This window comes from Dendrobates tinctorius, unplaced genomic scaffold (assembly GCF_039654945.1).
Source record: "Dendrobates tinctorius isolate UK_male_01 unplaced genomic scaffold, ASM3965494v1 ptg000165l, whole genome shotgun sequence".
Classification (NCBI taxonomy): Eukaryota; Metazoa; Chordata; class Amphibia; order Anura; family Dendrobatidae; genus Dendrobates; species Dendrobates tinctorius.
Window position 1 is genome coordinate 20,494,933 of NW_027361832.1, and position 233,722 is coordinate 20,728,654.

General features: G+C 45.4%; 5 protein-coding genes across 17 annotated transcripts; 2 read left to right on the forward strand and 3 right to left on the reverse strand.

Annotated features, from left to right (window-relative positions):
• The first annotated feature begins 11,128 nt into the window (after nt 1–11,128).
• LOC141053187 (carbonic anhydrase 1-like) lies at nt 11,129–20,360 on the forward strand. Its single transcript, XM_073550559.1, has 7 exons — nt 11,129–11,893; nt 12,324–12,521; nt 13,494–13,612; nt 15,336–15,431; nt 16,252–16,314; nt 17,139–17,294; nt 19,979–20,360. The coding sequence occupies exons 1-7, from the start codon at nt 11,857–11,859 to the stop codon at nt 20,096–20,098; spliced, it is 789 nt and encodes a 262-aa protein (XP_073406660.1). The 5' UTR covers nt 11,129–11,856; the 3' UTR covers nt 20,099–20,360.
• A 1,405-nt stretch (nt 20,361–21,765) lies between these two features.
• Nucleotides 21,766–64,782, reverse strand: LOC141053188 (carbonic anhydrase 13-like). Of its 5 annotated transcripts, none has more exons than XM_073550562.1 (8): nt 64,550–64,782; nt 61,157–61,323; nt 59,435–59,632; nt 51,143–51,261; nt 47,078–47,173; nt 43,516–43,578; nt 22,965–23,120; nt 21,766–22,035 (listed from the first exon to the last, which is right to left on the reverse strand). In XM_073550562.1, the coding sequence occupies exons 2-8, from the start codon at nt 61,194–61,196 to the stop codon at nt 21,910–21,912; spliced, it is 798 nt and encodes a 265-aa protein (XP_073406663.1). In that variant the 5' UTR covers nt 61,197–61,323; nt 64,550–64,782; the 3' UTR covers nt 21,766–21,909. The 5 variants fall into 5 exon arrangements, with proteins under 5 accessions (XP_073406663.1, XP_073406662.1, XP_073406661.1 ...); XM_073550561.1 differs by lacking the exon at nt 64,550–64,782 and adding an exon at nt 61,539–61,671; XM_073550560.1 differs by lacking the exon at nt 61,157–61,323 and having other exon boundaries at nt 64,550–64,780.
• Nucleotides 64,783–89,640: 24,858 nt separating this feature from the next.
• LOC141053191 (carbonic anhydrase 13-like) lies at nt 89,641–167,198 on the reverse strand. Of its 7 annotated transcripts, none has more exons than XM_073550568.1 (8): nt 167,110–167,198; nt 165,833–166,048; nt 111,736–111,941; nt 110,249–110,367; nt 105,198–105,293; nt 95,136–95,198; nt 94,464–94,619; nt 89,641–92,079 (listed from the first exon to the last, which is right to left on the reverse strand). In XM_073550568.1, the coding sequence occupies exons 2-8, from the start codon at nt 165,856–165,858 to the stop codon at nt 91,939–91,941; spliced, it is 807 nt and encodes a 268-aa protein (XP_073406669.1). In that variant the 5' UTR covers nt 165,859–166,048; nt 167,110–167,198; the 3' UTR covers nt 89,641–91,938. The 7 variants fall into 7 exon arrangements, with proteins under 7 accessions (XP_073406669.1, XP_073406668.1, XP_073406673.1 ...); XM_073550567.1 differs by lacking the exon at nt 167,110–167,198 and adding an exon at nt 166,910–167,056; XM_073550572.1 differs by lacking the exons at nt 165,833–166,048; nt 167,110–167,198 and adding an exon at nt 157,946–158,089.
• On the forward strand, nt 167,051–174,270 carry RBIS (ribosomal biogenesis factor). 3 transcript variants are annotated; one of them, XM_073550575.1, is made up of 4 exons: nt 167,051–167,164; nt 170,363–170,505; nt 170,595–170,708; nt 173,918–174,270. In XM_073550575.1, the coding sequence occupies exons 2-4, from the start codon at nt 170,392–170,394 to the stop codon at nt 173,984–173,986; spliced, it is 297 nt and encodes a 98-aa protein (XP_073406676.1). In that variant the 5' UTR covers nt 167,051–167,164; nt 170,363–170,391; the 3' UTR covers nt 173,987–174,270. The 3 variants fall into 3 exon arrangements, with proteins under 3 accessions (XP_073406676.1, XP_073406675.1, XP_073406674.1); XM_073550574.1 differs by having other exon boundaries at nt 167,069–167,206; XM_073550573.1 differs by having other exon boundaries at nt 167,074–167,211.
• Nucleotides 174,271–177,387: 3,117 nt separating this feature from the next.
• Nucleotides 177,388–204,673, reverse strand: E2F5 (E2F transcription factor 5). Its single transcript, XM_073550565.1, has 9 exons — nt 204,410–204,673; nt 201,105–201,214; nt 198,985–199,148; nt 195,654–195,695; nt 194,862–194,926; nt 188,324–188,567; nt 181,172–181,351; nt 180,104–180,148; nt 177,388–178,319 (listed from the first exon to the last, which is right to left on the reverse strand). Exons 1-9 carry the CDS (start codon nt 204,521–204,523, stop codon nt 178,210–178,212), a joined length of 1,074 nt encoding a protein of 357 aa, XP_073406666.1. The 5' UTR covers nt 204,524–204,673; the 3' UTR covers nt 177,388–178,209.
• Nucleotides 204,674–233,722: the final 29,049 nt, after the last annotated feature.

Consider the following 233,722-nt stretch of genomic DNA (forward strand, 5'->3'; position numbering starts at 1 on the left):
GACCACTCCTCCTGGTTGTCGGACACAAAGCATCGTAAATATTGTTCTAGATTTTGGTTCATGCGCTCAGTTTGTCCATTAGACTGTGGATGAAACGCCGATGAATGTGACAACTTGATCCCCAAACGTGAGCAAAAAGCTTTCCAAAACCTCGCCACAAATTGCGTACCCCTATCCGATACTATGTCCGACGGTACTCCGTGGAGTCTGACCATCTCCTTCACAAATACCTGAGCCAACGTCTTAGCATTGGGCAATGAAGACAACGCCACAAAATGCGCCATCTTTGAAAACCGGTCAACCACCACCAGGATGACCGTGTTCCCCGCCGAGGCTGGCAAGTCAGTGATGAAATCCATGGAGATTTCTGTCCATGGCCTATTGGGTACCCCCAGAGGCTGTAGCGTGCCAGCAGGACGGGTACGGGGTGACTTAGCCCTAGCGCACGTGATGCAAGGTGCCACGTATGAGACCACGTCCTGCCGGATTTTGGGCCACCAGAAACGACGCGATACCAGCTCTAAGGTGCCCCTCACCCCTGGATGACCAGCCAGTACCGAGTCGTGGTTTTCCTTCAACACCTTAAGCCGAAGATGCAGGGGTACAAATGATTTGTTGGCGGGAAGTCCTGGTGGTACCTCCTCTTGGGCCTCGGCAATCTCCGCCTCTACCTCCGTCGTGAGAGCCGAGACCACTACCGCTTTCTGGAGGATGGGTACCGGCTCTTCCCGAGGTTCTCCCCCTGGAAAACACCTAGACAAAGCATCCGCCTTGGTGTTTTTAGCCCCGGGACGGTAAGTCACCAGAAAATTAAAACAAGTAAAAAACAATGCCCAGCGAGCCTGCCTAGGAGACAGACGCTTAGCCGACTCCAGATAGAGCAGATTCTTATGGTCGGTGATGACTGTGACCTGGTGAGCCGCCCCCTCCAAGAAGTGTCGCCATTCCTCAAAAGCCAGTTTGATGGCCAACAACTCCCTGTTGCCGATATCATAATTCCGTTCGGCCGGCGACAGCTTCTTGGAGAAGTAGGCGTATGGATGCATCTCGCTCAAGGATGAGCCTTGAGACAGTACTGCCCCCACTCCCACCTCCGACGCATCAACCTCCACCACAAAAGGTTTAGACACGTCTGGTTGCACCAGAATGGGGGCTGAAGCAAAACTATTCTTCAGACGCTCAAATGCACGTATAGCCACCTCAGGCCAGCTCGCCAGATCGGCACCTTTTTTTTGTCATGTCCGTGAGCGGTTTGGCGATAGTCGAAAAGTGTTTTATAAATTTCCTATAATAATTCGCAAACCCAAGGAACCGCTGGAGTGCTTTCAGACTCTCCGGCCTCTCCCATTGCAGCACCGCTTGCACCTTAGCGGTGTCCATCTTAAAGCCGGCTGCGGACACAATATATCCCAAAAAGGGCAACTCCTGGACAAAAAATAAACATTTTTCCAGCTTAGCATAGAGCTGGTTCTCCCTGAGCAACTGTAACACCTGCCTGACATGCTCCAAATGAGTGTCCCGATTGCTAGAATAAATGAGGATATCATCCAGGTATACAATCACAAATCTCCCCAGGACATGAGCAAATACATCATTAATAAAATGTTGGAAAACGGCAGGCGCGGTGGTCAACCCAAACGGCATAACCAGACTCTCAAAATGACCCTCAGGAGTGTTAAACGCCGTCTTCCACTCATCCCCCTGACGGACCCTTATGAGGTATACGCCCCCCTGAGGTCCAGCTTGGAAAACCATTTCGCCCCCGCTACCTGGTTGAACAAATCCGGAATTAACGGCATAGGGTAAGGATCCCGGATAGTAATCTGGTTTAACTCTCGGAAATCCAGACACGGGCGTAACCCCCCATCTTTCTTCTTAATGAAGAAAAACCCCGCGGCTACAGGCGAGGACGAAGGCCGGATGTGTCCTTTGCTCAGACTCTCCGCGATGTAGTCTTTCAGAGCTTGTCTCTCAGGACCAGAAATATTAAACATCCTGGCCTTAGGTAATTTGGCCCCGGGTTTAAACCTGATCGCACAGTCATAGGCTCTATGTGGAGGCAGTTCTGAGCAACCCTTCTCAGAGAAAACATCTGCGAAATCCTGCAAAGCCTCCGGCAGGCTGGGCGTCACGGCGGACACACATGTGGCCAAGCAATTGTCTTGGCAAAAACCACTCCATTGTACTATGTCCTGAGTTTTCCAATCAATTACCGGGTTGTGTCTGGACAACCATGGAAAACCCAGGACCATTTGTGCTGGGAGATTACGGAGGACCCTACATGTAACCGACTCAGAATGTCAGAATGTAGGACCCCAATGTGGAGTTTCACTTCTGCCACAAACTCCGTAATCTCCCCTTGAGGGAGGGGAACAGCATTAATGGTCACCACCTGTATGGGTGAGGAAGTTTTTCAATCTTAAACCCGGCGGTGTGTGCAAACTCCTCATCTATGAGATTGGTGGCGGAACCGCTATCCACAAACACTGATATTGGTAGCTCTCTGCCCGCGATAATAACCTTGGCAGGGAGCATACATTGAGATACCATCATGGAGGATATGCATACGCTCAGTTAGGTCTCCTCCATACCCTCTGAGCTTAACAGTTTTCCGCCGAAGTGACCCTCTTAGGTAGTACCGGGCAAACGTTAATATAATGACCTCTTTTACCACAGTAGAAACATGCTCCGGGCTTCCGGAATCCCGGAGCGCAACGCTTAACCTGTGCCACGCCAGCAATCTGCATAAGTTCAGGGGACTCATCTACTTCAACTACACTTGCACCTCTGCTTTCCCCCAGAGGTAGCGTCTCCAGTGCCCCCTGACGAAAACGGCGATCAATACGTATCACCAAACTCATGGCAGATTCCAACGATGCCGGAGATTCATACATCAGGAGGGCTTGTTTAACCCTCCCTGACACCCCATGCATAAACTGGCTCCGCAGCGCTGGGTCATTCCACTGTGTGTCTACGGCCCAGCGGCGAAATTCCGAACAATAGTCCTCTGCCAAGCGCTCCCCCTGGCGGAGGGCGCGGATTTTAGATTCCGCTAGAGCCAGTCGGTCAGGATCATCGTAAATGAGTCCGAGGGCAGAAAAAACATTATCAACAGAAAGAAATGTAGCAGAGTCAGCTGGTAAGGAAAATGCCCATGCTTGGGGGTCACCACTCAGTAATGACAACACCAGCCCTACCCGCTGGGCCTCATTACCTAAGGAGATTGGCCGCATGCGGAAGTATAACTTGCAGGCCTCCCGAAATATGACAAATTTGCTGCGATCCCCTGAAAAACGTTCTGGCAGCGGAAACTTCGGCTCTGCACCGATACCTGCAGATACCGTTTGCACTTTCGCTACTACCAGGCCCTACTGCTGAACTGCCCCTTTCAACTCGGAGACCTGTAAGGACAGCGCCGCCAACTGGCGGGTTATGGAATCTAATGGATCCATGGACTCCTGAAAAAATGTGGGCCGATTATAAAGTCACGGGGGGCTTAGTCCCACTAAGGCTGTAATACCCGGGGGCCCTGTGATGTCCCTATAACTAGGGGAAACCCTGTCTGACCCTCAACCCAGGGTTTTTGCTGATGGTGCAAATGCCTGAGCCTCCACCCTTTCCTTGTCTCCTGCTCAGCCCTGCACTTAACCCTCCACTCTCCACCCAGTGAGGAGACACACCACCAAAGCCCCCACACAAATAATGACAGACAGGGAGAACTTAAACTGCACCGTGCCGCATACACACAGGACTATACAGTAATGTGAGCAGGGCACAACTAAACACAAATATGGGAAGGAGAAAGGATAACAACGGATCATACGACACCAGATACGAATCTCTCTCTCTGCAACAGCTCCACTCCAGACCGGAACCACTTGGTATGAAACACAAGCTATAATCGGCGACGCCCATAGGCCAGCATGACTATTTAAAGACTGTGGGCGTGACTAACCATCCAACCTGGTCTCCAGCAGGATTAACCCCGAGAGCCTGAAGATCAGGCCGGCGCCACTGAGGCTATAGTGGCTGGAGGTGGAACTACCTCTGCCTGCCGGACGCTGTGGTGTGAACAGCGTCCGACATGACAGCCAGGCTTGGAGGCAATGATGGGTCTCTCTCGCAGTCAATCTAAGCATGCAACACAGTTCCACTCCAAGCCAGCAGGGGGAACTCTGAACCAGGATTAAGGGGAGGAGTGCTGTCTGAGGGCCAAGAGGAAGGAGTGGTCAGTTAGTCTGCGGAGGGTGAAGTGTGCAGACATGTAGAGAGAAGCTGGAGGTTGAGCTGGGAAAGGAGAGCTCCCTCACAGTGAGCGCATGAACTGGAGCCTGGTCTCCACGGATGTACGGATACTAACGGTCCTGCAACAGACACCAGAAGAGTAGGAGGCTGTAAATGCTGTACTCCCATCTAAGACTTGAGGGCACAACAGCAGCTTGGATAGAGAGCCGGGACTCAGGAGAAAGGAGCCCCCGAGATAGGCTACAGCTGTCTGCCGTGCAAGTAAGGTTCTTGAGAACATCTGACAGGAGGAACTTCAGTGTAACTCAGTAATAGGAGTACTTCATTTAAACAAGCGCTAGGAAGGAGACTGCACAGCCCATCTGCCGAGAGAGAATCCCTGAATTGCTTCCAGGCTAGCCTTCTCCAATACCATCTGTAATCAGGACCCTGGACTACAGTTATCAAGTAAAGGTACAGAAATTGCACCCCGCTTTGTCTTGTCTGCTTCCTACCTTTCGGGTACAGCTACATCCCAGTGCCAACCACATCTACACTGCCCTGGGATTATAGCTTTACCTGTGGGGAGCTTTTACATCTTTGCTGCACCATACCATCAGTCCCAGCGGATCTGCATGCAGCGTCGGCTTGGCACCTCCCTTGCCGAGCACCACAGGTGGCATCATGAACTATTCATCTAACTACATTCCACCATTCACATCTTCCTATTACTTGGGCGCCCAGGGCCATGGTCCGGGTCACCACTGCTGTGACACACCCCACTGATACCAGCCCGGTACCTAGTACCCCACAGCCCTGGGAGGGCGATCCAATAGCAGTTCACAGGCAGACACTGAGCACACGGTGCTGGTTACTGGATGACAGGCTGCATGGTCACATCATGCAGCCTGCCATCTAGATGTAGCAGAGCTAGACCTGTTGTGGGATGAATGGATTAAAAGCATCTCTGTGGAAATGTAAGGAGGTGGCATTTCTATGGACAGTAGAGACAAACTGCCACTTTAAGAGACAGAACCCCCTTGGCTAGAGCAATTGGACATTCCGATCTCCCCTGCAATAAGACTGTTTTTGGTTTGTTCTGCCTGCTAGGAGAGGGGAGGGGCTGTGTTTCCAGGGAGTGTTCTGAGCTTGGAGTCTGAAGAAAGCTGGCGTGCTGGCTTCTGTGAGGAGAAAAACGTGCAGCTTAGAACTGACTGAACCTGTGGGATTGTGTACCCTTCCGGAGATAGCAAAGGTGGTTTTTCCTGTGTTACTGTGAGGAGCCGCGAAGATATATAAGGAAGGAACAGGCTCGGGATCTTCACACAAGGACAAGACCACATTGCACAGAGCTTCCAGGGAGGACTTTGCATCATCTTGCAGAGAACTGCAGGGGGCCCCCAGAAAGGAACTGCAACACCAACTTCACCTGAGTGTTAACCCCGTGTGCGCACATGTTTAGGGCTTAAGATAGGCTGCAATAGACAGAGCATGTTAGCCGTGCGGCTGGAGTAGCCAGTCAGGCTAGAGTTAGAGTAGCAGCATACTGTATTTTATTGCATTGTTTTGCTTTTTTGAGAAATACACTGATCTGTAATAGTTGGTGCACCGTGCCATTTGTACGGCCTAGCTAAAGAATATCACTTTTGTAAATTGTTTTATGTCATTGCATACCCTTGTTTGCTTTTTCCTAACACTGCATTCCTTGCCTGTAAATAAATTAACCCTTTGTTGCTTGCACCTCATCTTGTGTACCGTAGTCTCCCTGCATTGTAGTGGTCCCCCGGCCATTGCTTCAGAAAGGTGGGGAATTTTGTTGTTTGTTTATTTTACCTCTTTTCCAGATGACTAGGGCATCGGGGGAATAGGTGAGGTCATAAGTATGGTTTAATTAAGATTATTAAAGTAGTCTTTGTTTTTCTTTCAATTAAAAGACTTTTTCTGGGTGTCTGTAATTTCTTACAATGTGACTATGGAGTGAGTAATGGGGGGCGTCTTATTGATCAATTCGCAGCAAAAATGGTGTGTGTGAACAGACACTACAGGAGTTTTCTGAGCATGTAAAAATAATTAGCATGAAATGATAAATCCCCCATGGCTCCAGCACTGATACTCCGGGGGTCTCCGCCAGTCTCAGCACTGGGCTGCAGGGGTCTTGTGGCTCCGGGGGTCTCTGCCAGTCTTAGCACTGGGCTGCAGTGGTCTTGTGACTGCACCTTACATTATAGTGGCCAAGTGAATAATAAGCATCAGGAACCCCGAACCATTGGCCTCGGAGCCAGAAGGGACTTAGCAGAGTAGTTTGGGGTGACTTTTTTTATCGCTTTTTATTCTGCTGTTTGTGAAGTAGGATGTAGAAAAAGACGGCAATTCTGCTAATGTTTTCTATTGTTTGACTGTACGGCCCTTTCACACAACCGTGTGTTATGTTTTTCACAGATGCCACGTGCCCCCTATTTAACCTATGGTGCTGCACTCATGTCCATGTTTTCCCAGGAGCACAGATGACAAGGGCCAATACAAGTCTATGGGTCCATGTAAACATGCCGTCCGTGTGCCATATGTGTGCTGTACATGTGCCGTCTGTGTTATTCACTGCTGTATACCCTCTGGGCACTTTATAAAGGGGCTGCAGACACAGGAGACCCTCTTTGTGGGTGGGGGCCCTAGGCAGCTGCCTTGTCTGCCTGCCCCAAACTCTGGCCCTGCATAGGTAGAACATGCCCATTATTGTCTATGTGGTCAGGCTCAGACTGGCCCATGGGAAACAGGGGAATCCTGTGCAGACATGGGCCCCCAACCCCACTGTATGGGCAGTACTTGGCATAATTCACATGATTTACTCTGTACAGAAAAGCACAGCATCTCATCATTCAGTATCCAAACTACCCAGTTTATTATTATATAGAGATATAGGTAAATTTGTGAATGAAGGTAGGGTAACATTTGTATGCAGGTGAAAAGTGGGCCCCCAAAGTTAATGTTACTGGGGGCCCCTTGACACCCCAGTCCAACACTGTATGTGGCTGTTCATGTGTCTGTGTCTTTTTATCAACCTTGAAATCACGAAAACATGTTTTTGATCCGAGTAAAAGATAAAAATAGCACAAACAAGAGCATGGTCCATGAAAACATGGACAGTACATGAATGCCATCCATGTGCAATCAGTGTGCTGTCAATTTTTAACAATAGGAGAAACTTTGCACTCCTTATTTTTGTAATGTTTTTCAGAACAAGAGAAAATCACTGATGGTAAAAACTAAAATACAGACCAAATACTGATGTAAATCTGATCCAAAACACAAATGAAAATTTGATTCAGCACATTGATGAAAATTGGTCTGTTTTTTTCACATACAGAGCCTTGAAAAAGTACCGTATTCAAAATGTGAACTTTTCCACATTTTTTTCACATTGCACCAACAAACTTAAATGTATTTTATTGGGATTTTATGTGATATACCAACACAAAGTAGCAAGTATTTTGGAAGTGTAAAGGAAATGATGTATCGTTTTCTAAATATTTGAAAAATATAAATCTGAAAATTGTAATTTGTATTCAGCTTCTTAAGTCTCTGATGCCATTGAATAAAATCCTGAGTGACCAATTGCCTCCAGAAGTTACATAATTTGTAAATTGAGTCCACCTGAGTGAAATTTATTCTCAGTATAACTACAGCTGTTCTGTGAAGGCCTCAGAGGTTTGTTTGAAAATTTTAGGGCTCAAACAGCATCATGAGCACCAAAGAACACGCCAGACAGGTCTGGGATAAAGTTGTGGACAAAAGTAAAGCAGGGTTAGGGTACCGTTACACTAAGTGACGCACCAGCGATCCCGACAACGATACGACCTGTAAGGATCACTGGTGTGTCGCTACATGATCGCTAGTAAGCTGCCAAACAGACAGATCTACTCAACGACGCAGCAACAAACCGGCGATCCGAATAATGACCTCAGCAGTCGTTGGTACCTTGTCACACAGTGATGCATGCTGGCCAGCGGGAGGCCAACGATCAAAAAATGGCTTGGGACATTCGAGCACGATCAGCGATATTCAGCGGCGGGCCGGTCGCCGCTATGTGTCACACATAGAGAGGTCGCTAGCGAGGTCGCTGTTGCGTCACAAAATCGGTGACTTTTCTGCGATCTCGCTATGTGTAACGTGGCCTTTAGGTTATAAAAAAAATAGCACAACTCTGAACATCTCACAGAGCTCTGTTCAAACCATTATCCAAAAGTGAAGAGAGAAGGAAGATCCGGCACTGGAGACTTGATAAAATCCACGATAAGTTTTATTCACATAATTTCATGATAAAACCATAAAGGGGAAAACAGACCCCCACGCCTGACGCGTTTCGAACCTTAACCAGGTTCTTCCTCAGAGACATGAAACAAAACAGTTCACAAAATGATTATATACATTCCTAATCAGCAGAGGGACTCCACACATGTGTATAATCAAAGAGGCAGACAACTAAGCCCTCAAATCACTGGTGGAGTCACTCCCTTGCAAGAAGAAAGAAAAAAAAAAAAAAAAAAAAGAAAAGACCTAAACAGCAATGGACAAGACATAGAATATACAAAAACATGTGCAATACACACGTATAAATGCATTTCTCTGAGGAAGAACCTGGTTAAGGTTCGAAACGCGTCAGGCGTGGGGGTCTGTTTTCCCCTTTATGGTTTTATCATGAAATTATGTGAATAAAACTTATCGTGGATTTTATCAAGTCTCCAGTGCCGGATCTTCCTTCTCTCTTCATGTTTGCAACACATGGTGGTCAGCCATTTGATCCCTAGGCACGACCAGCTTCTAGGACTATTTTGGTGAGCACAAATTTCCCTTTCCCCTTCCCAATTTTTTAATTATCCAAAAGTGCTAGTAGTATTGCACATCTGCAATCCTACCAAGACATGGACGCCCACCTAGACTGACATCCCAAGCAAGTAGAGCACTGATTAGAGAAGCAGCCAAGAGGTCTATGGTCACTCTGGAAGAGTTGCAGAGATCCACAACTCAGGTGCGAAAATCTTCGCACAAGACAAGTATTAGTCATATACTAGACAAATCTGGCATTTATGGAAGACTGGCAATAAAAAAATCCATTTTTGAAAACCAGCTATAAGAAATAAGATGTGCAGTTTGCAAAAAGCCATGTAGGGTATACAGCTACCACGTGGAAGAGGATTCTCTGGTCAGATGAGACCAAAGTGGAATTTTTGGGGGATAAATGCAAAATGCTATGTGTAGAGGAAAACTAAAACTGCACATCACACTGAAAATACTATTCTCACCGTCAAACATGGTTGTGGCTGCATCATGAAGTATGGATGATTTTCTTCAGTAGGGACATGAAAGCTAGTCAGAGTTGATAGGAAGATGGATGGCGCAAAATACAGGGCAATTCTGGAGGAAAACCTGTTAGAAGCTGCTAAAGACTTGAGAATGGGGAGTAGGTTCACCTTCCAGCAGGACAACAACCCTGAAACATACTGCCAGAGCTACAATGAAATGGATTAGATCAAAGCATATTCATGTGTGTGAATGGTCGAGTCACAGTCCAGACCTGAATCCCATTGGGACTCTGTGGTAAGACTTGAAAATTTCGTTCACAGACGTCTCCATACAATCTTACTGAGCTACAGCTAGTTTCTAAAGAAGAATGCTTAATCAGCTTTTAGATGTGCAAGACTGGTAGAAATATATCGAAAAAGACTTGCAGCTTTAATTGCAATGAAAAGTGGTCCTACAAAGTATTGACTTGGGGGAGGGGAGGCTGAATACAAATGCATGTCACAATTGTCAGATATATATTTTAAAAATAATTTAAAAAACCATGTATAATTTCCTTTATACTTTACAAATACTCTCTACTTATTGTTGGTATACCACACAGAATCCAAATAAGATACATTTAAATGTGTGGATGTGATGTGAAAAAATGTGGAAAAGTTCACGGGGTGTGAATGCCTTTTCAAGGCACTGTACGTGAAAAAAAAAAAATCGAATGTCTGAATGAGGGCATAGGAAACCATAATGGTTTTTACTGGATATTGTTTCACTGAGGCTTTCATTTAAGAGGACCTGACAACTGATACATTTTGTAGCCACAGGCAGCATGTATCAGACACTAGTTGCTTAGGCCTCTTTCACACTTCAGTTATTTGCATCAGTTAAAATCCGCCAAAAAGGCAGACAAGCGGATCCGTTCTCAACTGATGGCACAGGATCCGTTTTTAGATGGATCCTGAAAATGATTGGAACTGCGAATGTTTTAGCCATGAACTAACAATTAGGTTGAGTTCGCACGTTGCATTTTTTTCGCGTTTCCGCGGCGGTTTTAACCACGCGATTTTGCCGCGAAAAATAAGCATCCCATGCATTCCTATGGGATTCCGCAATGCTGTGCTAATGCTGCGTTTCTTACCACGGCGGAATCGCTTCGCGGTAAAAACCGCAGCATGCTCATTAATTTTGCTGAATCGCGGCGATCCCGCACCCATAGGAATGCATTGTTCTGTTTACTTTCCGCATGTGGCTGTGCACACCATGCGAAAAGTAAGCAGAACAATTGCGGATGGTACCCACGGTCCGGAGGAGAGGAGACTGTCCTCCGGGCTTTGGGTACCATATCCCTGTAAAAAATAGAATTAAAATAAAAAATATTGTTATTCTCACCTTCCGACATCCCGCGCAGCCTTCCCGCCTCTCCACGCTCCCGTTCCCAGTAAGCCTTTGCGAAAATGCCCGCGATGGCGTCCGTTCTCGCGGGATCGCAAAGTCTCCCGGTCATTCGCGCGATGTCACCACGAATCACCGCGAGACGTCGCGATCCTGCGAGAACGTACGTCATCGCAGGCATTTTCGCAAAGGATTACTGGGAACGGCTGCGCGGGACATCGGAAGGTGAGAATAACACCATTTTTTATTTTTTTTTACATTTTATCTTTTACTACTGATGCTGCGTAGGCGGCCTCAGTAGTAAAAAGTTGGTCACACTCATCAAACACTATGTTTGACGAGTGTGACCAACCTGTCAATCAGTTCTCCAAGCGATGCTACAGATCGCTTGGAAAACGCTAGCATTTTGAATGCTAATTACGCTTGCAAAATGCTAGTTTTTCCATGGGAAAATCGCGGGAATTTAAAATGCGATTTTCCCGCGGAATGGAATTCCGGAATTCTCGCGGCAATTTCCGCGAGAGTTCCGCTACGTGTGAACTTAGCCTTAGATTGACTATGAAATATTTTTTCTTTCATTAAAACTGCACAAAAATGTTATTTGCCTTACCTTGCTCTAGTCAAGCTCGTATATAGGGAAGGGGCATTTGTAAAGTTGCAAGCTTTGGACCATGATTCAGCACCATTGAAGGTCATAGGCTAACAATACCTTTTCAAGCATTTATCTGTGGCACCACTGCAGGTTTTTTATTATGAGTGAATGTCATAACTTTGTGTAATCTTCAAATTGTCATGAAAATCTTTTATTGCCCTTGTGTCATATTTAGAAGAGACAGTGCACATAAACCCACACATAAAACCCTAGTGATGCGACTATATATAGGGGACTGGAATCGGTAAAGCCCATCACCAGAAGAAGAAGCAGCAGCTCTTCTGACACTTTTCACCATGAGTGCATCAGCCTGGGGATATGACGTGCATAATGGTAAATGCTGGTAGGCACATTGATAAGGATGAAGCTGTTTGTCGTATGCTCTAATTGCAGACTAAATGGGTTAATACAGTTTTTGAACCAGTTTCAATTCAAAATATCCTACAGTTTTGCGTATACAGCTCTAATGCCGAACTAGGGTGATCAAAGAGTGGAACAGGCAGCAGGTGGTGAGTTCTCCTTCAATGGAAGTCTTCAAGCAGAGGCTGGACAGACATCTGTCTGGGATGATTTAGTGAATCCTGCATTGAGCAGGGGGTTGGATCAGATGACCCAGGAGGTCCCTTCCAACTCTAACATTCTATGATTCCATTTGTCTCCATGGTTATAGACTTCAAACAAAATCAAGTGTAGTTTAAACCTTTTGTCTTGTGTTTTCTTTGCTTATTTGATTTGCTTTCCATTCATTGATTCTTTATTTCAGGACCTGACCATTGGCATAAAGTATATCCTATCGCCCAAGGAAATTTCCAGTCTCCGATAGACATTAGGAGCAAGGAAGCAAAGTTTGACGCGTCTTTGAAGTCTCTTAGTATCAATTACAGTCCAGCTTCTATCAAATCAATCATCAACATTGGGCATTCCTTCCATGTAATTTCTGAAGATGCGGCGGACATCTCAGGTAAGACATTGTATCTAAAGCCCCCCATCACACACAGCGAGATCGCTAGCAAGATCGCTGCTGAGTCACACGTTTTGTGATGCAACAGCGATCTCACCTGCGACATCGCTGTGTGTGACAGGTATCAGCGACCGGCCCCCCTACCGGGTATCGCTGATCGTGCTCAAAAGCCTTGGACTTTTCTTTGATCGTTAGTCTCCCGCTGGCCAGCACGCATCGCTGCGTGTGGCAGGCGGGAGAGCAACGATCAGCAAGCTCCCTGCTGGTGCAGGGAGCTGGTAACCAAGGTAAACAGTGGGTTTCTAAGCGCCGTGTTTAGAAACCTGCTGTTTACCTTGGATACGAGCTCCCTGCTCTGCTGTTTACCTTGGATACGAGCTCCCTGCTCTGCTGTTTACCTTGGATACGAGCTCCCTGCTCTGCTGTTTACCTTGGATACGATCTCCCTCCTGCACCAGCACTCTGGTATCTAATGTACACAGCGACGCGCGTGCTCGTCGCTGGTGCTGATCGCTGGTGAAGATGCCTGTTTGGCGGCTCACCAGCGATCATGTAGCGACACACCAGCGAACCTGACAAGTTCATATCACTGTCGGGATTGCTGGTGAGTCGCTATGTGTGACGGGGCCCTAAAGCTCAGAATGAATGGCATGTAAAGTTTTGATAATCAGATAATTCTTAGTCAGTGACAGATTTAGTAAGCATGCAATAGTAAATGTGATAAATGGGTAACAAAGCAACATGCTAGAGAGAAATTCCCAAGGGATGGACACTTTCATATATGCAAAGATTTTTTTATAAATATCTCGGATGTTCAGATATTTCGGTAGTTCTGATGAGTATATGTACACACATGGGCTTCGACAGGTCTGAGAATTGTGTCTTATAAAAACTGTAGATTCATTGGTAAAATTGGTAAAATTTGCACAATTTTTAATCCATCTTAAAACTGATTAAATACTGTAAATGCAGTGGTTAAAGGAGGCCCGCTCAATGCAAACTACAGGCTGAACCAGTTCCACTTCCATTGGGGTCCGACCAATGATCTTGGATCAGAGCACACTGTGGATGGAAAGGCGTACTCAGCAGAGGTAACCCATTATAATTACAACCCTCGGAGAACTACTTCTAGACCCTATGAATAATAACTGATCTATATGAATTTTAAGCTTTCAAAGCCTATGAATGTGATTAGTGTCCATACCAAGCACAGGTAGACAACGCAAGGTTGACTCTACAGCTGTCTAGAAATGATTCCTGTAGTTAGGTTATACTAAGGTATGCCCTAAGTTCAGTCGAGTACTATTAGTACAGAGGCTAATTTCGTGGCAAATGGGTAAAATATTTTCCAATACACTCTAGTTTTAAAAAAAAGAAAAAAAGCTTTAAGAAGTCTGCTAAATTATGCTTTTTTTCATTTTAATAATGTTTATTGGAACTATGTGTTAAGATACTTAAAAGTCTAGATGTATTCTGTGTCTCCTCTACTGTAACATCATGTACGACATTATTAAAGGGGTTGTCCGTACATTATTATTGATAGCATAGCTTTAGGCTAGATCATCAATGCCAAATCGGTTGCCGAGTGTGCCGAGTTGCATAATGGAACAGTACTGCTGTCACCTGCATAGTGGCCACAGTGGAGTACTGCAGTTCCATTCCTATTCATTTGATTAGGGGCGGATGTGCAGTATCCAGCCACGGCCACTAAGCAGTTGACGGAGCTGTGCTGTGCAGTTACACAACTGATCACATCGAGCCGCCATCGGCAACAAAACAGCTTATCGGCAGGGATGTGGTATTACTCACCTCTACTGCTCTGATATTAACATGCTATCCTAAGGCTAGGTTACAGGAGTGTATATTATGCAAATTACACTCTCCTCAAACTCCTCATACTTTGATCAGAGTGTGATCATAGTATGATCCGATTCTCTTGAATGAGAATATAAATTTCTCTATCTTCTCCATTCTGTCAGTCCGTGGAAATCGGACTGCATTGAGATGTCATTAGAGTGCCATTTGATGTTTTCCACGCACCCTTTGACTTTCATGGCTGAGTGCGATCAAACTCGAACATGCTGTGATTATTTTTTTTTTTCAAGGAAAAAAATTAATATGTTCACGGCCCCATAGAATAATATTGGTTCGAGTGCTTTCTGATGCTTTGTCGGATCGCTCTCGGACCGAAAATACGACCATGTGCATGAGCCCTTAGAGTAAACCATCAATAATAAAGTACCAGACAACACCTTTAGGGAAGACTGCTGTGAGGTATATAAAAAAAGTAAGTATTAAAAACTGCAGCAACATATGCATTTCTCTAAAGAAAAATAATACAAATGTATAAATGAAATGCTAGTGTACATGTACCACAGAGTAGCATTGTAAAAACTGCAATTCTTTACTCAAAGGTGGTCTCATAAAACAAAGACCCACACGGCTACATCACCCTAAGGGCTCATAATCATATGCGAGAAACTCGGACGAGTCTCACACGTCAATACCCGGCACTGCCGCCGGCACTCGGATCGGAGCGTTCAGCTGCATAGAAGTACATAGAAAATACATGCAGCTGAACGCTCCGATCCAAGTGCCGGCGGCAGTGCCGGGTATTGACGTGTGAGAATCGTCCGAGTTTCTCGCATGTGAGTATGAGCCCTAAAAATAAAAAGCTATGACCAATGAAATGCAAAATGATAAAACTTAATTCTTTGGATCCATTTTTTTAGGCCAAAGGTTCAAGTTTGTTATAGTAAAATTTTTATTGAATTATACGATTGTACTTTGTGATTATTTTCACTTTTATTATAGCTGCATCTTGTCCACTGGAACTCAGACAAATATTCCAGTTTTGCTGAGGCCTGTAAGAATCGTGATGGATGTGCTGTACTGACGGTTTTCCTACAGGTATGTACTAACCAGGAATTCATTATTAAAGAGGCACTCCCATCAAAGTTTTTATCCTCTTAATATCTAAAAATGAAGTGGAACCCAGCAGGGGGTGGTGAGAGTTGAAACGGAGTTGTATAAAAAATTGAGCTTACCAAACAAGGAACACTAGAATATTAATCCCAAGACACAGGTGTGTGTCAAAGGCCCTTAAAGAAGCACTGTGTACTTACAATTGCTCAGTTTGCCTTTCTACCCAGTTAATTCTTGTCTACTCCATTAGGTCTATGACATCATGTGATTAAACACAGACTAGAAGAATCCTACTAAACTCTATGCAGAAACAGGAGGTCTCTTTTCCCTGTATGATTCATCAGTCACTGGAAAGTCCCTGGGAAGGGGAGGAGGGAGCAGCTGGCTGGGTCATTTGAGTTGAAGAGGGGAATGATAAATGCAGGGATAAGAGATTTCCTGTTTCTACATAGAGCACAGAAAAGAGAAGAATTAGCTGGGTAGAAAGGCAAAATGAGCAATTGTAAGTACACAGTGTCTTCATACAATATATTAAGAGACTAAAAACTTTGATGGGAGGAGGAGGGCTTCTTTAATCAGAATTTGTAAATTTATAATTTGGGAAACATTTTGCCATCTTGTGTAACAGTAAAAACGGAGGCAATATTTTCTATTTTAAATTTACCTTCATTTCTTTAGATCTTTTTTTCAGCTTCTAACGACCTGAGAATGGCAGCATAAAAATTTGGCATACATTAAATTATGAAACAATGTACAGTACAAATTTTTCAATTTTCTGGAAATTATTTTTAATTTTTTTTCTTAGGTGGGGAATGCTCATCCTGGTTTACAAAGAGTGGTGGATTCATTAAGCCAAATTAAAACAAAAGTAAGTTTGCTGGCCGTATCTGTAGTAATCTGTATCGTTGAGTCAAAACATGTAATAGGGAAACGTTTCAAAGATTGTGGATTTCAATTTGATGATTGTGCGGCCAACAAAACTTTAAAAAGAAAGCAAGAGACTCGTCTGTCTAATAAATAAAGGTTTATTGATAACACTAATGTTTTGGAGTAGACTTTATGGACTGTCTGGCTTTCTTTGTAGCTTTGGATATTCTAATCTATAGCCCCCACCCTGGATCTGCCCCCATCCTCATTCCCTATGCCATGGACTTCTATAGCCCCCACCCTGGATCTGCCCCCATCCCCCTATCCACATTCCCTATGCCATGGACTTCTATAGCCCCCACCCTGGATCTGCCCCCATCCCCCCATCCACATTCCCTATGCCATGGACTTCTATAGCCCCCACCCTGGATCTGCCCCCATCCCCCCCATCCACCTTCCCTATGCCATGGACTTCTATAGCCCTATCCTGGATCTGCCCCCAACCCCCCCCCATCCACCTTCCCTATGCCATGGACTTCTATAGCCCTATCCTGGATCTGACCCATCCACCTTTTCTACAGACCCTACCCAACATCCCTACAGTCCCTATCCCTATTCCTTTTTGTACACTTGCTTTGGCAAAACTAATGTGTATTTAGTCCTGCCAATAAAACGTATTTGAATTTGAATTATTCTATGTTATACGGTCCACTTATTATCTGTATAGATAATTTACATCAATAGATACAATGCAAACTCTATAAAGAATGTTTCTTGGGATGGACTAATGTCTACCATATCACAATATTGTATCCCTTTTTTTAGGGCAAACAAGCAGCTTTTGCCAACTTTGACCCATCAGCCTTGCTTCCTACATCAAAGGACTACTGGAGTTACTCCGGATCGTTGACTCACCCACCACTGAATGAGTGTGTCACCTGGATTATATTCAAAGAGCCAATAAGTATCGGCCCTGACCAGGTAAGAACAACAAAAAAGAGAACATTTACTTAATGTCTTATGGTCCAATAAGACTGGGCGATAATCAGGAAACGAGCATTCGAAGGATCACTCAATTCCAACTATCAGCCCATCTGAACAGGCGGTCAATCATATGACAAATGAGCGAAACATTTGTCGATTGGGTGCGATGATCTTTAAGCAGGCAGATCGATTGTTCAGTTCACATTGAATTCCAATCGGACTGCGTAAGCAGGCCAGGAAACAACTGCTCATTGGCTCATTTAACAGCTAGGATCAGGCAGTACGAATGGGCCTTGTTAAACACTTCCTGACATAACTGTACATCCAGATGTCAGGAAATGTCACGCAATCGTGTGTACAGTTACGTCTGATTACTGTTGGTATAACTGGTATAGCCAGTCTCCTGATGGATGTTCTGAGACAGGATGTGCTGGGACATTGCCTATCTCCCATTTCAACCCCTCATCTACTGCTATTAATAGTGATAACGGCGTGAGAAATTTGACAAAGGGAGATGGCTTCCTTTGTTAGATCATCGGCACCCCTGTTGTACGATCGTGGCGTGTCGACAGGTTGATTTGGCAACAAGAGGCCTGAAAATGACTGACAGTGGAGATAATGCCGTGTTAGTACTAAAGTGTACTATCAATGCGATAAGGAGATAAGAAAAGAAAATGATTTAAAAAAAAAGTATAAACAAAAATCAAAAAATGTACCGTTGTAACAATGAAACTATGGTTTATATGTAAAAATTAAAAAAAAACACAACACCACCAAAAAATGTTATATATTTGCCATTGCACATTCGGAACAAGCTGTACTATAAAACTGCATCTATGTTCACTACATATGGTGAATGCCGTCAAGAAAAATATCAAAACTTTGCCAAAAGTGCCATTTTTGCTATTCTTGGCTAAAAAAATTATAAGTGATCAAAGGGTCATATGTATTCCAAAATGGTTATAAAACAATCCAGCTCACCGATTCCGCAACACGCAGGCACAATAGCCTGATCTTGGTTCTCGGGCAGCACGCACTGCGCATGCCCGAGAACACTTATTACAGCGCAGGCGCCAGGATACAAATCAAGAGGAGGCAGCGACGCATGGGGCATCATGATGGACAGATCGTGGGCGGCGCCGAGGCCTCAGACAGGCATGATGGACGGATGGTAGGCGGCTGATACTGGGGGACACATCATACCTGTGAGACACATTACAGGTATGAGGAGCTAATTATAAAAGTCAATATTTTGGCATTACTGGGGGTCAGAAAAAGAAGAGCCACCTTCATAGAATGCAGCCTTAGTGCTGCTGAAGGTGGCTCTTTAACTGAAAAACGCCCTGGGGGGGTGACAGGTTCCCTTTAAAGGTATTTGCTTAAAAATCACCTTGTTCCAAATATCTCTTTTTATGCACCAGAATCTGATTTGCTCTTTCTCCTCAAAAACAGAAGAGATTCTTCGAAAACTGTAAATTATGGACTTGATATCAATACAATAGAAGTAACAAATCACCGTTTTTTAGCTTGTTTTAAATAGTCAAATCTGGTAAATACGCTCCTTAATAAATTCTAATGGCTGGAAAAATGTTGAAGCCCGAATTGTAAGAAGAATGCAATTCACTGTCAGTTGAAAACAGGATATTTTCAATTTTGTTCACAAAAAATTCAAATTACCTTTAAAAACTATCTCCAGAAATCTCTTTTAGTTGAAGAATCATTAGTCCCTACCTATAAAAATATTTTTATAAATATTAAGAAAAAAGAAAAAAAAAATTTTGTTCTAACAAATTTGGAAATTACACGTGTCCCTGCTAAATTCAGGTCCAAGCCTCTTAGTTTAGTGATCCCAAACCATAGAGAATACGGTCTTAAAATGCAAAAACGTGTACCATAAGATATTTTGGTGTATACCCTAAACATGCCCATGCGTTTCAGCTCTCAGTTTAACTGAATCGAAGGATAAGACAAAAATAGTGTTTCACACAGTGAAATTGTAATAACAATGTGCTCATGGCAGTCACTTCCCGTGGTATATCTGCAATTTTGACAGAGTCTATCATCCTCATCCGTTTGTCAAATATGTCAAGAGGGAGGAGGCTAAAGAGAGGAAATGCTATCACACAGCGTCAAACGAACCCTATTTACTCAGGGAGTGTCCAGATGACACAGATGCGCTGCTGTCTGCTCTTAAGCAGCCCCTGCTGTTCACTGACGGACAGTCTCGGCAGCACTTGTGTGCTGTAGGTTTTTGTGATTTTGAGTCCCTTACTCCTGCTCTTAAGCCGTTATTAAGGGAGTCAGGGTGGTGGAGAGGGTATAAATCCATCAGACCACCCCTACATTGGTGCACCCATGTACCACACTGCCCCTATTCTCACATCAACTATTCTGCTAATTAGTAATTTAATGGACTGGATTAAACCTGTGTAAGTTTATGTTTTTTCTAAAGTTGTGGAGTATGCCCATAATTCAACAGTTTATATATTGATATAATATTTAAAAAAATTTGAAGAACACAAATATATGTCATTACATGTGGTCACAGTTCTGTCGGTTTGTCAGTAGAAGCAGTTGATGATAAGGTCGATCATCAGACAGGTCCCCCTTCAGCTAGGTTGATTAATTTGTCGCAATCATTCCATAAAACTAATTCTTCCATTTATTTTTTACTTTTATAGTTGAACCAATTTCGCGGTCTCCTCTCATCGGCCGATGGAGAAAAAGAGAGTTCAATCCTGGACAATCACCGTCCAACTCAACCTCTGAAGGGCAGAGAAATCAAAGCCTCGTTCTCTTAATTGAGAACACGGGGAACAATGTGGATCAAAATTACAGTGCAAGATTAATTGTGTTACCTAGCTAAAATGTTATAATATTAATGCCCAGTGAGACCGTACAGATGAGGAAAGCACTTTTCTGTAGCAGTTAAGAACATAAAACCTAATATCTGTCCAGTTTCTAGAGAAAACACCAGGTTTATCTTTGTATTAGGTGACGGCTGCTATGTGTCATCATGTAGTTCCACAATGTAAAATAAAAGCAATAAAAATAAATAAATGATCATTGTTATTTCATAAATGATAAATGAGAGGGCGTGATGCGTTAAGGCGCAATGTCGTCTCCTAACTCCATCTGTAGACGTGAAATAATCATCACAATTCAGACCTAAATCCCGTTGAGAATTTGTGGCGAGACTTGGAAAATTACTGTTCACAGACGCCTCCATCCAACCTCACTGAGCTAGAGCTAGTTTGTGTCACGTGCCCCGTCCTGAGTGATACGGCCAGCAGGCCGGTAACTGATACAACAGGACACGGCACGTGTAATTGTCCTAGGGTAACTAATACAATAAGACATAGGGGAAAAGGGGAAACCTGGGTAACAATAACAATGGTGGCCCTGCGATAGGGAATGGGGACGTGGAGACCTCCTGCACTCCCCTGAGTCAGTGTCTCTACACTCCTAGCGTTCCCTAGGCCGGTTCCGCACCTGGCGACGATCAGGAGCCTCAAAACCCTGACTTGCCCTGCACCTAAACCCTCACTAGGGAATTGGTCGGTGAGGAAACTAATCCCACCACTGCACTAAACACACATAAGGAAAAGTGACAAAACAGGGGAAACACCACTTAGCTTTGCTCTGTTGCTTACGCTCCTAGCAACAGAGCCCACCACCTGCGTGCATCTTTTCCTCCAACCAGGTCCAACACCATAGTGCATCCTTAGAGCAACCAGAGTCCACCACCTCCATGCAGCTGTCCAGAAACGGAGTCCCGCAAATGAGTCCAGCTTTTCTGCCAAAAGTCCAGCATGCTTGAGTCCAGCTCTCAGCAACCAAGTCCAGCACCTTGAGTGCAGTTCTACACCGCAACTGCCACTCCACCAAGCCATGCAGGCACTCCTTGCAGACACCATCGCTGATTCCACGAATCCACTCTAGGACTCTCTCTGAGCTGCCTGTGACTCTGCTTTAGCTCCATCCTTCACCCAGGCTTGCTTGCAAATGAATACTTTATCACCAACAGTGATTAACACACCTGATACTCTCTTATAGAGCTATCACATCTAATACATAATTACGTGCACAAACTAAGATAACCAGAGTGTAATTACCCTAATGGCCACCGGGGGGCAAAACCACCTTTGGCACACAGCCAAGGGAAAGAAAAGGTTACTTTGTGCATTTACTCTGTCAGATCCAACCTGGATCATGACAGTTTGCAAAGAAGAATGGGCAAAAATTTCAGTCTCTACATGTGCAAATCTGGTAGAGATGTATCCCAAAGACCTGCGGTAGTAATTACACTAAAATGTGGTCATGTGAAGTATTGACACATCACAATTTTATGATTTTTTTTTTTAAATATTTACAAAACCATGTATCATTTCTTTTACACTTCACAAATACTTGTTACTTAGTGTTGGTATATAACATAAAATCCCAGTAAAACATATTGATAACGATATCAATGTAAAATGGACATTTATTAATTTAAAACATTATTTGAAGCCTTTGTACATGTCTGCATGGTGCACAATTCTATACAGATAGTACTGTCTTGACGGTGCATAATGCCATTCAGATGCAGCTCTGTATTGGAGGTTTTCTTTTATAAGAACGATGCTCTGACTTTCCTCCCCTTTAGCGGCTGGATGGGACGGTGATTGGTTTCCATACAGCAAGGCTCTATTCTGTCTGATTCAGTGGTTAAGAAAAGGCTGCGGAATCTCAATAACTGAAAAAAAAAATTAATTGTCATTCTATAAAGTAAACTAATTTTATCAAAAGCTGCCTGACACTTGGAATTAATAACTGACTTGAATAGGGGCCAGATGTGCAGTACCTGGCCGCGGCCACTATTCCGCTCACGGAGCTGTGCTGTGCACCTCATCACATCCGGCCACCACTTGCCCCAGTACACACTGTCTCCGTGTGCACGTGTTCAGCATGTTTTGTGGACTGTTCGCTCCCACAAACACTGACATGTCTCTGTGATTTGCACACGGACACACAGTCCGTGAAAACAAGCTGACATATGCATAGACCCATTCATTTGAATGGGTCTACATGTGTCAGTGTCTTCCTACGTGAGGAAACTGTGACTACACGTACCGGAGCCACTGACGTGTGAAACCGGCCTTACAGCCACAACTGCGCGCTCTACCCGCGCATGAGCGGTAATGACATGGCTGTACACTAAGCATACACAGATGTTAATTTCACTGCACTCCGGATGCGATAGAATCGGGTCTATTTCTAGTGTCTGTATACTTCTTTGTTTCCTCCGCTGCCCAGGAGTTGTTGTATGACTAGACCATGTTCCTGTACGGTCAGACACAGTCATTACACATCAGAGGCACATTTATAAGATTATCTCAGCACAGGAACATTTTTTTAACACATTCAATTGTGTAAATTATTATTATTCCAAGATCTATTGTTAAAAATTATTTTTTTTCATGAGACGACCCCTTAAAAAATACAGAGGGCATGACTTGTCTTGAAATTACATCAAATTTTCTTGCACTACTAAAAATAGCAGATTTCCTGCACAAAAATGCAGCAAAAAAAAAAAACCTGTATATGCTGAGTGGGAACATGGGCTTATACACATTTCATGTCTCCCAACCTTTCCAAACTTTCTGATGGAGAATCTATTCATACCTGTCTGGAGCTGACAGTTATTGGTTCTTTTAATACAATCCATGTTACACTTTCTAAAAGTGGAGGAACAGTAATTGATCCTTGGTAAGTCCAGAATTCCTTGCAGTCAGGGAGTAGACAAGATGGATCAAAGTCTGTAAAGGATGACTGTTCATCCTAAAATGAAAATGAGACATTTTAGCACATCTATCCATTCAGATATTAGGACAACTGGCAAACAAAGTCCAGATGAATATAACATAAAATTGTAACCAATTATTCTTGTAAACTTGTCAAACCCAAATTAGATGAAACAGTTCTTTTATTTCCACTCATTTGCTAATTATGATGGCAATATTTTTACAAGATACTATTGGCCATTTGTGTTCTTAAAACTCAACACCAAACCTAAGGGAAGCAAGTAAAAATTTTCTTCACAAGTTGGTCTGATAGTTCCATTGATGGGATCTGTTAACACCATTGATTTCCGGAACAAATAACTTGGGGTGCTCAACAAAAAGAAATAACTCCTCAGGAGAAAATAGGACCTACCTGAGACCTACTATACCGAAAGTCTGGAAAAAGATGTTCTACACAAAGCGCTATGGACTTGAATGGTCTTTTACTTACAGTGCTGCTATATGGATTTCATGACTATAATTTAGTAAATTAGTAAAGATCTTACACAGAAGAGCAAAAGGGTAACTAACAATGTTTTGAACTTTTGACTTTCAGGCTCCATATCTCACCATCCACTATTGCTTCAAACATGAGACTACCATCATTTTATAGGCAATCATCCTGGTTATCTCATACGTAAATTTGAGCTGAAAATATCTTGCATATGATTAGTAGATTCTTGTCATGTCACTCTATTACTGTTTTGCTTCCAAAAATCTAAATTTAATTTTTTTATTATTTTGTTAGCATTTTGTAAATCCACCTTTGACTTTCAACAATGCCTGAATTCTTTTGGGCATGCTCTCGATCAGATTCAAGCATGTCTCTACCAATATCTGATCCAAAGCTGGTGCATACTGGTAGGCTCACTTTGGTATGTATACAGCTTTTTATTCAACTCTACCAACAAGTGTTTGATTGGGGTGAGTTCTGAGGACTGTGTGGCCAATCCAGCACCTCCACCTCATTGTCATTGAACCATTTCTTCACCAATCTTGACGTATTCTTAGGGTCGTTGTCCTGCTGGAACAGTATCGTCCTTTTCATACTCATAGTACTTGAGTGTATGAAGTAACTCGCCTTGTAATTTAGTCACATATAGCTCACTATTGGGATTACCACCAATCTTGACGGTTCCTTCAATTTCTCAATCGGTTAGCCCCTTTTACTTTGTTTTACCAGACTCATTTGCACTCATCAGAGCCTAGTCTATTGACTTTCATTTCATGACTCCAAATCACCCGTTTCCAATCATCTACTATACACTTTTCGTACTTTGTTGCAAACTCGAGCCGACGCTTCTTATGATAAAATTGAAGTTGTGGCTTCTTCAGCTTTTTTCAGGCCACCATTACAGACTTGTGTAATGTGCGTCACATGGTGCTTGCATGGACATCTCTGATCTCATTATTACGAAACATACAAACCACCTCTATTGCCGCGGTTCTTGCGCCAGAACTGATAGACCTTGTGATGAACCGACTTGTTGACTCCGATATTTTGCCTGGACGTTCATCTCTTGACTTTTAAATGGATGGACTTAATTTTGTATACTTCCAACTGTCATGTCACTCACATGATGCAGTTTGGCAATTTTCTTGGCCGAGAGACCCCTATCGATGAGCTGGATGATGCCGTTTCTTTTTTCTTGGGAAATCTTCCTGGCTGCTGCTTGATTGGAACCAGTGACCTTTCACTTGGGAATCAACATAATAGCACACTGAGCTGTTAGGGAATGTGAGAACAGGTTGTAATTTGTAGTATACAGGAAGAAAAATATTTTTCCACCACAAGGAGCAAGAATCTGCATAACTAATCATATGCTAAATAGTTGCAAATCAATTTTATGTATGAGATAGACGAGATGGTTGTGTATAAAATGATGGCAGTCTCACATTTGAAGCAGTAGTGGATGGTGAGATATGGAGCCTGAAAGTCAAAAGTTCAAAACATTGCTAATCTTTTGCTCGTCAGTGTAATCCATGGTCACTACTACTGTATTTTTCATTGACATGTTTGATGACTACTTTAGAATGGATTTATCATTTTAAACTAACTATCTACATTTACTAGTACTTATTTTTTCTCTGAAATCATTCTTTTATACAACCATTACATATACATCAGAACAATGTACAGTAAATAATCATGATACAATTACTAAGCACAGTAAATATAAAGTACAGTACCGGAACCAAGCCCATAACATACACTACCCCACATCCAGGCTCATTACATAGTTAATGAATGAGAACCAGGCTTGGTACATAAATGTAGTATGAGAATTAAACTTAACACATAAATAATACTATAGCTGTAGAAAAAGATATGGACCACACATCCAATATTTATACATTGATCTATTGCGGCTAAGCAAAATTTTACAAAACTGAACACAAGGTTTTAAATTCTGAAAAGACTGCGTGAAGCCCACTGCCACGTCACATAGAACCCCATAGTAGATTTCTAACCTTATAGGTCTTATAGGTGTTACACCATGCAGTTAACATTGCCAAAGCAATGGCGCGCCAGCCGTAACAGATCAATGTATGTGTAAGGGCTCACCAAGTAAGTTGAACCCGCTAACCCACTAAACCCCAGGTGCTGGTGGGCACATGGACCCCGTGCGAGGGTGCAGATTCCAGAGGACACGTGGAATCATGGCGACTAGGACTAAGTAGAAACTCAGCAGCAGATGGAAAAACAGTTTGGAACCCACCAGGGATGGATGAGAACTGAAACACTGTTGTACAGAAAATTGAGACTACCAAACAAGGAACACTCGACTCTTAAGCCCAAGACACAGGTGTGTGTCAATTGCCCTTAAAGAAGCACTCATTTCCTCCTCTCTTCAAAGTTTTTATACCCCTAATATATTGCAATCATCAAATGATACAGCACTGTGTACTCACAATTGCTCATTTTGCCTTTCTACCCAGTTCATTCTTGTGTTTTCTCTGCTCTATTTAGTTAGGAGAAAAAAATGGGGTGCAAAACAGTGTAAATAGGATTTTATCTCATGATACAGTTAGTACACTAGAGAGTTGCTTGCTCACCTGATGGTGGTGTAATTGCAAGAATTTCTGAGCATTTATCAGCTGCTGCAAACCATGGGTCATCAGACCTTAAGATAAGCTGTATGGAGATAAGCATTTTTTCTTGCGCTACTGGTGAAATTCCACAAACAGACTGGGGAGATGAAGATGAATAAAGGCTGTTTTTACTTTTGCAGTTTATTACATCTACGTGTTTCCAAGTTATCCTCAGGTTGCATCCTGAGGAAGAAGTTGGAGAACTTGAAAAAGCATAAATGTTATAAACGGCAAAATTAAAAACAGCTTTTTTTCTTCATCTCCCGAGTCCATTTGTGGGATTTCACCAGCAGAGCAAAGAAAACCGCTTATCTCCAAACTGCTTCTCTGCTCTAAAAAGAAACAGGAAGTCTCTTTGCCCTGTATGACTCCTTCCCTTCTTCACCTCTTGACCCAGCTGCTCCCTCCTCCCCATGCCAGGAATTTTTGCAGTGACTTATAACTCATACAAGAAAATTGATCTCCTGTTTCTACAAAGAGCTTAGAAGGATTCAGCTAGTCAGTGTTTCATGACGTGATATTATAGACCTAATGGAAAAACAGAAGAATTATCTGGGTAGAAGGGAAAAATGAGCAATTGTAAGTACACAGTGCTGTATGATTATTACAATATATTAATATACACATTTTGATGGGAGCACTTCTTTAAATACGTCTATGCAGATGCAAAACCTGACGTGGAGCAGCAGACTCAGGAGAAGAGAGCGGAGCCTGTGATACCTGGGACAGGTGTGTAACAGCATGAGTTTTGGATGTGTGGTCCATGTCTTTTTTTCTACAGTTGTAGCATTTTGCATACGTCTCATCTCTCTGTTTTTGGTCTGCTTCAAACCAGCACTCCTCCTATTTGGCCCATGCGTTTTTTAATTAGCGATCTGATTTTAGACAATGTGTGCTCTTACCCATGGAGAGCTGTCAGTCAAAATTTTTTAATTTGCAAATAAATGTCAGGGTGTTACGGTCACCAAGACACAGGCCATGCCAATCTTCTGCTGCATGTTAAATAGCAGAGGCCATTTTGACAAATTGAATCGTATATGGTTGTTATGCCGTGCTCACCAGGAGGCGGGGCTTCGGCTCCGACGTCACTCCCTCCAGTACGGCGGTCCCTCGGGGGTCCCCGTCGGGTGCGCACGCGCAGCTCTCGTCCCCGGGTCCCCTCCTCCATGTCACGTTTGCGCTTGCTCGCTTCTGTCAGTGCTGCATAGGGCTCAGTCCTCTCTATGGTAATGGAGGACCTGACCCGGAACCTGTAGTGGTCATGTGCTTTCTGGCTAGGTCCTGACCCGGAACCAGTAGTAGTCATGTGCTGTATCAGACGACCTCCCCCTAGGGGAGGTGCCTGATTATTGTTGTGCTTCCTGGCTGGGTCAGCTGTGTCCCAGCCTGGCTGTGCGCTGTTCTCAGGTCCTCTGTCTGCTATTCTGTGGTGCTCCTAGCACTTGCTCTGAACCCTTGTTGCTTCATGCTCAGTTGTGCCTCCTGGCACATCCTCTCGTATCCTGTCCCTTGTTTCTTGCTCAGTCGTGCCTCCTGGCATTCACTCTATTTCTGTGTTCTGTTACACCTCCTTGCACGACTGCTGTCTCATTCTGTACCCTGTCGTGCTCCTTGCACGCGTCCTGCTTTGTTTACCTCTGAATGTGTTACTCGCTACACGCCTTATGTGCCCACGCGTACCCGTCTAGCACTATCCTGTATTCAGTGCACTCCTGTGTATTCTCCTGTGTTCCCTAGTATCCTGCACCCTCCTGTCACACAGTCTCGTTATCTCCTGTGAGCCGACCGCCTGGTGCCAGCAGTCGTGGTATCGTATCCCCTGGGGCTTGCTCCTGACACTCCCTGTATAGGGGGTGGTCCTCACTAGGCTAGCTCACCCTGGGAGGGTTGGTGCCGCGACCCAGAGGGTCCACTCCAGGAGTCGCTAACACTCTAACACTCTAACAGTATAATCAGGCCATGGACCCCGCTGGTACTGCGGCTTCCGTCCAAAAGGAGCTGACGTTCCTCCGGGAAAACCAGATTAGGATTATGGCATTTCTCAAGTCCATGGAGTCCGGTTTATCTGCCTCTCAGTCCTCTGAGCCTGGGAATGCTGCCCAGTTGGCCAGTCTCCAGCAGGAACTTGCGCAGCAACACGACTTCCAGGCTCAGATTCTCAACTATATAGCGTCGGTAGATAATCGGCTCCTTTCCATACAATCTGCCCAGGCCATGCTTCCACACTCGCTTCCGCGCCTATGCAAGCCACCCCGGTATAGTGGTGACCCTGTGTTGTGTCGCGGATTCTTGAACCAGTGTCGTTTGCATTTTGAGTTTTTGCCGCAGCATTACCCCACCGATTGTGCTAAAATAGCATTTATTGTTTCTCACTTAGAGGGTAAGGCGCTTGCGTGGGTGAATCCCCTTTGGGAGCGTGATGACCCGCTCGTCGCTCAGCTTTCCATCTTTTTGGACACTTTCCGTAAGGTGTTCGACGAGCCGGGTCACCTTGCTTCCACCACCGAGTCCCTCTTTAATCTTCGTCAAGGTTCTCTATCGGTTGGACAATACGCGATATGTTTTCGCACTTTGTACTCTGAGCTAGGTTGGAATAATGATGCCCTCGTAGGGGCCTTTTGGCGTGGTCTGTCCGGTCGGATCAAAGACGAACTGGCGGGCCGAGATACCCCTACTAGTGTTGAGCATTCCGATACCGCAAGTATCGGGTATCGGCCGATATTAGCGGTATCGGAATTCCGATACGGACTTCCGATACTTTTGTCATATCGGATTCCGGAATCGGAATCGGAAGTTCCCATCATGCTATGAGCCTGCTTGCTTTGATTAAGCCAATGGGAATCCTCCGAAGTGTGGGCACATCCTGTTAGGCATGTAGGCATGTTAACTATTGGCATGGCTGTGATTGGCTGCCGAAATGATGTCATGATGCACTATAAAAGCCACCGCAGCCGCCATTTCTGGTCACTCTGCTGTGAATTCAGTTAGGGACAGGCTGCTGTAGAAGACTGTGAGGGACAGTTAGAAATAGCGATTCCACCAAACATCTAGTGCTTTACCCAGGCTACATAAACCACCACTGTAGCCTTCTTTGCCCTAGCAGCAGTGTTCACAGCTGTCTGCAAGGGCTGTGTGAGTGCAGCTCACGCTGTGGAGTGGGTCCTGCAGCCACGTCAGGCTGTAGGCCACCCAGTGTGATCACTGCTGCCTCATACATCTTTTATTTTTTGAGCTGCATTTTTTACATAATTTCAATCTAGTGTGCTTCCATCCGTATCCATATACGTTGGTTGCAAACACTAGTAGTAGACAGCGGAGCCTTTCTGCAGCCTTTCAGTGCTAGTGTCCACTTTGCTGCACTGTTCACGGCTGTCTGAGAGGTCTCTGACTGTGTGTGAGTGCAGCTCACGCTGAGTAGTGTGTCCTGCAGCTACGTCTGGCTGTAGGACGCTCAGCGTGCGTCAGTGCCTCATTTGAGTGCAGCTCATTTTTTCTTCTATTAGTGTGCATCCATCCGTCTCCATCTACGGTGGTTGCAAACACTATATAGGAGTACACAGTGGAGCCTTTCTGCAGCCTGTCAGTGCCAGTGCCCACGTAGCTGCACTGTTGACGGCTGTCTGAGAGGTCTCTGACTGTGTGTGAGTGCAGCTCACGCTGAGTAGAGTGTCCTGCAGCTACGTCTGGTTGTAGGACGCTCAACGTGCGTCACTGCCTCACACATATTTGTCTTTGAGTGCAGCTCATTTTTTCTTCTCCTATTAGTGTGCATCCATCCGTATCCATCAACATTGGTTGGTTGCAAACACTATATAGGAGTAGATAGAGGAGCCTTTTTTTCTGGCTCGTGCCCTGCCGGCGCAGCCAGATTAGTATTACCCAATTTTTTTGGAGCCTCATCTTTTGCATTGTAGGTTACCTGCCTGCATTGTAATAGCTCCAAAAAGTTGGTGATACTATCAGTTTCAATTCTTTGTTCACATACTTTGAGTTTGTTTCCAACAAAGAAACCACAAAAAAAGTTCACCAAACACTACATTTGGAACTTGTGTAGGCCACATCAGCTCCTATTAAAGTGTAGTCCACACACACACACTTCATAAAATTAGTGTTTCTTGTACCTGTAACCAGCTGTTCAGGAATAAGCACACTAAGGCCCCCCTTTGTACTTTTTTGCCTATCTTAAGCAGTCTTGCAAGATGAAGAAGGCAGGGAGTAAGGCGCGTGGGCGTGGGCGTGGAGTTTTAGCAGGGAGAGGACGTGGGGATTCTGCAGGGAGAGGACGTGGGGATTCTACAGGTAGAGGACGTGGGGATTCTGGGCCTGCTGCGGGCACCAGTGGATCAGCATCCCCCAGTTTTAGCAGGCAACAGTCCTTTATGCGCAGCTTTGTAGGACCTCAACGTACCCCACTGCTGCGGGAGGAACAAATTGAAGCCGTTGTCGGATGGATGGCAGCTAACGCATCGACTTCAATTACTTCCGCATCCTCTCAGGGTCAGAGCACCGAAGAGCAACCATCTGTCTCTTCACCACCTGCCAAAGTGCCCAGGCAGTCAGAGAGACATGGACAGGAGCCATCACAGTCTCTACTTCTGTTCTCGGAATCTGTTGGCTTGGAAAGAGGGGGCCAGCCAAGCAGCATTCCTGAATGTGAAGAAGAGGGAGTATGCAGTGATGCGCAACTTCTTTGTCCCTCTGAATCTGAAGAGGCGAGTGGGCCAGTGCCTATGGTCAGCACACCTCAGTACGCATCAGATGATGACGAGACTCAGTTGCCACTTTCTGGTGCGTACGGTGCTGGCGAGACAACCCCGGAGAAGCAGCTGTTTGAAGAGGGGAGGGAAGATGATGAGGTCCTTGACCCATCATGGCGTGAGGAACAGGAAGGTGGTGGGAGCAGCTTGGAGGAAGAGATTCCCCTACCGGCCAAAACAGGAGGCAGAGGGAGGGGGAAGACTTGGTTGCCTGTACCCTCCACTTCGGCACCCGTTAGGAGCATTCCTCATTCCAAAGGCAAACCGGGCGCTCACAAGAGTTGCAGTGCGTGGTCCTTTTTTGACACAGTTGCAGATGACATTTGCTTTGTCAAATGCAAGCTGTGTCATCAGAGAGTCAAAAGAGGGAGAAATGTCAGCAACCTCAATACCACAAATATGTGGAAACATGTGCGCACCAAGCACGAGTTGGAGTTGCAGAGACACCCTGAAGACGTAGGCCAACGTACAGCACCACCTACCACCTCTTCAGTTCGTGTTGGGCCCTCTTCCTCCAGCTCACACACTGCTGGTTCGGCTTCCTCACAGGATCGCCAAGGAAGAACCTCTGCCACTGTTGTCCGGAGACCCTGTCAGATTACACCCATAGCAGCACGTTCCCATCCATCACAGCCATCGGTAGCACAGGCATGGGATAAAAGGCGCCCTTACTCGGCAAACCATCCCCGAGCACAGTCTCTGAATGCTGGCATTGCCAAATTTCTGGCAGTTGAAATGCTGTCATTCAGGCTGGTGGACACTGACACCTTCCGGGACTTAATGGCATTGGCAGTCCCCCAATACAACGTGCCCAGCCGCTTTTATTTCAGCAGGCGAGCCGTCCCTGCCCTGCAGAAACATGTTGAGGGCAAAATAAAACATGCGCTACTAAACGCCGTTAGTAGCAATGTCCACCTGACCACCGATGCGTGGACCAGTAACCATGGACAAGGACGATACCTTTCCCTCACTGCCCACTGGGTCAATGTTGTGGAGCCGGGTACGGATCTGGAGAGTGGCGCTGTACGTGTTCTTCCAACGCCACGGATTGCAGGACTCCAGTCTGTACACATAGACTCCTCCTCCTACTCAAGTTCCTCAGAAACAGCAGAGCAGGAGCCTGTTACGACCGATATGAGCACAGCCGTGGCCAAACGTCAACAGGCTGTACTCAAATTAATTTCTTTGGGGAATCGAAGCCACACAGCGCAGGAGCTCTGGAATGCTATCAAGCTGGAGAGCGATGTGTGGTTTGGGCCAGCGAATCTCCAGCCGGGCTTGGTAGTGTGTGACAATGGCCGAAATCTGGTGGCAGCTCTTGGCCTAGGCAACCTCACACACATCCCATGTCTGGCACATGTTCTTAACTTGGTCGTGCAGAGCTTTCTGAGGGACTATCCGGATCTTGATGCACTGTTGCACAAGGTCCGCATAGAGTGCGCTCACTTGCGACGTTCCAGCACGGCAAGATCGCGCCTCGCTGCTCTGCAGCGACGATTTGGCCTTCCGGAACATCGCATCATATGTGACCTACCCACCCGGTGGAATTCAAAGTTACATATGTTGGAGCGGTTGTGTGAGCAGCAGGCAGCAGTCATGGAGTACCAGCTGCATCAGGCGCAAACAAGTCGCACTGTGCGCCGTTCACACTTCAGCACCATTGAGTGGGCCTCTATGAAGGACATCTGCCTCGTTTTGCGTGCCTTCGATGAATCCACGCGGATGGTGAGTGCAGATGATGCACTAGTCAGCATGACTGTCCCCCTTATCTGCCTGCTTCAACAAACACTGCAAGCACTAAGGGATGAGGTTTCGGAAGAGGTGGAGGATGAGGAGTCCCAAATGCCATCTGCTTCTGGACAGTCTGCGCTATGTGTTTCCTCACAAAGGCCTAGGCAGGGGACACTTTGTGAGGAGGATGAGGAGGAGTCGATGGAGGAGGAAGACATCTCTCCAGAGGAGGGAGGTACACAAACCTCTACTCAGTATGTACAGCGAGGGTGGGGTGATGCAGAGCAGGCCGAGGTCACACCTCAAACAGGGGACAGCGGTTCTTTGGCAGTTGGGAGTCTGCAGCACATGGTTGATTTCATGCTGCAGTGCCTGAGAAACGACCGCCGCATCGCCCACATTCTCGTCTCGGCTGATTATTGGGTGTACACCCTCCTAGATCCTCGCTACTGGGACAGCGTACAAAGGCTCATACCAACGTTGAACCGGGAGCGTAAAATGCGGGAGTACGAAGAGTCACTGGTGCAGTCCATAATGTTTTCCATTCCACCCGACAGCATTGTTGCTAGTGCTTTAAAAAGCAGCTCTGTGCGTCGAGGCAGTGGAGGAAACTCTGCACAAAGAGGGAGCAGAGGCAGCGCCGCAGCACAAGGCAAGACCACTATGGCCCAAATGTGGCAAAGTTTTGTGTGTCCACCACAATTGTCTACACCATCAGCAACGCCTCGAGTCAGCAGGAGGCAACGCTTCCGTCAGATGGTGTCAGACTACATGTCTTGCCCTGTCGCTGTACTCCCAGATGGCTCTTCCCCCTTCAAGTTTTGGGCCTCTAAGCTGGATACATGGCCAGAGCTTAGCCAGTATGCATTGGAGGTGCTGGCTTGCCCTGCTGCCAGTGTATTATCGGAACGTGTCTTTAGTGCCGCAGGTGGTGTACTAACAGACCGTCGCACGCGACTATCTTCCGATAATGTTGACCGGCTGACTTTTCTGAAAATGAACAAGGCCTGGATCTCCAAAGACTTTGCCATTCCTCTTACAGACTAAATTAGTGGTTGGCAACTGTATCCAGGTCTGCTGGTGTGTTCATTTTTCTACCACCTGAACTATAATCCCTGTGCTTCAACACAGCCAGTTGTCGCTCAGATGTGTCGTCTGCACAGAGAAACACACTAGCTCCTGTGTTAGTGGGGTTCAGTAATGCCAGCTGATCCCCTGCTGTGTGGACGGCAAAGTCACCAGCTCCATCAACATTCAAACCACTACTGATTTTTAACCGTGCCCAACTTAGGTCTCTGGCTCCACTGTCTCTACTATTTCCCCTGACCTCCAACCCCGCCATCTACATCTCTGAAGTGGCGTCAGCACAATCTACACTTGTTCCTGTGTTCCTGTGGCTCAGTCCCATCAGTTTATCCCCTGATGTGTGTCCGGCAAGGTCTCCTGCTCTGTCCACATTCCCATAACCAGTAGTGGGAATGAGGACAGAGCTGGCGAACTTGCCGGACAAACATCAGGGGATCAACTGACGGGACTGAGCACCAGTAACACAGGAACAAGTGTAGATTGTGCTGACGCCACTTCAGAGATGTAGCTGGCGGGGTTGGAGGCCAGGGTAAATAGTAGAGACAGTGGAGCCAGAGGCCTAAGTGGAGCATGGTTAGAATCAGTAGTAGTCCACAACCTCCATAAAAACCGCTGCCCATTGGCCTCTGCATGCGGCATGCGTAATCCTGGGCTCCAACAGTGTCAGTTGGTGTTCAGAAGTGTCGTCTCCACAGAGCCAAACACATTCGTTCAAGTGTTAGTGGGGTTCAGCACTGCCAGCTGTTCCCCTGCTGTGGAGATGGCAAGTCTCCTGCTGCCTTCACCTGCCAAAATCCAGTAGGCCCCAGCCTGCTCCTCGCCTAATCCTGGGCTCCAACAGCGTCAGTTGGTGTTCAGAAGTGTCGTCTCCACAGAGCCAAACACATTCGTTCAAGTGTTAGTGGGGTTCAGCACTGCCAGCTGTTCCCCTGCTGTGGAGATGGCAAGTCTCCTGCTGCCTTCACCTGCCAAAATCCAGTAGGCCCCAGCCTGCTCCACGCCTAATCCTGGGCTCCAACAGCGTCAGTTGGTGTTCAGAAGTGTCGTCTCCACAGAGCCAAACACATTCGTTCAAGTGTTAGTGGGGTTCAGCACTGCCAGCTGTTCCCCTGCTGTGGAGATGGCAAGTCTCCTGCTGCCTTCACCTGCCAAAATCCAGTAGGCCCCATCCTGCTCCACGCCTAATCCTGGGCTCCAACAGTGTCAGTTGGTGTTCAGAAGTGTCGTCTTCACAGAGCCAAACACATTCGTTCAAGTGTTAGTGGGGTTCAGCACTGCCAGCTGTTCCCCTGCTGTGGAGATGGCAAGTCTCCTGCTGCCTTCACCTGCCAAAATCCAGTAGGCCCCAGCCTGCTCCTCGCCTAATCCTGGGCTCCAACAGCGTCAGTTGGTGTTCAGAAGTGTCGTCTCCACAGAGCCAAACACATTCGTTCAAGTGTTAGTGGGGTTCAGCACTGCCAGCTGTTCCCCTGCTGTGGAGATGGCAAGTCTCCTGCTGCCTTCACCTGCCAAAATCCAGTAGGCCCCAGCCTGCTCCACGCCTAATCCTGGGCTCCAACAGCGTCAGTTGGTGTTCAGAAGTGTCGTCTCCACAGAGCCAAACACATTCGTTCAAGTGTTAGTGGGGTTCAGCACTGCCAGCTGTTCCCCTGCTGTGGAGATGGCAAGTCTCCTGCTGCCTTCACCTGCCAAAATCCAGTAGGCCCAAGCCTGCTCCACGCCTAATCCTGGGCTCCAACAGCGTCAGTTGGTGTTCAGAAGTGTCGTCTCCACAGAGCCAAACACATTCGTTCAAGTGTTAGTGGGGTTCAGCACTGCCAGCTGTTCCCCTGCTGTGGAGATGGCAAGTCTCCTGCTGCCTTCACCTGCCAAAATCCAGTAGGCCCCAGCCTGCTCCACGCCTAATCCTGGGCTCCAACAGCGTCAGTTGGTGTTCAGAAGTGTCGTCTCCACAGAGCCAAACACATTCGTTCAAGTGTTAGTGGGGTTCAGCACTGCCAGCTGTTCCCCTGCTGTGGAGATGGCAAGTCTCCTGCTGCCTTCACCTGCCAAAATCCAGTAGGCCCCAGCCTGCTCCTCGCCTAATCCTGGGCTCCAACAGCGTCAGTTGGTGTTCAGAAGTGTCGTCTCCACAGAGCCAAACACATTCGTTCAAGTGTTAGTGGGGTTCAGCACTGCCAGCTGTTCCCCTGCTGTGGAGATGGCAAGTCTCCTGCTGCCTTCACCTGCCAAAATCCAGTAGGCCCCAGCCTGCTCCTCGCCTAATCCTGGGCTCCAACAGCGTCAGTTGGTGTTCAGAAGTGTCGTCTCCACAGAGCCAAACACATTCGTTCAAGTGTTAGTGGGGTTCATCATTGCCAGCTGATCCCCTGCTGTGGAGATGGCAGTCTCTCCTGCTGTCTCCGCATTCCAAAGACAGTAGGCCTCTGCCTACACCCTCCTATTTCCTGGGCTTCAACTCAGCCAGTTGTAGCTCGGAAGTGCCGTCCAGACGGAAAGAGATACTTGCTCCCGTGTCTCAGTGGGGTTCAGTAACGTCAGCTGATCCCCTGCTGTGTGGATGGCAGTCTCTCCTGCTGTCACCTCATTCAAAATACAGTAGGCCTCTGCCTACACCCTCCTATTTCCTGGGCTTCAACACAGCCAGTTGTAGTTCGGAAGTGCCGTCCACACGGAAAGAGATACTTGCTCCCGTGTCTCAGTGGGGTTCAGTAACGTCAGCTGATCCCCTGCTGTGTGGATGGCAGTCTCTCCTGCTGTCACCTCATTCAAAATACAGTAGGCCTCTGCCTACACCCTCCTATTTCCTGGGCTTCAACACAGCCAGTTGTAGTTCGGAAGTGCCGTCCACACGGAAAGAGATACTTGCTCCCGTGTCTCAGTGGGGTTCAGTAACGTCAGCTGATCCCCTGCTGTGTGGATGGCAGTCTCTCCTGCTGTCACCTCATTCAAAATACAGTAGGCCTCTGCCTACACCCTCCTATTTCCTGGGCTTCAACACAGCCAGTTGTAGTTCGGAAGTGCCGTCCACACGGAAAGAGATACTTGCTCCCGTGTCTCAGTGGGGTTCAGTAACGTCAGCTGATCCCCTGCTGTGTGGATGGCAGTCTCTCCTGCTGTCACCTCATTCAAAATACAGTAGGCCTCTGCCTACACCCTCCTATTTCCTGGGCTTCAACACAGCCAGTTGTAGTTCGGAAGTGCCGTCCACACGGAAAGAGATACTTGCTCCCGTGTCTCAGTGGGGTTCAGTAACGTCAGCTGATCCCCTGCTGTGTGGATGGCAGTCTCTCCTGCTGTCACCTCATTCAAAATACAGTAGGCCTCTGCCTACACCCTCCTATTTCCTGGGCTTCAACACAGCCAGTTGTAGTTCGGAAGTGCCGTCCACACGGAAAGAGATACTTGCTCCCGTGTCTCAGTGGGGTTCAGTAACGTCAGCTGATCCCCTGCTGTGTGGATGGCAGTCTCTCCTGCTGTCACCTCATTCAAAATACAGTAGGCCTCTGCCTACACCCTCCTATTTCCTGGGCTTCAACACAGCCAGTTGTAGTTCGGAAGTGCCGTCCACACGGAAAGAGATACTTGCTCCCGTGTCTCAGTGGGGTTCAGTAACGTCAGCTGATCCCCTTCTTTGTGGATGGCAGTCTCTCCTGCTGTCACCTCATTCAAAATACAGTAGGCCTCTGCCTACACCCTCCTATTTCCTGGGCTTCAACACAGCCAGTTGTAGTTCGGAAGTGCCGTCCACACGGAAAGAGATACTTGCTCCCGTGTCTCAGTGGGGTTCAGTAACGTCAGCTGATCCCCTGCTGTGTGGATGGCAGTCTCTCCTGCTGTCACCTCATTCAAAATACAGTAGGCCTCTGCCTACACCCTCCTATTTCCTGGGCTTCAACACAGCCAGTTGTAGTTCGGAAGTGCCGTCCACACGGAAAGAGATACTTGCTCCCGTGTCTCAGTGGGGTTCAGTAACGTCAGCTGATCCCCTGCTGTGTGGATGGCAGTCTCTCCTGCTGTCACCTCATTCAAAATACAGTAGGCCTCTGCCTACACCCTCCTATTTCCTGGGCTTCAACACAGCCAGTTGTAGTTCGGAAGTGCCGTCCACACGGAAAGAGATACTTGCTCCCGTGTCTCAGTGGGGTTCAGTAACGTCAGCTGATCCCCTGCTGTGTGGATGGCAGTCTCTCCTGCTGTCACCTCATTCAAAATACAGTAGGCCTCTGCCTACACCCTCCTATTTCCTGGGCTTCAACACAGCCAGTTGTAGTTCGGAAGTGCCGTCCACACGGAAAGAGATACTTGCTCCCGTGTCTCAGTGGGGTTCAGTAACGTCAGCTGATCCCCTGCTTTGTGGATGGCAGTCTCTCCTGCTGTCACCTCATTCAAAATACAGTAGGCCTCTGCCTACACCCTCCTATTTCCTGGGCTTCAACACAGCCAGTTGTAGTTCGGAAGTGCCGTCCACACGGAAAGAGACACTTGCTCCCGTGTCTCAGTTGGGTTCAGTAACGTCAGCTGATCCCCTGCTGTGTAGATGGCAAAGTCTCCTGCTGCCTACACAGTCGTACCACTACTGATTTTTAACCGTGCTCCAATTAGGCCTGTGGCTCCACTGTCTCGTATTTCCCCTGTCCTCCAACCCTGCCAGTTACAGCTCCGAAGTGGCGTCTGCACAATCCACACTTGTTCCTGTGTTACAGGTGTTCAGTCCGGTCAGTTAATCCCCTGATGTGTGTCCGGCAATGTCGCCTGCTCTGTCCACATTCCCATTATGGGAATGTGGACAGAGCAGGCGACATTGCCGGACACACATCAGGGGATTAACTGACCGGACTGAACACCTGTAACACAGGAACAAGTGTGGATTGTGCAGACGCCACTTCGGAGCTGTAACTGGCGGGGTTGGAGGACAGGGGAAATACAAAAATCAGTGAAGCCACAGGCCTAAGTGGAGCTTGGTTAAAATTAGTAGTCTACAACCGATCTTAAAATTTCTTCAATGCAGCCTCAGCCTGCTCCGTGCTTGTCCCTGGGCTTCAACACAGCCAGTTGTTGCTCGGAAGTGCCGTCTTCACAGAGTAAAACACTAGCTCCTGTGTTTGTGGGGTTCAGTAACGTCAGCTATTCCCCTGCTGTTTTGATGGCAATCTGTCCTGCTGCCTCCCAATTGACAGCACATCAGGCCTCAGCCTGCTAAGTGCTTGTCCTGGGCTCCAACATCGCCAGTTGCTGCTCATAACTGACTTTGGCACGGGTACTCCCTCCTGCCCAGCTTGGTTCCAGCCCTGCCTGCTGTTTCCGGGAAGTGTCAATGTCAGTTTGCCACCCCAAGTTGCCATGTCGTGTTGCGGTTGGGTTAGCCGAGGCTAGGGTGCCAGCAGTTTAGGTGCTTCCTATGTGGACTGCGGGTTCTGGTAAGAAAGGCTTGTTCCATAGTGCCAGTAGGACAAGCACCCCCTGTAGGACTGTGTGATTCGGTAACTGCGGCCAGCTTGCGGCATGCCAACTTTGCTTTTCAGGGGTAACTTCTGATACCCCTCCGGGTTCCAGCACCGTCAGCTGGTTCTCGTCAGAGCCTTTGGCCTAGGTGCCTCCATCTCGGTATCCGAGTTCCGGCAACGTCTGCTGGTCCTTGGTAGTGCTTTGTAGCACAGGTACCTCCTGCTTAGTAACCGGGTTCCAGCACCGTCAGCTGGTCCTCGGTTGTGCCATTGGCTCTTATTCCTTCTGCTGCCCCTCCGGGTGCCAGCACTGTCAGCTGGTCCTCGCTATTTCCATTTGCTCTTGCAGCTTATGCTACCCCTCCGGGTTCCAGCACCGTCAGCTGGTTCTCGTCAGAGCCTTTGGCCTAGGTGCCTCCATCTCGGTATCCGAGTTCCGGCAACGTCTGCTGGTCCTTGGTAGTGCTTTGTAGCACAGGTACCTCCTGCTTAGTAACCGGGTTCCAGCACCGTCAGCTGGTCCTCGGTAGTGCCATTGGCTCTTGTTCCTTCTGCTGCCCCTCCGGGTGCCAGTACCGTCAGCTGGTTCAAGAGGACAAAGAACAGGAAGACAACCACCAAGATGCAGAACAACAAGAGAGAGAAGACAAAGAAGCATAAAAAAAACAAAGCAGAAGAACATTAAGCATAAGACTAATACTCTGAGCAAATGATATTATCTTATTTATAAGCAGAAGAAGACAAAGCAGTGTATGGGGGTGAGTCCGTTCCTCCTCGTGGTGCCCCTGGAAAAGGCCTGCTGCTGCAGGCCAAACTGAACGCGGACAAATCCTGTTGTAAATCTTTTGTGACAGGCAGAACGGAAGGTGTAAACTTCTAACTTTTCTAGATAACAACTACAGGAATGCCTGACACAAACAAGAATATGATGAAGAAGAATAGGAAGAAGATGAAGAAGTTGAATATGTAGAATAATAATTGTTGAATAAGAAGAATATGAAGAATGTAAGAAAAGGAAGAAGAAGAAGAAGAATGTAAAAAAAGGAAGTAGAAGAATTTAAAAAGGAAGAAGAAGAAGAATGTAAAAAAAGGAATAAGAAGAAGAATGTAAAAAAAGGAAGAAGAAGAAGAATGTAAAAAAAGGAAGTAGAAGAATGTAAAAAAAGGAATAAGAAGAAGAAGAAGAAGAAGAAGGTAAAAAAGGGAAGAAGAATAAGAAAGAAGAAGAAAGAAGAAGAAGACATACATGTCTGGCAAAATATAAATGAGGCTAACATAGTCAATATCTTTGTAACTCCTAACGTCTTTAAAAAAAAAGTTTAATTCCTGCTATTCCTTTTGATTGGGCTAAAACTCTATGGCTTTAATGTCTCCTCCACCTCCCACAATACATTCTACATTATTCTTAGTTGTTTTTCTTCATGTAGAATTAACCTACAAGGAAAGAAAGGGTTTTTTTTAATTCCGATATTTTGGCCCCATTGACTTGCATTGGTTCCCGGTATCGGAATCGGCGATACCGATATTTTTTTTTAAGATCGGCCGATCCATTCCGATCCGATATTTTCAAGTATCGGCTGGTATCGCTCAACTCTAACCCCTACCAATTTGGAGGATCTTATCTCTCTCGCGACACGCATTGATTTGCGCTTCCAGGAGCGCACCCGCGAGTCAGTCAGAGAGAGAGGGGCCTCTCTTCGTCCACTCGAAGTTTTTCTCATCCGTTACCCGAGTTATCTGCGGCAGATCCGGTACCTGAGCCTATGCAGGTGGATCGCCTCCAGATAGCTCAACGGCGTCGTGTGAAAAGGCAGGCACAAGGGCTCTGTTTCTATTGTGGGATGCCTCCCACTTTCTACGCTCATGTCCCAAGAGACCGGGGAAGTCTCTCCGCCTGGGACTGTTAAGTGAGGTCTCCTCAAGTGTATGTGATTCCTCTCTGCCCCTGACCGTGCCTGTCTCCCTGAATTTTGGTTTCGAGACTTTTGCTGTGAAAGCTATTGTGGACTCTGGCGCAGTGGGTAACTTTATTAGTCTCGAGGCAGTTAAGAAGTTTCGCATCCCTGTCAGATCCCTGGAGTCTCCTAGGTCAGTAGTTCCGGTTGACGATAAGCCCTTGCAGGACACCGTTAACCAGGTCACTGAGGAAGTTGAGTTGCAGATTGGCACATGTCATCGGGAGCGGATCTCCTTCTACGTATTGCCAACTTCGCCTCATACCCTTCTTCTTGGCCTTCCTTGGTTACGTATTCATGGGCCGACCCTGGACTGGCAATCTGGTGATATACTCCTTTGGGGACCGTCCTGTCAAAAGAGTTGCCTGCTGTTCATTCATCCGAAGAACCCTGCTTGCTCGTCTTCGATGGTTATAGGTCCGCCGTCCACCATCCCGTCTGTGACTTGTGACATTGTCGAGAAGGAGGCTGAGAGTCAGTCTCCACATCCGTCAAGCATCCCGTCTGTGACTTGTGACATTGTCGAGAAGGAGGCTGAGAGTCAGTCTCCACATCCGTCAAGCAACCCGTCTGTGACTTGTGACATTGTCAAGAAGGAGGCTGAGAGTCAGTCTCCACATCCTTCAAGCAACCGGTCTGTGACTTGTGACATTATCAACAGGGGGGCTGAGAGTCAGTCTCCACCTCCGTCAAGTGACCGTCCCAAGGTAATTACCGTGGCTTCCGTCAAGTTGACGCCCCAGCGTCCAGGGAAGACCTTTGTGTCTAAAGGTAACCGTAAAGGTGTGTTATCCTGGGGACATTCTTCTCCGGCTGCCGGTCATGTTGGTGCCAAGAGGACACTCTCCCGTTTATCCCACGTTTACTGGTGGCCGTCTATTGCTCAGGACGTCAAAGACTTTGTGGCTGCTTGCCCATCGTGTGCCAAGAAGAGACTTCCCAAGCAACCATCCTCCGACAGCTCGCCTCCTAAGGATGAATTGACTTCCAATGACTGCACCACCGCTTCGGCCTCCAAGCATGTCAGTGTGCCTCTGCCGGTTCGACCTGTCTCGGGGATACCTGCCTCCGACTCTCTGTCCGTGGAGTTCTCCAGGGTATGGCAGGAGACCGAATTTTCTCGTATTGAGACTCTGGATCTCATTGGTCCTCATGCAGTTAGGAAGTGTCTGGATCCCGCTCCTAGTGTCAAGGTGCTATTTTCCAGTTCTAGAGAGAGGGGGCTTAAAGGAGGGGGTACTGTTATGCCGTGCTCACCAGGAGGCGGGGCTTCGGCTCCGACGTCACTCCCTCCAGTACGGCGGTCCCTCGGGGGTCCCCGTCGAGTGCGCACGCGCAGCTCTCGTTCCCGGGTCCCCTCCTCCATGTCATGTTTGCGCTTGCGCGCTTCTGTCAGTGCTGCATAGGGCTCAGTCCTCTCTATGGTAATGGAGGACCTGACCCGGAACCAGTAGTGGTCATGTGCTTTCTGGCTAGGTCCTGACCCGGAACCAGTAGTAGTCATGTGCTATATCAGACGACATCCCCCTAGGGGAGGTGCCTGATTATTGTTGTGCTTCCTGGCTGGGTCAGCTGTGTCCCAGCCTGGCTGTGCGCTGTTCTCAGGTCCTCTGCTCTGTCTGCTATTCTGTGGTGCTCCTAGCACTTGCTCTGAACCCTTGTTGCTTCATGCTCAGTTGTGCCTCCTGGCACATCCTCTCGTATCCTGTCCCTTGTTTCTTGCTCAGTCGTGCCTCCTGGCATTCACTGTAGTTCTGTGTTCTGTTACACCTCCTTGCACGACTGCTGTCTCATTCTGTACCCTGTCGTGCTCCTTGCACGCGTCCTGCTTTGTTTACCTCCGGATGTGTTACTCGCTACACGCCTTATGTGCCCACGTGTACCCGTCTAGCAAAATCCTGTATTCAGCGCACTCCCGTGTATTCTCCTGTGTTCCCTAGTATCCTGCACCCTCCTGTCACACAGTCTCGTTATCTCCTGTGAGCCGGCCGCCTGGTGCCAGCAGTCGTGGTATCGTATCCCCTGGGGCTTGCTCCTGACACTCCCTGTATAGGGGGTGGTCCTCACTAGGCTAGCTCGCCCTGGGAGGGTTGGTGCCGCGACCCAGAGGGTCCACTCCAGGAGTCGCTAACACTCTAACACTCTAACAATGGTTCAAATTTGCCGGGTCCTAAAATTTGATACACATTAGATTTGCAGAGTTAATTTGCTCATCTCTACTGTACTTGATAAAATGAATAGTCATCCATAAGCTGCTCATTAATATTCGGGTAGTCAATTGATAGTTTACGTTCATTAATATCATCAAGCTTTACCACTGGTACCTTAAAGTTGATGTCATCTAAGGCATTTGAAATTTTTTCTAGATTTTTGTTGTGTTCTTCAATCTGAAAAAAAAGATGTTATTTCAGTATGTGTTGTATAAATGTTAATGAGATATTTGGATATTAAAGCTGACCTGGGTTTTACTACGACATTTGTATCACACAGAAGAGACGCAATGCTTGGAGATACAACATACATATTTTTCTGGAATTTGGTTGGACCCCCGGAGAAAGGCTGAGTGTCCCGTTTTACTCACTTTTATCAATACACAAGCCCCTTCATTATTGTTTCTCCTGGAGTAATCTGCTCCTTTTTAGCAGCTTTAGTGTTTGCACCTTATTTTCTACATATTTAACACTAGTTGTTTTCCTTTTCTGAGTCCTTTTTTTTTTTATTAGTTTTCTTCGACAACTTTGTTTATCCAGATGTTTTAGACAGATTCAAGAAATGAGACTTTTACGAAATGTCACTTTTTTTGCGCATATCACTCCAGTCCCTGGCTGGAGAAAAGTTTCAAGAGGTGTTTTCAATTTGGTGCATTTTTTGTGACTTTTCAAAGCATTTCGCAACTTTTGGTATTGAAGAGTTGCAAAGAACGGTTGATGACAAAAATAAAAAGCATTTTTATCAATAAATTCATGAGCCGCATGTGCCAGTTTGAAGAATTTATCGCAAAAATCATCAGCGAAAACCACAAGACAGAAAAAGAAAAGTGATTTCAATTAATCACAAATGATGAATCAGGGCCACCGTGTTACCCTCCGGTCATTCACTATGGCCACATTAATCAAAGTTTTGACGTACTGGCATAAAAAGCTTTAAAAAGTTGAATTATTTTTTGTGCAATTTGAGTCTGTGCTAAAATAATGCGTCTTTTGGCGCTCTCACTCCATTTTCTCTCAGCTCCAACAAAGTGGCCAAAGCTGGGAAAAACTGGAGCATAGAAAATACACGACAAGCAACGGCGCTCGTTATGCCACAAATCTTACTCCAGCAGGGATTGGAGTAGAATTTGTGGCGAGTTGCACGCAGAAGTGCACGCCACTTGCTCAATGCTACTGATTTACAAAGAGACATGTGCCATGTCATGCAGGAGCATCGGACTCCAGCACATTTCCGCATCAAGCTTAACATGAATGCCAGTCTTGATGAACTGGGCCCTATGTGTACGTGGTAGAAGCATGGGCAACGACTATTGAAATCAGGCAGTCCGGTAAAAAAACTCAGTTCCAAAGATTTGTAAGGTTACTGACAGATTTGATACTTGAAAACAGTGATGAAACTCAACATGGACAAAACAGAATTCATCATCTTTCCCCCATCTCACGTGACCCCCCCTACGAACCTATCAATTACAGTAAATGACTGCCCACTCTCCCCAGTCCCACAAGCCCGCTGCCTCGGAGTAATCCTTGATGCTGATCTCTCCTTCAAACCACATATCCAAACCCTTTCCACTTCCTGCCGACTTCAACTCAAAAATATTTCACGCATCCGTTCATTCCTCACCCAAGAATCTGCAAAAACCCTAGTCCATGCCCTCATCATCTCTCGCCTTGACTACTGCAACCTCATGCTCTGCGGCCTCCCCTCAAACACTCTCGCACCCCTCCAATCTATTCTAAACTCTGCTGCCCGACTAATCCACCTGTCCCCCCGCTATTCCCCAGCTTCTCCCCTCTGTCAATCCCTTCACTGGCTCCCAATTGCCCAGAGACTCCATTACAAAACCCTAACCATGACATACAAAGCCATCCACAACTTGTCTCCTCCATACATCTGTGACCTCGTCTCCCGGTACTTTCCTGCACGCAACCTCCGATCCTCACAAGATCTCCTTCTCTACTCCCCTCTTATCTCCTCTTCCCACAATCGCATACAAGATTTCTCTCGCGCATCACCCCTACTCTGGAACTCTCTACCACAACATATCAGACTCTCACCTACCATCGAAACCTTCAAAAAGAGCCTGAAGACCCACCTCTTCCGACAAGCCTATAACCTGCAGTAACCACCGATCGACCAAACCGCTGCACGACCAGCTCTACCCTCGCCTACTGTATTATCACCCATCCCTTGAAGATTGTGAGCCCTCGCGGGCAGGGTCCTCTCTCCTCCTGTACCAGTTATGACTTGTATTGTTTAAGATTATTGTACTTGTTTTTATGTATACCCCCCTCACATGTAAAGCGCCATGGAATAAATGGCGCTATAACAATAAATAATAATAACAATAAATAATAATAATAATAATGAAGAAATGGTTCCAAGAGCTAGGCATAAAAAAGGGCTCAACAAAGCCTTGCTGACAGATGGTAGTATTTTAGGGTTGCTTTAGGGTATGTGCACACGTAGTGGAAGGTGCTGCGGATTTTTCCGCCCAGATGTGGATAAATCCGCAGGTCAAAAGACCTGCAGTTTACCTGCGGATTAGCCTGCGGGTTTCCCCTGCGGTTTGACACCTGGACAATGGAGCAGGTGTAAAACCGCTGCGGATTCTGCACAAAGAATTGACATGCTGCGGATTTGAAACCGCAGCAAATCCGCGCGGAAAAATCCACAGCCTGTGCACTGCGTTTTTTAATTTCCATTGAATACAATGGTGCTGTACAACGCAGCAAAATCTGCTGCGGATCCGCAGAGGCGAAAACGCTGCGGATCCACAGCAGAATCCGCAATGTGTGCACACAGCCTTAGGTTGTTTCGATGCCATTTCTTGTCAGTCCTGGGGCAGAGTCTAAGGGTATGTGCCTGCGTTTTACCTGCGGATTTAGTGCAGATTTCCTGGAGATTTTCTGCAGTTTTTGTGCGGATTTCACCTGCGTTTTTACACCTGCGGATTCCTATAATGGAAGAGGTGTAAAAACACAGGGGAATCCGCACAAAGAATTGACATGCATTCAAATCCGCAGCAAATCTACATGGAAAAATCTGCAGCATGTGCACTGCGTTTTCCATTTTACATAGACTCTAATGGTACTGTACACCACAGGAGAATCTACTGCGAATCCAAAGGGCCAAATTCGCTGCGGATCCGCAGAATCCGCAACGTGTGCACATACCCTCAATATCCTGCTGTGTAAATGGCATAAATACAAGACCATTCAGAAAGATGGGAGTTTTTTGGAGCATTTTGAGTTAAGTACCATTCCTGGGCGGCCCTGGGGCAAAGCCTACATTTCCTAAATTTTGCATGGTAATTATAGGTAAATAATAACACAGGATCTACACAAAAACTAAGCTAATAAGATTCTTTTTAGGCCGCATTCACACGCTCAGTATTTGGTCAGTATTTTACACCAGTATTTGAAAGTGAAAACCAGGAGTGGGTGATAAATCCAGAAGTGGTGACGGCTTTCTATTATACGTCTCCTCTGATTGTTCCACTCCTTGGTTTTGGCTACAAAAACTGATGTAAAATACTGACCGAATACTGACAGTGTGACCGTGGCCAGAGGTTCAAAATCTTGAAGAGGGGACAATAAATCTTCAATGTACTTACTAGTATGATAAAAATAAGGTTTTCAAAAGTGACAATAAGTTTTAAAGGGAAATTTCTACCTTTAAAAATATTCCCAAAACAGCTAAACCATCGGGCTTATTAGCAGCTTCCAAAAAGCTTGAATATTTTTCTGCGTTCCAGTGGACGATGTGAAGCTGAAACAAATTTTTGTGAAAAAAAGCAGAATTAATGCTTAATACTTTTGGTAAGAAATAAACAACAGCATTTCTTATTAGGGAAAAAAAGGAAAAATGATGTTTTCTTAACATGAGAATATAGCATCGCAATTGCACCATAGTAAGTGGGAATAGTCTGGTTTCTTTACAATCTCCGAACAAAAAAGTGCAGATAACATGAGATGTTGCAATAAATAAAAAAACACAATCTTTATATTAAAACAGATATTGTCAAGATCCATTTTTGGATCTGTCAGATTCTGGATTCTCTTTTATAAACTTTTTCCCTTTCAGGCCATCAGGGGTTAATGTCAATTTTTGCCCCCGGTGGCCGCTGGTGTTACTACAACTGTAGTTATTCTGCTGCTGGGTTTTCCCCCCTGGTGGCCGCTGGTGTTGCTACATGTTTAGTTAGTCAGCAGGTGGTGATTACTCCCACTTCCCTTTATAAGGCCACCTGGTACTGCAAATCACTGTTGGTAATACAGTTCATTTGGAAACCAACCGTGGTGAAGACTGGACCTACCTGGTGTAGAGGGGGTTCAGCTTATCTGGAGCAGTGGTGTTACTCCTGAAAGCTGAGTTCAGGGGCCCAGGTTACATGTCTCCTGTTTTTTCCCTACTGCCCCGTGACATTATTACCAACCATCCCATTTTCTTTCTAGTGAGCCATTGCCCAAATGCAGAACTTTGTCCAATTGCTGCAGACCCTCATGGAGAAGCACGGGGTGCTGCGTGGTGTGGTGGAGCAGCAGCTGCAGCAGTTGGTGGGGTTCGGGGCCTCAGCTCAGGTGCAGGCTCAACCAGAACCCAAGTTATCTCTCCCAGACATGATTTATGGAGGGAGAGATAATTTTTTGGTTTTTCAGGAGGCCTGCAAGTTACACTTCAGGCTCCGCCCTCGTTCATTAGGGAGTGAGGAACAGCGGGTGGGATTCATCATATCCCTCCTTAAAGGTGATCCCCTATCCTGGGCCTTCTCCCTGCCAGCCGATTCACCATCTCAATGGTCGGTGGATGAGTTTTTTGCAGCTTTGGCGAATATGCCCCCGGTAGTCCTTGCTAGGGAGGAGGACTCACTGGTGCAGACGGACAAACCCAGGCAGGGGGGAGGAGTCGGATCCCCAGCGGTGTTGCCTGTGGTTCGTCGTGGTTTGGGGGCATGTTTTTGCTGTGGACAAACTGGCCATTTTTTCAGGGTCTGCCCGGCTGGCGCCAAATCTTCGGTATCAGCTAAGAAGCCGCATCCCCATGGGTCTTATAGAGGGAGGTGACCAGGGAGTGTATATTTCCTCCATTTTGCCCTCTCTGTGTACTTTGTCAGCAGAAGTGGTGGTTGGCGGGGTACCTGAGGGTATACCGGTGTTTGTGGACAGTGGAGTGGGAGTCAATCTGGTGGACGCTCACTTTGTCCAGACCCATGGCCTGAGGTGTAGGATGCTGGCCAAACCTCTAAGCATCCAGGCCATTGACTATGTCCCACTGAGTCAGGGGAGGTTGACCCAAGTCATGGTAAACATACATCTGCGTATAGGGAATCATCATGTAGAGTCCCTGTCATGCTACGTCTTGGGGGGAATGCCATCACCTATCGCTTTAGGCCTCCCTTGGTTGGAAAAACAAACCCGGGGCTACTGTCTCTGCCGTCTTTCTACAACCACCCCTTCTTCTCCAGTGGGGGCAACAGAGGTGCTGCCAGGGAGTTGGGGCAAGTCTCAACCCTCGTCATTAACCAACCCTCAGAGGCGGAGTCCTCATAGGAGGAGGGGTCGGAGGAGGGTGGTGGTTCCCTCTGTGAATTGCGGGAGTGTGAGTGTGGTGACACAGGGGGACCACTCTATTGTCAGTTCCTGGAAGAGTTCACCATCTTGTGGCAAACGTGTTTGTGGCAATAAAAGTTCAGGTCCGGACCTGTGTGTGAACGAGTATGTATGGGTGTCCTGATATAATGTTAAAAATAATAATAAAAAAAAATTGTGATATTCTCACCTTCCGGCATCCCACGCAGCATCCCCAGGTCTCAGCGATACTCCCGGAAAGTCCCGTTCCCAGTGATGCCTTGTAACAATGACCTTTGATGACGTAGTGGTCTCGCGATACCGTTACATCATCAAAGGTCATTGTCGTAAGGTATCGCCTGGAACGGGACTTGCCGGGAGCATCACTGAGGCTTGGGGATGCTGCGTGGAACGTCGGAAGGTGAGAAAATCACGATTATTTATTTTAATTATTTTCTTACAAAGGGATATGGTACCCACAGCCTGGAGGACAGACTCCTCTCCTCCAGACCATGACAGTCTCCTTCTCCTCCAGACCTTGGGTACCATCCGCACATTTTCCGCTTACTTTGCACATGGTGGGCATAGCCACATGCGGAAAGTAAGCGGAACAATGCTTTCCTATGTGTGCGGAATTCCCGCGATTCCGCAAAAAGAATGAGCATGCTGCGTATTTTTCTGGGATGCGATTCCACCGCGGAAAAATCCGAAGCATTAGCACAGCATTGCGGAATCCCATAGGATTGCATGAGATGCTTTTTTTTTGCATTTTCAAGGTGTAAAAAAATGCCACGAAAACGCAAAAAAAGCTACGTGTGCACACAGCCTTAGGCTACGGCCACACTATCAGTATTTAGTCAGTATTTCACATCACTATTTGTAAGCCAAAACCCGGCGTGGGTCAAACATGCAGAAATGATGCACTTGTTTCTATTAGGCCGGGGTCACACTGGCGAGGAATACGGCCGAGTGAGAGGCGCTAAAAGCACACATTAGACACGGACCAATGATCCTCTATGGGGTCCCTCGCACCAGCAGTATATTTCTCATCCGTATTCTACGCTCCGTGCCAATCGCAACATGCTGCGATTGTCAGCGTACTACGGCCGTAGTACGCCAATGCAAGTCTATGGGTGCGCAAAAAATACGGATTACACACGGACCACACATGTGACTTGCGAGAAATACGCACCCGGTGTCTTTTAGCAAAGCCGGCAATTCAGTGCGCTATACAGTAAACTCACACTGACAGGTTTAATAAAGAAACGAAAGAATAGATATAGACACATAGAATATATATATATAAATATATATATGCATTCTATGTGTCTATATCTATTCTTTGGTTTGTGTTATTAAACCTGTCATAGGGCTCCAGTATATGTCCATTTTGCAAGCCTGCGAGAAAATCTCGCCATATGGATGCCATACGGATGACATACGGAGCACTGTTAAGGGGCCATTCATCCGTATTACGCATGTAAAATACTGACCGCATTTTGCGTCGGTTAGTGTGACCCCGGCCTTATACTTTTCCTCTGATTGTTCCTCACCTGACTTTGGCTTACTAATGCTGAGAAAAAATACTGAATACTGATTGAGTGGTCGTAGCCTAAAAAAGACTCACAGATAAAGCATAGAAAAATATTCAGGATTGAGAGTCCTCAGTAGTTGATACCTTTTAATGGCTAACTGAAAAGATGGTAATACATTGCAAGCATAGTGTGACCCAGAGAGTCTGAGGGGCCGAGCAGAAGCTACCGGAGATAGCAGAGGTAGGTGAATACTTAAGGCTAGTTTCAGACTAGTGTTCGGAGGCGCAGCGCAGGGCCGCCGCTAAGCTCCGTCCCTGGACGTGCCTCCTCTGGTCAGCTCCTCCTCTGATCGCATGACGCTGCATGCGATCAGCGTACCCTATATTTAGCTTGCAGCATCATGCGATCAGTGGAGGAGCTGACCGGAGGAAGCGCGGCATGGCCAGAGCTTACAGGCGGCCCAGCGCTGCGCCTCCGAACGCTAGTCTGAAACTAGCCTAACTCACTAACAATACACTGTATTCATGTATACACAGATTTAGCGAAAAAAGTAATGAGCGGCGTCTTTAATTTTATTTTTATAATAGTAATAATGATAAAACACGTTCCATTATCATTTACAAACATCTTCGTACCTCCGCTGGATAATCCTTCCCATCCACCTTATGCTCTGAACCACATTCATCAGTACGTCCCCAGTGGAAATGTATTTGGCGCAATCTGTAGCTGCCGTGCAGAGGTCCACCTCTTACCACTATCAAGAAGAATCAGAAACAAAAGGCTGAAACTATGTACCATAATGTCAAACAATACATACACAAATGGTTTATTCCCAAATACAAAAGTCTGGGTCCTGATATCACAGGCAGATTTAGACTATGTTCACACGTTGCGTTTTTGTTGCATTTTTTTATGCTTTTTTTTTTCCACACACTTTAAGCTGCATTTTACAGTACCATCAAAGTCTATGAGATTTCAGAAATCTCATCCACACACATTGATTTTATTTTCCTAACAGATTTGGAAAACTGCAGCATGTCAATTCTTTCAGCGTTTTTTCTGCATTTTTGCAATGGTTTTTTCACCCATAGGAAAAAATGGGTAAGTGGAAAAATGCAGGAAAAACACAAATATCAGGATTTGCTGCGTTTTTGGTCCAAAAACCTTAAGGAAAATGCATCATGATTTTTGGGGGGCACTAATCTTTATCGGCATGCACAAGAGACAATAAAACGCAGCAAAAACACACAGCAAATGTTTTTTTTGTTTTTTTTTGTGGCAGCTTCGAGCAGATTTTGCCTGTAGAAAAAAAAATGCAGAAAAAACGCAATGTGTGAACATAGCCTTACAATTTATACTGAAAGAAACCAAATGGCCAAAAAGCAGAACACACTAAATTAAACTATCATCAATAATCTAAACTGCAGCATAGAAAAGATGTATTATGTGTGGTTTTCTTTGTAGTTATTCATCCATTTGTTCATTCATGCATTATTAGGAATGTGACAAGCTATGGATTATACAGCTACGTTCGTTGCTTTTTTTTTCTTTGTATATTTTGCCCACTTCCATTGGATCCTCTGTTGACTAACATTTTTGGCTGGTCCTTCTTCCCACTGGGAACCAAACAACCTCTGACTAGATATCAAGCTCTTGTAAAATGCTTACTGCATTGGTTCTCAGTTACGTGAACATGACCTGTCAAAATTATAAGGTAAAGACCGGTGCACGTTTTGCAGATTGATCGCTTTTTTTTCCTGCACAGATTTGTCACAAAACCTGAAGGGTTTCCTGTTGGCAGCAAGGTGAATGAATGAATGAAAATCCTGAAGTGTCATGCACCGTTGCTTATTTGTGACTTGCAGATTTAAATCTATTGCATGTCAATTCTTTCAGCATTTTTGCTGCAGGTTTCACCCATACTAATGAGTGGGGAAAAATCAGCAAAAATAAAGCATGTAAAGAAACACGTGTCAAAAACACATGTATTTTACTCAGCATTTTCCTGCTCCAAATACTTGACGTGTGTACATACCGGGCCTTGACCTTCCTGTATCTCTTAGTTTATCCCCTGTTACACACCTGTCCTAAGTATCCCGGGCTTTGCTTCCTTCACCACAGTCCATTGGCCTTTATTGTGATCCACATTGGGTTTTGCAGGTTGCTAGCATGGCTCAGTGACGTGTTCTCCATGATCCTATTTAAGGCCCTTTATTACACACACGTGTCTTAGGATTGAGATTCAAGACTTTAGTTTGGTGTACTCCACCTTCTGTGCACAACCATTCTTCATCTTGCCTCATTCCCTGCTGGCTTCCACTTGATGTTCCTGCTGCTCCCAAGATTCTTGAGGGTGCCACATCCTCGCTCCCGACATGCCATCCTGCAAGCTGCACCAACATCTGGGAACCATGTATGCATCCAGACCTGGACCTTAGTGGGTCCAATAGAAAGACGAATAGTTCCATCTCCTTTATTTGAGAAAGCTAAAATAGCATGGCACCAGGGCTGATACAAGTAGATAAAAAACTGAGAAAAGGAGCAACGCATTTCAAATGAAATTGCGGTCTTTGTCCAAGATACAAGTTTATTTACTTGTATCAGCCCTAGTGCCATTGCTATTTTAGCTTTCTCGAATAAACTTTTTGGTATTTTTAAACTCTGGAGCTGGAACTATTCTTTCTATTATACCGCATACTGTACATGAGGATCAGGACGGAGTACCGTGCACCTGAAGGATTGACGTGCTGATCTGACCTAATTCGTTTTTCATGTATGACTGCCTTAGTATGTCCACCTCACAACCCCATTCATAAATTTCAATCCCTATGGTGCTACCCACCACTGATCTCCATGTCATGAAAAATATATGTGGCCAGACACTATGACGTCTGTGAGCAGATGGATTAGGGCTGCACAGAAGGGCCAACTAGTTAAAACTCAGTGTTTTCTTTGCATCATTTTTCATACTTGCAATACTTATCAACATGTGCGAATAAGGATCAAAGTTATTGATTGATGGTAAAAGATAAAAGAAAGTGATATGGTCAAAAGTCAGGGGCTTTTAGCGACAGACTGAGAATTTCTGTTGGCATGCTGGAGCCGGTTTTATGGCATTTTTATGATGTTTGTAGATGAATATAAAAAATGATAAAGATTAAAACTGCTCAGAATGAAAGACTGGTTTAATAGTGATCGTCCATAAAAATATTGGAGAGCCAAGAACAGTCTAATAAAAACTTGTACCAGTAATTTCCTTGCAGTAATCAGCAGCCGGTGACTTCAATCAGATTTTTTTATTGTCCTGTGTTTCTGGACTTCATAGGAACATACTGTATTTAATAAGAATGTTAATGTTGGATATGCGCTAATCCAAAGTCTAACTTTCTGTGCACCAGCATCGTTTTTTTAACTAGAGCTCTAAAATCTCTTGTAGATCTGTAATCGTAAATAGTGTAACGGATGGGGCAGTAACTGTGACCGAGGATCCTAACCACGCCGCCACGCTATGCTATAGGAAAATCAGGATCTTAGCTGGGTGCATGTGCTGTTACCATGACTATACATCTCAGCAGACTGCTGCCACTTGAAATGGCAGGCCAGGCCCAGATAGAATAGAGATGAATGAGGGAGACCAGAGTACAAAAATAAACTTTTTGTGACGCGGAGTCACTTTTCACAGACAAGCTGTGAGTCATGGTAGTTAAGGAGTCTGAGGTCAAGAGCCAGGAGGGTACATCATAAACAGAGAGAAGAGATAAAGGCATACTCAGGTAAGGGTCTGAGGTCAGAATACCAGGAACATAGCAGATCAGAGCAAAAGGTTTAATACAAGAAGTCAATAGGAAAGTCCAGGGTCCGGCAACAAAGCATCAGAATGTCATAATGCCGAGAACAAGGCACAGAGGACAAGCCACATGGAGCTGAAAATTACGACTGACAGCTATCTAGGCCAGACAGCTCAGTTAAGTAGCTAAGTAATCACTGGAACATAGAACACTTGAAGGAAGCTCAGCACCTCTCAGAATCAGATTGGACGACCAAGCTGTTACTCAAATACTGACAGCTCAGCCCGTCCCTGCACCTGATTGGATGACTGCGCTGTGCATAACTGCATACCAGACACACTGAGCGGTGGAATCGAGACACATTTATTTACTGAACAACTTGATGAGAAGTACATACATCAGATAGCAGGCACAACACTTTAGAGAGGCAGAAGCTTCACTGTTACACATGGCAGTACATTACTTGCATTACATGTGTGAAGCAGTGAGGGGGATCATATACGAAGGCCGGTATGTGTTCCTCAGGATTCTTATAGAGACATATTAAACCCGCTGGAGCATATTGAGATTACAGCAAAATGTCTGTGATTACAAGGCAGAATAAAAGTGAGTGTGGATTTGGTCAAAGTAGTTGACCAAGTCAGATTTTAGTAAAACCCAACATGAGCTTTTATATTTGGAGTGATTTCCAGGTTTGGTAGTGGGGCAAATCCCTCCCTCTACTCCGGGTTTTGGGAGTAGGTCTATCCCCATTTTAACTCTCAGTTTCATTTTGGGTGTGTCAGTTTTTGTTTTGCAAACTGCAGAGCAGCAGGCTCTATGCAACCCAGGCCTGTGTGAAGTTAACACAGAGCCAAGGACTTCAAAGCTGCTGATGCACCCAAGAGATACGATGGTGCAGTTGGCTTAGACAGAGACTGTTTTGAGGACCCAGCTGCAAACTGGAGGAGATCGCTTACCTGGTTTTGTGGGTTTTTCTGGAATAAAGATGTTATATTGAACTTTCTAGGGAATCTGCCTATCTGTCACACTGTGTGAACACTGTTGCACTACACATGTTACATAAGCTCCATTTTTCCCTGTGAGGACCACACAGGACGAAGTCTGCCACTATGGCCCCTAAGAGTTAGTTGCAACTCCCAATGACCCTTTTAACATTGGAAAAAATAAAGTTGGATCCAAAATGGCCAACTTCAAAATGGCCGCTGTTATGAATTGGTCACCGAGGAGGACAACAAAAAGCCAAGTCCCAGAAAACCAGAGAGGTTGGTAACTATGCAGATTGCAGATCCCTGATCCTATCCACACAACTAGCAGTAGCAGTGGAGCGTTCCTACGATGATCCTAGACGCCTCGTCACCGCTGGAGGACTACATAAGCCTAAAGCAAGAAAAGGGGAAAACTAACTGCCCCAGAGCAGACCCCAAAGGAATAGACAGCCCCCACACATGTATTGACGGTGAAACAAGATGAAAACACAAACACAGGCAGGAAAATAGGCTGAGCAAACGATGGGGCCCAAACTAGCTATAAAGGATAGGAGCAATCTGCCAAAAACCCTACAAAAATAAAGTCCAACACTTCTGAAACCCTGAAGTCACTAGACTTCTCCCACTATATCAGCACTCTGAAATATACTGAGACAGAGCAAAAAAGAGGCCAATCTAATATGGGACTAAAAAGCAAATTGGCAAAATACAGATAAATAAGAGTGGAAATTCAGCACAGCCCCAGCCGGGGCTGGCTGAACACACAAAAAAATAAATAGACCAACAAAATCAAGTGTGAACATTAGCAAAAACGCTTAGCTTTGAGAAGGCTGGAACAGAGCTGAAAACCAAGACCTGAGAAGCCAGAAGCAATCACCAGCACTGACTTAGGGCGTCGGCTGTCTTAAATCCAGTCTAAGATTCCTGAAGTCCAATCGCCATCCTCATTATCAGGTGGTGGATCACTACTGATTAAATCAGCCTCACAACCTCCTGTTACCACCAGAGGGAGTGTGGAAGGAGAAATCACTACTGGTGGACCAGAGAATGAACTCACAACAGGCCGCCATGGTCACCACCCATCTTGAAAATTTTTCCCCTCCCATATACTAATATGCCACAAACAGGAAGTTGATATCACCAACCATTCCCATTTTATTTAGGTGTATCCATATACATGGCCCACCCTGTATACATACAAGTGCTTCTCACTAAATTATAATATCATCAAAATGTTAAGCTGTGGTTATCCTGGTTGCTTGTGCACCTTTTTCTACCACACTTTTTCCTTCCACTCAACTTTCCATTAATATGATTGGATACAGCACTCTGTGAACAGCCAGCTTGCTCTATGCATTTCTTCTTGTGTAGAGTAAGACAGGGAGGGGGGAGCAGGTGAATAAGCCCCGCCCAGCAGACCGGACAGCGGCAGTTTACATACATCTGAACCGATATAAAAAAGGTATTTATGCATGAAAGGTGCGTTGTCAGGGGGAAGCAAAAGAACTAAGAGAATCCTTATGTGACACACAATTGAATGAGATCATTATATGATATCTCAAAAAAGGGCTGACAGATTCCTTTTAAAGGCACATTTCTGAACCTTGTGAGACCATACTTAGTAAGTTCAGGGCAGACCATGTACCTTGCAAAGTCAGACATGTCGGTTTTCTCTGGTTCTGGAAAGACAATTACTGGCTGAGTAATGCTATTCATATGGTTGATAGCATCCAGACATACAGTGGATGCAGGAAAGTATGGTGGGGCATAGGCATTTAGTCAGTAACTATTGGCTGTGCATGGTTTCTGCAATGTGGAAATGGAACTGTGTGGTTGTCAGGAGTATGATGACTTGCCAGCATACTGGTTAGCAGATGGACGCTGTGTATAGGGTTTGCTGAGATGCAGGGTTCAGTATGTTCAGGTGCATGAAGATGGTTCTATATAATGAATTGACAGTGCATTGTACTGTCCTTGAATGGAGTATGCTGGAGAAGTATCTGCCTCCAGTTGCTTTGGAGGAATGTAGGAGCGGTCAGGAATGATTGTAGCAATCAGAGGTTCACTATTTTGGCTTAGCACTGAATCTCTTGTGGACTTAAGAGGGTCTTCTGCATCCATTTCACTTAAACTGATGCTGTCTCTTAGACTTCCACTGATAGCTTGTTCCAGGACCTTCGACCTTGCAGTAGCTGAGGCATGCCTGCACTAATTCTCTAGAGTCTCTAGTTCTGCATTCATTTCCAACTCTGCGTTTTTCTGTGCCACATTGCAACTCCGTCCTCTTTTGCACAAAAGCAATTTGTATCTTAGCAGCCTCTACACGTGCTTTCATGAGCTGCTCGCTGAACGTTGAATATTTAGAAGAACGTTTCTCAGATGATAGCTTTGACTGCTTGCTGGATCCAGAAATGCGAGATGCCATCTCTGGTATTTGTGAAATTCCGGCCTCAGTTTTAGACTTAAGATTATATACTGTGAGGTATTTCTCAGAATGAACTGGTTGGAAACTTTGCAGCTCTTCAAGAGAATCATGCGAATTAAGCTTCTTCAGAGTTTAATTATATTATTGGGCTTTTCTGGCATAAACGTCATAAACTGAGCACAGTTTTCCTAGGGCACCCTCTAGTGGCAGTTCATGAGAAGCAGGCTGGGAGATGATGTTGATGTGACTTAACAAATTTTGCCTTAAGTCTGATACATTACCAGCGTTTAGCCTTCTCATTGGACTGTAGATTAAAGAGGTTGTCTGGTGAAAACCGATAAGTCTGCATCTGCAGTCACTCTTTGTGAATGCAGACTTATGAATCCCCCTAGTGCACGCACTGTGTGAGCAGATGTTCTGAATTCTTCACTGTATCTGAATCTGACTTTACAGATAAACCTGGCAGGTCTTATTTTACTATTCTGTCTCCATGACTAGGCTGTGAGTGTAGGGGGCTTGAAGACACCATTTCTATGCTTCCCCTGTATGTATCAGTACTCACACGTACATATATATCAATATATCATTAGATAGCTTGAACTCAACTCCAGGAGGCACACACGAAGATTCCAGGAGAAGGTTTATTTTGAAGCTGAATTATTACAGTATGTATAATTACTAGTGATGAGCAAGTATACTCGTTGCTCAGGTTTTTCTGAGCATGCTCGGGTGTCCTCTGAGTATTTTGGCGTGCTCGGAGATTAGTTTTCGTCCTCTTATCTGCATGATTTGTGACTTGTAGACAGGCTGAATACATGTGGGGATTCCCTAACATACAGGCATTTCACACATGTATTCAAGCTGTCTACAAGTCCCAAATAATGTAGATAAGACGACGAAAACTAAATCTTCGAGCACGCCAAAATACTCGCAAGACACCCGAGCATGCTCGGAAAAACCAGAGCAATCAGTATACTTGCTCACCACTAATAATTACAGTATTAGGCCGCTTTCACACTTCAGGCTTTTGGTATCCGGCATGGGGCGGCGAAAAACTGGACTACCGGATCCGGCCGCATACGCAGACATCGGATCCTTCTTGATGCCGGATATATTCCTGGCAGAGAAGGTTTCCGGGCATGCGCAGTGCGAAAAACCGGTCCGGCATTGGGAAAAAACATTGCATGCAACATTTTTTCCAGACGCCAGACCAGCTATTTTCTCCGGATCCGGAAAAAAACGGACGCACCGCATTGCCATCCGGCGCAATGCGGCAGCAATGATACAGCATAGGGAAAAAGCCAGATCTGGTCGTAACAGGCGCCGGATCTGGCAGTCTGGTTTTTTGCCGCACCATGCCGGATACCGAAAGCCTGAAGTGTGAAAGCGGCTTTAGTGGCAAAAAATACTATTCTGAACCAGAGCTGAAGACATGTGCTTCCTAAGATGGCTGACACAGGATGAGGAAGAAAAAGAAAGGGGGACTGCTGACATCAGAGTTAGGGAGGCAGACAGGGAGAGAGAAGGGACAAACTTCTAATGGGCAAACCGTACTGCATAGCAACACAACAGCAGCAATATAATACTATAAGATTCCCAAGTCGTGGGACATGACAAGCCTTTCTTGGGTTAAATCATTATAGGTACAGTATACGTGACAGTCATGTATAGGTAGTGTATTGATGTACAGTACAACTATATAGAGGGGATAAAAGGAAAACCAACCTGATTTGTCCTTGTCATCATCAAATTCAACACTGAATGTATGGCCGCTATTCATAATAACTTTGGCAGAGGTTGGGTCATAGTCAACATTGAAAGGTGGCAAATTCGGATCATAGGTAGCAGCGTCAGTGATGATATCAATCGGTGACTGACGCTCTCCATTAGCAATAGGGAACAATTCATGCCATGTTTCGGGACCTGCAATCAAATAGGAAAAAATGATTTCTTTACAAGGTAAACCTATCCAATCATGTAAAGAAACGATGTACTGATATACAGAATATCCCGGAAAAGAAACTCCAAGATTCCCAACTGGTTTTAAGGACCATGTTAACCCTTTTCATATTTTAAAAAGTAAGTCTTGCATTCTCTAATTCATATAAAATGGGAATCAGTGAAGGATCATACAAGTATCCATCAAGTGGTCCATGCTGCTTCTACAAACTATTGCTCTAGGATATCTAGTAATTCTTGCAAGCATTTCTTATGGACTGATTCACAAATAACCTTAAAGAAGCACTCTCATTAAAGGGATTATCCGGGACTCACTTAGTTGCCTGGCACCAGCGCAGAGAGGTCACTCCTGCCGGTAATTTCGCTGCTTCACGTCAACAGATCAAGTCTTCTTCTTCTGGGCTGCTCTGTTGATGGGGCATGACGCTGACGTCATGGTGATTTACACCCAGCTTCCCACAGATCGGCAGCGGAGAGCCGGCTGTCAATCAGCATGTCAATTGGCCAAATGATTGTTTCTGATCAATGTGTCATATACAACCTAAAAGATCATTGTTGCCAGAGACACATCTGATGTAAACAGAGACTGTACTGCCCAAAATATGCAAACTGTTTGGGGACCAAGTAATTGAGTTAACCCCTTCCCACAAAGGTTAACAATTTTTTTGCCATTTTTTCCTCTCCTTTCCTCCAAGAACCATAACTTTTTACTATTTTTCAGCAACATACCCATATGGGATGGGATGATTTGTAATTTCTAATTATACCATTAATTTAACCATATACTGAACACAGAAAAAAAAAATTCCAAGAGTGGTGAATCGTGAAAAATTTACAACATTTTTGGGGTGATTTTGTTGTTACAGTGTTCAGTGTGTGGTATAAATTGCCTGAAAACATGATTCTTCAGGGCATTACAATTACATCAATGTGAAACTTCTATCGTTCCTTTATATTTTATTGGTTAAAAAAACTGAAATTTTAAAAAACAAAAATGGTTTGTGTCTCCACTTTGTGAGATTTTTTTTTTTTTTCTTACAAAGGAGAAACATAGGGGGGGATTGTTTTCTGTGTGGCAAGCTGATGTCTTTATTGACATCATTTTGGGGTATATATGACAAAATATGTTTATTTTAATATGAATGGGGGAAAACACTGCGGAAAGAAATGAGTTTCTATAGATTTAAATGTTTTGGAGGATCAAGTCTACAAGGAAAAAATAAGCAGCACGTGCATGAGATTTCACAAATCTCCTGCACTTTGCTGATACTGTAAAACGCTGTGATTTTTCCGCAGCAAAGATGCACGTAAAAAGTGTAATGTATGGACAAGCTATAACTTTATTTTTTGTATTTATTTACTTTTAACTGGGGAAAAATGGGGTGACTGAAACTTTTCTCTTTGCTGTTTTCATTGATTGATCGTGATTGATAGCAGCATTTAAGAGGTTAAAAAACAGGTATAATAATCTCTGGTCAATAATCTTACAAGGATATGCCAGCTGCGTTACACAGTCGGCACCTGCCATTTATGGAGCTGGTTCAGCTGCTGAAACATCTGTAGACATCCGACATGCACTGTACATGTACACCGGAAGGGTTTAATGATCATTCATGTGAAAGGGTCCTAAATGGGCACCGATCAGCTGATATGTCCTAAGTATACAAAAAAAAGATGAAATGAACAGTGAGACATATCTTTTGTGTAACTGCAGGTTGGGTCCTCAGAATTATCTCATTTGGTCATTTGGATAAAAAAAAACAACAATTCAACATCACCTTGCCGTCATTCTGTCTTTCTATACATTTTCTTGCACTCTAGATCTGTCTACCTCTGCATGTTGAACGGTATCTCTGTCCTATATTCTCACCTGTTGGTTTCACTTCAATTCACACACTCGCTTTTCACAATCCATACATGGACCACGATCTATTAATCACCCGCGGGTCTCCTGGTCAGAACTAACAGCTCCATATATGCCTATGTACAGTCAGTCTGGTCACTGTGGACTCTGAAATGCGTACGTGCAACACCGGTCTTATTTTTTTTTTTTTATTGATTTTTCAATTGTCATTTGAAAGCAGGAAGTAATATAATTATATGCAACATACTAAATGATAAATACAATAAATCTTATCTTTGGAGTAGGACCTTGCATCCTTTATGTTCAGCCAGGAACACGTGTTTTTATATATGATGTTGTGCTCGAATAATGATCATTATGCAGTACTAGCTGAAGAGCCCGGCGTTGCCCGGGCATAATAAATAAACTAGTTATAACAAATTCTAATGATTATATTGCACATAAAAACATTTCACATCATATAATCAACAGCTTTTCTCCTTTAGGCCGGTTTCACACGTCAGTGGCTACGGTACATGTACTGACAGTTTCCTCACGTACCGGAGACACTGACACACGTAGACACATTACAATGAATGTGTCTCTACACATGTCAGCGTGTTTTCACTGACACACGGTCCATGTGCAAAACATGGAGACATGTCAGTGTTCGTGGGAGCACACGGTCCGCAAAAGTGCTGAACATGTGCACACGGAGAACAGTTCACACTGTCCTCTGTGTTCACGGACGGCCACCGGGGAAGAAGCAATACAGTAAGTGCTGTTCCCCTGCGGCTGGTGGTGAATGTGGCTGTCATTCTTCTCTCCTGATCTGCCGGCAACAGCGAGCAGGAGAGAAAGAGTGAATGAAAACCCAACATGGGGTCCCCCTTATATTTGTAACCAACCCGGCAAAGCTCACAGCTGGGGGCTGCTATTTTCAGGCTGGTAAGGGGCCATTGATCTTGAACCCCCCAGCCTAAAAACAGCAGCCCCCATGCCTAGAAAATACAGAAATTCTAGAGCTTTGTCGGGTTCTTCCCACATGCCCTGTAGTGGTGGCAAGTGGGGTTAAGAAGGGCTTAATGCCACCTTTCTATTGTAAGGTGGCATTAAGCCCGGGTTAGTAATGGAGAGGTGTCAATAAGACAGGTATCCATTACTAATCCTAGAGTTATTCAAGGTTTAAATAAACACACACACACAATAAGGGCTAAGTATTTTAATGAAAGAATATGCTACACACATTGTTTAAAGCTTTATTATACTCCTAATCCCTTAGCGAATCATTGTTCTCCTGTAAAAAAGTATAAAATAATAAACCAACAATATACATTACCTGTCCGGCGCTCAGTCATGTCCCACAGCGTAAATCCATTTTGGGGGTTAATCAGTTTACAGGTGGAGCGCTGCTACTACAGCCGTTCTGACTGTAAACTACTGGGGAATGAATGGAAGCAGAGCGCAGACTCAGTGATGAGCGGTGACGTCATCGCTAGTTACTGAGCATGCGCCGGCGAATATGTTCGGAAAACGATCGCCAAATTCGAATGTGCCATATTCGTGCCATATTTGTGCCAAATTCATGCTTGATGATCTTTTCCAAAGATATTTGCTCATCTGTACTCCCATTGGCTCCAATAGCGTTTGGCTATATTCAACGAATAATTCAAATACGGCGATCGTAATCAGAAGCGAATATTGAAAATTTTCTCATCTCTAGTCTTGATATCTTGAAGTTCTCTGCAGTATACATGCTACACATGCAGCGCTCTGCAAAAGTTTTAGGTAGTTGGGACAAAAATGTTGCAAAGTAACGATGCTTTCCCAAAAAAAAAGCATTATTAGTTTATTTTTATCATTGAACAAAATACAAAGCGAATGAAGGGAAATCTAAATCCAATCAATATTTGCTATGATCATTTGTTGCCTTCAAAATAGAATCAACTCTTCTAGTTACGCTTGCACAAAGTCAGGGACGATCAGTTTCTGCCTGATGTCTGGGACTATATTATAAGGTTAGTTTCAGGCTAATTTTACACTGAGCGTTTTTGCTTTTTTTTTATGCCAATTTTCAGCTGCTTTTTACAGTACAAGCAAAGCCTATGAGATTTCAGAAATCTCATGCACACTCATTGTTTTTTTGTCATCAGGATTATGTGCTTTGCATAGTTTTTTGGACATAGAGCATGTCACTTCTTTCAGCTTTTTTTGGGGGGATGGTGAAAAAACGCTGAAAAAACGCAGGTATCATGTTTTGTTGCTTTTTTTATACCAAAACCTGATTTTATGGGACAAAACTTTTTTTCTCACCACTAAACTTTATCAGCATGCACAAAAGACAAAAACCCTGCAAAAAAACGCAAGGAAAACATGCTTTTTCTGCCAAAAGATCAGATTTTGCTGCAGAAAAAAAAAACATCTAGTGTGAACTTACCTTTACACTCTCACATTACTTAGGAATAGACACATTTCAGCGAGTTAATATAACCATATAGGATAGAGTATTATAAAAGAAGAACTCCTAAATGAGACGAATGAAATCCCCTTTTGTATGTACGCAGAGACACAAGACAGACAGTCTAGAACGTCAGACTTGGACACTCGGAAATTTGTAATCTCAGGTAACAAAGTCTATTGAGCACAATAAAATAAATTAATTAAAAGTAGAGATTCAGTGCAGAACTGTAGACAGTGCAAGGTCCAGTTATAGATGCTTCCTCTTTTATATAAAGACCATCCATTGATTATGAATGGATACATAGTTCTAAACATATATGTACACACATACGTATAAATACAAGCATGGAGGCGCATTGTGTATGCAGTGTGGGGAGAACATATTATTTCCATATTGGTGCAATGGTGGTACAGTTAATGGGAGTGTGTATTAGGGCTTATGACCGTAATCGTGCTACTGTTTTTAGCCACTTTTCATCAGGACCACTTGCATGAAGCCCATCATAAACAATGAAGCCAATGAATACTTAGTAACAAACTTAGAACCTAATCATTTAGATGCATTACTTGAAGCTTACCATTGTGATCGGCATACCCCCAGTTCATACTTCTGCTCATTGGGTAACTACAAGCTTCTTCTCCGAGAGCAGGGATAATAACAATGAACTTCTTATTTGATTTATTACATTCCTCACTGGGGAGGTCAGAGATGTCTGCAAGTAACACTTGCTCCTGGTGAAGGCAGGACCTCTTTCCAGCAGGCTAATTACAAAGTGGTGGCTTTCTTCACTTGCAGCAATAGTTTAGATATTTCAGGATTCTGGATCCCGTTCACTGCTTTTAGTGTATGTCAATCCAGTGATCATGGACAGATAAGAGGAGCCAAGTGCTCATTGCATAAAAATGAAGAAATCACATTGACTTGACCAATAACGAACTGGGTTCATTCCAACCCCCCGCACAGCTTTACTTACAGGAACCAAAAATGTTCTCACAAAGATGCATATGATTTGAAAAGTACCCATGCAGAGGTATGTCCCCATGCTGTAGATTTGGAAAATCAGTTCTGAATGAGGTTGTTTTGGCAGAAAGAAAATTGAATTCTGCAATCTGAATTTAAGGGAATGAAACAGCTGCAAATAAAGGACTCCAAGAGATCAATAAGTATTGGTATGTCCTAATAAGATGGGAATAACCCTTAACCTCTTCCCGCCATCTACTATACATTTATGATGCATGTCCACATACAGCAGGTGCCAATTGTGTTTTACAGCTAGCACTTGGCTTTAGCAACAGTAATTGGTGCTAACTGCAATTGCTGCCAGTTAACCACTTAAAAGGAATCTCTCAGCAGGTTTTTGCTACCTCACCTGTGAGCAGCCAGATGTAGGCAAAGAGAAGCTGAATCCAAAGATGTATCAGTTTGTTGGATGCAGCCATTCTTACACAAGCAGAGCTTTTACATTTAGCAATGAAGGTGCACTGAAAAACTGCCCCTGCCCCCCACCACAGCTGTTCCCACCCCATCATACCCACCCACACCCACACCAGGCTCTGTGTACACAATGTCCATAGTCAGTGAGCTGCTGGTCACAGGAACGGGGACCAGTGCTCATGCTACCACCTAGACCTAGCAACGATTAGCTCCTGGTGTTAAAGCAAGCATTGTAAGCAAACAAAACCTCAGAGCTTGATAAGAGGCATCACTGAAATCTTTGTTTTAACCCCTACCTCATGCTGGCTCCAGATTACATAGCATAAACCTGCTGACAAATTCCCTTTAAAGCGTAACTAACTATATTTTCTTCCTGATTTTTCATATTTAGCAGGCACTTAAATTTCCCGCTATTGGTTGGGGATCCAGGTCTTTTTGGTTAATTTACTTTGCATTTTGTTAATTGATAAAAATAAACTATTAATACTTCTATTTATTTATTTACTTTACATCTGCCTACTTTTGCACAGTACTATATATGATAAATGATTCAAAACTACATCTCATCCCACAAAAAAACTCTCTCATTCAGCTATATCAATAAATAAAGAAATGAATGTATTACTTTTAGATGAAGAAAAGGAAAAATTAAAGAACAAAAAGGAAAACAGGTCTAATTTAAGGACCTCATGAATACATTGAAGGGCACCCTATATGCCTTCATGTAATGTGTCTGCTGACAGAGCTTGTAATCTGCTGAGAGTGCACAGATTTTTACTCTTCTTCTCTTAGCAAATAACTATAGTTGTTTTATATTTATTAGTATTGGCATTTCTGAGATGCGACTTTGTTAGTTGTCCATAGGCCCAAAAACACATATTGAGACATGTTCGGTTGGATCAGCTGGATGCTCACACTGCGTGCAAGGCAGCGGCTCGTCATTAGGGATGAGCAGACCAGTTTGGTATCCTGAGGTTTGACCGAACTGTATTTCATACTTTGGTTCGCCATCTGAACTTGACCCCAAACTCGAACCCAATAGAAGTTAATGGCGACCAGAGCTTTGGTGCTTTAAAAGAGCCGGATAATTGCCTTGTGTTCTGTCCCAACATGAGGCGAATGGAGGTGTAGTTGATTAGGGCTGGGAGAGATTCCTACCTTCCGTTTCCTCGATGCAGAACAGACAGGACCATTGTTGCTGTTTTGCTGTTCATGCGTCCGGAGAGATGATACACACCAAGGATTGTGAAGTCCAGACTTGTTTATTTGGAAATCTGGACATACAGCGTATGATTGGTAATGCAGTAAGTTCTCCAGACGTGCAGATGTAACGACCAAGGTGACACAGCAAATTGTGAAGCAAGTTGTGCAGCGCTTGTGCAACAAATCGGTAGCAAGTTGGTCAAAAAACTGATGCCTTTCACAGCCCAGTACAGGCCCGTCTCTCCCGGGTGAAAATGAAACTAAGAATGGCAGCCAGTAGGAAGAGAAGGGATGATCTGACCCGGAAGTGGAAGACATGTGCTAGAATTAATTAGCTGCAGGCTGCCATACAGAAAAAGGACAGCAGGTGGTAGCAGACCAAATGCAAGACTTATGCAAAGAATGGTAATATAATTCAGTCTATTAAACCATATAATCATAACTTAGACGGAACAGCACACTCCCCATCTGAAATTCCGTAAGGGATTTCACTATATTGTTTTTTGTTTTTCTTTAAATAAAGTTCAGTAACCTAGAAATTAAACACAGATATGCATGCATGCAGTAATAACTTCAAAACGAGGTAGGTAACAGACAGTTCCTAAGACAATCCAAAGATACCCATCTTCGGATTGGAGGAGCCGCACTAGGCCAAACTGTCTCCGACCCAATGGTAATCCAATGGACAAAGTACCAGGGCAGTGTTCTGTTCGTGATTCATCCTACTGGAATGTCCTCAATTGGCAGTATCAATACGAGCTCATGGATTGGCCTCTGAAATGTCTTAGGCTTGCCTTTCCTAAGGACCTTCAGCGCCACCTCCTGGACCTTACTGTCTGGACTAGGGAAAGTGTTTGTAACGATTTCAATAGGCCAGTCGATCCTTCGGGCTTGTTCTTTCATTAGTACCACGTCTCGTTCTTTCAAGTTCGGTTTAGTCTGTCGCCATTTTCTTCTTCCTTGGATAGTCACGAGATATTCCTTTCTCCACCGGTTCCAGAAGTAGTCAGCGAGGTACTGCACACGTTTCCACTGTATCTGGTAGGTGTTTGCGTGAGTAAACTCTCCACTAACTGTTAGCGGGTTCCCGGTCTTTTGGGTGAGAAGAGTAGCTGGCATAAGAATGGTCGGTTTTTCGGGATCCATGGACACTGGGACAAGTGGTCCTGAGTTGATTATGGCGGAGACTTCAGCCAGAAGATTAACCAAGGTCTCATGCGTAAGCCTTGAAGAGTTTACGTCCATAAACATAGAGTTCAGGATGTTGCGTGAGATCCCGATCATCCTTTCCCAGGAACCTCCCATGTGAGAACTATGCGGAGGATTGAAGATCCAGGTGCAACCTCTTTCTGCCAGTTGATCCTGAATTGGCTTGATGTTGATATTCAGGTCTCGACATACACCAATGAAGTTGCTTCCGCGGTCGGACATTAGCTGTTTTACCGGTCCTCTGATCGCTAGATAACGCAGGAGGGCGTTGATCAGGCTGGATGTGTCCATAGACTCTATTACCTCTATGTGGACGGTGCGGACACTCATGCAAGTGAATAGTATGGCCCAACGTTTGCTGTTGGCGTGGCCACCTCGAGTTCTGCGTGCAGATACCATCCATGGCCCAAAGACATCTAGGCCAACGTAGGTGAAAGGCGGTTCGGCACTCAGTCTGTCAGGGGGCAGGTCGGCCATTTGTTGATGTACCTGTTTTCCGACATTGCACACAGCGATGTAGTGATCCTGCTATGCGACTTTTCATACCTATGATCCAAAGCCCGGCAGACCGTAACTTGCCTTCTGTGATCTGCCTGCCTTGGTGCTCAGTTTTTTCATGAAAGTGCCGGATCAGTAGATCAGTGATATGATGTTTACTGGGAATGATGCAAGGATGTTGCTCTGAAGCCGCAATCTTGGCTTGATTTAAACGACCACCGACTCTCAGCAAACCGAAGCCGTCCATTACAGGATTCAAGTGGGCAATGGGGCTTTTCAGAGGGATCTGCTGTTTGTGGTGTAGGCATTCCCATTCAGTACTGAATACGCTCTGCTGGATGTAACGTAGTATAAGGGACTCACAGTGAGAAATGTCCTCAGCAGAGAGTGGTTTACGGCAGACGTGCCAGCCGTGACAGTCTTTGTCTCCAAGCGAGTTGTGATATGATCTCGCAAGGTAGACTAACCTTGCTATAGTCTTGACGAGTTTCATCCAATTGGAGAAGCGTTCAAAGTGCTGGTAACCGAGGCTTGAGGTTGGTTTAGTGTTCGTCGCCAAAGCACTGACCTCGGAGCGGACTTCTGGACACATTCACTTCCCTTCTGTTCCAACAGAAACTTAGGACCTGAAAGCCAAGAAGAGTTAGCAGAGGACCTTATAGACATAGGTCTAGTGGCATGGTCAGCTGGATTAAGTTCAGATGGAATATAGTGCCTTTGTTCAGGCTTGGAAGACCTCCTTATTATCTGGATGCGGTTACTGACGTACACGTAGAAGCGCCTTGTTTGGTTGTAGATGTAACTTAAGACAACCTTACTGTCACTGTAGTATTGTGCGTCGTCTATGTTGGTGTCCAGCTCGTGCTCTATAAAGTCCGCAAGTTCTACTGCAAGCATGGTTCAAGCCTGGGAATAATGTGGTCAGGCTTGGGAGCCAACTTAGCCTTGCCGAAGACGAACCCAACGTGATCTTGATTGTCGGGTCCTGTCACCTTCAGATAGACAACTGCTGCAATGGTCTCCGTGGATGCATCCGAGAACACATGGAGTTCCTTCCTAGTGCTAGCAGCAAGTGAGGGTCTGGCGTAGCATCTTGGTATATGGATTTCATCCAAGGTACACAAGGACTGCATCCAGGTTTCCCATTTTGGTTCCTTATCAGGAGGGAGTGGGGCATCCCAGTCCTTGACGGTTTCGGAAATCTGTCTCAGAAGGGATTTAACTTGTATGGGTATTGGTGCTACGAACCCAAGTGGGTCGTATAAGCTATTCACCACTGACAGAACACCACGTTTAGTGAATGGTTTGTCTGCACAGTTGATTTGGAATCTGAAGGTGTCGACTGACAGGTTCCACCTCAAGCCTAAGCTTTTCTACACAGGAGGACAGTCTGGTCCCAGATCTATGTCCTTGAATCCTGGTGCGTGGTCACTTGAATCAAAGGCAACTCTAATTTGCTTAGGTTTCCGTGGGTGATATACTCAGAATGAGGGTAGGTACCAGCACTCCTCGTTTTCCTTTAAGGGAGGCGCTGGCTCCGCATGGTTATTCTGGAATATCTTGCTCATAAAGGTGACAATGTGTTCTTTCATCTCCGGTTTGTTGCTAAGTGTGCGCTGGAGAGAGATGAATCTGGACAAGGCTTGTTCACGATTGTTCGGGAGTCTTACCCTGGTAGCTCGGAAGGGTAGGGGAAAAACCCAGTGATTAGTCTCGTCCTTAAGGAACTCATTGTCCATTATCCTGACAAATTCCTTGTCTTCCATTGATGGGGCTACATTGTTGTCATCCTTAGTTGTATGAAACACCGATCTCCCCAAGTCGTCTGCATTGAGAGAAGGAATGACATCAGGCAGCTGTACGGGATCTGGAGGCTTCTCTTTCACCTCATAGTGATGAGGGCATGGTTTGCAGAAAGTAGCTCGTCCGTCTCTGCATACATAGGTCTTAAAGGAATCGACTCTTGTTTGGTCCAAGCACACATTTCCAATGATTACCCACCCCAAGTTGAGTCTATGTGTGTAGGGGGCATAGTCAGGACCATTACACTGTTGGCGGACCTTATGTATCCTTAAATTGTCTCTGCCGAGCAGAAGTAGGATTTCAGCATCTGAGTCCATAGGTGGGATAACACTGACTAGGTGCCTTAGGTCTGGTTGATGGAACGCAGCTTCCGGGGTAGGGATCTCATCCCTTTGGTTGGGTATTTGATCGCATTCGATTAGCGTAGGTAAGGGTATTTCTACGCCTCCGTTGACAGGAGAAGCAATAAAACCTTGTGCCCTTCTGCCGCTAGTCTCTATGCGGCCTGAGCAAGTGTTCAGAGTATATGGCATTGCTGGTCCCTTGATTCCAAAGGCTTCAAAGAACTTAGGTCCAGCTAGGGATCGATTGCTCTCATCATCAATGATGGCATACATTTTTACTGCCTTCTCTGGTTGCCCTTCTGGATAAACTCTGATTAGGCATATCCTGGAACAGCATTTATCACTTTGGCTCTCCCCACATACCTCTGAGCATGAGCAGGAGACAGCTGTGGTAGACTTGGCGTTATTCTGTGACTCCCCACCATGGCTTGTAGCTGGACTAGAGGTAACTGCAACTGCTGGATCCCTGGTGGCTGAGGTTGGATGCAAAGCTGATGGGTGTTTGTCACTATGGCACTTTTCACACTTAATGGCAGAATTGCAGTCCTTGACCATGTGTTCTAATGAGGCGCAGCACTTGAAACTTACCCCAAGTTCGCTGAGGATTTTCTTGTGCTCCTGCATGGTTTTGGACCTGAAGCCTCTACATTTGTTCAATGAGTGTGTTTTTTTGTAATTGGGACACTCACAATTGAAAGACTTATCTCTCGATGGAAGAGTGTACTGTTTATCGGCAGTTACTGCAGGTGGTGGCAGGTTAGTCTTTCTGACACTTATACTGCTCCTCAAGTCCTTGCGTCTATGTGAGGCGCTTTCATACCTTGATGATGGTGTTGCTGGAGTTGTAGTGTTAGACTCCAGTTAGTCTAGGCTAGGGTCGTTCCTCATTTGGGCCTGTTCGTCGACAAACTTGCGGAACTGATTAAACGGAGGAAAGGTGACATCATGTGACTTTTTGTACCTGGAAACGCACACTGCCCACTTCTCTTGCAGACTATGTGGCAACTCTGAGACGATTGGGCTCACCCCATGGGCGGTGTCCAGGTAGCACAATCCAGACAGACGCGGGTCTCTTTTTGCAAGTTCCAGCTCCATAAGCAGATCCCTTAAGTCCAGAAGCTTGTGGGCTTCCTTAAGGTTGATCCTTGGAACATTCTGCAGTCTCTTGAATATGGACTTTTCTATGGCTTCAGCGCTGCCATAGGTTCTTTTGAGTCTCAGCCAGGCAGCAGCGAGACTTGCTTCAGCTTGCCCCACATAGACGGTCTGAAGACTCTTGATACGGTTTGTGGAGTCAGGACCCAACCATTTTACCATGAGGTCGAGCTCCCGTTCTGCCGATAGGTTGAGGTCAGCAATGGTGGCCTTGAAGGTTGCTTTCCAGGCTCTGTAGTTCTCTGCACAGTCGTCAAACTTTGAGAGGCTGGTGCTGATTAGATCTTTGCTTACCATAAACCTGGCTAACTCGGGCATATCTGATCCTTCACTCCTTGTTACCATGTTAGCTTGTGTTGCCTCTCGGGCGTATAAGCTGTGTGGCGTGGAAGGGTGAATTGTTCCAGGGTAGAATGATGTTGCTGCAGGGTTGAGCTGTGGTTTAACCTCTGGAGATTTCGATGACTGCGGCTTGAACTGTGGAAATAGACTGAAGTGCATCTTGTGGTCGTCTAGTGATGATTGCTGCTCCTTAGGGGACACATTATGGCGTTGGTCTTGGGTCTCTGCAGATGCTGTGGGTAACACTGGCACCGTAAGTTGGGCTGACTTGGACGTTTCCACATTGTTGGGTTGAACGTCGCTGGAGAAGGTGTGAGTGTGGGGAAGGTGACTTGATGGACAGACGTGACTGGTAGTAGGAGGGGACGGTTTGTGCACTAAAGACGGAGATTGACAGGATAGAAGGGTGACAGCTGGGAAAAGTGGATAGGAGAGTTCAGTACTTAGTAATGACCACAAGATGGCAGGGGGGGAGTAGCTTAGGACTCAACATCAGCTTATGGCTTGAAAAACGCTTAGTCAGGGGGGGCGGGGAGATAGGAACACAGGAGGGGAATTCCCGGTGAGAGAGGGGATAAATAGAACAGGATAGGGTTCCAGGGAGGCTAGTCCAGGGAGGAGCTTGGCAGAAGAAGGTGAAGAGAGAAGAGCTCGACCAGGGGACGGACAGCAAAGAGACAGTCAGGGGGGTGGCCCTGACCTGACGTACCGCCGGACAGACGAGGCCCCGGGGGTACCGATTGGACGACGACCTCGGGCAGGTGAAGCGCTGGCGGTAGATTGGTCTAGGACAGCCCCAGCGAAAGATCCGTGAGGGACGTTACTTCAACTGGAGCAAAAGTGCAGGTACCCGGGCCTGGAGACAGAAAACTGTAAAGAGGCTGCGGTGCGTGGTTGTGGTCGTCAGGAGGACGACGAATAAATCCGGAACTGTTACTATTGAAATCTGTCTCCGCCTCGTCCTTGCATCGCCTGGTGTCTGTGTCATCCGGACAGGGTAAGCAGTGGTCCACCCCTCAATCCCGGCCCCTACCACATGTGCTGCAGATATCTGTTTCTGCACGTAATCACTGGTATGGATGGCTCGGTCCTCTTCCAGTGGTGGGAGGCAAATCGGGTCGAGGTTTTGCTTCAATGCTTGCTCAAGTATTTTTACTTCGGCTAGCACGATTTCTTCCTCCATTTCTGTTAGAAGAATCTTTGCCCGAGCCTCTGCTTCTGTTTGACGGATCTTTGCTTGGGCCTCAGCTTCTGCTTTCTTGGCTTCTGCCTCTGCTTCTGCTTTCTTGGTTTCTGCTTTTGCCTGTGCTTCAGCTTTCTTTTCTGTGTAGGAACATCTTAGTTTGGATCACTGTGCGTTTAAACGGGCCTCTAGGATTCTGTCGCTGAGGGTTGAAGTTCTTGAGCAGGATGATTTGTATGACCGAGAAGAGTGTCTGGATGAGCCTGACCTGTGGGATCTTGATTCTTGCAGATGAGCAATACGGAGCTCCGCTTTTTCTTTGGCGTCTTGCATGGCAGCGTCCCTTTCTCTTTCTGTGGAATCCACTTTGCGTAATTCTGATGAGGCTTCATCAGTATTAGAGTCTTTTAGGAAGGCAACGTACTTTACGAACAGTCTCTTGTATCTTCCGTGGGCTGTGTCTAGCCATTTTATAGTGTCCTGTAGACTCGCTGCATCATTTTTGTGGCGTTGAATGCCTGACATGAGGGAGGTGACTCGTTCCCATAGGTCTTCCAGGTTGTCATTGAACTCATCCTTCATATTGTGATAGTTTTTGACAGCCTTTATGGTTGGTTTGACAGAGGGTTTTGGTCGTGAGTCTTGGTCTGTTTCTGAAGCTGGCTCTGTTTCCCCCTCTTCATAATGGACAGTATCAGGTTGTCTTTGCTCTGTTTCAGCAGTGGGAGACTGTGCAGGGTCTTTTTCAGCCATTTTGATTTAAGGTGCACTGTCTTTTTAAGAAACTGAACTTTTGAATTGGGGGCTGGAAATCCCAGTGCAGCTTAGTTAAGACGTCCTGACGAGATCCCCAATGTGTTTTTAGAAAATTGTGGGGTTTGCAGCCCGACAATCTGCAGCAATGTTGTATAATATACAGAGAGTCTCTATGCACAATGCGGTCTGGGGTGACGCTGCAGAGTTTTTTAACAGAGCAGGGCTGCAGTATGTGAGCGGGCAGACGGGTTAGGATATAAGGCTGATTTTTTTTTGCCGGGCTTCAAGGCAGTTTTTTGACTGTTCTGTCCCCACATGAGGTGAATGGAGGTGTAGTTGATTGGGGCTGGGAGAGATTCCTACCTTCCGTTTCCTCGATGCAGAGCAGAGAGGACCATTGTTGCTGTTTTGCTGTTCATGCGTCCGGAGAGATGATACACACCAAGGATTGTGAAGTCCAGACTTGTTTATTTGGAAATGTGGACATACAGCGTATGATTGGTAATGCAGTAAGTTCTCCAGACGTGCAGATGTAACGACCAAGGTGACACAGCAAATTGTGAAGCAAGTTGTGCAGCGCTTGTGCAACAAATCGGTAGCAAGTTGGTCAAAAAACTGATGCCTTTCACAGCCCAGTACAGGCGCGTCTCTCCCGGGTGAAAATGAAACTAAGAATGGCAGCCAGCAGTAAGAGAAGCAGTGACCTGACCCGGAAGTGGAAGACATGTGCTAGAATTAATTAGTTGCAGGCTGCCATACAGAAAAAGGACAGCAGGTGGCAGCAGACCAAATGCAAGACTATGCAAAGAATGGTAATATAATTCAATCTATTTAACCATATAATCATAACTTAGACGGAACAGCACACCCTGCAAACAAATGTGAATAAGGAAATGACATAAAATAACATAGAATAAAAAAAAGAATTATAATAGCCTTGATCCAGAAGGCGGGGGTTCAAGTGGAGGAGGAGACTGAGGAGGAGGTGGAAGTGGTGGTGTACAGTTGTATTAAAATGTGTTTGCCCGCTTCCTGATTTCCTATTCTTTTGCATGTTTGTCACACTTAAATGTTTGAGATCACCACCGAATTATACACAGTATTTTATCTTCATACTTAGTTGAGTCATGTGAATATTGTTGAAAATCCTGAAACTATGAAGGGATTTAACTAAAATAAGTCACACAACAAGAGCTTTAGGATCCTGCCATGTGACTTTTGCTGTGCAAATGAGTAGTCCAAATTAAGCCCATTCATCAGGTTTACTGCCTTTGTTTTTAAAATAGGTTGTTTTTTAATGAAAAGTGAATCATACATGAAAAATAATTGTAATAAATAAAATGTGGTTGATGAAGTCTGATATAAATAAGTAGTTCAAATGACGCAAATTTGTCAGGTTTACTGCCTGCCCCTTTGCTTCTGAAGCAATATTCATTAATAAAAAGTAAATCATACATACCATAAAAATAAAAAAAATGTGGTTGCTAAAATCCCACCATCTGGAACAATCCAGTGACTACATGTATTGAGTCTACTGAATTAAAATGGATTCGTGAAGATCTATGATTTAATTTTATATTGAATGGTGCCTCCAGTCCATACGTATCAGATATATATTGGTATAATTAACCCATTAGTTCTATTATTATTATTATTATTTATTGTTATAGCGCCATTTATTCCATGGCGCTTTACATGTAAGGAGGAGTATACATAAAAACAAGTACAATAATCTTAAACAATACAAGTCATAACTGGTACAGGAGGAGAGAGGACCCTGCCCGCGAGGGCTCACAATCTTCAAGGGATGGGTGATAATACAGTAGGCGAGGGTAGAGCTGGTCGTGCAGCGGTTTGGTCGATCGGTGGTTACTGCTGGTTATAGGCTTGTCGGAAGAGGTAGGTCTTCAGGCTCTTTTTGAAGGTTTCGATGGTAGGTGAGAGTCTGATATGTTGTGGTAGAGAGTTCCAGAGTAGGGGTGATGCGCGAGAGAAATCTTGTATGCGATTGTGGGAAGAGGAGCTAAGAGGGGAGTAGAGAAGGAGATCTTGTGAGGATCGGAGGTTGCGTGCGGGAAAGTACTGGGAGACGAGGTCACAGATGTATGGAGGAGACAGGTTGTGGATGGCTTTGTATGTCACGGTTAGGGTTTTGTAATGGAGTCTCTGGGCAATTAGGAGCCAGTGAAGGGATTGACAGAGGGAAGAAGCTGGGGAATAGCAGGGAGACAGGTGGATTAGTCGGGCAGCAGAGTTTAGAATAGATTGGAGGGGTGCAAGAGTGTTTGAGGGGAGGCCACAGAGCAGGAGGTTGCAGTAGTCAAGGCGAGAGATGATGAGGGCATGGACCAGGGTTTTTGCAGATTCTTGGGTGAGGAATGAACGGATTCGTGAAATATTTTTGAGTTGAAGTCGGCAGGAAGTGGAAAGGGCTTGGATATGTGGTTTGAAGGAGAGATCAGCGTCAAGGATTACTCCGAGGCAGCGAGCTTGTGGGACTGGGGAGAGTGGGCAGTCATTTACTGTAATTGATAGGTTCGTAGGGGGGGTCACGTGAGATGGGGGAAAGATGATGAATTCTGTTTTGTCCATGTTGAGTTTCAGAAATCTAGTGGAGAAGAAGGATGAAATCGTGAACAGACATTGAGGGATTCTGGTTAGTAGGGAGGTGATATCTGGTCCAGAGATGTAGATCTGTGTGTCATCAGCGTAGAGATGATACTGAAAGCCATGAGATTCTATGAGCTGTCCCAGGCCAAAGGTGTAAATAGAGAACAGCAGGGGCCCAAGGACTGAACCTTGTGGGACTCCGACAGATAGGGGGCGAGGTGAGGAGGTGGTGTGTGAGTGGGAGACGCTGAATGTTCGGTCTGTTAGGTATGATGAGATCCAGGATAGGGCCAAGTCTGTGATGCCGAGGGATGAGAGGGTCTGTAATAATAGGGAATGGTCCACTGTGTCAAAGGCAGCCGACAGGTCCAGGAGGAGCAGGACAGAGTAGTGTCGCTTGCTCTTGGCGGTTAAGAGGTCATTGGTGACCTTAGTAAGGGCAGTTTCAGTGGAGTGGTGTGACCGGAAGCTAGATTGTAAGCGGTCGAAGAGGGAGCAAGAAGAAAGATGGGAGGACAGTTCAAGGTAAACGTGTTGTTCCAGTAGCTTGGAGGCGTAGGGGAGAAGTGATATAGGGCGATAGCTAGATACAGAGGATGGGTCAAGAGAGGGCTTTTTGAGGATAGGTGTGATGGAGGCATGTTTAAAGCTTGAGGGGAAAACACCAGTTGTTAGTGATAGGTTGAAGAGATGGGTTAGGGTTGGGATGAAGACTGTGGTGAGGTTTGGTATGAAGTGGGATGGGATCGGGTCGAGTGCACAGGTGGTGAGATGACTTTGAATATGAAGACCTATTAGGGTGTGTGCACTGCACACGCTGCGGATTCTGCTGCGGATCCGCAGCGGATTTGGCCCTGCGGATCCGCAGCAGTTTCTGCTGCGGTGTACAGTACCATTATTCCCTATGGGAAATGGAAACCTCAGAAAGAATTGACATGTCAATTCATTCTGCGGATTCCGCAGCGGTTTACCATCTCCTCCATTGTGGAGATGATAAACCGCAGGGCAAAACCGCAGGATAATCCGCAGATAAACCGCAGGTCTTTTGACCTGCGGATTTATCTGCGGATTTTGCAACATCCGCGCGGATCAATCCGCAGCAGAATCCGCAGCGTGTGCACACACCCTTAGAGTCATTAGATATTCATTTTTTCATAAATTATTTGGAAACTTTCAGTTCACATTTCTGTTTAAAGCCCAGAATGTGCTACTATTCTTGCCATCAAAATTATAGGACCCCAACAAACCCCATTGTAAGTTAACTGGTTCCATCAACATTTTTTGCATCCTTATGGCATCATGATGCATTGAGACTCAATGTTAACCCAGGGTTGAGCATTAATTTGAAGGAAATGTGTCATCAGTAAATTAAGTATTATATTAAGGCGACCTGTCAGCTTTCCCAATTCGTTTGCTTTAATAAATACTTGTATACCCCATAATATAGCAACTCTGGATATTTTTTTTTTTTTTATTGCTGTACAGTTCTTAGGTTATTACTATTGGGCATTTATGAATAAACTAGATGTGTGCCCGATGCTATCGCATCGGGAGGGCAGTAACATCACAATGGGGGCAGCTTTGTGGCGCTGGGGGTGGGGGCCCACCCGTGTGCCGTGCAGTCACAACAGGCAGGAAAGACGGTGTTTTGCGGCCTGTGCTGGAGATGGTGTGCGGCGCCACCAGAGGGTGGCTGCACCCAATCTCCAGCACAGGCCTCAAGCCGCGGTCTTTCCTGCCGGCTGTGACTGCACGGAGGTGGGTGAGCAGGCAGTGGCAGGATCCGGCGCATGTAGTCAGGCAGTGGGTCCTGGCGGGGGTCCGGCGGAAGCATCCCTCTCATTACTCCCCTCTCATTACACCCTCTCATTACACCCCCCTCATTACACCCTCTCATTGTACCCCCTTCATTACAGCCCTCTCGTTATACCCCCTTGTTACACCCCTTTCACAGCCTCGTGATCGCAGCGGCGGCCTGGATCCGAGCAGCAGCTGGGATCCTAGCGGTGGCTGGGATCCAAGCAGCAGCCAGGATTGCAGCGGCGTTTGGGATCGCAGCGACAGCCTGGATCCGAGCAGCAGCAGGGATCCCAGCGGTGGTTGGGATCGCAGCGGTGGCCTGGATCCGAGCGGCAGCTGGGATCCCAGCAGCGGTCAGGATTGCAGCGGTGGCCTGGATCCGAGCGGCAGCTGGGATCCCAGCAGCGGTCGGGATCACAGCGGCGTTCGGGATCGCAGCGGAGGCCTGGATCCGAGCGGCGGTCGAGATTGCAGCGGCGTTCGAGATCACAGCTACGTCCTGGATACAAGCAGCATCACTTGGGTGTTCCAAAATGGCGGTCGGCGTACTTCTGGTGCGGCACGGTGGATTGTGGGATTCGGGGTCATCCAGACGTAAGTGGATGATGGACAATTTAAGGCAATTATATATATAGATTGACAACTAGGTATTATCAGTTGGAGGCATGATCCTACGAAAGCTCATGGTGTAATATGCAGGAGAAATAATTCTTAAAGGGCTCATCTTGTGAGGTGGATCCTCTAAGCCAGCGGTAGAGAACCTTTTTTCTGCCAACCACCATTTGGATATTTATTTATACCATCCTTCTGTGGTCATGCAAATCGCGAGCTACCTCCGCCCACAAAGTACGTCATGATGCTGGTACTGGTGTCAGTGTGACACCCTTGAGCGCAGTGCATCGGCATCGGTCGGATTCTGTCTTCCTGTCATAGGGTTTGGTGGCTGTGCCCGGTGCATGGCGCTCTGGCACACAGTGAAAACGAGCACACAGCTTGGGTTTGCGGAGGTTAATGTTGTTTTACTGTTCCCTCTCTTTGTGTGGTGGCAATGGTGGCGTTCACCGGGGTGTTAGAGAGGAGGGAGATATGAGAGTCTGAATGCAGATGAACTTTATAACACATTAAACTATTACTTTTGTCACAGCCATAGGTGGTACAACATAACATGTGCAGATGACAAAGTTCCTCAGATGGGCGACATTTAGCAACAGATGCAGGAGCGGCGCATATGAGGCATATTAAACAGCAAGTGTAACCAGAGCCTATCCTGTTTTCCAAGCTGACACGATACAGTCTTCTTCTATCACACTGGGGTGACGTTTCCCAGCAGATCCCATATAACTGCTTCTTCTAACCTTCAATGTAGGGCACCACCTTCCAGGCCCCAGTCCTCCTCCTGCGTCCACAGCGTAGTATTCTGGTAGGCTAAGGGTGCTGTGCAGACCAGGGAATTCCATCTGCCTCAAGGGTCCTACTCCTCAGGCCATCCTACAGGTTTCTTCTGGTCAGTCCATCTCTTTTTGGTACACTGGAAGGGGAAAAATAATCTCCTCACATGGTTTCTGGCTGGTTCACTGGCTGGTGACTATACTCTGAGGCGCTCACTGGAACTCTTCCTGGAATAATGGTTATAGCTATTTTTAGTACACCCAGATGCTCCATTCACCAAGCTATCACCCAGAGGCTCTACCCACCAGGCTGTCATCTAGAAGCTCCACCCACCAAGCTATCACCCAGGGGCTCCACCCACCAGGCTATCACCCAGAGGCTTCACCCACCAAGCTATCACCCAGAGGTTCCACCCACCAAGTTATCACACAGAGGTTCCACCTACCAGGCTATCACCCGGAGGCTCCACCCACCAAGCTATCACCCAGAGGCTCCACCCACCAGGCTATTACCCACAGACTTTACCTACCAGGCTATTACCCACAGACTCTACCCACCAAGCTATCTGCCTAGTAACTGCCTCAGTGAGGAGCCCAACTGCTTTTTCTCTGAGCTGCTGCAATAAGTGCTGACATATAGTGATAATGAGACAAATCCCTACATGAAATAGTATTGAGCTTCAATAATAAATAACAGCACACAGTTACAGTAATATCAACTCTGGGGTATTACATCAGTGTGTAATGTTTCATTGCACGCGCCTCAATGTTCAGTAGTGAACACTGTGTATACATGTTCACAGACAAAGACGAAATTAAAGGACCGGCAGCCATCAAAATTCAGTGGCTGGCTTAAGCAATGCGGTCCCTGGGAATTTGCCAGGGGATGGAGAAAAGGTAATCGAGGGCCATAAATGGCTGATGGGCCTCAGGTTTCCCATCCCTGTCCTAAGCCCAAATTAGGTTGGCACTGGGATCTTGAACATTGATGCAGCAGCAGAAAGGCACATATGGAGCGAGAACTTGAAGCACAGGAGACTACAGCTAGACAGGACACAGGAGCAGGTACTGGTGCACAGTAAAATAAACAGAACAAAGTGTATAAAATAATACTAAGACACAGGTGTGTGACTTGGAGGGCCTTATATACATAGAGCTGTGTAAAAAGTGTTTACCCCTTCTTTATTTCCTATTCTTTTGCATATTTGTCACACTTAAATGTTTCAGATCACCAAACAAATTTAAATATTAGACAAAGATAACACAAGTAAACACAAAATGCAGTTTATAAATGAAGGTCTTTACTATTAAGGGAAAAAATCCAAACCTACAGGGCCCTGTATGAAAAAATGATTGCCCCTAAGCCTAATAACTGGTTGGGCCACCCTTAGCAGCCACAACTGCAATCACGCATTTGCGATAACTGGCAATGAGTTTTTTGGCCCACTTACTTCTACGCCAGATGTAATGGGACATACATCTTCCAAAAATTTAAACTTTTGTCTTGTCAGTCCACAGAGTATCCTCCCAAAAGTCTTGGAGATCATCAAGATGTTTTCTGGCAAAACTGAGATGAGCCTTTATGTTCTTTTTGCTCAGCAGTGGTTTTTGTCTCGGAATTCATGGAAGCCATTTTTGCCCAGTCTCTTTCTTATGGTGGAGTCATGAACACTGACCTTATCTGAGGCAAGTGAGGCCTGGATGTTGTTGTGGAGTCTTTTGTGACCTCTTGGGTGAGTAGTTACTGTGCTCTTGGGGTAGTTTTGGTCGTCTGTCCACTCCTGGAAAGGTTCACCACTGTTCCATGTTTTCACCATTTGTGGATAATGGCTCTCATTGTGGTTCGCTGGAGGCCCAAAGCTTGAGAACCTTTTCCAGACGGATAGATCTGAATTACTTTGTTTCTCATTTGTTCCAGAATTTCTTTGGATCGTTTCATGTCTAGCTTTTGAGGGTATTTTAGTCTACTTCACTTTTGTCAGGCAGGTCCTATTTAAGTGATCTCTAGATTGAGAACAGGTGTGCAGTTGTGATGTTGCAGGAATTGGGATATTGTCACGGATAGGAGGCAGGTCAAGAGTTAACAGATTTATTAATAGGGATTTACTCCACGCAGGGAGACGGTGAATATAAGGGGTGCGGAATAGGGCAATACTGGAGTAGAAGGGATGGAAAGGGTAAACACGGGTAGGTAAATGTTCAAAAGAGAGTAAACTTAACAGTCTGTCGGTTTTCTTGATTGCAGCGTCTGGGTCTCCAACGGTGGCACCGGCAACAGCGGCACATGATGTTATGGAGTAGTCCGGGGCAAGCGTAGGTTCCGTTCTCATGGCAGCGAAGAGTCTTTGCTGTACTGGGGAGCTCCTACTCCCACGGTTTACTTGTACAGGGATCAGCTCGATGGGGAATACCACCGGAGCGTAGCTCTGCTCCGCGGTGTAAGTAGGTAGACAGCGGGCAGTCTCTGGATCAGTCACTAGATCCCGGCTGAGTCATGCGCATTCATGCCGGCCTAATGTGAGAGTCAACTCCAGGCATGATGAACAACGGGGACTTAGCAGTCTGACGTCTGCGGATGGTGGACACAGTCACGAGGGATGTGCAAGGTGGGCCTGCGCTCACGTGATGCTCCTCAGTCAAGACTGACACCTCACTCTGCTGAGCGCTCTGTCTTACCGCCAGAACTCTGCTCCCTTTCCAAAGTAGCCCTTTTTATCTCAGACCCTCCACCTGCTGTCAAGTGCAAAGGTCGGTCCAGGCCAGAAAGCTCTTCCCCGTGCAACAATGGTGACAGTCCCGACAGTACCGGAACCGGAACAAGAGAGGTACCCCCGGTCCGGTTCATCTTCTTACACAGTAATCAGGCCTGTGGGTGGCTAGGGAATTTGAACTCTATTAATTTGTTTTATGGGGAAGCGGGGGCAATCATTTTTTCACACAGGGCCCTGAAGGTTTGGATTTCTGTTTCCCTTAATAATAAAGACCTTCATTTAAAAATTGCATTTTGTATTTACTTGTGTTATCGGTTTCTAATACTTAAGTTTGTTTGGTGATTTGAAACATTTAAGTGTGACAAACAAGCAGAAAAATAGGAAATTAAGAAGAAGGCAAACACTTTTTCACACAACTGTAGGCCTAGGCAGATGATCACATGGAAATAGGTCAGGCCACTTGTAAAATCTGGTGGAGCACAGCAAAGGGGAAAGTGATGTGGCCCTGTCAAGCAGAGGCAGATGCATAACAATAACAGGAAAGGCAAAGCTCAATGTTATTAGAAAAGATGTTCTAGAATGCCTTTTTTATGGCAAATACAAGTATTTACAAAAGTAGACATGTCAAAAGTGGAACATGATCCAAGTTTACAAAATTACAAGTTTTTGCTTAATTTTTTTATGCTACTTTCTATATTTAACAAAAAAATAAATAAGTTAAAAAAATGTAATTTTCACTTCGGCCTATTCAGAAAAGACCATTTTTGAGCAGCTGTTTAATTATCACGTAAGAAAGTATAACAGTGACAGTTAACTCCTATATACAAATACTATGCTATACACCTGTCCCAGCTCCATCGCTGGGCTTTGAGTCTTCCTTCCTCAGTTGCTGGGTTTTCTCCCACAGTCCAAAAACCTACTGATAGGTAATATAAATTGTGATCCCCAATGGGGACAATGATAGTTATGTCTGTAATGCACTGTGGCATATAATGTCACTGTATAAGCAAGCATGATGTATAATAAATAACCTGGCCAACATTTCTGATGTCGTCATCCTATATCTTTTAAGGTCGGTTAAGGTAGCATACTTTCAAGGTGTCTAGCCACTCTTCCTACTGCCCTTGGTACAGCCAGGTGCATTACCCTACTGCTTCTGAGTGCTATTTGCTCATCCAGATCTGCTACAACAAGGAGCCTGACTGTTTTCTCAACTCTGCAGCACCAAGCCTAGTGCCAGTGTACAGTCTACTCATCTCCACCATTACTACAGGATCCGACGAATGACAAAAGTTGATGTTACAGCTCGCCTTCTCCCCTTCTCTGCACAGGGCCAATGCATGCCCAAAACACTTCCATAGAAGTCAATGAACATGTCCAGAGTGTAGGTTACTATGGTGCATGTCGTTGCTGTAAAGCATACCTCTGCACAACGTTCCAGCAGACCAGGCAACATGGCCATTCCATGATACACCAAATAGATTAAAAACAAATCAGAAAATATAAGCAAGTTAGAACATGTATCTGAATCTGGTTTAGAATACTGAAAACAGCATAGGTGATACATCTTTGTTCTAGCCAGCAATGCTGGCCTGCGTCTTCTGCAGCAGGTGTGGGAAGAACGGCCCCCACCAAGTGTCCGGGCCGGAACCAAGGGGACCGTCATCTAGGTTCCGGGGGGAACTGTTCCCGGGGGACAGAGTTCAGGGACGGACCGCTGAGATGGACAGATGGGCTGGGGGTGGAGCCAGTATAAAAGGGGTGGGGAGCGCTAGTCACGATGAGTCAGCAGACTGGGACAGAAGCAGCAGGAGACCGTGGGAGCGACTGAGAGCAAAAGCGACTCACCAGTGCCACCCGCAGCTGCGGCCTGGCCCTGCCACCCGCAGCCGCTCTGCCTTCACCAGTGGTCGCGGCAAGTCCAGTGCCGTCGGCGGCCACCACTGTCCCGCTCCAGTCCGCGGCAGGGGCCGAGCCTCTGCTTGCCGCGGATTCCCTGTCGCAGCTGCTAGCTGCACAGGTGGCCTGCCACTCGCCACCCTGCACCGCTACCGCTTACCCCAGTCCGGGGGCCACGGCCCACTCGTCCAAGGACTCCTCCGGGGCCGGAGGTCCCCCAGTGTCACAGGAGCGTCGGAACGCTCGAAGACTTTGTCGATTCTTCAGCAGCTGGGCCCAGCGGCTGCTCCGCTGAAGAACCACCATCCAGGACGCCAAGGGACGTCAGGACGGCTAAGTTAACTATATAGTCAAGGACCCATAGTTGGCCATGCCGCGGCCCTATAGTGACCGGCTTTCGCCGGACGTAGTCGTATTCTACTCTGGTTGTTTGTTTGTATTGAGCCCCTGCGAGGGCAACCCTTGTTACCCCTTTGGTTGGTCAGGCTGTGACTGAGGATAGTTACCTCTAGGCCTATAAACGTTATTATAAAAAGCACCAAACCGTCTCGCGACTCGTCACTGCATCCTGCGTACCTGCAAGTACCACATTTGGCGTAGTCAGCAGGATGCAGTCTCCGAGCGCAGACGGCGTTGTGCCCGACCAGAGTGGGGCTGCAGGTGCTGCTGATAATGGGGGCCCCCACTCTAGCATCTCTTTGGGGGCTATGCTAAGTAACTTGCCCCAGTTTTCTGGCTCCGATATGCTATTGTGGAGCTGGACAGAACGCATTCGGGGCCTTTTCCGCATGCACCTAATGACCCCCGATTTAGAGGCTGAGGTGGCCCTCATGGCGCTAGATGGGGAAGCCCGAAAGTCAGTGATGTTGAGACCCCCGGGACGCCGCAACACCTTCGCCAGGGTCTTGCAGATTCTAGAAGAAACCCACGGGGATCCAACAAACGTGGGGGAGTTGAGAACCCGGTTGTTCAGTTGGATGCAGGGGGAGGGAGAGACCATCACCCAGTATATGAACGCCCTCCAGGAGCTATACACTGCCATAGATTGGAAGGACGGAATAGGGGTAGGCCTCATCGACATTACCCTGCGTGACCAGTTAGTGACTGGACTCTGGGACCCGTTAATCAAGCAGGCATTGCGGGAGCAGATCCGAGTGAACCCACGTATAGCTTTCTCTGACGTGGGGAGTCAGGCCCAGGTGCGAGAGCAGGAGCAGGGGATGACGGTTCCCGTGGGGAAGGCCCGGAGCATGGAGGCTTCCACAAGCATTGTCGGAGAGCCTCAATGGATTGAGGAAGTGAGACAAGAACTGAAGAGTATCCGGGGCGAGCTGGCCAAAGTGAAGAAGAGAACGGAGCCCGGCCTGGCTACAATCCCGGGCCCTGGGGGCCTCGCAATACCCGGGGTGGCCGGGCCTCACCGCCTCGGTGTTATGAGTGTGGAGAACTGGGCCACTTCGCACGGGAGTGTCCGCGGCGTGGGAGATACCTACCCCGGCGGACATTAAACTAGTGGGCTCCGGGCATGGGGGACGCCGCTATGAGCCGGAAGCCACAACTAGGGGTGGTGGAAGTCCCGAAGATCTGATCGCTAAGTGCCCAATAGTGTAGGCCGAAGTCGAGGGTCATGCCGTACGGTGCCTAGTGGATACGGTTGCAAGTAACGACCATGCCTGCAACTTACTTCCGGCAGCATTTCCCAGAAGCAGCAAGACCCCAGTGGGGGCCCATGATATGACTAGTGGCCGCAAACCAACTGCCGGTACCTGTCGCCGGAGTGGTGTGGCTCCAGATGACACTGTGTGGTAAATCCCTCGGCCGCCGGGGAGTGGTCCTAACCCAAGGAGAGACTAACTACCATCATCCAGTTATCTTGGGCATAAATATACTGCGGGAATTCGGCAATCTACTCCTCAATGATCCCACGCAGTAGACCCTGAGCCAGTGGGGTTCTCGCACGGCCCAAGGGCAGGTCTTCCAGCGGTTGGTGCGGGAGGCGCGAATGCACCAGGAGTGCCAGGAGGGTGAGGCGCTGGGCAAGGTCATCACGCCGGCGGCCCCCCCGCTCATGCTTCCTCCAGGGCAGACAGTGGTAGCCCTGCCGATCCGTGCCCCGATACCACTGGAGGGCGTGGAGGTGCAGGTGGAACCATGTCACTTGGAGCGCCTGCACCCTGGCATACTGGTAGCCCGCTCCCTGGCCACGGTGCGGGAAGGGACAGTCCTGGTGTGTTGTATCAACCTGGAAGACCAAGATATCGCCCTGAAGCCCCAGGCCGAAATGGCCAAACAAGTGAGGCCTTTGGAGGAGATGCTTCTGGACCCCGCGGTCCAGTTGAACGTGCAGCCCGAAGATCCTTGGGCAGTAACGGTACGAACCCAGCAGACTGCCGTATCCTCGACCCAGGAGAAAGGTCGAGCCATCCTGGAGAGAATGCGGGCCGAACTTTCCGGCCTAGCGCCAGCCCAACTTCTCCAGGTAGAGACACTTCTTGGACAATATTACAGTGTCTTCGCCAGTCATGCGGACGACTTTGGATGTACCACGGCCATCACGCATGGGATCCCCATGGCAGGAGCGGCCGTTGCCACCTCGCTCCAGCCCACGGCTGTGGCCTGTCTCCCACCACCCGCAGCCGCTCTGCCCTCACCAGTGGTCGCGGTAAGTCCAGTGCCATCGGCGGCCACCACTGTCCCGCTCCGGTCCACGGCAGGGGCCGAGCCTCTGCTTGCCGCGGATTCCCCGTCGCAGCTGTTAGCTGCACAGGTGGCCTGCCACTCGCCACCCCACACCACTACTGCTTACCCCAGTCCGGGTGCCGCGGCCCACTCGTCCAAGGACTCCTCCGGGGCCGGAGGTGCCCCAGTGTCACAGGAGCGTCGGACCGCTCGAAGACTACGTCGGCTCTTCAGCAGCTGGGCCCAGCGGCTGCTCCACCGAAGAACCACCGTCCAGGACGCCAAGGGACGTCAGGACGGCTAAGTTGACTATATAGTTAAGGACCCGTAGTTGGCCATACCGCGGCCCTATAGTGACCGGCTTTCGCCGGATGTAGTCGTGTTCTACTCTGGTTGTATTTGCTTGTATTGAGCCCCTGCGAGGGCAACCCTTGTTACCCCTTTAGTTGGTCAGGCTGTGACTGAGGATAGTTACCTCTAGGCCTATAAACGTTATTATAAAAAGCACCAAACCGTCTCACGACTCGTCACTGCATCCTGCGTACCTGCAAGTACCACATTGGCAGCACAGACACCTCTCCGTATTGTGTCTGCTACATGGGGGCTCACTTTATTTTTATAGTAAATACATTTGATTTTTAGGATCAGATTTAGAGACCACGTTACATTGGATATTTGTATTAGGGGTGTTACTGACTTACAAAATAAGCATTTTCCATAAGTGCTTGTAATGGGATACTTTATAGAAATATATGCATTAACTACAATTATATTTGTCTTTATATGTTAAATATTTGCACAAGTCCCGAGAATATAAAGTGACCCTCCACAATGAAAATTCCACAACGAGTACATTTCATCATGTAAAAATGAAGATGCCCCGATCATCCAGAATATACATTGTGGTTTATAAGTCTGAAAGACTCCCTTGGCTCTGGTCCATCTAAAGGCAGGGAGAGTGTCTCATACTACCAAAGAACAGTGTGCATAATCTACAGCATTTTCCGAAAGTAAGCCCTACCACGAAAATAAGCCTTCTATGATTTTACATGATTTTTGAAGTATGTTTAGATGTAAATACTTATGTCCCCCCAAAAAATTGAGAAAAGTATTCAAGGTGTGATACCTTTATTGGCTAACCAGAGAAATTATATTTGCAAACTTTCAGGGCTCAAAAGGCCCCTTCATCAGGCTGGATTACAAGTGAATTACTGAGAAAAGATGGCAACATTTAAATAGGAATTACAACAGGACTTGAGATGATGCTAGCTATAGACAGGCGTAAGATTTTTGTTACACATGCAGATGAGGACCAAGTGTTCTATTAGAGATCTGAAGACCTTCTTGTGGAGGTCAGCTTCTTTGTTTACCGAGCCACAGCAGATGCACCTTTATGCTGGGTGTTTAATTTTTGTTATCCTTGCTTCAGTCTCTTTAGGGTTACAGGTGTTTTCATTTACTCATTTGTTTGCCCTAACACCTTTCGAGTGCGGCTTTATATATTTTTTTTCCCTGCTGGTATTTCCTGCTGGTGATAGTCTCATTTGGATGCTTAGCCATACTGCGGTAATTTAAGCCAGTCAGTGAAAGACCAGCAAAGGTTTATCTCTCTGCTGTTTATGTTCTTTATCCTGCACTCATCTTCTGTTTCTTTTTAGGAAGTAGGCAGTATATTCTCTAACAGTACATACTTAATCCTTTATTTTATATTTTGTGGTTTGTTTTACTCACTCTGGGGTTTCTTTCTATTTCAGCACGCTTTCCCTTATGTAGGTAATTTGCACCCTGCTGTGCCCTCCGGTTCTTCAGGAGGAACATGAAGTGCTGGACAGTCTTTCAGGTAGCATAGGTCCAAGTTGCCATTGTCTAGTCTGTGGTTAGAGCTATAACAGCTCACGCAGGAACTGCGCGGTCAGGATCTCTAGTCTATATAGTGTCCGGCAGGGTCAGTTGCCCTTTTTAGTGCGTTGCCTTTTTTAATTAGTTGCTACACTATCATAACAATTTGGTATTGCTGCATCTGGAATGAGCCAAGATATAAAATTGTGCCATAACCCATAAGATGAGAACCGTAAAAAATAAATAAGCATGCCAAAACGGTAGATTTTTCATCATACTGACACACAAAACATGGAACAAAAAGTGATCCTAAAACCGTACAGAAAAAAAAAAGGTATTACTGAAAACGTCATATCGTCAGTCAAGGAATGCAGCCTGTCAACTTCAATTTATTTTCTATGTGCAAACCATTTACTTGGTCAAGTTTGAGACCCCTGATTTACACCAATGCACAGCACAGCTCCTCACCTAAGGAAGAAAAAAAGAACTCTAACACTGATTAACAGCAGCCTTCCAGCCAATCAGTGTTTGGTTTGATACCAAAAGCACTGCTCTTCGAGGGAGAGCAGTGAACAGCCTGCTGATGGAGTGGACAAATAAAACCTTGCGTCACAGGCAGCACATGCAGGCTATAGCCAGAGGCAAATTAAGTGTAGCAGAGCCGCGGGTAGTTTAGGCTGTGCGGGCTCTCCCAGTCACCTGATGTATCTATCATATGTCATGTTATATGATAATAGAAGCGTCACATCATTGGTCACGTGATGAACATATAGGTGCTCTGGTGCGAAATTTGCAGATGAAATAAGACAGAGTGGTACACCTTAAAAATCTTTTCCTTTATGGGCAGCATTAAACATAATAGAGGACATGTAATTGGGGATGTACAATACACAAAAGGGAGGACACTATGCATTACAGGAAGGCACTAAACATAATACAGGACTCTTTTGTATTAAGGGGCAACACTAAACATAATAGCAGAGTGCGCTGTATAATAAGGAAAGGTGTTATACATAATAAGAGAGTACTTTATGGAGAGAAAGAGAGAACATAGTGTCCTCTCTATACATAAGACAGGACAAAAAGTACAAGGGATGTTGCTATATATAATAAGAGAGGACACCATGCAATAAGGGAAGGCACTATACACAATAAGAGCACTATGTAACAAGGGACAACACTATACCTAATAAGAGGGAGCATTGTTATAACAGGATTAAATAGTGTAATTTATTATACATAATTAGGTTACATGCAGTATATCTACATTTTCCTACTGCCTGAAAAAAAATCCTCCACACTGGGACCTTTAATACAATATACACCACACCATTGTTATGCAACTAGCCACTGTGTAACCCACTATTAAAAACATAAACTGATTCAATTTCACCTCTCTCACCCAACCAATTCATTATAACTCAGTCTTCTCTCCCACCAATTCAATATAATTCCATGTACTCTCTCGCTCTCACAATTCATTACAATCCCATGAACTCCATCCCATTCCTTCATTCATTACAATTCATTTTCCTTTCTCGGCCTTCCTCATTTACATCAATCCCACATCCTCACTCTCTCATACCCCCCAATTCATTAAAACTCCATGTCCACTCTTCCACCCAATTCATGGAACCATTTACCTTCCCATACGATACCCTTTGGCACTGCTTCCATCCTTTTCTGGCACCTCTTAAATGACATAGCTGACACGATGAGGTCATCGTGGCAGCTGAGTCATAGAGAAAGCGCCGGTTAAGAAGTCAAGAATGGCTTCTGGCATCTACTCTGTGGTTTGCAGGAGAGATATTGTTGGCGATGCGGACTGCCAATGGTGGCGAAAAAGACTATAATGAGGGCAATCTTGCTACGTGTTGTACTTACATAAAGTCCCAAGCTTTAGCATAGATTAACAAAAACTTGATTCCAGCTCACCCAGTTTCTCTATACTCATCCACCTGGGGCTTAGACACCGGCCTCGCCCTGGCCTCCCATCTATTAGCCTTGGTAGCATAGATTGTCCTCACCGTAATCTATCCCTAGTTGAAGCAGCAGTGCCGATGCCCAGAGCCTCCAGTAGGTCAATCCGATGCTGGTGCCTGATAGATGTTTGTCATCCAGCCAAAGCACTGCACCTACTTAGACTTGATGAGGGGAAAAAAACTCCAAAACATGTATGCATATGTAGTTTCTGGTTTATCTTCTTATCTTAAGTTATGTGGCAAGGCTCTTTAATGGGTTGAGGTTGACTTTTAGGATTGCTACCTCCAATTGTTGGCACTAGAGCTCCAGTTCTCTTCTTCTCTAAAGAAGTTAATTTCATAGCTCTAAATGAAGGGATAAAAGCTTGTTTTTCTCCACAGTTACAAATAAGGTAATCAATGTTTCTACTGTCGTAAATTGTAATTTGACATGGAAAGGTATATTCTTCGTAAACCAGAGGTTCTGTAACATATGAGGTTTGCCATTTAATGCATCATAAAATTGTAAATTACTAAGATTTTTTAAGAATTCATTGCAGGGTACCAAAACCTATATAAAAGCACTTAGTCTGTTCCCCTATTTTTAGCAATGATATTCCATATACATGCCAATATCCCAGAATAGAAAGCTGTGTAGTTGCCAAGGTTTGGTTTACAGAGATAATTCTCCTTTACATTGCATAGTAGTCACTTATCTTAGTCATTCTTTCTAGCTATTCTCGGCCAAATTAATATTTAATGATCTTCCTCTTGAAAAATAATATCTTATATAATAAAGTTTATTCAGCAGATCAATATATGAATCCCTATTTATACTGTACACATTACGTACTGTATACAGGAAAAGCATTAGCATGATCCTGGAATTAATTGCTGTGAGTAATGTGCACATAATTTTTAAAAGGAAAAAGTAGAAATATATTCAAGTGATGGTGTGTGAAGTTGAGTTTCCACATTTAAGCATCTTAGCTATCCAGGATTCTCCTTGTTTCATTAGAATTGACTATTTAATGAATAGGTGAGGAAAGGACTATTGGAAAGGAAAATCCACAACAGACCGTAATGAATGTCTTCCAGTGAAATGATATTGTCTGGTCAAGTTCATAGATTAAATAGTAAAAAAATGTAGATTTAAAGTTTGTGCGATGCCTTATTTTTGCATGAAGATCTGACAATTCTCGCTTCAAGCGGTTGAAGTGGTCTGTGATTTTCTAATATGAACGTTGGATATTCATTGTCTGAAGAACCTAGTAAACCCCGGAAATGGAGAAGCTGGTGACAAATTAAAAAGAAAAACACATATGTCATTGATTAAACAGTACTCAACAATTTTTGCATAAACAAATAAGAAATTTTGTTATATACTGTATCTTCAGAGAATTCTGCTTCTTCTTTTATGAGCCACCTATTTCCCTCTCATCTTGACTCCTGATCCTACTATCCACTTCAAGGGATGACGAGCTGTCAGCGAAGTGGGTTACCTGATGCTGAATTTTCTATCAAGTCTATTAACTCACTTCAGAGCTGGATTCACATCTTCACTGCTCAGTACTTATATATAATCCCCTCCATGCCTCTCCTGCTTCCCTGTGGTAACTAAGGAATGAAGAACAAGACTCCTTTTTTGTGTGTTGTGTATGGGAGACATCAAAGCAGCTATTCTACGCCCACAAGTTTAGAGTCAATTATAAATTAAACACTGCAGAGGGGAAAACTAGTGAAAATAAGGGACATATGTCTTTCAATGACCAAATGTTGTGTTATTCCTCATGTTCACACACAGAACAGCTAATTCTGAAAAGCTACATGACAGTATAGTGATCTATAAAGAAACTTGCAAAAACCATGTATAATGAAAGGCCGACTGCGGCCATTTTCCCAGAGGCCACAGCATCGAGGCAATAGAAGTGCAGGGGCTCCGGGCTTTGACAAAATGTCGCCGGAGCCCCCCACACCACCGGGCACTGCTGTATCAGCTGCACCAGGCTGGGATTGAAGCAAGATCATCACCCTGCAGCGTCGGACCACTGGAAGAATCGCCTGACTCCTGCTGCTACCATGTTCCAACTATAAGACGTACCCCCGGTTTCCCCAAAATTTTTTGGGAAAAAAGTTTGTCTTATAGTCCGAAAAACATGGTACTTTAAAGAACCATCCAGGGACCATGGCTGGAGATGAGACTAGTCCAGTACCGCCCTGGCTGGCTTCTTCTAGGGCTGCAGAAGATGATTGACAGTTACATTGGCTGGCCATTCATTATAGGATCCAACTCAAAGTACTTGTTCTCACCCACAAAGCTCTCCACAGTGCGGCACCCACCTACATTTCCTCCCTCATTTCTGTCTATTGGCCTAACCGACCGCTGCACTCGTGAAACGACTTTTGACTAACCTCCGCACCTCCCACTCCCAACTCCAAGACTTATAGAATCGTAGAGTTGGAAGGGACCTCCTGGGCCATCTGGTCCAACCCCCTGCTGAAAGCAGGATTCACTAAATCATCCCAGACAGATGTCTGTCCAGGCTTTGTTTGAAGACTTCTATTGAAGGAGAACTCACCACTTCTCGTGGCAGCCTGTTCCACTCATTGATCACTCTGTCAAAAAGTTTTTTTCTAATATCTAATCTGTGTCTCCTCCCATTCAGTTTCATCCCATTGCTTCTAGTCTTTCCTTGTGCAAATGAGAATAAAGATGATCCTTCTACAATGTGACAGCCCTTTAGATATTTGCAGACAGCCATTATGTCTCCTCTCAGTCTTCTCTTCTGCAAACTAAACATTCCCAAATCCTGCAACCTTTCCTCATAAGACAGGGTTTGCAGACCGGTCACCATTCTGGTCGCTCTTTTCTGAACTTGCTCCAGTTTGTTGATGTCTTTTTTAAAATGTGGTGCCCAAAACTGGACACAATATTCCAGATGAGGTCTGACCAAAGAGGAGTAGAGGGAAATAATGACTTCACGTGATCTAGACTGTATGCTACTGTTGACTCATATTCAGTCTGTGATCTATTAGTATACCCAAGTGTTTTTCACATGTGCTGTTGCTTAGCCCTTCTCCCGCACTGTGCCAATCCTCTGGAATGCTCTACCCCAAGAAATTAGGACTATCCACAGTTTGCACAGTTTTAGGCGCTCCTTCAAAACACATTTGTTCAGTGCGGCCTATCATGTTCATTAATCAAAGTCATTTTATTTGAAAGTGTGTATGTGTAGCCCATTCACTATCCCCATCTATCCCCCACTCCCTCAAGATGGCTGGACCATCATTGTATATACATCACTGTAAATACACACCTGTACTTTGTATCGCCCCCTCCTCATTGTAGATTGTAAGCTCTCACAAGCAGGGTTGTCTAATTTTGCTTTAATCATTGTACTGTTAACGGTGTTCCTTATGTCTTGTGTTTTGAAACTTTTAAACTGTAAAGCGCTGTGGAATATGTTGGCGCTAAATAAATACAGATTATTATTATTATTACTATTGACAGGTCTCTTGCTATGAGACCTATCAATCATCTCTACCACCAGTGGTAGAAGCTTTAAAGTATACTTTCTCTTTCAGGCTCCGATTTATGCTGCCCATACCATGATACCAATCAGGCGATACGTTCCCTTTCAGTATGTGTTTTTGTTTTTTGTTTGTTTTTTACACACCTGTTCTGAGCTAATATGTATTGCTTCTTGGAAGATAATCCATGTCACACATTCTAGGTAAGGACTTGTTGTTAGGGACCCTTGGTATGTCCAATAGTCTCGGTCATTTGGTAGCAAACTTGAAACATTGAATTTTGTGAAGGGACATTCTTTATCCTAGAAAATATATAAGTGGTTGTTAAAATAGGAATCATATATATTACATATGTATGTACTGTATATCAAGCTATAAGCTCATTAGGAGACATTCTAGTAACAGACATACATTTCAAGTTGTCTAATACTTTACAGTAGTCTTTTAATTTTGGTTATATTAAAATGCTTCTTCAAGGGTACCTGCACAGACTGTATTTTTCAGAAACAACACTTTTTTTAGGCATTTATCCCCAGGTTTTATTTTTCAGCAACAAAATACTGACAACAGATCAATATGAAACACAGTACAATATTTTTGTGCCATTTTTACTCATTTTTGGTCCAGGAGTTTTTTTTGGCCAAAAAGCAGTGTGCTCTAGGCATGGTGTTTATTAATAATTAATTATAAACCCTGTGACTAATCCTGATCAGAACACACATTGACTTTTGTACTTAGTTTTTCCAGTCTTGTCTAGTTCTTTAGTTCATAGTCTGACTATACCTCATAAAGGCATTCACAGATAAATTGGCACATACCTTTGTTTTCACCTGGTCCAGATTATCAATGATATATTGAATGACTGGATTCGGCTCTCCAATCTGTTAAGAAATGATTTTATTTATTGCACTTAGATAATAGTTATTGTTCAGAACTAGGTGAGCGGTGACTAAACTTTGATCTACAATTACAGTATACAGTAAAGGTTATGAATGACACTGGTTGGGTAAATCTCAGGTCATTAAATTGAGTCGGTCACCCCCAATATGCAAATTAAACTACTTATAAACTATAGATTGGTCTTAGCCTTTCTAAAAAATCATTCCTGCAGAATACAGTTCAGTGTTTCAGTGACTGAGGAAAAGAGTTTTATTTCATATTCATATGAGGGTGCATAGGCACACCAGTGGCTCGATCAAGGACTCCATTTTGCCCCCTCAATTTTCATTCTCAGCACTTCCCGTTACCCCGATTGGCAGCGCTCGCTCACTTGTGGCAGTATCCATGTAGGGAGCTAAAAGTTGGACCATTCTGGCTCCCAATAGTCAATAGTAGTCAGACCTAATGACATTTATATGTATGGTATATGGTATGTATGGTATATGGCTAGAGTTACCGTCCAGATAATTGGTATGAGATCCACAATGGGAGCTGTAATTAAAGGAAACCTAACAGAAAGGTATACTTCTCTCCATTGTATTAGGAGCAACTTCTCAGGATCTAAGTATCATTCTTTGTGAGCCCTGTATTACCCACTAAGACTGAAGCAGGGCGTTCCAACATGGGAAAGGAGAGCAGGGAGGAGGAGGAGAAGAGGGACCTATTCACCTTTTGCAGTTTTTGCACCATTTTTGACCAGCTCTGCAAAAATGGGCTAAACTGGGAAGAGATGAGGCTTGGCATTGCCTGACTGTCAAATGCATGACTTGCTGTGGTGTACGTTAGGCCACGTTTAGTATTTGCTCAGTGTTTTTTTTTTCCTCGGTATATTTAAGCCACATTCAGGAGTGGAACAATCAGAGGTAAAGTATAATAGAAACATGTCACCAATTCTGCATTTATCACCCACTCCGGGATTTGGCTTACAAATACTGAGGTAAAATACTGACCAAATACTGAACATGTGAACGTGGCCTCATGCCACAAATCTTACTGCAGCCTCTGGAGGAACTTGACACTTTTAAGATGCACCTGATTAATTTAGAGGTGACTCCATCAGGCCCCCTCAGTAAGACTGGCGTGAACAATGCCGGACTTGCTGAATCAAAGCCGATGTTCACATGCCGGTACGGAGAACAGTCAAACTGAATTAATACTGAAAATGGATCTAGAGTATTCCTAACGGAAGCAGAGAGGTCTCATTGATTACTACGGGGTCTGTCTGGTTTCTGTTTGGTGTCAGCTTTTTAAATAGAAGAAAAAGCTCTGGGGAATTTCTTCCATTCTAAAAACAGAGATATAACAGAAACCTGACAGACCCCATAATAATCAGTGAGGTCCCTATGCTTTAGTTTCCATCAGTTAGCAAATGGATCTGTTTTGGATATTCATTCCACTTGACTGTTCCTACAGAAGAAAAGACAATTGGACGTGAGACAAGCAAAGAGCCCCTGGAATAAAATGCACTGAAATGTACAGTGAGAGCTGTTCTTATTGGCCTGGGCAGATACATTTTTCTTCATATTAATTATTAACGGCAGAAGAAAGCTTGATGAATAAATTGCTTGTCTTTCAATTAGGCTGTAAACCACTTAGGTCATTTTCAATTCATGTTTATAAATCCTAACAGATCTGACTTCTTTCCAGGTACTTGGTTAATTTTTATGCCGATAGGAAACGTGATCCTCACGGAAATACCAGAAGATTACACCGAAGGGTGTTGTTAAAAAGAGAGGCTAGTGTCACTGTGCATTACAATGGCGTCCATATAACTCAGGGTTCCCCAACTCCAGTCCTCAAGGCCCACGAACAGGTCATGTTTTCAGGATTTCCTTTGTATTGCACAGATAAGCAATTATCACCTGAGCAATACTAAGGAAATCCTGAATACATGATCTGTTGGTGGGCCTTGAGGACTGGAGTTGGGGAACCCTGATATAACTGACCTGGCGGCTCGCTTGTGTGTCACAGAGGAAATTTCTGATCATTACAGCTTCTCACAGAGATCATAGAATGGTAGAGTTGTAAGGGACCTCCTGGGTCATCTGGTCCAACCCCCTGCTCAAAGCAGGATTCACTATCAGGATAACCAGATAGGACAAGTCCTTCAATAATTAATAATTATTCTTTTAAAAGGTTATTCCCCCAAAAAAACAAGTTGGACAGGGAATACCTTGCTGATTACTGGGGTGGAAAACGTCGGACTGCTGAGATCCCCAGTGATCCGACGATTGTAGCTTAGGAACCTGAGAATTTGCATTTCATCACCATTCAGAATGGAGAATCAAGAACTGTAAACCATCCGCCAGTGACCAGGTGACCTAACTGGATGGACCATAACTATATTGACTCGCCTCTCTATGTGGCCAGTCAGACCTCAAATGGCAATGGAAGAGATAAGATCTGGCACAGCTCTAAATAAACCAGTTTGGAAAAGATTATGCATAGCCAAGGGGGCTGCCGCACCCCACAATGAACAATGCAGAAAAACATGGGGCTGTTCACCATTATCCACCCATCTATCTCAGACTGTTTTTAATTAGAGCTAAGCTAGATCTTATCTCTTCCCCAGTTCATTGAGGCCTGCAACACTAGAGGCGGATACCACGTACCCTCCAGGTCATACGGCGCCACCACCCACCAACAAGACGGCCATCCATATATCCCTGAGGCCGCTTTCTGAATACATAGTGACTCCTAAGTCATTCTAACTTCACATTAATGGTGGACCTCACAGAAGACAGGCTTCATTACCTCCTGCATACTTTGGACACCAGTCTAACGCCTTTTTACTTTTTTCAGGTCTCTAGGCCCTCTCACCCAGTCTGGATGGCACATTACTTACTCATTATTCCTAGTACAATCGTGGCGTTTCATTTTTATGTTCAGAGATTTATTTAACAAGAGCAGTCTTGTGTACTGATGAAGACTAACTGTTACAGCCGAAACGTTTATATGTGACTGCAAATAAAATCCTTCACTTATTGCAAAAAAGTTGAGTGCCAAAAATTTCTTGTCGTTTGAGACCTTCAGGCATATGAAGAGGTGAGTCACTAGAGTTAAGGTCCATCCAATGAGGTCACCTGGTCACTAATGGATGGCTTATGTACTTCTTGATCAAAAATATTACCCAAGTTCCTTGCGTTTCTTACATGTATAGCAATAAGGGAATTCATGTACTCGTTAATTGCAGAGGGGCCACAAATTACATGCACCTTCACATTAATTTAACACTATAGGAGTGCTGGCCTTGTCCTATATTTTCGGTTTCTAGCATTAGATAGATGTATTCTTATTTTAGAAGAGCTTAACCCCACCTCAGTACAGGTTCATTGCTTATAATAAGGGCTCGTGCAGATGACCGTATTTTCGGTACTAGTGTGATGGGATAAAACATCACATTGAACTTAGACTAATGCTATTCTATGGGGCCATGCACATGTGCGATACACGATTCGCATCCGATATTCGGATCACACTCGGCCATGTAAGCCAGCGAGTCCATGGAGAATGTAGGACCACACTTGGATGATCTCATGGATTGACAGAACGGAGAAGATGGAGACATTTTTTTCCCCATCTTCTCATCCGGGAAAATTGAAGCACACTATGATCACACTATGAGGAAATTCTGAACAGAATGTGAATAGCATAATGGGACTGATTTTCTCTGATGATAAAAAATACTGTTGTGTGACCCTAGCCTAAACCTCGAGATATTCATAATCTAAATATACCAGACATTAGAAATTAGATTACACATTTTTTTATTTTTCAAGATGAGGTCATTATTTCACACTGGAGATGTATGGAACAAATTCTGATACTGTAAACCAGTTCTAGGCTTTGAACTAGGTTAGTCCATGAAAAGATGTCATGAAAGATCTTACAATCCTGTCTAAGGCCCCGTTACACATAACGATGTCCCAGCGATCCCACTAACGATGTCCCAATGAGATCACTGGGACATCGTTAGGCTGATCGCTGGTGAGCTGTCACATAGACAGCCCCTCCAGCGATCAGGACCAGCGAGCAAGCTGGTATCCAACGTAAACAATGGGTTTCTAAGAGACGCGCGGCTCTTAGAAACCCAATGTTTACGTTGGATACCAGCATGCAGTGTCGCTGATCGCTGGCTCCCGCTGCCATACGCAGCGATGCGCGCTTGCCAGCGGGAGTCCAGCGATGAAAAAACGGCCCAGGACGATCCGGCACGATAAGCGTTACCCGTGGGGGGCCCGGTCGCTGCTGGATGTCACACACAATGATATCTCTGGAGAGATCGCTGATGTGTCACAAAATCGGCGATCTCGCCAGCGATAACGCTGTGTGTAACGGGGTCCTTAGTTTTCCACTGTAAGGGTACCGTTACACCTAGCGACTCACCAGCGATCCCGACCAGCGATATGACGCGGTCAGGATCGCTGGTGAATCGCTGGGTGGTCGCTAGTGAGCTGCCACTCAGGCAGATCTCACCAGCGACATCACTGGGGACGGGGATCGCTACTTACCTGTCAGACGCAGCGATCCTGCGTCCTCCCGCCCGGCTCCACGCGTCGCTCGTCGTCACAGCAGGGAGCGCCGCAGGATGTGGACGATGAGGAATGGTCCAGCAGCTTCTCGTGCGATCAGCGATTACCAGCGGGGGAGCCGGTCGGAGGTAAGTATCCCATGCAGCGATATCGCTAGTAATATCGCTGTAACGTCACAAAATCGGTGACTTTACAGCGATATTGCTAGCGATATCGCAGTGTGTACCGGGTCTTTACTGTCCATCTTATCCAACCTCTTTCTTCAACTTTGATGCTAGTCAAATGTCCCATTAACTGCAATCTGTTAATTGCCCCCTGCTGTGAACCGTCCTCCAGCCCCCTTCTCCTCCCTCATTCACCTTGCTTCATTTCATGGACATTTGAATGGTATAAGTTGAACAGAGCAAGACAGATATGACCTTGGTCAGATGTGACATCATTTGACGTGACATATTTAAAGTGATACATGAGAAATATACCAGAAATAGTCCAGAAATCGCTCAGACGGTAACACTAACCACTGTTTTCTTACTTTACTTGCTTTTTTTTTTGTTTTTACTCTGCTCTTTAACCATGCTCACATTTGCCATCACCGTTTTTGCTCCACTAATCTTCACTCTCCTTTGCTATCCCCAAACCCCTGCACCCTCGAACCAAATAACTAATCTCCCCCTCTCTCTTACCCCCCCTCGCTTTATCTGCAGACATACTCCTTAACCTCAGACCTCTCCTACTAAAATACAATACAAGACGATCACGCTCCATCACCCACCTGCTTTCCCTTTCTCTGCTTCTTCTCACTGCTGGTGACATATCCCCCAATCCTGGCCCCCCCGCCTCATACATCCCACTAATCCTCACCCCTATCTTTCTCACACTAAGAGAAACTACCGCAATCCCTCACACTTAAAACCTGTGCCACTGACCCCCTCCCTCCCGAACCCTCTTTCTGGAGCACTTTGGAATGCTCGCTCCATCTGCAACAAGCTTCACGTGATCCATGAACTCTTTACCTCCCTCATTTTCTTTCTTTCCTGGCCCTCACCGAGACCTAGCTGACACCCCCGGACACGGCCTCCCCGGCCGCACTGAGTTATGGCGGCCTCCACTTTACCCACACTCCTCGCCCTGGCAACAGACAGGGTGGAGGAGTGGGTTTCCTCTTTTCTAAAAACTGCTCCTTCAACCCTATCCAACCTCCACCCTCCCTTATCCTCCCTTCTTTCGAGGTTCACTCTGTCCGTATTTACTCTCCCTCTAATCTCCAAATGGCTGTCATATACCGACCACCGGGCTCAGCCACTGCCTTCATTGACCAATTCTCCACCTGGCTCCTCCACTTTCTCTCTGCTGACATCCCCACCATCATCATGGGGGACTTCAACATCCCCATTGACACCCACCAGCCAGCAGCCTCCAAACTCCTGTCACTTACCTCATCCTTGGACTTACTTAGTGGTCCTCCACAGCCACATACCCACACAGATGGACATACATTAGACCTCATTTTCACCACCCTCTGTTCCCTATCTAATCTCACAACCTCTCCCTTCCCCCTATCTGACCACCATCTACTCACCTTCTCATCCTTGTCCTTCTCACCTGCCCCCCATGTCCAGCCACTAGCACATCCTCGCAGAAAACTCGCACACCTAGACATCCACAGACTCTCAGACTCTCTTCTACCTCTGTCCTCCATATCTTCAATCCACAACGTGGACAGTGCCACCACTTTCTACAACGCCACCCTCACATCAGCCATAGACTCAGTCGCTCCTCTCATGCATAGCAAAGGGCGACAAACCAATAGGCAACCCTGGCACAACAACCTCACCAAAAAACTTCGACAAGCATCCAGGGTCGTGGAGAGGCGTTGGAAGAAAACACGCCTGCCAGACGACTTCACTGCTTTCAAACATGCTACACTTGCCTTTAAATCAGCCCTCACCTCTGCTAAACAGACCTATTTCACAAACCTTGTATCTCCATTATCCCACAACCCAAAACAACTGTTCAGCACATTCAACCCTCTCCTCCACCCACCACTGCCACCTCCAACTCCCCTCATCTCTGCTGAGGACTTTGCCACCTACTTCAAAAACAAGATTGACTAAACAAGGCAAACCTTTACAGTTCCACCACCCCAACCACTCCACATACCAGACCTCTGCCCTTCCCTAATAACCTCCCTCACTCTCCAACATCACTGAAGGAGAGCTTACTCATCTCCTTTCCAAATCACGCCTCACTACCTGTGCACTTGACCCCATGCCTTCCCACCTGCTCCCCAACCTCACTAACATGATCATTCCAGCCCTAACCCATCTCTTCAACCTATCCCTAACTTCTGATACCTTCCCCTCTGCCTTCAAACATGCCACCATAACACCCATCCTCAAAAAAATCAAACCTTGACCCAACTGCTATGCCCAGCTATCGCCCCATATCACTGATCCTGTTTGCTTCCAAACTCCTTGAACAGCATGTCCATGCTCAACTTTCCTCCCACCTCTCATCTAACTCCCTCCTTGACATCCTGCAATCTGGCTTCCGCCCCCACCACTCCACTGAAACTGCCCTGACCAAAATTACTAATGACTTACTCACAGCCAAAGCTAACAGACAGTTCTCCATCCTCCTCCTTCTTGACCTGTCCTCTGCCTTTGACACAGTTGGCCACTGCCTACTGCTACAGATTCTTTCTTCCCTTGGTATCAAAGACCTTGCCCTGTCCTGGATTTCCTCATACCTTTCTGACCGCACATTCAGCGTTTCCCACTCCCACACTACCTCCTCATCCCGCCCCCTCTCTGTTGGAGTCCCCCAAGGCTCTGTCCTGGGGCCCCTACTTTTTTCCATCTATACTCTTGGCCTAGGACAACTCAAAGTCCCATGGCTTCCAGTACCACCTGTATGCAGATGACTCAGATCTACCTCTCTGGCCCAGATGTCACCTCTCTGCTGTCCAGATTTCCTGAGTGTCTATCAGCTATATCCTCCTTTTTCACCTCTCGCTTCCTAAAACTCAACGTAGACAAAACTGAACTCATTATCTTTCCTCCATCTCACGTATCTTCCCTACCCGATCTATCTATTATGGTAAACGGCATCACACTCTCTCCAGCACGTGAAATCCGCTGCCTTCGAGTAACTCTCGACTCTGCCCTGTCCTTCAAACCACACGTCCAATCTCTTGCCACCTCCTGTCGCCTCCAACTCAAAAATATTTCCAGAATCCGTCCCTTCCTCAGTCCTCAATCTACTAAAACTCTTGTACATGCCCTCATCATCTCCCGCCTTGACTACTGCAACACTCTCCTCTGTGGCCTCCCTGCTAACTCTCTTGCACCACTCCAGTCTGTCCTCAATTCTGCTGCCCGACTAATCCACCTCTCTCCTCGCTACTCCCGTCTCCTCCCTCTGCAAATCCCTCCATTGGCTCCCAATTCCCCAACGAATCCAGTTCAAACTACTAACACTGACCTACAAAGCCATCCACAACCTTTCCCCTCCCTATATCTCTGAACTAATCTCCCAATATCTTCCCTCACGTAATCTTCGATCCTCCCAAGACCTCCTGCTCTCCTCCACACTTATTCGTTCCTCACACAATCGCCTCAAAGATTTCTCCCGAATATCCCCTATCCTCTGGAATGACATGCCTCAACACGTCCGATTATCCACCACCCTCGGATCCTTCAAACGGAACCTGAAAACTCATCTTTTCAGGAAAGCTTACAGCCTGCAATGACCATTCTGCTGCCTCACCACTGCCCGAGCTGCTGTTTCATCACCACCAAAGCTGCTGCACCCCCGACCTTCTGTCTCTTCCCCACTATCCCGTAGAATGTAAGTCCGCAAGGACAGGGTCCCCTCCTCTCTGTACCAGTATGTCATTGTAAATTTGTTTACTGTTAACGATGTCTATAACTTTGTATTTAAACCCCCTTCTCATGTACAGCACCATGGAATTAATGGCGCTATATAAATAATCTATAATAATAAATGCGCTAAGCAGCTTCCGGGTTGTAACAACTTCCGTCCAGTTGTAACTGGTGACGTCACAGCACACCTCTTGCCATGTTAACCCTCAACACACCACTCCTCCTCAACACACACCTCCTCAACACACACTCCTCTCACCTTCACTCACTCTTTCACTCCACATACGACCCTTTCTCTCACTCTGTCTCTCATACTCACGCCGTCAGCGCCGCGATACTCAAGATGGCGTCGCCGCAAGAACATGTCGCCGGCGTGGACAACGTCTGGATCCAGGATGGCGCCGGTGGAAGATGATGTCAGGGATCGTGGAGCAGCGGCGATGACGGCGTGAGTATGAGAGACGGAGTGAGAGAAAGGGTCGTATGTGGAGTGAAAGAGGGGGGGAATGTGAGTGGAGATGGTGAAAGGTGAGAGGAGTGTGTGTTGAGGAGGGGTGTGTTGAGGGTTAACATGGCAAGAGGTGTGTCACTATCCTCCCGATACGATAGCATCGGGCCTTAATCTAGTAATAATAATAATAATAATAATAATAATAATAATAATAAAAGAGCCATGGTTACAAGAAAAATAGCCAGCAATTACATCCCTTCCACCTCTGATAGAAAGAGGGATGTGCACAGAATAAATAGCTACACCCTTAACCGTGCCTTGTCCTTTTGTGCATCCTCACAGATATAAAGCCCCTTGTGAAGCCTTTTAGTCTTTCCACAAAGTTTGTTAGTCTTTTATGGCTCCCTCATGTAGTATGATACTTCCACAATGCCCACTCCACACATTATGATGCCCTAAAAATGCCCACACATACACACGTGTAACCCTCCCACACATTGATGCCCCCACAGTGCCCTTCCTACATCCTGTAATTCCCCACAGTGCTCCTCCCACACAGTATGATGCTCCCAGATTGCCCACTTCACACATTATGATGCCCTAAAAATGCCCACACATACACACGGGTAATCCTCCCACACATTATGATGCCCCCATATTGCCCCTCCTACATCCTGTAATTCCCCACAGTGCTCCTCCCAGATTTCCCCTCCCACACATTATGATGCCTCCACAGAATGACTGGTTCTCAGCTCCTCCCTTGTACATTATGATCCCCATGTTAAGTTGCATATCATTATGAAAAATCAGGACGGTAACTAGAGCGGATGCTTTTCACAGCTCCCGTATTAACCAACATTCACAGACTCCTGCATAGAAAATGTGCCATGTTACACAACGATCAATATTCCACATCTGAAATTTACAAGTTTATAGGATTTTATTCTTTTAATTTTAGGAGAAAATGATAGGTTTGTAGTTACATATTGTCATACATGAATGTCAACATTATTAAATTAGTAAATGTACGTAAAGCTATCATGGTAAGACGTTTGCTGGAAATGTAGCGCGTACCTTCAATAGCACACCTAACACAGCCAGGCCGTCAGGATGCTTCACAGCCTCATCAAAGGATGGGTACTTCTTTGCATTCCAGTGCACTATGTGCATCTTCAAAGGACAAAATCAAAATATTCGACACTTTATCATTTCTCCACTTGTTCTACAAATACAACTTAGATATATGTAAAGAGAAGGTTCACTAGAATTTACCTATTAGTTTTCCTCATAACTTAACCCTCCGTCAGGAACAATAGATCTGACAGGCGCAGCTCTTCTACTTTCATTTCTCCCTTCTCACCAGATTTTCAGGAAACCCCCTCCCTCTAGATAGTCTCCTGGCTCTAGCTGCTGTGTGAAACCTGATACCACAGTTGGTCTGCAGAGCTTCAGGAAGGAAGATATAGCTGTGCTGGCTCATTGGTCCCGAACACATCACACTTTATAAGGTTGGTATGTAATGTTTTTAGTCATTACTATTGTTTATTTAGCTTGTTTTATGAATGGATAGAGAAAGGTTTGTGGATATTTCATATAAATAAGGCAGATTTTCTTACAAATGAAAGTGTGCTTCTCAGGAGTTTTGAAATTTGTGTATATCAAAGTTATTACTTTTATGTTGAGTAAATGGGTTTGTTTTGCACCTGATAATGTGTAGTCTCTTTTTTTACATCCCTATGAAGGTCTCTGATCACTTTTAGATCACTGAAATTGAGAAAATTAGATATTCTAGGCATTTTTCTAGCCTGCGCTTGACAGGCACAGTGTTCCATTACGAGTTAGTTCGAATATTGTTCCTGACGGAGGGTTAATGATTGATTAATTTTTGCACATTTAGAGATTTTTTTAGATTTGCTTTATCATTATGAGTAGAAAGATCGGTTGCTAGAAATGTATTTCCTGAGAACGTTGTGATTGTCAAACATTGATTTTAGCCCTAGCAATTAATCTCTCTTTTGTATCAGTCTGTCATTATATCCCAAGCTACCAATGTGTCTTTGGAATCAGCATTTCTCTCTGTTTCTGCGCTCTTTCCGATGCCATACAACTTCCATGTTCAATGCCCCCTTGACGCTCCCTTCCCCTCTCACAGCAATACAATCTCAGAGACACAGAAATAGAAGCCACCGAGGCATCCTCTTCCTCCCTGACTTTTATTTTCTATTTTATTCTAGAAGTCAATGATGGAAAAAACAATTCTGTTTGCTAATCACAGCTCTCTGCTCTTGCTATGGAGTTCTGTACTTGTTAGAATGCCCAGTTATGTCTTGGTTTTGAGAACAATGTAAACTGGGGACAAACCACGGATAATCGAATGTGTTACAGCAGAACTTGTGCTGAGCTTTGTAGTTCTACTAATACTACAGTTCTATCCACCAGAGTTGTCGCGCAAGGAGGAGAGCCTGTCATGCCCCAATGCTTGAAGTAAGCAGACACTGTACGGAGACTCTGAATTGCTCAAGAGACAACTTGAGACTACCTCTTCCGTGTGATTTTCAGTTTGCATGTTGTCGACAGCACATCAGCTGTTTACACAGACTATGAACACAGAAGATGAGCTGCTAAACAGGACTATTATTTTATTCCTTGTGTACATGGGTCGCCCTCGCACACCCAGGGCAGCGAGGTATTCAGTACCGGGCCGGTGTCAGGCGGGAATGTGTCACAGCAGCAGTGACCCGGTCCGTGGCCCTGGGCGCCCAATATCAATGGCGGTGATGTGAATGGTGTTAAAGTTTATTAGACTAGTTCGTGACGCCACCCGTGGTGTTTGGCAAGTAAGATGTTGAGCCAACGCTGCATGCAGATCCGCTGGGACCGATGGTGTGGTGCAGCAAAGATGGTGTAGCTCCCCACAGGTGGAGCTGTAGTCCCAGGGCAGTGTAGGTGCAATGGATGTGGAGAGGCGCAGGCTGGTATGGATGCTGGTACCCAGGTGTAGTGGTGCGGGAATAACTGGAGGACACCAGAGTATGCGGTTCCAAAGCTTTACTCACTGTTTGCAGTTCACACCACTGCCTGCCTCCGTACCGTGTTCTCCGGGTCAGGGCTCCAGCCAACCTCCAGGCAGGATAGGGTTCTCCCTTCCACACTCCGCCAACATGTGCCTTACTGAACGACTCCTCCAATGCGCCTTTAGGTGCGAAGCACTTCAGTACTTAGTTACCCTGGAATGCCTCTCTCTAGGTGTTCCTAGTCTTTACTTGTATGACAGACAGCTGTAGCCTGCTTCGGGGACTCCACTCTGCGTCCCGGCTCTCTATTAAGTTGCTGTTGTGTCCCAAGTCTATGATGGGAGCAAGGCATTAGCGGCTCACTACTCCTCCGGTGTCAATTGCCGGACATAAAGATCCAATCAACCTCGGGGACCGGCCTTTGCGCTCTCTGGACTGGAAGGGTTCTCTATCTTTCTTCAACCAGCTTCCCACCGTCCTTCTATTCTCCTTCGTGCCGATCTGTTCTCTCTCTTATGGAATCTGTAGTCTCCAGTCTACGTCTCTTTCTCCTCTTCCTTCCCTAGGGAGCTCGTTCCACTAAGACCAGTCCTCAGCCTCTCCTGACTGACTGCCTTCCTCCGCCTTGAGCTCCTCTCAGGCTGACCTGCTGTCAGCCTGCTCTCTCTCGCTCTCAGACCCTCGTCTAACTGACCTGAAATCCTACACCTTCCCTCTCTTTTGTATCATCTCACTCCACCCGCCTCCCAGCACATCTCGTGTTACGAAGCAGGGTTCCACGAGGGGTGCTCTGCTAACCCCCAGCCTGAAGCTGTTAGGTGGCCCCACTGAACTATCCTGTGTGTGGAATGCAGATGTGGAGCGTGGTCAGGAGTTCCCACCTTACCTGGATGGTGGGGCACTACACTTTAGGAGAAGGTGCAGTACCTCTGTGGCGACTGAAACCTCAGGGGCGCCACATACATAGGCCAATGATTGTAAAGAAGTGCTTGTACGGCCCATATTAAAGAGCCAGTCTTAAGGGAAATCTGTAATCAAGTTTTTGCTACACCATCTGTGAGTCACATGACGAATGGACAGAGATTCTGATTTCAGTGATGTGTCACTAACTGGGCTGCTTGCTGCAGTTTTGATACAATCAGTGTTTTCTCTGTTGCAGATGTAGTTCTCTGAATGCTAAACTCTGTATAACCCCGCCCACACCACTGATTGACAGCTTTCTGCATACACTGTGCAAAGGTAGAAACCTGATAATCAGTGGTGGGGGTAGGCAGGGCCGTATTTAGAGTTTATGCTGCCCTAGGCACTTTTAGTGCTGCCTCCCCATTGTTGAGTATGACTAATGCAGACACTTTGGCAAAAATTACTGAAGTGAAAGCAGCCTTTCTCCCTAGTGCAGCCATCTCCCCAGTGCAGCCATCTCCCCAGTGCAGCCATCTCCCCAGTGCACCCATCTCCCTAGTGCACCCATCTCCCTAGTGCACCCATCACCTCAGTGCACCCAACTCCCTAGTGCACCCATCACCTCAGTGCACCCAACTCCCTAGTGCAGCCATCTCCTCAGTGCACCCGTCTCCCCAGTGCAGCCATCTCCTCAGTGCACCCGTCTCCCCAGTGCAGCCATCTCCTCAGTGCACCCGTCTCCCCAGTGCAGCCATCTCCTCAGTGCAGCCATCTCCCCAGTGCAGCCATCTCCTCAGTGCACCCATCTCCCTAGTGCACCCATCTCCCTAGTGCACCCATCACCTCAGTGCACCCAACTCCCTAGTGCACCCATCTCCCTAGTGCACCCATCTCCCTAGTGCACCCATCACCTCAGTGCACCCAACTCCCTAGTGCAGCCATCTCCTCAGTGCACCCGTCTCCCCAGTGCAGCCATCTCCTCAGTGCACTCGTCTCCCCAGTGCAGCCAACTCCCTAGTGCAGCCATCTCCTCAGTGCACCCATCTCCCTAGTGCACCCATCTCCTCAGTGCACCCATCTCCCCCCCTCATACTCATCTTCCCCCTGGGCTCATACTCATCTCCCCCTTGGGCTCATACTCATCTCCCCCTTCCTGTATGCATGCCTGGGCTCACCTCGCGCGGTTCCTGCATGTATCTCGTCTACCGCTCCAGGCGCCGGCATTCTTCCTGTGTCTGTGAGCGGTCACGTGATACCGCTCATTAAGATCATGAATATGGACGCCACACCTATGGGAGAGGAGTGGCGTCCATATTCATTACTGTAATGAGCGGTACCACGTGACCGCTCACAGACACAGGAAGAATGAATGCCGGCGCCGGAGACCATCGGAGCTGCAGGCACCGCTGGAGGAGGTGACAGGTGAGTATGATGTCTTCAAGAGGGGAGGGGAGGAGAGGGGAGGATCCGACCTGGACTTCCATTATAAAAAAAACAAAAAAAACTTTGCCCAGGTGCCGCCCTCCCGCATCGTCCCGCCCTAGGCACGTGCCCGCAGGTGCCTAGTGGCAAATACAGCCCTGGGGGTAGGGTTATGCAGAACTCATGAATATGGAGGACTACATGGCAGCAGGGTTACTATTCCTCTAATGATAGTCTCTTACTGAAAAAAAGTGATTTTATTAAAACAAAAAGGAATTAGCCCAGCAGGTGATGCATGGCTGGAATCAGGGTCTCTGTCTCTACATTATGCTGTGGTCAGATTAGGTGGTAAAATCCCGGTGACAGATTTCCTTTTAGAATTAGATTACTGGGAAATATATTATGCTAAAATGAATCTATGGACAAAATCAAGGTCAAGTACGGTATATATTTTTTTCCTGTTTTGTCTACTAGTGATGCTGTGTAACATGTTTTTCTGGTAAATCTAGCAAAAAGAATAAACACTGCTCTGGACATGAAAGCAGATCTGTCATCACTTTTTTCCTATGAAATAGACCAAGTGCTTTACACAGGTTCTGCGCGTGATGCTGGGGTTACGTCACCATTCATAAAGTGCAGTATTTTGGGAATTGGAGAACTGAAATCTTTACGGCTGCCAATGGAGATTTTGCATGCAGGTTAGGCTGACACATTATTTGATCTGCAGCCGTCATGCCAAATCATTTCTAGTCTTTTTTTTTTTCTCCCGAGACCATAACGCCTTACCTCAGCTGGGTATTCGTGTCCATCTATCACGTGCTCAGAGCCGTCGCGGTCAGAAGAGCCCCAGTGAAAATGGAACTGACGTAAGCGATAATAACCAGTCAATGGACCATCACTTATAACTAAAGCGCAAAAGAGAGTGCAGTCAAACTCACGGTAAAATAATGTGTCTTTCTCCAAAAGGATGACTGTTAGTAGCGTTTACATATGAAAACATCAGATCATAAGGATCAGCACTTATTAACTATGAATAATAGTGATATTGTAAGGTAAACCCCAAAAGAATCCCAAAATACCAGGACAGGCCATTATTAGACATACTTGCGAATACAATCAGTGGCCACAATATCTCATTAATAATTTTAGGTCCATGCTGCCAGGTCATAAATGTGAGACATAGTCATATAGAGTACGGCCGGGGTTGTCACAAGTCCACACAAGAAGTGTCCGAGATTGGAGCTGCATCATTACAGCACTGTGAAGATAAAAACAAAGCCCCCATCGTATCCTACAGAACTACCCCAGAGCGCTCCATGTTACATAGGAAGTGGCACAACTCACACTGAATTCTCAGAAGAAAAAAAAAAATGTAAAAATTGTTGGGTGCTATGTTGCAAAGTATTTCGGCTTCCGGGAGACCATATGCTTCCGCACAGAAGAGTTTTACCGCAAAAGAAAAAAAGTCTACCGATCCAGGAGTACAGTGTGTACGGACTCTAAACGGTATATGCCATAAATATCTGATAGATCGGGTCACAGTTGTGGAATCAGTATTTATCGCTAGGACTGGGGCCATGTTTTTGGAACTCCAGTTTGTTTTATGGGAGTTACAGACAACAGTTAGTGTATGTGCACACAAGGAAGGGATTTTTAGGTCAAACAAATTATTTTTTCAAGCAGAAATCACTTCAGGAAATGTTGTGGCGTTTTCCATGATTTTTTTTTTGTCCTGAAGCGTTTTCTGTACAAGTTTCGTTAAAGTTTTTTTAACAATTTTTGTGGTCTATTTTCTCACATATTTTGTAAATCAACAATTAATGAAATACTAGGCATGAACACCTAAAAAAAACGCCTAGGCTTCTTTGTGGCAGTTTTGTAGGCTTCCAGTTTAGTGATGAGTGAGTATACTCGGTGCTTGGGTTTCCCCGAGCATGCTCGGGTCATCTCCGAGTATTTTGGCGTGCTCGGAGATTTAGTTTGTGTCGCTGCAGGTGCATGATTTGTGGCTGCTCGACAGCCTGAATACATGTGGGGGTTGCCTGTTTCTAATGAATTCTTATAAAAAATAGAAATGTATTCATGAAGGTGATGACCAATTGTAGCATTTCATCAGTAGCACACGGCGGCTGTCCATGTCTGTGCAGGAGGTGCCATATTGGCCTCTGAGTGTCTTCTGGGTCACAACTACATCCCCACCGTTGACGACTACTATGTCTATGTCATAGGTCTCTACTTAATCATATAAATCAGTCACTTAGCTTCTGACGTACCTGACGTATCATTGGTGTCTTCAAACTCCACATTAAAACAGTGGCCCACATTAACAAGTCTTCGGGACGACTTAGGATCATAGTAGATGTACAGAGGTCTTAGCAAAGAGTCATATTTGACTTTTTGAGTATAAATATTAATTGGAGACTGACGAGGCCGGCATTGTTCATTGCGCGAGGTCGATACTCCCATTTTTGGCCTTTTCCTGGAAAGCATGAACATAATACACAATTTTCAATCCATTCTCACTTTTTGGTGATTACAGCTAATTATCCTGGTTCCATCCATGATGCCTCAGCTACGTCTGGATTTATCGAACGGTAATATGAGAGGTGCATATATGTTCCACCGTGCGCTGAATATCTGAGTAATACTGCCAGGAAGATCTCTGTAATACTGTGTGAAAATAATTTGGACCATGTGGAATTTTGTAGTTATCCAATGAGAAGGAAGAAATCAGTTTCCACGGTTCAGTATACATTCCAAAGCCTATTCTCACAGTCATCTGCTCAAAATACTTAAGGGAGATCAATAATATTTTCTTAGATCTTTGCACTGTCATGAAAATGTTTTTGACTCTATAAATAATCTACGGTATGTAAAATTATTTATATCTTACTGATATAGATGAGCACAGAAACTGGGGCATTAAGAGGACCTGTCCACTCTCCTGATTGACTGGAGCATCGTTTCTCAGCTCTATCGTTCCTCTGTTATCCCTACCAGAAATTTGTTAGTAAATTGACACAAGTGTTTTACCAGTTAGGGGTGTCCCTATTGAGAATAAGGGCTCATTCCCACTTGCAATGAAATCGGACGAATGCAATCCGATTAAAAATTGACCAATGTTACTCTAGCCTTGTGTGTTCATCTGCGATTTTTTTTTTTCCAGCTCGGATCGGATCACGATCGGACTGGAAAAAAAAAGCGCAGCATGCTGGGATTGTATACTAGGGAAAAAAAAAAATAAAAAAAAAAAAAAAAAATCACACAGCACTCAGACTATGTGAGTGCCATCCAATTTCTATACATCAATGTCTTTTGAAAAGCCGGCAATTCATTTGCCACGTAGATATAAAGAGGTCAGTGACATATACAATTAGTACAGTGCTGGTGCAACTTACTGTACATGTATTTAAATGATAATTACTTTTCTGAAAAAATGGCATGGGCTCACAAATGATAACCAGCAAAGGCAAGGCAGACAGCTGCTGGCTGATATTAATAGCCAAGGCAAGTGGGAAGAGCAAGGTTAAGTGCCAGAATTGGCACATCTTATAGATGCACCTTTTCTGGGGTGGCTGAGAACTGATGTTTTTAGCATAGGAGGGGAAATATCTATGGCCCCTTCCTAGACTATTAATATCAGCCAGCGGCTGTCTAGCCAGCTTTTGCTGGTTATTAATTATAGGGGGATTCTATTTCTTTTTTTTGGATGGGGGTGGGACCCCCATTTTAATAGCCAGTAAAGGCTAAGTATACAGCTGCTAGCTGATATTAATAGCCTGGGAAGCTCCATTGGTATTACCCCCTTCCCAGGCTATAAACATCTGCCCCCAGCCATCAGCCTTCCCTCTGCTGGTTAAGAAAATTACGTGAAAGCCCAAACTTTTTTTCAGAAAAATAATCATTTAATAATCAAATACATGTACAATAAGCAGCTCATGCACTGTACTAATTGTATATGACATTGACATCTTTATTTCTATTCTGTGTGTATATACTGTATGTAATCTGTCTATTCTATTCTGTTGGGTCCCACTGAGATTCTACTGTATGCGGCTGCTGAATTGCCGGCTTTTCAACTATCTAGCTAGCTATCTAATCTATATATGCATGGTTTGGAAAAATATTTATTTGAAAACTATGTGTAAATGACAGAGAATTGCTCTATGTAAAAGCTCATGTTAAAATCGCATTGCAATCGGATAGCAATCGCACGGCATCGAGATGTAAATGGGATGCTAAGTGTTAAAAATCAGATTGTACTCGCATGAAAAATTCATGACACTTGCATGACTCTCGTCTGACTTTGCAGGGACAAAATCAGACCGATTTTACAATCGCTAGTGTGTCTCCGTCCTAAGGCTGTAGTCACACTACTAGCATACTGTATAGCATGCAATGCGACAGCATTGGAAGTGATATGCTAATGACCCTCTTCTGCTACTCTGCTGCGAGCGGGAGCTGAGTGTCATGCTACTGTGCTGCGATCCTCTCACACATACTGTAGACAACATATCGTTTACTGGGTTTCGATGGCTATAATTAGGACATTTCTCAACGGCGAATTTACCACTGCAATTACAGCTTTTTACAGATTTGAATAAGTAACTGATGTTTTAAGGAGTTAAATGATGTTGGGCCACTGATCTCGCACTAAGAATATACAGATAGTGTCGATGCCTTGCATCAAGTTCAGTGCCGTCCAGCCTCTCCCAAATGAGTTCTGAGCATCAGAACTGGCATCAAATTGTGAAAAACAGCCAATTTTCACAGATGTAAATAAGTAGCTGATGTTTTTCAGGAGTTAATTGATGGGTTTGGGTTTGATGCGAGACGTCACTGTGTATTCTTAGTGTGAGATCAAAAACCGAAGAGAAAACCACAGGGTTGTTTTTACCAAAAAATTATACAAATATTTATTTATATTTATATAGGGCATTAGCGCAACAATGGTGTAAACAGGGATAACAAATACAATTAAAAAGCCGCATAAAAATTCATGGTATAATGTAGACACAGTATAAATTGCACAAAGGGTCTATTGTATATAAACAGCAGAAGTATTTCAGATACCATATCAAATCAAATGGCAATCAAATGTATGAAGCAATATGACGCTCCATAGCGTGTCAGCTATCAGTTAAATAAAGTGCATGTGCAAAAAAAGTGGCTGATGCAAAGAAGACATAAAGTGCTATGAAAATGTAATAGCTGCCCAATTGTAAAGATTCATACTAGTGCTAATAAAGGGTTAAATAAATATACCTGATGGCGGCAGGCATAAATATACCTGAAGGTGTAGGCGCTACAGGTACTAGACGAATTCCTCAAGAGATGTAGTTTCCAAAAATGGGGTCAAATGTGGATGGCTCTTTTGGCACCATAACTGCTCTTCAAATGTAACATTGCGCCTGCAGTCTGTTCCTGCCAAATCTGCATCCAAAATGTCATACAGTGCCCTTTCCCTACCAAAATCTTGCCATGCGCCCAAACAGTTGGTTTCCCCAAAAAATGGAGCATTGGTGTACTCAGCAGAAATTGCACAACAAATTATATGGTTCATTTTCTTCTGTTACCTTTGTGAAAATGAACAATTTGGGGCTAAAGCAACATTTTTGTGTGAAAAAAATGTGATTGTTTTTTTTTTAATTTTCACTACTCAACTAAATAAAATTCTTTGAAGCACCTGTGGGTTAAAGGAGCTCACCACACCTCTAGATATGTTTCTTGATGGGAGTAGTTTCCACCGTAGGGTCACATGTGGCTGGTTTCCACTGTTTAGGCACATCAGGAGCTCCGTAAATGCCACATGGAGTCCTGTGCGCAGAAGTTTTCCATGACATATGGGGTTTTTTTTGTACTCAGTAGAAAATTCACAACAAATTGCATGATCCATTTTCTCCTGTTACCCTTGTGGGGGCTAAAGCAACATTTTTGTGGGAAAAAAAGTAAAATTCCACATTGCTTTAATTCCTGTGCAGAGCCTGAAGGATTAAAAAACTTGTTGAATACGTGGTTTTAGGGGTGCAGTTTTTAAAATGGTGTTGCTTTTGGGTATTTTCTGTCACATAGGCCCCTCAGAGTCACTTCAATTGTGGTTTTGTAAATTTTTGGGGAAAAAAATGAGAAATTGCTGGTCAACTTCTAACCCTTATAATTTTCGAACAAAAAGAAATATGTTTAAAAAATGATGGTGATGTAAAGTAGACACGGGAAATGTTATCTATTAACTATTTTGTGTGATATAACTATCTGGTTTAAGGACATCAAAATTTAAAACGTGAAAAGTTCCAAAATCCTGGTATTTTCACAAATAAACTAAAAAAAAAAATCTATCTATATTTACCGCTTATTTAAAGTACAAAGTGTCATGAAAAAAATTCTAAATCACTGGGATCCCCTGAAGCATTCCAGAATTATTACCTCATAAAGTGACACTCGTCAGAATGATAAAATTTGGCCTGGTCAGAAAGGTGAAAACAGGATCAGGGGTTAAGGAGTTAACGAAGCACGCCAATTTATATTTTTTTTCCATTAAATGTGTGTGTGTATGTGTGCATGTGATATAGTGTGAATGTAATAATATACTCACCACGTCTCTTTCCAGGATCCATCAAAGTTCTGCTTCTCTTCTTATTGACGTCACCACACTTGTGACTGGCCAGCTTACTCTACGCGTGAGTTGGAAGTCTATTTTACAATGGAAGTGTATGGAGCCTTGTTCTGACCCGACATAGGCTTACATTGTAAAAGTAATTTCCGGGTCACTCAGAGCACAGCTGGAGAGTCTGCAGAGGGGTATCGTCACTGAAATGGGCAGAAGAATATGTAAAAAAAAAAAAAAAAAGAAAAAAAGAGGAAACAAAAAAAACCAAGAAGAAAATGAACGAACCCAGAAAATTCTTCTCTTTTCTCTGCTCTGTGTACAAACAAGAAGTCTCTTGTCCCTGCATTTATCATTTCCCTCTACAGCTCTTGACCCAGCTGCTCCCTCCTCCCACTTGCCAGGGACTTTTGCAGTGACTTATGACTCATATAAGGAAAATTGACCTTGTGTTTCTACATAGAGCTAAGAAGATTTTAGCTAGTCGTTAAGGGGTCATGTCAGTAGGTTGTTTAAGTAATTCAGAAGTCCTCGGACTTTGTATCCTTTCTCATCTCTGGTCAAGAGATAAGAATCCTGAACACTTGTTCGCCTTCTAACTCCGAATTCCATGATGTGTTATGTAAGAATAGGTTTTCTAAATAGTACAATCCCTTTAATTGAAATGATTAATGCTCAAAAATGTTTCTGAAATATATATGCTACTCGTTAGTGTCATATGCTGGGTTCCTTCTCCCTCCTCACCCAACACGTTTTTTTCTTTTTCTCTTTGTTCTTTACGGATGCTGATTGGCCTTGTGGCGATATGGATAAATCCATTAAGGCTACAATACTTGGATCTCGGAGACCGAGGCTATGTTAATATTGCTCTGCTTGTTCTGCCAGATTACGACTCCTGGGGTGTTCAGTGCATAGACAATGGTAATTGGTCTTGACTCCTCCTGGAGAGGGGACTGTTCAAGAGACCCTACTGTCATCTCTATGTGTGGGTTATTAGGGGGGGTTATCTTTGAGTGGGTAAAAGTTGGGCCGGGATCCGTGTTTGGGAATGCTTTTTTTGCTGATGTTTAGTGGGGAATGTATAAATTTGAAGAGATTTCTATCTGATATGAGGTCTGCATCATGGTTCTACCTTGCTCTAGAAAATGGCTAATAGTACAACCTTTTTGTCATGGAATGATAATGAGTCTGTACATCGCAGGGCTATTCTAGACTATGCAAAACCCTTCCACCCTGAAATAATCTGTCTACAAGAAACTCATCTAACTGCAGACATGTAAAGGGAGAGATTCGTTGGATGCAGTGAAGAGCCGGAGGCAGAGAAGGGGTTAACAGGATTTACTAGAACAGGTTATTATATAAGGATACTCCAAGCAGGGACACGAGATCAGTAACGGCAACAACGAGAATTGCACAGAAACACAATGCTTGAGAAAAAGGTATACAAAAAAAAGGCAACTTAGCTCTTGCAGTTCTTGTTGGGGAAAGACTGGAATATCTCTCGACGGCGTCACAGATCGTGGACAATGTCTATGGCTCTGTTACGGAGGAATGAAAAACACTGTCTCCCGATAGTACTGATGTATCCTGTTTCGCTTGGCTTGGGTGTGCTGGAACATGGAAACAGTCCTTTATGTAGATTCCTCTGGAATGGCGCTGAACACGAACCATGGGCACGCTCACAGACTGTGGTAGCGTGCGGTCCCCTAGAGTAGTTTCTAGGAACGGAACAAGTCAGCTTATCTGAAACTGCAGGCAGGAAGGAGCTGTCCAGCAAGGAATGGTCCAAAGACAGCTCAGTAGTGACACAGTCAATTTGAAAGTCAGAATGCTGGGGAATGGATGACATGGAGTTAGCAGTCGGATCAGTGGGGACGGAGGCAACCTTCTCCTTGTTCTCCTGTCGCTTTCCCGCCAAGTCTCCCTTGTTCCCGCTCTCAGTCCCTTTTATTTCCCCTGTGCCCCCTGCTGTACAGTCTGCAGGTCCTCCCCTTCCAGAAGAACCTTCCCCTGGCAACAGTGGTGACAGTCCCGATAGTTCTGGTCCCAAAGTGCACCGGAAACCGCTGACTCTGTCTCGGCTCATCTTACACACCCCCTTTTTTCACCCGCCATTCCACGGGCGAGGCATCCTGAGAACCGTTAGGGCACTGCTTGTCTGTCTTAGCAATTTGTTGCCAAATAAACTGAACTTGGTTGTAACAATTGGGGGGTTGGCCAGCCGTTGTGCGTTCGTAGCGACATAGATTGGAAGGAAAAGTGGAGTCTTCTAGTGGGGGTAAAGTTGGATCTGTACCTGCCGTGATGTTTTCTTCCAGGGTTCTTACCAACAGAGGTATTCTTGGCTGGCTGCTCAGGATTTTCTTCCTCTTCATCCTCTACAGTCACAGGAGGCACATCTTCAAGAACCTCAGGTGTTTCTTCCCTTTGTATGGGGTCCTCTGAGAGGCATGGCCAAAGCATACTTCTATGTACCAGTCTAGTGGGAGCATTTGTCTCTCCTTCCGGATAAACCTCATATACGGGTCCATCCGTACCGACCCGATGCTTCACTCTGTATGGCCTACTCTCCCACCGATTTTCCAGCTTGTCACGTGGATATTTTTCCCGCACCAACACTCGATCACCAACCTGAAGATCTGTCCCCTGCAAAGGAAGATTCTCAAGATGTTCCAGCTCCCGGAGCCAGGTCTGTACTAGACGATGTAAGGTCTTCAGATTCAGATGTTGGCGATGTTCTTGGACCCAGGTAGACACCCCCATCCATGGGTAGACCTCCCCTGGATCTAGCTCCGTGACTTCTTTCCTCGTTTAGCCAAACAGTAGGGAGTAAGGTGTGTAACCAGTGGTTTGATGGACTCGATTGTTGTAGATCCACTCGATTTCAGAGACATACTCCAGCCACTTAGCCTTCCTATTGTCTTCCAGGGTCCTTAACATCTGGATTAGAGTACGGTTAAACTGCTCACAGGCCCCGTTTCCCTGAGGGTGGTATGGTGTGGTGTGCGACCGGTCGAACTGATAGATCTGCTGTAACTCATCCATTACTTTTCCTCATCCATTACTTTTCCAAAGAAACAGGCTCCTTGATCAGAGTGGATCCACAGCGGGCATCCATATACTTGAATGAAATTTTTACAGATAGCATATGCAGCGGACTCAGCTGTTTGGTCCCGGGTGGGCTTCACCACCAAACTTTGTGAAATGATCTAACATCACTAGACAGTGGTCGTATCCTTGGTGTGCCGGCCCAATGGTCAAATAGTCCATGGTTAACAGCTCCAGGGGTGCTGAGGTCACTATCGTTTGGGTAGGAGCTCTTTGTTATGGAGATTTGGCCAACTCAAAGGCCTGACAGAGTCTACAAGCCTCCTCAACCGCTGCTCTTAGCCGAGGATGGTAGACAAACCGCTGAAGCCACTGGAAGTGAACCCCCTTTTCGTGAGCTTCATTGGCCACGGTAGACAGCACCGTCTCTGGAATCACCACCTGCCAGGAGGCTCCCAACTCCTTCTGTAGTTGAACCTTCCGATATAACAGCCCATTTCTCATCTGGAGGTGCTTCCACTGCCGGAGTATTTTCAATGCTTCTGGAGTCAGAGCACTCCGCTGTTCCTGACTAGGCAGCTTCTTCAGTGTCACCCATTGTCTAAACAGCGCAAGTTCACGATCTTCCTGCTGCAACAGGACCCACTTATCCCGAAATCTTCCCAACACTCCTTCATGATGGGGGGTCCGTATTTGGTCCAGCGTGGCCGCCACCGTCCCAGCGGTCTTTCGGAACAAGGGAACCTCCTCACCCTCCAGCATCTCATCTTTACTCCTTCCAGGTGGCGCATGTTTGCTCTGGATAGGGCGTCTGCATGGGTGTTCTCTGCCCCCTTTTTCTAAGCGATTCTGTATCGGAACTTCGCCATCCGAGCAACCCAGCATTGTTCCAGGGCGCCTAATTTGGCATTGTCCAGATGTGCTAACGGGTTGTTATCAGTGCGCATCAGCACCTCCGAGCCGGACAGGTATTCTGCGAATCTATCCATCATGGCCCACACCAAAGCCAGCAACTCCAGCTTGCAGGAACTGTAGTTGTCCGGGTTGCGCTCAGAATCGTGAAGGGACCGACTAGCATAGGCAATCACCCTCTGTTTCCCGTCCTGCACCTGTGACAACACAGCCCCAAGTCCGTGCAAGCTTCCGTCAGTGTGGAGAATGAATGGTATAGAGAAGTCCGCATAAGCCATTACCGTAGCTTCGGTCAGTGCCTTCTTTAAGTCACAGAACACCTTCTCCTGCCTTTCCTCCCAACGGATGCATCGACCCTTGGCATTTGGGGGCACCCCCTTCAGGAGTTCGATTAAAGGTTACACCACCCCGGCAAAGTTCTTCACGAAGTGACGATAGTACCCCATCAGTCCTAGGAACGCTCGGACATCTTTTACGATCTCTGGGGTCGGCCAATCTCAAATCACCGCAATTTTGTCCTGTTACGGCTTCACTCCCTCAGCAGAAACAACATGACCTAGGTACTTGATCTGGGTCCGAAACAAGTGACATTTCTGGGGTTTCACCTTCAGCCCATACTTCTGCAAACGGCTCAGCACTTTCTCTAGTCTCTGCAGATGGTCTTCAAACGAGGCAGCATATACTTTGATGTCATCCAGGTAGATGAGTGTGGCCTCAAAGTTCAAATCACCTAGACACCTCTCTATCAGTCGGAACGTACTGGGGGCATTGGCCAGGCCAAATGGCATCCTGTTGAATTCAAAGAGGCCCATACGAAGTATAAAGGCCGTCTTCGCCCGGTTCTTTTCTGACATGGGCACCTACCAGGAGCCACTGTCGAGATCCAGCGTCAAGAAGAATTTGGTTTTCCCCAACGCACACAGAGATTCCTCAGTCAGGGGTAAAGGGTATGAGTCCATCACAATGCAGGCATTGATTTTGCAGTAATCCACACAGAACCTCAGTGTCCCGTCCTTCTTCCGCACCAGCACAATAAGAGCTGCCCATGGGCTCTGAATTTCTCCAATGACGCCTGCCTGTAGCATCTGACCGAGCATCTCTATCGCTTCCCGATATAACTGAGGGGGAATCTGCCAGTAACGCTCTCGAATGGGTGCTGTATCCTCCTTGTTGGTATCTCGTGGGTGATCGCCGTGGTGCAGCCGAAGTCATCCTCACGATTCGCAAAAATGGATTGGTATCGTCCCCGTTAAGGCTTCCACTTGTTGTACCTGGGTGGGTGTGAGTTCAGACAGTTCAGCGCGCATCTGTTCCAGTATGTGCCGACCCTCTTAGATGTATTGAGGTTCGGCTGTCGGAGAAGCTGTGACTTATCAACCACAGGACTTCTGGATTCACCGCCAACTGTATGACCTGGGGCGGAATGACTTCTTCGGGCATGCCCACTACCCGCGCCACTTCACCCATGTGGAACAACAATCTCTTGGTCTGTCAAATTTACACAGCGTACAAGCAATGTCCCTTCTCGTACGACGGACAGTTTTCGGGCCACTAAGAGTCCTGCAGGCAGTTGTTCCATTACCGAGGATTCCAATTCTACTTCCACCCCTTTCAGAGGGGCATGTGCTCGGATGGGCAGGGTCAGTACGGTCTGGCCTGGTGGTAGGGTGAGTTGAGTGGAGGCCGGCACAATCACTTTTCCAAATGTTTCCCCCTGACTGGAGATCTCCTGCACCCGACTTGTACTGATTAACTGTTTAAACACCTGTCGCTGAGGGGTGTGCAGACTCCACTGTTTTAAAGACAAGTGAGAAGGCTCATCGCTCAGCAGTTTTCTGAACTCTTTCAGGATATCCATTCCCAGGGTGACAATATGACCATGGCCGGCTTCCCCCAGGGTCAGCATAACACCCCTCCATCCAAGATCCTTCCCGTACAAGCAGGCCTGCATCCACACCACCCCTGCGACCGGAATGGGCAGGTGATTTGTCACAGTCAGTTTTACTACTGGGCCCCACTGAGGCCTGAGAGTCTCTGGGAAGTGTCGGCGGAAATATGCTTCGGGCATCGTGGTCACTTGAGACCCAGTATCAACCATGCAACACACGGCCCGACCATCGGGCATGTAGACGCCAGATTTGTGGGACTTTCACTACTCATTCCTTTTCATTCTGGCTCCAGGCGACGGCCCCAAGGCTCGGAGCCCTATTGTTTAACGGGTGGCATGGCCGAGGCCCGGCCCGTCGCGGATATTCCCTAGCCATATCTCCTACTTCTCCACAGTTATAACAATTGAAGGACCTCTGGTGGCGGAACCTTCGGACCTCGTTATGGACATCTGCTTCGCCTTGGCTCCCAGCGGTGCACTGGCTGGCTTCAACTTTCTCCTTCACCTGAGACAGTTCCCCTTGAGTGTTCAACAGCTCATTTCTCATCTCTTCAACCCATTGGGGTACAGCAACTGACTGCACTGCTGCTTCACCACTCTGGACCTTCCCTAGCAGGACCGTCACCCCCTGCTCCTGTTAACGTGAGCTGGCCTCTCTCCCTGTCAGCAAAAGTGATACGAGGGTCTGCCCGCACCTACTCTCTCAGGGTCTGCTTGGCCAGGGAGTCCCGCAGGCCAGTCACTAACAAGCCATGCAACATGACATCTGTTGTCCCTATCCCCATCCTGTCCTTTCTAACAATGGCGTAACTCTTGCAGAGCATTCATATATTGCGTAACCATCTCCCCCTCTCTTTGCATTCATCTAAACAGGCGAGTCCTAAGTTCTCCTATGTCAGTGGGGTCCCCATGGGTCGCCTCTAAGATTAAGAGCACTTTAGCAAACTTATCACGGTCTCGGGGAGTACGCAGCATCACGGAGTCTCAGGCCTCTCCATCCAAAGTCATAATGGCCACCTCGGCCTCAAGCGTGTGGGTCATAGGGTGCATTCTCATCATACCCCTCATGCATTCCGTCCAAGTCCACAACATACTATTGGACCCCATAAATTTCAGCAAGTTACTCAGCATGGCCCCCAGGGAGATACCCAGCTGCCTGTTCTGCCGCCTCCATGCTATTAGACTGCATCCTGCTGACTACGCCAAAATGTAAAGGGAGAGATTCGTTGGATGCAGTGAAGAGACAGATGCAGAGAAAGGGTTAACAGGATTTACTAGAACAAGTTATTATACAAGGAATACTCCATGCAGGGAGATGAGATCAGTAACGGCAACAACGAGAATAGCACACAAACACAATGATTGAGAAAAAGGTATACAAAAAAAAGGCAACTTAGCTCTTGCAGTTCTTTTTGGGAAAGGCTGGAATATCTCCCAACAGCATCGCAGATCATGGAAAATGTTTCTGGCTCTGTTACGGAGGAATGAAAAACATCGTCTCCCGATGGTGCAGATGTATCCGGTCTCGCTTGGCTTGGGTGCGCTGGAACGTGGAATCAGTCCTTTATGTAGATTCTTCTGGAATGGCGCCGAACACGAACCGTGGGAATGCTCGCAGACCGCGGCAGTGTGCGGTCCCCTGAAGTAGTCTCTAGGAACGGAACAAGTCAGCTTATCTGAAACTGCTTTTGGGAAGGAGCTGTCCAGCAAGGAATGGTCCAAAGACAGCTCGGTAGTGACACAGTCAATTTGAAAGTCAAAACGCTGGGAAATGGATGACGTGGAGTTAGCAGTCAGAGCAGTGGGGAAGGAGTCAACCTTCTCCTTGTTCTCCTGTTGCTTTCCCGCCAAGTCTCCCTCATTCCCACGCCCCCTGCAGTCCAGTCCGAAGGTCCTCCCCTCCCTGAAGAACCTTCCCTCGGCAACAGTGATGACAGTCCCGATAGTGCCGGCCCCAAAGTGCACCGGAAACCACTGACTCTGTCTCGGTTCATCTTCTTACAGACACAAAACACTTGTTGAGAGTACCCGGAATTGGTCGAAGCTTTCAAATACATACTGGGTGTATTCAAGGGGAGTGAGTGTATTGATCCATCATAATGTTCCTCTCAATTGCCAGTTGGTTAAAATTGATAAAGAAGGGAGATACATTTGTATTATGGGAAAATTAATAATATGGACTGTACAGGGTGGGCCATTTATATGGATACCTAAATAAAATGGGAATGGTTGGTGATATCAACTTCCTGTTGGTGGCACATTAGTATATGGGAGGAGGGAAACTTTTCAAGATGGGTGGTGACCATGGTGGCCATTTTGAAGTCGGCCATTTGGATCCAACTTTATTTTTTTCAATGGTAAGAGGGTCATATGACACAACACACTTATTGAAAATTTCACAAGAAAAACAATGGTGTGCTTGGTTTTAACATATCTTTTTTCTTTCATGAGTTATTTACAAGTTATGACCACTTATAAAATGTGTTCAAAGTGCTGCCCATTGTGTTGGATTGTCAATGCAACCCTCTTTTCCCACTCTTGACACCCTTATAGCAACACAGCAGAAGAAATGCTACAGGCTTCCAGTATCCATTGTTCCAGATGCTGCACATTTCGTATCTTCACAGAATAGACAATTGCCTTCAGATGACCCCAAAGATAAAAGTCTAAGGGGGTCAAATCAGGAGACCTTGGTGGCCATTCAACTGGCTCACGATGACCAATCCACTTTCCAGGAAACTGTTCATGTAGGAATGCTCAGACCTGACACCAAAAATTGATGGTATGGTGTGGTAAGTGGGGTACAAAGATAGTGGGGCCATTCTTCATCAATGGAAACCTCAATGCCACTGGAAATCTGAAATTGCTACATTGTGATGTGTTGCCCTCTTTATGCACTGAAGATGGCACGTTCCCTGAGTTTTTCCAGCAAGATGGAGCACCACCACATTATGGGGGTCAAGTCCGAGCATTCCTACAAGGAATCTGACCCCCTTAGCCTAGCATTTCTTCTGTGGTGTTGCTATCAGTGTGTCAAGAATGGGAGAAGAGGGTTGCATTGACAATCCAACACAGTGGGCAGCACTTTGAACACATTTTATAAGTGGTCATAAACTTGTAAATAACTCATGAAAGAATAAAGTTACGTTAAAACCAGCATACCATTATTTGTCTTGTGAAATTCTCAATAAGTTTTATGTGTCACATGACCCTCTTCCCATTGGAAAAAATAAAGTTGGATCCAAAATGTTCGGTATTTGGTATTTTATGTACTTGATTGAATAAACTTTATCTATTACTAGCTGAAGAGCCCGGCGTTGCCTGGAGATAGTAACCAACTGTGGTTAGTTATAACAAATTATAATGATTATATTGCACATAAAAACATTTCACATCATATATTCAACACTACAGATTTGCAGCACAAATTAACTAAACGATTACCCAAGTATTGATAGTATTTTATTTTCAACTCATTCAAGATTTTTGGTTTTTCCTTTCGGTGCAAAGATGAACAGATTTTTGGCAGTTCCAACTCTTGAACAGACCATGTAAAGTTGACCATGAGAAAAGCATGGAGATTGCAAATCAATCCCTACTACTTTAAAGGACTGTCCCTGAGCATTGTTAATGGACATTGCAAATAGCAGTTGAACTGGAAACTGGAGGCGTTTAAAATAAAAAAAACAAATCAGATGGAATGAGTGGAATTCTTGGAATTAAAATGTCCTTTCCTTTGGCACATCCTGTTTCTGAGCTGTGTAGCTAACCCTATCCTGTGTGATGTCTGCTGAGCTGTGTACCTAATCCTCTCCTGTGTGATACTTTCTGCTGAGCTGTGTATCTAATCCTATCATGTGTTACTAACTGCTCAGCCATGTATCTAATCCTATCCTGTGTGATACTGACTGCTGAGCCATGTACCTAATCCTATCGTGTGTTACTGACTGCTCAGTCGTGTATCTAATCCTTTCTGTGTGATACTGTGTGCTGAGCTGTGTATCTAATCCTATTCTGTGTGATACTGTCTGCTGAGCCGTGTATCTAATCCTATCCTGTGTGATACTGACTGCTGAGCCGTGTAACTAATCCTATCCTGTGTGATACTGACTGCTGAGCCGTGTACCTAATCCTATCGTGTGTTACTGACTGCTCAGCCGTGTATCTAATCCTATTCTGTGTGATACTGTCTGTTGAGCCGTGTATCTAATCCTATTCTGTGTGACACTGTGTGCTGAGCTGTGTATCTAATCCTATCCTGTGTGATACCGTCTGCTGAGCCATGTATCTAACCCTATCCTGTGTGATACTGACTGCTGAGCCATGTACCTAATCCTACCATGTGTGTTACTGACTGCTCAGCCGTGTATCTAATCCTGTCCTGTGTGATACTGACTGCTGAGCCATGTACCTAATCCTATCGTGTTACTGACTGCTCAGTCATGTATCTAATCCTATTCTGTGTGATACTGTCTGCTGAGCCGTGTATCTAATCCTATCCTGTGTGATACTGACTGCTGAGCCATGTAACTAATCCTATCCTGTGTGATACTGACTGCTGAGCAGTGTATCTAATCTTATCCTGTGTGATACCGTCTGCTGAGCCGTGTATCTAACCCTATCCTGTGTGATACTGACTGCTGAGCCGTGTACCTAATCCTATCATGTGTGTTACTGACTGCTGAGCTGTGTATCTAATCCTATTCTGTGTGATACTGTCTGCTGAGCCGTGTATCTAATCCTATCCTGTGTGATACTGACTGCTGAGCAGTGTATCTAATCTTATCCTGTGTGATACCGTCTGCTGAGCCGTGTATCTAATCATGTCCTGTGTGATACTGACTGCTGAGCCATGTATCTAATCCTATCCTGTGTGATACTGACTGCTGAGCTGTGTATCTAATCCTATCCTGTGTGATACTGACTGGTGAGCCGTGTATCTAATCCTATTCTGTGTGATACTGTCTGTTGAGCAGTGTATCTAATACTATTCTGTGCGATACTGTGTGCTGAGCTGTGTATCTAATCCTATCCTGTGTGATACTGTCTGCTGAGCCGTGTATCTAATCCTATCCTGTGTGATACTGGGCTCCCCCTGCAGTCTGTGTCAGAGGGTGGTCTGTGTTGGCACGGTAATAAATTGTGTTATTTCCAGCTTTACAGAAGGACGATAACACCATAGAAATGATAAGAATAATAGGCCAAATTGTTTGGTGAATTGAAACGCGCGGGGTTAAAATTTCGCCTCACAACATAGCCTATGACGCTTTCGGGGTCCAGACGTGTGACTGTGCAAAATTTTGTGGCTGTAGCTGCAACGGTGCGGATACCAATCCTGGACATACACACATACATACAGTTAGGTCCATATATATTTGGACAGAGAAAACATTTTTCTAATTTTGGTTCTAGACATTACCACAATGAATTTTAAACAAAACAATTCAGATGCAGTTGAAGTTCAGCCTTTCAGCTTTCATTTGAGGGTATCCACATTAAAATTGGATGAAGGGTTTAGGAGTTAAAAAGTTTAAAAACTTTAAAATGTGAGATCTACAGGGAGTGAAAACAGTACACCTCTCCGAACAGTGTCAGGGAGGCTGTGGCGGCTGCTGCATGTAATGTTGATCGTAAACAGATCAAGCAAATGAGAGAATCTATGGATGGAAGGCTTTTGAGTGTCATCGTAAAGAAAGGTGGCTATATTGGTCACTGAATTTTTTTGTTTTGTTTTTGAATGTCAGAAATGTTTATTTCTAAATTTTGTGTTGCTCTATTGGTTCACATGGTGAAAATAAACAAGTGAGATGGGTATATATTTGGTTTTTATTAAGTTGCTTAATAATTCTGCACTGTAAGTTACCTGCACAAACAGATATCCCCCTAAGATAGCCAAATCTAAAAAAAAAACCCACTCCAACTTCCAAAAACATTAAGCTTTGGTATCTATGAGTCTTTTGGGTTGATTGAGAACATAGTTGTTATTCAATAATACAAAGAATCCTCTCAAATATAACTTGCCTAATAATTCTGCACATGGTGTATGTTCATTTCCAGAAGTAACGGAGGGACGGCACAATGCATAGGTGGAAAAAAAAAAAAAAGACTTTCCAGCATTGTAATTTCTGGAGACGTGAACTGTTTAATCAGAGAGACATATTAGGATGCTTGATAGGTCAGTAATTGTTATTTCAGCTATTTATTATTTTCCCAACCATGACTCTCACAATCGTGTTACCATATCAGTATATTTCTAGGGTTCTTTATGTCAAAAATGTGAGATCAGATTATTCAATTAGAATCACCTTCACAGCCGGAGAAGGCTTCTCGGGCACTGAGATGACAGTGATGGGCTGGCAATGTGTTGCGTTTTGTTTCTAAATTAGATAACAATTAAATAACATATCCACCGAACATCAATTTAGTTGTTGGATTGTAGCAGATACAAAGCTTCATTCCAATGTCCGGCTTATTAAGAGCCTCCGTAATGTACTTGTGACGGGCAGGGAACCGCAATGTGCATATTATTGGCAGCTGTCCAATACTGCATCACTGTCGTCTTCATATTCTATTACAACTACTGGATATATAGAAACCCACAATGTACATGAATAACTAAACCTTACTGACATTAAGAATAGAAAACCACATTAGAATTTCATTAGTCATCAGTGAAGACCATTGTCCGTTCGCTTCCAGTAACAGCTTCACTTTTAGCAATATACATGGACATGACGGTATATATACTCACAGCTCGCACGTCTCACGTCTCTCTCTCTTCTTCTATGAACTCTCCGGTCACTACTGATCTTTTTAAATCAACGTACATCAGCGGCAAAGCAACCACACAGTAAGTCAGACTGGTTCTACAAGCCAAACCTACGAGTGATGGAAGTGGGTGGAACACCATGGGATGGATGACTGGGCTGCTGTAATAAAGAGGGATCTGCTCCTTTTATAAGCACAGGTGTCAGATGCTGCTGACGACAGATCATTAGATTGAGGGGAATAAATTATTTGATGTATTTTTTTATGGGTTGCTTTCGATACGGTTTTCAGGAGAACATGAGGGGTAGATGTAAGGTGCGGTTTTCTTTAAGGCACATTTCCATTGCAAAAATCTTACCGAAAAAAAAGCAAAAGAAAAATCACAGAAAAACTTTTTTTTTTAACATAGGAAAAAGGATCCATTGGCTGAATTCTTATAAAAGTTCAGATCTTTATTTCACAAAATTAAAGACATATTGTCCAGACAATTTAAAAGGTAGTACCCATTCTGACGCGTTTCTGCCCTTAGTACTATGACTTATGGCTACAGCCAGAAACGTGTCAGATCGGACACTACATTTTAAAGGGAATCTGTCACCTCATTTTTGGCATATGAGATGCAGCCACCGACATCAGGGGCTTATCTACAGCATTCTGTAATGCTGTAGATAAGCCACCGATGTAACCTGAAAGAGAAGAAAAACGAGTTAGATTATACTCACCGGGGGTGGTCCGGTGCGGGTCCAGCGCCTCCCATCTTCATGCAATGACGTCCTCTTCTTTGCTTCTCCCTTGGCTCCTGCGCAGGCGTATGTTATCTGCCCTATTGAGGTCAGAGTAAAGTACTGCAGTGCGCAGGCGCCGGGAAAGGTCAGTGAGGTCCAGCGCCTGCGCACTGCAGTACTCTGCTCTGCCCTCAATAGGGCAGATAAAGTACGCCTGCGCAGGAGCCGCGGCATAATTAAGGAGGAGGAGGACGTCATCGCTAGAAGATGGGAGGCGCCGGACCGCAACACCCACCGGACCATGCCACCCCGTGAGTATAATCTAACTCGTTTTTCTTATCTTCCAGGTTTCAGGGCTGTAGCTAAGCCTCTGATGGCTGAGGCCGCATCTCATAGCCCAAAAATAAGGTGACAGATTCCCTTTAAATTGTCTAGAAAATCTGTTTTTAATTATGTGAAATAAAGACCTGAACTTTTTTAAGAATTCAACCAATGGATCCTTTTTCCTGTGAATTTTCCAGTGGTCAACGGACTTGGATCCTAGCTATAGTAGTGAGGAGCAAACATTCATATACTACACGGTGGGGCTTATTTGCACTTTTTTGACCATTTTACTTTTTTTTTTTAACATACCGGTATATTAAAAATCATGCAGAAAAATAAAAAAAGTGATGTGCACTGTAGTGCACTCTCTCATTTAAATAAATGGGGAGATTACTACAAGGAGATTTGAAGCATCTTTTATTCCATGTGGATTTTGCCACAGAATCCGCTCCACAAACAAATTAATAGCTCATGATTACCTTACATTAAAGGAGTTATCCAGTCTTCTGGTGAAAGTCTGCGGGCTCTCTATGTGACTGCATACCTCTGAATTTTCACAGCGTGCGGACCGTATGCTGTCAGGAGTCACCAGCATTGCCGGTGAGATCGGCGATCGCATGATTGCAAGTATACTCAATATAAGTTGTAGTGCAGCGCTCACTGCACGGGTTTGGGGAACACTCACTTGGCTGCGATATTCAGGCACACAGGAACGATCTTTCGTTTAAAACAGTCTACGCAGTTTATTATGCCATCATAAACCGCTTAGGGACATGTTATACATCACATGGTCCATAGTATTTGACAGGATATGGCTTTAACTCTCAGTCCCTAAACCCGCCGGACCTCTCTCTCCAGTTACCGGGGGCGACCGTGCGCCAAACAGTTCCTTAACGTTCATGGAACATAACAAGCACCTATTCTGTTGAAGTACCTTACAGGAGCTCCTGCTCCAGATGCCGACTTCTTGTCAGTTCTCTCTTCCAGGGAAGCTGCCTTGCCAGTATCACCGTCCTTGTGACCAGGGAATTCCTGACAGTCCGGACCCTCAGGTCGGTAGCTCCCCCCCAACGCAGGGCCGTCACAGACTCTGCTCACACATGGCCTCTCCGGGTGCTATTCAGGACGTCCTTCCCCCCTGGGACCGTCCAACACACAGGCCTCCAGGTCCAAGACCTCACCATGTGCTCTTCAGGAAGTTAGCAACTTCCAAAACACAGGCCTTCCAGGACCTTGCATTCTGACCACTTAGGTTCAGATACTCCGCCATGTGACCAGACCTCAGTCACATTATATATCCGAAACCACCCCCTATGTAGGCGGTGTATGTGTGGCTAGCCGATCCCGCCCAGCTCTCCGACTAGGCCTATTAGCCCCCTTATAGGTAAATAAACTCATGGAACTACATGCCCCAGTACAACATCATTTTTGGGCTTACAGCGCAGAGGACCTCTGCGAAACATACCGGCCATTTACAATCATGTCGGTCACTGTTTCACCATCACAAATCAAGGAAACGGTTACATGCATATCCTGAGGAGCACATACAGAGCCCCCTAGCTGTAACTGTAACAGGGGTCACTGCATCACAAAGTGAATTGAACAAGGTTGAGCATGTCTAGTTGGAATGTGGCAGGAAGTATGCAAATTGGATACTTGCGGTCATGTGACCGCCTGCTATCCACAGCAATGCCAGTGAATCCTGACAGTGTGCAGTGTACATGCTGTCAGGATTCAGAAGTATGCAGTCACACAGAGAAAGACTTATCAAAAGACCAGGCAACCTCTTTAAGACCAATGTTGGACCATAGACTATCCTAGGAAAAAATAGCTGCATGCCCAAGTTACATCCAATTTTCAGATCGCCTTTGGTCATACATGCCAGTGAGAGCGTGATAAACATTGGATTGCATTCGAATGACATCTGAGTGCAGTCCGATTTTTGCAGCCTCATGGAATAGAGAAGACGAAAACATTTTTTTCGACATATTCTCCTCATTCGAGAAAATCGGATTACATTATGCTGACCCTCTGATCAGAGTTTGATCAGAGAGCCATTTGTATAATCGTCCCAATTCTCTCGGATTAGAGAATCTACGGCCGTCTACACCTGCCCTTAGACTGAGCATATAGAATACATATACAACGGGTAAAAATAGGTATTGAATACATCACCAGTTTTCTAAGTAAATATATTTCTAAAGGTTCTATTCACATGAATTGATCACCAGATGTTGGTAACAACCCATCTATTCCTCGCAGGCCAAGAAATCAAACCATAGATGTCCATAAATTAAGTTATGTGTAATAGTGAGAAATGACACAGGGAGAAAGTATTGAACTCCACAATAAAGTGAAAAACGAATTCTTTATTCACTCAGAACAATTACAAAATAGAGGATAAAATATCAGCATAGGTAGCGCGGATTGTTGCGTTATCAATGCGTTTCAGGTGTCACAGCACCCTTAGTCATGATAACAAACATCACTGAACACAGCGCTTTTATTTTATCCTCTATTTTGTAATTGTTCTGAGTGAATAAGGAATTCGTTTTTCACTTTGTCGTGGAGCTGGATTATCTTCTTACATTGGAAACTTCATGCACCATGACACGGCGTCTCCGTGCTCCGATTTTCAAGATGTCTTTACTGGTGAGCTGGACTTTGTTCTATTTAGAAAGTACTGAACACATGACGAAAGAAAGGTGCAAAAAGCCAGGGAAAGTCATGACACCAGTTGAAATCTATCAGTAATTAGAAAGCAATCCAGCCACTTACTGAAAAATAATATCAGCTGGTCCAACTGATTGTCACGGACGTGGCTTGTGGAACCACTGTGCCACGGACCGTGGAGAGCCTGGAGGGGCGTGACTAAGCGAGCACCTGACTGTTCACTAGAGCCTCGGATGGTGAGGTTAGTCTTGGCTCCCGATGAACGCCAGGTGCCACGCCAGGACAGACCAAAGGACACGCAGCAGCTGGACCCACAGGACAGACTGGGGGGAGCTGATGGGAGTTTGTATTAGAGTGAAGCAGAGTTCACATCAGAGTGCAGCAGACAGAGGAACTTTGACGCAGTTTGTCAGCTTCCGTATTATGGCCATAATATCAACCAATACCTTACATATATTGATATGTTTTTGTGCACTGTATATTTTTTCAGGGTGCAGTTGGGCCCAAATGGTTCTGTAAACTGTGGCCTCTGTTCACACGGGATACATTATAGTTAGCACTGGGCAGCCCCCCTATATGGTGTTACTAAGAGGCTGTGGACCATATGCTCTGCATTCCCTGTGTGAACACTGCCTCATGCGGATTATTTTTCTGCACTGGTGTACCACATGGCCAATCCCTGATTGTAGGCTGGCTATTTCTTTTGGATTATTGCACCTGTGCAGTTGCCATTTTACTTGGGTCCGCTGCACCCTGGTGAGTGCAGATGTATTTAGGCCTGCCTGGTTTTATAGAGGTTGCATCAGAGCTTGCATCAGAGTGCAGCAGACAGAGTTCGCAACAGAGTACAGCAGACAGCGTTCGCATCAGAGTGCAGCAGACAGCGTTCACATCAGAGTGCAGCAGACAGCGTTCACATCAGAGTGCAGCAGACAGAGTTCACATCAGAGTGCAGCAGGCAGGATTTGCACCAGAGTGCAGCATGCAGTGTTTGTATCAGAGTGAAGAAGGCAGGATCTGCATCAGAGTGCAGCAGGCAGGATTTGTACCAGGGTGCAGCAGGCAGGATTTGCATCAGAGTGCAGCAAGGACTGGTATGCAACCTTACACATCTTAGACTGCAAAACAGGAAGGTGGCTCAGGCACCTCCCCAGGGAGGAAGCAATATATACATAATGTCCCACAGCTATTGGCTTCGGAGGAAATAGCAAGTGCACACGCTGACCCTTTAAGAGGGTGGGAGTGCACGCGTGTGCCCTAAGGACATGGCCAGAGGACCAGCTGAAAGCATGCAGAGCATGGGAAAGGGAGAACTGACCACAGCAAGGGTGAGTGAAGAGACACCCCGGAGACCCTGCCTGTCAGAGCAGGACTCCGGCGTGTTGATAACACTGATGGCCTATAAAAAGGTGTCTCATTACCAAGATGCCACGCAAGAAACATCTCATGAAGGGTAAAACCAGTGAGCTGTCTCAAGATCTTTGCAACCTTATTGTTGAAAAACATACTAATGGCATTGGTTACAGAAGAACTATTGAAGTTTCCAGTGAGCACTGTTGGGGGCCATAATCCAGAAGTAGAAAGAGCATCATTTCACCATTATGTGGCCCCGACCAGGTGTTAGCAGGTACAATTGTTTCAACGAAAACGATAAGTAATGCACTCAGCCTGTATGCACACTCTCCACGCAAGACTCCATTGCTGAACAAAAAGCATGTTCAAGTGCGTTTAAAGTTTCCTCAACATTGGAGAATATAGTCTGGTAAGAGGAGACCAAAATTGAAATCTTTGAATGCCATAATACCATGTTTGGAGGCCAAAAAGCACTGCATATAACCCCAAAAGCACCATACCAACAGGGAAGTTTGGGGGTGGTAACATCCTGGAGTGGTGCTGTTTTCAGTATACAGCACTGGCAATCTTCATTTAATTGAAAGAAGGATGAATGGACAAAAGTACTGAGAGATAAAAATCTACTGCCACCTACCAGGATGATGATGAAATGAGGGTGTACATTTCAGCAAGACAATGAACCCAAACACACAACCAAGAAAATGCTCAGTTGATTTCAGAGTAAGAAAATAAAGCTGCTCGAATGGCCCAGCCAATCACCGACCTGAATCCAATAGAATATGTATGAGAAGAACTAAATCTTAGAATTCACAGAAGGAGCCCACGGGACCTTCAGGATTTGAAGAGTATTTATGTGGAAGAATTGGACAAAATCACACCTGAGCAATGTATTTCTCCATACAGGAGGCGCCTTGAAGCTTCATCACCAACAAAGGCTTTTATACGAAGTGTATTAAATAAATTTCAGTGCGTGTTCAATACTTTTTCTGTGTTATTTCTCATTACTACAAATAATTTATGGACATCTATGGTTTGATTTCTTTGCCTGTGTTGATTAGATGGGTTGTGTTACCAACATCTGGTGAGAATTTCATGTCAATAACACCTTTAGAAATACATTTACTTTGAAAAGTGGTGACGTATTCAATACTTTTTTCACCGTTGTATTAGCGAAAATGGTTACAAGCGTGGCTGATGATAACATGGAGATGTTGAGCAAATGATCAGCCCCCTGAGTATCAGATCCAAAGTAAGGAGGAGGCATGTGGCGCCCCCAGGAGTGTGGTCGCCACAGTGGCATTGCCTTCCTCCAGGAAGGGTGATGTCAGGCTTGGAGGCAATGAAGGGTCTATCTAACAGTTAACCATGTCATGCAGCACAGTTTCCACTCCAGGCCAGAAGAGGGAGCTCTGAACCAGAATTGGGGGAGGAGTGCTCTCTGAGGGCCAGGAAGGGAAATGAGTTAGTGTGAGGAGGGCAACGTGTGTAGACTTGTGGAGAGAAGCTGGAGGTTGAGCTGAGGATAGAGAGCTCCCTCCCAGTGATAGCGCATGATCTGGAGCCTGGTCTCCACGGTTGTATGGATACTGAAGGTCCTGCAACAGAAACCAGAGGAATAGGAAGCTGTAAATGCTCTATTCCCAACTAAGACTTGGAGGCACAACAGCGACGGGTGAGCCAAGAGAGATAGAGGGCTACAGCAGTCTGCCATACAAGGTAGTTCTAAGAGAAGATAAGGAGGAACTTCAGTGTAACACTGTACTGCATGTACCTCAAGCCAGCGCTAGGAAGGAGACTACACAATCCATCTCATAGAGAGATCCCTGAGTTGCTTCCAGGCTAGCCTGCTCCTGTGCCATCTGTAACCAGGACCCTGGACTGCGTTTGCCAAGTAAAGGTAAAGAAACTGCACCCTGTTGTGTCCTTGCCTCCTTCCTGCAACATCCTCAGCACTGCTACATCTCTGTGCCAAACACTGCACCCTCTTCCTAAACATTCAGCTACACTGCCCTGGAACCAACAGCCCTACCTGTGGAGGGCTATAACATCACTGCTGCACCCCACCATCTGTCCCAGAGGATCTGTCTGCAACGTCGGCTTAACATCTTCATTGCCGAACACCACAGGTGGCGTCACGAATCATTCATAAACTTTATTCCCATCACTCAATCCCCTTTTTCATGGACGCCCAGGGCCACGGACCGGGTCACCGCTGCTGTGACAATCCCCTCTGAGAGACCGGCCCGGTACCGAGTACCCCACAGCCCTGGGAGGGCGACCCAGGCAGAGCACATGCTTGCCCACAACAAGAGAGATATGCTGGAGAGGAGGAACATGGGATGAGAGTCCACCATGCTAGGACAGTAATTGTTGAGGAACCTATCAAGTTGGAGGAGGGGCTGCTGATAGATGTTATTAGAAAAACAACTATAAAACATTTCCATGATCAATGAGAGGAACAGGCTGACAAGAGAGGTGGTGGTGAGTTCTCCTTCAATGCAAGTCTTCAAACAGAGGCTGGACAGACATCTGTCTGAGATGGTTTCGCGAATCCTTAATTGAGCAGGGGGTTGGACACGATGACCCTGGAGGTCCCCTCCAACTCTAACATTCTATGATTCTATGAACACTGTACATTACCGATGCAGCTTTATCAGTAGCAGCAATATTCCGTAACTGCAATAAACATCCTGGCTTTAATGATTGCCAGATACTGTACTAATGACAGGGTGAGATGCGTAGGTTGAACAAGTCTTAACAATAAGTAACTAGAGCTATAAATAAAATGTTTCCCATATTCAAATGTGTAATTACAGTAAGAAAAGCAAAGGAGCCCCGGTAGTGTCTACATAATATACTGGTGAAATAGGGAAGTGAAAGGCAGTCTCACTCTGAATACCAGCGGGCACTGCCAGATCCTTATCGGTAAAAGGCGTCTGCTTATGTGAGTAGTGGTCGCATGTCACCTGACTAATGTTATCCAAACACACTCATATTGGTTTTTACAATCCTATCTGCCACGGGCGACTGCTGGCAAACTGCCTTTTTCAACCACAATAGCATTCAAGCATTTAGGAACCTCCACCTTAATAGTACCGAAGCGCGTGGACACTGCACCTTACTCGTTATTATAGCTGTAATATCAGGACAACGGCGGCTTCTCTTGGCTACCAAACCTAGTGATGCCAGTAATGAATAGTTATGTTCAGAGAAGATTGTCTCCACGCTATAATCACTCTTTGTGGCTACAGAGTAGTGTCACATTGCTGCTATACCACACCGTGCCTGTAACTGTACAGGCATAGGACAGACAGTAGTGACAGCAAGGATTTAGTAAATGCATCTTTTCAAACTCGAATTTGCCAGCTCCATTGAATTTTGCCAGGAAATCCCTTTTACAGTAAATCAATTGGCTGTAAATCGAAAGTTCTCCGAAGCCTTCAATTGCCCTGAACAGACTGTGTGTGTGATTGAAATCCAGCAGTACGACAACTGCAATGATAAAGGAAGAAGCAATATCATAAACCAGAAAAGAGGCATGTAAAGAGGAGGGATCACCAATAAGGTATAACAAAATACAAGACAATAAACTTTTTATTAATCATCCAAAACAAACAACATGCAGTGCAATAATAAAAACAGTTAAAACCGCACTATCGCGTTCATTTAACACAATAACCCCTGCACAAACCCTTCATGATGCTATTATTTGCAAATATGCTAACAAAGCACCTGGTATAAGTATATAAAATCTTATCAACAGGTAATGAAAAACATACACTCCACCTTCCACCTTATATAATAATGGATGCAAGCTACCTAGTTAGTCTAACAAAATGTTAGGACAAAAAACCTGCTCAAATTAGCACAAAAAACCCCTAACAAATAAAAAGTGTGTATGCACAAATGAGAGCATAGGGGTTGATAGGGTAAAAGGCTGATAATACAGTATAAACAGGCCAAAAAACAAGGGTCCCAATTGCCAATGGCCCCCTCTATACAACCTGTTAAGAGCAAAATAATGCTGGCAGGTAAAGCCCTAATCCAGTAACCAGTGGAGGTAAGAGCGAGAAGTGGTGAGGCAGGGGCAGAGGAAACGCCCGACGCGTTACGCCAGAGCAACTGGCTTCATCAGGAGCAGTAGTGACAGCAAGGATTTAGTAAATGCATCTTTTCAAACTCGAATTTGCCAGCTCCATTGAATTTTGCCAGGAAATCCCTTTTACAGTAAATCAATTGGCTGTAAATCGAAAGTTCTCCGAAGCCTTCAATTGCCCTGAACAGACTGTGTGTGTGATTGAAATCCAGCAGTACGACAACTGCAATGATCAAGGAAGAAGCAGCTGCCAGCTATCTGTCCCTCCCTATCAATTAAATCTATTTTCTCTCTCTTCTCCTCATACACTAGTCATCTTCACTATGGTATTGCAACACACTATCTGTACAGTTTTATTGTTTTAGGGCTCTCTCTCCTTATTTCTGTCTAAACTGTGATGTCCTCCCACTATCCAGATTCAGCATAAAATATCTGCTGCATTCCCTGACTGTCATGACTCGGTTGGCAGGTGACTCGGGACCAGGGGCTCCTTCCCTGTCCCTAACACTAGGGGGCACCCTAGCTCGCCCTATTCCCTGGGGTACTTCTGAAGGTGAAGATGCCAGGGCCACCAACCTTGCCTTATCTCCTGTATCCCTCTGTCTGTAGTTGGGTCGCCCTCCCAGGGCTGTGGGGTACTCGGTACCGGGCCGGTATCAGCAGGATGTGTCACAGCAGCGGGGACCCAGTCCGTGGCCCTGGACGCCCAAGTAATGGGGGAATGTAATGGTTTGATTGAATAGTTCGTGACGCCACCTGTGGTGTTCGGCAAGTGAGATGTTAGGCCGACGCTGCATGCAGATCCTCTGGGGCTGGTGGTGTGTTGCAGCCAAGATGGTGAAGCTCCCCACAGGTGAAGCTGTAGCCCCAGGGCAGTGTAGACATGGAAGAAGAGGAGAAGCACAAGCGGTGTAGAAGCTGATACCCAGATGTAGCGGGGCTGGATGCGTTGGTGCAAGAATGAATGGAGGACACCAGGGCTTGCAGTTCCAAAGCTTTACTCACAGTCTGTAGTACACACAGGTGCCTGCCTCCGTGCCGTGTCCTCCGGGTCAGGGACTCAGTCAACCTCCAAGCAAGATGGAATGCTCCCTTCCAATGCTCCGCCAACATGTGCCTTTCTGAACGTCTCCTCTATACCGCCTTTAAGTGTGAAGTACTCCCAGTACTGAGTTACACTGGAGTGCCTCCTGACAGGTGTTCCCAAGAACTCTACTTGTACGGCAGACAGCTGTAGCCTGCTTCGGGGACTCCTTACTCCTGAATCCCGGCTCACTATCAATGTTGCTGTTGTGCCCCAAAGTCTTAGATGGGAGTAGTGCATTTACAGCCCACTACTCCACTGGTGTCTGCTGTAGAACCATTAGTGTCCATACACCTCGGGGACCGGGCCCCGGCCTTGCGCTTAGAACTTCTAGGCAGGGCTCTTCCTCTAACCCACGTCCTCTCTGTTCCCTTTTACTCCTTCATTCCGTTCTAATCTCTCTCATGGAAGATCAGGTTTTAGTTCAATGTCTTTCTCCTTCTTTCCTTTCCCGTGCCAGCAGACCCAGGTCACTCAGGTCTGCTGCAGCACCTCCTTCCTCCATCCCTCTCTCAGGGATCTTCTTTCCTCCCTCCTCTCTGAGTGGCTTCCTTTCCCAGACTGACCTGTAATTCTAAACCTTCCCGCTCTTTTATATATTCTCAACTCCACCCACCTCCCAGCACGTTTCGTGTTCCAAGCAGGGAACCACCAAAGGTGCTCTGCTACTCTCTAAGCAAGGAGCTGCAATGTGGCTTTGCTGAACTACTCTGTTGTGTGGGGTGCAGGTGTTGGAGCGTGGTTAGGAGCCTCCAACTTACCTGGATGGTGGGGCACCACATATCAGGAGGAGGTGCAGTACCTCTGTGGCGACTGAAGCCTCAGGGGCGCAACATACCCTTCCCAACTCAGGAAATGGCGTAGCAACCGTGCACTGCAGTACACCAACCATACGAACAAGGCAACATGAACAATGGCAACTGAAAATACCAGGCATACAAATATTCACTAACATATAACAGAGGAATGCACCAGGGAGTAGAGGATGGGGAAAACCAAAGTAAGAGGAGGAAAGGGGAATTATCATATTTATGAACACAAGCAACAGTCACAGATAAATCTACCAAACTCCTCATATAACCACCAAACACCTCTCCTCTCAGCCATGCAGCATAAGCTAGCTCTGACAATGTGTTTCAGACAGGACCCAGATGACATACGGGATAGGAGTAGCTAACCAATTTCAGATTTCCAAAGCTCCAAACATGGCCGATTAACCCCTGCAATTCCAAAATAGATTAACACCATTTAAAAAGTGCTTCTTTTCAGCCTCTTTCACTGCCTCTGGTTTTATCCTGGCCTCCTTATTGGCTGTGCTAAACTATGTGATATGATAGCTGACGTGCATTATATGGAAGATCACCTGGTTGGGCCCAAGGTCATGTGGTCCTACTCCAGCTGATGCATTGTTCTACAACGTGTAAAACGGAAGCCTCCATTTTGGTCGATTCACGCAAAACAAATAATATTCGAATTCATCAGGCTTATTGAATTCCTAACTGGACACAAATTTGATTTGCATTGAATAATAATGTATTAACAAGATCAGTTCCAGCTTACGTGCTACGAACTCCATACAGGCCCTACAATAATCAATGGCGCAGTTCCCATGAGCAATTTGGAAACAGAAACACTCCACTTAGTTTTAGGAGCTTTAAAAAGGTAAAATCTAATTTTATTCTGCTCACCATTGATCAGTTTTGTAATAGACCCCTTTGACACGTCTTCAAACTATGAAGGATGTCTGCTCAGAATTTACTGGGTCAGTAATTACATGGAAAACACCAGAACATTACCGATCTATAACGGGTGTGAGGCGCAGGGACCGGGCAATGGTTATCCCAAACTAAACTAATCTACACTGATTACCTGCTTTCTAGGTTTTTCAATGAGATCTAGTAATTATTACTAAGTCTTCTATTAGTAGCATCATCTACCAGGAGGACTTATGAAGCATTTGGTAATGTTTTTCCGGTCACACCTATGACGCATTCTGAGTAACAACACGAATGGAATGCGGCTTGACAGACACGTCGGAGGCTTGTGTACACACATCAGCTGATTGCTAGCTAATTTTCACTGTTGGTAAAGTCTGTTACTATGTCATTTTCTGTGTCACGTCCGTACAATGTGCAGTAACACAAAGCTTTCCTCCTTAAATCCATTGTTGCATAATTCACTAACACAACGAGCCGGCATGATGATGCACCAGTAGCGTAGCTACCGGGGGGGCAGGGGGGGCAGTGGCCCCGGGCCCCGCACTCAGGGGGACCACCCGGTGCTACGCTACAGATGCACTTTGCGGCAGAGCAGGGAGAGTCTGGCCGCTATGGGCCCCTGAGCAGGCGGGGGGGGCCCGGTGCCAGCAGTGGGCCCCCCGCCCGTCATCACAGGGTCAGCGGTGTCAGCTACATGCTGACACAGCAGACCGCATTGATGACAGAAGGAGCGAGCGCTCCTCTCATCATCCCCCTGTCAGCGTCTGACGTCGCCGACACGAGGTGCGATCACGTCAGTACCCGGGGCCTGCAGTCGGAGATGAGCGGGATCAGCGCAGGAACCAGGAGGAAGAGAGGTATTTAGTTTATGGGGGAGTGGTGCATTATCCTACAGAGGGTGGCTATGGAGGTGCATATGCATAGGGTAGCTATGGGGGTGCATATACAGAGGATGGCTATGGGGGTGCAATACAGAGGGTGGTTATGGGGGTGCATATACAGAGGATCGCTATGGGGGTGCAATACAGAGGGTGGTTATGGGGGTGCATATACAGAGGATCGCTATGGGGGTGCATATACAGAGGATGGCTATGGGGGTGCATATACAGAGGATCGCTATGGGGGTGCATATACAGAGGATGGCTATGGGGGTGCAATACAGAGGGTGGCTAAGGGGGTGCAATACAGAGGGTGGCTAAGGGGGTGCATATACAGAGGATCGCTATGGGGGTGCAACACAGAGGGTGGCTAAGGGGGTGCATATACAGAGGATCGCTATGGGGGTGCATATACAGAGGATGGCTATGGGGGTGCATATACAGAGGATGGCTATGGGGGTGCATATACAGAGGATCGCTATGGGGGTGCATATACAGAGGATGGCTATGGGGGTGCAATACAGAGGGTGGCTAAGGGGGTGCATATACAGAGGATCGCTATGGGGGTGCAATACAGAGGGTGGCTAAGGGGGTGCATATACAGAGGATCGCTATGGGCGTGCATATACAGAGGATGGCTATGGGGGTGCATATACAGAGGATCGCTATGGGGGTGCATATACAGAGGATGGCTATGGGGGTGCATATGCATAGGGTAGCTATGGGGGTGCATATACAGAGGATGGCTATGGGGGTGCAATACAGAGGGTGGCTAAGGGGGTGCATATACAGAGGATGGCTATGGGGGTGCATATACAGAGGATGGCTATGGGGGTGCATATACAGAGGATCGCTATGGGGGTGCATATACAGAGGATGGCTATGGGGGTGCATATGCATAGGGTAGCTATGGGGGTGCATATACAGAGGATGGCTATGGGGGTGCAATACAGAGGGTGGCTAAGGGGGTGCATATTCAGAGGGTGGCTATGGGGGTGCATATGCAGAGGATGGTTATGGGGGTGCAAAAAGGAGGGTGGATATGGGGGTGCAATACGGAGGGTGGCTATGGGGGTGCATATACAGAGGTTGGCTATGGGGGTGCATATGCATAGGGTAGCTATGGGGGTGCATATACAGAGGATGGCTATGGGGGTGCATTTACAGAGGGTGGCTATGGGGGTGCATATACAGACGGTGACTATGAGGGTGCATATACAGAGGGTGGCTATAAGGCTGCATATACAGAGGGTGGCTATGGGGTTGCATATACTACAGAGGGTGGATATGGGGGTGCATTACATTATAGAGGCTGTCTATGGGGAGTGCATTACACTATAGAGGCTGCCTATAGGGGTGCATTACACTACAGAGGCTGCCTATGTGGAATTCATTATACTATAGAGTCTGCCTATGGGGAGTGCATTATACAATAGAGTAAAAAAAAAAGCATTATTACGTTCTAGGGGACAAAATGTGGGCACTGTTTTCTAGGGCACTCGCACCCGGCCTTAGTATTTTCTAGAGGGTTGCTTTAAAATTTAGAGGTCATACAGGGCCACACAGCAGGTGCATTAATAGGGTCACATACGACAGCAGCGGATCAGCATTGGGGCATCAGCAGGATGAGGAGTTTGTGCAGGTTGGGGATAATCTCGTTTTGGACAGTACTGAGAATGTGAGAAGCGAAACATGTCTTTGTTGTATTCTCTGAGTCCTGGCTGGAGAAGTTGTCATGTCGGTCTGGGCCAAGACGTGAAAAGTGAACGGTTCCTTCAGAAAGAACGTCAGCGGTAGGTTATTATCTGTAGCTGTGCTGCGATCTCTTATACAGTATGTTCTGTAGGACGGGTATCTACCACTGACCATATGGCGGTAATATCAATGTTGGTCTTTATATAGCAATTATTTTCAATAACAGCGCGGTCATCTGCTGAGGTTCTCCTCCACTATTAGGGTGTGTCACCCAGTTATAATCAAGGTTACCTGGTTAGGGGCCCACTCAGAAGTTTCGCCCCCCCCCGAACCAGAACCCTAGCTATGCCTCTGTGATGCATGGAAACAAATTTAGAAATGATTAATTGACTATGAAACCAGTTTTTCAGAAACTAAGAGAGAGGCTGTATATATTCAGTATCAATAACAATAGATCGCTGGAATGCAGTATTAGAAAGCTTGTAATGTATTATGTAATTTGAACTTCATGCGCCCATAAACCTTCCACACGTCTCGTTTCAATTCCTCCATATAAACAAAGGTTCAGCATGTTATAATCCGCCATGCCCGATCTCTCTTTCTCCAACATCTTCCATCGAGGGAGAGTGGAGACACCCTCCATGTACATGAGATAGGCAAACTATCTCAGTGAGGTCAATGGATTTGGATAATTTCTCATCATGGCTGCTAAATTCACTTTTTACTGTTTTGTGGACAGTTCATCAAAAAAATAACAGACAGAAAACATTTTTTTTTACGAACACATTTGAAAACCATAAGGAATCATTATGATTATCAGTGATCCATGCCTACGGCCCATAACATCAACTGCAGTCACTTTAAAATAATAATTAAGTCAAAATAATCTGTATAAGTTTCTTCAGTTTCAAAAAAATCATGAATGCCTTTTTTTTTTTTTTCGGACAGAGCGTACCCTATTTTTACCCACAGTCCTGGAATTTCTGGATGGTTGGCGACCCTGATGTGTATGGCCAACTTTACACAATACACATGTATCCTAGGGGAGCATATATTTACCACTATGTATATACTGTATTCCACCTTCTATCATTTCACTCACTATCTTTCATCTATTACAAAATTTTGGTCTCCTGAATATATTGTCTTTGATCGTCCACCTTCTATGCAGAGCATTAATATTTTATATTTATTATGTATGCAACTTAGGCTAATTTCACATTAGTGTTTACGGCCGCAGCGTCGGGCTGCGCACGGCCGTCGCTAAGCCCCACCCCCTTCCGCGTCTCCGCCGGTAGCTCCGCCTACGGACGCATGACGCTGCATGCGTCCGCTGTCCCCTATCTTTAGCACTGGGGACGCAGGCCGTGCGCAGTATGCATTTGGCGGTGCATCCGTCCTTTTGATGCTGCGCCGAGCGCACCAAAATGCAACCTGCTGCGTTTGGCGATGGTCGGCGCAGCGTCAAAAGGACGCATGCGCCGCCAAACGCATACTGCGCACGGCCTGCGTCCCCAGTGCTAAAGATAGGGGACGCAGGACGCATGCAGCGTCTTGCGTCCGTAGGCGGAGCTACCGGCGGAGGCGCGGAAGGAGGCGGGGCTTAGCGGCGGCCGTGCGCAGCCCGACGCTGCGGCCGTAAACGCTAATGTGAAACTAGCCTTATTTGTATTTATTGGAGTTTCATTGCTTATCTAGATGATCAGCTGTATGTATCTGTGTCTGATATTGGATGTTGTGCTTAACATACTTATGAATTTTTAATCATGTTATAATAAAGAATATATTTTAATGCATATTTGAGTTCTGCACGCCTTTCTTATATAGGTTACGTGTTAGATTCCTGTGTAAACTATATTATACTGTATACTTAGCTTAGGCATACCTACAGCTCCTTGCAAAAACAGATGATGTCTGTAAAGCACTGTGGAATTAATAGCACTATATATAAGTGAGCAAAATAAATAAAAATGAATACCCTGTGAACTTTTCCACATTCTTTTACATTACACCCATAAAAATAAAATTAATTTAATGGGAATTTATGTGATATACCAAAACTAAGCAGGAAGTATTCATAACGTAAGAAATGATACATGGCTTTCTAAATGTCTTCAAAATATAAAATCTGAAAATTGTGACATGCATTTATACTCATCCCCCCGTAGTGTGATACCCCTAAATAAAATCCTGAGAGACCAATTGCCTCCAAGTAACATAAATAGAAAGTTGAGTCCACCTGTGTGTAATTTATTTTCAGTATAACTATAGCTGTTCTGTGAAGGTCCCAGAAATTTGTTTGATAACATTAGGGATTAAACATCATCATGAAAACCAAGGAACACACCAGACAGGTCAAAGATAAAGTTGTGGAGAAGAGTAAAGCAGGATTCGGATGTAAAAAAAAAAAATATCACAAGCTCTGAACATCTCAATCCATCATTCAAAAATGAAAGGCGTTTGTCATATCTGCAAACCTATCAAGACATGGCCGTCCACCTAAACTGATATCCCAAGCAACAAGAGAACTAATTAGAGAAACAGCCAGTCACTTTTGGGCTACAGATACTCACTGTGCTGTTTGATGACAAGATGTGTATCACACTCAACATGGACCGGAGGAAGCAAAGGAAAGAGTTGTCTCAGGCGATTAGAACAAAAACTATAGACAAACATGTTAAAGGTAAAAGTTATAAGACCATCTCCAAGCAGCTTGATGTTCCTGTGACTACAGTTGCACATATTATTCAGAAATGTAAGCTCCATGGGACTGTAGCCAACCTCCCTGGACGTGGCCGCAGGAGGAAAATTGATGACAAATCAAAGACGGATAATACGAATGGTAACAAAAGAGCCCAGAAAAACTTCTAAACAGATTAAAGGTGAACTTGAAGTTCAACGAACATCAGTGTCAGATCGCACCATCCGTCGATGTATGAGTCAAAGTGGACTTCATGGGAGACGACCAAGGAGGACACCATTGTTGAAAAAAAATCCTAAAAAAGCCAGACTGTAATTTGTCAAACTACATGTTGATAAGCCACAAAGCTTCTGGGAGAATGTTTTATGACAGATCTGGTCAAAGTGCGACCGAGACAGCCGAGGGGTTGGAAAACTGCGGTTGCACCCTACCCACCCGCTGTCTCCATAGGCACCGCTGACTGTGTGAGGGAGTGCCAGGGCCGTAGTCGTGGCTGAGACTAATGACTCTTGCGCATCCTGGTCTCCCATCACCTACAAAGAACGTCCTTTTGTCGGTGTACTTGCCTCTCTGCACCTTCAGGGTCTCCTCTGAATTGAAGCAGTCACCTTCCATACGATTGCACCCAAACAGAGACAGTCCAATTTCAACTGTAAACGAATAACTTCACTTCTTTCCTTTTTGCAGCACGTCCATATCAGATACAGCATCTGTATAGGGTTTCACACAGTCCACAACCTTCACTTTCCCTATACTTTTTCCTACGTCTTCCAGTGGGTGCCCGGGTCATACAGTGCCATTCGGTACCACAGCGTCCTCCCTGTTCAGCCTTACTATGTTTAGGAGTTCCCACATCCGTTTTGCCCCAGGCAAGAGGGCATCTGCCCATGAAGTAAGCTGCCACATGATGAGCGATCTGCATCCCTGTCCAGCTGTGGCTTTGGCTACAGCTCCTGTTCCCACTGCTGCTGTGACTGCCTCTCTGGCCCACTGGCCCTGGACGGCTGGGCTTCTCGCTTTAAATGTTGTGGTGGCAACCGCACTGTATGGGTATGTGCACACGCTGCGGATTCTGCTGCGGATCCGCAGCAGATTTGGCCGCTGCGTATCCGCAGCAGTTTCTACTGCGTTGTACAGTACCTTTTATACCCTATGGAAAACAAAAAAGCTGTGCAGACGCTGCAGAATTTTCAGCGCGGATTTGCTGCAGTTCCAAAACATGTCAATTCTTTCTGTGGATTCCGCTGCAGTTTGCCATCTCCTCCATTGGGGAGATGAAAAACCGCAGGGCAAAACCGCAGGCCAAGCCGCAGGTAAAACCACAGGTCTTTTGACCTGCAGATTTACCTGCGGATATTACAAAATCCGCGCGGCCAAATCCGCAGAGCATTCCGCAGCGTGTGCACATACCCTATGGGTTCTAAGGCCCTACTGACTACAAATCAGGAAATCCTCTGCCTTATCCACAGTGACCCCTCCTATATTAACTATTTGTTATGCTAAACTATGTATGCTAATGTGTCCCCATTTACTGGATGAACTTAGGTACTATTGTGGCGCCCCTGAGGCTCAGTCGCCACAGATGTACTGCACCTTCCTCTCTCCTAAGGTGTGGTGCCCCACCATCCAGGTAAGTTGGGGGGCTCCTGACCACGCTCCAACACTCGCACCCCACACAATAGAGTAGTTCAGCATAACCACATTGCGGCTCCTTGCTTAGAGAGAAGCAGAGCACCTTGGGTGGTTCCCTGCTTGGAACACTAGAAATGCTGGGAGGTGGGTGGAGTTCAGAATATATATATGAGCAGGATGGTTTAGGATGACAGGTCAGTCTGACAGGAGGTCAGTGAGGAAGGAAGCCACTCGGGAGGAGTGGGGATCCCTGGAAGAAGGGATGGAGGAAGGAGTGCTGCAGCTGCCTCAGTGACCTGAGCCAGCTGGCACGGGAAAGGAAAGGAAAGAAGGAGAAGGACGTTGACCTGAAGCTTGAGCTTCCATAGAAGGGAAAGGACAAGTACGGAACGTAGGAGTAAAAGGGAATACAGAGGACGTGGGTTAGAGGAAGAACCCTGCCTAGAAGTTCTAAGCGCAAGGCCGGGGCCTGGTCCCCGAGGTTGTATGAACACTAATGGTCCCGCAGCAGACATCGGTGAAGTAGTGGGCTGTAAATGCACTACTCCCATCTAAGACTTGAGGGCACAACAGCAATACGGATAGAGAGCCGGGACTTAGGAGTAGAGAGTCCCCGAAGCAGGCTACAGATGTCTGCCGTGCAAGTAGAGTTCTTGGGAACATCTGTCAGGAGGAACTCCAGGGTACCACGGTACTGGAGATCTTCACACTTAAAGGCGCTATAGAGATGTTCAGGAAAGGCACATAAGTTGGCGGAGTGTGGAAGGGAGCTTTCCATCTTGCCTGGAGGATGACTGAGTCCCTGATCCGGAGGGCACAGAAGCGGACACTACAGACTGTGAGTAAAGCTTTGGAACTACATACCCTGGTGTCCTCCATTCCTTCCTGCGTCCGTCCGCCTGACACTGCTACATCCCCTGCACCAGACACTACATCACCTAAGTGTCTCCACATCTACACTGCCCTGGGACAACAGCCCTGCCTGTGGAGGGCTATACCATCATTGCTGCACCACACCATCTGTCCCGGAGGATCTGCATGCAGCGTCGGCTTGACACCTCCCTTGCCGAACACCACAGGTGGCGTCACGAACTATTTATTTAATAACTTTCACATCTTCCTATTACTTGGGCGCCCAGGGCCACGGTCCGGGTCACCGCCGCTGTGACACATCCCACTGATACCGGCCCGGTACAGAGTACCCCACAGCCCTGGGAGGGCGACTCACTATACTTTACCTATAATACATTATATGACACATATTCTTACACACATAGCAGCAATATATATATATATATATATATATATATATATATATATATACACATACATATATATATATATATATATACACACACATATATATACACACACACACACACACACAATTTTACATACAAGGCAGTATCTACATCAAGGAAGGGAGTGGAGTATCACATGGTCCCGGTGCATCCCTTACAACTGCATTGATGGAGGAGGGGCCTCCGGCCACTTCGTCCACCACTTAGCATGTGAAACTGCTGACGCGATGATGTCATTTCATTGCGTCAGCTGTGTGCTGCGGTGCGGAGAGTCAGCGCACCGAAGACAGGGAGACAAGCAGAGCGCCAGGGAACGGGACCGAGGTATGTGGTGTTCATTTTTTTCATGCGTATGGGATGTTTGGGTGGGCATGGGGATACTATGGGGGTGTTAAGCTTTACAAGGGGAGGTTATGATGGTGTTGAGCTTTACAAGGGGAAGCTATGGTGGTGTTGAGCTTTACAAGGGGAGGCTGTGGGGGTGTTGTGCTGCACAAGGGGAGGCTATGGGGGTGTCATGCTGCTCAAGGGGAGGCTATGGGGGCCTCGTGCAGCACATTGGGAGGCTATGGGGGCCTCGTGCAGCACATTGGGAGGCTGTCTGGGGCCTCGTGCGGCATATTGGCATGCTGTGTGGGGCTTGTGTAGTATATAGGGAGGCTGTGTGGAGCTCGTGTGGTATATAGAGAGGCTGTGTGGGGCTCATGCAGTATATATAGGGAGGCTGTGTGGGGCTCATGCTGTGTATATAGGGAAGCTGTGTGGGGCTTATGCAGTGTATATAGGGAGGCCGTGTGGGGCTCATGCAGTGTATATAGGGAGGCTGTGTGGTGCTCATGCAGTATATAGGCAGGCTGTGGGACTCATGCAGTATACTGTATATAGGGAGGCTGTGTGGGGTTCATGCAGTATATAAAGGGAGGCTGTGTGGGGCTCATGCAGTATATATAGGGAGGCTGTGTGGGGTTCATGCAGTATATAAAGGGAGGCTTGTGGGGCTCATGCAGTATATAGGGAGGCTGTGTGAGGCTCATGCAGTATATATAGGGAGGCTGTGTGAGGCTCATGCAGTATATATAGGGAGGCTGTGTGGAGCTCATGCTGTACATAGAGAGGCTGTGTGGGGGCTCTTACAGTATATAAGGGGGCTCATACGATGTATAGAAGGGGCTGTACTTGGGTTCAAACAATATTTAGGAGGATTTCAGTATACTTAATTCTGCTCAATATTAAGTAATACAATTAATAATTTAATTATCAACAATATAATTATAATATATTGATATTAATATTGAGAATTAATTTCGGCATATTGGTTCGGCCCTCCACAACAGTCACAGTCTCTCATATGGCCCTTCAGGAAAATTAATTACCCACCACTGTCCTATGGACAGATAAGACAAAAATGGAACTTTTTGGCAAGGCACATCAGCTCTATGTTCACAGACAGAAAAATGAAGCATATCTAGAAAAGAACACTGTCCCTACTGTGAAACATGGAGAAGGCTCTGTTATGTTCTGGGGCTGCTTTGATGCATCTGGCACAGGGTGTCTAGAATCTGTGCAGAGTACAATAAAATCTCAAGACTATCAAGGGAATCTAGAGAGAAATGTGCAGTTTGCTCTTGAGGAATGGGCCAATATATCTGTCGAGAGATGCAGAAGTCTCATTGACAGTTAGGCTAAGTTCACACGTACCGGAACTCTCGCGGAACTTACCGCGAGAATTCCGGAATTCCATTCTGTGGGAAAATCGCATTTTAAATTCCCGCAATTTTCCCGCGGAAAAACTAGCATTTTGCAAGCGTATTTAGCTTGCAAAATGCTAGCGTTTTCCAAGCGATCTGTAGCATCGCTTGGAGAACTGATTGACAGGTTGGTCACACTCGTCAAACATAGTGTTTGACTAGCGTGACCAACTTTTTACTACTGAGGCCGCCTATGCGGCATCAGTAGTAAAAGATAAAATGTAAAAAAAATAAAAAATGGTGTTATTCTTACCTTCCGACGTCCCGCGCATCCGTTCCCAGTAATCCTTTGCGAAAATGCCCGCGATGACGTCCGTTCTCGCGGGATCGCGATGTCTTGCGGTAATTCGCGATGATGTCGCGCGAATGACTGCGAGACTTCGCGATCCCACAAGAACGGACGCCATCGTGGGCATTTTCGCAAAGGATTACTGGGAACGAGAGCGTGGAGAGAGGCGGGAAGGCTGCTCGGGAAGGTAAGAATAACAATATTTTTTATTTTAAATTCTATTTTTTACAGGGATATGGTACCCAAAGCCCGGAGGACAGTCTCCTCTCCTCCGGACCGTGGGTACCATCCGCAAATGTTCTGCTTACTTTCCGCATGGTGTGCACAGCCACATGCGGGAAGTAAGCGGAACAATGCATTCCTATGGGTGCGGGATCTCCGCGATTCCGCAAAATTAATGAGCATGCTGCGGTTTTTACCGCAAAGCGATTCCGCCGCGGTAAAAACCGCAGCATTAGCACAGCATTGCGGAATCCCATAGGAATGCATGCGATGCTTATTTTTCGCGTTTTCGCGGCAAAATCGCGCGGATAAAACCGCCGCGGAAACGCGAAAAAGACGCCACGTGTGAACTCAGCCTTACAGGAATCTTTTGATTGCAGTGATTGCCTATAAAGGTTGTGCAACAAAATATTAAGTTAAGGGTACCATCATTTCTGTCCAGGGCTATTTCATGAGTTTTATTTTTTAAAAATTCTATGGAAGCATGGTTGAAAAGCAATGTCTGACTTTCATTTGTTCATTTTCATAGATTTTTTATTTATTATTACTTTTGTCAGAATCAAGTTATTTCTGTGACCATTGTGGGGTTTTTTGTCATTAAACGAGGGGTACCAACAATTTTGGCCACGTGTGTAGATGGACTCACACAATGCTCAACTGAATATACTGATTATACAGCCAATTTGTGAAACCCGTGTGGAGTGTGTTTGGTGGGTGAACCTTATGTCTAGGCTGCCATGACTACGATACATAAATACTGAGTTTTATTGTATTTATACATTTTTCATTTGACTTGCCATTTTACTCCTACTCTGCATTTATAACTTGTTATTAATTATGACTTATCCTTTCCGCTAGGATTATTTTTTTTTTTATCACTTACATTGGTGTTTTTCTTCTTGGTTCATCCACAAACATGTGTCAATTGTGTCCTTTGTGTTGGAACAAGCATTTTTTGTTGCTAATTTTTTCTGTCCTGCACTTCATTATCATCATTGGTTTCTGCTTTGTGCTAGTGCTTTTGAGACTCATTCTCCTCCTTTGGGTTAATGGTTTTCGGTTGATAACTTTTCTCTGAAAAGTAAATACATGGAGCCAGAGGAGCCAGAATACCAAGATCGTAGTTTTTCATGGATTCCTCTGTGTGTAAGGAGGGTGGACTGCAAGGTAGAATACTTGTTTGGAAGCCGTGGACTTCACAGTTATCTATTCTTACTGAATGTTCCTTTTATGACTTAAGTTTACTTCGGGACCATATATTATTTATTATGTACATGTCTTTGTGGGTCTGTATCATGGGGAAGCTTGAAGGACTATTGCTTTAGAGGTGGTGAACTGGAGGTCGGTAGACATGATGGGGAAGTTTTGTGATGATTTGGCTAGAAGATGATGATGTCTCGAGTAGATGGTGAAGAATGACCAGTAGCATTCGGAGTCTAAAATGGCTATGCTTAGTTAGGTATTGTAGGACGTCGGTCTGCACATGTTCTCTGGAGTATGTCATCAGCATGGGTGGTTAACGTCAGTAGTGGGTTAGGGCAATGTGCTAAAACAAATGTTGGTTGGGTCCTGAATACAGGTAGAAATTCTTGTAAGGTTTGTTTGCCTTGTAGGTCTAAGGTGTGATCTAGCAGTGCTGTTCAGCGTTATACTGGACTGGGTGCAGCAAACAATGGGGGAGCTGGGGAAACAGAAACCTTTGAGTCAGAGCCAATGTGGAAAGTTACCCAACTGTCAGTAAGACCAAGGGTCTGTTTACCCAAACTAACGATGTACACCGACTGATCTGTACTCGATCACTCAGCACGCATAGGCTGCCATAGTTCTCGGAATAGCAAGACCTGCTTACAGAGAATGATGCACCGCCAAGGAGGATGATCTTTTACGCTGCACAAAATATCACAATCACCCAATGGACAAGTGTTTGCCTGTTCATCGAGAGACCGGCAGCCTGTATACACAGCAAGATAACGATGAAATGAGCGTTTTTAGCAACACTTGTTCACGATTATCTTGAAATATAAATGCCCCTAAAATGTGAAGAGGATTAAGAATTGGATTGCTTACTGAACAGTATCGGGACAGAACATGTACGAAACAGAAACCTTCAGAAGCAGAGACACATATCGGAGACAGAGTACGTTGAGAGAGGAAACACAGTGCTTGTGGTAGTCTCCAATGAAAAAGAATATGCAAATACAAACTATGTAAATGAGAAATCTTTTTGGTACATCACCACTGCAGGCAATCACTGATCTCACTGGTCAACATGACACTTTAGTTTGAGGAGTGTTTGCATCCGTCATGTGCATGTGTAGCACATCATCAATCTTGGAAAATAAACAAAGACCCCAACAGACCTTGAGAAATGCTGTTCTGTTTTTTACATTTCCTGCAGTTAATTTTAATTCGTCAACTGTCAGACTAGTCTTTTAAAAGGGTTGTTCGGTACTTTACATTGATGGCCTATCTTTAGGGGATAGGTAATCAATATCAGATCTACAAGGGTGTGACTCCGGCATTCTTACCAATCAGTTATCACTGCCAGCAGTGGATGGATGCGCTTAATTGTGGACTGTATGGTAGCCACAGCGAGGTACTGCAGATCCATCCCTGTGCAAATGAATAGGTGTGGATGTGCAGTACACGGCCAGTCACTATATAGTAGTGTGTTGTTCTTCTCTGCATTTGAGCGCATCTGGCCACTGCAGACACCAGGAAAAGCTAATCGCAGAGGTGCCAAGTTTCCCACACTCACCGATCTGATGTTGATCACTGTCATAGAAAACAAAATCCATAAAGTCGCTCCAAGGAGGGGGTATTCACTTACCTTCCTCTCTATCTCTGGTAGAATTTCCAGTAGGAAATAGAGCTTACATTCTAAACTTCTTTTAGTCAGATTGGTGACTCCAACCATGTCATGTTTCCTGTCTATGGAAGAGTAAAATCCTGATAAAAATATGATGGCATCCCACATGAGGTCATCAAGGGTGGGGTATGTAACTTAGCTGCTGATAAAAGGACAAGGCAAACTATGATCTATGTTCCTGCAGAGATATACATGTCAATATTGTCAATATATGCATGATCCCATTCACTGGACGTTTCCAATCAAAGTGCTCTCCTTCGCTAAGCTGAGCCATCTCTGTGATCAGCGTAGGAGGTTTCTTTTGTTAATCCTGTATATTTTATCTGCTGTATTGTTTTGTCTGCTTTGTAAAATGTTATATATATATATATATATATATATATATATTTTATAAACACCATCTGTAATTCTGGATTAAATATAAAATTTTACAGTTCTGTTCCTTTTGTTGTATAAACCACACCCCTGAAGCCATAAGCTACTTAAAACGGCGTCCAATCGGCCATAAAATGACGGGTGGTGACAGCAAGTAGTTGGGATATTGTGGAGTTAGCAGTGACCATACCAGGGTGTGTGTATATATATTACATGCTTTAGAATCAGAGGTGTATATATCATATGCTTCATTGTTAGTTTCCCAATAACCAGCCTATTAGTGGAAACAGTCTGCATCCTCCTTCGTTAATTGTTGGTCAATCACGTAATTGTATGGATGATATGGTGCAGCAGAGAGCTGACAAAAAGATAACATATTGGGTAGCGTGAGCCTCCAGGCTATGATCTTTGACAATCAGCGATTCTATGGATAGGCCTTCAATATGAAGTACCAATCTTTTTAAAAGGTCCACAGAACGTTATCTACCTCGGCAGTAGAGTAAAATTGCTGTTGCAGCTGATGGCAGATATCATAATATCGTTTAAGGAGAGCATCATCATTAATTTGTTTCTACCTCCTTACAGAAACATTGGGTGATAGCATTGATGACAATCTGATAATAGTCTGAAATGTCAAACTCAGACTGAAGCGACTGTGAAATGTTTCAGAGCAGTGCACCACAAAATCTCCCATCACTGTCACCTACTTTTCATGGCAACACCAGTGCTCTGCCCTTTTCTGTAAAAGCCCTGAGAACAATTCTCATCAGTTAAAGGTGATTGAACCTGAAGTGGCGTATTCCGTCCAATCTCTCTAGTCATCAGTGGGGAGTTCCTTTACCCTAAGGCCACTGTGGGTTGTATGATTCCTTTTTTATTGTCTGAGTAGATAACAGGTGCAGCTCGTGTGACTACAAGTCTAACACGTTTATTTTTTCAATGACCAAAGCTAAAAGGATTGTGGGACGTTTTATTTTATGACGCAAATCATTTCTATTTTTATATTTTCAATGTTAATGAATGTGGTAAGAAATAAAGGGATACGTTCCTTTCATGCATTTTGACCCCGTTCTGTAACTTTACATGGTCTCCACTTCGTGCCCGAGTTGCTGCGGTTCTTTCCACTTTTTAATAACACCACTGACAGCTAACAGTAGAATTAGGAGGGAAGAAGTTTCTTCACTTGATATTGAACTATGGTTATACTAATTTGGACCATAACGTTATAAAAATGGAGCAATGGGACGTAATGAAAAACGTGAATACAGTGATTAAGACCTCTGTCCCAGTACATTTGTCCACACAGCATACGCTCATAAGAAAGTATTAGGCTACGTGCACACGCTGCGGATTCCGCTGCAGTTCCGCAGCGGTTTTGGCCGCTGCGGACCCGCAGCAGTTTTAACTGCGGTGTACAGTACCATTCAAATGAATGGTAACCAAAAACCGCTGTGTAGACGGTGCGGATTTATCCGCGCGGTTTTGAAACCGCAGAAAGAATTGACATGTCAATTCTTTCTGCGGAATCCGCAGCGGTTTCCTATCTCCACCATTGTGGAGATGGTGAAACAGCAGGGCCAAACCGCAGGCTAAACCGCAGGTCTTTTGATCTGCGGTTTTTGCAAAATCCGCGCGGATGAATCCGCAGGGGATTCCGCAGCGTCTGCACACAGCCTTAGGGTCTCATTTTAGCATTAATAGAAAAGAATAGTCCACCACTATATCTTTTTCTAGTGGGTAGGGAATAAATCCATGATTTCCTGAATAATTACCAAGAAAAGGACAATGTACATGACCACTCATTGTAAAACCTTTACTATGTAATACCAGTACACGTGGCCAGATATGTTCTTCCCTGTCCATAACAGTTGATAAGACAGTGATGGGTTTTTGGGTGCAGGCACCAAAACATCACCTAAAATCCTGGATCTCACTTCTCATAATGTCTTATTTTGTTTTAAGAATTTACCTTTACAGTGGGGGAAAAAAGCATTTAGTCAGCCACCAATTGTGCAAGTTCTCCCACTTAAAAAGATGAGAGAGGCCTGTAATTGACATCATAAGTAGACCACAACTATGAGAGTCAAAATGAGAAAACAAATCCAGAAAATCACCTTGTCTGATTCGGCAAGATTTATTTAGCAAATTATGATGGAAAATAAGTATTTGGTCGCCTAAAAACATGCAAGATTTCTGGCTCTCACAGACCTGTAGCTTAAGAGGCTCCTATTGTTGCCGGGTGCCGACCAGCAGATCTTGGTGGGCGCACTGAATAGGCGCCCGACATTTTTGCCCCGGAAGATGCTAAGGGCTGGGAGACAAAGCTGGAGGGACCAGGAAACATCGCAGGTACCGGGAGGATAGGGGGACCCTCATTTCTCTCTCCTCTGATGTGGTAGATCATATCAGATGAGAGAGAAATAAATAGGAAATTGGACTTTTTTTTTTTTTTTTTGGCAGTCGCCATTATTCCATGAATAACAGTGATCGCGACACTGGGGTCAGTAAAAAACGACCCGAATCATGTTCTCCTGGGTCTCAGTTACTCCCGGTTGCCGAGACCCCGGATATGGGGGGCGCTATAACCTTATTTCTCAGCGCCGTTAAAAAGCTGCTTTGGTGAACCCAAGCGCGCTAATAAAGGAACCGCAGAAATATTCCTATTGCATTAACGGCATCAATTTAAAACAAGATCTCATTTCACAGTATTAAACTTATTAGATGTCTCATAGCCACATACATTTATTGTGTTTTCTGATATTTAATCTATTTCATCCTGTGACTTTTGTCAGTATCGCTGAAAGGAAGATTTCACGTGGGATTCTGAAAATATCTACATTTGATTCTTAATGAAATTGTACTTGAAGTTGCCCATGTGATCCACCGGTATGCTTTCAACTAATGAGAATATATATATATATATATATATATATATATATATATACACACACACACACACACACACACATTTACACACACACACACACATTTACACACACACACACACACACAAAAGAATATAGCAACACAGAGAAAAAGAAAGATCTACACATTTCTTACAGATTTTCAGCCATGGAAAGCAATGTTACAAGCATTCATGACCATAAGAACAGTGCAAACTTAACCCGAGAGGCACAACAGATAATAGAAAAAGAGCCCATTTCCTCCATCACCCATGCTGATACAGAGATGGCACCCACCCACAGTGTATATGTATAACCCACCATACCAGTCCTGGATGTGCTGTCTATATTCAGATCCTCGATTACGGATCCTCTGTACCCTGGTCGGAGTGGCAGCAGGCGAGAAGTAGACTCAGAATAGCCTTTGCTCACTCATGCTGCCAGGGCATATAAAAGACCGGACTTAGAGTAGATTAAAAAACTAGTGTATTTGCCACATAACTGGTCAATGGAGTGGTGAATAATGCATTTTACAGCACTTTCTTTAACAGCATAAGAGAAAAATTTAAATAAAAAAACAAAGCTAAAGGAACAAGATGTGCAGTGCGGACATATACAAACATCTACATATAGTCACAGAGAGAATCTACTGTGCTGGGTAAGAAGCAATACTCTACCCGGAGGAAGGCTCTCTTAGGTCATTAGTCTCACACATCCAGCTGTTCTGTGGAGTATTGACTTCTGTCTGTTCTTTACATTCCTTTCCAGTCGGTTTGTACACTTGTACTATGGTCCTAGCAACTGAACCCTGAGTGAGTATGTCTCGCAGGAGTAATAGGCAGTACACGATTTATCAGAGCCTCCATGTTTCCTCCCACTGGGGCCATCAGTCCCATAGAGAAGCGTTACCTAGTCCTGGAGTCACTAAATTCCATCTCTTACTTTTCTCAGATGGATTCTTGAGACGTCAGATCTGTTTATTGCTAGTGTAACTTTTCTTCTATTTAGCTATGTCACGTTTCGGATTAGACCTTTGTATGAATCTACAGTGAAGTCAATTGCCTCCCTAATAACTAGGTGCATTTTGCATTAAATAGTAGTTATTAAATGGGAACTGTCCTTTCAAACAACTTCAGAGAAAAATGAAGCAACAAGTCACGGCACATATACTAGGTATATAAAAATAATTAACTCAAGAGTGACTATAATCAGTACTGGGGTATAATAATAAAAATTTTTATTTCTATAGCGCCGACATATTCCGCAGCACTTTACATTACAGAGGGGACTTGTACAGACGATAGACATTACAGCATAACAATAATCACATAGATCATAACAGATACCAAGAGGAATGAGGGTCCTGCTCGCAAGCTTACAATCTATGAGGAAAAAAAAAAGGAGACACGAAAGGTGGGTGGTAACAGTTGCCCTGATTGTATGGACCAGCCATAATGTTAAGTGTGTAACAGTACAGATGCAGAGGGCTAATGGACTCATAAAGCATGTGGGAACATGATGTGGGGAACCTGGTTATGGTAAAACTTTTGGCTGTGCCACACAGGGATAGATTAGGTTAATGTATGGAGGCGGTAGGCCAGTCTGAGTAAATGCGGTTTCAGGGCACGCTTAAAATTGTAGGGATTGGGGACTAATCGTATTGACCTGGGAAGTGCATTCCAAAGAATTGGCGCAGCACGTGTATAGTCTTGGAGACGGGAGTGGGAGGTTCTGATTATTGAGGATGCTAACCTCAGGTCATCAGCAGAACGGAGGGTGCGGGTAGGGTGGTATACTGAAACATGGGAGGAGATGGGTGGTGCTGAGCCGTGGAGGGCTTTGTGGGTGAGGGTAATAAGTTTGTACTGGATTCTGGAGTGGATGGGTAGCCAGTGTAATGACTGGCACAAGGTAGAGGCATCGATGTAACGATTGGCGAGGAATATGATCCTTGCTGCAGCATTCAAGACAGATTGGAGGGGGGAAGTTTGGTAAGAGGGAGACCGATTAGAAGAGAGTTACAATAGTCCAGACGAGAATGAATAAGAGAAACAGTAAGAGTTTTTGCGGAGCCAAAAGTAAGAAAAGGTCGAATTCTAGAAATGTTTTTGAGGTGCAGATAACAAGAGCGAGCCAGTGATCGTATGTGGGGGGCAAAGGAAAGCTCGGAATCAAGTATGACCCCAAGACAGCGGGCATGTTGCTGGGGTATATACAGTGGGGAATATAAGTATTTGATGCACTGCCAATCTTGCAAGTTTTCCCACCTACAAAGAATGGAGAATCTTGTAATTAGTATTGTAGGTACACTTCACCTGTGAGAGACAGAATCTAAAAAAATCCAGAAAATCACAATATAAGATTTTGACAAAACTAGTGTACATTTTATTGCAATAAAAAAATCATTTGATACAATATAAAGACAGAAAGCAATATTTGGCACAAAAACCTTTGATTGCAATTACAGAGGTCAGACGTTTCCTGTAGTTCTTGAACTGGTTCATACACAGCACTGCAAGGATTTTGGCCCACTCCTCCATACAGATCTTTCAGGTTTCGGGGCTGTTGCTGGACATTTTCATTTCAGCTCCCTCCAAAGATTTTCTATTGGTTCAGGTCTGGAGACCGGCTAGGCCACTGCAGGACCTTGAAATGCTTCTTATGGAGTTACTCCTTACGGAGTTACTCCTTAGTTGCCCTGGCTGTGTGTTTCAGGTCATTGTCTTGCTGGAAGACCCAGCCACAACCCATCTTCAATGCTCTTACTGAGGGAAGGAGGTTGTTGACCAAAATCTCACAATACATGACCCCATCCATCCTCCATTCAATACGGTGCATTGATCCTGTCCCCTTTGCAGAAAAGTACCCCCAAAGTATGATGTTTCCCCACTAAGCTTAACGGTTGGGACAGTGTTTTTGGTGTTGTACTCATCCTTTTTCCTCCGAACATGGCGAGAGTTGACACCAAATAGTTCAATTTTGGTGTCATCTGACCACATGACCTTCTCCCATGCCTACTCTGGATCATCCAGATGGTCATTCGTGAATTTCAAATGAGCCTGGACATGTGCTGGCGTGAGCAAGGGGAACTACAGTAGAGTGCCCTGCAGGATTTAAATCTATGACAATGTAGTGTGATAGTAATGGTAATGCTTGAGACTGTGGTCCCAGCTCTCTTCAGGTCATTGACCAAATTCTCCTGTGTAGTTCTGGGCTGATTCCTGACCTTTCTCAGAATCATCCTTACCACATGAGGTGAGATCTCGCATGGAGCCTCACACCGAGGAAGATTGATAGTTATCTTGTGTTTTTTCCATTTTCTATTAATTGCAGTAACAGTTGTTGCCTATCGCCCTGTAGCCCATCCCAGCCTTGTGCAGGTCTACAATTTTGTCCCTGGTGTCATTAGACCGCTCTTTGCTTTTGGCCATGGTGGAGAGGTTTGAGTCTGATTGATTGTGTGGACAGGTGTCTTTTATACAGGAAACAAGTTCAAACAGGTACAAATAATACAGGTAATGATTGCAGAGTAGGAGGGCTTCTTAAAGAAAAACTAATAGGTCTGTGAGAACCAGAATTCTTGATGGTTGGTAGGTGATCAAACACTTATTTCATGCAATAAAATGCAATTTATTTAAAAACCATAAAATATGTTACACATGCAGGTAGCGCACGTGGTTCATGGACGCACTGCGCCATGAAAAGGACCTGTCCTCGAGGGGTGTAACTAGGCAGCTACATTAGGGGTGTTCACTGGAGCCTCTAGTGGTGAGCTTAGGCTTGTGCAGCACGTAGCTGCTAGGTGCCACTCCAGGGCAATGTCCAGCAGTAGCTGTTGACCCCAAGGGTCTAAGCCATTTATTCAGATTCCTAGATAGGGCAGGACAACTTCTAGCACTGGTTCATACTGTGCAGATGGGACGGCCACAGGGACAGCTTAGACACACTGGTCTCAGAAAACAGATTATGTACCGCCGATGCGGTTTTCATGGTAAGGACATCACCGAAGCAGTCATTGAAACAAGGGTTAACTATACAGGACTAACGGGTCACAGGATACGGGAACAAGTTTAGCACACTAGACACAGGGACCTAGCAACATACAGCTGCACACACCAAACTGATTGCTCATAAATGGGTTGCTCAGGCACCTCCCTATTGGGGAGGGTGCTTTTTATACAAGATGTCTCCCAGTGATTGGCTGAGCGACATCTTGCAGGTGAACGCATTACTAAATGCCTCCCAACTGTTTGTTAGCTGGGGGGATTTACCATGTGCGCACACTGCCCCTTTAAGAACAGGCACACCGCTGAGACAGTGTGGCGTGCACACCAGAAAGTGACAGAAGGAAGGATCATGCCAGGAACCATGCCGAGGTCCAAGGCAGCGAGTACACCAGCGTCCCTGCAAGGGTGGGAGAAGGGGACACTATGCAGAGGTCCCAACAAATCAGCAATAGCACTACAGTACCCCCCTTTATGTCCCCTCTTCTTCAAGCCCTTGTGGACTTTCTGAAGACAAATTGGAGGCCAACACTTCATCATGGACTGACTCAACTTCTCATCAAGTCCAAGACTTCTATCCACTAGAAGAAAAGTGACATCTCTCACCATCTTCACTGCTAGGATGCTTCTTTCCATTAAGCCATCAGCATATGATGAAGCAGGCATAGTACCAGCAACTGGGCATTGGAAAGTCTGTTTGTTGAGATCAGGAACCACCCCAGAGGATTCAAGAACTGACTGGAATGCCTCTGTCTTGTTGGTGGATTACAGAAACTTGCAAGATGCCTCTGCCTTGATGTTCTCTTCTCCAGACCTACAAGAGACTGAAGATACCTGCTTAGGTCCTGTCTTCAGCCTGGTCTCCTAGACAACACGTCTATGAGGCAAGGAGGTTCCCGGAGACAGATACTTGCCACCATCATTTGGAATGTATAAATCGCCTCCACTTCCCTTCTTTTGGAGAAGCCAGCACACAGCGGGTCGGTGACCAGTAACCTGGTGGAGAAGATGGCAACACTGCTGACTGACCTGGACGCATGGGGACCAAACACCTTTTGTGACTCGGCTGTCCCCAACAAAGCACCACCCGGGGTCTCCAGACTAGAACGAGCACTCGACTTCTCAGAACTTGACTTCTGGACATACCAGTGAGCATTTGGAGGGCAATCTTCTCTGTGTGTACTGCTCATATCTGAAGCTCGAAGGTTAGTTTCACACTAGTGTATCTTCACGCAGCGCACGGCGCCGCTAAGCCCCGCCCCCTGCGGTAATCTCCTCCCTACTATCGCACAGCGCTGCATGCGATCTGCGTACCCTATCTTTAGCATAGGGTGTGCTGACCGTGCCCTAGTAGGATTTTTGCGTGCGCTGCGCACTTTTGAAGGTGCGCCGAGCGCACCAAAATGCAACATGGTGCGTTCGGTGCACCTTCAAAAGTGCGCAGCGCACGCAAAAATCCTACTAGCGCACGGTCAGCGCACCCTATGCTAAAGATAGGGTGCGCAGATCGCATGCAGCGCTGTGCGATAGTAGGGAGATGACCGCAGGGGGCGCGGCTTAGCGGCTGAGGGTAATAGTTACTCAGGAATATTAAAATGGAAAATAGTGCTAAAAGAGTCAAAAGCCAACAATCGCAGGTAGGGTGATACATAACTCATAATAAATATATACACAAAAAGCTACATTAAATCCATCACAACACAGCTAAAGTCGTACAGCTATATGAAACAAAAAAAAGTCATGAGTAAGAAAGGGGATCCCTGGTACAGGTGACGACGCAAGACTGCGGAGGGGTTTCCTGATTTTCTTCTTTCAAGCTTCTGTGTGCAGCGAGGATTCGTCATAGTCTGCCACAGGAACGGCGGTAAAGTATGTGATCACAGAGACTACAGACTTGTCATTTTAGACTGCACAACCCCTTTAAAAATAAGCCCAGAATTATTTTTCATGTTCAGAAATCAATAATTCCAATCCAATGACAACAGAAGCTGATAAGTATGACCGGCTTCGGAGGTAACATCAACCAGAATCAGGACAGATGAAATGCATATCGTTAAATCAGAGAGAGAAAATACCTCATTAGCAACATTTCATTAAAAGAATACGAGGAATGTGGTAACATTATATTTCTATGCCTTTCTCTTGGTATGTTGCTTTAATTAGTCTAAACAGTAGGGGCTTAGAAAGATGTTATGTCTTTGGACCCATCGCTAGAGACAGGCAACCTCTCAATTACAGATGGTCATTAGTTGTGTATACTTTCAGCCACTAGGTGTCACTCCAGGACAGTTTTCTGCAAATTGATAACTTGTGCAGCCGTGTGGATATAATTTTTGTAATTTGCGCATTTGCAACTTTCTCATTACCAAGTATCAATTCTTATCTATGATCCAATCAAAAGCAGAGACTTTCATTCTACCTAATTTACAGGAAGGAGTTATAGTGAACTGTTCAGATACACTTTGCTTAAAGAATCTGATTATGCAGCGTTTCTATAGTTCTACCTATATATTGTAGCCCAGAAAACAACATTCTAATAAGTAACGGACAAAGTTATTTTCAGGTCAGGTGATAAACTCTCCTGTAGCACAGTCACGGGGGTTCCGTGACAGAGCGTGCTCTCCTCTAGTTCAGGGGTCAGAAGATCGTGGTGTCTTATTATTTAATGCAAATTTAATATGAGTTTTCATGTCCAATGGGTTTTGTTTTGGTTTACTATTTTGCAGAATTTTTCTGTTGATTTCTTATCCCTGTGCTGTGAGAAAAACAAGCTGTATACTCACCTGTCATAAAATCAATGTAGGATTTCTATTTATGATATGTTGTTTTTTTTATTTACCATTATTTGCTATTATTTACAAACACTGAAAAACCCCTGTATATCACATTTACTAAAGATGTCTAAGGCTGTGTGCACACGCTGCGGAAAAGGTGCGGATTCATCCGCGCGGATTTTGTACAATCCGCAGGTGAAACCGCAGGTCAAAAGACCTGCGGTTTTACCTGCGGATTGCTCTGCGGTTTTGCCCTGCGGTTTTTCATCTCCTCAATGGAGGAGATGGCAAACCGCAGGAGAATCCGCAGAAAGAATTGACATGTCAATTCTTTCTGCGGATTGAAAACCGCAGATAATCCGCGCGGAAAATTCCGCACCGTCTGCACTGCGGTTTTTGATTCCCATAGGGAATCATTGTACTGTACACCGCAGCAGAAACTGCTGCGGGTCCGCAGCGGCCAAAACCGCTGCGGAACCGCAGCAAAATCCGCAGCGTGTGCACACAGCCTAACAGACAGTGTAAACTCCAGGCAGTGTGCAGATTGACGAATGTATCATAGCGGCACACATTTGGCCTTTTTCTCATACCTGGCTTACTAGAAACTATTTATATGACAGGTGCGGTCCCCAGGTGGATTCTCCCTGCCACATTGCAAATGACTGAAAGGTCCCTATGTACACATGGAAGAGGAACGCACTGGACTAGTCATGTCTCTACCTATATTCCCTGCCTGGCTTTTCAAACTACGTTTTCTCTGAAATGTGAAATCGTTTCATTTTAAAACACACCTGGCGTAGATTCTGCTTCACGCTGCCAGTGGTTTAGCGGTTCTAATGACGGTTTTCCTTTAAAGTAACTTTAAAATGGCAAATTTCTCCAGGTTGATGGCTGCTCTTCATGACATTGACTGGAGCAGCTACTTTAAGATGGTGAGGCACATTATAAATGTGAGTGCTAAATTTGTCAGCAGAAAAAAATGCTATTAACCTGCAGATATGGGGTTCGGCTAAGTGCAGGTGCCGGTCTGTTATCCTGAGATATACTGCTGGCCGGCACCTAAACTTAGCCGAACGCTGCGGAATGGGGGGGAAATTAACTTTATTCTCCCCAGCAGCTTTCCCGATTGAGTCACGGGATGGCATAGGTTCAGTCACCGCTGAGTATAGACAGCAGCAGCTGTAACCGCGCCCCCGACTGACAGCCGGCCCCAATGCAGAGCCAGTGTCAGTAAGGACTGGAGGCATAGTTACAGCCACCGCTTTGTATACTCAGAGCAGTGATTGCACCTGCGCTGGCGCCGCCCCTGTGACTGAAACTGTGCCCCCGGCTCTGAAGACTAACGCTGGCTCTGCATTGGGGCCTGTTGTCAGTCATGAAGGTAGCATCGGTCATTGCTCTAATACAGTGCAGCGTCTGTAACCGCTCCGCCGCCCTGACTGACACTCTTTCTGCACTGGGGCTCAGCTGTCAGGGCCGGGGGCACGATTACAGCCACCACTCTGTATACTCAGAGCAATGATTCCACCTGTGCTAGCAACGGGAATGCTGCTGGGGAGAATAAAATTAATTTTCTCCCTGCAGCTACGTTCAGGCGCCAACCAGCAATATAATGCTATAAACCTGCAGATTAACTGCGGTTTTTTTCTGGCGACAAGTTCCCTTTAACATCTATATTGGTCAATTAGACTGTAAAATGCATTCCTACAGGTAACAAGTATATCACAACAAAAAAGACAGAATTACGAAACTGGTTCTTTGGCATATATGTACATTAATAATTTACCTCCTTGGTGACGCCATGCATCGCATGGCACTACCATTCTGGTGCCCACTGCCCAATCCCCTGAGGACATCTGGCCATGGCAGCAGGGCTGAGGCTGGAGGAGCCCGTTGACACGACCTTTGTTTTCCCACATAGCTCAGCTAACAGCTGGGCCTCATAGGACATCCGTATTTATACTATATTCAGCCATACTATTTTATTGCAGGTTCAAGTCCCCTAAAAAATAAGGGAAAAATAATAGTAAACACATTAAAACTATCTGAAAACAAACAAAGACAAGTCTGACTCGCCCTCTTCCCCTACTCAAAACTAAGCAAATTATAAAAAGATAAACAGATTTGCCGTCGCTGTTTCCGTACAAGCCTGCGGTAAGGCTAGTTTCACACTAGCGTTTTTTTGCGCTGCGTTTTTGTGCAGTGCAAACGCATACAAAAAAAACGCATCATGCGTTTTGTATGTGTTTGCTGCTTTTTTGCACGTGTTTTAACCATTTTTACTCTTAAAACGCATGCGTTTTTAAACGCAGACGTGCGCATGTCCAGTCCATAGACTGTAATTTTTTTTTGCGCATTCCGTGCGCATACGGTTTTTTGAGACCGGTCGGACGGACCAAAAATGCAACAGGTAGTGTCCGGCGCGCCTGGGCGCACACTACTAAAAAAAAGCATGCGCACGTAAAACGCATGCAAACACTAGAGCATGCGCACCCATGTTAAAGAAAGGGGAAAAGGACGCATGCGCATGTATGCGCAAAAACACGCTAGTGTGAAATCAGCCTAAGAGAATAGAAAACGAATTAACTCATCTGGTTAAAGAAATAAAGAGTAATACCGACACGCAAAAAAAACAATGGCGGAACTGAGGCCTTCTTTTTCCATTATTTCACCCAGCTTGGGTTTTTCCTCATTCCTAGTAAATTCAATGGTAAAATTTAAAACCGGATTACGGCACGCAGAAGCCGAATGCTTTTATTTTTTTGTGCCGCAGCAAAAACTGCTGTAAAACGCGTGCGGTTTTCCCATGAATCTCACTGTCCCCTGCAATGGAGAGAGGGAGACAAAAGGAACATATTAATACCCCATTACTGTGAGCGTGGGCTCTGTCTCCATGGTTACAGTGGTGGGACATGGACCCCTGACTGCTCTGTGCTGCTATCGTGCCCCCGGCCCCCTGCAGTGTGACTGGCGATGTAACGCTGGAGCTGGGCGGTGGAGTCCTCCGGGAACGAGCGAGACGCGGTCGGCATACAGAGCGTCTTCTGTGCAGCGCACTGTTACCTGCTTCCTGGTCGCGGCTTGATGACGTCACATCGCACACGTGGGGCGGCTGCAGGTGTGGAAGGAACGGCGCTCTGTACAGTACGGCTTTCGCTCGGTATAGTAAGTTGCTTCTTATACCGGAGCCGGTCACTGTCTTCTGTATCTGGGGCATAATGCAGAAATCGTCCCCAGCCCCTGTAGAGATGACAAGTGTCGGCTCCATAGACAAGACCCTCTATGGGGTTTCCTCACTGTGGCCACTTTGTGAGTCAGCTGCTCAGCCTGTCCTCAGGGTTCGGAGACTTGACACAACGATGCCCCCCATCTGTGCTGGGGTCCGGTGCTAGCACCGCAGTCTGATTCTGTTCCATTCACCGGTATTGAGAAATCTCCCAACTACCAGACGTTATACCCCTATTAGGGAAGAGCCCACCCGTGGAGAAATCCCCAATTACCAGACGTTATACCCCTATTAGGGAAGAGCCCACCCGTGGAGAAATCCCCAATTACCAGACGTTATACCCCTATTAGGGAAGAGCACACCCGTGGAGAAATCCCCAATTACCAGACGTTATACCCCTATTAGGGATGAGCCCACCCGTGGAGAAATCCCCAATTACCAGACGTTATACCCCTATTAGGGAAGAGCCCACCCGTGGAGAAATCCCCAATTACCAGACGTTATACCCCTATTAGGGAAGAGCCCACCCGTGGAGAAATCCCCAATTACCAGACGTTATACCCCTATTAGGGAAGAGCACACCCGTGGAGAAATCCCCAATTACCAGACGTTATACCCCTATTAGGGATGAGCCCACCCGTGGAGAAATCCCCAATTACCAGACGTTATACCCCTATTAGGGAAGAGCCCACCGGTGGAGAAATCCCCCAATTACCAGACGTTATACCCCTATTAGGGAAGAGCCCACCCGTGGAGAAATCCCCAATTACCAGACGTTATACCCCTATTAGGGAAGAGCCCACCGGTGGAGAAATCCCCCAATTACCAGACGTTATACCCCTATTAGGGAAGAGCCCACCGGTGGAGAAATCCCCCAATTACCAGACGTTATACCCCTATTAGGGAAGAGCCCACCCGTGGAGAAATCCCCAATTACCAGACGTTATACCCCTATTAGGGAAGAGCCCACCGGTGGAGAAATCTCCCAACTACCAGACGTTATACCCCTATTAGGGATGAGCCCACCCGTGGAGAAATCCCCCAATTACCAGACGTTATACCCCTATTAGGGAAGAGCCCACCCGTGGAGAAATCCCCAATTACCAGACGTTATACCCCTATTAGGGAAGAGCACACCCGTGGAGAAATCCCCAATTACCAGACGTTATACCCCTATTAGGGATGAGCCCACCCGTGGAGAAATCCCCAATTACCAGACGTTATACCCCTATTAGGGAAGAGCCCACCGGTGGAGAAATCTCCCAACTACCAGACGTTATACCCCTATTAGGGATGAGCCCACCCGTGGAGAAATCCCCCAATTACCAGACGTTATACCCCTATTAGGGAAGAGCCCACCCGTGGAGAAATCCCCAATTACCAGACGTTATACCCCTATTAGGGAAGAGCACACCCGTGGAGAAATCCCCAATTACCAGACGTTATACCCCTATTAGGGATGAGCCCACCCGTGGAGAAATCCCCAATTACCAGACGTTATACCCCTATTAGGGAAGAGCCCACCGGTGGAGAAATCCCCCAATTACCAGACGTTATACCCCTATTAGGGAAGAGCCCACCGGTGGAGAAATCCCCCAATTACCAGACGTTATACCCCTATTAGGGAAGAGCCCACCCGTGGAGAAATCCCCAATTACCAGACATTATACCCCTATTAGGGATGAGCCCACCTGTGGAGAAATCCCCAATTACCAGACATTATACCCCTATTAGGGATGAGCCCACCCGTGGAGAAATCCCCCAATTACCAGACGTTATACCCCTATTAGGGAAGAGCCCACCGGTGGAGAAATCCCCAATTACCAGACGTTATACCCCTATTAGGGAAGAGCACACCCGTGGAGAAATCCCCAATTACCAGACGTTATACCCCTATTAGGGATGAGCCCACCCGTGGAGAAATCCCCAATTACCAGACGTTATACCCCTATTAGGGAAGAGCCCACCGGTGGAGAAATCCCCCAATTACCAGACGTTATACCCCTATTAGGGAAGAGCCCACCCGTGGAGAAATCCCCCAATTACCAGACGTTATACCCCTATTAGGGAAGAGCCCACCTGTGGAGAAATCCCCAATTACCAGACGTTATACCCCTATTAGGGAAGAGCCCACCCGTGGAGAAATCCCCAATTACCAGACGTTATACCCCTATTAGGGAAGAGCCCACCGGTGGAGAAATCCCCCAATTACCAGACGTTATACCCCTATTAGGGAAGAGCCCACCCGTGGAGAAATCCCCCAATTACCAGACGTTATACCCCTATTAGGGAAGAGCCCACCTGTGGAGAAATCCCCAATTACCAGACATTATACCCCTATTAGGGATGAGCCCACCCGTGGAGAAATCCCCCAATTACCAGACGTTATACCCCTATTAGGGAAGAGCTCACCCGTGGAGAAATCCCCCAATTACCAGACATTATACCCCTATTAGGGAAGAGGCCACCCGTGGAGATATCCCCCAATTACCAGATGTTATACCCCTATTAGGGATGAGTCCACCCATGGAGATATCCCCTAATTACCAGACATTATACCCCTATTAGGGAAGAGCCCACCCATGGAGAAATCCCCCAATTACCAGACATTATACCCCTATTAGGGAAGAGCCCACCCGTGGAGAAATCCCCCAATTACCAGACGTTATACCCCTATTAGGGATGATCCCACCCGTGGAGATATCCCCCAATTACCAGACATTATACCCCTATATTAGGGATGAGCCCACCCGTGGAGATATCCCCCAATTACCAGGGGTATAGCCCACCCGTGGAGAAATCCCCCAATTACCAGACGTTATACCCCTATTAGGAATGAGCCCACCCGTGGAAGTTCGGGTTCTTCCGGTTCAACCAAATTGTAGTTCAAAGATCGGTTTGGGCACTAGAACCTGAACCCCATAGAAGTCGATGGGGGCCCCGAACTTTGGAGCTGTTAAATCTTTCTCTTCCAAGAGAAGTCCATGTTCGGAGCTCAGCACCTGACACTAGTTCAGTTTCGCTCATCTCTGCCCCTTATTTAGTGCGCACGGTGACAAGTTTGCAGTTTGTGATTTTTTTTGTTTTCAGAATAACAAAGATCAGAAGCGAATCCAGCAATGGCCAAAAGCAAAGGAAGAGGACACAAACAAAAGAATGTTTTTCACATTGCCAACACGAAGAGTGTGAAAGCCAAAAATAAAGCAAAGCCTGTAAAGTCCAACCTGAAGAAGGTGAGCTGGGAGCGAGGACCAGGTTACCGTGATTTTATAGGCTATACCGAGTCGGTATTCTTCAGGCTTTTCCTTTTTTACATTTACAGATCAATGCTGCAACAAGTGACAAAATCAGCAAAGTAAACGAGGCTTTTACCAAGCTGCACAAAAATGTGGCCCAGATAAAGACGATGCCTGCAGCAGAACCAAAGAAATGTCAGGTCAGAGAGTGCAAGACATTAGGGTGCAGACCACGGACACGATTCATTAAAGGGAAGGTGCCGCCATTTTTAGTTTTGTATTATGAATTGATTGTATAATCAATTATTGTTAATACAAAATTAAATTCACTGTCTTAACTATTTTTTAAAAAAATTTTCTGCAGTCACTGGGGGCTGCCATTGCATTTGCTGGTGTGTAACGACACTTCACAACTGAAAAATGGCAACGTCTGTACATAGGAGTCTGCGGTGACTGTCCGACTGCATCTTCTACGCTGTGGCTGCCTCCTGCTGTGACCTGGCACACCCCTTTTCCTGTCCAAGTCACAGCTGTGGGAGGAGGTCTGTGCCATTTTTGTGAAGCCCACAGCACTTTCCCTGTCACCGCTCAGCATGAGCTGAGCGGTGACAGGAGGTGTCGGGCTGGGAGTGATGACAGGAGATGCAGGGAGCAGAGGTCCAGGATGAAGTTCTTATTAACTGCAGGGAGCGGTGATTGCAGTCTGACCTCAGTAGTACAATACAAGGCTGCTCACCGCTGTGCTCAGAACAAAGCAGAGAAATAATCATGTTGTGCTCTAAGCATACTGACTCAGCTCTGTCACTATAAACTGACATGGCAAAGACATATATCTAATGCCCATCAAAGTGACTGTGTGAGGCCATTCTGCCGTATGGAAAGCACTATGTGGGGCCATTCTGCCGTATGGAAAGCACTATGTGGGGCCATTCTGCCGTATTCAAAGCACTATGTGGGGCCATTCTGCCGTATTCAAAGCACTATGTGGGGCCATTCTGCCGTATTCAAAGCACTATGTGGGGCCATTCTGCCGTATGGAAAGCACCAGGGCTGTGGAGTCGGTAAGCCAAACCTGTGACTCCGACTCCTCAATTTCCCTTACACCGACTCCACGACTCCGACTCCCACACATATTGCTTATATTTAAGTGAAAAATTTATTGTAGTACAATGTGAACCTCAGACATTTAATCATTTTTATGATCCAATAATCAAGATATTTAGATAGAACAGAATATATATTGGTGTACTACCCGGTTTTCATTCTTTTTGGTACAGATACGATATGGATAGACAGATATGGATAAATGGATAGAGCAGATTTCTAATCTGCTTTTGCTATTGAAAACATTATCTATGAGCTCAAAAACCTTTCAGGTGATGCAGTTTTTTAAAAAGATGATCAGCTTTTGCAGCTGAAAAACGTATCCTCAAAAAACACAGGAAAAACGCTGTGTGTGAATGTAGCCTTAGATCAGGAATATAACAGCCATTTATAGGACATTTCATAACTTTCCCAAACTCCTATGAAAAAATATTTAGCACATCCTGCATTGAATTACTGTACCCAATTTATTATATATTTTAGGAGTCGGAGTCGGTCCATTTTATACCGACTCCAACTCCGACTCCACCAAAATGAGCACCGACTCCACAGCCCTGGAAAGCACTATGTGGGGCCATTTTGCCGTATGGAAAGCACTATGTGGGGCCATTCTGCCGTATGGAAAGCACTATGTGGGGCCATTGTGCCGTATGGAAAGCACTATGCGGGGCCATTGTGCCGTATGGAAAGCACTATGCGGGGCCATTGTGCCGTATGGAAAGCACTATGTGTGGGGCCATTGTACCGTATGGAAAGCACTGTGTGTGGGGCCATTCTGCCGTATGGAAAGCACTATGTGGGGCCATTCTGCCGTATGGAAAGCACTATGTGGGGCCATTCTGCCGAATGGAAAGCACTATGTGGGGCCATTCTGCCGAATGGAAAGCACTATGTGGGGCCATTCTGCCGTATGGAAAGCACTATGTGGGGCCATTCTGCCGTATGGAAAGCACTATGTGGGGCCATTCTGCCGTATGGAAAGCACTATGTGGGGCCATTCTGCCGTATGGAAAGCACTATGTGGGGCCATTCTGCCGTATGGAAAGCACTATGTGGGGCCATTCTGCCGTATGGAAAGCACTATGTGGGGCCATTCTGCCGTATGGAAAGCACTATGTGGGGCCATTCTGCCGTATGGAAAGCACTATGTGGGGCCATTCTGCCGTATGGAAAGCACTATGTGGGGCCATTCTGCCGTATGGAAAGCACTATGTGGGGCCATTCTGCCGTATGGAAAGCACTATGTGGGGCCATTCTGCCGTATGGAAAGCACTATGTGGGGCCATTGTACCGTATGGAAAGCACTACGTGGGGCCATTGTACCGTATGGAAAGCACTATGTGGGGCCATTGTACCGTATGGAAAGCACTACGTGGGGCCATTGTACCGTATGGAAAGCACTACGTGGGGCCATTCTGCCGTATGGAAAGCACTATGTGGGGCCATTGTGCCGTATGGAAAGCACTATGTGGGGCCATTGTACCGTATGGAAAGCACTACGTGGGGCCATTGTACCGTATGGAAAGCACTATGTGGGGCCATTGTACCGTATGGAAAGCACTACGTGGGGCCATTGTACCGTATGGAAAGCACTACGTGGGGCCATTCTGCCGTATGGAAAGCACTATGTGGGGCCATTGTGCCGTATGGAAAGCACTATGTGGGGCCATTGTACCGTATGGAAAGCACTATGTGGGGCCATTCTGCCGTCTGGAAAGCACTATGTGGGGCCATTCTGCCGTCTGGAAAGCACTATGCGGGGCTATTGTGCCGTATGGAAAGCACTCTGTGGGGCCATTCTGCCGTATGGAAAGCACTATGCGGGGCCATTCTGCCGTATGGAAAGCACTATGCGGGGCCATTCTGCCATATGGAAAGCATGCGGGGCCATTCTGCCGTATGGAAAGCACTATGCGGGGCCATTAAACTGTCTGGCCACTCCGTAGGGGTCTAATGTGCTTAGAGGGCCGTGTCTTGTTTCAGTTTACTTCATCTTGTAAATTTCAGATTCTTGTAGATATCTCAGATTTTGTAGCCCTGCTTTTTCTCCTGTATCTTCCAGCAGTATGTTACCAGCAGACATTGATTCTCAGGACCTGATCCTGCAGCCATGTCATTATCCTGTGGACATAAGCCCTGAGAATGGCCTCTTACCTAATAGCATCGGCACTGGACCCGATCCTGTGAATTGATTTGCGCCAACTTCATCTAGAACCAATGTGCCTGTCTTGAGAAGTCTGGTGTAGAAACCATATGTACTTGGAAGAGGGGTTGTAGATTTAAATTATGCTATTTTCTTTTCTAGATTTCCCGACCCGCTCCAGCAGCCCCCATTGACATAGAAAACGCCACAGAACTGTTTTCCAATCTGTGATGGACGTCTGTTTTTCTATGCAGCATCCAGTAAAATGCACACAGGGACTAAGTGGATGTATGTACATTTTATTGAAAACATGACGTACAAAAATACAAAACAAAAAGTGGTTACACAACAAGGACGATGGGACGTTACTACAGATCCATGTACTTTACACAACCGATCAAAGGACCGACCTGGAGAAAGTGATACTAACTACAAGGCACTTGATGTAATCAGGTGGGAGACATGGCAGTGATTATTCATCATGTCAGTAAAATAAAAAGGCTTGGCACAAAGTGCACCACGCGTGTGTAATGGTTACATCTAAGAAATTAATTTGTGACGTGTGATACAAGACCACTCATATGCAATAAATCTTCAGCCCTTGTAATGTCATAGGCATCGTGGTCGGAGATGACCATCAGTCAGATGTGAATACAGTCCACAACTGCTTTGTGCTGTAAATGCATTTTCCTTCTGATGAAAGATGCATGCTGCCGTGCATTTAGGCCGGGGCTGATACGCTTCGTATGCGCTGAGTTTTTAGTTACTGTGGTACGTATATGTCTGCAAAGTATACACGTGACAATGGCCCAGTCTGGATGGAGGCCACACTATATATGCTTATTTGCAGTAGCCCTCTGTATAAGTCGTAATATGCTGTACTTTCCAATACAGTTTGATAGACTGAAGCCGTAAGTGTCCTTTTGGCTGCCTCCTGGCCACGATATGTTGTATATAGTGATGAGCGAGTGTGCTCGTGTCCTAATCCAAGTGTCTTCAGTGTGCTAAAAAAAAATATATGCTCAAATCATTGCAGCTCCATTTCTCGCAGTTTGACAGCCACAACACATGCAGGGATTGCATGTTTGTTAGTCAATCCTTGCATGTGTTGCAGCCGCGGCGACTTTTTTTTTTTTTGAGTACGCCAAAAATACTCAATTTGGACCCAAGCATCTTCGGATATCACCTTAACTGCGCACGTCTGCTTCATCACTAGTTGAATACAGAGAGGTGAATGGGAGCGTATGAAAACCATTCTGTGCGCTAGATTTTTTCCCAGAATACACATCTATACTTTTTGTACAGTAATTATGGACTTAGGTGGGATGACTGACAAATGAAATTAAATATAGTTTTTGGGCAGTACCGATATGTCTACAGAAGGGCCTAGCAGACGGTGTGCACACATGCCTTCCAATAACAGAATGTGCCAGCAATCTGATCGGGATATCAGCGTTTACAAACATGAAATGCTTTGGCAGTCACTGACATCCAACATGTCTGCTTCACATTTTCCCCAAACTTTTGAAGTTAGAACCTGCCCCCCTACACCTTTAGTATACCAGAAAATCAGCAGTATTGCTGGGGTCCTCGGATCCCCCTACAGCTCCCGGGCACAGGACAGTGACCGGCTGCTTAGTCGCTATGGGAAGGTTCTCACTTTTCAATACTAGAACCTGCACAAGATTTTGTGCATAATTGTTAATATTTTGGCAAAGAGGGAGGAGTGGATTCACAGGTCCTCGCCAGTCTTCTTCATGGTCCAATCACTGGGTACGGCCAGGACTGGCTGAGCAGGCATTGTCTGCATGTCTGAAGGGGACCAGGAGCAGCATAAATTCAGCAAGATATCACTTTTTTTTTTTTTTTTTTTTTAACAAAATCATCAGAAGCTGGCTAGGCTCAGTTCACATTAACAAAAGCTCTATTCATGCATTAAACAGATCAGTCATACAGAAAATGGTACATATAGACTCCATTGGGTGGAACAATTTGTGTTCTTTGGGTGTCTCTTTTATTGGGAAAGAAATAAAGATGGTGAGACATCTGACATGAAGCTGCTCATTGTCTAAAAAGCCGTCCCTGACCATTACTAGCCGTTCTGTGCTGCAGGGAACCATGTATAGAAAAGAAGTAATTGTCACTTCTTTCCGGCATCAGTGGTCACATACTGTATAAGCTCCCCGGAGTACAATGTGTCTGCTCAATCCCTGCAGCAGGTCTGGCCACCACCTTAGTGTCAGCGATCCATCACCCGTGGGGGGTTAGAAGCAGCTTTATTTTATTTGTGGCAGTTTTCATTAAAAAAAAAAAAATGTCCTTTAGCGCTGTGAGCCCCAGCCATCTTGTCTACAACCTGCACTTGTCATTATTTCTCATGGAGAAAAAAAAAGGGACAGATCCTCACAGCTTTTTCGAACGTTTATATAAACAAAAAGTGTGAGGAATTGCAAAGAAGTAGAAAAAGTAAAGACATCTTAGTTGCATTTTATTATCTGTATTCTGGTCATGAGACTGGAGTCTAGTAAGCCCCTCACTCCTGTACTCGGATCACAGATGGCTGCAGACCAATGTCCTGCTCACAAGGGTCCAAAACACAAGGAAAGTTGTTCCTTGCTCACTTCTGGACCACCCTGACATAACAGGAGCAGCGTGGTCACCAGTGATATTGTCCTGGACCACCTCTCCATAGAATAGGTTGTTGATATGAACTGGTGCAGGTCCAACGCTGATCAGAGACAATCTGCTGTGCTGCCAGATACAAGCAACGTACATTGTATGTGGCCCCTGGAAGCGGTGATCAGGGCTCTGTTCTGCCCCGTACACCGCTTCTATCTGACAAGCACTGGCGCAGATGGCAGTTGATCAGAGGGGGCGCTGTTCTCAAGTGATTACCTATCGTATGGCTAGATCAATTATTTTAGTAGACTCATAAGTCACGCTTTTGTCACTCAACACCTACTGACTGCCATGAACACTATGAAAGCAGATGCAGTGTTAGTAGAATAGGATCCTAGGTCCTGAAGGTAGGAGCAGAATTTTTTCCAAAATTTTTACTTGGAAGAGTACAGGCAAGTCAGAATTTTAGTAAATACTTATAGTCTATTGGCAATAAGAATATATATACACTCTATGTTACCATGATGTAAATCAAGAGGAGACCAGCACGTACACCAGGCAGCAAGAGTACTGGATGGGTCAGCAAGATGGGGCAGCAGGCGCCACAGGATGGGTCAGACAGCACGAGGGATGGATCAGCGAGATGGGGCAGTGGGCGCTACAGGATGGGGCAGAGAGACGAGGCAGTGGGTGCCATGGAATAGGTAAGCGGGAAAGAGGGATGGACCATCGACACGGGGCAGCGGACGCCACAGGATGGGTCAGCGAGACGAGGCAGTGGGTGCCATGGAATAGGTCAGTGGGAACGAGGGATGGACCATCGATACGGGGCAGCGGGCGCCACAGGATGGGTCAGCGAGACGGGGCAGCGGGCGCCACAGAATGGGTCAGCGAGACGGGGCAGCGGGCGCCACAGAATGGGTCAGCGAGACGGGGCAGCGGGCGCCACAGGATGGGTCAGCATATACGCAATTATTTGGAGTATGGATACAACAATGACTGAAGAAAAAAAAAAAGGTCATATGCTTTGTATTAACAATGTTTTGGCCTCAAAATGCAGCTGCTCAATACAGAAAATACTTCATGGATGTATAGAATGACTGAACAATATACACACAAAGTTCTCTAGCCATGGACAGGAGCTATGCAAATTTCCCAAACTTCTGGGTTTCCCGCTGAGGTGTTTGATTCGCTGGTCTGGTATAATCTGTGCGGTAGAGTCTGGGATGCCTGAGGGTAAGGAAACTTGCGCAGCTCCTGTCCACGGCCGAACACTGACCTGCACCAGGATTGGAAAAACTATCCGCTCATCTCTACTGAAATAAATGAACATTTGATTCTACTTCTGAGTCAATGGGTAAGGTCACGTTCACACGGGCAGTATTTGGTCAGTATTTTACATCAGTATTTGTAAGCCAAAACCAGTAGTGGAAAAATCAGAGAAAAGTATAATAGAAACACGTCACCACTTCTGTATTTATCATCCTGATCTTGGCTTACAAATACTGATGTGAAATAATGAAGGTGTGAACATGGCCTAACAGTGAGCTCTACTCACAAGTTAAATTTACCTCCCATTTCTTAAACCCTCAATTCACCAACAGGTTTCATTGTATTAGATGCAATGTGATGAGCCGGTTACTTACAGAATAAAAATCAGACTTTTCTTGTACAAACAAGTTCAACAATAAGAACAGGTGACACATTCATAAGATCTACTTCACTGTACAAAAAAAAAAAAATGTAAAAAAATATATAAAACCAAGTGAGAAAAAAAATGATGCTAATTTAAGGCAGATGGAGGTAGACAGAAGTCCAGAAATTAGGGAATAAACCTAATAATTTAGTATCTGCACGTCGAACAGATCGCAGACTCCTTCACTGTCATCTAGGTTAAAATTGTAGTCATCCCCGGGGGTTGGAGAAAGTCGCAGAAGTGGGAAAACTGGTGAGAGAAAAAGAAGATATAGTCACAAGGAATACTGTATGCACTAGGAACATTAATCAATGTGACAGGACAACACACAGAGGCTGAATACCCCTTGTAAAAGGGAACCTGTCACCAGAAAAAAAAAAAACTATTGACCTGTAGGTATGGGGTTATTAACCTGCCGGCACCTGCACTTAGCTGAACGCTGCAGGGAGAAAATGAACTTTCCCCCTTGCTGGCAGCAATCCGTTTTCTGCAAATGTGATAATGAATCAGGCCCAGTGTTCCACATACCGCAACACGCAGTGATTCCCTTCTTTTACTGAAAGCGGTTATTGGATGAAAGATTGCTGATTACACTGCCGGCATTGGTTTTGTCATTTCATATTTTGAATTTACACTCATGCTGCTTTAGTTTTTATTGGATGACTGCTGACTATGGTACTATAATTAGCGTCTTTTACTAATGATTAATATTATGTTCAGCTATATGGTAATGTGTGCCTATGACATTTGAGATTCTATATACCAGCTTATTTGGTTGCAACGATAGTTTTGGAAGCAATACTCTTTTAAAGATCATTGGAAGAAATATATTTCTTTCCCCTTATGAGTATTCCATGCGCACACTTTGGTTTGATTTCTGTAATTGTGACACTCTGTGACAAGTGTCTTAGTGTTTGCAACTGGAACTATTCTTTTGCACTAAAGCGCCACTGTATTTTATCTGCTTTATCAATTTATTTTATATTTTGATAGATTGGACATTTCTGAACACATGTATTTTTTAAATTATTTTATTTTTAATGGGGAAAAAAAAGGGGGGGGGGGGGGTTGTTGTTTTTTTTTTTTTAATATGTTTAAAAACTTAATGAATTTAAAGGGAATCTGTCTCCACATTTGACCTATGTAAACTATTAATATGACCATACAGCTGATAGACTGCTGAGGGGAGTCCTACCTGTATGTCTCGTATCAGATGCCTTGTGGATAAATCATCTTTTATCACTTTATATAAATGACCTCTTCCAGGCTCTGGGGAGGACGCTGTCTGGAGATTACTCTGCCCCCAGAGATTATTTTACATGATGGGGGAATTACCAGTGGGAGACAAGTAACCCACATAGAACAGGAGAAATGAACTTTGTCTTCTTACAAATACCTTATTTGCTTCTCTCTCAGCTCCGCTCTATTGTAACAATACTGCAACCCAGCAGATGTCAGGTATAACCACACACAGCTCTGCAGTGATAGCAGAGAGCGGCCATTATATCACACTGGTAACTCCCCTTCATGTAATAATCTCTGAGTTATCTTCGGGCAGCGTCCTCCCCAGAGCCTTTTATAGTGATAAAAGATGATTTATCCACAAGGCATGAGACATGCAGGTAGGACTCTCCTCAGCAGTCCATCGCCTGTGTGGCCATATTAATAGTTTACCTAGGTCAAAGGGGGAGTGGTGGATGAAGTGTCTTCAGTAGACGCCCAGCAGTCATGACAACCTAACGGTGCCCCACGGACCTGTGACGAGCACACCGATGGGTAAGCTTCTGGCCAGCGTGTTACATGCCGCTGTCGGTGAGCAACAGCGTAATTTAACTAGTTAACAACCACGGGTGGATTAAATCAGCCATCAAGTGTGGGGAAAGATGCGTCATCAGCATGTGAGTCCACATCAAGGGCAGGGACACAGCTGATGACATAAATATACGTCATCAGTCGTGAAGGGGTTAATAGTTACTCTTATGTGCTTACATTAAAATGCAGATTAATTACGAATTGAGGAAGGAAATACATACCATCAGAAGACATTAGCTCATCAATTAAGTCTCCACTTATCTGACCTAAAATAAAAATAAATTTGGTCATTTTAGCACACCTACTTCCAGACCGTTAAAAAAAAAAAAAAATTAAAAAATTATAAACTGTATATACTTGTGTATAAGTCGACCCGAGGCACCTAAATTTGGCCACGAAAAACTGGGAGAACGTATTCAATCGCATCCCCGTCCTGGTATGCATGTCCCCCCCCCCCCATGAGAAAAGAATAAAGAAAAACCTCAGCATCTTGATCCGGTGCCATCAGCTCCTGCAGCCGTGCAATCACATGTCCCCGCTCATTAAGGTAATGGATATTCACCTCTCTCCACACTCAGAGGGACACATGATTGCTCGGCCGCAGGAGCTGCTGGCACCAGAACGAGATGCGGCGAGGGAGCGCAGGGAAGGTAAGTAGGAGTTTTTTGTTTTTTTTAACAGCTGCTGTAAGCTGGCGTCTCCAGCTGTAACTGCGTGCACGCTATAAGAGAAATAAATATTCATTGCCAGTGCAGTTAATATTAAATTTCTTTTTAGCAGCAGGCACAGTTACAGCCGCAGCCCCCGGCTCCTGTGACCCGCTGCTCTACCGCTCCCCCTTCTGGGATAATGACTCGTGTATAAGCCGAGGGGGGGGGGGGGGGGGGGTGTTTTCAGCACAAAAAAAAGTGCTCAAAAACTCGGCTTATACACGAGTATATACGGTATATATATTTTTTTTTATTACAAGCAGAAGGGGGTGGGAGATACCCATCTTGACCAATCCCTCAGCACTACTGCCCAGTCACTGGGACTCGCCTCAGCCAGTAATCAATTGAACTGGCCTTTCCAGTCACTGAATGGGATGGGTCACCGCTGCAACCTGTCAGCCTGAATAGCATTTCCTACATATCAAGATGGCCCAGGAAACCCAGCGCAGTGAGGACCAAGCAAGCGCTGACCGTGGTCGGTGAGGAGAGTATCGCCACTTTCAGCCTTATTAAAAATTGATCTCTTTGCAAACTACAAGACAAATCTTTGTGAATGGTAACACACCAGTGACCCCTTACCTTCTGTATCGTCCAGCTTTGTCATGTCAAATGTGTTGGTCTTGAGGAAATTATTCACATCCAATGGAAGGAAGTCACTGGAGCTGGCAGTGGTTGGGGCCAAGTCTGAGAGGGGAGGGTACAGGAAGGAGTCCGGCGGTTCACAGAAGCTGCTCGTAGTTGTGTTCTTGTGCCCATCATCTGAGGAGCAGGAAAAAAAAAAAAAAAAAAAATCAGGAAGAGCAGAAACACCACACAAAAAAATGTCTCCAGTACCACTGCAAAGGGAAGGGCTCATCATTAGATTATCCACTGTGTAAATCAGGTTATTGCATCTTTTTGAAAATTACTGTTTGGCAATTTTTTTTTTTTCATATGATCTAAAAAAAACAAACAAAAAAAAACCTCACTGGGGATATTCCAGACTCATAGATCATGCTCTTTCACAAACAGTTTTCAGAAGTTTCATTATCATCAGTGGCAAGATTCCACTGACATAACACCGCTATACACAGCTGATAACCTTCTATGATTGGTGGATCTGATGTTATGTCACAGCTCCTCTCCCTTCAGTCACCTTTGCACACGCTCATCAGATGCTTTAATACGATAGGCCTGAATCAATCTATTGCTGCTAATAGACATGTTTCAGGTAATCCACAAGCAGTAAGGGTATGTGCATCCGTCGTGTCTTTCTAGCATAAAAAACACAGCATTTTACGGTCCTAGAAAAGTGTATGAGATTTCTGAAATCTCATGTATGTTACTTATTTTTTTCTTAAAGACTTGAAGCAGTTCTATATTTGCAGAGCATCAGTTCTATCAAACACACTTATTAGTGAGGGGAAAAAAAACGTACCTTTTATGCAACATTTTTTCCCGGCACGAGACACTTTTTTATACAGCAATGTTGGCAAATACTTAGAGGTATACTCCGGAGAGAAAAAAAAAAAAATGATTTGTACTGTCCCTGACCAGAACCTATAAACTTGAGATGCCAGTGCAGTTTTATCATCTTTAAAATCCATGTGATTCAGTGTCACAGCAGCTGCTCCTCACTGCTTCCTCCCCACCCATCTAGGACCTTATATCACACAGCAGTATGCAGCTTCCCACTGCAAATAACAGCCAGCAGAAAGAGCTATTATCAGGAGCCTGGCTGATAACACACCCTGCGTCATCCCCACAGTGTTCCCCTTCCCGTGCAGCCGCAATTCTCTCTGCCCTGCCATGAACTGAGGTGCGAATGCTAGGGTAAAAGGTCAAAGAGTCCCGGCGCATGCGCACTGCAGTACTTTGCTCTGCCCTCGGCAGTCCAGGGGGAAGTGCGACTGCGCGGAAGTGCCATGGGGAACACTGTGTGGATGACGGAGGACGTGTCATCCACACGAAGCAAAGAATAAGGACGGCATCGCAAGAAGAGAGGAGGCACCGGACCAAGACCAAAGATGCCCATCAGACCCAACCGCCCTGTGGGGGAGTATAATAAAAAGGTTATTTTTTGGCCTTAAAGGGCAAATTGGTGTCATGTGCAGCATTACAGAATGCTGCCAGATGGATTTGAAATGTTGTGGCCGTAGGTTATAGCAGAAAAACTGGCGACAGGTTCCCTTTAACCCCTTCACTCTGAAGCCTGTTTTCACCTTTCCGACCAGACCAAATTTTTACAGTTCTGTCACTTTATGTGTTTATAGTTCTGGAACGCTTCAACAAACCCCACTGATTCCAAAAATGTTTATTTCGTGCCATATCGCACTTCATGATGGTGGTAACATTTGTTCGACATGACTTGTGTTTACTTGTGGAAAAAAATTTGAAATTTGGAAGACATTTAGCAATTTTCAAACTTAATTTTTATGCCCTTGAACCAGAGGGTTATGGCACACAAAATAGTTAACAAATAACATTTTCCACATGTCTACTTCACATCACCACAATTTTTTAAATAACTTTTCTTTTGTAGGAAGCTAGAAGGGTGAAAAGTTCACCAGCGGTTTTTAATTTTTCCTACAAAATTTAAGTGACTGAGGGGCTTATGACAGAAAATACCCAAAAGTGACACCATTCTAAAAACTGCACTCCTCATGAAGCTCAAAACCACATTCCAGACATTTATTAAGCCTTCAGGTGCGTCACAGGAACTAATGGAATGTGGAAATTAAAAAAAAAAGAACATTTAACTTTATTATTTTTCACAAAAAGTTTATACTTTAAACCCCACTTTTTTTTATTTTCACAATGGTAACAGGAGAATATGGAAGCCAAAAATGTGTTGTGTAATTTCTCCTGAGTACGCCAATACCCCATATGTGGGGGAAAACTACTGTGACCACAGAAGAAGAAGACAGGAGGAGAGAAGCAGACGCCAAGACTGAGATGTAGCAGAGCCGGATATGCAGACGCCAGGAGGGTAAGTAGCACTGGGGGAGGGTGAGCCATGCCATATTCACCTGTCCCCGTTCCACCGCTGCACTGTCTCCCGGGTACTCTGGCTGTGATGTTCAGGTCAGAGGGCGTGATGACGAGGTTAGTGCACGCCCTCTCCCTGAACAGTCACTGCAGAGAGCCGGCGACGCTGAGGAGCAGTGGGCAATGACGAGAGGGGAGCAAGCCATTTTTTTTTTTTTTTTAAATCGCAGCAGCAATATATGGGGCATATATTAATATGGAGCATGTTATGGGGCCACCATTAACCTTTCTGCAGCATTATATGAGGCGTATTTAACCCTTTTCTGACATCAGACGTACTATCCCGTCCATGGGACCCGGACCCCTATGCCCATGGACGGGATAGTACGTCTAGCGCGATCAGCGGCGCTCACGTGGTGAGCGCCGCTGATCGCGGCCGGGTGTCAACTGATTATCACAGCTGACACCCGGCACAATGTGTCAGGGGCGGTCACGGACCGCCCCCAACACGTTAACTCCTTGCACACCGCGATCAAACACGATCGCGGTGTACCGGGGGTTTAAAGAGAAGCATCGGCAGGGAGGGAGCTCCCTCCGTGCTTCCCTGAGCCCCCCCCACAGCAGCACAATGTGCAGCGCTGCTGCGGGTGGCTCCATACCTGCATGTCCCCGAATCCAAGATGGCGACAGGGCCCTTCGGGGGCCTGCAGGGAGCTGGCTTCCTCATGCCTGCAAAGCGCAGGCAAGGAGGAAGCCTTGTGCAGTGCCTGTGACAGATTACTGATCTGTCACAGAGATCTGTGCTGTGACAGATCAGCGATCTGTCACATGACAGTAATGTCCCCCCTGGGACAATATAATAAAGTTAAAAAAAAAAGTGTAAAAATAATTTTTAAAAAAATCGCTAAATAAATTAAAAATAAATATTCCCTAATAAATTCATTTTTTGGAAATAAAAAAAAACAATAAAAGTACACATATTTGGTATAGCCGCGTCCGTAACGACCCGCCCTATAAAACTGTCCCATTAGTTAACCCCTTTAGCAAACCCCTTAAAAAATAAAAAACGAAGCAAAAAATAATGATTTATTATCATACCGCCGAACAAAAGGTGCAATAACGCGCGATCAAAAAGACAGATATAAATATCCATGGTACCGCAGCATCAGCAGCGAAAAAATAAAAAAGTTATAGCTCGCAGAATAAAGCGATGCAAAAATAATTATTTTTTATATAAAAATTGCATAAAAGCGCCAAAACATAAAAAAAGACAAATGAGGTATCACTGTAACCGTACTGACCCGAAGAATAAAACCGCTTTATCAATTTTACCGAACGCTGAATGGTGTAAACGCACCACCCAAAAGAAATTCACGAAACGCTGGTTTTTGTTCATTCTGCGTCCCAAAAATCGGAATAAAAAGCGATCAAAAGATGTCACATGCCCGAACATGATACCAATAAAAGCATCAACTCGTCCCGCAAAAAATAAGACCTCACATGACTCGGTGGGTCAAAATACGGAAAAATTATAGCTCTCAATATGTGGTGATGCAAAAGCTATTTTTACAATAAAAAGCGTCTTTTAGCGTCTGACAGCCGCCAAACATAAAAACCGCCATAAATAGTAAATCAAACCCCCCGTTATCAACCCCTTAGTTAGGGAAAAATAATAAAATTAAAAGAAAATGTATTTATTTCCATTTTCCCATTAGGACTAGGGTTAGGGCTAGACTGAGGGCTGAGATTAGGGTAAGGGGTGTGTTGGGGTTAGGGTACCGTGACACATAGCGATGCACCAGCGATCCCGACAACGATATGGATCGCTGGTGCATCGCTATGTGCTTGCTAGTGAGCTGCCACACAGGCAGATCTCACCAGCGACATCGCAGGGGTCGGGGGTCGCTACTTACCTGTCAGACGCGGCGATCCTCACGTCCTCCCGCTCGTGTCCACGCGTCGCTCGTCGTCACAGCAGGAAGCGCCGCAGGAAGCCGACAACGAGAAATGATCCAGGACCTTCTCGCGCGATCAGCGATAACCAGCGGGGGAGCCGATCGGAGTTAAGTATCACATGTAGCGATATCGCTAGCAATATCGCTGCTACGTCACAAAATCGGTGACTTTACAGCGATATTGCTAGCGATATCGCAGTGTGTAATGGGGGCTTTAGGGTTGGAGTCAGAATTGGGGGGTTTCCACTGTTTGGGCACATCAGGTGCTCTCCAAATGCAACATGGCGTCGGATCTCAATTCCAGCCAATTCTGCGTTGAAAAAGTCAAATGGTGCTCCTTCCCTTCCAAGCTCTGCCATGCGCCCAAACAGTGTTTTACCCCCACATATAGGGTATCAGCGTACACAGGACAAATTGCACAACAGCTTTTGGGGTCCAATTTCTCCTGTTACCCTTAGGAAAATAAAAAAATTGGGGGCAAAAATATCATATCATTTTTGTGGAAAAAAATGATTTTTTTATTTTCACGCCCAGGCGTTATAAACTTCTGTGAAGCACTTGGGGGTTCAAAGTGCTCACCACATAACTAGATAAGTTCCGTGGGGGGTCTAGTTTCCAAAATGGGGTCACTTGTGGGGAGTTTCCACTGTTTAGGTACATCAGGGGCTCTCCAAACGTGACATGGCGTCCGATCTGAATTCCAGCCAATTTTGCATTGAAAAAGTCAAACGGCGCTCCTTCCCTTCTGAGCTCTGCCATGCGCCCAAACAGTGGTCCCCCCCCCACATATCAGGTATCAGCGTACTCAGGACAAATTGCACAATAACTTTTCCAGTCCAATTTCTCCTGTTATCCTTGGTAAAATAAAAAAAAATTGAACCTGAAGTATTTTTTTTGTGAAAAAAAGTTAAATGTTTATTTTTTTTTAAATTTTCAAAAAATTCCTGTGACGCACCTGAAGGCTTAATAAACTTCTTGAATGTGATTTTGAGCACCTTAAGGGGTGCAGTTTTTAGAATGGTGTCACTTTTGGGTATTTTCTATCATATAGACCCCTCAAAGTGGCTTCAAATGTGATGTGGTCCGTAAAAATAAAATGGTGTTGCAAAAATGAGAAATCGCTGGTCAACTTTTAACCCTTATAACTTCCTAACAAAAAAAAATGTTGGTTCCAAAATTGTGCTGATGTAAAGTAAACATGTGGAAAATGTTATTTATTAAGTTTTTTGTGTGCCATATCTCTGTGATTTAAGGGCATAAAAATTCAAATTTGGAAAATTGCAACATTTTCAAAATCTTCGCCAAATTTCCGTTATTTTCACAAATAAACGCAAGTTATTTGAATAAAATTTTACATCTAACATGAAGTACAATATGTCACAAGAAAATGTCAGAATCACCGGGATCCATGGAAACGTTTCAGAGTTATTACCTCATAAAGGGACAGTGGTCAGAATTGTAAAAATTGGCCCGGTCATGAACGTACAAACCACCCTTGGGGGTGAAGGGGTTAAATATGGAGCAACTTATGGGGCCACCATTAACCTTTTTGCAGCATTACACGGGACATATTAATATGGAGCATCTTATGGGGCCACCATTTTACTTTTATTAGTATCTATTTTTATTTTTGAAATTTACCGAGTAGCTGCTGTATTTCCCACCCTCGGCTTATACTCGAGTTAATAAGGTTTCCCATTTTTTTGTGACAAAATTAGGGGCCTCGGCTTACAATCGGGTCAGCTTATAATTGAGTATATACAGGATGTTGTTTTTTTTTTTTTTAAACGGTTATGGTACTTTCACTTTTTTCCCCACTCTGATCACTTATAAAGCATTGCAATGCACGAGCATTACTGTGCTTTATAAACTCTCAGTGCTGCACTGACATACAAGCTTGATACACCATGCTCTGAGTATCACGCAACAAGCTACCTAGCTCTGGTGACCCGGATGTAATCATGATGACATCAGGTCACTGGCAACGATAAGGTCCACGTCGCAGGGGTGTCAATTGGAGAGCAGAGGGGCCACCCCCCTCTGCCCGCCTTCTAAATGCTGTGATTGCTATTGATTGCAGCATTTAGAGGGTCAAACTGCCGGGTGTCAGCTGTCATATCAGCTGAACACCTGGTGGTGGTCACGCGTGCAAAATCACCGTGACGCATCCATACTTCCAAGGTCGGTAAGTACCTACCGACCTGAACGCTATACTGCTGCGTGTGCGCACAGACTTCTGAGCACTTTGCAGATTCAGCAGTAAATCCTCATTAGGACGTCCCTGCACTACAGACCTCTGAATGAGGCATTATTCGCAGAGCAGAGTCAGTGCTCAGAACACAGCAGTGTGATGATTATACTGCGGTGCTAACAGTGGAGGTGGGCGCAGATCGGCAGCAGTAGTATTGTACTACCATCGTGCTCAGATTCTTACACGCCAGTAAATAAAAATGGCAGCCCCTAGCGGCTGCAGAAAAAAGTTAAGCAAATACATGTTAAAACGTGACATTTTGTTTTTAAAATAACTGACTACATTATCAATAATTATTAATACAACAATCGTGACACACTCTCTTTAGTAACTTAGTCCCTTTAGTTAGTACGGATATACCCCTGTAGAGGTGACTGCAAGAACACAAACTTCTCTCTGCAAGAAATGCCACTGTAAATAGAGAATATGGGGGTGATGGCAGCACGACACGAAGGGTCAGGATGTATAGTCATACAAGTACTATTACTAAATAGATAAGATTGGAACAGATTATTTCCAGCCTAACCCTTTACTAGGACTATACATAAAGTGACTCACTCGTCCGAGATTCCTGCGAATCCTTATTTGGATCCTCCTCCGTCTGCTGAGGTTTATCCTGTGTGGACGGTTTCAGCGCACCGGTCGAGTCCGCCTGGACCTGCGGCTGTGTAATGTCATCAGGAGGGGGGACAGGGAAAGCCACTGGCTTTGAGGCACTGGAATCCTTATTGATCAGCAGAACATTGATGGGCCCAGAACTGCTCTTTAAGCTGATCTGGTATTTTTTCTGTCCACTTTGACCCTAAAGAAAAAAAACATTTGCATTAGGAAAGATAATGGACAAAAAACAAGACGACAAGACACTGCAGACCTCTAGTAATGCCACACTGTGATAGTGCGGGTCTGTACCATCACACAGGATTGACCCTTGATTACAGCACTGTGTAATGGCACCCAGCTGTCAGTCTGGTGGGATACCAGTCTCTGCGGCAAGTGTAAGTTCTGATGGCCACATCTATCTAATGTGTGAGAAGAAGAGGCAGAATGAGCTTTATACTCCACTCCAAGTATAGAACGAGCAGATGATTGACTCTAGATGTAACAGAGCCGCCACATTTAAGCACTGGTCCCTGGAATAAATGGAGGCAGCTTTACACGAGAGGAGAGAAACAAGACCATCCATCGCTCTCACAGGACGGGAACTGGTAAATTGCATGGTTATAGATTAAAGGGTTGTTCCCAGCTTAAACCTTGGTGGCAGAACCTGAAGACATCTCACCAATGTCTGACAGATGTGGATCCCACCCATATCCAAAAGAGGAGTCCAAGGACCTTCTTCCTTGCCTGTTTATGTAGTCAGCCATGTGGAGCTCTACCAAGTCACTTCTATGGGTCGGTCTGAAGATCGGTACAGGTCCCAGATGAGGGATGCTTATGGCATGTCACATTGAAATAACCCTTTAAGGCTGGGTTCAGATGGCTGTATGAGAATTTGGGTCAGTCACGTCTGTAAATTGCGAAAGTGACTGAATCCCGTTGCTTGTCTGCATATCAGACTGGTATACAGTCTGGTCTGGTCTACAAGTCAGACCAAAGTGAAGAAAAAAGAAGGCCATGTGATATAATGGGTGACAGCACACATCCCTTACAATACGCTCGTCTGAACAAGCTCCAAATTTTAGGAAAAGCTAGATGGACTCTTAATGCCCTGCGATCCCCATAATCTTTGGGGGGAAAAATAGCTTGATTTTTCTGCCACAAGAAGAGAAGCGACAAAAGTCAAACATGAGCGAACATCAGTCAGAACGACATTCTGCCTTATTCAAGGGTGTAAGTGAGGCTCGGGCTTGGTAAGGATGGTGTTTAGTTCAAGGACCAATCTTATTTTTACATCAGAAATCTGCCAGGAATACATTTATAAACTGAACATTGTGAAAGGAGCACGATCCTATATATTGGCCAAAAGTAAAGGGCATGTCTAAAACTACAAAAACCTACAAAAAAAAAAAAAAAAAGAAAGTGTTACACCCAGACATAAAAAGGATATACTGTATATACTAGTGTATAAGATGAGATTTTCAGCCCATTTTTTGGGCTGAAAGTCCCCCTCTCGGCTTATACACGAGTCACATACCTGGGGGGGGGAGTCGGCGGGGGAGGGGGGGGCAGGGGGTGTCAGATCATATTTACCCCCTGGCGCGGTCTCTGCAGCCCCCCCCCCCGCTTTTCCACGGTCTCCCTTCCTGCCTTCAGCGGTCATGTGGTACTGCTCATTAAACTCATGAATATGCACATATTCATGAGTGTAATGAGCGGTATCACGTGACCGCTGAAGGCAGGAAGGGAGACCGTGGAGAAGTGGGGCTGCAGCGACCGCGCCAGGAGGGGGTAAGTATAGCGATATTCACCTGTCAGGGGTCCATCGCTGCTCACCGCTGTCTGCTGTGTCCTGTGTCAGTGACATTTAGGCAGCAGAGGGCGCGGTGACATGGTTAGGGCGCGTAGCGCCCTCTGCTGGCTGAACAATAACTGACAGAGAAAGGGCAGACAGCGGTGAGCAGCGACGGACCCCGGACAGGTGAATATCTCAGGTGCCGGGTCCTGAGCAGGAGAGGTGAGTATGGCATTTTTTTTTTGCAGCAGCATATGGGGGCATAGTCTATGGGGCAGCATATGGGGGCATAGTCTATGCAGCAGTATATGTGGGCATATTCTATGGGGCAGCATATGGGGGCATATTCAATGGGGCAGCATATAGGGGCATAATCTATGGAGCATCATATGCGGCATAATCTATGGAGCATCTTATGGGGCAGCATATGGGGGCATAATCTATGGAGCATCATATGGGGTATAATCTATGGAGCATCTTATGGGGGCATAATCTATGGAGCATTTTATGAGGGAATAATCTATGCAGCATCTTATGGGGGCATAATATACAGAGCATCTTATGGGGCCATAACCTTTATGGAGCATTATATGGGGCATATTATTCTATGGAGCATCTTATGGGGGCATTATTAACCTTTATGCAGCATTATATGGGGTGTATTTTGTATTGAGCATTTCATGGGGCCCATCATGAACTGTATGGAGCATTATATGGGGCTCCCGATTCAATATGGATATTCAAAAACATTTAACCTACTGATGTCTCAATTAATTTTACTTTTATTGGTATCTATTTTTATTTTTGAAATTTACCAGAAGCTGCTGCCTCTTCCACCCTAGGCTTATACGTGAGTCAATAAGTTTTCCCAGTTTTTTGTCGGCTTATACACGAGTATATACAGTATTAATCAACTATTTAAAAAAAAAAATACAGAGATTACAATTTGGGGATTAAGTACCGAGAACCACTATACTCAGGAACCCCAAAAAATAATCATACTAGTTACAACAAATGCCTTATTCAGTAGGACGGACTGTACAAGCACTAAGCCCATCACTAAAGTGCAGTGCCATAAATGATTGGACAGATCATGATCCGTCCAGCCAGTTGCTCAATATAGGAGCTATAAACTACTGTATCTCTCTCTCTCTCTCTCTATATAATGTAAAAAACATATAGCCAGCTCACCATAAAGGAGTTCCTCTTAATGCAATAGTCGGTGTTCACCTTATATTCTGCACGGATCCAGGCAGGGAGTATGCCCCAACAAATAGAAATATAAGAGAATTGGGATCCAGCAAAAAGATGAAAGTTCACCAGAATTATAAAATCATCTTCTTTATTTATCCATTAAATCATATAAAAAAAATATACGGTGAGGACCGTGAAGAAGGCACATAGTGCTGAAACATGTAGTCCCTTGCTGGAATGTTACCAATTGATTGGAGTTCCTCATATATTTTTTATATGATTTAATGGATAAATAAAGAAGATTTTATAATTCTGGTGAACTTTCATCTTTTTGCTGGATCCCAATTCTCTTATATTTCTCTATATATATATATATATACAGTGGGGCAAAAAAGTATTTAGTCAGTCAGCAATAGTGCAAGTTCCACCACTTAAAAAGATGAGAGGCGTCTGTAATTTACATCATAGGTAGACCTCAACTATGGGAGACAAACTGAGAAAAAAAAATCCAGAAAATCACATTGTCTGTTTTTTTTTTCATTTTATTTGCATATTATGGTGGAAAATAAGTATTTGGTCAGAAACAAAATTTCATCTCAATACTTTGTGATATATCCTTTGTTGGCAATGACAGAGGTCAAACGTTTTCTGTAAGTCTTCACAAGGTTGCCACACACTGTTGTTGGTATGTTGGCCCATTCCTCCATGCAGATCTCCTCTAGAGCAGTGATGTTTTTGGCTTTTCGCTTGGCAACACGGACTTTCATCTCCCTCCAAAGGTTTTCTATAGGGTTGAGATCTGGAGACTGGCTAGGCCACTCCAGGACCTTGAAATGCTTCTTACGAAGCCACTCCTTCGTTGCCCTGGCGGTGTGCTTTGGATCATTGTCATGTTGAAAGACCCAGCCACGTTTCATCATCAATGCCCTTGCTGATGGAAGGAGGTTTGCACTCAAAATCTCACGATACATGGCCCCATTCATTCTTTCATGTACCCGGATCAGTCGTCCTGGCCCCTTTGCAGAGAAACAGCCCCAAAGCATGATGTTTCCACCACCATGCTTTACAGTAGGTATGGTGTTTGATGGATGCAACTCAGTATTCTTTTTCCTCCAAACACGACAAGTTGTGTTTCTACCAAACAGTTCCAGTTTGGTTTCATCAGACCATAGGACATTCTCCCAAAACTCCTCTGGATCATCCAAATGCTCTCTAGCAAACTTCAGACGGGCCCGGACATGTACAGGCTTAAGCAGTGGGACACGTCTGGCACTGCAGGATCTGAGTCCATGGTGGCGTAGTGTGTTACTTATGGTAGGCCTTGTTACATTGATCCCAGCTCTCTGCAGTTCATTCACTAGGTCCCCCCGCGTGGTTCTGGGATTTTTGCTCACCGTTCTTGTGATCATTCTGACCCCACGGGGTGGGATTTTGCGTGGAGCACCAGATCGAGGGAGATTATCAGTGGTCTTGTATGTCTTCCATTTTCTAATTATTGCTCCCACAGTTGATTTCTTCACTCCAAGCTGGTTGGCTATTGCAGATTCAGTCTTCCCAGCCTGGTGCAGGGCTACAATTTTGTTTCTGGTGTCCTTTGACAGCTCTTTGGTCTTCACCATAGTGGAGTTTGGAGTCAGACTGTTTGAGGGTGTGCACAGGTGTCTTTTTATACTGATAACAAGTTTAAACAGGTGCCATTACTACAGGTAATGAGTGGAGGAAAGAGGAGACTCTTAAAGAAGAAGTTACAGGTCTGTGAGAGCCAGAAATCTTGATTGCTTGTTTCTGACCAAATACTTATTTTCCACCATAATATGCAAATAAAATGAAAAAAAAACAGACAATGTGATTTTCTGGATTTTTTTTTCTCAGTTTGTCTCCCATAGTTGAGGTCTACCTATGATGTAAATTACAGACGCCTCTCATCTTTTTAAGTGGTGGAACTTGCACTATTGCTGACTGACTAAATACTTTTTTGCCCCACTGTGTATATATATATATATATATATATATATATATATATATATATATATATATATATATATATATATATATATATATATATATATATATATATATATATATATATATATATATATATATAACGGCACGGTGGCTCAGTGGTTAGCGCTGCAGCCTTGCAGCGCTTGGGTCCTGGGTTTGAATCCCACCAAGGACAACATCTGCAAGGAGTTTGTATGTTCTCCCCGTGTTTGCGTGGGTTTCCTCCGGGTACTCCGGTTTCCTACCACATTCTAAAGACATACTAATAGGGAATTTAGATTGTGAGCCCCATCGGGGACAGTGATGATAATGTGTGTGCAAGCTGTAAAGCTCTGCGGAATATGTTAGCGCTATATAAAAATAAAGATTATTATTATATAATATATTGCCTTAAATTGTCTGTCATCCACTTCCGTCTGGATGTCCCCAAATCCCACAATCCACTGCGCCGCACCGGAAGTACGCCGATCGCCATTTTGGAACACCCAAGTGATGCCGCTCGGATCCAGGATGCAGCTGCGATCCAGACCGCCGCTGGGATCACAGCTGCCGCTCGGATCCAGGCCACCGCTGCAATCCCAACCGCCGCTCAGATCCAAGCCACCGCTGCGATCCCAACCGCCGCTCGGATCCAGGTCGCCGGGACCCCTGCCGCTGCTTGGATCCCAGCCACCACTCAGATCCCAGCTGCTGCTCGGATCCTGGCCACCATAGCGATCACGAGGCTGTGAAAGGGGTGTAAAGGGGATATAACTAGAGGGGTGTAATGAAGGGGGTATAATGAGAGGGTAGTAATGAGAGGGATGCCGCCGCCGGACCCACCGCTGCCTGCCCACCCACCTCCGTGCAGTCACAGCCGGCAGGAAAGACAGTGGCTTGAGGCCTTTGCTGGAGATTGGGTGCGGCCACCCTCTGGTGGCACCTCACACCATCTCCAGCACAGGCCGCAAAACACCATCTTTCCTGCCGGTTGTGACTGCACGGAAGTGGGTGGGCCGCCACCCCCAGCGCCACAAAGCTGCCCCCATCGTGATGTTACTGCCTTCCCGATGCGATAGCATCGCGCACACATCTAGTGCAATAATAAGATAACACAAATGAGTGTTATAAAAATACATAAGCCATGAAAATACAGTGAACACGGTATGTAGTATAGGTAGTACCAGAAGGCAGAGAAACATTTGTAAGCAAAAAATAATTTCTTGATCGGCCACATGTTTAGCATGGAATGTAGAGTATGACCCAGTGGCCCACAAAGAAATAATAATGCCCAGAGTTCATAAGAAAGGAAAATTCAATCAATAAATTATTAAACCTCTTCACGACATATGACGTATATATAAGCCAAGTATAGTGGTTCTTTGTACATAATCTCCACTTTTTAATGTCATTATGTTTTTTTTTCCTTTAAATCAATTGGTTACTTAATAAATATTATTCAATTTGACATCTGTAATACTTAGCTTTTCTTGTAAGTTTTCATTGTGAAAAACAGGTGGCACTCACCGTTTCTGGAATTGGAACTTCCAACTGAGTCCCAGCGGGAGCCTGGATGGCCAGAAGTGTGTCGCCTGCAAATATGGAAGACAAAATTAGCCTCTACAGGGCATCTACCCAAATAATAGCTATTAGGTGATATTCCTGGGGTCCGAAAGGTGGGGCCCCTAGGGGCTTACAGTTACTATCCATCCTCTTGACAGGGCAGAAATATTATTTACGAGGCCATTTAAAATAAAGTTGTAGTTATGACTAAATACTAGGGCTCCAGAACTGTCAGGATTGTGACCCGGAGTCCCTTTATCCAACACTGGCTGCACAACATACCGACGGTTCAGGTTTCCTTTTAGCTGGGGGTTACATAAACTTTTGTTGTTAACCTCTTAGAAAGAAATTCTGCGCGCCCTCCCCCTTTTTGTTCCCTGTTGAAATTTTGCAAGAAAATAAAAAACAATGTGCAGTGACACCATATGGCCATAACCTTTGCTCAATGTAACCCATTCAGTACCTTTGCCAAATAAAGTAAAAGAAAACCCTAGATTTGTGCGGTGGTTTTTCTTCAAGGAGAATGCAAACTTGTTTAATGGCAGATTATGCTTTTCTGCCCAAAGCGATTCCTGTATGCATGACGGCCATATTACATAATACTTAAACACCCAAAACAAAGCCCCTCCAGCTCACAACCGCACACTATACAGACCGGGAGAAACACTGATTACTGTACATGAACGCTGGCGTATTATTGTCTGTGCCCCTCCATATTGTTTTACATTATTTGGTTACTACTAAATGCAAACTTACCATTAAAGCTATTACAAAGGTCATCGTGTGTTACAAATGAAAATGTATGGTTTTATTAAGGAGGATAAACAAAGTACGTATTAACCCTTCACCAATTGTCAGACCTTCTCTCCATCATCTTTCCTGTTACAGTAGAGGGAATCTGTTAGAGAGCGTTTGTTATTTAATCTGAAAGCAGTATGACGTAGGAACAAAGACCCTGGTTCCAGTGATGTGTCACTTAATGGGCTGAGGGCTGTAGTTTAAATAAAACACCGATTGTATCAGGAGGAAATCATCACTACAGGCCTAGGTGTCTTGTGCAGGCCAGACCGGCAAATCTGTGTAACCCTGCCCCCACCACAGATTGGCAGCTTGCTGTCAGTGTACAGAGGAATCTGCTGATGAATGGTGTGGACAGGGTTATAGAAAAATCGACTTTCTGCCCCTACATCAGGCTGCTCTCCTATTACATAGCAAAAACCTGCTGATAAGATTCCCTTTATACTCCCAGAGATTATTCTGATGGCTTGTCAGCCATGACCTCGATCAATAGGCTTCTTTTATCCAAAGTTGCACCAGAAATGAACAAACTAGCCACACACACCCAGACAGCATCCATTTGGCATATGTTGGGCTGGTACACACCAATTAATGGCATGGAGGCCATACTGGTTCATCTTACAAAGAAACACATGATATTTTCCTAACAAGAGACTATAGGTAACATATGTGTGTGTATATGCACTTTGTGCGCACGTCAGATTTGCAGAAACGACAACCAATGACTGACAGCTCTAAGGTCATGTTCACACGTTGCTTTTTTGCTGCTTATTTCCTACAGCCAAAACTTGATCTCTTGGCAGCAAAAATTGTGCAGACAAAAGCAGGTTTTGATGGATTTTGTGCTGCTTTTATTTCTGCGTTTTTCAGGATTCCAAAGTTCAGCTTTGCTTCAACCATACAAGCATGAACAATATAAGGCGTTAGGGCACCAGTGGAAAAACAGTAAAAGTATGCCAGCTCACCAGCCACCTGCGCAGATCCTCGGAACCCCGTGGGGATAGCAATACTGAAGAAGCAAATGGTTTCAGCTGCGTGTAAAATTCTTTCTTCTTTATTCAAAACATGTTAAAATACACATATGTGCTCTCCAAAAAGTGCTAATACAGAGGCTACTCATTTCGACCTAGATCGGTCTTTAACCAAGCCATACTAGTACCTATACAGCTTGTCAATATGTAGAGAATTACAACCAATCACGGCAAAATTACATATCACATGACAAATTCAGCAGGTCCTATATACATATTGTTAAAAGCATTAACCACGATCCATTATAACAAAACAAAAAAATATATAAAAAACATGGTGATCTAGCAATAATGTAACATTAGATCGTTTCTTTTATTTAATCCGCCAGGACATCTGGTGTTTAACCGATAAATCCAGTAAGCTTCTCGGGTAAGGAGATGACGCCTGGCATCTCCCCCCCCGAAATGGTATTGAGACCGTTCTATTCCCTGTACCCGAAATTGTGCTGTATTGCGGGCATGTTGCGATATAAAGTGATAAGAAGCTGCTGAAACATTGAGATTTATAGTATTAGTGATATCATTGAGATGTTCCCTGATTCTTGGTTTCAGGGTCCTAGATGTGCAGCCAATATATGATAAATTACAGATCATGCAATCTATTTTGTATACTACGTTTGTAGAGTTACAATTAATATAGCTATTTATTTTTAAATTTTGTGTATTATCAATGTTGGAAAAATTCTTAGCAATAAATGCAGGTTTGCATGTCTTACAATTATTGGATCCGCACTTATAGAAACCTGTACAGTTCAGCCAATTTCCCTGCGATTTTTTATTATCAAGAAAAAACAAACTTGGTGACAATTTATTGCCTAGTGCTGGAGCTCTCCTGGACACTACATTAATACCAGGAGTTAGGAGTTTAGCTAATTTGTCGTCTTCAAATAAGAGAGGCAAATATTTATCCACAATATGTTTAATTTGTGAGAACTGGGGACTATATTGGAAACAAATATATGGTTTATTTGTTAAAGTTTCTTTTGATCTATTATTAATTGATTTGATTAGATCAGCACGATTTTTTTGTTTTACAATCTTCTGTGCTCTGTTAAGTGCCCAACATGGATATTTGCAATTTTTCAATTTGTGTGAAACATGGTCAAATTCCCTCATAAGGTTCCCGTTCACATTGCAGTTATGTTTAACCCTTGTATATTCTCCTACTGGGATAGATTTTATTGTGTGCCTACTAGTGGCGTTTTTCGGGGTCAAACCGCATCAAAAACGCTTAAAAGAAGCATCCCATTCATTTTAATGCATTTTGGCCTTTTTGTGCCAATGGATGCGTTTTTTACCGCTAAGGAAACGCTTAGCGGTAAAAAACGCAGCATGTTCATTAATTTCCGCTTAGGTCCGCGCTTTTGGCTATTTCCAATAGCCCAAAAGACGCGCGTAATAAAACACATCAAAAACGTGCGTTTTTTGCGCAAAAACCGTGCGTTTTCTGGGAAGGAGACCCGTTTCCTGAGCGTTTAAAAACGCTACTGTGGGCACATAGCCTAAATGGAGGGCTTGTTAATATTTATTTTTTAACACACTGCCTAAACTGACCTGTGGTGTGCGTGTAATCTGCACAATGCCAGTTTGTCATATGGGTGCGCTGATTGTCATGTGAGGCTTTTCCCCATAGAATTGCATAGATGTATAAGGCTCAATGCACACGTACTTTTTGCCCTGCGGATTTTTCCACTCAGAATTTAAGAAATCCGCAGGTCAAATGACCTGCATTTTTCCTGCGGATTTCTTCCTTTTTTCTTGCGGTTTTCCCCTGCGGATTTGGAGAATGCAGCAGGTGGAAAACCGCACAAAAGAAGTGACACGCTGCATATTTTGAACCACAAGAAAACCGCGCGGAAAAATCCGTTGCGTCTGCACAGCATTTTTTTTTCTATTGATTAACATGCTACTGTACATCACAATGCGGATATGCAGCGTTTCTGCACGGTAAAATCCGCTGTGGATCTGCTGGAAATCTGCATCGTGTGCACATGGCCTAATGTGTACAGGTAAAAAAACGCACGTGTTTTTAATGCGTTTCCTTCCGCAATAGATAATAATATGAACAAGTTTTTTTTATAGCCTGCAGAACTTGTAATGTAACGTTATCTTGGAGTTTTCCCCTCTAATAGAAATTGATCTAATACATTCCCCTGTATACAAAGTGGGGAGTTGGATGCGCAGACACGGTGCTTGTCCCCATCCCTCCCTCCTAGCTCCTGACTACACGTTCTCTTAGGACTGCAGCCAGAAAGGATATGTTTGATTCCCGGAGTCGTCAATCACATTTTTGATACTCTGCTGCAGCCACACTTTCTGCTGGTCCAGCTCCTTCTCCTTCAGCTCCAGATCTCCAATTTCTGTTTTAAGATTCCTCAGTCGATCCAGGATTTCTTTTGTGTTGCACCCGGCACCAACACCCCTTACAGAGAAAGGAAACAACCTCAGATCACACTAGTATATGAAAACTAACATAATATGCAGAAAGCAACAAAACGGGGAGCATTATTGTTACTGCAACCACTGTAAAAATCTTAAAAACATAACATAATACACAAAAAAAAAAAGAAAGACATCTCATCTGTTACTCCCTTTCATTATTACCTTGCTGCCCTCTAATTCCGCAGGTCTCCCCCCCCCCCCCCCCCATCAGTCATTATCCACTCAAAAATGAAATGGACCCTCAGATAAACCCATACGTTTTGTCATGATTCGTTTTAGCAAGGTACAAAAAAATCCTGCAATCCAGAAAATTACCAAGAACAAAATTATCTCCCGTGCATTGCTTATTTTTTGGTTTAGTGTCACTTTGACGCTACGATCACCACTATCAGTAGAATCATAGAATGTTAGAGTTGGAAGTGACCTCCTGGGCCATCTGGTCCAACCCCCTGCTCAAAGCAGGATTCGCTAAATCATCCCAGTCAATGTCAGTCCAGCCTCTGTTTGAAGACTTCCATTGAAGGAGAACTCACCACTTCTCGTGGCAGCCTGTTCCACTCATTGATCACTCTCACTGTCAAAAAGTTTTTCTAATATCTAAACTGGATCTTCCCCCTTTCAGTTTCATTATAATTGCTTCTCATGTGTGCATGTGCAAATGAGAATAATGATGATCCCTCTACACTGTGACATCACATCAGATATTTGGAAACAGCCATCAAGTCTCCTCTTCACCTTCTTTTTTGCAGGCTAAACATTCCCAAATCCTGTAACCATTCCTCATAAGACAGGGTTTGCAGACCAGTCACCATTCTGGTCGCTCTTCTCTGAACTTGCTCCAGTTTGTTGATGTCTTTTTTAAAATGTGGTGCCCAAAACAGGACACAGTATTCCAGATGAGGTCTGACCAAGGAGGAGGATAATGACTTCACGTGATCTATACTCAGTGCTTCTCTTAATACATCCCAGAACTGTATTTGCCTTTTTTCGCTGCTGCATCACACTGTTGACTCGTGTGCAGGCTGTGATCTATTAGTATTTTTCACATGTGCTGTTGCTTAGTTCTAATTCCTCCCATTTTGTAGATGTAATTTTCGTTTTTATTGCCCAGATGTAGAATCTTGCATTTCCCCTGTTAAATACCATTATATTAGTCACTGCACATTGTGCAAGCTTATCTAGATCCTTCTGAATCCCTTGTCTTCTCTAGTGTTAAGCCCCCATTACACACTGCGATATTGCTAGCAATATCGCTGTAAAGTCACCGATTTTGTGACGTTACAGCGATATTGCTAGCGATATCGCTGCATGTGATACTTACCTCCGACCGGCTCCCCCGCTGGTTATCGCTGATCGCGCGAGAAGCTGCTGGATCATTCCTCGTCGTCGGCTTCCTGCTGTGACGATGAGCGACGCGTGGAGCCGGGCGGAAGGACGCAGGATCGCCGCGTCTGACAGGTAAGTAGCGACCCCCGTCCCCTGCGATGTCGCTGGTGAGATCTGTCTGTGTGGCAGCTCACTAGCAACCACCTAGCGATGTACCAGCGATCCTGACCGCATCATATCGCTGGTCGGGATCCCTGGTCCATCGCTAGGTGTAACGGTACCCTTAGCTATCCCTCCTAGCTTTGCATTGTTTGCTAATTTGATTAGTTTACCTTGAGTTCCCTTATTTAGATTATGTAGATATTTCACATCAGTATTTGTAAGCCGAAACCAGGAGTGGGTGAGAAATGCAGAAGTGGCGAAGTGTTTCTATTATACTTTTCGTCACCTGGTTTTGGCTTAGAAATACTGATGTAAAATACTGACCAAATACTGAACGTGTGAACGTGGCCTAAAACTGAGAAACGCTCAGGTCCTTTATTAAACTCCTTTTTATGGCAATCAGCTGTGAGCTGCCAGATGAGCGATTTCCCCATCAGATATTACTTACTTCCACTGGATGCTGTTCTTTGACTTCTTCTCTATCAAACCAATTCCTTCCAAGACATTTGTTATATCGTATATTCTGCGCTTTTGTCTCACAGCCAGAGTATCAGCAGCCTGAAAGACAGAAGTAGTCACTGCATTTCAATTAAAACTGCTTTTCTGCAATTCTCACTAAGGGCTCCTACAGACGGCCGTAGAGTCGCTCATCCGAGAGAATCGGGATGATTTGCAAATGACACTCTGATCAAACACTGATCACCGTGTGGACACAGAGTGCTCCGATTCTCTCACATGAACAAAATTTCTCCATCTTGTTCATTTTGTCAGTGTGTGCAAAATTGGACTGCATTCGGATGTCATCTGAGTGCAGTCTAATGATTTCCACGCACTCACTAACTTGCAATGTAGACAGGGAATATTGATTGATACTATATCATTCTTAGGCATTGAAAATTGAGAGCCCCCCACACACATTGGTCTAGTGTCGTCTGCACCCACCAATATCGATGGGTTTAGCCAACACGTTAATGTGTATGGGGGTGCTGGCCAACTAATGGTAGGGGAAGATGTCACTAAGGCATGCCTGATTTTGGTCTGCATTGTTCTCCTAGGGATAAGTTGCCAGCAGCACACCCGTGTGTAAGACGAGGTGGTTGTAAGATTAACAATAGGCCGACATTAGAAAAGTAAATAATAAAATGATTCAGATTTATCACAGTGGTTCATGCAGTTTATTAGATTTGGCACGGTCCAGCTCAGGTTTCACCAAGGGCCATATCCGCAGCATGGCTATCTTCAAATGGCCGCTTGTAGTGTAAAGGCTCATGCAAACGTCCAGGCAAGCCAGTACGAGCATGGACTGGCCGGTGGCTATAAAAGAGCTGTCCCTGGGCACGAGGGCTAATAAAGAGCTGTGCCAGACCTCAGAGTGTAAGACGGATACTCCCTATGCCAAGTACTGGCTGCGTCTGCTCCGAGTCAAACACGGAATCCTCAAAAATGTGAAATCAGACTGATCCCTCTGGACCTGACCGATCTATACGGGGGGCCGGTCATGGTTTGGATGAAAACATTCTGTCAAATCTTATTGGTAGCAAGAGGCCACTCAAAGGCATTGTACTGGTGAAACGTCCACTCCAGTCTGGGAGGAGCGCGCACGGCCACACACGTCACTGTGGAAATGGCTGCAGTCAGCGTGCACGGTTATTAATGTGACTGATGGAGCAGCGCTGGGATCTCTCGGCATGCTCTGTGGGAAGGGGTTATGCCTTCACCCTATAGGCATTAAACATGTAAAAGCAACATCCAAAATTAAAAAATAGTCACTTAGGCTGGTTTCACACTAGTGTTCAGGAGGGCTGCGGATGGCAGACTACTTCCTCCGTGAAGCTCCGCCTACTTCCGCATGCGTCCAGCGTTTCCCTGCGTACCTATCCTTAACATTGGCTACGCAGGGACATGCGTTGTATGCGGATGCGCCCGCATGCGGCGATTTGACATGTGCGGAGACCGCACGGAAACGCAAAACAAAGAAGCCCGAGGACGGATGTACTGATCTCATTACAAAAAAAACTGCCACTGTCCAGGTCACCTGAAAAAGTCATTTTGTTTCGGATTTAATGCATAAAAACGCATCAAAAGCCACAGTAATGTAGGCAGCGTGTCTGCAGTTATCACTTATATATAAAAAAATAGCTACAAAAGTGTGAACATGCTCTAATAGTAGTGTGCGGCTCTGCAGGACATGTATCACAGATGGCAGTGCTCACCCGCAGGGGGCGCCCTCAGTCTCCCATCTCCCCGTCACCCACAGGGGGGGGGGCGCCCTCAGTCTCCCATCTCCCCCTCACCCACAGGGGGGGGGCGCCCTCAGTCTCCCGTCTCCCATCTCCCCCTCACCCACAGGGGGGGGGGGCGCCCTCAGTCTCCCATCTCCCTCACACACAGGGGGGGGGGGGCGCCCTCAGTCTCCCATCTCCCCCTCACCCACAGGGGGGGGGGGCGCCCTCAGTCTCCCATCTCCCCCTCACCCACAGGGGGGGGGGGGCGCCCTCAGTCTCCCATCTCCCCCTCACCCACAGGGGGGGGGGGCGCCCTCAGTCTCCCATCTCCCCCTCACCCACAGGGGGGGGGGGGCGCCCTCAGTCTCCCATCTCCCCCTCACCCACAGGGGGGGGGGGGCGCCCTCAGTCTCCCATCTCCCCCTCACCCACAGGGGGGGGGGGCGCCCTCAGTCTCCCATCTCCCCCTCACCCACAGGGGGGGGGGGGCGCCCTCAGTCTCCCATCTCCCCCTCACCCACAGGGGGGGGCCGCCCTCAGTCTCCCATCTCCCCCTCACCCACAGGGGGGGGGGGGCCGCCCTCAGTCTCCCATCTCCCCCTCACCCACAGGGGGGGGGGCCGCCCTCAGTCTCCCATCTCCCCCTCACCCACAGGGGGGGGGGCCGCCCTCAGTCTCCCATCTCCCCCTCACCCACAGGGGGGGGGGGCCGCCCTCAGTCTCCCATCTCCCCCTCACCCACAGGGGGGGGGGCCGCCCTCAGTCTCCCATCTCCCCCTCACCCACAGGGGGGGGGGGCCGCCCTCAGTCTCCCATCTCCCCCTCACCCACAGGGGGGGGCGCCCTCAGTCTCCCATCTCCCCCTCAGTCTCCCATCTCCCCGTCACCCACAGGGGGGGGGGGGGCGCCCTCAGTCTCCCATCTCCCCCTCACCCACGGGGGGCGCCCTCAGTCTCCCATCTCCCCGTCACCCACAGGGGGGGGGGGGGCGCCCTCAGTCTCCCATCTCCCCCTCACCCACGGGGGGCGCCCTCAGTCTCCCATCTCCCCCTCACCCACGGGGGGCGCCCTCAGTCTCCCATCTCCCCGTCACCCACAGGGGGGGGGCGCCCTCAGTCTCCCATCTCCCCCTCACCCACGGGGGGCGCCCTCAGTCTCCCATCTCCCCGTCACCCACAGGGGGGGGGGCGCCCTCAGTCTCCCATCTCCCCCTCACCCACGGGGGGCGCCCTCAGTCTCCCATCTCCCCGTCACACACAGGGGGGGGCGCCCTCAGTCTCCCATCTCCCCGTCACCCACAGGGGGGGGGGGGCGCCCTCAGTCTCCCATCTCCCCGTCACCCACAGGGGGGGGGGGGCGCCCTCAGTCTCCCATCTCCCCGTCACCCACAGGGGGGGGGCGCCCTCAGTCTCCCATCTCCCCGTCACCCACAGGGGGGCGCCCTCAGGCTTTCATCTCCCCCTCAGGCTCCCATTTCTCCCTTCACCCGCAGGGGGCGCCCTCAGGCTCTCGGGCACCGCTCACTCACCACCTTCAGGTCCAGCACTCCGTCCTTCGCTTCCTGCAGGAGGGACACGAATTTACTGGTGAGGAGCCCCAGACTCTTCTCATGTCTGCTGGACACCCCCGCCGTCTCCGCCATGATACCGGGGGCAGGCCTGTTCAGCCCGCCCGCCCCCCTCTACCGGGTAACACGGGGACTCGGCACGCAACACGCGGAGCTCCACGAGAGTCGCGATTACACCGGAAGTGACGTCAGAGCGCAGCGTTGCCCTGGAGACAGAAACTTGCACAGTGACATAGTAAAAGCGCGGAGGCTCATGGGCGGCCATTTTAGATGAGGGCAGGAACGCGGTGATGTCGTGCCATATGCTAACTGCAGTAATCTTTACACCCTCCATGTTCTGGAGGACCAATAGTCTCCCAACACCGGCGGCTTCTATGAAGAGCAGAACATGGCCCGGATGATTCTTATTTGTAACTGGGTAGTTTCCCAATTCCAATATGGCGTCCGCTGTTCTCAGAGGCTTGTACTCTATGGTGATGACGTTAGGCAGAATCCACCAATCAGGATCTGAGGTCCAGTGAGGAAGTGGTCAGCTATTGGCTGAAGAGGAGAACAACACAGAAGCACGTGCTGTGCTGGACGAGGAGCCGCCGCTGTGCCGGGGTCTGCGGGGAAGACATCGGGAGAAGGGAGGGACACCGAGAGCTGCGCGAGCCCCGGGGCGGAGCACGAGGAATGGCGCTTAGATTAATTTCTCTGCTCTCACCTATGTTATGCCGGTTGAGCTGTAGTTTTCAGTGACGCCATTCGTTTTACCATGTAATATACTGAAAAATGGGGAAAATCCCAATGAGGCAAAATTGTGAGAGCAGCCGGTTCCATCATTAGTGTTGTAGTTGGGCGCAGATATTACTCAGGTCGGTGCGATGGCGACAAGCAGGATTATTACTATTTTAAGAGAAAACAAAAGGGAAATGCGCCTCAGCGTGTGAATAGCAGGTAGCCCCCAATCTTGGAGCTGGGATCCAAAGTCCGTCTGCCACCGGATACGAGCAAAAAAAGAGAAAGAAGGATCGACCAGCTGGATATGGATAAAAAAAACTTATTTATTTCATATTGTTAAAATGAGTCCAGACAGGTTAAGAACAAGAAGACATTCTGACGCCTTTCTGGCCGAAGCCCTTAGTCATAGAATCATCAACAGAAATAAACACGTGAAATAGATCACTCTGTCTGTAATGACTCTATGTGAGTTTCACTTTTTGTATTGAATAACTGAAATAAATTAACTTTTTGATGATATTCTAATTTAGTGAGAAGCGCCTGTAGTAAGAGGGATGCTTTCTTGGCTAAGAAATGGCCCTAGTTAAAAATCAATGAACCTAGTGATGTATGGCACATACGATAGGACACCATGGCAGTATGGCATCACTGTATGATGCTATACAGGGTGGGCCATGTATATGGATACACCTAAATAAAATGGGAATGGAAGGTGATATCATCTTCCTCTTTGTGGCACATTAGTATATGGGAGGGGGAAAACTTCAAGCTGGGTGGTGACCATGGTGGCCATTTGAAGTCAACCACTTTGGTTCCAACTTTATTTTTTTCAATGGGAAGAGGGTCATGTGACACATCAAACTTATTGAGAATTTCACACGAAAAACAATGGTGTGCTTGGTTTTAACGTATCTTTATTCTTTCATGAGTCATTTAAAAGTTTATGACCACTTATAAAATGTGTTCAAAGTGCTGCCCATTGTGTTGGATTGTCAATGCAACCCTCTTCTCCCACTGATAGCAACACCGCAGAAGAAATGCCAGAACAGGCTAGTTTCACACTTGCGTTAGGTGGCGCAGCGCACGGCCGCCGTGCCGCTCCGCCCCCTGCCACGCCCCCCTCCGGTTAGCTCCTCTTATGGGCGAATGACGCTGCATGCGACCTGTGTACCCTATCGTTAGCATTGGGTACACAGGCCGTGCGCTGGTATGATTTTGACGGCGCATGCGCCCTTTTGACGGTGCGCACCAAAATGCCAAGCGGTGTGTTTGGCGCACGTCGGTGCACCGTCAAAAGGGCGCATGCGCCGTCAAAATCATACCAGCGCACGGCCTGTGTACCCAATGCTAACGATAGGGTACACTGAAACCAGGGATTTGCGGCCCATCCGATTATAGCCAATGAGGCAGATATATCACGGGGCACATCTTTTCCCCAAAACCTAGATTGAGGCCAAGTCTCATTGTGTATGCAGTGTGGGGTTAATACCTCCCATGGCTCCAGAGGTAAGGCTAAGTACGGCATAGTCTTTGCAGATACTGGGCTGTGTGTACAGAGCCAACAGTCTTTCGGTTTCTGTTCTTCCATGTCCTTTATGAGAAGAGCATGATGTCGAATAAGTTGTCCCAGTCAGCATTTAAGAGTTTATCCTGTGTCTCTGTAGAGTGCAGTAACAAATAGTAACTTGGCACTCAACTTGAATGATCCTTTTTGAAAGAAAATTTTATTATGTGCAGTCTCAGAAACGTTTTGGCCCACAACAGGCCTTCATCGGTCTGCCGACTGATGTCACAGTGTGGTGACTAAATGCAAGTCCAAAATTTTGTATATATTGATCCCTGCTATCAAGGTTGGTGCAGGTGTGCACTGTGCACTCACTTGATACTGTTTGCGTATGGGCTGGTAAACTAGCCAGACTCAATATATATTGATTTTGGTGCGGTATCTAACTCTGTTATCTAACTCTGGTATCTAACGCTGTGATACAAGCGGTGGATACCGCGTTTTGATCTACATACCCCAACCGACCTCCACAAGCTTTAGGGGATACCACTACATTGATTACACCGCTTATCTTGTGCTCCCTCTCAGCTACAGTCCTGGATGGACCTATGGTTCAAGAGCACTTAGTTTTTCATATCAGACGCCTGTCTTACATGGCCAAGCATCTCACAATGTGCATCATCCTAATTTGAATCCAAGGAGTTAGATACCGCACCAAAATCAATATATATGGAGTCTGGCTAGTTTACCAGCCCATACGCAAACAGTATCAAGTGAGTGCACAGTGCACATCTGCACCAACCTTGATAGCAGGAATCAATATATACGAAATTTTGGACTTGCATTTAATCACCACACTGTGACATCAGTCGGCAGACCGACGAAGGCCTGTTGTGGGCCAAAACGTTTCTGAGACTGCACATAATAAAATTTTCTTTCAAAAAGGATCATTCAAGTTGAGTGCCAAGTTACTATTTGTTATTCATTTGGGTCTGGGTAACCTACTTGTGCACCCTGCGGTAGTGCCACGCTATAATTATCTGTAGAGTGCAGTAACCCTGCCACTGCCAGCAAGGTAATTAGGAGAACAGTCATTCTGCTGGTGAAAGGACCTTCTTGCAGTGACTGGCGTGGATCCAGGTGGGCTTTCCCTCAAGTTTTACTGAGGTGGATGTGGTCAGCTGAACTTGGAAGGGGCCGTCAAATCGTGGGTCCAGGCTCCTTCTCATGTGTCTGTATATAACCACCCAATCACCTGGATTCAGCTGATGCACATCTGCACTGGCATTAGGATCTGGAATGGATGAGAACACATGTTTATGCACCACATTAAGGTTTTCCTGCAAGGCCTGGACGTAGGCTGTCATAGCACCGTGTTGCATTTGCAGCACCTGTGAGAAGTACAGACCAGTCTTTGGTGCACTACCAAACAGGACTTCAAAAGGAGACAAGCCTGTCTTTCCATTTGGAGTGTGGCTGACTAGAAAGAGTGCAAGAGGCAAGCATGCTACCCAGCTCTTTCCTGTGTCTGCCATGGTCTTTTGCATTTTCAGTTTAAGTGTCCCATTTAGTCTTTACACTTTCCCACTACTTTGTGGCCTATATGGTGTATGAAAAGCTTGCTGTACACCCAGGGCCTGCATGACTTCCCTCATTATTTTTCCTGTGAAGTCTGTACCCCTATCGCTTTCTATGGTTTATGGGACACCATACCTGCAGATCAGTTCTTTCATCAGTTTGTCTGCAGTTGTTTTAGCATTTTCACTTTACCGGATAGGCTTCCGGCCAACCAGAGAAGAGATCTACACATACTAGGATATTTGCATACACTCCTACCTTGGTAGCTGTATGTCGTCAATCTGCAGTCTCTGAAATGGGTAGAGAGGCCTAGGTGTCACTTTCTTAGGGACTTTTACTGTTTTTCCTGGGTTGTGCTGTGCACAGATGAGGCATGATTGTACGAGTTTCACGGCTGCGTAACTGAAACCAGGAGTGATCCAGAAGGCATCTACCATGGCACACGTGACTTTTTGAGGTGTGAGTGGGGCCATGTGTTGCTTGCGCCATGACTGGGAACAGGGACTTCGGTAGGCACAATTTATCCTTATTCTCCCATATTCCATTTGAGTTCAGCTCAGCTCCCAGTCTCCCTCGGTGTACCTTCTCTGTTTGGGCAGCCTGTTGCTGGAGGGATTTCAAGACATCTAGGCTCAATGTGGCTGGAATACGCTGACTCCCAGCCACCGTCCACTGCTCTCTAGGCCGCATTGGTACTACTTTAGCAGCCTCGTCCGCCCTTCTGTTGCCCTCTACCTCCACAGAGTCACCTTTTGTGTGTGCTTTTACCTTGATGATGCCAACCTGGACTGGTAACATCAATGCCTCCATCAACTGTTTCACCAGCTCTGCATTTAATGGGCTTACCGGCTGATGTAAGAAACGCTTTGCTTCTCCAGATAGGGCCATAGTCATGGGCTATTCCCTATGCATAATTCGAATCTGTGTAAATATTAGCAACTTTACCTGCAGCGGCTCTACACGCCTCAGTGAGTGCCTTCAACTCTGCCTCCAGTGCCGACATCATGTGAGGATATTACTGCATATGCAGTGTAGAATCGCCCATCCTGGTGGTATCTGGAGCCATCTACAAAAAACTCAAAATCTGCATTAGGAACAGGTTTTTTCATGAACATGTGCAAAACCCCACTGTCTCCTGACTCATCAGTTCTATGCAGTCATGTTCATGCGTCATGTCAAAGTATTCTTCCTCACTTGCTATTATGGTCACCAATTCCCCATTTTCTGAATCCACAGGAAGGAGGGTGGCGGGATTCAGAACGTTACATCTTTTGAGGGTATTCAGGGGAATTTGTAGTTATATTCCGCGCTGCCGCAAGAAAGTATTCCAGGAGATCAATGTCAAAGATTCACAGTGGTTCATTCAAAATAAATATTTGAATAAACCACTGTGAATCTTTGACATTGATCTCCTGGAATACTTTCTTGCGGCAGCGCGGAATATAACTACAAATTCCCCTGAACACGTTATTTCTTCTGGTCGTTGAGGACCTGTGGATCTACAGCAGCCGCCAGACTATATGCTTTCTCTTACCCTAATCAGGTGAGCAAATTTCTTAAGTGGAATCTCTCTTTGTAACACGGATAAGACCCTATTGCGCTTTTGTGTCTCCCTTTCTCTGCAATAATCTTTTGAGGGTGACATACTCAGGAATTAGTAGAGCCCACTCAAGCCGGAGCTGTCTGGCCATAGACAGATGTTTTGGTTGAACTTGTACGAGTATGGAAAGGATGTCATGTGGGGAATAAATTGTCAAAGGAAAAGTCAGTGTGATCTCACATGCCTTTTCTAGTAGTAGTGCAGCTGCTCCTACCGCACGGACACACGTAGGTGACCTTCTGATCACTGGGTCTAATTGTGCTGAGTAGCAAGCTATTGGTCTCTGTTTCCCTCCATGTTGTGTCAGTACTGCGGTAGCATGTCCTCCCTGCTCTGTGCAAAACAAGTAAAATGGCTGATCACAGTTTGGAATGCCTAAGGCCGGGGCTGACACAATGAGCAGTTTGAGAGACTGGAAGAAATCAATTGCTTCTTGAGTGAGATCATAGGGGTCTGCTGACAAGCAGTCATAGAGTGGTTGCATCATTCGTGAAGCAGACCTTATCCAAGGCCTGCAGTAAGTCACCAAACCTAGGAAGGTGCGTAGATGCTGATGTGACCTGGGTAGAGGGAGATTTTGAATTGCCTGTTTCCTGTCTTCAGTCAGGTGGCTTGTACCTTCGGCAATACAATGTCCCAAAAATGTCACCTTTTGTTTGCAATACTGTAACTTGTCACGTGAGACCTTGCAAACCCTTTTCTGCTAAAAAAAAAAAACATAGCAAGGAAACTGTAACTTCCTTGCAGGACATCTGGTCCAGTCAGCAGAGCAAAAGGTCATCCACGTACTGTTATAGTACAATCTGCGGATGGGGTGGTTGCCACTACTCAAGGATCCCTGCCATTGCTGCTGAATAGATGGCAGGGGAGTTCTTTCCCCCTTGTGAGAGGACTGTCCAACAATATTTTTTACCTTTATGAGTAAAAGAAGAAAGATACTGACAGTCAGGGTGCAGGGGTACAGAGAAAAAATGCACCCGCTAAATCAATGACTGTGAAACATTTTGACATCACTGGGATCTGTGACAGTAATGTGTGTGGATCAGGGACGATTGAGGTCATACTCTCTGTAGCATCATTAATAGCCCTTAAGTCATGAACCTTTCTGTAAGTGTCAGCAAACCCTTGGGTCCTTTTTTTCATAATGGGATACAAAGGGGTGTTGCAGGGGGAAGATCTTTGCACCAGAACCCCTGCCTTATCATACTCTTTAATATCTCTGCTCGGGGCCATTGATTTGGCTAGGCTCAAGGGGTATTGCTTTAAACAAGGAGTGGTTCCTTCTTTCAATTTAATCATGACAGTAAATTCATAGGGGCATTGTCACTAACAATAAGTTTTGTAAGTACCACAATTCCGGCACCTGTTTCTAGGTCCCTTGGTCCCCTATTACGTCTCCACTTTTTTCCTTGTGCTCCAGCATACATGACAGGTTGTCTTATCGTCCTTGTTTGCTCAACTACTTTAGCCACCTTAAGGAGGTCTTTCGGATCTACATATCGCCATTCAGGACTGGCTGTCTGTACTGCGTCTCGTAAGTCTTTGTTCATACCTTCAATGAATGCATTCACCTGTATTCTAACATCAAGTGGGTTTATGCAAATATACCCCATATCTGCCCATTTCAGCTGTAACCGTCCAAAGTACATCTCTACACTCTCCTTATTGCTGTGTCACGTTAGTCAGGAGTACGGACTGCTCTGATTGTTTCACTATAGCCCATTGTCTTAGTGATTCACAGTACGTCTCCCCAGACCGTGCAGATTTATCGTCCATGCCCCAAGCCTGATTCTTTGCCACATCTGTATGTGTCTTAATTATATGTCCTAGTGCGTCACCTGCCTTTAAACTCACCAACCTCTCTAGGTCTGCCCAGGTACACTTATATGTCTCCTGTATTTCCTTTATGTGTCTGTAAAACGGGAATAGTTGGTTTTCAGGGTCAGGCAGCTGCTTCAGCAAAGCTAGCTGGTCAGAGGGGCTCCAGGGATAATACACCTGCATCTTTCTTACTCTGGTCACCCTTCTAGGTCCTGATGGGGTTGGTCGTCTGGGGTCTACTGTCAGCTTACTCCTCAAAGGTCAATGTCCCCACTATCCACACTATTATGTCACTACATATGATCTTGTCTGGACAGGATTTAGCGCAACTCGCTTAGGTCAGTAGCACAGGTCACACAAGTACCTATTCAGTCTGGGTTTGTCTGAGTCTGACCACAGCGTTTACAAGTCCATCTGTTTTGTCTGGATCTCTGGTTAAACTTTGTCAATCAAAACATTCATAATACACCTTACTTCCATACTGCTGCACATTCTCAAACATCATTTATTCACTTGCTATTTTCTTCCCTTGTCTGTGCCTTTTTGTACATCCAAACATTCACACTCTGGCATTTTTGCCTTTTTCAATATTGGTCCCACTTGTTTTACTGCTTCCTTTCTTCTGTCTTTTACAATCGGCATAGCGGTGGAATCCCATTGTGAGGCCCTGACTGCACACAGAAAAAGTTGCCCATGGCTTCAACATTTTCTCCCGACAGCTCACCTTTATTCTGAAATGCCCTCTCAGTGTGCCTGGACCACCTTGCCTTACAGGCCACACATAGCAAGTCAGAACGAGCCTGCCAAGTGTAGCGGGAAGGCTCCTTGCCTCTCACCCGGTAGACCTACAGGATGTAACGAGAAGGCTCTCTGCCTCTCACCCGTTAGATCAGCTGGCTAGAATAGGAATAGGCCTTTTTCCTTCCAGCCCAGCTCCATGGGACGTGGGAAGGCTGCTTCAACTTAGACAGCTCACCTCTGTTATGAAATGCGCTTCTAGTGTGCCTGACCTTGTCTTACAGGCCACACATAGCAAGTCAGAGTGAGCCTGCCAAGGTGTATCCAGAAGGCTCCTTGCCCTCGCCTCTCACCCACAACAAAAAAACCCGCTGACTAAACTAAGTAAGAAGTCCCAGGTGTGATAGGCCTCTAACCTACTTTATCAGCCATGCAGTTGGCTACCTCCTTCGTCTGATCCTCAATTTGCTATAAATCAATCACACAACTAGAAGCAGGTTCAAACACATTAACACACCTCTCCCATGTACAGCTCCCATGCACTCCTCACCTTCCTGAGAAACCTCAGCCCATCTTGCCCAAACACATCGCAGAAAAAAACTACTTACAATTCCAACAACTATTTGCTCTTTATCTTCCTACTCCTACTGATTTCAGGGGACATCTCCCCCAACCCTGGCCCACCATCCCCCAACCCCTACCTTACCTACATATCGAAACCATAATAATCTTATTAATATTACTTGCACTCCCTCATCTCCATCTTTTAATTGTGCCCTCTGGAATCCACGGTCTGCTTGTAACAAGCTTCCATTCCTACACAACTACTTTCTGAACAACTCTCTTAATCTGTTGGCCCTCACTGAAACCTGGATTCAGGATTCTGACACTGCCTCTTCTGCTGCCATTTCCTATGGTGGCTTACAATTCTCCCACTCCCCGAGACCCACAAACAGACATGGTGGTGGAGTCGGCATAATCCTGTCCCCACAATGCACTTTCCAGGTCATCCCCCCAGTTCCATCACTCTTATTCCCTTCTTTTGAGGTCCACACCATCAGGCTCTTTTGTCCCCTTTCCCTCAGAGTAGCGGTCATATAGCGGCCCCCAGGCTCACCCACCCACTTCTTTGACCACTTTTCAGCCTGGCTGCCACACTTCATGTTCTCAGAACTTCCAAGCCTTATCCTGGGAGACTTCAACATCCCCATTAACAGCCCTATTTCCACATCTGCATCCCAGCTTCTATCACTAACCACCTCTCTAGGCCTCTCGCAGCTTTCAACCTCTGAGACACACAAGGACGGTAACACCCTTGATCTGGTCTTTGTCCGGCTCTGCTCAATCTCCCACCTAAATAACTCACCGCTTCCACTCTCTGACCACAACATTCTCTCCTTCACACTCACAAATCCTCGCCCACCCCAGCTCCCTCCTACCTACCAGTGAGAAATCTACAAGCCATTAATCCTCAGACACTTTCAGACTCTCTACACTCATCACTGTCCCCAATCTCCTCTTTTTCCTGTCCTAATCTGGCTGTTCATCACTACAATGACACTCTTAGAAGCACCCTTGACCAAGTAGCTCCCCTCACCCTCAGAACCTCCAAGCACAGAGTTAAACAACCCTGGCTCACATCGCAAACTCAACTTCTCCAGCGATGCTCTAGGAGTGCTGAACGCCTATGGCGAAAAACCCACACACCAGAAGACTTCATCCACTTCAAATTTATGTTAAGAACCTATAACGCTGCCCTTCACCTCGCCAAACAGACCTACTTCACCACCCTGATCTCCTCACTAGTCAACAACCCCAAGAAACTTTTTGACACGTTTCACTCCCTCCTCAGGCCAAAAGCACAAGCCCCTATCACAGACATTTGTGCTGATGACCTGGCCTCCCACTTTACAGAAAAAATAAATAATATCCGTCAGTAAATCTGCTCCCAACCACCAAGTGCTGTGACTCCCATCCCTTCCTGCATCTCCCCTGGCTCACTTTCCACATTTGATCCCATCACAGAAGTCTCCAGACTCCTCTCTTCCGACTACATGCACTACCGACCCCATTCCCTCACATCTCCTCTAGTCTCTCTCTCCAGTCGTCACAACCCACCTAACTACAATCTTTAATCTCTCTCCTCGGGCATTTTCCCATCCTCCTTCAAACACGCCACCATTACTCCATTACTAAAGAAACCCGCTCTCGACCCATCCTGCACAAACAACTACAGACCAGTCGCCAATCTCCCCTTCATCTCTAAACTTTTGGAGCACCTAGTTTACTCCCGCCTTACCCGTTACCTCTCCACTCACTCCCTTCTAGACCCTTCACAGTCCGGCTTCCGCCCCTACATTCGACTGAAACTGCACTCAGCAAAGTGACCAATGACCTTCTGACAGCAAAATGTAACGGTGACCACTCTCTGCTCATTCTTCTTGACCTATCTGCAGCTTTTGATACTGTTGACCACCATCTCCTACTCTCTAGGCTCCAGTCACTAGGCATTAAGGACACTGCTCTCTCCTGGTTCTCTTCCTATCTCTCTGACTGCTCCTTCAGTGTTTTGTTCTCTGGCTCCACTTCATCTCCTCTTCCTCTTGCTGTCGGGGTACCTCAGGGCTCAGTCCTTGGCCCCCTTCCCTTCTCTCTCTACACAGCCCCAATTGGACAGACCATCAGCAGATTTGGCTTTCAGTACCATCTTTATGCTGATGACACAAAACTATACACGTCATTCCCCGACCTTACCCCATCTGTACTACAGAACGCCAGTGACTGTCTGTCCGCAGTCTCCAATATCATGTCCACTCTCTATCTGAAACTCAACCTCTCCAAAACTGAACTTCTGCTCCCGCCATCTACTAAGGCCTGTTTCACACTTGCTTTTTTTTGCAGCGCGTTTTTCCCGCAAAAAAAAGCATTGAAAAACGCATACAAAAGCATACAACTGCTGCGTTTTTTTCAAGCATTTTTATGAGCATGCATGAAAAAAACGCAGCGTTTTTATGCGTTTGTATGCGTTTTTAGTGCGTTTTTACCGCGTTTGCATTTTTTTCCAACATTAGGTGGCCCCTCACACTAACCCAAACCATGACTCTACTAACCCTAACCCTAACCCTAACCCTTAACCAAACCATACTTAACCCTAACCCTGACCCTAACCCTTAACCAAACCATACTTAACCCAAACCCTAACTAACCTTAACCCTAACCCTAACCCTGACCCTAACCCTAACCCTTAACCAAACCATACTTAACCCTAACCCTGACCCTGACCCTAACCCTGACCCTTAACCAAACCATACTTAACCCTAACCCTGACCCTAACCCTTAACCAAACCATACTTAACCCTAACCCAAACCCTAACTAACCTTAACCCTAACCCTGACCCTAACCCTGACCCTAACTCTAACCCTAACCCTTAACCAAACCATACTTAACCCTAACCCTGACCCTAACCCTGACCCTAACCCTAACCCTGACCCTAACCCTAACCCTGACCCTTAACCAAACCATACTTAACCCTAACCCTGACCCTAACCCTGACCCTAACCCTGACCCTAACCATACTTAACCCTAACCCTGACCCTAACCCTAACCCTGACCCTAACCCTTAACCAAACCATACTTAACCCTAACCCTGACCCTAACCCTAACCCTAAACCCCTTAACTAATCCTAACTTTACCCAAACCCCTAAATTCCATTGTATAAACTAATGGTAAAAAAAAAAACGCATGTGCAAAAAAACGCATACATAAGCATGCCAATGCGCACATATGCTCACCATAGACTTATAATGGGTGTCTTGCTGTAAAAAAACGCATTGCGCGCGCATGCATTTTTTTGAGGCAAATCGGACGCACAAAAAATGCAACAAGTTGCATTTTGTGCGCCCGAGCGCATACCGCAAAAAAACGCATGCGCGGTAAAACGCGTACAAACGCATGTGTATGCGCACATAAGCGCATCCCATGCAAAGTATAGGAAAAAAAAACGCATGCGCTATTTAGCGCTAAATTACCGCGAAAAAAAACGCAAATGTGAAACCAGCCTAACCTCCCTAAATTGGACATTTCCCTCTCCGTGGGTGGTACCACAATAACACCCCGGCAGCAGGCGCGCTGTCTAGGCGTTATGTTTGACACCAATCTCTCCTTCACATCCCATATACAATCTCTTGCCCACTCTTGACACTTACACCTAAAGAACATGTCTAGAATCCACCCTTTTCTCACCATGGAAACAAAAAAAACCCTCACTGTAGCATTGATCCACTCCCGCTTGGATTACTGCAACGCTCTATTAATTGGCCTATCGTCACTCGACTATCCCCCTCCCAGTCCATACTTAATGCAGCAGCCAGGGTTGTCCATCTGGCTAATCTGTATGCGGACGTGTCCTCTCTTCGTCAGTCATTACACTGGCTGCCCATTCATTATAGGATCCAATTCAAAGTACATGTTCTTACCCACAAAGCTCTCCACGGTGCGGCAACCCCCTACATCTCCTCCCTCATTTCTGTCTATCGACCTAGCCGATCGCTGCGCTCTGCAAACGACTTTCGACTAACCTCTGCACTAATCCGTACCTCCCACTCCGGACTCCAAGACTTCTCCTGTGCTGCTCTTATCCTCTGGAATGCTCTACCCCAAGAAATTAGGACTAACCACAATTTGCATAATTTTAGGCGCTCCCTCAAAACACAGTTGTTCAGAGTGGCTTATCACGTTCACTAATCAAAGTCATTCTATGTGTAAGTGTGCGTGTTTAGCCCATTCACTATATACATCCATCCTTCACTCCCTCAAGATGGCTGGACCATCATTGTAAATACATCATTGTAAATACACACCTGTACTTTGTATCTCCCTCACCTCATTGTAGAATAGATTGTAAGTTCTCACGAGCAGGGTCATCTTATTTCGTCTTATTTTGCTTTAATTATTGTATTGTTAACGTTGTTACTTATGGCTTGTGTTTTGAAACTGTTAAACTGTAAAGCGCTGCGGAATATGTTGGCGTTATATAAAGATTATTATTATTAATGACCAAACAATCACTTAGAATTTCCTTCTAAATTAGGCACCATATTTTACTTTCAACTTACAAAATTTCATTCCACTTCAATTAAGTACTGTTGCTTTAAAAAGCACAAATCTTCTACCGAGCATTACACCAAGGACAGAAATACAGAGAATCTAGAGCGCAGCTCCGTGAATCCTCCCATTAGACACTCAGCGGAGATAAGAACGGAGAGGAGAACCGCGCAGCCCTTTCATTCCCCCCTCCCATCATAATTTTAGAAATGTAGTGTCCTTCGCACAGTAGCATAATGCAGTAGTTCTTTAGCACTTAATCAAAATCAATCTTTGCAAAACTCTCAATCACGGGATTTCACTGTAGATTTGCGTACTTCCTCACTGTCTAGGGCCTCCTTGTTTTTATCGTAAGAACAACCCTTTGAAATAAGGAAACTGACTTTTAAGTCAAAGAAGAAGGTCAGATAAGCATAAAATGTCCCTATTTGGAGTTAACAAATTTTGTTCCAAAAGTTCTGTCAACGGAAAAAGGGATATGAATGCTCCTCTATTTGGTCTGTATCAAGGCAGTGTTTGATTGAATGGTCCCCTAGGAAGGACAGACTAAGTCCCTGTGCAGATCTCCTGAATGCGAGCCTCTCCTGCTGTTATTATTGTCAATTACCGGAGTGTCTTCACTCAATGACAAACCGAAGCTTATTGCACTTTGTCCCAGATGATTAATTGTATAATCCATCTTTACAAATGAGTGGCATTTCTAGATAAGCACAGTCATTTTAACCAAGACAAAGCCCAGGCACATGGAACAGCTTTCACGAAAACAATGTAATTAGAGAAAAACAAAACAAGAAAGAATTTTTCCTACCAGGAAAAAAACTGAACTGCAGCCTCCCCAAAGGTAAACTTACCTGGTGGAAGTATTCTACAGATGTATGGAGGGAGCTCCTCCACTACTGTTGAGGTCCTGAGCAGCAGATGTCATTACAGGACCGTGGGTAAGGACCATGTAAATATAACTTCAGGAGTAGGAGAGAGGAGGCCCCATTGACATTAGACTACCAGTATCGGCAGGTTCGACTGATATTAGTTTACTGTGCATGGGGACTTTAAAGGGAACCTAAGCTTGGCAGCACGATTGCAGCCAAATATGTTTTTCTCTGAAAGGTGTCAGAAAAAATTCAGTACAAAGATCCAGTCGGGGACCATAAAGAGAAACTAACCTAGTCCGGTAACGCCCTATGTGTGTGCACTGAAAGCAACCTGGAGTGGCGTGAAGTGACGTCTCACCTCTAAGGTCCCAGGCCAGATCTTTTGAAGGGGAGTGAAGAAAAATGCCCTTTAATGTCACTCCCTTTAAGAAGTCCTATGTATATATGTTAATATTTCATGTGCTGAGTGCTTGTGGTACTGCTACATGAGTACGTGTATTGCCGCTTGTCATATTTGTACATTATATATGTGTTGCCATGCTGTAAAGATTGTAATATATTGTGCTGTATTATGTTCTGAATATTTATGTACAGACTAGGGTAAGCTAGTGCATCCTTTGGGGACATTAGTGGAGGGCGCTATTAGTATATAGTTCCTAGATATGGGTAATTGTAGTTCTATTGTGGGCCACTAGATGGGGGCATACTAGTGGGCCTTGTAGGTATATCTTGTAGGAAGTTCATAGAGGGTTGATTGTAGGAGGAGCTGCTACGGGATAAGTAAGTGTAGGATATAGGAACAGGTTAGAAGGGCGAGCACGCACGAAGTGTCCACAAGGGCACTAGGCCCAGGACGACATAGCAGCTACGCAACGTTAAGAAAGTGAAGAAAGAGCATGGGCACAGACAGACGGGTGATGGATAGCACAGGAGCACCAAAGAAGTACGGTTCTACAGCTAGGATGGGAGAAGAGAATTTTGGGTCCAAGAGTCGTTCAGAGCACAGAATATTCACAATCTGGCAGATCTTAAATAGGGCCAGATCTTGTAAGTCCGGGGCGAAATGGATGAACGGGATCCCCTGTCTTGAGGTCCTACAGAAGTGAAGCTGCCGTACCGCCTAGGGCGCTACTACCCCGTGATGTGCGTGAGGACAGAGAAGGAAGGAAAGGGAACGTGCAGGAGGAATGCTGTGCAGACGTAATGTTACTGATGTGCCCGGGACCATTGAAGAGAAAAGTTGTTTGTTTGGCATCTGAACCTGCTTCTGTGTCTGTTCTTTCCACCCTTTGCACTGAAACTGAGTACAAAGGAGCTGTGCAACACCGCAGTGGGATCCCTGACGGTGAACCAGAATCCCAAACAGGCATGCTGGCAGAAGCTGACAATTATCCTGGGAGGAGGCCAGGACATCAGGGCCCTGGTGTCCTCGGCCACAACTACTGTCCTGGCTGAATCCTACACTTTAAACTATATGTTTATTTAAAATGCTAGAGCAATTCAGAGAGAAATAGAGTGGTGTGAAAGAGTGTTTGCCCCCTTCCTGATCTCCTATACTTTGCATGTTTCTCACACTTGTTTCAGATCACCAAACGAATTTAAATGTTAGACAAAGATAACACTAGTAAACACAAAATGCAGTTTTAAATGAAGGTCTTTATTATTAAGGGAAAAAGAAATCCAAACCTACAGGGCCCTGTGTGAAAAAGTGATTGCCCCCCCCTTAAAACATAAATTAACTGTGACTTATCACATCTTTGGGAAGCAGAGTTCAAATTCCCTAGCCACACACAGGCCTGAATACTGCCACACCTGTTCTCAATCAAGAAATCACTGAAATAGGACTTGCCTGATAAAGTGAAGTAGACCAAAATGTCTTCAAAAGCTAGACATCATGCCGCGATCCAAAGAAATTCTGGAAGAAATGAGAAACAAAGTAATTGTAATCTATCAGACTGGAAAATGTTATAAAGCCATCTCTAAAGCTTTGAGGTTCCAGTGAACCACAATGAGAGCCATTAGCCACAAATGGCAAAAATGGAACAGTGCTGAACCTTCCCAAGAGTTGCTGTGGTAAATGGAACCATGAATTTTGTCTGCCAAAAAATCCTGAAGGAAAATGTCCGGCCATCTGTTTGTGACCTCAAGTTGAAGCACAATTGGTATGTGCAGCAGGACAATTATCCAAAACACACCCGCAAGTCCACATCAGAATGGCTTAAGAAAAACAAAATTTAAGACTTTGGAGTGGCCTAGTCAAAATCCTGACCTTAATTTGATTGGGATGCGGTGGCATTACCTTAGAAAGGTGATTTATAATTGGAAACCCTCTAATATGGCTGAATTACAACAATTCTGCAAACATGAGTCAGGCCAAAATTCCTCCAGAGTGTTGTAAATGTCTCATTGCCAGTTATCACAAACGATTGATTGCAGTTGTTGCCCTAAGTGATAAAATGCCCTAAACAGCCCTACGTGCCTCCTGACAAATTTCTCCTTCATTGGTTCTTCAGGGACGAACACATGCACTCTGCAAAGAAACTATATGGGCTTATCTTCCTCTGTCTATGGCTGTGCACCAAATGCTAGTGTTCATAAGGACAACATTTGGTGTTTTTTTAGAATTTGTGTCAGTTATAGTAACATAGTAACATAGTTATAAAGGTTGAAGGAAGACTTTAAGTCCATCTAGTTCAACCCATATTCTATCCTAACTTGCCCTAACATGTTGATCCAGAGGAAGGCAAAAAAAACCCATGTGGCAAACAGTAAGCTTCACATTGGGGAAAAAAATTCCTTCCCGACTCCACATACGGCAATCAGACTAGGTCTCTGGATCAACGCAATATTAAGGAAACTAGTGTATATACGCTGTAATATTATACTTTTCAAGAAAGGCATCCAGTCCCCTCTTAAATTTTAGTAGGGAATCACTCATTACAACATCATATGGCAGAGAGTTCCATAGTCTCACTGCTCTTACAGTAAAGAATCCGCGTCTGTGAGTATGATTAAACCTTCTTTCCTCCAGACGTAGAGGATGCCCCCTTGTCCCCGGTCTAAGAGTAAAAAGATCATTAGAAAGGTCTTTGTATTGTCCCCGCATATATTTATACATTGTAATAAGATCACCCCTAAGCCTTCGATTTTCCAAACTAAATATCCCCAAGTGTAATAACCTGTCTTGGTATTGCAGACCCCCTAGTTCCCTAATAACCTTGGTCGCTCTTCTCTGCACCCGCTCCAGTTCAGCCATGTGTTTCTTACACACCGGAGACCAGAACTGTACACAGTATTCTAAGTGTGGTCACACTAGTGACTTATATAGAGGTAAAATTATGTTCTCCTCCTGAGCATCTATGCCTCTTTTAATGCGTCTCATTATTTTATTTGCCTTTGCAGCAGCTACCTGACACTGGCCACTAAATGTGAGTTTGTTGTCCACCCATACACCCAGGTCTTTTTCAGTGACAGTTTTACCCAGTGTTATGTTTTAAATCAGTATAATTAAAAATTATGTTTTAATATTGGTATTCACGATGCTGCTAACCATTTTGATTCAGTGAGTGTTTTGGGAATTTGGACATTATCTCTTGGGGACTAACACCCCCTTCCCCATTTTCTATTATCCAGTGTCTGTTTTTTGCTAATTATTATGAGGTTCTGCAGCAGCTGAGGTGTGTATTGTGAGGTTCTGCAGTAATTGAGGTGCATAAGTTGAAGTTCTGCAGCAGCTGAGTTATGTATTATGATGTGCAGCTGGTATGTATTATGCTGGTTTAGAGAAGCATAGGTTTGAGTGTGGGTTAACATACACGTAAATAACAAAAGACTGACCGTCACATCCATGCAGAAAAAAAGGTGTACAGGTGTGAACTAAGAGTAACCACCGCCATATATAACCAGCAAATAAATCTGCACTCTGTAGCGCTATAGCATGAAAACATGAAATATATGAATTGCATCACTGCTCTAGAAAATAGGAAAAAAATCGAGACTAGAATGTGTATCTGACAGCCATGATAAGGCGATTCTCGGTTGCTGGGAACCTATCTTAGCAACAAGAATCGCCTTATCATGGCTGCTGGGTACACATGAATTGGTCAATTTATGCACTAAGTATTCTCAGTTTTTCCTATTTTCTAGAGCAGTAATGCAATTCATATTTCATGTTTTCATGCTATAGTGCTACACAGTGCAAATGTATTTGTTGGCTAACATACAGTGGGGGAAATAAGTATTTGATCCCTTGCTGATTTTGTAAGTTTGCCCACTAACAAATACATGAACAATTTATAATTTTAACCCCTTCACCCCCAAGGGTGGTTTGCACGTTCATGACCGGGCCAATTTTTACAATTCTGACCACTGTCCCTTTATGAGGTCATAAATCTGGAACTCTTCTATGGATCCCGGTGATTCTGACATTGTTTTCTCGTGACATATTGTACTTCATGATAGTGGTAAAATTTCATTCAAATAACTTGTGTTTATTTGTGAAAAAAATGGAAATTTGGCGAAAATTTTGCAATTTTCCAACTTTGAATTTTTATGCCCTTAAATCACAGAGATACGGCACACAAAAAACTTGATAAGTAACATTTCCCACATGTTTACTTTACATCAGCACAATTTTGGAACCAACATTTTTTTTGTTAGGAAGTTATATAAGGGTTAAAAATTGACCATCGATTTCTCATTTTTGCAACACCATTTTATTTTTACGGACCACATCACATTTGAAGCCACTTTGAGGGGTCTATATGATAGAAAATACCCAAAAGTGACACCATTCTAAAAACTGCACCCCTTAAGGTGTTCAAAACCACATTCAAGAAGTTTATTAACCCTTTAGGTGCGTCACAGGAATTTTTTGAATATTTAAAAAAAAAAAATGAATATCTAACTTTTTTCACAAAAAAATACTTCAGGTTCAATTTTTTTTATTTTACCAAGGGTAACAGGACAAATTGGACTGCAAAAGTTATTGTGCAATTTGTCCTGAGTACGCTGATACCTGATATGTGGGGGGGGAACCACTGTTTCAGCGCATGGCAGAGCTCAGGAGGGAAGGAGCGCCGCTTGACTTTTTCAATGCAAAATTGGCTGGAATTCAGATCGGACGCCATGTCACGTTTGGAGAGCCCCTGATGTACCTAAACAGTGGAAACCCCCCACAAGTGACCCCATTTTGGAAACTAGACCCCCCAAGGAACTTATCTAGATGTATGGTGAGAACTTTGAACCCCCAAGGGCTTCATAGAAGTTTATAACATACAGCCGTACAATTAAAAAATCATATTTTTTCCAAAAAAATGATCTTTTCACCCTCAATTCTTATTTTTCCAAGGGTAACAGGACCCTAAAAGTTATTGTGCAATTTGTCCTGAGTACGGTGATACCCCACATGTGGGGGTAAACTACTATTTGGGCGCATGGCAGAGCTCGGAAGGGAAGCAGCGCCATTTGACGTTTTTGGCTGGATTGAGATCTGACACCATGTCGCGTTTGGAAAGCCCCTGATGTACCAAAACAGTGGAAACCCCCCACAAATGACACCATTTTGGAAACTAGACCCCCAAGGAACTTATCTAGATGTGTGGTGAGCACTTTGACCCCTCCAGTGCTTCACAGAAGTTTATAACGCCCGGGCGTGAAAATAAAAAATTTGTATTTTTTCCACAAACATGATCTTTTAGTCACCAATTTTTTTATTTTCCCAAGGGTACCAGGGGAAATTGGACCCCAAAAGTTGTTGTCCAATTTGTGCTGAGTACGCTGATACCCCATATGTGGGAGAAAGGTTCAGAAGGGAAGTAGTGATGTTTTGTAATGCAGACTTTGATGGAATGGTCTGCGGGTGTCATGTTGTCTTTGGAGAGCCCCTAATGTACCTAAACAGTGGAAACCCCCCACAAATGACCCCATTTTGGAAACTAGACCCCCTAAGGAACTTATTTAGATGTGTGGTTAGCACTTTGAACCCCCAAGGGCTTCACAGAAGTTTATAGTGCCCGGGCATGAAAATAAAAAAAAATCGTATTTTTTCCACAAACATGATCAATTAGTCCCCAATTTTTTTTATTTTCCCAAGGGTAACAGGAGAAATTGAACCCCAAAAGTTGTTGTCCAATTTGTCGTGAGTACGCTGACACCCCATATGTGGGAGAAAACTACTGTATGTGCACACGTCGGGGTTCGGAAGGGAAGTAGTGACTTTTGGAATGCAGACTTTGATGGAATGGTCTGCGGGTGTCATGTGCGTTTGGAGAGCCCCTAATCTACCTAAACTATTGAAACTCCCCACAAGTGACCCCATTTTGGACACTAGACCCCCCACGGAACTTATCTAGATGTGTGGTGAACACTTTGAACCCCCAAGTGCTTCACAGAAGTTTATAACTCCCAGGCGTGAAAATAAAAAAAAAATCATTTTTTTTTCCACAAAAATGATATTTTTGCCCCCAATTTTTTATTTTCCTAACGGTAACAGGAGAAATTGGACCCCAAAAGTTGTTTTGCAATTTGTCCTGAGTAGGCTGATACCCTATATGTGGGGGTAAAACACTGTTTGGGCGCATAGCAGAGCTTGGAAGGGAAGGGGCACCATTTGACTTTTTCAACTCAGAATTGGCTGGAATTGAGATCAGACGCCATGTTGCATTTGGAGAGCACCTGATGTGCCCAAACAGTGAAAACCCCCAATTCTAACTCCAACCCTAACGCCAACACACCCCTAACCCTAATCTCAGCCCTAACCCTAACCCTAGCCCTAATGGGAAAAAGGAAATAAATACATTTTCTTTTAATTTTATTATTTTTCCCTTACTAAGGGGGTGATAACGGGGGGTTTGATTTACTATTTATGGCGGTATTTATTTTTGGCGGCTGTCGCACGCTAAGGCTGTGTGCACACGTAGCGATTTTTAAGCGTTTTTGCCGCGATTTTCGGCGCGAAAACGCTTAAAAATCGTGTACAGAACGCACCCCATGCATTCCTATGGCATTCCGCACATGCTGTGCTAATGCTGCGCTTTTTTCCGCGGCGGAATCGCATCGTGGAAAAAATCGCAGCATGCTCATTCTTTGTGAGGAATCGCAAAGAATTGCCGCGATTCCGCACCCATAGTAATGCATGAGAATCGCTTACTTCCCGCATGTGGCTATGCCCACCATGCGGGAAGTTAAGCGTCTCATGTGCGGTTGGTACCCACGGTGTGGAGGAGAGGAGACTGTCCTCCAGGCCCTGGGTACCATCCCCCTGTAAAAAAAAGAATAAAAAATCGGGGTATATTTACCTTCCGGCGTCCCGCGATGCATTCCCGGCCTAAGCGTTCCCAGTAATGCCTTGCGGCAAGGTCCTGTGATGACGCGGTCTCGCGAGATCGCTATAGCAACGCGAGACTACGTCATCACAGGTCTCGCAAGGCATAACTGGGAACGCTGAGGCCCGGGAATGCAGCGCGGGATGCCGGAAGGTAAATATACACCGATTTTTTTTTTTTTTTTTAGCATTTTAACATCCTATCTTTTACTATTGATGCTGCATAGGCGGCCTCAATAGTAAAAACCTGGTCACACTTGTCAAACACTATGTTTGACGAGTGTGACCAACCTGTCAATCACTTTCCAAGCGATGCTTCAAATCGCTTGGAAAGTGCTTGAATATCGCACGCGAAAATCGCGGCAAAATCGCGATCATAATCGCGGTAAAACCGCGCGATTTCTGGGAAGGAGTCTGGTTTTTAGTAAGCGTTTTAAAACGCTACGTGGGCACATAGCCTAAAAGACACTTTTTATTGTAAAAATAGTTTTTGCATCACCACATATTGAGAGCTATAATTTTTCCGTATTTTGACTCACCGAGTCATGTGAGGTCATATTTTTTGCGGGACGAGTTGACGTTTTTATTGGTACCATTTTCGGGCACGTGACATTTTTTGATCGCTTTTTATTCCGATTTTTGGGACGCAGAATGAACAAAAACCAGCGTTTCATGAATATCTTTTGGGGGGGTGCGTTTACATCGTTCCGCATGCGGTAAAATTGATAAAGCGGTTTTATTCTACGGGTCAGTACGGTTACAGCGATACCTCATTTAGGTCGTTTTTTTATGTTTTGGCGCTTTTATGCAATGAAAACTATTTTATATAAAAAATAATTATTTTTGTATCGCTTTATTCTGCAAGCTATAACTTTTTTAATTTTTCGCTGACGATGCTGTATGGCGGCTTTTTTTGTGGGACAAGATGACGTTTTCAGCGGTACCATGGCTATTTATATGTGTCTTTTTGATCGCGCGTTATTGCACTTTTTGTTTGGCGGTATGATAATAAATCATTATTTTTTGCTTCGATTTTTATTTTTTAAGGGGTTCGCTAAAGGGGTTAACTAATGGGATAGTTTTATAGGGCAGGTAGTTACGGACGCGGCGATACCCAATATGTGTACTTTTGTTTTTTTTTTATTTAAAAAAAATGGATTTATTGGGGGAATTTTTATTTTTTTTTCCTAATTTATTTGGCGATTTTTTAAAAATTATTTTAACAATTTTTTTAACTTTATTACATAGTCCCAGGTGGGACATCACTGTCCTGTGATAGATCGCTGATCTGTCACATCACAGATCACTGTGACAGATCAGCAATCTGTCACAGGCAGTTCTGTAGACTTCCTCATGCCTGCGCTTTGCAGGCACTGAGGAAGTCCGCTCCCTACAGGCCCCCGTCGCCATCTTGGATTCGGGGGGCCTGTAGGGAAAGAGACCCCCGCAGCAGCGCTGCACATTGCGCTGCCGTGGGGGTCTCAGGGAAGCATGGAGGGAGCCCCCTCCCTGCCGATTCTTCCCTTTAACCCCCGGTACACCGCGATCATGTTTGATCGCGGTGTGCAAGGGGTTAACGTGTCGGGGGCGGTCCATGACCGCCCCTGACACATAGTGCCGGGTGTCAGCTGTGATAATCAGCTGACACCCGGCCGCGATCAGCGGCGCTCACCACGTGGGCGCCGCTGATCGCGGTAGACGTACTATCCCGTCCATGGGCATAGGGGCCCGGGTCCCATGGACGGGATAGTACGTCTGATGTCAGGAAGGGGTTAAAGGTAGGTTAATTTTAACATTGAGAGATAGAATATCAAAAATAAAATCCAGAAAATCACATTGTATAAATTATATAAATTTATTTGCATTTTGCAGTGAGAAATAAATATTTCATCCCCTACCAACCATTAAAAGTTCTGGCTCCTACAGACTAGTTAGACGCTCTTAATCAACTTGTTACCTGCATTAAAGAAAGCTGTCTTACATCGTCACCTTTATAAAAGACTCTTGTCGACAGACTCAATCAGTCAGACTAACCTCTACAACATGGGCAAGACTAAAGAGCTTTCTAAGAATGTCAGGGACAAGATCATAGACCTGCACAAAGCTGAAATGGGCTACCAAACGAAACATAAGACGCTGGGTGAGAAGGAGACAACTGTTGGTGCAATAGTAAGAAAATGGAAGAAATACAAAATGACTGTCAATCAATCGACATCGATCTGGGGCACCATGCAAAATCTCACCTCGTGGGTTATCCTTGATCATGAGAAAGGTGAGAGATCAGCCTAAAACTACACGGGGGGAGCTTGTTAATCATCTCAAGGCAGCTGGAACCACAGTCACCAAGAAAACCATTGGTAACACATTACACCGCAAAGGTTTAAAATCCTGCAGTGCTCGCAAGGTTCCCATGCTCAAGAAGGTACTTGTGCAGGCCCGTCTGAAGTTTGGAAATGAACACCTGGATGATTCTGTGAATGATTGGGAGAAGGTGCTGTGGTCAGATGAGATAAAAATTGAGGTATTTGGCATTAACACAACTCGCCGAGTTTGGAGGAAGAGAAATGCTGCCTATGACCCAAAGAACACCATCCCCACTGTCAAGCATGGAGGTGGAAACAGTATGTTTTGAGGGTGTTTCTCTGCTAAGAGCACAGGACTTCTTCACTGCATCAATGGGAGAATGGATGGAGCCATGTACCGTAAAATTCTGAGTGACAACCTCCTTCCCTCCACCAGGACATTAAAAATGGGTCGTGGTTGGGTTTTCCAGCAAGACAATGTCCCAAAACATACAGCCAAGGCAACAAAGGAGTGGCTCATAAAAACAAAAACACACATTAAGGTCATGGAGTGGACTAGCCACTCTCTAGACCTTAATCCCATAGAAAACTTATGGAGGGAGTTGAAACTCAGAGTTGCCAAGCGACAGCCTCAAAATCTTAATGATTTAGAGATGATCTGCAAAGAGGAGTGGACCTAAATTCCTCCTGACATGTGTGCAAACCTCATCACTGTGGATGTGATGTGGGAAACATGTGAAGGCTCTGTCACCACTGTGGATGTGATGAGGGAGACGTGATGGCACATAAACAAATTGTGCAGGGAATGAAGTGAAATTCAGGAGGAACTAAAGGTAGAAACTAAAAACAAAATTCATAGGGGTGTCGAATATTACAATACAGCACAGATTAGTTAGAAAAAGAATATTTGGTTTTTGGGGGTCGGACAACTCCTTTGAAGTTTTTGTTATGCGCTGCTCTCCCAACCCCAACTCTTATTTCTTCTCCCAACCTAAGTGCTACGACTACCCTGGGTGACAGTGTCCTACCTAATACTACTCCGCCACATGGCAGCTGCTTTGTCAGTAGTTGAACCCCTGGATAAGATGTTCGATACCCCTGATACAATAATCATTACAAAGTTATTGTATCTTAAATCCTGAAGAAGGCCTTTATGTCTGAAATGCTGCAAGGGGGGGTTGTCCAGTCATAACAGTGGAGACCTTTCCCTGAATATTTCATCAATATGTTGTGCATGGACAACCCCTTTAATGTTACAGTGAGACCTATGATATAACTAGAAATTCATCCGAAAATGAATTGGATCTTCAGACAGTAGAAACTTCAGCTTGTCCACAGCACCACAATGGATATTAATAAAAGATTTAAAAGACAAGTACGACCATGGGTTATTTTCATTAGTGGCTCAGCAGGTTCAAAGTTTCATTGAAATGATTTCTCTGCAGGTAATAGCAGGTTGCTGGATCACACACAATGGGAAACTGAAATTGCACAGCTCTATCTAACAGCAGCATTGTGTCCAATGACAAAGTTAATCTGTTGTGCCACGTGACAAGAATACAGGGGGGAAAGTTATCAACACAGACAAGTTCATAGACAGTGCAACTTGGACTTAACAGTATGAAAACGAGACAAATGTATTAAATTGGCTCATTCTGGGTGATACATTTTGTGAATCTTTAGAGAATCTTATCTACATCCAAAATTTGTGCCTGAAATTTATGTCAAAATGTAGGCGTAAGGTGTTGCCGCATTCCGTTTACCGACTTGTCCCTTTGTAATAAACCATGTGACATACAACACATAAATGTGATGCTCTGTATGTAAAACATTTATCTTTGCACAAATTAACCCTTTCACCCCAAAGCCTGTTTTCACCTTCCTGACAAGGCCAAAGTTTACAATTCTTACCAGTGTCATTTTATGGAGTAATAACTCTAGAAATGCTTCAACATATTCCAGTGATTCTGACAATGTTATTTTGTGACACATTGTACTTTATGGTAGTGGTAAATTTAGGCAATTCTTCTTTGTGTTTATTTGTGTAAATATCGGAAATTTTGCGAAAATGTCGCAATTTTCAAAAGTTTCATTTTTATGCCCTTGAACCAGAGTTATGTCATGCAAAATAAGTTAATAAATAACATTTGCCACATGTCTACTTCACATCAACATAATTTTTTGAAACAATTTTTTTTGTTAGGAAGTAAGAGTGAGTTTAAAATTGACCAGCGATTTCTCATTTTTCCAAAAAATGTTTACAAAACCATTTTGTTAGGGACCACCTCACATTTGAAGTGACTTTGATGGGTCTATATGACAGAAAATACCCAAAAGTGGCAAAATTTTAAAAACTGCACCGCTCAAGGTGCTCAAAACCACATTCAAGAAATGTATTATCCCTTTGGGTTGCTTCACAGGAATTAAAGTAATATGGAAGGAAAATATTAAAATATAAAATTTTCCCAAAAAAGAATATGGACCCCGATATCCCATATGTGGTGGAAAACCACTGTTATGACACACGGCAGGACTGGGAAGGGAAGGAGCACCGTTTGACTTTTGGCTACTTATGTGTCTACAAAGTGGAAACGTGCCACATGTGGCTGCATTTTGGAAACAACAACCTTAAAGAATTTTAATATAGAGCTGTGGTAAGCACTTTGAACCCTCAAGTGTTTCACAGAATTTGAGAACATTGAGCCATGAAAATGAAACATTTTCCTTTAGCCCCAATTTTTTTCATTTTCACAAGGGTAACCAGAGAAAATGGATGGCCCAATTTATTTTGCAATTTCTTTGAGTACACTGATAACCCATAAGTGGTGGAAAACTATTGTCTGGGTAAACGGAAGGGCTCGGAAGAGAAGGAACACCATTTGACTTTTGGAGTGGAAAATTTGCTGGAATATAAATCGGACGCCATGTTGGGTTTCTAGAGCCATGGATGTACTTACTACCTGAAGCTGTGCACTGGGAAGCTTGAGGACAGATGAGAAATCGCAAGGTGAGGTGTGCTGGACCAAAATAAGAATTATATACTATATAGACATGGCAATTAAAATTAATTTTAATAGTAATGAATTTCAATTACCATTTCTATATAGTATATTCCACTTGTTTTGTACACTCCATTCATGAATAATGACAGCTCAGCATGGCACCGCTCTAGATTGGATGAGAGACCTGTCATTCACTGCGTTCAGCAACAGAAAGGTGGAATAGTGACAGTGACTTTACAGTTTGCTCAGCAACATTTAGACCTGCCTTTGAAATACTGGAAGAATATAGTCTGGTTAGACAAGACCAAAATTTCACTCTTTGGATGACACAATGTTTGGAGATCAAAGGCACTTTGTATCACCCCAAAAATACCATACCAATCGTGCAGTTTGGAGGTGGGACTATTTTCAGCATATGGCACTGGCAAACTGAATCGACAAAGACTGAAACATTATTGATAAAAATCTGTCATCTACTAGGATGATGAAGAGGAGACAAGGGTAGACATTTTAGCAAGACAATGATTCCAAACACACATCAAGGAAACTCAACTGGTTTCAAAGAAAATAAAGCTGCTAGTATGGCCCGGCCAATAACCTGACGTGAATCACGGAACCTTCTGGAGTTAAAGAATATTTGTGTGGAATAATCGACCAAAAATCACACCTGAGCAATGCATGCGACTAGTTTCTCCATACAGGAGGTGTCATTATATACAGTGGGTACGGAAAGTATTCAGACCCCTTTACATTTTTCACTCTTTGATTCATTGGAGCCATTTGGTAAATAAAAAATATTTTTGTTCACATTAATGTGCACTCTGCACTCCATCTAGACCAGAGGTCTCAAACACGCGGCCCCTGAGGTAGGCATCTGTGGCCCGCGGTGCACCGCGTGTCTCACTCCCTGAGGCAGGGGGAAGGCGCGCATTCAGGAGCGTGCGATCCGCGATGGCTGTTCTATGTGCACACTCTGCACAGGACCTGGGATGAGGTCACAGGAGGGGGAGGAGTCAGGGGTCACATGATCAGGGGTCTCCGTGTATGCAAGATGCTGCTGGTAAGTTTATGTGGGGGTCAGGAGGGGTTTACAGGGTGGATGTAGCAGAGGCATGAGTGTACGGAGAAGAGCCGTGTGTGTACAAGGTGTACGGAGCGGAGCAGTGTGTACAAGGTGTATGGAGCAGAGTCGTGCTGTGTGTGTACAGAGCCGCATGTGAACGAGGTGTATGGAGCAGAGCCGTGTGTGTACGAGGTGTGCGGAGCAGAGCCGTGTGTGTACGAGGTGTACGGAGTGGAGCCGTGTGTGTACGAGGTGTACGGAGTGGAGCCGTGTGTGTACGAGGTGTACGGAGCAGAGCTGTGTGTGTACGAGGTGTACGGAGCGGAGCCGTGTGTGTACGAAGTGTACGGAGCGGAGCTGCGTGTGTACGAGGTGTACGGAGCGGAGCCGCGTGTGTACGAGGTGTACGGAGCGGAGCCGCGTGTGTACGAGGTGTATTAAGTTTGAAAGGAATGCGGCCCCCAGCTCAAATTTTTTTTTTTTATGTGCGGCCCATTTACTCCACAGAGTTTGAGACCCCTGATCTAGACTGAAACATGGATTTTTGTGATAACTCACCATAAAATCCTTTTCTCAGAGACGCTCATTGGGAGACACAGATACTGTGTGTGTATGCTTCTGCCGCTTGGAGGCTGACACTAAGTGAAAAAAAGAGGTTAGCTCCTCCTCCGTCGTATACACCCTCGCCCCTATTGCAGGCGGAACTCAGTTTGGTGCCAAAGCAGTAGGAGGACAAGAAAATCAGCCTTAATACAGGTACAACATGTCCAGAAAAGGACCACCCTTATATCACATAAATAAATGCGTATTAACTAAACAGAAACAGAGCCAACTGGTTAATAGGGTGGGTGCTGTGTCCCCCAATGAGCGTCTCGGAGAAAAGGATTTTACGGTGAGTTATCACAAAAATCCATGTTTCTCCTTCGCCTCATTGGGGGACACAGATACTGTGGGACGTCCTAAGCAGTCCCTGGGTGGGAGATTGACTCACCGATCCAAGCTACATGCACCTCTTGTTTAACAGGTATGCCACTGCTGCTTGGAGAATCCTTCTACCCAGGCTCGCATCTGCTGAGGCCTGAGCATGGATATTATGTTTGGCAAATGCGTGCCGGCTGGACCAGGTTGCTGCCTTGCAAACCTGTTCCATCGAAGCCTGGTGCCGAAGCGCCCCCTAGCCGGGTAGAGTGCGCTCCGATCCCTGCTGGAATTGGCGTGCCTTTAATGCGGTAGGACTCCTGAATTGTCCAATGAATCCATCTGGCTATTGTCGATTTTGAGGCAGCGAGTCTCTTCCTGCACCCTTCGGGGAGCACGAACAGCGTGTCCGACTGACGAAAGGGTGCCGTCCGCGACACGTACCTTCGGAGGGCTTTTACCAGGTCTAACGTGTGAAGAGCCTTTTCCACATGGCGCACTGGTGCTGGACAAAATGAAGGCAAAACAACATCTTCATTAATGTGAAAAGAGGACACAACTTTCGGCAGAAAAAGAGGGGCTGGTCTGAGGACCACCTTATCCCTATGGAAAGTGAGGAACGGAGCTCGGCAGGATAGGGCCGTCAGCTCTGAAACCCGCCTGATGGAAGTGATGGCCACTAGGAACACCACTTTCCAGGTAAGGTACCTCAAAGAGATATTC

Coding starts and splice junctions, on each gene's coding strand:
- LOC141053191 (XM_073550566.1), bottom strand. CDS start 116,422: ATGATAAATGCAGGGACAAGAGACTTCTTGTTTGTACACAGAGCAGAG. Junction 105,294..110,248: donor GACACGAATACCCAGCTGAG/GTAAGGCGTTAT, acceptor TGTCCTTTGAAG/ATGCACATAGTGCACTGGAA. Junction 94,620..95,135: donor TGGACCAGGTGAAAACAAAG/GTATGTGCCAAT, acceptor TATATTTTCTAG/GATAAAGAATGTCCCTTCAC.
- E2F5 (XM_073550565.1), bottom strand. CDS start 204,523: ATGGCGGAGACGGCGGGGGTGTCCAGCAGACATGAGAAGAGTCTGGGG. Junction 199,149..201,104: donor AAGAACAGCATCCAGTGGAA/GTAAGTAATATC, acceptor TTTCTCTGTAAG/GGGTGTTGGTGCCGGGTGCA. Junction 195,696..198,984: donor CGACTCCGGGAATCAAACAT/ATCCTTTCTGGC, acceptor AAAACCATACAT/TTTCATTTGTAACACACGAT.
- RBIS (XM_073550575.1), top strand. CDS start 170,392: ATGGCCAAAAGCAAAGGAAGAGGACACAAACAAAAGAATGTTTTTCAC. Junction 170,506..170,594: donor TAAAGTCCAACCTGAAGAAG/GTGAGCTGGGAG, acceptor TTACATTTACAG/ATCAATGCTGCAACAAGTGA. Junction 170,709..173,917: donor CAGAACCAAAGAAATGTCAG/GTCAGAGAGTGC, acceptor TTTCTTTTCTAG/ATTTCCCGACCCGCTCCAGC.
- LOC141053187 (XM_073550559.1), top strand. CDS start 11,857: ATGAGTGCATCAGCCTGGGGATATGACGTGCATAATG. Junction 12,522..13,493: donor AGATGCGGCGGACATCTCAG/GTAAGACATTGT, acceptor CTGTAAATGCAG/TGGTTAAAGGAGGCCCGCTC. Junction 13,613..15,335: donor GAAAGGCGTACTCAGCAGAG/GTAACCCATTAT, acceptor CTTTTATTATAG/CTGCATCTTGTCCACTGGAA.
- LOC141053188 (XM_073550562.1), bottom strand. CDS start 61,196: ATGGCAGGTGCCGACTGTGTAACGCAGCTGGCATATCCTT. Junction 43,579..47,077: donor TTTTGGGAATATTTTTAAAG/GTAGAAATTTCC, acceptor CTTTTTTTTCAG/ATTGAAGAACACAACAAAAA. Junction 22,036..22,964: donor TAACTGTCAGCTCCAGACAG/GTATGAATAGAT, acceptor TTTTTTTTTCAG/TTATTGAGATTCCGCAGCCT.